The sequence below is a fragment of the Colossoma macropomum genome, unplaced genomic scaffold (genome assembly GCF_904425465.1).
Source record: "Colossoma macropomum unplaced genomic scaffold, Colossoma_macropomum, whole genome shotgun sequence".
NCBI classification, from domain to species: domain Eukaryota; kingdom Metazoa; phylum Chordata; class Actinopteri; order Characiformes; family Serrasalmidae; genus Colossoma; species Colossoma macropomum.
In genome coordinates, this window is record NW_023494799.1 from 31,222,105 (window position 1) to 31,478,565 (window position 256,461).

The window sequence follows — 256,461 nt, forward strand, 5'->3', positions numbered from 1 at the left end:
GTGGAAAGAACTGCGATCAGATCAATCTCATCATGCATCCCTGATAAATATGCCTGTAAAAAGGTTTAAAAACTTGTTTAGAAACAAACAAACAAATAAAAAAGAGTCCATCAGCCACTTTACACTGCAATAATGACCAGTATGAGCATATAAAATAAGCACTGCCATCATACAAATTGACAACTAATCATTTACATTAGGTACATTTTACATGACTTTCTTATAAATAGAGAAATCGTGTTTAGTTGTGTAATCATGACAGGGCTAGTATGAAACCCATAAGGCAGAGTAGGTAAAGGTGAAGCCCACACAATTCCTGAGTGGTTCATTGTGACCCAGCTCTCCTTACATAACTAGTGTTAGAAGCTGACTACACAAAGGAACAGAGCCAGTTTAACAGCTCAACAACATTGCAAGCGGACCCGGCCGAAAACAATAAACAACAAAAGCCATAATCCTCAGCTTATTTCACTCGACACCACCATCATTTCCCTATAAAATGGAAATTTCCATGCCAATGTTTCAGTTAATTTGGATTTTAAAGAGGCTCTAGGCATAAAGTACTCTTTCTGTAAAAGGTTAAACTGTTTCTTGAAACTGTAATCTAAGAAAACGTCAACCATTATTTACTGAAATACAAAGTTGTTTTGATTGTAAACACTTTAGAGGTGACCAGAAACTTTGACGGTCTTTGGTTTTCAATAACTCCCAGAACTGTAACGCTACAAACACGCTGTCATTCAAAAACGAAACCCTCTTCATTCTTTAAAATCAGCCTCAGAGACAACTTTAAGTTAAAAAGCAGACAATGTGATACGCCCACAACCAAAAACAGCCACTTGGGACAAGTGTACCATTTACCCTTTTTTCTTTCCTTCGCTCCTCGCGGCTCTTTTTTCCTTCTGTCCATTCACAATGCTGTTGCTTGCTTGCTTGCCAGAACAAACTGATTCCTTCTCCCTCTCTCTCTTTTCATCCTCTTCCTCTCTGTCTTCATCTAGGAAACAGTTAAGCCTCTCAACGGTGACTAAGGCAAATTTACTCTTCAGTGGTGAACTTTACCTATACAGAGATTTGAACTTTCACTGGCTCGGTTTATTGATTAGCTTAAGTGCTGGAGACTTCTGTGTCAAAGGGCAGGCACGAAAAAACCCAGAGACAAAGCCGTTATCACTTGCTTGTCAGTGCAACGACTCTAAAGAATGACAACTACAGAGAAGGCGTCATCACTGTAACTTAAGCCCACCTCCCGAGGAGCTGTTAGCCTAATACACTCATTCATTATTAAAGCACTCATATAAGACATTTTTCTTGAGGTCCACCTTTGACATTGGTGTGGTTTTATGAAGCAAATAATGTCAAAATTAATTTGTACATGGCACGTTATCCAACCTTTTTATATCACTTTGTCGCTCTATTATTTGTTACTGTGTCTTTAAGACTGATATATATGTAAATAATCTCTGGCTGCCCTGTTTTGCACCAAACTAAAAAGTAGTCCACAACTAAACGCTCTTCTGTAGCTTCAGTGTGAATGGGGCTAAAGTACTTCAGGCAGAATAGGTGGATATATGTAAATGCACTGGTTTTTGTGACATCACAAAAACAGTGAATTCAAAATGTTTCAAAAACGTCTTTGCAGCTTAGTTTCTACATACAGTATAGACTGAGGGGTGAAAGGTACATTTTGGAACTTTAACAGTGTTTATATTCTACATCAACCTCTTTTATTTCAAAAAGAATTGATTTTTTCATGATATGTGCCCTTTAAAGGTGCCATAAAAAGGAAAACTGTATTTATATTGGCATGGTTGAACACATTCTCCATCAATCTGAAGAGCCATTTCACCATGCAAAGAACCATTTAAGGGTCATTTGAGTGTGCATGGCTCTAGAACCACTTCTTTACTAAAGAACCACCTTTTTCCTGGTCCAAGAACTCCTCAAGTACCCCTGATGTTCCCAAAAGAACTGCATCCAACATGTATCAGCACAAGAACTAAGGTTTAGGCTCTGCTCTTCTGGTGTTGATGCTTTTGATCTAACACGACGTGCTGAGGTTCAGCATTGAGAGATGTGAGCAACAGCACAAAGTGCAGGTGCGGAACCAACAAAATAAAACTAACCTAAACCCACAGCGGAATTAGTGGTGGTGCCTGTCATGACATGGGCAACGCACTGTGTATACAGCAGTGTTACAGGGAGCCTATGACTCAACAGAAATTCAGGCTGTCGCTGAAACTCTGAACCACACAGTTACAGCGCTGTCAGAGCTAACCGGACTCGGCTAGCTAACAGGGTTCAAAGCTTAAAAGAAAATTGACAGTTTGAGCGTAAAAAGGTTTGTGTTTTCACTGAAGATAAAACGCAATACATACCGTACAGGTTGTGCCTCCGGCGTGGCTTTTTGGTGTAAAGTCTTCAGGCAGTTTGAAGTTCTATAACTCTACCTCCACTCCATCTTTTACGAAACGCCGAGTTGGCAACCTCCCTACAACCTCAAAGCGTTATCGTTTTTTTCCCACCCGTATTCGGACAGGCCCCTCCTCCTGTGCTACGATTGGCTGATGGGTCACTCACAAGCAGCGGGTGGACAAGCTTGACAGAAAGAAAGAAGGGAAGGAAGGAGAGAAGGAAGAAAGAAAGAAAGAAAGAAAGGATTAGATGATAAGTGTGTAATATGAGAATAAAATATTTATAACAATAAGAATACATGACTTTACGGGCTACTTCTGACTAACGAGGCGGGGTTTGTCTGAATACGGGTGGGAAAACAAAATAACGGCCATGCGAACGCTCAGGAGAAGTGCCAACGCACCGGGTCACGTGACACACGCGTGTAATATGACACTTGGCTTTCACGTTCAGGTCTTTCTGCTCATTTACATTGCATTACATCCTTTTAAATTTGTTTTATTTATTAAAACTGTTTTATCTCCATTGCTTTTTATTCTGTGTATGTATTTACATTTATGTGTATTATTCCCTTTCTTATACAATCCAAAATATACATTTTAGTTGTTCTTTTCCAATTTATGCTTTGCTTGTTTACATTTTTTGGTGAAGCACTTTTAGTTTGTCATTTGGACCCATCATCATCATCTATGAGCAAGCAGGAATACATGTCCCATAATTTGATTTATTTTTATAGTTATTTATTTCTATATATTGATATATATTTTTATTAGCTATAGTGTTCATACTACATTATTAATTACTTTAATTTAAATTTCTTTAAATGTATTTCGTTATATTTCATGCAATTTCAGAATTCTTTTATTTTTTATTCACAACACTGAGCTACATTTTTAGGTTTGAAAGGTGTTATGGAAATAAATTAGATTTTATTATTATTTATAATATGATTATTAATGTAATTTGACTCATAGTTGGAAACACTGCCTATAAGCAAGCAGCACATAGTAGACATAACAGTGTAGGTTAGTTCCACAATAGGAAAACAGAGGCTTTGTTGTTTTAGTGGACAATGTGCCCATTGATGTGGCTGACACGCGAGGAACGCTACTAAAAGGCTTGTGTTATACCCTAGTGTGACATAAATGTCATGGATTAAACACTGATGAACAACTGTTTCTCATATATGAGCATTTTTATTTTCATTTTTTCTTACAGTATTAATACTTACATTTGTAAACATTAGACCCGTAGTTTGCATTAACAACACATCTGAGCGGCCAGACTTGCTACCTCTGTGCCACATAAGTATGATGAGATCAACTTTAAGTAAAAATAAACTGTGCAATAACTAGCAACACATTTCAACAGTGCAAAAATATCTAATATTCTAAGGATGTTACTGAGGACGATATTTGAGTAAATCAAATATCAACACGGTTTAATTCTGTCGTGTGCTGCAAATTACAACTATGCACAACGATTACAAAGTGCTGCTACATTCATGGGTGACCTCTATGTGATTTGACCCCTGCAGTAGATGGTATGAATCATCATACAAATCACAGAAAGATTTAATGAACTGAGACATGAACAAGTCGCATTAAAGAAAAAAAAAAAGACAAGCGTTCAAGTGAATGGATTCACAGTGATATGAATCACAGCCGGAACGTACTGCAGACTGGACACAATACTAGCTCACATCAAACACGGAAGCCTTGCTGGGCAGAATGGGGAGATGTGAAAATAGCCTGTAACAGAATTTAACCAAGATGAATTTAAACAAGATTCCATCCACTGACAGACAGTCTGACAGAGCAGTCAAGCATGGTGGTAAAGATAACTGTTGATATAATCTGTTTTTGGTGGGAGAATGTGAAGTACTGTAATAAAACCAGACAAAATTCTAGGCTGTGATAAAGAAGTGCACTGTCTGATGATCTGATGACCAGTGACGTCTCCTTAGTTCTTGCCCATCATCTTCAGCAGCAGCTATGAAAGAGCAGGTACATAATAAGTAAGAATACATTTTTAATCTTTTCATTAAGGGTTTAAAAATTAACGAAAGATGTAGACTCAACTACATACACTTCAGCATGTTAGAATCTATTAATATAATGGATAATATAATATAACAATAATATATATACTATAATGTAAAGGCACTCATTTGTTGGCCAAAATTATTCTTGGGACATTTTGAAAAATAATTTTGAAACAAACATTTGTGTATCAAAATCATTACCAGCTGGACTCACACAGTCACTCATCTAATTGAACCACTAAATTTGCATTCACTGTTGCTTAAAGAATCTTAGTTGAAGCAAAACGTGTGGTCAGATTAGGGATGCACCGATATGGGCTTTTTATTTGCTGATGCCAATATGCAAACATTTATAAGATGTAGACATTGGGACTAGACCTGGATTAGCACTCCAGAGACATTTATCATTTATTTTTAACACTGATGTTTTAGCACAGCAGCCCAGCTTCATCTATACACTCCGCCCCTCTGGAGTACAATAAACATGGCATCAAATATCAGTTTGAATCTAACTAGCCTGATCTAAATGCTTAGTCAGATGCTGATAAATCCTTTCAAACCTCTGCCAATACCAGTGTTGAGGGTAACACGGAACAAAATGATGACTGTAATGAAGTACTGTAACTCATCACAGTTTACATTCTTGTAAATCACATTACAATTACTGACTTAATGTGATTTTTGTTACTTTGATACTCAAATATCTCTAAAAGAGCAATATTAAAGGGCTCATATCCTACATTTTTCTTGTATATTATTTTCCACCTAGGCAGCACATGGCACTTATGCGTCAAAAACGTTATTCATTTTTATCTGACTATTTTCCAACCAGGCTGTTTTTGTTACTGTGTTTCAGACTGATATATGTAAATGAGCTCTGTTTTGATTGGCTTGTGCTTCATTCAAAAAGCAGTCCAGGCTGAAACATGTCTTCTAATTTCACTGTGAACGGGTGGGACTTAACTGCTGTAGACTGAATAGGTGGCTTTTTATAAAAGCTGTGATTTTTGTGATCTCACAAAATCTTTTTTTGTCTACATCATAGAAACAATTCATTCAGAATGGGCTGTTTTTTGCAGCTTAGTTCATATAAATGGACTGTATGGACTGGGTGGTGAATGGTCCGTTTTGAAACTTTTATAATGTTTACCTATTACAGCCCACTCTCCAAACTTTGAGGAAAATTCAGTTTTTAATGATAGTGGCCCTTTAATTAAATTAAAAATTTGCATGAGTGTGCTATCTTACAACTTGTACATTTGAGCAGTGCAGCATGTGTGCAAAAATAAAGATTAGATAAATAAAGACTGTATAAATAAAGATCCCAGTGCTGGAGAACAGATAGCCTCAACCTGCAAACTGCCTAAACAAAGCTCATTTATTTGGAAACAGCTCTGTAAGCTAATTTGTTCAGATTTTATATGGAGACCACAGTTCGGACTGACTAGTTTGTAGATTTTCAGACAGTATAAGCCACTCATTATTTTAATTAAACATAACTGGCTCTATCTTACTGAAAAGCAAGGATAGTAATAGGCCTTTTAAATGATGTTTACTGTGATCAGCTACTTTTGCTAAGTAAATTACTGAAAGCACTGTTGGGTTTTCTCCTCTACTTTCCAGTCGATACAGATTTGTATGGGTTTTAGAGAGTAACTTACAAGTAAAGTAAAAGGTAAAGAGATTACTTTTTCCAGAAAGGAAAGAGTAAAGTAATTCCATTACTTCTTTGAGTTACTACCCCATCACTGGCCAAAACTGATATCATCGATTCAGATACTACTGTGCCTCCCTAGCTCAGACATTTATACCACTAGTATTCATGATTCTTCATGATCGTCACAATTAATCTTACCTGTGTAAGGTGGTAATTTTCATCAACAAGCTGCTCAATGATGTTAAAATGATCCGTGTTCGGAATATCTTCTAAAGTAACCTTGAGCCCAGCGGTTTCCACAGACTGTAAGAAACACAGACAGGTGTTTTTTTAATAATCTTATCAATAGAAGAGACTATACGTGGCTATACATGGTTTTAGAACAGTTCCTAACAATGTATTTTAAGTTCAGATACACAAACTCTGCTAGCTCAGCGCTTGCCTTACTTTGAAGTAGTCTTCAGACTGCTTCCGAAACTCAGGGGAGTCGTTCTGCCCCACAGCAATGACGATCTCACAGGCAGATGATGAAGCTTTTAGCTGTGGCACTAGCCGACTGGGACTGTTCCTAAGAGCCACCTCTCTAGAGCAAAACAATAGGGTGAGACCAATGCACAATGCAGATTACAATAAAGACAATGCAATTACCAACAGTTCACCCAATGGTGCATTAGCATAACAACAGCTCAGAACATTTTTGGACACTGATGATGGACATTCACAGGGCATGCGGTAATCTAGTGTAGAAGAAGTATATTCTCATACTCTGTCATCTTCAGTGGCTCGTTCACGTAAGTGGACAGAATGGGCAGCAGGTCATAAATGCCACTAACAAGGAACGCTCCTAGGAAAGACAAAGAGAAAGGCAGATTCAAAATTACACTGTAAGACAGAGACAGAGGTGATGAAAGAGAAGCCAGTGTATGCTTTACATCAAGGGTGCCTAAACTTTTTGTCTTGCGGAGCCAAATGCAATGTTTGTGGTGGACCGAGGGCCACAAAGACTAAATATACAAATAAACTATATACTTATATATTTTTGTAAGAAGAATAAGCTATATACAGCTAAATATGCAAAAGTTTTGGCATCCCTGGTCAAACTACGTTTTGTTGATTTTCTAAGTGAATATAAGCTAACACCTCCTCTACAGAGAACACACAATACAGCCTGTGCAAAAGTTGTGGCACACTTTATATTTTATGTTTAACTCGGCAAATAAAGAGACATTTAAAGAGAAAATGGCATATTTAAGTATTTGTTCTCTGCAGAGGATGTGTTCACATATTTTTACTTAGAAAATCAACAAAACGTCATTTTAAGTTCAAACTTGCATACAACTGTATAGTTTGGGTTAGGGTAACTTCTTAACGGGCCAAAAAAAAAAACATTCTCATGGGCTTGTGGGCCGCACTTTGGGCAGCCCTAATTTACCTTGTAAATATGTAGCAAAACCTATTGTCTCCAAAATAGTAACTTTACTGGGACGTTTTTCCACATTTTTGAACATTTTTAAAGTCAATATGATGTTTAATTCAGAGGTCCTGATTGGACTTGATTTTGTTGATATTTTATGTGTTGAAAATGTCTTGGATCGACTCTCAGACTGGGGTCGGATCCCTTGCCAGGGCAAAAACTATGGATTGAATTTTTTCAATTCCAATAAAAGGTTCTGATACACAGACACAGATTCAAACACAAGGGCTCTTTTTACTTTAATATTATCATTATTATTGTTGGTATTGTGTGTTAAGGTATGTATTTATGTATGTCTTTTCTGGGCAACAGATTATACCTGGGCTCTAAGTGCTCCAACAGGCTGCGAAATCCAACATTTCCCACTACAAACAGTGGTTGGTCATCGAGTATAATGAAGTTGAGCAACTTCTCTGTGATCCCTTTAGCCTCTGGGTTGTCTGCTGGAAGTTTTATCATGTTTCTTGTAAGGATAAGTCAGAGTCTTATGCCTTTTGGTGTCTTCCTGTCTGTGAGCTAGCATATACTCCCGGTACTCTTTCACATAAAACCTCTGCAGGTGCTTGATTAAACTGGTTGTATTGTATGACGCAACCGTACATCCACCCCTCTGCATTACAGGCAGCTGTCTTGTTTTCTGGCATTTCAAGACTAAAATATCTCCAGACAAAGCACTAATTACCAAATTAGTTAAACCAAGCTACTGGTTTAACTCAGAAAATTCCACATTTATATATTCACAAACACGAATTATAAAATTTATAAGCGAATTCAGAAATAAAAGCCAATGTATTTAAGCATGACTGCACACATAACAGCCATGGTGTTTTAGCCTGGACAGCTTTTTGAATAAGGTGCAATGCAGGGCAGCCAATCAGAACAGAGATCATTGACATATATCACTTAAAGGCACACTAACAAAAGTTGTCTGTTTGATTCTAAGGGATAAAGAGAGGTTGCAAAATGATCATGTAAAAATAATTTTTGGAGCATAAAACCACATAAATGACATAAGTGCACCTTAATACAATTGAGAGAAAAGTAAGATATCGGCTCTTTAACCCCCTAAATGGCCGGAAACCTCTGGTGCGTCCAAAGTTCTACTACACATCTATAACCTATAACTTGCAAAGAATACCTTAGGCCAGTTTGTATTGGAGTCCATGTCGTTTCTGAATAATAAGCCTTAGTATAAGGCAGAGATTCTAAGGGGTTAACGTAATTAAATTTTAAGTCATTTGGGCAGCTGGTCTTTTCAAATGTTGAAAAATAAACAAATAAAAATTACAAACTTTTGATATGATGGTGACATAACAAAAATCTATCTCCTCATAACATTATTACTCAAACTACAACACATGCACACACACAAACCTTTGATCTGAGGTGTCACACTGTATTCCGACCAATCGGTGGACAGAACCATGGCTGCCAGGTGTGCACCAGCAGAATGACCACACAGGTACAGCCCACTGTTGAAGGGCAGAGAGTGAGAGTTGTATAAGCAGAGTGGAAGCTGATTTAAGCAGAATATAAGGGTCCCAAAAACCCAGGTGGACATACCTTATATGGGAGTACTGCTGAATAACGGACACTACACTTCTACGCACCTGTGCTACCATCAGATCCATATTACCTGCACAGAGAAGAGAGGCAATGAAGTGAAAACTAACAGTGTGGAAAAATAACAATTGGCCAATGGTCTATCTGCATGACTCCCACAAGCCTGCTGTACCTTTGGGGGCTATGCTGTAACCAACAGCGACCACCACAACACCTTTCTGGACCAATGGAACGGCCATGAAACCAGACTCCTCCTTGCTGTAGGATGAGAGCACGTACTGTTAAATTTCAGACAGACACATTTCTTTCACATTGATTTAGGCAACTGAACTTGCAAGGGAGAGTGTTATTGCCTGCTATCACAAACATGATGATGTTTGACCGCATGTGTTCTGCAGCTTTTATACAACAGCTTTGAAAATAAAGGAAAAAATACAGAAAATAAAGAATAGAAGCTTCATTCATCATTTTTTCTAAAAGAAAACGTAGATCTGGCAACTCAGGGTAAAGCAAGCATTGTTACTTAGCAGCTGATGGTATGAGTATGGTAAAAAAAGTGCTGTTAGCAGATATAACAACATGGTTATAACGTTTTCAAACAGACTGTGTGACCAGAACTAACTGCTGTATAATTAAACATATAGTGTACCATATGAGAAACTGTTTCTCATTTTGCTCTGGTAAAGCACAGCCTAATCATACAGGAAAGGCCAGGGGAAACAGGAAAATCAGGCAATCTCCTGTCAGTCCTGCTTCACACAGCTCAGTAAGCAGAGGAAATTTAAATCAAATTTGTTTTATTCCTTGGAATTCAGCCAATTTTTCCCACTTGCAAGGTCTAGACAGGATTGGGAGGGCTACTATAAAAAAGTATTCCGGGACAGATTACTGACTACATGTTAAACAAGTTATATGTAACCTAATCTGAACAATTACTGAATTAAAGTAACATAATCTGATTACTGTATCTTAATTTTGAATTGCGTCTTCATAAAGTGATATTACATAAAGACGAGTTCAAACAAATTTCAATACGAGGTCTTTAAAACAAAGCAAGCAAAAAAAATGCGCTGTTTTATGAAACTAAATGATACAGGTTACATCTAATAACCAAAACCTATGGAAGGATAAACTGAGAATGGTAGTGAAAGTGAGGCTGGACACAGAGTCTGCAGCTGATGCCACGCAGGGATTTCTTCTACAAAGTGAGCTTCAAGTCTGTCATCACCTCACCTGCCAATGCGCTATGTAAATAGTGGAGGATGGAGAATTACGCTAGCTAAAAGCCATTATTAATGCTAGCAGATGCTACATTCCCAAACAAAGGCCCCATCTGCCAATTTTACCAGCTGGCTAAATGATCCAGCTCACTGTGTCACACACATTTACCAGCGATTTCTGTAATCTTAATTTAAAAAAAAGCAGGACATTAGAGACCCCCTGGCTGAATTTGGCTAAAATATGACACAGTACTGAACTGGTACAGCAGCTGTTGCCAACTCAGCCACTATGACAAGGTGGTTGTGTGATTTACACATGTCTGTGTGTCTCAGTATAATTACAACTAAAACATTACAGTACACTTTGGTTACAGATAAAGTGGAACACAGCAATATATCCAAATCTCACTGTGTACATTAGAAGCTAGACTTGATGCTGGATTAATCGCTATCTGTAGCCTATGGTCGGCTAACACAGACAATAATTTTGACCCGTGGCCACTTATTAAATTAAATCTGTTTCCCTTTCGATTAAATCGATTAAAAATTCTTGGTGGATTGTGTATAAAAACACAGTGACCATCACAAGTGGATATATTGCTCTGTATCACATGAGCGCAGTATGTGAAAATATGTAATTGCAAAGAGGGGAGGCGCCGTTTCCCTATTATATTTGAATGTTGACATCTTTCTAGCTTTTTGTTCACTTTGATAATGCAATTTGAAAAACAATATTAAAGAGTGCAAATACATACGAGTTAAATGACATTTTAATCATCATTTTGAAACTATTATTGCATCACGTAAAGCATGAATGTGCAGTTCTGGAAATACATTTAACAGTTTTACAAATTACTGAGTTTAAATTTTCATTTTGAGCCCAAACTTGCATATATGAGTGGAAAATCTTTGCATAGTTTTGATACTGATATAATTCCATAAAAACCATGCCTGTGGCATAGCGAGAATTTCATCTTAGGTGGGGAGCTTGGAATGCCATCTAGGAAGCATTATGTACAATGTACCTGTAATTTGATTATTACAGCCTTCTTTTCTGTAACTGTAATGTGATCATGTAACACTGTTACATGTATTCAGGTACTGCCCTCTGGGTCTTGGTCTCCCCTTTTCACACGATGCTGCCAAGCTGGGAGGGTGAAGGCTAACATGTGCATCCTCAAAGACACATGAAGCACCACCACAATAATGCAATGTTTTTGGAGCTCAACACTCTTAGAGGAGAACATTAACTGCTAATTCTGTTACATCAGCTGAGAGATGCCTGCGATGGCCAGCATCATAATAAGTGATGGGGAAGAAGGAGAGTGATTCTACCCACCTAGAAAGAGGCCAATTAGGCTCTACTGGATTCCCGGCCACGCACAGCTATGGCATTGTATGTGGAGATCGAACTTGTGGCCACTGATTGACAGCTGCGGCACATGGGAGCTCAAAAACTTGACTCAGAGAATGTACGAAACTCCATAACTCCAACCACTTACCTCAGGAACTGCCAGTAACCCCCATGGATGTAGATAACCAGAGGCACATCTGGAACACAGAAAGGTTGATTATTAAAAGTTACCTGAACTGACAAAACATTTTCACAATATTTTCCAAATACATCATGGCACACAGTATCAGGGAGGGTCAGGGTTAGCCGGCTAAGCATATTCTCTCAATGATAGATGGGTGTAGTGGAGGGGGGGCTGGGGAATCATGCTGTTAATATTACTTTTCCCCACTTCCAGGTGCATGATGATCAGAAGATGTTTTGAGATTGTGTTCTGTTGTGCTTCACCTAAAATTACACCAAAGAAAACACCAAAGGAAATAATACAAAGTACTGTCTATGTAAATGTAATGTAAATGTAAGGCTAAATATATATATATATATATATATATATATATATACACACACACATGGGATATATGGGATATATATATCACTAACATTTATTCTTACAGATCTTTCATCTATGCTATGATAAAAAATGACTGGGTAAAATAAAGGCACAATTGCTCAAAAAAACCAAGCATATCATAAAATAGACATTTGTACCTCCGAAATGCTAAATAAAGAGGAGGGAAAATGTTCCTAACTTTTAATAGAAGTTAATGGAACACTTTTTTTGATTCCAAGTAATTTTTTCACTTATATTGGGCCACTAATCAATAATTTTGGACATGCATAATGGGCATACAAGGTTTTGTTCAGACACTGACTACATGCAGAAATAGAGCAGTGAGCCTTAGGACAAGTGCACCTGGGACCAGAGACTAGGTGCTACAATAGGTTTCCCTTTGCCCTCGCAGGTGCCCCACCTGGGGAAGAGCTGTTGGGCACATAAACATCCAGCTTCTCCCCTTCTCCATCTCCATACGGGACATCCAGAAGCATCTGAGCAATAGAACGAGCCTTCTCTGTACCTAAACACACAAACAAAAGAGGTCAAGCTTCCTGCTTGCTTCTTTAACTAAGATGTACAAAAAACGCCAGAAGCATGTCAATGTTTTATACATTCATACTGAAATTGCTGTCACAGATTTTGTAGGGCACAATTAATCACTGCCACTTAAAGCCCCATTCATAACCCCTGCCCCGGTTTAAGAGGGTTTAGAAGACTGAAGCACGGATTTGTTGAACACGGATCTGTTTAAAGGTGCATAAGCAAAAAAAATCTACGTATATAGCTAATCCACAGGATGAATCATCAGGCAATGCAAGTTAGTTAGCTTTCGTGATGCCAGCCTGCGGGCAGATCAGACCCAAACAGAGCAAAAGGGCTTGAGGAGAAGAAGACAGCAGTGGTCCATTACACTGGTAAGCATTAAAATAACCCACCAACCTGATTTCAGCGCAGCAACATGGGCTTTTATCACGTCGTCGGCCGCCATTCTGTGGGACCACTGGCTGGGGGAGTACTGCTTCTCCAGCTCCTATCAAACAGCACCGTGATCTGCGGTCACTCGGTCAGCCATGAGAGCGCCGTGACCGGCGAGGAGGCGAGGAGCGCCCTCTGCCAGCGGTCTTAACAGGCACATTGTCAGAAGAAACTGAAGGGGGCTGCGTTCCAAATCACATACTTCTACTCTACAAAGTGTGCTAAAGCAGTTGTTTTTAAACTGTGGGCCGTGTCCATAGACGGAATCTGAGAGACTATATATATGTATATATATATATATATATATATATATATATATATATATATATATATATATATATATATATAGCTTGAAATCTTAAAGGGGATATATTAAAATACAAAAAATCTGGTTTTATTATATGCCAGTGATATGATACTGTCTGTTTTATGTTATCCAAACAATTCAAAAGCAGAAATGTCATCTGTACACTGTTAAAAAGTTCAGCACTCCAATAACGTATAAATCTTTCAGTCCCTAGACAGTTCACTGTAAGGCAAACGCTACGTAGTGAATAGTGAACGAGTCAGCGAGTGCATCATTTGGAGCACAGCACGAGTTAGTTCAGTTATTCATGTGGAGAAGTGAACAGGAAGGAAAATCTTGCACGACTTTCACTTTCTGAAGCCGAGCTTCTTACAGTTCTGCCATAAACGCTTTATAGAGCCTCACTGACAGCAATGAAACTTGATCAACAAGTGAAACGAGTACTTACATCCTTCGTCATGTTTCTCCAGTCAGACATAGTGGCAGCTCTGAGCTTCAACAGAGACTGCAGTAGACCTTTGAAACTCTGAGGTGGACTGAACAAACAGCTCACAGCCAATAAAACCAGTTTCTTTTTCGCTCTGGGCAAAAAAGCAAACCTCAGGGGACGCTCTGCTTTTGGGAGTTTTATTTCCCTTCAGTCCTTGATGTGATGAAAAACCTGTCATAACCATTTTAGCTGACTATCATCCATGCCACAGAAAAAAGACCTGTGTTCATCCTTTACACAGGCTGTTTTTGTGTGTTGTATGTAAATGAGCTCTATTCTGATTTGCGCTGTAGTAAAGCAGTTCATGCAGAAATGTGCAGAACAAACTGTTAAAACAAGGTTGTTGGTGAAAAATAAACTTCTTTCGGATTTCTGTTTCCTTTTGAAGGCTATGTAGTGCTACAATGAACAGCACAACGTTTAATCAGCAGGACTAAACAGCTGTAGGATAAATGGAGAGGTCATATGTTCATGGTTGTGACATCATAACCATGGAATTCAAAATGGCCTGTTTTTGCAGCTTAGTTTCCATACATGTACAGTATATAACATTTACATACTGCACCAAAGTCTTTGGTGAAAGTGGGTGATTTTTTATTTCATTTTATTTTTTTGGCCACAAAAAAAGGTACAAATATGTAATGTTTGTAAATTTTCATGTTTCAGATATGGACATTAAACTTTCTTTTAAAGTTTTTTTTTTCCTGGATCACAAAACACAGCTAATTTACATATATCTTTCTTTTCGGCATTGTGGCCTACAGCAGTTCAGTCCCACCCATTTATGCTGAAGTATTTCTTCAGCTCGTACTGCTGTTTGAAAACTGCGTTTACATGCACAAAACCTTCTGATGACTGCAAAAATATTCAGATTTTGGCCATAATTCGCAACACATGTACAAACATTTTAATAGTCAGATAATGGGAAAACTCTGGGCATCAGTCAGTGATCAGTTTATTTCTAAACATAGACTGCAACTAGATTATAAAAGAGTTTATTATAAAGGAGACATTATAAAGGACTTTAATACAATTCTATTATAGGATTGCAACCCACCAATAAACACACCCTACATACTTAACGATATGGTTCTTTAAGGGTTCTTTAGTAAAGGGAATGGTTCTATTCAGACCCATTAGTTGTGGAACCATTTGCATGCCTAAATTGTTATTTGCATGGTGAATGGTTTTTGAGATTGATGGAGATTGTGTTGTATATGGTTTTATGTAAACCCTTTTTGGAAATGGTTCTACACAGCACCAAAAAGGGGTCTGCTATTGTTACGATGCCAATTTTGTAACAACAGAAGAACGCTTTTTGGTGTTACATAGAACCATTTCCAAAAAGGGTCTCCATAGAACCATATACAACACAATCTCCATCAATCTGAAGAACCATTTCCCATGCAAATAAGCATGCAAATTGTTCTATATAGAGCTCATGGTTCTAAATAGAACCATTGCCTTTACTAAAAAAACAACCTTGAAGAACCATCTTTTTTACGTGTGTTGAGAAATCAAACTTTATACACAATTTTCAGTTTTCGTTTAAAGATAAAGCCGTTTCTTCCGGGAAGTGACGTGTCGTTGGGTTGGCGGGACATTTAGAACAGCCCACCAGAGCCTGCAGACGACACAGACAGCGGGTCTTGCTTCTTGTGCGTTTTCAGTCTTTCTGTTTTATTTTAAACGGCGTCTGAGTAGTAAGATGGATTGTTTAAACGTACCCAAGATTTTGCCCAACTCTCCCAGAAAGGCGAGGGGTCAAATCCAGGTAAAAGCTTTATTTACTGTTATCTGTATATGGAGAGGACTGAGTTAACTGAAATAGCCCGCCAGCAGCTTCAAATGAAAACATTTTTTTCCTATCTTCCACATATGATATTTTTTAGACAGCGTTTGTGTCCTTTTTTGTTCTGAGAGGATATATTTGTGCTTTTTTTGTGGCTTGTATTTTGGAGAAGCTAATGTTAATGAACTTCCTTTGTGTTGCTGTTACAGGTTATTTTTGGACCAATGTTCTCAGGGAAAAGGTGAGTTTTCCCTTTGGTTATAAACTGTTATGTTTTGCAGGCTTTGTTGACTTGTAAAATTTGATTTTGAAAAGTGATTTACTTTTTTTTTTTTTCGTGCTGAAGAACAGCTGAGGAAGGACGCACAAAGCAACAGCTGCTCCCAAAAACGCGCGCAAACGTCACTCACGTCAACAGATTAGCCTGAGTTTATGAAAGTCCTCCCGCTTAACGTGCATGAAATAGAGACTCAAGGAGAAGTTAAAAAGCTGCTAAAAATAATTTGAGTAGGAATTTAAAAACTGTCAGGACCAAAAACTCCTATAGTACAAAATTCCCTACAGAACTGCAGTAGGATTTAAGTATGTTTAGCATCTGTCTGCTGGTGTCTGCATAGGAACTGAGGTTGGTTTTGAATGAAGTTATAAGAGCTCCAAAGTAAGAAATGTGAGCATCAGCAAAGCAGTCCAGATGCTGTCATCAGTGGAACAGATTGAGGGAAATGTGAATGACATATATGCAAGTGAGGGGAAAAATTGATTTATTTCTTTACACATATGCTTGAGTAAAAGGAAATTTGATATTTGAAAATACTTAAATTGTGAATCTATCAATTTTACATAAGCACATGTAACATGGTTACTTCTAGGGATGCACAAAAATACTGTAATCATATCAGTATTGGCAGATAGTTGCTTTAAAGAAATTGTCTGCATCAGACAGATGTTTAGATTTGACTTGCTTCAATTTTGCTAAATTTGGGATCCTACAAAAGTAAATGTTATTACTTGTCTGTAATGCTAATCCAGGTAGGTGTAGTATCAATGTGTACATTTTATAAATGTGTACATATTCAACAGATATGCATATGAATATCTAATCTCAATATGTGCGCACCCCTAGTTACAAACCACCTTTGATCCTAAGCATATAATTACCGTAAATAGTAGTAGATGTGTCGAAAAAGCATATGATGTAAAATTCAAACTTTAAACACACGTTTCAGTTTTTGTTTAATCAACTAATACATATCTCTTTTTGCAAAACTTTTAACAGCACCGAATTGATGCGGAGAGTGAGGCGCTTCCAGATTGCCCAGTACAGCTGTTTGGTGATTAAGTATGCCAAGGACGTTCGCTACTCCAATAAAGGACTGGCCACGCATGACAAGTAAGGCAGTTCCAGCTGTTTGTATACACATAAATGTGCATGTATGAAAATAGGTGGTGCTTAATGACTCTTTGTTCTACAGGTATATAATGGAAGCTGTGTCTGCCAGCTGTCTCAGAGAGGTGCAGTGTTTGGCCCTCGAAGCGACTGTTATTGGCATCGACGAAGGACAGTTTGTAAGTATGGATTTTTCCCTACCTGTGGGAAAATCAACTAAGATTGAATGCTTGGGAGAATTTTTCGAAGGGACTCTCACTAACTCACTCACTCACTCTCTCAATGCAGTTCCCAGACATTGTTGAATTCTGTGAGGAAATGGCCAACAGGGGCAAAACGGTCATCGTTGCAGCGCTTGACGGCACATTCCAGAGAAAGGTGAGGGTTTCCCTTGATTCCACCTTTCACAGTCGCTCAGTGTGTTTGATTTAGCTCTGAGATAATGCGAGATATTATTGTTGCACTTGCACCACATTGGTGTCAACCCCGATTCTGGCACTTAAATACAGTATCAGCAGTAGAGAATACCAGTATTCTAGTAGATGAAGTAAGCAACATATGACAGTGGTGTGGGACTATTCCACACTTGGAACAAACAATAGTAAAAATTCTCATTATAAAATCTGTAACATGGGTATTTCAGTTGGTGTTACAACCAGCAAAGATTTCAGTATGTCAGATTTAATTCAGCATTTAAAGATAAACCATGCCAAAAAGCACAGCGTCGTTTTGTAGCTCTGAGTAGAGTTGAAACAGCCTGTGAGCTGCCTGGAAAATGAGTTAGGCCAGTCGGAAGCAATCAAACATCCGTGTGTAGTGTGCTTGACGACAGTTAACCACAACCACAGCTAACTGATAATCTGGCACCCTGTGTTCAGCGTTCAAGCCTCATCCCAGGAAAAATTAATATGCTAGTATTCTTGGCCAAAATAATAGACCTTACACTTTAATGCAATGCTTTACTGACAATAATTGCAGGTTCATCAATTTAGATGTTTTCCAGATCATTTAGCTCTAGCTCTGAAACCCTTTAAAATTAAAGTTTTCTAACCAGTACATGCCATCCATTCAAGCGTAGTCTGTGTTACTTATGATTCACATTTTTTTTTTTTTTCCAAAATTTTCCAAAAAGAAACTAAAATAAACAGAAAAGTTGTTGACTCAAATACTAATAGAGGCCCATATGTACAGTTGTATGCAAAGGTTTGGACAAATGATGTGTTGTTGATTTTCTAAATGAAAAGAAGTCAACACATTCTGTACAGAGAACATGCTTATGCACAATTACTGTCTATTTTATAAATTTAACATATTGTGGCCCGTAAAATAGTTCTGGCACATTTTATACTTTGTTTTATTTCTTTTTTTTTTTCCCCAAAATGTTAAACTCAGCAAATAAATAGAGATTGTGCACTAAAATTTGTTTTGTAGAGAAAAGCCATATTTAAGTTTGTTTCCTGATTTAATAACCCCTCTAATTAAATCAACAAAACATAATTTGAGGGTGTTCAAACTTTTGCCTGTGACCTTATAGATAAAAAAAAAAAAAAATTGCCTGGAAACATTTACTGTATTCTATAAAGACAAAATAATTATTTTACTCTTCTTTTTCATCTCATGGTTGTCTCTATCCTTATTCAGCAACTTTTTTTTTTTTAAAAAAACTCATGTCTTCAAAAGGTTTTTCAAAAAAGGACATGAGGCTCTGCATTTAGCGTGTTAAATTGTATGGGTACCCTGATGTTATTAGTGACACAGTTTTCCATGTTTTTGCGCCTTAGCCGTTTGGCAGCATTCTGAGCCTGGTGCCTTTGGCCGAGAGTGTGGTGAAGCTGAATGCTGTCTGCATGGAGTGCTTTAAAGAGGCGTCCTACACCAAGAGACTTGGAGCAGAGAAAGAGGTGAGAAAGGAACAGAATGAAACGAGTGGTCAGAGTGTAATGTGTTCCTAAAACACAACATGGTGGAATGCTGGGCCAGAACAATTTGTCACAGTTCATTCAGTACTTTGAGATCCAGTAGTCTACTGCACAGAAATAACTGAATCCAAGCAGAGCTTACAGTGTATATTTGCATGAAAAATTCATCATTTTTTTTTCATGTAATATTAGTACCAGTTTTGTTTCTAACAGTGTAGTGGCCTACATGTAAGGATAGTGTATATTTATATATAATTAGGTTGTCAGTTAAAAGCAAATAATACATATTAGTGAATATTGTTACACCTTGTGTCTGACAGAAAAAAAGTAAAGTGACATTTGCCTTTAAATCCCTACTATATCCCTTGTTTTATTAGCTGTCAAAGCCTTTCATTTTCTTTATGTGTCTGATTCAGGTTGAAGTGATCGGAGGTGCTGATAAATACCACGCAGTGTGCAGAGCGTGTTACGGAGGTCTGATGTCTAATAAGGAGAATAACGCCCCTCAGAGGGATGAGACACCTCCTCACGCCATGACAGGGAAGCAGTTGGACCATAATGCACCACGAAAGCTCTTTGCCACACTTCATCTATAAACACATACAGCATACAAGAACAGAATAGACTGATAAAGTTACTGTTTAAAAAAACTTGACGCATTCGATTGATAGCAGCCACAACGCATCTGTCTACAGTAGCTGCTGCTACATTTACTGATCGTAGCAGGAAAATCTTTTTTTAGTTTTGTTTATGTATTTTATGTATTTGGCTATGTGGGGGTTTTTTTTATTTTATTTTTTATTTCTTTCAATCAGTGCCTGCAGTTAAACTGCACTGCACCAGCAAATAACACTGCCAATGAACTATGTTGGTGTTTTAATCATTTTATTATCTATTTTAATAAATATAAACTAATCTAATTAAATTGTGATTTCTGAGTGATGGGCTAATGTCACACAAGTGAAAATGATGCTTGTGTTGGTCACTATGCTTTCTGCAATAGTCTGCTCCAGAAAAAGGCAAGTCAAGGATACTTTGTCAAAAGAAATTTATTTTCTTCTTCCCTGTCACAATACATAATTTTATTCTTGTGCAGCCATTTGGCCTGTTTATGCAGTTCATATGCTAACAAGTGCAATTCCGCATTGTAAGAAACATTTAATAGGGATGCACTGATATGGGAATTGTGGACTGATGCTGATATCTGATATTTTTCATGTACTACAAATATTGATACATAGTTTTAAGATGTATAAATTGGGACTAGATCTACCTGAATTAGCATTACAGAGAAATGTAATATTTATTGTAAATGTAGTAAATGAATAAAATGCAGACATTTGCGTTGCCCAAACATTGTGTCTGAGAGTACAATAAATAATTTATCAAATATCAGTTTGAAATGTCAACATCCGTCCAATGCCAAAAGATTTTGAGAGCAAATATCTGCAGAGACTGTTATTCCGATATACTGCATCCCTAATTTTAAACCAGTGTTTTGTTACAGTACAAAATCTAATGAAAAAAATGTATAGCAATTATTAACGCACAGATCCCAGAAAGAAATTCATCAAAGAGTGCAATGTCATCTCGATTAGCCACACATTCAACTGACTTTATGGAGAAACAGCTATGTTGTAGGTCCAAATTCTTAAAGGCAGTATAGTGGTTTTACTTCCGTATCTATGATCAGGCTAAAATCCCAGCCAAAAGAAAAAAAAAATCAGAATAAAGAGCCAAAATACAAAACATGTACAGTTGTATGCTAAAGTTTAGACACCCTGGACAATGATTTAAGTGAAAATAGTTTAACACATGCTCTACAGAGAACATCCTTCAGCACATTTTAATGTACAATTAATGTTTATTTGCTGAACTGAACATATTGAGGGAAAAAAAATAAAGCATAAAATAGGGATTTTTTTACATTTGCAGAAAAATGCCATATTTACATCTGTTCTCTCTGGAGGATATGATCATTTTTTCCACTTAGAAAATGTCATTTGACAAGGGTCTTCAAACATTTGCATGTATATCTACTTTATTTAATGACTGATATTTCTTAGAACTTGAAAAAGATTGAAGTCCTGCCGGCCTGTAATATTCTACAGCACAGCAGAGTTAACCTGAGCTCAGTGTACTAATACATTGGCAAGTGAAGGCCTGAGATGTGCGAAACATCAACACCGCAAGGTTGTTGTACAATATGTTTTGAGGTCATGTGTGGATGTTATATCCTGGGGAACTGCAAAACATAATGTGAACAAACCAGGTCTATATCAAAGGTGGTTCTGTCTTAGCTAAAAACACCACAGTGGGGATTTCCCATCTGAAATCATATGATTCGTTTTCATTTTGGCAATACCGGACAAAAACTATGGCTATTTCAAGTCACACCTTAATGAAATATGGCTTTATTTCCAGTAGTGTAGGCCACTGCTTTATTTTACCATCGAGAACAGCATCTGAACGTAAAGCTACTGAGGATCTACTGTTTTGTTCTGCAACACTTAACACTCTTTAAATCGCTTGATTGACTCCATGACTGACACAGTCGACTGACTTTCTATCATAAAACAAAAAAGAGGGCTGAGCAGTCTTTCGCTGGTTGGCACAGAAAACTGAAAGGGGGCCATTTAACTCTATGGGCTGTAATTTTCAGGGTCAAGGCACAACATACAGAAGTTATACAGTGTGAAAATGGGACACTGTTGAAACAAAGGTCAACAAAAACATGTCAGAACAGTGAGAACTTAGAGCAGATAGCCTGCTCTGACATCATCAGTTTCACAATGACTCAAGTTATATATAGACACCATTTGTGCAATGGGTGCTCTTTATCCCTAGGCTAGACAAAACATTAAAAAACAAAAACATTCAACAGCTGTGAAACAGTAAGGCTGTCTTTATCAGACAAATACAAAGAATAATTCCAACCAATCAACATCAAGGAGTGCCGGGCCAGTCCATGCACAGGAGCTCTCATTGGCTGCTCTTTCAGGCCCCTCCCATGCTCTGTGTCATGTGATCAGGCCAGTGAATCGTCCCTTTTTCCTTCATTTCTGTCAGTAGGCCGGAGGCTGGTAGTCACTGCCCCCCATTGGCTCCTGCTTGGGCATAAAGGAGGGTTGCTGGTAGATGTCTGAACGGCTAGGCGGGAAGGAGGGGTAATTAGATGTGGGGTATGAGGAGTTGTGATCCGGTGGGACATATGATGTTGGGTATTCGGAAGTGTGATCTGGAGGGGATTCGGCATAGTTCTGAGTGAGCTCTCCCACACCCTGGCGGAACTTCATCAGCGCAAAATACGTCAGTGCGCCCTGTCAAACAAAATAATCAACCATTTACTCACAAATGTCTTCGTTAAAACGACAGTTTGGCAGTTACGTTATCACAAGCAGATCTACTGCTAAATTAAAGGAATTCCATGGACCTGAAATCTCAGCATAATTAAATCATTAGGATATAAATAAAGTCATTCAGAGTGACTCAGGGACACGGGAAGGAGTTTTAAATTGGGGTTGCTGAAATTTTAAGCAGTATTTACATGATGTGAATGGTGATTTGCCTTTTCTTCATTTGAATTTTTTTGATAATTGCATCAAACAGAACACAAAATGACATGAATAAAGACACACATAGCTGACATGTCAAACCACCGATGCACACCCTGATTTCTCTGCCATTTCGCCTTCTAGACCAACTTTACGTGAACGAGTTCAAACGAGTCCAATCAGACTGTTCATGTATGGTACACTAACAATTGTGTCACGTCTGCAGTCACACGCTTGAACGCACACCAAGCAGGAGATGTAACGGTTGATTAACAGAAACCAAATGTACTCAAAGCGCAGGACATCGTTACCTTTTTTAAGTTTAAAAACAATATTAGGCTGCTTAGGGGCTCAGAAATGGCTTACAGCTCTGCACACACTTTCCCTCTTTGCACCTCAAACTGTGTGTGTTTCAGTGATTCGCCAGGAAGCTTATCTGTAACCCTTTCATGCAATAGCTTTCTGTGAGGGAGCTTTCAGTAACATTAAACTCTTTAGTCTGGTTCCCATCGGCAAGTTTCTCTAGAATTAAATTTTTCACATCAAACCACCCTAAATGACTGTTTTCATCTAAACCATTTATTTATGCAGAAAAAAAAGATTTCCCCTTTCATGTTCCTGCTGTTGATCAGATAAGTTCTGTAAAGATAAGCTATTTTTATTTAACTTTTTCACAAGCACTTTTCAGTTAGCAAAGATTCCTCCGAGGCTTTCTTATTATGAGGGGACAAAACATTTCATACCAAATAAGCCCTGACCCACCTTCTCCACTCCACTCTTTTCCCTGAACCTAACAATACAGAACGTGGAAAATGTACATGTTGTACTTTTTCAGTGGTCAGTAACTATTAAAAGCGCACAAATTCCAGATAGAGGCCTTAATGTGTCTCTTTCAGTAGAGTTACACCTGAAGCAATCTGAACTAGTCCCAGTTGGTAGAGTTTCACAATGACATCAGTATCTGTGCAAACCACATGCAAAGGACAAGGCAATAAATCACAACATCTTCAAGGAGGTGGTTTGATGTGTGGGAGGAAAATCTGTCCATGTGACCAAGCAATATGGTCAACACAGAAGCTGAGGCCATTAACTGTAGTCAAATATAAGCTGTAAATTGCCAACAACATAGCTGGAAACATAGCTGAACCATATTGACAAAACACCACTATATTATGCACCATGTAGCCCATATGATTTAATTACCACTTATAGCAGTGTAACAAAACACTTTGTATGTTAAGTTACCAAATACTATGTTAAAAGCGTAATTCTGACACAATAACCCAAGTTACTGTAATTCTTCATATACCACATACTACAATATCACAGCACTATTTTGCTGTTTTTTTACTGTTAGAGCTAGGAGTTAGAAGGAGCTTCCAACTGGAATGCCCTGCTGCCTTGTGTGATGCCATATTGATAGTGATTAACAAATGCTCCATTATGGGGACCTTTCTGGAATAATGGAAAGCTGTGTCTTTAACAAAATTCCACTGATTTCTCCAAATGTCTGCATAATTCAATCACTAAGATATAAATAAAAGTCATTCAGAGTTTGATGTGAAATACCATTCTAGGGAAACGTACCGAGTCTGAATAGTAGTAGTCTGGTGGAAACCAAACATCTGAAGCAGAAAACTGTTACATTTTCCTTCAGTAAATCCATTCATGCCAGATATGTATCTGCATGACATTATAAGACAACAAAGTGCACATATTTCTTTCATATTTACTGCAGTTTTACCATCATCAACTTTACATCTAAAACACGTTTAAGTTCACTAGTCGCTTTGAATAGCAAATAAAACGTCCATATTTGCATTTGATGTCCCAACCCTTGCTTCCTTTCACCACCACTGTAAAGAAAAAGAGTCTCAGTTTCTTTTTGTTTACACCTCAATAATGCAGTTATGCAGCGGTCATAGAATTCCCCTTTAAAACTGATGATTTTTCCAAGTAAAAGTGGAAGTGAAGGGGAAGGCCTAAATGTTCTTGGTAAGAATTCAGTCTACACCACAGAATACCCAGCCAGCACAGCCATGTTTCCTAGTAATTTTACAAGCTTGTGTTTTTTCAGTAAACAAGCCCAAAATAGTGCTGGCGTGAGTGACCTCATCAAAATAACTCTCACATTCATGTGTTTCTAACAGTTCCAGCCCTACTGACAGAGAAAAAGCTCTTACCCAGGTGGCGATAGAGAAGAAAGAGAAGGCAATGATGGCATGTACAGCGTCAGTAGCAATGCCTGTTGTGTCAACTGTGTTTGCCCACTGATTAGCCAAGAGGCAAAAACACACAAACCACAGAAACGTCCAGGCTCCTGTTCAAACCCAGACAGAGAGAGAGAGAAAAGTTGGCTTTTAATCTAAATTAGGATATACAAATTCATCTCGTCATGGCTGTACTAACAACCATGCAAATGACCACATCTGCACATTTTAATGCACAATTACTGTTTATTTGCTGAATTTTAACATATCATAAATATCATAAATCATAAAATGTGGCCTATGCAAAGGTTATGGCACATTTTTATATCTTTTATTTTTTCCAGTACATTAAACTCAGCAAATAAGTAGAAAGCATGCACTAAAATGACTATAGAGAATGTGTTACAGTACTTTGTACAGGGGTCTTTAGACTTCATCTATATGCCTAGGCTTAGTCCAAACATTAAATATTACAGTAGCAAGCAAAAGTGTTTGAACCAGCTATATTAGCAATATTTCTATTCTAAATTCTGACACTTTCACCAGCTAGACTGCTCAGACTAAGCCATGCAGGAGGCTTTCTCACACTTTATCCAAGATTAGGACTGGCTGGTTTACACCAAAAGGGCCAGAACTGTCAGTTGTAGGTGTTTTCAGTCTTTGGATTTAGAGGCTTATGCTTTACTTTGGCAAGCCAGCGGTTTCAAATCTTCAGCTCGTCACTGACTTCCTCAAAATCATGTGATTGTTCAGTCATTCAACTATAGTGCCGGTAAACTCCTGTGTGAGGTCTTTCATGGTCTATTGTACCTTTACTCAAACTGGACTCACATTTTATCTTTTTATGATGTGACTCTGCGACATGTCCTTTTATATTTACCTGAAAACACCAGGTCAGCTGTCACCACACGCTTTCTCTCCTGGGCGTTACTCATCATGGGGAGATAAATGTCAGCCATAAGGAAGGCCACACAGGCGAGGAAAGCAATGATTCCGATGCCCACTCCGTAGTGGCATGCCCCGTCGTTCTTGTTGAACACGCACACCACCTGAAAATGGTCTGGGGGATTTACGTACCCTTCCGCTGTTATGGTGGCAAAAACCACAATGGCAAACACCTAGAATGTCCAGGCATGGGATTCAGAAGAGAAAAGAGGGAAGTGAAAGTTAAGAATCAAGCTCAATAACAATCACTCTAGACTAACTTGTTAAGTTCTAATAGGCAACCAAAATGGAGCTGCTTGGTTTGGGATAAAACAATTGATACAGATTTTTTTTAGAACTACTATTGTAATTATACACCAACTGGCACTTCATTAAGTACACATACTTGGATCTACACTCTTGATCCATTCTGTCAGGTCCATGTACCATCAAGGTGCACTTTGTAGTTCTACAATTACAGACTGTAGTCCATCTGTCTCTCTGCATACTTTGTTAGCCCCTTTTCACCCTGTTCTTCAGTGGTCAGGACCCCCACAAGACCTCCAATGAGCAGGTATTATTTGGGTAGTGGATCATTCTCAGCACTGCAGTGACACTGACATGGTGGTGGTGTGTTAGTGTGTGTTGCGCTGATACAAGCGGATTAGACACAGCAGCGCTGCTGGAGTTTTTAAACACTGTGTCTAGTCACTGTCCACTCTATTAGACACTCCTACCTTGTTGGTCCACCTTGTAGATGTAAAGTCAGAGACAGTAGCTACACAGTGTGTGCTGGTCATCTTCTTGTTCTCCATCAGTGGTCACAGGATGCTGGCCACAGGATGCTTTTGGCTGGATATATTTGGTTGGTGGACTATTAAGTCCAGCAGTGACATAGAGAAACTCCACTGCTGTGTCTGATCCACTCATACCAGCACAACACACACTAACACACCACCACAACATCAACGTCACTGCAGTGCTGAGAATGAAGTGGCTGGTCAGTATATAGGTGCATTAGGGCTGAACAACTGAATTACTGATATTCTGATTACAGCTGGACAATATGGACACCATATCATTTTGCAGTGTACCTTCTAGAACACTGATGGCAACGCAGAACTGAACTCTGTAATGTAGGTAAATTCCACTGTAAGATGTAAACAAAGTCATTCAAAGCGGTTTGAGTCAGGATCGTTCACAGTGGCGGTGAGAGGGTTCTAGCCTCTAAAATGCCTCTAAAAGCTACATCACAGAAAACTGTTACATGAAAATGGTTATTAATATGTTAAAATGTTGCCTGAAAACAATTTGCTATAGTTTCAGCCTGAAATGTTTTTAGATACATTCATGGAGGACATTCATCAACATTACATATCATATGTACTTAGATTCACTGGTCATTTCAGATAAAGTAGATACATTTCCACTCATTGTGACCACTGGGTCCCATCATCAACACTTTTATTTAGGTCAGAGTCATTTAGTGTCTCATTTCACATCAAACCAATATAATTTACCTGTTTTCATTGATTTGAACATCTGGTGAAATTCGGTATACTGGGTTACTTTTAGGCCAGAATGATTTGTTTGTTGGATCATGTGAATGCCTTTATTTGCCTAAACACAAGAACATCAGTGACTGCTCAGGATAGCACACTGTAAAAAATTAAGCAATTGGCTGGAGCCTCATAAGTATACTGTGGCCTGTCAAGATCATGAAATTTCAGTTGACGCTTAATTGTCATAGAAATAACTGTGAATAGCCATTTTCCAGCTCACTGAATGCAGCTATTAAAGTACAAGCCTACAGTGGCCAATTTGGCTCATTAGCTATCTTGCTTCCTACCAAGGGTGGTGCCATACCTCCAAAAGTCATGGAAAAAAAAGCATGACTGGCTGGGTAACAAAATGCAACTAGGCCACTGAGTCACAAACCTAATCAAGCAACTGAAACTGCCTTTCATTTCATGCTAAAAACATGATGCTGAAAACCTACTCTTCATTTGGTTCAGTTGGTTTCACACTGCAACAGCAAAAAAGGAACAAATTACACACAGCATTTTCATTTACTGGTCATAAATTTTACAGGTATGCAATCACTCTGTTACTGTCACATTTACTACCATGAACATATATAAACAGAAAATGTAAATAAAGATGCTTAATGTCTATTTGCATCACAAAACAATAATAATACAAAACAGCAATAATGATAATGTTTAATTGAAATCTGCTTCTTTTAGATTGGTTTACTGATTTTAATTTGATTTTAATTCATGTCCCTGATGCTTGACCATAAATATGTTCTGCAATCCATGTGCCAACATTTAAAGTGTATCTTTGCTATTATTTTTATTGCTCATCTGCTGTTACTATCAGCAGTTTGTGCTGCAGGAATACTGTGACAGTCTGTAAAGAGTAAAATGCTAAAACAAGCAAATTATGTGGACAGTACAGCACTGATATGCATTGAGCAAAGCAACCTCTAGTGTTGAATTCTTTTGTTTGGTGTGCACCATTGTAAAAATGCATTCTCCTGAGCAGCGAACTCAAGCAGGGGTCACAGGTCCACGGTTCAGTTGCTTGGTGTTGACCTAAATATAGGTGGAGTGTTCACATGTCAAAATAAATTAAACTATGGAAAAATCTCAATTGGTCCGCACCAAACAGGGTAGATGTGACAGCGACCTTAGTATAGTAACGCAGCAGTAAGACATTCGAACTGACATTAATCAATTCAAACTGTGAACCAGTGTGTTAATTTATGTATCTCAGCAGACACACATTTACCAAACCAGTGAGCTTAATGAGTGAACGAGTCCGACTCTGTCTCTGTTCGTGTCCACTGGTCAGCGCTCTGTGCACTTTTAATTTCTTTGATGATGTCAGCGTCCTGAACTCAATCAGAAAGTGGTGGATCATTGCCCCAGTACTTTGAAAACTGGTGGGTCAAATCGAACTGCTCACATCCATACTCACACCAACGTCTACAGTTACACGGATTTATGGCTACGTTTACAGAGCAGGTAGAAGTGTCCCAAATCTGATTTACTTACCAAATCCGATTTTGTTGTTTGTCTGTTCACAACATCTTTTAAATGTGATCTGTATGTGACATCAGTCTGAACAGACCAGCTCCTAAACTGACCCGCATGCGCAAAAGAACAATGCTCATCCAGAGGTAAACAATCACAACTGGCAACGAACGCCAGTGGCTCCCGGAGGGTTCAGCTTCATCTTCATCTTCGCCAACATCAAAGGGGACATCATGAAGCTTCACCGACTGACTGCTGGGCTAATCATCCACAATTTGTTCGAGCTCACCATAAAAAGGGTGCGGTCATTTCTTTGGTTCATGTGCTCGGATTCTTTAAACTTTGCTTTCAGACTTTTAGCTGTTCTTTGACGCTACAGCCTCGTTTCCCTATAACCTTGTTCGGCCAGTTCTTTCTAAATCTCTTCGAACAGGCAGGTGTTTTTAAAAAGTTTCTTCTAATTTTTTGGTACAGAAATATCAGCCTAAATGTTTATTAGGTCTCAGTAGTGTGAAAGTATAACGAATGTCAAGTTGGATTGACGTAAAAGTCGCATGAATTCTGATCTGGCTGTTCAGACTGAGTCGCATTGCTGCATATCGGATACGGATCGGATTTCAGTTCCACATATGAAAGCGTCTCAAATCAGAATTCAAAATGTCTTTAATTTTTGCTCTTCACACTGCCACATAGATAACACATCTGTGTCACATACGGAGAAAAAGATCAAATTTGGGCCACTTTTACCTGCTGTGTGTACAAAGACCAAGTCGAAAGATAAGCAAAGGTACACAAATACAAGCAATTCAGCCAGCATAAATACCAAAAATGTTGAATTAGCTACGTGGCTAACAAATACACTAACATTACTCAGCACGGCCCTCTGAACAAGTAAAAGCACCTAGTTAGTTTGTTGTCATAAGACCCATAATATCTCAATGAATGCACTTACTGCTTTCTTTTATTCCAATTTAATTGCCTCAACCCAACAAACCCATTTAACATCTCTTTGTTGCAGAAACCTAACAACTGTGGACAATTATTATAGTCCTAAATAACTGTGATAATTTCAAATAATTAAATTAGGCAATATTATAATAACTGTGACAGCCCTATGCACATTTCTTGGGAAGGCTGATGTCATGTTAACTATAAGGGGCCAATTTATTGCATATGTAATGGTGATGTGATTATAGAAGGATGATAGTCTTTTAAGTCTGCAGAAACATACATTTACGTTTGGCATATCATTTTGTACCCAGTACTTGTTTATTTATTTATTTGTTTTTTAAGCCAAGCCTACAAAGAACTGCTGAGAGCCAACACCTTCTGGGAAGCCAGATAATTAGACAAACAAATTCAGAGAGAAATGAAAGTACGCAGGAGAGAGTTTATATTAGACAGAAAGGAGAGTGAGAGGCAGCGAGGAAGACTGATCAAGTGATCAACACGTTTCTTTCTCAGAACATTACCAAGATTTTCCACTGATCTATAATCAACTTCCTGAATGCAGTATGCTGATTTTTACCGCTACAATGAGAAACCGCCAAAGACTTAGTACCCACACCACCCACACTGTAGTAACTACGGCTGCTAAGCGTTGTGGACTTTTAGCAGCCATGGCCACAACTCGTCTCACGTTACCTCCCAGCTGCTGTGTTTATACTTTCAGCGCCTAGTTGGACAGGAGAGGGGTGGCACAGGGCACACTCTGTCCTTGCCCGAGTATTTACATGCTATTGCATTATCCCTAGCACAGCAGCTCACATTATTTGTCTGACTGACCTAATTTGTTATCTGAGAGACCCACAGAGGCAGCGCGAATGTGAAGAGACATGTTGGTAGTGTGCACAAGCTTATGAGGATTAGAAATCAAGTCTCAAGGAGAGAGCAGTGACACAAAGGTCATAAAGTTTACAATGTCATCCAAAGGTGACACATAAGGCCTTGACCCTGATCATTATGAATGACACTGTATGCTTTGTTGTTGAAGGCAAAGTCACAATCAATTCACATGCCCTGCCAGGCACATGAGTGTCAAACCTATAATCAGGTTGTTACGGAAAGTCCCTTTAAAAGAGGAACAGATTCTTTGCACATCAGTCACAACAGGATTTCAGAAGCAGTACAAGTGGCCTGTACATGTTTTCTCTCTGTGGATTTGGCTACAACCAAAAGCACAATAAGGCAAGCAGAGGCATAGCCAAGGGGTGGCCAGAAAAGGCCAGTTCCACCCTGGAAAGACCCCAATTAAGGAAAGTGAGACAGTCAGTCATCATTAATAAAACATCAATTATGTCTTGTATGTCTGAATATCACCCATCAGAGCAGTTACCAATCAGTTACGAGAATCTGATGAAGCTGCATTTTATAATTAGCAAATCTTGCTGTGACAGCAAAGCAGCAAATGATGTACAAGATAATTTTTTTTTAAAGTTGAATACATGCGTGTGTTGTAGGTTACCTTATACAGTGCTGTCTGACTAGCTTTCTAATCATTACACTGAAGTATAACCAGTAGTTATACACTAAATGAATAACTTCTATGGCTTGTCTATAACTGTTATTGTTGGACACTGAAAAAAGTGATGCATTTCATTTTCTTGACTTAAATATATAATTTTCTCATTAATGACTAAAATGCTGTTGCGATCTAATGAAAATGAGTATCTCCAAAATGACAATTTCACAGGAGAAGGTATCATTCCTTTTAATGTGTGTAAAGAGATTTTATTTCAAGCGATTTTGGAGCATCTCTATTGGTCTGTTAATTGTGACATTTTCACAAATTGTATCAATATATGTCAAAAAATGAAAAACAACAAAATACTTTTTTTTCCTTCATTAACACAGTTCTGTCTTTCAGTTTACTCTGGCAACAGCTGCACTGATGTCATATTTTATTCACGTGTAAAATGATGGACAGATGCAGCTATGTACAGACAAAAATCAACACATCAATATACATAACATTTTAATATGTATTTACTTTCTTAGCAGTGTGTCATCACAATAAAATCTCTGGGTTTTTACCCGGCAATCCCAGGCCAGACAAAATAAAACCAAATAAAACCGCTATATCCTCATTTTAAAGAGCAGTTCTTGATCACGGTTCCTCTTCAGTGGAACTGTGAGTCACTGAACAAAGGGGTTCAGGACACAGATGATCATATGCTAACTTGGACCGCTCTGGATCGCTCCATGTGACTCTGGGTGACGTAAGTTATGTATGTCCCAGAGCTTCTCCCCTTTCCAATGCTGGTGCTTTGCACAACAAACTTTTAGCTGTCCAGCTTGGCATTTTAGCTAAAACTCGTTTTCTAACTTCTCCTATCACATCTAACTTGACATTACAGAGTACAGACACTAAAGGGCCTTTATATGACATCTGTTTGGGGCTAACGTTACCGTTAGTTGCACTTGCACTCGAGTTTAATGAGCTCTACTTATCAAAACAGCAATAAGGTGCTGAAGAAGCTGTGGAAAAACACACAACCACCCCTAATATACGAAGAGAAGTAACTCAGGTATTCAATTTGTGAGTTTTAAACAGAATACAAGGAGGAAACATACACTAGCAAACAATTTCTTTCCACACCACGAGTCTTCGTTTAGCTCGCTAAAATGTCAACCGTCGTCACTCACCCAGCTCAGTATCCGTAGCACAGTTTGTGGCTGCTTGATAAACTTCATGAAGTCGAAGCTGCCGCCGGCTAAAGCGGCGCCGTACACGCTGGTTTCGCTGGACTCCATCTTATTTCACACGGCCAACTCACAGGACTTCCCCGGGTAAACAGAGCAGCTGAAGCTCCTGACAGAAGAACCGCCGCCTCTGGGTGATCTCGCTGCACTCAGCCAGCGATGTCCGACTCGCGAACGAGTCATTCTTTTGAACCGGTTCATTTCAACAATACATCGTCCGAGCCGATTCATTCCGAACCGAATCGAGCACAGCTTTATCAATACTATCTTATGTTCGTGTTAAAGACTGAAGACCTCTAAATGACCCCAGAAACGAGGAAAAAAACTTTAAAAAGAGTGACAATCTTGAGCAATAACATATCACTATATATAGTACCGCATTATAACTTTAAATACATTGACATCGCTCTCATCGCATCTGTGCAGACTGCAGCTCGCTTCCGCTTTCTGTTGTGTTTATACTTTGTGCGATGCGATAATTGTAAATGGAGGATAAATTGAATGAGTTTAAAAATGACTCACTGAATCGTACGTTTGATTCTTTGAAACGTACAGTTCAAAAGAGTCGGTTTGCTAAACTGAATCGAACTTCTACATTGGCCGTTTCCTGTAACTGCGGGAAGGTGGAACCTTCCATCACGGAGACGGACGTCAATAACGTAACTAAACGCGTATCGTGAGGAGAAAGACATGCAAGTCACAAACCTAATCAATCACAAGTTTTTGATCAGGAATTAATTGATTTTATTGTTTTGCATGCGAAGAAGCTCAAGAAACTCGCCCGTGATTTCCTCCCTAACTCGCTCCCTTCGTTTTTACCTACATCCTCCACTCATTTACCCCCCGGCCAAAAAAATAAAGATGTACAGTAGAAATCAGGCCGTTTCAGACCTTTTTACCCGCCCTCAGCCTAGTCATATTATTTTGTATCTTAGAGTATAAAAAGGAAATAATACCTATGGAGTATATATATATATATACACTCTTAAAAAGGGGTAGAGTATGAGTTTAGAACCATTTCATGCATTTCAAAAGATGGTTCTTCAGATTGTTGGAGAATATGTTGTATATGATTCTATATAGCACCAAAAAGGGTTCTTCTGTTGTTATACACTCTTTAAAAAGATGGTTATTTAGTAAAGAAAATGGTTCTATTTAGAACCATGAACACACACATATATATATATATATATATATATATATATATATATATATATATATATATATATATATAATACATAAATACTACATACTTGCAGAGCTCCCTCTAATGGTTTGGGGCCTTTAAGCAAATGCTTATATCACAGAGTTTGATGTCTGCTACTTTTATTCACTAACAGAATCAGGCAGGCTACAGTTCAGTTTTTAAAGATTGCTCAAATTTTATTAAAGTCAAACTCAAATAAAAATTGACCTATTTTCCCATGTTAGTTGTGTCTCTTTTGTGTCACAAGCATGTTTAATCATAGCATTTAAAAACTAAACTCTTGTATTTCAGTGATCTTTGATTGAAGTGAACACCTCCCGATTTTTGATTACATCATCGTGCACCAGCAGGTGCAGAAAAATAATATAAACCAATAATATCTTTAATGTCCCTCTCCCACCATCCCCGCCCATCATCAAGAGATAATGCTCACATACATCGGAGACCCTCCGTGATGCCATGATTCACTCAGAAATACGTCATGTTATGGAAAGAAAATGCATTTCCAATTCACATTAACATCAGCCCATAACACAAATATCATAAACAAAAAAGTGTGATTCGGTTGTGAATCAGCTCGACTAGTTTATTGAGAAGATCCAATTTAAGAATGGAGAGAGGCATTGCTAATTCATTAGGTCTACAGAATTTCTGGTGAGAGCATCACAGAATCTAACTGATTGTCTAGTCTTTATTTATAAAAAAACAACAAAAAAACAAGAAATGCAATGTTCTTTACATATATGATTTAGCTCCTCACGTTCACCTTGAAGAGCCAACTTAAAGAGCTGAATTATTTTTTAATACATCACCAGCACTCACACAAACATAATGGAAAATATCCAGTTTTATTACAGGAAAATTTAAAATACAACTTATTTTACAAATATTTTACAAAATGTTTCTTTGAACTTGAACAATCTGACCATTTTCTTTGAACATACACTAGCATTCAAAGTTTGAAATTACTGTTTTCAATAACATTAAACTGATTTGGTTGCGGATAAATGTATAAAACGATTTTCATGTGCTCGTCCTGCACAGCTTCAGATGTTAGAAACAACAACAACAAGAAAATGTGAATAAAAATGAAGAAATATTAGACACGTCCAGAATGATGAACAGAGCTGTTGATGATTATAAAACGACTAAAAAAGTTATTACGTTATATTAAGAATCAAGTTATATTAAAATTGATATTCAGAATTTAGCATATTTCAACAGTGGGGATGGAATATTAGGGCAGATAACTTTATAAAAAATGTATTAAAATAGATCATTACAGTATACTGTTTGTTGTTTAATTTTTTTTTTTTTGTGAAAAGAATTCCTGAACTATTGAATAAAACATAGTTTGGAATATTTGAATCTGCATAATATGTTGTAAGTTGTTATCCGCACTGCAATATGTTTATGCATTTAAATTACCAGAAATTGTAAATATGGCATCTACACTAGTGTAGATGGCTGGTTGACCTACATCCTCTACAGCACAGCAACAGTAAAAAAGCAGAACAGCTGAGTAATGGAACCAAGGCTATGGCCTTTGGTAAGCATTCGTTAATTTCACTAGGCCACATCTTTGCAGCGCTACAAAAAGCTTGGTATATTTAGAGGTGAGAATAACTTTCTCAATCCTATTCAGTCTCTTGAGTACCAGCGCCTTCAAGGGTTTCTTCATCCAGAAGATTCTTTTCTTCATCACTTTCCTCATCTGGTATGCTGCTTTCTTCGTCTTCACCCTGTAAAACAAACCAACATTATGACAACCTCAGATAATATTCATTGCTCACTATTAGTGTACAATTGCTTGTAGAATTAAATTTGCAGACACAAGGGGAGTGTGAGAACTTGTAGAGTTTGAACAATACTTTTGTTCTTGAGTTGTGCGGATGGGCTGGAATCTTTTGAATGTTTTAGGAATGCTGATGCTGTTTCACCAGGAAACAGAGAGGTCTTTGTGTGAAGCACAGTACCTCATCAGAGTCTTCTATCCTGGAGGCTTCTACAACGTCCATGTCTTCTTCATACACAGCTACACTCTGCACAAGAGCAAATGCTGAGCATATACATTTTTTTAAAAGGATAATTTAATAATTTAACAAAAAAATCCAGTTTACATAATTTCCCCTGTAAACCAAATGCAATTGATCAGCCAAGACATGTTTGGTGTCTGAAGCTTGCTTCTTTACCTTTGCACTGAAGCTAAAAGGCTAATAGCTAACAAGCTCCATGACGAATGTATGCTATATAGTGTCAGAAACCTCATAAGCATATCTATTTGAGATAACTTACCAACTCGACATGGTTTTGAGGTAAGTGTGGTGATTTAGGCATGCAGTTTGCATTATGATAATTAGTGGGTATAAGCTTCCATTACTTGTTAGCGACATTAGCCTCATAGCTCCAGCGCAAAACTGAAGACAGAAAATGTCTTGGCTGATCAACCTCATTTAGTGTGAGGGGAAAATTGGACTGGAAAATGGATCCTCACCAGTTCATCATCTTCATCCTCGCTTAAAAGGCCATCATCTATGCTACTCATCTCTGTGAATTCTTCTTTAACACTAAAAACAAAGAAAAAATATATAGAGATTTTGAAAGGGCACGAGAAAGAAGAGGAGTCAAGGCTTAACAGGAGATCCTCCATCAAGTGTCAACAGACAGTACAGTTACAGGAGTAGAAGACATGAAAATCATATAAACAGGATTAAAAATCAAGGCACACTGTTGACACCGAGAAAATATCTACAAGGGATCCAGTGACCAACATCAAAATTCTGTTAGAAGGTGAGGGGGGACAACCAGGGCTTGATAAAACCACCATCTCTCCTTTCCATCCCCCTTGGATTAATGTGATGTGACTTAATTGGGCTAGTTTGAAAATGCTGTTGCAGTAAAAAAAAAAAAAGTTTCAGCTTCTAGGGGATTTTAAGCAAACTTGGGCTGGAGATTTTTACTGGACATGGCAAGCCTGTCTGCTGTGGAGAATCCTAAAACTTTGTCAATTCTTTAAATAGAAAAACAGGCACAATAACCAATATTAACAGTAAGAGATGTTTGAACTAAGTAAACATTGAAAATTGGAGCTTATTGTCTTTGGGCATGACCTTAAAGGTTCCAGAACTGAAAACTGTATTTACATTGGCATAGTTGAATAAGGAGAGCTCGGTACACAGAGCTGACATACAGTGAACGTCAAACACTGCTGTCTCCTCCTTCAAATGCAAGTCCTGCATTTGCAAAAGAGGACAGTAAAACAGGCCAATTCCAAAATCCTAAGCTGTTACGTAACATTCTTGATTATTATTTACACCCCCAAAATTTACACACGACAACAGAGCAACAACAAGAAAATGCCAGACTGCATGCAGAAATGTACTGTTCAAGGCTGTGTAGGGGATGACTTTTATACCCTTTCCAAGGAACCTACAACTAACTTTCTGAAGGCCCAACCGAGGTCAACGGGCATGGTTGACGTTTTTAGTTAGTTGCCAACTTAAAACTGTGTTTGTTATGTCTTGATAATGATGTAAATAACTTGAGATCTTGAGAAAACAACATTTGTTTTGCTATGATAATGATATCACAAGATCTCAAGAAACCAAATGAATGTACCTTGTTATCGTGGAACAATGAAATCTTTGAAAAACCAGGTGTATCTATAGCCATTTAGGGCTTCCAGAGAACCATATAACTGTCACAATATCAGGTTCAGCTCAGCTTTTTCAATAAATCCCAGACTAATCTGAATGTAGTTTTGTTGCAGTCAACCTGTTAAGCATTTCCCAGCCCATCTTGTTTGCCTGATTGTATTCTGTTCATTTCTGGCTAATTCCAGTCTATCTGTCACAACTGCCAACTGAAAAGCTTGCTTAGTTTGCTCTTCTTCAGAATTTGACCAAACAGACTGCAAGTCAAATATTATCTCATAGAAGTTATGAGTTAGTGTGAGTCATATGAACCAGTGCTAATACAGTTATTGCAAAAAATGTGCTGTTATCATTAGCAGAACTAACTGTTATTTAATTCTATGCAATTCCATATATTCCACTACTTAACTGTATTAATTACTGTGTTCCTTCAGTTACATTTGTGTAAAAACAATTCAGAATCATATTAAAGTAACTGAATCAAACTGAATCACAGGGAAATCTGAGTTTGTGCATTGAACAACTCCTTAAAAATCATAATTGAACCATCTTGTTGCAAGATCAGATAATCACACCCCTTTTGATTAGTATGGACAATGTTAGAATAATTAGTACATTAGTACATTGTGATCTCGAATATCCAGGTCGGGTTATAGCAGACCAGTAATCACCACTGATCTGCATTAAACTGAAGCCACAAACTGTGATAATAATGACCACTTTAAAGAAACTTCACTTACACTCTGTATATTCTGGCTTTCTTCTTTCCTGGCAAAACAAATAAGACATGAGAGCATCAGAACCATAAAGCCTTCACTGTGGCTTATTACAGAAAAAAAAAAAAAAAAAAATCTTACATACAAATGGATTATTCTACCAGGATCAAACTTGAAAACATATGTACATAGACATTTTTTGCATTTTCCAATTTATGTGACCAAATTCTCAGTACTGCAACAAGGTTTAACGATGAATTTGTAAGTGTTGTTTTTTTTCTCTAGCTTTTCACATTTTTTCACAATGTGTAAATTGTTGTTGAAAATGTATATATTTTGCAATTTGATCTCAGTACCACAACACATTGACAGCCATTGAGTTTTTCTTTTTGTTTGGGCAACAGAATATTTTGTTGTTTTGGTTCACATCCTTACAGTTTACAAGGCATATCTTAAAGTTCAGAGACTCAAGCGATTTATCAGAGAGATTTATCTGCTGTAAATGATTTGTTGGAGCACAGTATGGGAAAACTTGTATAATACATCTCAAAATCCGGATTATCAATTAATACATTACAAATTCGCTTATCGGATGTGAATAACCCCCAGACGCCGTCACTCTATGAAGATCATTACATACCCTAATTGTGACTTAGGTCCACTAAGTGCCCTGGGGTCATTTATGCATACGTATTGGGACTGCCCTGATGTCATCAGTTTCTGGAAGCAAGTACCTTTAACCTTAAGTGACATACTTGAAGTTAGGATCCCTCTTTCACCTGACTTTGTTCCTACTTAACGATGACATTCTTTGGCTTGGCAGCAGTGGGCCAGTCCTTGAAATGGTCCTGATGGAGGGGTCCATAGCCCGAATGCACGCAGCTGGCCTTACAACTCTTCGGGTGCAGGAGGCGACATACAATTTAGTTAAAGAGACAGTGCAGCGTGATCGACCGTAATTTATTGGTGGTTTTGTTTTCGTGAGGGGAGATCCAGGCTGGGAGTGTGTATGGGTCGCCACTGGGAGGGTGAGGAGGGGGATATAAGGGTCTATCAACTGTTCATTTTCTAACTACAGAAAATGACTACATGAGCTTGTTCTATATATAACCCTGTGTTATGGAGGGGTGGGGGGTTAAAATTGGTCACAAAAAAAGAGACTCAACAGTCAGAAGTAATGCAAACACATTTTTTTAAATATTGGTAATGAGAAATACATAAGTGCAGGGCCAGTCTTTGCACTAGGCAAAGGAGCCTAAAGCCCCCATGAGCCAAGGGCCCCATTAAAAATACTAATCGAATATGCTGTACAGGTTGATGTTAAACAATGTATTCGTAAATATATATACATTATAAAAATAGCTGCTGTTAGCAGCTGTAGTGATTGTTTTCAGTCATTCCAATGCAGAGTATGGTTATAATGGACAAGACAATTAAGTAAAATCTACATTATGGAGAGGAATGCTACGCAGGCTTAGCATAACGCTAGTGTAAATGTTAGTATGATAGCACAAGTGTTGGGGTAATTACACAAAATAGTACTCCATTACAATCTATTACGTCTGCATACTACGGGAGCCCCATTCCTGTCTTTTGCCTAGGGGCCCAAGAATCAAATCACCCCTGAATATGTGGACACACTGTGGTAAAAATAATTAGGGTAGAAAGTGCCAATAACCTTTAAAATTAAAAAAAGAACTCCTTAAACTTTTGCTGTACAGCATTTTGTGGCAGTTTTGTGATAATGACCCATATGAATTAAAATGAATCTTCTGACTGTAATGTCATAAACAACAAAATGCTACGTATCAATGATATACTCACGTAACACCACTCCATAGAGACAACAAGCAGTCACAGCAACGATCAGCAGGAAGAAACTGGTGAAAACCAAGATCGTCACTGAGAGTGGAAGTCTGTTCATCACTAAAGCAGGAAAACAGAGTGATTAACACTATAAATTATATTAACACTATAAAACTATATCTATCTATCTATCTATCTATATATATATATATATATGTATGTGTATCAAATTATTGTCTATGGAAATCACAAATCTAAAACTTGACCCTTAAACCAAACAGCTAAATGGATCACTAATGGCCCGACGTGCTTGGTAATGGTCTAATAATACAGGTCAATCCTGGACAATTGCATTACCAATGGTGAATCCCAATTGAGAATTCTTTTTAAATTTAGGCTTGGACTTAATTTGGGCCTCAAAAGTGTAGTGTAATAGTCTACTTTGATTGATTGTGTCCATAGGGGTTAAATTATATGAATGAGCACCCACTTTACCCTCTTTATTGATCAGCCACTTTTGACTGAGCACTCTCGTAGTGTTGTCGAATGCATTTGCTGCCTCACAGTGGTAGAGTCCAGCAGTCTCTGGGACCAAAATGACTTGAAAGACTGCATTATTTGTCTGGTGCAGAAATAAGTCTTGTTTTTCCAGCCTGGTGTTGTTGAGGAACCAGGAGTATTCTGGAAACGTCCCCCTCTGCACACTGCACCGCAGCCACACAGCCCACACTTCAGAAATGTTCACCACAGTTCTGTTCACCTTCATTGTCACAGCGCCCCCAACTGACTCTGCATGGGTCACACAATGAACACTGATCATCATTACTCCACCATGATAGATAGGAAATACGTAGTTTCCTTCATAGAGGAAGCGTAAATCTCTCTCTGACTCAGATTGACTACAAGTCTTTAGAAAATCAGTCAGTGTACTATGAAATTTCCAAATTTCCAAATTTTTAAACTACAATCTAAAAACACAAATAAAATTATATTTTTATACATTTATAATACATACACACAGGCACACACACACAAACACACACACACACACACACACACATATATATATATATATATATATATATATATATATATATATATATATATATATTATGATTTTTTGTGTGTACAACCTTCAAAGCTGTATTTGCTAGTCATGTAATGTCTCAAAATTAACAAAAAAGTTTCACTACAAAGACAGCATTTTTTTCAAAAATTGTGTTATTTATCAAAGTACAAAATGTACAAATATTATATTTTAAAATGAAATTAAGATCTCTACCAATTTAGTCTTAATAATTCCACTTAATTAATTATTATTATAACAATAATCATAACAATTTTAACAAAGCAATAGCATTCAATATTTCAATATACTACAAATAATTATTGCACATGACTGAACAGATCAGATGTGAATGTAACTCTGCCGATCTGCAAAACTCACATACAAACTCGCCTCAGCAAGATGACTACAAATATTTGTTAATTCTAGCTTATGTTCACTATAGCTAGCATGTGATGCTAATGCTAGCCAGTCATTAAAACAATAAACAAATGAACAATTTTGTATATTTATGATGAAAATCGAAGTAAATAATGTTTTTGCTGCAACATGGTAAAGGGGGGCTTTTGTCCTGTATCTGGGGGTAATTCTTACCCAGAAGGTCTAACTTTTTCATTTTCATTTAAAAAAAAACAAACTTTTTGTCCTCTCAAAATCAAATGTACTGCTCTCTCCACAATTCCCCTCCCATGATCGTATATCAACAACTTTTAATTTAACCTAGTTAGTTAGTTAGCAAAGATCAATTTTAATCCAGTTGCAAAAAAATCAATTGACCCCAAAATATTTAATCTCAGGAATGTGGTCAGTAGGATGACATTTAAAAATGAACTATAAGGGAAATGTTTGTGAACAAACTTTAATTTGGCTTGACAAAGCCATTGCTATATAATTCCAGGTGGTTGCTAAGGTCTGGCTATGTTATCCAAGGTGGTCCAATGATATAGAATCCCAAGTGGTGGGGAAGGTGTTGCTAAACTTTTGCTATGGTATCCCAGGTGGTTGCTAAGGTGTTGCTATGTTATCCAAGGTGGTTGCTAAGATGTTGCTATGATATCCAAGGTGGTCCAATGCTATAGAATTCCAAGGGGTTGGTAAGGTGTTATTAAACTTTTGCTATGGTATCCCAGGCAGTTGATAAGGTGCTAAGTTGCCTGCTAAGTTTTGTAGTTCTAGCTCGAAAACTTTAATTTGTGAAAACGGTACCAAAAAAGTGTTGAATAATAAAGAACATTAAGTTGGCTTTGTCAAGTGGATGCCCCTGTTTGTATACACAGTCTTATGCAAAGGCTTGGGCACTCCTTTGGAAATTACATGTTTTGTTGATTTTCTAAGTGAAAATAACTGAAAACATCCTACAGAGAACAACTTTTGCACATTGTAATGCACAATGACTGTACTTGTGCTCAATATATAAATATATATAATTTGGCCTGTGCAACAGTTATGCTGCAATTTCTAGACAATCAAATAAAATAAAATGGTAAAAACTTGTGTACTGAAACTGAAAGAGAAATGTCAACTAAAATGTCTTATTTAAATATTGATTCCACTTAGTCAGCTATAGGTTAACTACAGATAATCAGATTAATAATAAACTACCTGGAAGTTAATTCAGGCAGTTAATTCTCAACAGTGTTAGGATGGAAGTAAGGATTAGGATCAGGTAGTTTAAGGCCAACTTTAGGGTTTCAATTAAGGTTAGGTTTAAGAACAGAATTAGGACCAGGGCGACATGATTTTTGAAGAAATTTATTTGAATGTGAATTACATGCATGAAAAGCATCTACAGTAGGCTACCACATAAAGTCTTACCTAAATATTTGTTCCCTGTAGAAAATTTTTTAACTTATTTTCAGATAGAAAATCAACAAAACATGTCATTTGACCAGTATGTTTACAACTGTGTGTCCTGTCAAAGTAGGTGTTGTCTAATTTCTCATCTAAGCAGTGTGGAATTACATGCAGTCCATGTGAGGCTACATTGAGTTCTTCTCAGTGTGAGGATATGAATGCCTTCTATATTTAGGTTCATTCAGCTAGATGAATGCGTGTGTATGTGCTCCACATACCCACTGTGATGTTCACTGGTTTACTCGATACCGTTCTGGTCCTGTCACTTGCCTGGCACTGTACCAAGCCCATGTTCCGGTCTAGTTGAATTGGCACCACAATTTTAGCTTGCAAGTCTTTGTCTTGTTCCTCAGCAATGCTGTCATTGTTTCGGAGAAGTGTGAAGGTTATGGGTGAGGTCCCCTTCTCTGACTGGCACTTCACGATAGCAGAGAAAATTCCCTCCCCGTCTTTAACAACTTCAAATGAGATTTTGGGTTCTGAGACATGCTCTGGATTGGGCACAGAGATTAGCAAAAGAGAGAGAAAGAGAGAGTAATAAATAAGTGTTGTATGAAGTTTTAAAAGCTCAATTCTTTATTTAAAGGCCCCACATCATGAAAAAACATATCGTCGCTGTCCAATGAAAAACATATATCTCCATTTTTGCGATTTTTACTTTTCCGCATCATTTGAGCTCAGCAGCTGTCCTTCACATTGTGTGAAAATTTCATGATGATTTGACCAATAGAAATACTCCAAAACTGCTTAGAGTAACATCTCTTTCCTTTAACTTACATTGAAAGTAAAGAAAGTTTTTGCCCTCTCCTGTAAAGTTACTATTTTGGAGATACTTGTTTTCCTTTGGACAGCGATGATCTTTTCTCCTCTTTTTTGAAAGGAGTTTGATGTAGCTTTTAAACATTGCCAATGTTTCTACATTCCATACAGTTACTTTACAAAAACAAAGTGGCAAAAACAGCCTGTTTTGACATCTTGTTTTATGGTGTCACAAAAACCAACACTTGCCTATTCAGCTGTTTAGGCTTTCCCATTCACACTGAAGTTATAAAAAGTGTGTTGCGCAGGCATAAGTCGATCAGACACAGCAGTACTGTTGGAGTTTTAAACACTGTGTTCACTCACTGCCCACTCTGTTAGACACTCCTACCTTGTAGGTCCACCTTGTAGATATAGTCATAGACAGTAGCTCCACTGTTGCTTCACAGTTTTTATTAGCCATCCTCAAGTCCTTCATCAGTGGTCACAGGACGCTGCCCATAGGATGCTGTTGGCTGGATATTTTTGGTTGGTGGACTATTCTCAGTCCAGCAGTGACACTGAGGTGTTTAAAAATTTCAGCAGAACTGCTGTGTCTGATCCACTCAGACCAGCACAACACACACTAACACACCACCACCACATCAGTGTCACTTCAGTGCTGAGAATGATCCACCACCCAAATAATACCTGCTCTGTGAGGGTCCATGGGGGCCCTGACCACTGAAGAACAGGGTAAAAGGGAGCTAACAAAGTATGCAGAGAAACAGATGGACTACAGTCTGTAATTGTAGAACTACAAAGTGCACCTATATGGTAGGTGGACCTGACAAAATGGACAATGAGTGTAGATACAAGAGGTGGACTTAACGAAGTAGCACCAAAGTGTATCAGTTCATCCAGGAGTATATTTACAATATATTCCAAGTGTAATAACACTTCTGTCTACACATGACATACCTGAATTGACTGAAGTGCAATCTAAATTATATCAGATAATTATATATATCTTCATATGTACCCATTTGAAGTCAGTTCACTGCATTGCTTCTTCAGTGTAGATAAATTAGATAAATTCCAGCAGAAATATTATGCTTCAAATACATGAATCCAAAAAAAAGGAACAACATGTTACCTTTTACATTCACATTCTTGCCATCAGAAGTGCTGTTGGAGAACAACGTGCCATTGAATTGGTTTGAAGCCACACAGGAGTATCTCCCACTGTCACTGGTGGACAGGCTTTGAATGGTCAGTTGGTTCTGAGACCTGTTGTAATGCTGCCGGACTGGTACGTTGTTCAAGAGCCAATCATAAGAGACATAAGTCCCTTTAGTCACACTACACTGCAGAGTCACACTCTCTTCCTCCCAGAATTCCTCAGATGGCGGGTCTAATGTGATGTGTGCACCTTCTATCTTTTCTGAAACACAGCAAATCACATTATTTACACTTTAGTACAGTTATTTTGCAATGTACTGTACTGTGCAAAAGACTTAAGCGTCTGAGTCAGTTATCTTAAATTTAGTCGACAAGTCAACATTAAACTGTTCATTTCTATTTCACACACTCTGCCTCGTCTCCAGACTTTTTATCTTACTGTTCTGTTTTAAAACTTTGGGTCATGAAAAGGTACAAATATGTACTTTTCACCTGGAAAAACTTATTTAAGCTTCACAATTGGTCCTTAAACCCACTGTTGTGCCTTTCAGGGTACATTTACATTGTTTGTACCTTGAGAATCAGACAATGTACCTGCATCTTTTCTCTGACAGTGTAATATTTCTCACTTTGACATTGTTGCAAGAATTTTATGAGTATTTAACATATTTCTAGACATTTTTACTGAAATGACTGATATTAGCCAAAATTATCTCAATATACTGGCAGATCCTTTTGAATAATACTTATACAAGCAAAATTATCTGTCAGTGATAGTGAGACAGTTTGGTACACTGCAAAAAATGATATCTTTATGAGTGAGAGAAAATTCCCTCCCCGTCTTTAACAACTTCAAATGAGATTTTGGGTTCTGAGACACGCTCTGGATTGGGCACAGAGATTAGCAAAACAGAGAGACAGAGAGAGTAATAAATAAGTGTTGTATGAAGTTTTAAAAGCTCAATTCTTTATTTAAAGGCCCCACATCATGAAAAAACCATATCGTCGCTGTCCAATGAAAAACATATATCTCCATTTTTGCGATTTTTACTTTTCCGCATCATTTGAGCTCAGCAGCTGTCCTTCACATTGTGTGAAAAGTTCATGATGATTGGACCAATAGAAATACTCCAAAATTGCTTAGAGTAACATCTCTTTCCTTTAACTTACATTGAAAGTAAAGAAAGTTTTTGCCCTCTCCTGTAAAGTTACTATTTTGGAGATATTTGTTTTCCTTTGGACAACGATGATCTTTTCTCCTCTTTTTTTGAAAGGAGTTTGATGTAGCTTTTAAACATTGCCAAAGTTTCTACATTCCATACAGTTACTTTACAAAAACAAAGTGGCAAAAACAGCCTGTTTTGACATCTTGTTTTATGGTGTCACAAAAACCAACACTTGCTTATTCAGCAGTTTAGTCTTTCCCATTCACACTGAAGTTATAAAAAGTGTGTTGCGCAGGTATAAGTCGATCAGACACAGCAGTACTGTTGGAGTTTTAAACACTGTGTTCACTCACTGCCCACTCTGTTAGACACTCCTACCTTGTAGGTCCACCTTGTAGATATAGTCATAGACAGTAGCTCCACTGTTGCTTCACAGTTTTTATTAGCCATCCTCAAGTCCTTCATCAGTGGTCACAGGACGCTGCCCAGAGGACGCTGTTGGCTGGATATTTTTGGTTGGTGGACTATTCTCAGTCCAGCAGTGACACTGAGGTGTTTAAAAACTCCAGCAGAACTGCTGTGTCTGATCCACTCAGACCAGCACAACACACACTAACACACCACCACCACATCAGTGTCACTTCAGTGCTGAGAATGATCCGCCACCCAAATAGTACCTACTCTGTGAGGGTCCATGGGGGTCCTGACCACTGAAGAACAGGGTAAAAGGGAGCTAACAAAGTATGCAGAGAAACAGATGGACTACAGTCTGTAACTGTAGAACTACAAAGTGAACCTATATGGTAGGTGGACCTGACAAAATGGACAATGAGTGTAGATACAAGAGGTGGACTTAACGAAGTAGCACCAAAGTGTATCAGTTCATCCAGGAGTATATTTACAATATATTCGAAGTGTAATAACACTTCTGTCTACACATGACATACCTGAATTGACTGAAGTGCAATCTAAATTATATCAGATAATTATATATATCTTCATATGTACCCATTTGAAGTCAGTTCACTGCATTGCTTCTTCAGTGTAGATAAATTAGATAAATTCCAGCAGAAATATTATGCTTCAAATACATGAATCCAAAAAAAAGGAACAACATGTTACCTTTTACATTCACATTCTTGCCATCAGAAGTGCTGTTGGAGAACAACGTGCCATTGAATTGGTTTGAAGCCACACAGGAGTATCTCCCACTGTCACTGGTGGACAGGCTTTGAATGGTCAGTTGGTTCTGAGACCTGTTGTAATGCTGCCGGACTGGTACGTTGTTCAAGAGCCAATCATAAGAGACATAAGTCCCTTTAGTCACACTACACTGCAGAGTCACACTCTCTTCCTCCCAGAATTCCTCAGATGGCGGGTCTAATGTGATGTGTGCACCTTCTATCTTTTCTGAAACACAGCAAATCACATTATTTACACTTTAGTACAGTTATTTTGCAATGTACTGTACTGTGCAAAAGACTTAAGCGTCTGAGTCAGTTATCTTAAATTTAGTCGACAAGTCAACACTAAACTGTTCATTTCTATTTCACACACTCTGCCTCGTCTCCAGACTTTTTATCTTACTGTTCTGTTTTAAAACTTTGGGTCATGAAAAGGTACAAATATGTACTTTTCACCTGGAAAAACTTATTTAAGCTTCACAATTGGTCCTTAAACCCACTGTTGTGCCTTTCAGGGTACATTTACATTGTTTGTACCTTGAGAATCAAACAATGTACCTGCATCTTTTCTCTGACAGTGTAATATTTCTCACTTTGACATTGTTGCAAGAATGTTATGAGTATTTAACATATTTCTAGACATTTTTACTGAAATGACTGATATTAGCCAAAATTATCTCAATATACTGGCAGATCCTTTTGAATAATACTCGAAACAAGCAAAATTATCTGTCAATGATAGTGAGACAGTTTGGTACACTGCAAAAAATGATATCTTTATGAGTGAAATCATCTTAAATATAATTTACATAGCTAACATGTTTCATTTTGAGATGATTGTGGGAATATTATACGATCATTTAACTTATTTCTTGATGCTTTTCTTACTTGTTTCAAGTAATTTTATCAAGCAAAATCATCTCACTATGCTGACAGATAATTTAGCTTGTTTCAGGCATTAATCAGGTTATTAACCATCTCAAAATTAAACATATTAGCTATTTAGATTACATTTAAGATGATTTCAGTCGTTAAGATATCATGTTTTGCAGTGTACCAAACTATTTCACCATATTGGCAGATAATTTTGCTTGTTTCAAGTATTATTCAAAAATTAAACATTTTGACTGGTCTTAAAATCATTTCATATTCCAAGATGTCATGTTTTTCAGGGTAAAGAGTGATGTAGAAGTAAAGTAATGAGTAATGAGATTACTTTTTCCAGGAAGGAATAAGTAACATATTACATTTTAAAAGAAGTAATTAACATGAAGCTGTTTTTGAGATAATGCTGATTGTGAGATTTTGTCAAAGCGGACTGGACAATATCAAAGGCCTTGCATTGTTGCATTGGCAGGCAATCGGACCTGGGTCTCCCACGTGACAGGTAAGAATTTGACCCCTGAACAATCAATACAAGGACGAAAGAAGCACTTAGTAACTTGAATGGGTTTTTTGAGTGGCTACAACACTGGAGCTGTCCTTGCTAACACTAACACTAGCGTTATGTACAATCTGCTGAGCCTGTGCAGCTCTCTGTTCTGACTGAGCTCATCAGCTAATTAGCAAGGCCTTCATGAACTGAATTCAGATCATTAGATGAGGGTAAATGCTAATCTCTACAGCACTTTGGCCCGGAAGGTCCCCTGTTTGACATGCATGGTGTAGATGATCACTTCAGTGCCTTGCTCACACCAGTATGCCTTACACAGTTGTGTCATCACGGAACAACATGGAATAGTCCATTATGTCCATGAGCAGATGGTGGTGCTGCATTTAAATGACTGAAAATCTACAATACAACTGCAAATAGCAGCTATTTTTATGATGTGCACATAGTTTGGAATAGGTCAGTTAACATCAGCATGTACAGTATATGTCATTAGTATTTTAGAGGATTCCTAGGTGGCGGCCTACCTTTGCCTAGTGCCCTATCTGGATTAAGTGGTTTCAGATAATGATGATGATGAAGTATTTGTCTTTTTTTGTTTGTGCTATATTGACTGTGCTGCAACAAATAAAAATCATCTTCAATGTAAGGTGAGAAGTATCTTGAATGTAAAGATTGTTTGCACCTAGAGTTATTTATCCAATTTCTAGATATTTTTACTTATTTCAAGAAATTTTAGTTCCTGCAATCATTTATAAATGCTGTACATACAGTTATATGCAGACATCACAGGTTAAATTACATGTTTTGCTGATTTAAACATGTTAATACATCCTCTACAGAGAACACACGTCTGCACATTTTAATGCACATTTACTGTTTATGTGCTGAATTTAACACATTTAGGGAAAAATCATAAAATTTGTCCTGTGCAAAAGTTTTCCGATCTGTAAAACTCAGCAAATAAATATAATCTATGCACTAAAATCAGCATAAAATTCCACATTCAAGTTTGTTCCCTGTAGAGGATGTGTTGACTTATTTTTGGCCAAGGCCGTTCAAACCTTTACCTACATCTTTTCACTGAGAAGCATTTGAATTTTTTCTGTAAGTTATTCTGAGGAACTGAATATCACGTCATTGTACATTCATTGTATATATTTAACTAAATGATTTACCAATTTGTTCACGTTCACTGCTTAGTTATGATTTAATAACTTCTCTTTTGGTAGTGAACATCTTAAACAGAGCTCTTGCTTGTGCTTTTTACTTACCAATGACTCTGAAGCGCAGTGGGTCGCTCTGTGAGGGTATGACCTCTGTGTTGTTGTGTCCACTCGCTTTGCATATGTACCTTTCATCATGGTCAGAGCGGACATAAATAGAAAACTTGCCAGGCTCACCACTGAGAGAAGTGTACTCGACAGGGGGCCTCCTAACGTCACCTTCTTTAAAGAGCTGATAAAGAATAGACACATCTTCTGGATTTTCATCAACCTTGCAGAACAACTCCACAACAGTCCTCACGATGCCCTCAGAGGGACCCCAAATCACGGGTTTACCTAATGTCTGACCATCTGAAATGAAAATATAAGAGAATTCCATCAGCAGTTGACATGTAAACAAGTTATTCAGAGTGGTTTGATGTGAAATACTGACTGACTCGTGATGTCTACAATGCAAATATAGCCACTTTACACAAGTCGTCTGAGTTGCAATGCTGATAATGGTAACATCGTGATAAATCTTAAAAAATGCACTTTCTTCGCAGATTATTTTGACTTACAATGCTGTGCATGTAGCACTCTGCCATGAATGGGTTTTAAAGAAGGCCAAAATCTTCATCTAAAACCCATGTGTCAAACACAGGCCCACACAATCCTGTCCCTCCTATCCATCCCATGCAGTTATTTTAATTTTCTATTGATATTAGCCCGTTGAACAAAGCTCTGTGCTACAATCCCTAACATGTACTGTAACATAGTGTGTGCTCCCACCTCCTCCCCCAACAACTGTTACACCTCAATTCTACCACACCAGTCATATCACCAAACACACTAGCTGCGTTTCAGTTGTAGTCCCACCAGTATGAACATTTAGCTCAGCAGCTCAGAAATTGATCCCAAGTATATTTTGCTTTTGACATTTTGCTTTATTCTAAATAAACAATGGCCAGTTCAGGTTATAGCAAAATGTTATTTAAAAATGAAATTAAAAACATAGCCGTTCTCTGGCTAATGGATTTGTTGAGGTTTTTTAATATGGCACCTTTTGTGATTGAGTCTTTCAGGCGACAGGCGAGATATTCGTAACCATTTAGTGCAATAACTTTCTGTGACGCTGCAAAAAATGCCAAATCAGTACAACCAAAAAATGGCTTGATGTGGTAAAAAGCTGGTTAACTAGTTTTTTCAATTCATCAACACTTTGCTTGAAAGAAAGTAAAAATAAAATAATACGTCAAATCTCACCAAAGTTAAAATCAGCTTCTGCCCTCCTTGCTAAAAAAACAGCATAGAATAGTATGAATTTCATGCTGGTCTACGCTGGTTTGGAGCTGGTTTAGCCAGTCACACTGTTGTCATGGTGACTGACCAGCAGACCAGCATCCAAATCACATCATATGTTGGTTTTGCTGGTGACCAGCTATGCTGTTTTTATGCTGATATTTTATAGCAGGGGTTTCTACAATGCAGCATAAAGATCCAGTCATCTGGTTCCCATCACCACCACTGTGAATAATTCGGCTACAAATAAATTGTCTAATGTCAGAGACATAGACTTACCATCATTTTGAGATACAATTTGGGCCTGAATGTACTAAATTCATGGCGGAGAAGTACACCATCATAAAATCTGGGAGGGTAAGTTTCTTTACTATGGACCATTTCAAAACAAACGACCCCAACCAATGACTTTGTTTACTCAACGATTTCATTATGCAGATATCTTTCAAAATTGGTGGAATTCCCCTTTAAGCTAAAAAGGTAAGTAACCTGGCTGTCTTTGAACTTTTTTCATTTAATGTGATAAATTAAGTAATAGAATAATAATCTCTCTTGCATTCTGTTACCTTATTATCTGAAGTTCAATAAAACCTCAAAGGCAGACAGATTAACAGTTTTCCAAGTTAAAACACTTTTAACAGTCTGATCATAATACAGATATGGTGAAAAACCTGCAGTTATCAGATATAACAACATGGAGATAATGCAATCAGTTTAAGTGGTTTAATCAAAATGTTGTATAAATTAAAAGAGCGCTTGTGCTTGCAGATATAAAAGCTGATCACATTGGAGATAGTGTGGTCACTTACCTGTCCTCTGCCACATGCTGCAGAGACCTAATCAAAAAAGAAACAACAGGTCATGAAACACAGCCGAGGGAAAGATACCCACTATTACTATTTCAGAGAGAAATATATAAGAAAAAATAATCTTCTTTACCCAGAAGAACCAGCAAAAGTTTAAAAGTAAAGGTCATTTTTGTCATAGTCCAGTGGGATGTATCTGGTGTTTGCAAATATCAGCCTGTTAATCAGACTGCCAGAAAATGTGAGACATCTTGTTAGGTTATGTCTAAATTATGGCACTTTAGTGTACAGGCAACAAACACACACACTCACTCTCATGTACACTAAGAGGGTCACACCTCACACTAGGCAGAGCTGGATATGACACACCCCTTTCAGTTTCTCTAAACTTTGACATGTGCACTGAGCTGATAGGAGCGCTCTACTCCTGCACACACCCTGCAGCCTCTAACTGAACAGAATCACACAGTCAGGAACGGCATCTGCAGTGCAAAACCTCCAGGGTCTTCTAGGTCTTCAGAGACGGCTTAATGACTGAAATGCCAAATGGAAGATTGTCCAATCAGTATTTTTTTCTCCATGGTACCTCCATGGATATAGCCAAGATAGCCCTCCCATCGGTTAGGCCTTCAAAGGCCAAAGGCCTAACATGTCAGATTAATCACTAATATAATTAGAAAATGAAAGCATCAACCAATCACGTTTTGATTTTCAATGGGTGGGACCGATTTGGTGAGAAAAAAAGGTCACTTTAGTCCTGAAGTCCTGGATACAACACTGACCTTGAGTGCAAGATAGCCTGGCCAGGTTTCCTGCCGCTATAAATGTATTTAACATCAAATTTAATGTTTATAGAATGCTGATTTTACCTTACTTTTTTGCTGTTATTTTGTTCACTACTGAGGAGATTATTACTTTTATCATCTGTTGATTTCTGCTGGCAAGTGTTGGTTTCGTGAAGAAAACAGGAGTGGAGACTCGAGGAAATAGAAATTTAATGAATGCGCGTCTTCCCAACCAAGCAAGCAAGCTTACACAGCGATGCACTTACAGTGAACCATGTAAACCACACCCGCTAGTTGTCTCTTTGTCTAAACGACCCAGAAACCCCCCTACTTGTTGGGCGAGTGGGGGAAGGGGCTTGTGTTTCACAGTTACTGTATCCTGTCCATCTATGTTGCAGGACTACAGGAGCAGCTTCCAGTACAGAGAGGTCAAACGTGTTGTCTTCATCGTCACTGGAAGACATTGTAGATTGCCCTGTCTTGTCTTTAAATTCATCTATAGATGGATACAACTGGTGTTTTGCTCTTTTATCTCTCTCTTTTTCTAGAACCTCAACTTTTGCTTTAAGGAGAACAAGCGAGCACTGTGTACTTTCACAGGTTTTCTGTGCACTGATAGCGGCACGTTTGCGATTAGCACATTCTTCTTTTAATTGGTCAATTTTGGAACGCTGTTGTCCCATATGCAAAGCATGCCACTGTCGGAAAGCCTGAACACACCCCTCAAAATCTTTCTTTTTTACACATTTAGCAAGAACTGTGAAACACTGCTCCTGACTCCACAGCTTTCTGGAATATCAAATTTTTTTTTAGCCTTTCTTTTTAGACAAAATTTGTCTAGCATCTTTGTTAAATCTACCTCAAATGCACTTCTGTCTGCATATTGGGGAGACGTGGATTCTGTAGTATTAGGAGTGGAACCAGCCACACCTCTGGAAAACCAAACTCGGCTTTCTTTCTGCATTTTAAGTGCTAATACTTTAAACTTACACAATTACAAACAAAACAAACACAAAACAATAAAGTAGATCTGAACTCTGCCCCGAGTCAGGACGCCACATTGAACTCTGATCAGGAACTAAGGAACTAGGACACACCTAATTCAAAGCAAACGTTGTGGCTTGTGTAAAGACCAGAAAATATTTCTATATATTTCTGCACCTTTCCTAGATAAAGGAAGAGAAAATCTACAACAAGAAAAGAATCTCTAAAACTGTCCCTCGGTAAGAAACACCTTTCTACCGGATTTACGGCCAACAAACAGGAATAAGTCCTCCATACACATCATATGGAGGAAACTACATATAAGACAGATAACACTCCTACTCTGGCTGTGTGTGCTGTGTTTTGAGTTTTCTTTCATACACTGTTAGTGTATGAGGTGAAGGTTCAGCGTCTTTACAGCACAGGACCAGCAGACCGTCACTGGATTCTTGTTTTCCGTCCAGCTGCAGCAGATGTTTACAGCATTGTGCGTCTAAAAAAGCTGGAAAACCATGCAGATCTCAGATCCTGCCAACTACGACAAAAAATCTGTTGACTTCTGCTGGCAAGTGCTGGTTTCACGAAGAAAACATTTCATTTCATTTCATTTACAGCATTTAGCAGACGCTGTTATCCAGAGCGACTTACAAGAAGTGCTTTGTCTATCTAGAGAAAATATCTTTGCTAGTTACCAATAGGTTAGAGAGAAAGCCAGTCCTGAGCTCAGATACTGCTAGAAACAAAAAGTCACTGTTGATACCCGGAGAAAAAGGAACAGCGTTAAACACAGAACCATGCAATACAATACAATACGTTACATAAGTGCAGTACAATACTTTACAATCAAAACTTAATTCATTGCTCATTTAAGTGCTGTATAAAGAGATGTGTCTTCAGTCTGCGTTTGAAGACAGTGAGAGACTCTGCTGTACGGACAGCCAGTGGGAGTTCGTTCCACCACCTGGGTGCCAGTACAGAGAACAATCTTGATGCTTGTCTTCCACACGCCTTGAAAGATGGCGGGTGAAGCCAAGCTTTGCTCGAAGGCTGAAGGGCTTGTGGTACAGTTTGAGATTTCACCATTGCCATCAAGTAGGTAGGGGCTGGTCCATTTTTGGCTTTATAGGCAAGCCTTAGGGTTTTAAATCTGATGCGTGCAGCTACAGGAAGCCAGTGAAGGGAGCGCAGCAGTGGGGTGACGTGGCTGAACATGGGGAGATTGAAGATGATCCGTGCTGCTGCATTCTGGATGAGTTGCAGAGGCTTAATGGCCTGCATGGGAAGACCAGCCAAGAGCGAGTTGCAGTAGTCAAGCCTTGAGATGACAAGAGACTGCACTAGCACCTAGGTGGCCTCTCGAGTGAGAAAGGGTCGGATCCTCTGGATGTTGTACAGGAGAAATCTGCATGACCGAGTTAGGTTCGCGATGTGAGTCGAGAACGATAACTGGCCATCCAGAGACTTCTTGCCTCTACAGACGGAACAATCAGAGAGTTCTCGAATGAGATGGCAAGATCATAATGAGGACCTGTAGTTGCAGGGATGAATAGCAGCTCAGTCTTGCTAGGATTGAGCTTCAGGTGGTGAGCTGCCATCCATGAAGAAATGTCAGACAGACATGCCGAGATCCGACTGGAAACCTGTGTGTCAGAGGGTGAGAAAGAAAGCATTAGTTGAGTGTCATCAGCATAACAATGATAAGAGAAGCCATGAGAAGATATTACATCACCAAGAGAGCTAGTGTAAAGAGAAAGGAGAAGAGGACCCAGCACTGAGCCTTGTGGGACACCAGTGGAGAGCCTGCATGGAGAGGATGTGGACCCTCTCCATGTTACCTGATAAAAGCGATCCTCCAGATAGGACTTGAACCACTTCCACACATAGCCAGTGATTCCAAGATTGGTGAGGACATCCAGAAGGATTGTATGGTTGACCATGTCAAAAGCTGCTGAGAGGTCAAGAAGAATCAGGACAGGTGACAGTTTGGCTGATCTTGCTGACTGGAGCTTCTCGGTCACAGCTATAAGAGCAGTTTCTGTTGAGTGCGCTGGTTTGAAGCCAGACTGGTTGGGGTCCTGGAGCTGGTTCTGTGTGAGAAAGAGAGACAGTTGATTATAGACCGTACGTTCAAGAATTTTTGAAAGAAAAGAAAGGAGTGAAACCAGTCTGTAGTTGTTGACATCAGAGCTGTCAAGTGTGTGTTTCTTCAGGATGGAAAGTACTCTTGCAGTCTTGAAAGCTGATGGAACTTCACCGGAGTGGAGACTCGAGGAAAAAGTTTAATGAATGCGCGTCTTCCCAGCAAGCCTAACTAAGCTTGCACAGCGATGCACTTATAGTGAACCATGTAAACCACACCCTCTAGTGGTCTCTTTGTCTAAACGACCCAGAAACAGGGGACTTGATGGGCAACTGCCTCTACCTTTGTAATTAAAATAGAGGTGTTGAGGCCCACCCAGGAATTTACAGTCTCCTCCATTTGGGAGCCAGGATGTCTCTGAGATATCCCTTCAACAAATGGCATTGCTAGACTGGGGAGCTATAGATAACCAGATGTGAAAAAGGTTAACCATTGGAGGTCGTTACATGACAAAGGGACTGCTCTCCACAGCCCCCACACATCACCCAAGAGAGACATCCAAAATGCAAATGAGATTAACACAAAAGGCAAGGGAAACAGAAGAAGGCTTAAGAGAAGTTATAAAGTTAATAAAAGCAAATAAAGTAAAATAAAGTAAAATAATATTTAACACATCCCTCACAAGAGCTCAGTAACACTGAAATTAATAACTGGCTCATCACATTGATTTATCAGTCTACTCAGGCTTCAGGAACTTTAGTGTTTGTAAAGAAGCCATTATTTGAGGTCCTCTTTAGAGTCCATCTAACAATCATGTGTGCTACAGTGATTGTGAATAAACAAACACTAATTTAGTGTTTGGTAGGTATTCTAAAAGTATTCTACTGAAAATGCATAAAGTAACAGTATACTAAATACTGCCCTTTAAAAATGTAACTTGGACTGAATACAGATACTTAATTTCTGTATTCTGAACACTTATTTCCAAGAAATATATTCTGTTACATCCCAACCCTGGATATCAACCACTTAGCTTAATATGATGAAGTGAAGCAGAAAAGGTCTAGATTTAGAGCTGATCTGGTGTTGATTGTCATATTTCTTCATCATTTAAACATGGTGGCTTTACATTGTGTGAAAATTTCATGATGAATGGACCAATAGAAATGCTCCATAAGTGCTTGGATATATAAAACCTCTTTAAATTAACGTAGATTAAAAGTTAAAAATGTTTTTGCCTTCTCTTTTAAAGTTACCATTTTGGAGTTATGTGTTATTCTTTAGACGATATGCTGGTTTGATGACCAGCAGGTTAACTTCCATTGCTGCTGACCAGACTATGTGAGTGGTCCAGACTGGGAGCGGAGTAGGGAGTGGAGTGGTGTGGTTCTCTCTCACTCCAAAATCGCTCCAATACAACTCCATCCTCTGAGCCAGTCAGTTTTTTTTCCATACTGACTACCTCTGAGTGACATTAATGGCTACCATGGCTCGTACACCACAGCCATATGTTTGCTCTGCTGAACTGCTCAGCAAACCTACATACTGGAAAGACTGATCACAACAAGTTCTACAGATATTACACACAGTCCACTTTGCTGTGTGGATGATAAAGATGATGGTATTAAAAGCTTGTAAATTTGTTTACCCTCAGCAGTTTTAGGGCTCGCGACATGGCCATTTGTGTCTATACCTACCAAAAAATCCTGTGTAGCACAGAATGTTTAACTATTTTTTGTTTAATAACAGCCATATATTATCAAATTCACAAAATGAAGTGCGTAGTGTTCTGTCAACACATTCAAGACATAAAATAAATATAAGATGTTTCCTTTTGTTGTAGTGCATTTATTAGCGTACAATTTAGTACAAGTAGTGTTTTATTAGCATACACATTTATAGTCAAAACAACAAAAAAAGGATGAAAAGATAAAATCTGATATAAATAAGAGCTGGTTCAGCATGTCACGATCTGTAGGGTAGCACTCTGGGGCTTTGTTCAAAGCCAAGAATACTTCAGATCCATGAGCAGAGCAACTAGGTTCCATCAGATGCTGCTATGGAACAGTGGAAAGGAAAATAAAGACATAGTTGAGTCAGTCATCTATTGCTAAAAGTCAGAGACCACCCTTTCATTTACGTAATTTCCATCGAAAAGAGCCAAGTTTAAATTTCAGGACACATGCAGAAAACATATTTAACTAAATATAGATTTTTCAGTATTTAGTCTGGGAAACTGGCCTCAAAAGTGTAGTGTAATAGTCTACTTTGATTGATTGTGTCCATAGGGGTTAAATTATATGAATGAGCACCCACTTTACCTTCTTTATTGATCAGCCACTTTTGACTGAGCACTCTCGTAGTGTTGTCGAATGCATTTGCTGCCTCACAGTGGTAGAGTCCAGCAGTCTCTGGGACCAAAATGACTTGAAAGACTGCATTATTTGTCTGGTGCAGAAATAAGTCTTGTTTTTCCAGCCTGGTGTTGTTGAGGAACCAGGAGTATTCTGGAAACGTCCCCCTCTCCACACTGCACCGCAGCCACACAGCCCACACCTCAGAATTGTTCACCACAGTTCTGTTCACCTTCATTGTCACAGCGCCTCCAACTGACTCTGCATGGGTGACACAATGAACACTGATCATCATTACTCCACCATGATAGATAGGAAATATGTAGTTTCCTTCATGGAGGAAGCGTAAATCTCAGACTCAGATTGACTACAAGTCTTTAGAAAATCAGTCAGTGTACTATGAAATTTCCAAATTTCCAAATTTTTGAACTACAATCTAAAAACACGAATAAAAATATATTTTTATACATTTATAATACATACACACAGGCACACACACACACACACACACACACACATATATATATATATATATATATAAGGTTTGTGAACAAACTTTAAGTTGGCTTGACAACGCTGTTGCTATATAATCCCAGGCAGTTGATAAGGTGTTGCTAGTCCATTGCTGTTGTGTCCCAGGCAGTTGATAAGGCTCTACGAGCCTGCCAAGTTTTGTAGTTCTAGCTCAAAAACTTTAATTTGTGGAAACGGTACCAAAAAAGTGTTGAATTATAAAACAAAGAACATTAAGTTGGCTTTGTCAAGTGGATGCTCCTGTTTGTATACACAGCCTGATGCAAAAGTTTGGGCATTCCTTTAGAAATTACATGTTTTGTTGGTTTTCTAAGTGAAAATAACTGAAACATCCTAGAGAACAACTTTTGAACATTGTAATGCACAATGACTGTACTTGTGCTCAATGTATAAATATATATAATTTACCTGGTGCAAGAGTTATGCTGCAATTTCTAGACAATCAAATAAAATAAAATAGTAAAACTTTGTGCAACGACACTGGAAGAGAAATGTCAACTAAAATGGTTTATTTAAATATTGATCCGATTTTAATTGGATAGCCAGCTATAGGTTAACTACAGATATTCAGATTAATAATAAACTACCTGGTGAAATTCAGCTCATTTTCAACAGTGTTAGAATGGAGGTAAGGATTAGGATCAGGTAGTTTAAGGCCAACTTTAGGGTTTCAATTGAGGTTAAGTTTAAGAACAGAATTAGGACCAGGGCTACATGATTTTTGAAGAAATTTAATTGAATGTGAATTACATGCATGAAAAGCATCTACAGTAGGCTACCACATAAAGTCTTACCTAAATATTTGTTCCCTGTAGAATTTTTTTTTACTTATTTTCAGATAGAAAATCAACAAAACATGTCATTTGACCAGTATGTTTACAACTGTGTGTCCTGTCAAAGTAGGTGTTGTCTAATTTCTCATCTAAGCAGTGTGGAATTACATGCAGTCCATGTGAGGCTACATTGAGTTCTTCTCAGTGTGAGGATATGAATGTCTTCTATATTTAGGTTCATTCAGCTAGATGAATGCGTGTGTATGTGCTCCACATACCCACTGTGATGTTCACTGGTTTACTCGACACCGTTCTGGTCCTGTCACTTGCCTGGCACTGTACCAAGCCCATGTTCCGGTCTAGTTGAATTGGCACCACAAATTCAGCTTGCAAGTCTTTGTCTTGTTCCTCAGCAATGCTGTCATTGTTTCGGAGAAGTGTGAAGGTTATGGGTGAGGTCCCCTTCTCTGACTGGCACTTCACGATAGCAGAGAAAATTCCCTCCCTGTCTTTAACAACTTCAAATGAGATTTTGGGTTCTGAGACATGCTCTGGATTGGGCACAGAGATTAGCAAAAGAGAGACAAAGAGAGAGTAATAAATAAGTGTTGTATGAAGTTTTAAAAGCTCAATTCTTTATTTAAAGGCCCCACATCATGAAAAACTACTAAGTCCTCTTTTTTGAAATAAAAGAGTTTAATGTAGCTTGTAAACATGGCCAAAGTTTCTGCATTTCATACAGCTACTTTACAAAAACAGGGCTGCAAAAACAGCCTGTTCTGAGTTCACTGTTTTGTTTTTTTATGAAGTCACAAAAAACAACATTTGCCTAGAAATATTATGCTTCAAATACACGTATCCAAAAAAAAGGAACAACATGTTACCTTTTACATTCACATTCTTGCCATCAGAAGTGCTGCTGGAGAACAACGTGCCATTGAATTGGTTTGAAGCCACACAGGAGTATCTCCCACTGTCACTGGTGGACAGGCTTTGAATGGTCAGTTGGTTCTGAGACCTGTTGTAGTGGTGCTGGACTGCTACCTTGTCCAAGAGCCAATCATAAGAGACATAAGTCCCCCTAGTCACACTACACTGCAGAGTCACACTCTCTTCCTCCCAGAATTCCTCAGATGGCGGGTCTAATGTGATGTGTGCACCTTCTATCTTTTCTGAAACACAGCAAATCACATTATTTACACTTTAGTACAGTTATTTTGCAATGCACTGTACTGTGCAAAAGACTTAAGCATCTAAGTCAATCATCTTAAATCTAGTCGACAAGTCAACACTAAACTGTCACTGGTACCCTCAAGGGTGCATCTTCAGTACCTTTAGTTGTACCATAATCCATAGCAATTATATTTACAGTGTATTAATTTCACACACTCTGCCTCGTCCCCAGACTTTTTATCTTACTGTTCTGTTTTAAAACTTTGGGTCATGAAAAGGTACAAATATGTACTTTTTACCTGGAAAAACTTAATTAAGTTTCACAATTGGTCCTTAAAACCACTGTTGTGCCTTTCAGGGTACATTTACATGGTTTCTACCTTGAGAATCAAACAATGTACCTGCATCTTTTCTCTGACAGTGTAATATTTCTCATTTTCACATTGTTGCAAGAATTTTATGAGTATTTAACACATTTCTAGACATTTTTACTGAAATGACTGATATAAGCCAAGTAAAATTATCTCAATATACTGGAAGATCCTTTTGAATAATACTCGAAACAAGCAAAATTATCTGTCAATGATAGTGAGACAGTTTGGTACACTGCAAAAAATGATATCTTTATGAGTGAAATCATCTTAAATATAATCTGCATAGCTAACATGTTTCATTTTGAGATGGTTGTGGGAATATTATAAGATTATGTAACTTATTTCTAGATGCTTTTTACCTGTTTTAAGTCATTTTATTAAGTAAAATCATCTCACTATGTTGACAGATAATGTAGCTTGTTTCAGGCATTATTACTTCAAATGTGCCAAATTTTCGGCACATGTAGTGAGATAATCTTGCTTAATAAAATGATTTAAAATGTGAAAAATGTGTAGAAATACATTAATTAATCATATAATATTCCCACAACCATTTCAAAATGAAAGATATTAGCTATTTAGATTACATTGAAGTTGATTTCACTCGTCAAGATATCATTTTTTTGCAGGGTACCAAACTATTTCACCATATTGGCAGATAATTTTGCTTCTGTCAAGTATTAAATATTTTGACTGGTTTTAAAATCCTTTCATATTCCAAAATGTCATGTTTTTCAGGGTAAAGAGTGATGTAGAAGTAAAGTAATGAGTAATGAGATTACTTTTTCCAGGAAGGAATAAGTAACATATTACATTTTAAAAGAAGTAATTAACATGAAGCTGTTTTTGAGATAATGCTGATTGTGAGATTTTGTCAAAGCGGACTGGACAATATCAAAGGCCTTGCATTGTTGCACTGGTTAGCAATCGGACCTGGGTCTCCCACGTGACAGGTAAGAATCCGACTCCTGAACAATCACTACAAGGACGAAAGAAGCACTTAGTAACTTGAATGGGTTTTTTGAGTGACTACAACACTGGAGCTGTCTTTGCTAACACTAACACTAGCGTTATGTACAATCTGCTGAGCCTGTGCAGCTCTCTGTTCTGACTGAGCTCATCAGCTAATTAGCAAGGCCTTCATGAACTGAATTCAGATCATTAGATGAGGGTAAATGCTAATCTCTACAGCACTTTGGCCCGGAAGGTCCCCTGTTTGACATGCATGGTGTAGATTATCACTTCAGTGCCTTGCTCACACCAGTATGCCTTACACAGTTGTGTCATCACGGAACAACATGGAATAGTCCATTATGTCCATGAGCAGATGGTGGTGCTGAATTCAAATGACTGAAAATCTACAATACAACTGCAAATAGCAGCTATTTTTATGATGTGCACATAGTTTGGAATAGGTCTGTTAACATCAGCATGTACAGTATATGTCATTTGTATTTTAGAGGATTCGTAGGTGGTGGCCTACCTTTGCCTAGTGCCCTATCTGGATTAAGTGGTTTCAGATAATGATGATGATGATGTGTTTGTCTTTTTTTGTTTGTGCTATACTGACTGTGCCACAACAAATAAAAATCTTCTTCAATGTAAGGTGAGAAATGTCTTGAATGTAAAGATTGTTTAGTGAAGTACTTTGCACCTGGAGTTATTTATCCAATTTCTAGATATTTTTACTTATTTCAAAATATTTGAGTTAACTTTGAATTTTTTCTGTAAGTTATTCTGAGGAACTGAATATCACGTCATTGTCCATTTATTGTGCATATTTAACTAAAAGATTTACCAATTTGTCCACGTTCACTGCTTAGTTATGATTTAATAACTTCTCTTTTGGTAGTGAACATCTTAAACAGAGCTCTTGCTTGTGCTTTTTACTTACCAATGACTCTGAAGCGCAGTGGGTCGCTGTATGAGGGTATGACTTCTGCGTTGTTGTGTCCACTCGCTTTGCATATGTACCTTCCATCAAAAGTAGAGCGGACATAAACAGGAAACTTGCCAGGCTCACCGCTGAGAGAAGTGTACTCCCCAATGAGCCTCCTAACGTCACCTTCTTTAAAGAGCTGATACACAATAGACACATCTTCTGGAATTTCATCAACCTTGCAGAAGAACTCCTCAACGGTCCTCACGATGCCCTCAGAGGGACCCCAAATCACAGGTTTACCTAATGCCTGACCATCTGAAATGAAAATATAAGAGAATTCCGACAGTAGTTGACATGTAAACAAGTTATTCAGAGTGGTTTGATGTGAAATGCTTACTGACTCGTGATGTGTACAATGCAAATATAGCCACTTTAGTTGCTACACAAATGACCAGTGAGCCTACACAAGTCGTCTGAGTTTTTATATGCAATGCTGATAATGGTAACATAGTGATGCATCTTAAAAAATACACTTTCTTTGCAGATTATTTTGATTTACTGTGCTGTCCATGTAGCTCTCTCCCATGAATGGGTTTTAAAGAAGGCCAAAATCTTCACCTAAAACTCATGTGTCAAACACAGACCCACACAATCCTATCCATCCTATCCATCTAATGCAGTTATTTAAAATTTCTATGAATATTAGTCCTTTTCACAAAGCTCTGTGCTACAATCCCCAACGTGTACTATATAATAGTAACATAGTGTTTTTGACGTTTTGCCATATTATGATTAAACAATGGCCAGGTCAGGTTATGGCAAAATGTTATTTAAAAATGAAATTAAAAACATACTCATTATCTGGCTCATAGGTTTGCTGAGATTTTTAATATGGCACTTTTTGTGATTGAGTCTTTCAGGCTACAGGCAAGAAATTCATAACAATTTAGTGCAATAACTTTCTGTGATGATGCAAAAAATGCCAAATCAGTACAACCTAAAAATGGCTTGATGTGGTAAAAAGCTGGTTAACTAGTTTTTTTCAATTCATCAACACTTTGCTTGAAAGAAAGTAAAAATAAAATAATACGTCAAATCAAAGCAAAAATTCACATCAATTCAAATCTCAAAGATCCAGTCATCTGGTTCCCATCACCACCACTGTGAATAATTCGGCTACAAATAAATTGTCTAATGTCAGAGACATAGACTTACCATCATTTTGAGATACAATTTGGGCCTGAATGTACTAAATTCATGGTGGAGAAGTACACCATCGTAAAATCTGGGAGGGTAAGTTTCTTTACTATGGACCATTTCAAAACAAACGACCCCAACCAATGACTTTGTTTACTCAACGATTTCATTATGCAGATATCTTTCAAAATTGGTGGAATTCCCCTTTAAGCTAAAAAAGGTAAGTAACCTGTCTGTCTTTGAACTTTTGTACTCATTTAATGTGATAAATTAAGTCATAGAATAATAATCTCTCTTGCATTCTGTTATCTTATTATCTGAAGTTCAAAAAACCTCAAAGGCAGACAGATTAACAGTTTTCCAAGTTAAAACACTTTTAACAGTCTGATCATAATACAGATATGGTGAAAACATGCAGTTATCAGATATAACAACATGGAGATAATGCAATCAGTTTAAGTGGTTTAATCAAAATGTTGTATAAATTAAAAGAGCGCTTGTGCTTGCAGATATAAAAGCTGTTCACATTGGAGATAGTGTGGTCACTTACCTGTCCTCTGCCACATGCTGCAGAGACCTAATCAAAAAAGAAACAACAGGTCATGAAACACAGCCGAGGGAAAGATACCCACTATTACTATTTCAGAGAGAAATATATAAGAAAAAATAATCTTCTTTACCCAGAAGAACCAGAAGAAGGTTAAAAGTAAAGGTCATTTTTGTCATAGTCCAGTGGGATGTATCTGGTGTTTGCAAATATCAGCCGGTTAATCAGACTGCCAGAAAATGTGAGACATCTTGTTAGGTTATGTCTAAATGATGGAACTTTAGTGTACAGGCAACAAACACACACAACCACTCTCATGCCGGCAGAGCTGGATATGACACACCCCTTTCAGTTTCTCTAAACTTTGACATGTGCACTGAGCTGATAGGAGCGCTCACTCTACTCCTGCACACACCCTACAGCCTCTAACTGAAGAGAATCACACAGTCAGGAACGGCATCTGCAGTGCAAAACCTCCAGGGTCTTCTAGGTCTTCAGAGACGGCTTAATGACTGAAATGCCAAATGGAAGATTTTTTTCTCTGTGTTACCTAGATAGATATAGCCAAGATAGCCCTCCCATCGGTTAGGCCTTCAGAATCTAGACCAAAGGCCTAACATGTCAGGTTAACCACTAATATAATTAGATAATGAAAGCATCAACCAATCACGTTTTGATTTTCAATGGCCGCGACCAATTTGCTGAGAAAAAAGGTCACCTTAGTCCATCTGGAAGTCCTGGATACAGCACTGACCTTGAGTGCAAGATAGCCTGGCCAGGTTTCCTGCTGCTATAAATGTATTTAACATCAACTTTAAAGTTTATAGAATGCTGCTTTAACTGCTTTTACCTTACTTTGGACTTTTACCTTACTTTTTACTACTGTGGAGATTATTACTTTGATCATCCCTCAAAAGAGCTCGGTAACACTGAGGTAACATTTAAGGTCCTCTTTAGAGTCCATCTAACAAGTATGTGTGCTACATGCTGTGCACTGATTCTAAATAAAGTTAATAAACAAACACTATTTTAGTGGGTAGGTATTCTAAAAATATTCACCTAAAAATGCATCAAGTAACTGTATACTAAATACTGCCCTTTAAAAATGTAACTTGGACGGAATACAGATACTTAATTTCTGTATTCTGAACACGTATTTCCAAGAAATGTATTTTGTCACATCCCAAACCTGGATATCAACCACTTAGCTTAATATGATGATGTGAAGCAGAAAAGGTCTAGATTTAGAGCTGATCTGGTGTCGACTGTCATTTTTCTTCATTATTTAAACATGGTGGCTTTACACTGTGTAAAAATGTTATAATGAATGGACCAATAGAAATGCTCCATAAGTGCTTGGAATAAAACCTCTTTAAATTAACGTAGATTAAAAGTTAAAAATGTTTTTGCCTTCTCTTTTGAAGTTACCATTTCGGACATACATGTTTTTCTTTAGACGATATGCTGGTTTGATGACCAGCAGGTTAACTTCCATTGCTGCTGACCAGACTATGTGAGTGGTCCAGACTGGGAGCGGAGTAGGGAGTGGAGTGGTATGATTCTCTCTCACTCCAAAATCGCTCCAATACGACTCCATCCTCTGAGCCAGTCAGTTTTTTTTTCCATACTGACTACCTCTGAGTGACATTAATGGCTACCACAGCTCGCACACCACGGCCATATGTTTGCTCTGCTGAACTACTCAGCAAACCTACATACTGGAAAGACTGATCACAACAAGTTCTACAGATATTACACACAGTCCACTTTGCTGTGTGGATGATAAAGAAGATGGTATTAAAAGCTTGTGAATTTGTTTACCCTCAGCAGTTTTAGGGCTCGCGACTTGGCCATTATTTTGAGTCTATACCTTCTGAAAAATCCTGTGTAGCACAGAATGTTTAACTACTTTTTGTTTAATAACAGCCATATACTATAAAATTCACAAAATGAAGTGCGTAGTGTTCTGTCTATACATTCAAGATTCTGTCTATACATTCAAAAATAAATATCATAAGATGTTTCCTTTTGTTGTAGTGCATTTATTAGCATACAATTTAGCACAAGTAGTGTTTTATTAGCATACACATTTATAGTCACAGTAATGTACTGTAACAAAACAATAAAAAAAGGATGAAAAGATGAAATCTGTTATAAATAAGATCAGTAGGCTGGTTCAGCATGTCACTATCTGTAGGGTAGCACTCTGGGGCTTTGTTCAAAGCCATGAATACTTCAGATCCATGAGCAGAGCAACTAGGTTCCATCAGATGCTGCTATGGAACAGTGGAAAGGAAAATAAAGACATAGTTGTGTCAGTCATCTATTGCTGAGGCCTACAGTTTAACATTAGCCAGTTGGCTAACACTGACATTTGTACCATACTGTGATATTTGTACCATACCATAAAGTCAGAGACCACCCTTTCATTTACTTAATTTCCATTGAAAGGGGCCAACTTTCATTTTCAGGGCACAACCAGAAAAACATATTTGACTAAATATAGGTTTTTCAGTATTTAGTGTGTCCACTCTTTGCCTTTATTTAGGCCTCCATTCTTTTCAGGAGACTCCAAAGTTCAGTCTCAGAAGTTGGTTGCAGATTTTTAACTTTTTCACCATGCAAAGAACTTTTTAATCATGCACAGGGGTTCTTTGATTTTCATGGTTCTATATAGAACCATTACCTCTAATAAAAAAAACCCTTGAAGAACCACAATTTTTAAGAGTGTACCAGGTCTGCAGGTGGTCATTAGAAGTCCCATCTTCTCTAAAACTCAGTAATCTTTTGAACTCCAGTTTTGGAAACTCCTGTTTTTTTTTCATTTATTTTCCTTTGACATTCCACTTTCTTATGCAAGAGAATATTTATATCTAATCTCCCCAGTAATACCTCCTCAGATACATGAATAACTCAATGGCCTTTCTGGGGTGAAATGAAATAAATGACAGGTGGTCTCTGTGAATTGCAACATATTGATCAATTGATTGATAAATTAATAAATAAACTACTTCAAATATCTTATATTTTACCCTTAAAATGTACTAAATAATTCAACTGTGTCAACCAAAAAGAAATTTGTCCTTTTTAACATTTGTGCCTCATTCTAAACTTCTACTTCCACAACAACGGTATCCGTCTCTTCAGCCTGTGGCTCAGACCCAGTCTCTAGCATGGTACGATCTGCTTCAGTGCTACAAGGTAAAGAAGAGACCAAGGCATGTGTAATGAGACACACTCAATAATTTAATAATAAGTTTTAGAAGTAAGCTTACATCAGTGTTTTCAAGGACAACAGGAGTTCATTATAACTAAGCTATGCTTAAAACATAAAAAGAGCTCACTTGGTCTGTTCTTGTGAGTCCACATCCTCTGAAAGAGAGAAAGAGAGAGAGAGAGAGAGAGAGAGAGAGAGAGAGAGAGAGAGAGAGAGAGAGAGAAAGAGAGAGAGAGAGAGAGAGAAAACAGTGTATATGGTATGATGTCAAAGGAAAAGAAATTGCACCCATGAATGTCTGGACCAGGTTTAGAGACGTACGGTTGTTGCCACCGTCTTGGTTACGCTCATGTTTGATGCTCCAGAGCAGGCAGCATGCTCCTCCCACAATAATCGCCAACAGGAAACAGCAAAAAGCCACGGCAATGACCGCTACAGATGGCATCTTGAAATCTATGTGAGATTGTAGAACAGGGCCTGTGACTGAAGCGAAGGTCATTAGCCAAGATTTGTTTGGTGTGCAAAGTTTGCTTCTATGGTTTTACACTGGACCAACAAGGCTAACAGTGGAGAATTGTCACTATTTGGGCAAAAAATGTCAAAACGTGCTCAATAACTACAATACTGCTAATTTCTGTTAGCGCCCCTATGGGATTCTAGTGATATATTACACTAACCACAATTAACATTAACATTTTTTGGTCATTCTAGACCAACTGCAGACATCTGAAGCTTGAAAAAAAAGACATTCAATATTTTTTTTGACATATTAATATATATTTTACCTTGTATACAGTTTTACAGTGATTTCTTCAGTGTCCTAGCATAGAACTGCCGCAACTGTCTCACATTTATAACAACTGAAGGAAACACATTAGTCAATCTTGGTTGATTCTACTGTCAGTTTTTTATTATGTTAGTGGTTAATCAGACAAGTTGAGTCTTTGGCTCCGCTTCTGAAGGCCTAACCAATGGGAGAGCTTGCTTGACTTTATCTACCTATATACCACAGAGAAAAATATTTCTGATTGAACAAATTTTTGTTGAACTTTTACAAATTTGATCTTATTGTTTCCAACCAAAATGTAAACATGAAATAACTGTGTTATTACAATAGAGTTAAATAAAACAAGCATTAGATTAGAAGGCCTTGAGGGTTCCCCACTGAAGGCTAATGTAGTTAACAAGTAACAGAAGTTTACTGCTGAACTTTTAGCATTTTAGCAAATCACACTTCTAAATCATCACACAGTTGCCTCAATCTGTTTCAAGTTGTTAAAGGGGAATTCCACTGAGTATTCAAAATTTCCATTATTAAATCAATAGGATGTAAACAAAGTCAATTCCAAGTCAATTCACAGTGGTGGTGATAGAAACGAGATATCTGAAGAGTTTCATGCCTCTAAAAGTTTTATCACAGAGAATTATTACATGAAATGGTTAAATATGCTGCCTGATGCCAGACAATACATTTGAGAAGGTTTTGGCCTAAAATATGGAGGAGAGGTACATGCAGGGTGCTGTGAGGCAAAATAGTCCTGACAGAAAACTTATTTTTGATTCATATTTACTACTATTTTAACATCATCTACATAGTGTAGCATGTGCAAGAAATGTTTACATGTTAGTTTTAGGTTGTTCGTTCTTCAGCACATATTCACTGACTTCATTTTGCTAAGGACTCTTATTGTATAGAGCTAGGAGCCGCCCCTGTGTGTGCGTGAGCTAAGAGAGTGAGAGGTAAGAGACGTAAGCTGAGCCAGAGATCTAGCTGTTAGAGAAAAAAGCTTTGCTTATTTACGGCGTGGCTGTGGCCGACAACAACTGGAAAATAAAGCACCACAACTTGTGCGAAAGCTGACTCTCTTTTAATAGTGGTGAACACTACAATAGAAACACTCAGAAGACATGCGTAGGTTCACTGGTGGGTCTGGATAGCAAATAAAAGGTGCAGTGTAGACCTTGCAACCCCTGGTTCCCATCACCACCACTGTAAGTTGTAAGTTTCTCTACGTTGAACCATTTCACATCAAACCACTACGAATAACTTTATTTACATTTCAAGCATGCAATCTTGCATGAACGTTTTGAAAAATCAGCAGAATTCCACTTTAAATAATCACTTGCTTATGTGGTTCCTGACAATGCATAACTAAAGGTTAGTTGTGGGTAGTTGTGGTCATTTTGAAGACCAAATATTTTGTACTTTTGTCCACTTTTTTCCACCGTGACCAATAACGAATTCCCTTTTATGCCCCTAATTAGAGTGACTGCTTGAGAAAATCATGAGGGTGCACATCTCACCTGTCTTCTCAACCAAAACCCCCTCACTCTCCAGCCAGGATGAGTTAGAGTTAAAAGAGTCCCTCACTCGGCAGCTGTAATACCCAGAATTACTGGCGTTGATGTCTGTGAGTATTAGGCTTTTGCCATGAAGCGTGAAGGCATGAGAATGGCCCTGTGATGGTAGAGAGGAGTGGTTGAAGGACCAGGAGAAAAGTGGGAAAGTTCCGCTGTTGATGGAACACTGGAGCAGGGCAGCTGCAACCACATAGTCTGCTGTCTGGAGGTACTCAACCACCACACTTGGTCTTCTTACCGGAACTAAAAGAGATGTACACATACAAATGCACATATACATTGTGTACAAGGCTGTGTTTTCTGGCTTTACAGTGAAACCTTAATGCAAGTTTAGTTGATCGAAACCTACATGAAACTAATAATGTAATGTAGTGTAATAATGTAAAGCATCCTGCAACTCACTTGACACTCAGCCGCAACAGCTGCATGCGTCTCAACTTCGTAAAAAACAAATTTCATGAAACAGCCAGTCAAAACGCCAACAACGCATCACATGATCATGTGAAATGACATATGTTAGAATGAATGATTTCACCAGATCATGGTTTACTGGACGTCAACTGGCCAGCTGTTTAAACAGCTGCTTATGTCGCTGTTTATTCTTCTCTAGACTGATGTTACCTTGACCTGTAGTTTTACACAGAGCTTAAATTACACTGGGGTGCAAAGAATGAATATTTTAACAGAGATGCGCTTCGGAATGAACTTCTCGTGCTTGTAGACAGGATGAGTGAGACATCAAGTAGCTTTTACCTGTAATGGCTACTTAAAGATTCATTTTCAAAAACTTAACATATCACAACAGATGGAAAACCCTAGTAAAGAACCCTAGACAGATAGACAAACAACTGATGCACAGTGGGGTCTCTGAGACTCTGAGACCACACTTTGAACCTCTGGGACTTTTTTATCTAAACATAGAAATAAACAACAGAAAGTTTTAGAATTCTGAAAAAAGATAACAAAGAAGAAATAATTTGAACTATTTCCAGATTCAAATCTAAGCAAATGTTAAGGCCTTTGTATGAAAAGCTCTGATTTTTTTTCAATCTGATCTTTTCCATTAAAGCTCTCAAGAGTTCAGTTCGAGTGAACATTGTCATTAAGACAAAAGGGGGACATACTGAGAAATTCTTTATTTCTAATATTTCAAGGATTCTTTTTGTTACTCATCATTATAGTAATAAAATGATCATTTGTAATGAAAAAGGCTGTATTGAAATAAAAAAGACCTGTAAGAAAATGATGCAAACATGTAAATTACACATTGTTATGACTTTATACCGAGACCAATACAGTATATCAAAAAACACAAGCTTCTAATTTGGCTATCTAGTACAGTAACTGAATGTGCTGCGTGCAACTTTGTTTTTGAAATGCTTCATGTAACTGTGAAGTTACATGTGTGCTGGCTTATCACACAGACAGCTGTTGCTGTGGAACAATAGAGCAAAATATGAACAAGCAGAGTTCTAGGCTAGTTCTGTGCTCCAATGAAACCTCTTTTCAAAAATGTGAGCTAATATGAATATTTCCAGCTAATTTCTCCTCTATTTTCCACCAACACTGATTTCAGCATGTGGTTTGAATGAAACATGATGCATGATGGTAATTTGTAAAAATCTGATTGGCTGCCGCCTGGCAAAGCTCACGTTGTTGTGAAAAATCACTTTTGCCACATGTTTGCATCGTTGCTGCTCCCACAGTCCCTCACGCACAACTGCAGCCTGCCTTTATAGAAATGAATGAGGGTTGAGATGAAAATCGCTTCACACACACAGAGGTAGCATGTGTGAAGCAGGCCTCACCCCAAATGTAGTCCATTAGCCGAGATGATCAGCAAAGATTGTGCCTAATGCATGTCTAAATCATCACATAGACACATTTCTGACACAGTATAGTATTAATTTAAAAGTATCCGGACACTTTTAATTAGTGCATTAAGCTACATTAGATGCACCCATTACTGACACAGGTGTTCAACTGAGCACACAGCTTGTATAATGTCCTTAGAAAAGCATTGACTAATACAATGGGATGCTCAGGAGCAACTGCACGAGTCTATGCTCAACGCCAAGCATCAGCTAGAAGGGTATGAAACCCCCCCAGTGTTGGGCTGTGGCGCAGTGGAACTGTGCTCCCTGGAGTGATGGAGCTGCATTCAATAGCTTCGGGATAAGCTGAAGTGATCTGAAACTAACCATCCAACATCAGTATCTAACCTAACTGATACTCTTCTGGCTGAATGCAATGAAATTCTCACAGAAGTGTTCCAGCATCATGTGTAGAGCCTTTCCAGCAGTATACAGGCTGGTACTGCCTCAAAGGGGGGACAAACTTCCTATTAATAACCTTGATTTCAGACAAAACGCTAGATGAGCAGGTGTCTATAAACTTTTGGACATTATAGGGTATCTAGGCACACTTTCAAAGCAACAGAATGTAATACAAACCATCACTTTAATATTACTCACCCACTTCCAAGTCCTTTGGGTCACTGAGAAGCTGCTGGACATCATTCTCTGCTCTGCACTGCAGTGTTCCCATGTCCATCCCCACATTGACAGGCAGAGTAAACCAGGCTTCCAGAGGACCCTCCTGCTGCACAGGCACATCCTTCCCATCCAGGAGCAGCTGGAACTTCACTGGGGGGCTGCCACGCTCCGATCTGCAGCTGACATTAGCATGGTAACCAGAGCCATAATGATAGAGTGTGAATGAAAGCGTGGGAGCTGACAGGTGTTCTGTAAATGAAGGCACATGCCAAGAAAGGTTATGATGACTTAGCATGTATTGCTTTTCTACTTCAGTTATTAATCTAAAAATGAATTTAGTAACTGCAAATATTTACTCAGCCTCTACGATGTAATGAATGTCAGTGCTGTCCAAATAAAAAGTCTCCATTTCTTTCTATTTTTTTTATATCATTTGAACCATCATGCAATTTCATGGTGACTGGATAATAGAAATGCTCCAAAACGGCTTGGAATAAAACGTCTTTACTTTAACTTACATTAAAACTACAATTTTTCTTTTATTTACCTTCTGCTGTATTTTAGAGATAGTTGTTTTGTTTTGGACAGCGACAATATGTGTTATACCGTTATGAGTGTGGCCTTTAAAGGGGAATTCCAGAGACTTTTCAAATTTTTTGAGTAATTCAATAATTAAGATATAAATGAAGTCCTTCATTGTGGTTTGATGTGAAATGCTCTGTTCTAGAGAAACTTGCCAAGTTAGAATTATTGACAGCAATGATGATAGGAACCAGAGGTCAGAAGTATTTAATGCCACTAAAAGCTACCACACAGAAAGCTATTCCATAAAATAATTATGAATATGTTGCCTGAGACATTGTTTCACAATCATTTTAAGGAAAGTTGAGAAGATTTTTGGCCCAGAACATTTTTCAATTTTTGAAATCCATTCATGGTGAAGAAATAGTGGAGGAAAAAATGATTTTTTTTTTTTAATTTTTCAGTATTTTGCCACTATTAGAAAATAAAACAAAACTCAGAAGACACATGTTGGTTTCCTGGTAGATTTCAATAGTAAATAAAATGGCTTTTGTTTGTACTGTAGACATCATGACTTCTGGTTCCTATCACCTCCATTGAAACAAAATCTGAATCAGCAAGTATTAATGCAATGCATCACTCAGAACGATTTTCTTCACATCTCTACAAACTGAATTATGCAGAAATTTGGAAAAGTTGATAGAATTCCTTGTTAAGAGTTTAAAAGAACAAATGAACCAGTGTTTACTTTTCACAACAACGTTGACCTCCAAGCTGCTGGAGGCTCTGCTGATGTTCCCCATCTGGTTTGTGGCTGTACACACGTAATACCCAGCATGGCTTTCAGTAGCTCTGTCCACTGTCAGTGTGTTTCCAGAGAGACGATGGAGGGACGAGGGTGAGGTCACTTTCTGTTTGTTGTGGTACCATATGTAAGCGAGGTGAGTCCCCTTGCTGACGTGACAGCTCAGTGTAAACCTCTTCCCCTCGTAGATGACAGGTGGGTCAGGATCGGACACTAAGTGGGTGCCTCTGACAGGGACTGAGGGAGAGAAAATGAAAGAGTTGAGTAGATCAGTGTACTGTTTGGGTTCTTATTTATACTTTTACAAATGTACGTCATGTATCTTACTCACTCACTACTTCAAAGATCAGAGCGTGGCTTGTAATCGTTTGTCCTCTTGCTCTAACTCTGCAGTAATACTGTCCCTCTGACTTTTCGTTGACCCTCAGACTGAATGTGATTGGCTGGCCTCCCTGTGAATCATCTGTCGTCTGAAGAACCTCCCCACTATCTTTTACGAGCTCATAGGTCAGAGGTGACAGTGTCTCAGACAGCTTACATTCAAACATTACTGTAGACTTCACGTAGGCTATGCTAGGCCCAGTGAGCTTTGGCCTGGGAAGAGATCCACCTGCACACAATACAGAGACTGAGGTTAATAACACTATCCAGCTGTTACGATCCATTTTATTTTTTTATGCTGCTGTGTAGTCTCAAATATATATACCAGTTTTAGTTATGACTCCAGCCAAAACTGAAAAACAAAGAGAGAAAAAGCCTAAATAAAGCATTAAGACACGTGTCTTCCTTTCAAGCCGAGAGATACAGAGAGGATATGCAACTCACGTAAGACTGACATTAGTTGGAAGCCCAAGTTCTTTCCCATTCTGGAGCTCGCTTACTCCTCTGCTAGCATTGTGATCTTAGCTTGAGCTTTATATGTATTAGGTCATGACTGAATGTGTGCATGTGTGCATGCATGCAGTGCGCAGCTCCTCCTGACCATGTGTAAGCCACAGATAAAAAGCTCATGCTTATGACTTTTTCAGCAACGGCTCAAAGTAGAGCTAACAGAAACCACACCCATTTTTCTGTCCAGCAGAATTTATTGAGGATGGCTTGAAAGACTTTATACAAAGTTATACTTTTACAGCAGATTAGAAGTCAACAGCATTACACATTACATAACTTTAAATAAAAAACTTTAGAAAAATACCACTTTTTTTAAACTAACATTTAAAGAAATAGCTTTACCAAACATGCTAATGTGGCTAACAGTGAAGTGAAGCTAGTAGCTGCTAATTAACATTCATTGTTTTATGATAGCACCTGTCTTTTACAGCATGGTTTACCAAAAATGCAAAAAAAAACCAAAAAAAAAAACACACACAATGTCTTTGTAGAATCTGATACTGAGGCTAATACTGAGGCTCAACCTTTTCCCCCACTCTACTAGTATCTGCTCTGAGACCTACTTTACTAATAGCATTTTATGTGGGTATCCATCTGAGTGTAAGCCATGTTTCAGAGAAACACAGTTATGAGAACTCTCTTGATATGTTGGATACATAATCAGCCATCTCCTATGTGTTCCTTTGGGTCTTCTTCTGTCTCTTGGCCAGTGTGGAGTGGTGCTTTACCAGGAAACGCTTATCTGAACTATACTGCAAGGCAAGAAGGTGAACATGACACAAGACATTAATATAGCTCTGTGTTTTAAGCCAAACCCAGGAACAGTGCTGTTCATTAAACTTTACTGATCTACTGGCAGAACTGAGCTTAACAAATCTGAATAATACAGTTTAAAAGTCAAAACATGAACCCCTTGAACCCTGTAATATTTTTTTCAGTGTCATAACAAAACCTTTTTTTATTCCATTTGAAAATACCTGCCTCTTCACATTGTGTGAACATTTCCTAATCAATAGACAAATAAACAAGGTTCAGAACTACTTGGAATGAAATCTTGTTACGCTAACATACACTAAATTTATGAGTGTTTGTTTTTCCTTCACCTATGAAGTTGCCATTTCGGAGATACAAGATGTTGCTATGTAGGCGACGATTTGTTCCACAGTAGGAAAACTGTAACCTTCTGCTTCAGTATCTACACTTACCATAACTAGCATGTCCTTCAGTCTTTCTATGGCCTTGCGATTGGCTGTTCCCCGAGAGACAAAGGATGTCAGGATGATACTGTAAAATTATAATACAGATAGTACGTAAATGAATATTCAAACACACATATATATTACATATGTATGGATCTATAGTAGTAATCATATATTCCATTTATTTCTGTCTGTGTAAGCACATATATTTAATAATAATGTTACATATGCATTTCTTATATATATATATATATATATATATATATATATATATATATATATATATATATATAAATATACCATATATATATGTGTGTGTGTGTGTGTGTGTGAGAGTGTGTAGGTACCTGTATGTAATAACATGTCCCATATTGTTGCTGTCCAAAAAACATAATTTAAACACAGCACTTTTAAATTGTGTGTTGGACACAATTTAAACTCTTGGACCAACAGAAACTCTTCAAAACTGTAAAGATCTAAGTAATTTAACCTGCATTAAAAGTTAAGAACAATTTTGCCTTTTATTGTAAATTTACTATTTTGGAGTTTTTAGACAGCAATGAATGTGGAAGTACCTATACATAATATATCCTATATGTATTATATATGTGCAAGTACCTACATGTAATAGTATGTCTATAATGTATTATACAAGTGCAAGTACCTACATGTAATAATATGTCCATAATGTATTATATATATAAGTAAAATGTCTAATCCTAAAACTGACCAAAAAAAATGTTATGCTTTTTTTTTTAGTTAAAAAAATACAATATGTATAAAGTACTTACGCCTCAGCCAATATGAGAGCGAATGCAAAGGCCTCAGAAGTGATGTAACGTATGGCGTTCTGAGCAGGGGGTGGAAGCATCCCCACGCAGTCACTGGTCACATTAAACAAAAAATTTTCTCCAATGAACGGCCCGCATTGACCTCTCGCAAACCTGAGCAGGAGCAGACACAGCGGGAGAAGTGTGGGCTTTAAGTAACATTACCTGTTTGAATGGTCTCTAATTCGTAACTAATAATCCTTATTTAAATCCAGCACTGTTATACCTATTGATGTTGATCCCAAGTGCCACTGCAGACATGATGAGGCCCAGTAGGAGCATGAAATTAAACAGAACCGAAGAGCTGGTGGTCCGGAACATTCTCTGAGCCGGAACGCAACACCGTACCACAGTGAACTGGAGAGCAGGTAAGACAAAATGCTTTAACATGTGGCTGCATTTGAAACCATACGGTTCCATTTAAATAAAAGTATGTACTAACACAGTATGGCCTACACACCTTCTTCATGTAGAAGATAGCCAGTAGCTTTAAAATACTGATGGCTGGCAGAAGGGGGCAGTAGAAGACTCCCACCCAAATGACTGTCTGACTGTAGACCAGGTCCAACACGTTTAAGGGGATCACAAACTCTGGCTTGCCTACCTTCTTTGCCAGCTTAGAGGAGGGACACTTCTCTACTAGCAAACTATGGGGAGCAGTTAAGGACAAAAAGAGCAAATAAAGCACCTGGTACTTGATAAGAAATGGCAGTCATATAACTTATGTAGCCAGTTAGCCATATGATATGTTTGGTGTCACAAGTTTAGTTCTTTTGTTTTGCACAGAAACTACAAGGCTAAGCTAGCTAACAAGCAATGTACTGTGACTAGCACTGCACAAACTGCATGCTTAAATCATCACACACTTATCTCAACCCCACACTTGTTAAGTCATTTCAAATAGAACTGCTTATGTGGCTGTTTGGATATTTTCTGTATTGCACAGCTAAAAAACAGTTGTAGTACCCATCTTCAAATCTCAGTCTTGTCTGTGTTTTTATCCATTATTATTGATAAGCTTATTTGGGCCTGAACTTTTTGTCCAAACATGAATACAGCCTGATACAAACATGAATACGGCCCACACCGACACACATTGCATATGGGTTTGAACCTGAGCTGAACCTGACAAAATTCTGTCTGAACTCAACCCAGCCCAACCTGAAGGACATTGTCAGAAATTGACCCGAGTACAACAAGATGTTGTCCAAAACTTACCCGTAACGGTACTCAAAGTATCAGATTAAACCTGACAGGGTGGCTACTACATGAAGTTACTGTGTAGAGACAATAATAGCCGTTATTAAATCATTGATAACTAAAATATAAACAATGTAAAATAACGTGCCATAATTAAAAAAAAGTCTATTTAGTCTAAATTCTACTATAAATTTTTTATATTTTATTAATTAAGCAATGCTTTGGAAAAAACATCTCAAACGTTTTTAGTCTGGATGAAAACTGCTGTTCTCATTGTGCGCAATGCTAATAAAGCAAAATATAAGCCTTTACCTGTTTAATCTTAAGACTCTATTTCTGCAATAGAAGATACTGTATTTTACACTGTTTGAACATCTGATCTGTAAAATATGGGAGGCAGGCTGGGAGAACCTAAACACGACCCAAGCCCGACACATATGAAGTCTGAACTGGACACAGTTTAAGGCAAGTGTGAGGTGATTTTGGCATGCAGTTTACAGAATGCTAACTGTTTGCCAGTAGTTGTTAGCTACATTAGCCTCCTAGCTCCAGCATAAAAATACAGAAGCAAAGCTCATCAAACAACTGAACATCTGACTTTCTGGTAAAACCATAACTGTAAGTATTTACGATCACAAAAATCACATTGTCCATAAATGTCATGATTTCACAAATTATCTTTTTTCTTTTTGAAAATACTGTCAGACTAATCCTCTGACGACATGATGAGGCAAGAAATCTTACGTTCTGGGATAGGCCACTAGAACACCGCAGACACAGGCCAAGAGGTGAAATACAGTGAGTTTGTACATTTCCTTCCCAAACTCAGTCTCGTCACACTGAAAAATACACACACATTCAGTCAGAGCAAGTCAGTGAGTGTGTTTACATGCACTTAACGTTCTGTCAACAGCAGAAAATCTTTTCCCTGCTGAAAAAAATCATAGAAACCATTAAAGGTTTCTGTTGGTTCCTTGTGCTGTCCAGTAGTCACTACTGGTATTCTGTGTTTTCCTGATGGGTTGATATCACAATGTTAAGGATTCTAATGGTTTAACAGATATTTACCAACTGATTCCAATTTTCTCTAATGGTAACCATTAAGCCAATTCCCATTATAAAGTAATCCATCAGGTTTTAATCCTAATGGTTCTATTTTTTTTTAGCAGGGAGGTCAGTAATTTGTTCAACGTGTTTACATTCACTTGGGTAATCAGATAATGGAAAACTCCGGGTCTACATGAGTCAGGCAGTAATCAGATTTCTGCTTTGCAAGCAGCTAATAAATTCACAGAAGATGTGACGTAAATGTAACGGAAAACTTTTTGATGACAAACGTGCGTCATCTAGTTATATATTTTCTATTTAAATTCTTTGTGTCGTCAAGCATGAAGTTGGTTACAGCATTATTCCAAAAGTGTTTTCTTGCCATCTCGCAGGCGGTGTGTGAAACATTGCTCGCTGTTTCCAGTGCAGTGCTCAGTTTTCGCACATGCTCAGACTGAACGAAAGAAATCAGAGTAAGCATATACATGTGCTGAAAATACAGATTACTGAGCTACATTCCATTCTCTTAATCAGATTTCTAGAAATCCTGGGCTTAATCCAAACTAAGAAATAGGAGAACGCTTACATGACCACTTGAATAATTAGATAACTGCCGAAATCCAATTATTATCGTATTGTCGGTGTGCATGTGAGCACACTCAATGTGACAGAAATAGTATGTGTACAGATACTCTGCTTGTATTTTACAGGTCTATTTAGTGTATGTAGTTTTTGTGTCGGCCAGTTATTTGAATGTACATCTCACCTTGCCTTCTGTAATAGGTTTTCTGATGAGGAAGAAGAGGAAGATGCCTAAACTTGCAAGCTTTAGGAAGATACTCCTGTTGGACACAAACACTGAATTCTCATAAATCAGATACAGTGCAGGTTTTAATTGCAGTGCAACTTCATTACATCATTAACAGAGATCAATCTGAGTAACAATAGTACTAATAATGTGCACAAAACTTAAAGCTGTTCAGCTAAAAATCAAATCTGCACAATTTTCCTGTTATCACAAATGTAGTCGAGTGCCCAAGACTAAAAAAAGGGCTTATACCCCAGGCTTATTACATACTAAGGCTTATTATTCAGTATTACTTGGACCACAGTGCAAACTGGCTGAGTTATTCTTAGGATATAGAAGTGTGTAATAAAACTTTGGGCCTGCTGGTGGGCCCTGACCATTTAAGGGGTTAAGCAGCTGCAGAGGTGACAACTATGAGGGGGGCACTGGGTGGTTCGACTCCCCAGAACTAAAGAAGGGGGGGCAGCGCTGCACAGAACAGTCTGGAAACAGCTTGTTTAAACCTTGACCCCATTCTGACTTGTGATTGAGCAATCATTTCAAACCTGGGAAATCTGTTTCAGCAATGACTGTTTCACTAGAATTTTGTTGGATAACCGTCATAACTGAAAGAATTTTCCCGTTCAATTTTTTTTTTTTCAATTTTCAGTTTCATTTTCATTGATTGTTATGGCTTATTTCACTGTATTTTCGATGTTCTGCATCAGTCGTGACCTCACCACACAGAGGTAGTGTTTAAAAATAAAAATATTTTCACTTAATAATGATACTATTAATTAACGCTTTGAGCAAATCACGTACTATTTTCCAGTAAATGATCTGATCATAATATTATGAGATGAGATCAGTGCAAAGCCATGCAAGTGATTTTTCCCCAAAAGTGTGAAAGTGTATGATAATGAAAAACAAACTAAATTATTTTCAATATATTCACCCACTATTCCTGCTCTCATTTCAATGTCCTCAGCCCAAACTAAATGTCTGCCATCAGATTAGGATGTAAATTCAAAATTCTCTTCTTTTTTTGGCCCCAAAATGTTTAACCCCAGTTGGCACCCAAGAACAGGTGCAATATGATGAGAACACATCCAGAGGGTTAGAAATGAAACGTCAAGCCTTCCTACCGGACTAAAGTGAGATTAAGCTGGGTGGTGAGAGAGTAGTCTTCAAACACGGAGATGGTGTTGAACAGCTGTGGCAGCAGTAAGTTGACTAATGTGATAGTGATGGGGGGAAGGTACTCCCAGAAGAGGTTCAGAGTCCAGTGGATATCAATTTTCTGAAGAGAGACAGAAAGAAACAGAAAAGAGTTTCCATTTTTCATGTGTAATGTGATGCTATGTACTGAAATAGAGCAGGTATTTATGGTAGCCTGTTTGTGCCAGGTAGGGGTTAAAACAATCACCTATATTATATATAATGTTCCCTCTAATCCTATAATTTTCCCATTTGCAGCTTTACTCGCAAGCTGATTGGCTCTATTTATTGAAGGGTGGGGCTTTCCCCATAAACAGACACCATGTTGAGAGCTACAATCTTTCCTATTCATTTTCCAAACAATGAACTGTCTCCTTCATAGTGTTTCTGGTTTAATGTAAAGCCACAAGTCCAATAATGTATAATCACGAGTTCATCATGTAACCAGCATGCTTCAGCTTCTTTTATAAGCATGCAAACAGGTCAACAGGTTCTACATATAGGAAAATTACTGTCTGTGCTGATCAATCATCTGCAACAGATGTGGCCGATAAGGTTTTGGTTCATAAAGTATATCTTTAATTAATGCTGTTATTCTTAACTTTAACGTTTATTCGCATACTCAGGTGTTCTATTATTTAAGTCGGAAATCTAGTTTTCTTTTCAATCTTTCCTCCATCTTAACTCACCTTCTGAGAGGCTTTAGAGGCGAAGTAGATCAAGGCGAAGGAGCCGCCCAGAAGAAGCAGCACCAAAAAGTTGAGAGCAGCTCGCAGGAAGCAGAGGATCACCCACTGCTTTAGTGTGCGCTGGGAGACCTTCAGACGAAATCTCTGCTCCTCCAGGTCCATCTACGACAACAGAGAGAGTTCATTCTATAAAAAAACACCTCAGAACTGAGAATAGGGGTTCTTCTGAACCTCTTCTGGTCTGAGATTTTTCATCTTGTTGTGTTCCGCTGTGCGATTAGCATGACATTTATAATTTCACTGAAGAAGATTGTGTCAGATGGTTGCACATGAATAAAACGTGTTACATCAACGCAATGACCATCTTTGAAGGGGAATTCCATAGTTGTTTTATAATTTCTACATAAATCAATGATTGAGACGTAAACAGTCATTCAGAGTGGTTTGATGTGAAATTGTAGAGAAACTTACTAACTCTTTACAACATACTTTCTATTGGCTATCTATTTCAAAACGATGCCTTATTTAGATTATTTTAAAGCCTTGTGCACTGCAAAGCCTGTAATACACTGTCACTGTCAAGCTGCGGTCATCTAAACACAATTTTATATAAAATTCACATCTTAGAAATCATTACTTAAACAGGAGTTTTCACATACGATCATTTTAAGATCAAATGTTTTGTGAATGTGACCGCAGGGGCCTCAGCATCTACAGTGCAATAACAGCTATTTTATTTGGATTTTTATCCAAAATGACCAGTAAACCTACACATGTCTTCAGAGTTTATGCAATGTTGATGATGGTAAAATAATAGTAAGTCTGAAAAGAAAAAGTTTTCTTTGAGGACTGTTTGTCTTACAATGCCCTGCATATACCTATCTGCAATGGATCAATTAAAAAAATACATTTTAGGCTAAGACCTTAAAACAACGTCTTAGGCATCAGGCTGTGTATTTCTTACAAATTGCCAATAATAACGTTCTGCGAGGTAGTCTTTAGAACAGCGGTTCTGAATCCTGGCCCTGGAGTACCATTGCCCTGCAAGTGTCATGTCTTTCCTGCTCTAACACACCTACTTCACCCCAGGAAGGGCTTGTTAATTCGTTCATTAGTTGAATTATATATTTTGGACGTTTGGTTCCTATCGCCAACACTGAGAAACATTCTGACTGTACATTTCTTTAGATCAGATCACATCAAACCACTTCGAAAAACTTGGTGTACATCTTAACTGACTGATTCTGCCCACATTTTGACAAATCTTTTGAATTGACTTTTAAGTTTGCTTATTTTGGGAAGAATTCTATTATTGATCATATTATATATTTTATTACGCAGTACAACAGTTTAAGTGTGTGACATTTTGATCAATTCAATTCACACCTTGAGTTCATTTCTGATGAAGCTGTGTTTGAGTGAGGCTGCTCGAGCATCCTGGATACAGAAGTCCCATCCACAGAAGATCTTTTTGCTCATGTTCACAGTGAAACTGTTCCCGGTCAGCCAGGTGTGCTTATAGCCCACCACCGTTCTGGAAAAGAAAGAAAGCCAGTTGTCAGTTTTTCATTTGACCACATGTAATTCATCATATGACATCAACATCTCCCATTTAGAGCCGAACTCCAAACTCTAAACTGTGTGAAATACAGTATGTACATAACAATATTCAAAAGGGCCTATTGTTTTTATTCTGGCAGAAAACAGTAATGAGTTTTAATGCAATGTAGAGTTTACAAGGCTCTAGAAACAGATCATCTGGAAATTTATTCTAATGAATGAATGCATGTTGAAGTATGAATTAACCGTAATCCATGCAGTACAAAAGTAAAATGTAGATGTACACCGATGAGCCAAAATGTGTTGGATGTGGAAGAGATAGGCTGGCATGAAGACCTGAGTGACTTTGACATGGCCAGACGACTGGGTTGGAGGATCTCTGAATTGACTTGGCTTGTGGGGTGCTCCCGGTCAGCAATGTCGAGTATCTACCAACAGTGGATCGAGGAGGGACACACCACGAACAGGTGACAGTGTTTTAGGCATCCAAGGCTCATTGAAGGTCAACGAAGGCTACTCTTTTTGGTCCGAACCGATAAAAGGGCTACTGTGGCACAAGTCACTAAAATGTTTAGTGATGTTTAAAGGAGGAGTGAGTCACAACACACTATGCATTACACCTTGCTCGTTATGAGGCTGGGTAGCTGGATGCCGGTTAGAGTTCCAACGCAGTTAGCGTTGAAACTGGACTTTGGAGCAATGGAAGGAGGTCATCTGGTCTAATGATTCTTGGCCGAGTATGTGTGCGGTGTTTTACATGGAGAATTGATGGCACCAGGATGCACTGTACGAAGAATACAAGCCAGTAGAGGGAATGTGATGCTCTCCATTTGGTACATGCCACCTACGTAAACATTATTGCGGACAAGGTACACCCCTTCATGGCATTGCTATTAACCCCAAATGCCAAACTGTACACACTGTTCAGCAATGGTTTGAGGAACATGACACATTCAAGGTGTTGTTCGGACCTCCAAATTCCCCAGATCTCTATCCGACTGAGCATCTGTGGGATGTGCTGGAACAACAAGTCTGAACCGCATCGGCTCCACCTTGCAATTTACGAGACTTAAAGGATCTGCTGCTAAAGTCTTGATGCCAGATACCACAGGTCACCTTCAGAAGTCTTGTTGAGTTCACGCCTTAAAGGGGAATTCAACCATTTTTTTTCAAAATTTCTAAATAATTCAGCCCTTGAGACGTAAAATGAGGCATTAAGAGTGGTTTTCTTTACAGTGGTGGTCATAGGAACCAGCGGTCACAATGTCTACAACACAAATATAGCCATTTTATTTACTATCCGAAACCACCAGTGAACCTACATGTGCCTTCTGTGTTTTATATGTAATGATGATAATGATAAATAGTCATAAATCTGCAAAAATAAGTTTTCATTGGGAACTATTTTCCCTGTCATGAATAGATTAAAGTAAATGGATTAAAATGAATTTAAAGCCAAAACTTTATCACAAAACTATCATACAACAGTGTGTCAGACATCAGGCAACATATCTAACCATCACATGTAATAACTTTCTGTTTATGGGCCTTTTAGAGGCATTAAACTCGTCAGAAGTCTGGTTCCTACCAAGACCACTGTAAACAATCCTGACTCGGCAAGTTTCTCTAGAACGGAGCATTACACGTCTGAATGATTTTGTTTCTCACAACCATTTAACAGGTCGTAGCTGGTGACATGTAGAAGACGAACAGTATATTAGGCAGGTGGTCATACTGTTTTGGTTCTTCCATGTACATGACTGGTACTGAGTGATGATGTAGTTCGCTTGCAGATCTACACCCACACTTCCACCTCTCAGTAGGGAAACAGACAGCAGTCTGACCTGTGCACTATCATGATGAGACTGAGGACCAGGATGGAGACCATGCCAGCGAAGAAGAGAAAAGATGTGTTCGAACATTTAGACCCTAGGGGTTTGTAGAATTCATAGAAGATTGGGGAACGTTCCAGACAGCCCTGCAAAAACAAAAAGAGTGATGGAAAAAGAAATGTGAGATTAATCACAGACCGAAGAAGGTCAGAATGAACCAGAGGAGTGGGTGGGGCTCAGAAGTTTTAGGCCTATCTTATCATTGTGTAAAACCAGGATGCACATATTTATGGTGTAAATTTACTATGCTATTCAGTCTGTTGTTTGAAAATACAGACACTTTAGACAGCTTTTAGATAACTGCTCAATTTAGCTTTAAGATGGTGGGACTACCAATATCACAAAATAATGAAAATAAACTTTACTTGACCTCCGCCTTACCTGACCACCTCTTTCTGATTGCTTTACAGGGAAAGTTCTACAAAGCATAACATTCACAAGCAAAAAATTTCCTCTTTACCCAAAATGTTGTTGATCACCCCTAATATGTTTGGTGTACCAAGTTTTGCATAGGAGCTATGCAGCTACAAAGACTTTAGGTGACCCAGACTTCCATCACTCTTTAGCTACAGTTGTGGCTCCAGTCACATGAAAAAAGTAAAATATAAAATGTGCCATAACTTTTGCACAGGCCACGCTTCATGGTTTTTTCCAATATGTTCAATTCGGCAATTCAGTAATTGTGCATTAAAACATGCAGAAGTGTGTTTTCTGTAGAGGATGTGTTAACTTACTTTCACTTAGACAATCAACCAAACGTGTAACTCGACTGTAATTTGAACGGTGATTTAAACTTCGGCATATGACTGTATGAGGTGTGTTACTGTTGGTTGCAATGAAAACCTGAAGCCACTCTGGCCGTTTGCAGATAAAATTGGTGACCCCTGCTTCAAAGTAACACAACATATCTTCTCCGCAACAAAACACATTCAATCGTTTAGGGCCGCCAGGCGGCCCCCAAGTATGTACTTGTCAAAAAGTACTTGATTTATTTGTAGAAAAAGCTCACTGAGTCCAAAGATATGTACTTTCCATTGTTCTTTAGCTATTCTTTCATTCCTTTTACTGCACTGATTTTAATTTTGGAATCAGGATGCCTTCTGTTAAAAACAATCGGATCTAACTGCTCACCACGTGGCCATGAGGGACAGGGAAGCAGTCTCACTTCCTGCTCTAAAACGCAGAGGTGTGGCTAAAATAAGCCTCCGCCTTAGGACTAAAACTCTTTGTCAGTGGGTCCCAATTCAGGGGCTGTGTCCTTCGGAGGCTGCATTTGAAGGCCGATTGCGGCACAGACACTTTTAAATATAGGTATTTGGTTTAAACTGAGGCGATTTGATAATGATACATTTCATCAGTAGGCGGCGGTGAAGCATCTCCAGCTCTAATGAATGTAAATAAAAAACTAAAATCAAAGTTTCTGGCTCCATCTTTAAAGAACTTTAAAAGAACTTGACAAAAGCACAACGGTAAGGGTGGGAACAGCGGTGCCGTGAGGCAAACAGAAAATCCGCCGTAGGGCAGACCGTCTCATTTCACTTCAGCCTTCGCGGGTCTACACAGACTACGTAGACTGCGTCCTTCGAAGGATCCAGCCCCTGAATCGGGACACACTGTGTGTTTCAGTAGTGACATGAAAATGTCTAATTTAAAAATTTTATTATTAATGAATCTATATATATATATATATATATATAAATAAATGTACACATTTTTTTCTAGTTGAAATTTAGGGGTTAGGCTTTGGAACAGACACCTCCCAATAGAACATACCTTATAAATTATGATTTGTACATGTTTAGCTTATTACTATCTCAATTAATACCTTGGGTTTAAACAGGATCTTAACATGATTGTTTTTTGCTTTTTTAACATGGGATGGCAGTTTCAACTAATTCAGTATATTGGTCCATATACAGCTTCAGTTATGTGGAAGAAACTTCCTATTAAACATTTTCAAGTGGAGAGTAGCTTTCAATATGTTCTGAAGAAATAGCTGCTAAATTACATGAAATTGAGAAGCTGTATCATTTTAAAGCAATTTTCATCTTGAAATCTTTCAGAGGACCACAATGCAAGTAAACCTATGGGCTTTATTGTGTTTTTATCACACACCAACTTGTACTAAAACTACCCCAAACTAAAACATTGTATTGGTTTGTGTTGGATTTAGCCAGCTGTATCAGAAAACAAACACATTTGTGTGATTTTTAAAAATATAGATTATAATTTGAATTTGATTGAGTTGTTGTTATACATAGTTTTGTCTTGCAGGAAAAAACATTACAATTTTGCCATGTTTATGTCTATTCCTGACAGTCGATACAGCATATAAAGAGAACACAAAGCTTACTTATTACATCCAGTCATTTGCAAAAGATTTGGCACCCACAGTCAAATTACGTTTTCTTGTTTTTCTAAGTGAAACTAAGTTACACAAACACTTCTGCACATGTTAATGCACAATCACTGTTTATTTGCTTGGTTTAACATAGTGAACAAAAATAAATGTGAAAAGGCCAAGAAATTTGGATGGAAAGCTGTTAATGACTAGTTAAAACTTGGCCTTTGACATATTTGAGTCTTGATCTTGACTATGAAACAAAATACAAAGTGGCGAAATAATAACTGATTTCTTCTAATCAAAACACGTCCAAAAAGCAACTGTGACAGCAAACAAAGAGGGACCCATCATGCCTGACACCTAGAATACTGACCCTGTTTGACTCTGCGCTCCACCTATAAATAATGTTTTGCTGTCCATAAAAGATCTGTGGAAGCAACTCACCGAGCCCAGGAAAATGTCTAAAACGGAATCATTCTTGCAGATTGTCCAGTCCCCTATGAAACAGGAATAACGTTTTGAAACACAGGTCAAACAAAGCCAGTGGAGAGACTCAAATAATTCTTCAGTGATCAGTGTTTCACAGCACTTACAGCGTGTGCTTTTACTTTCCACAGTCAGTGAAGGAATAAGCACAGATCCAGCGATGATAACACAGTTCAAAAGGTTCAGGCACAGGAGGTACCTCAGAAACACAAAATAGGCCTTCACCCCCACGCCGAATCCACCTGCATTCACAACACAGTATTCCATATCATGCAGCCTTAGGCAGTAATACTGCAAGCCCATTAAATTGCTGTTGTCAGGAGAAAACCTTGTATCTCCAAAATGGTAACTTTACAGGAGATGGAAAAAACCTACATAACTTTTAATATAAGTCAATGGAACCACAATTTTTCCAAGTCCGTTTAGGTCATTTCTTTTAATCCATTCATCATAAAATTCACACACAATGTAAAGGGTAACAGGTATTTGTAAATTATGTCAAAAACTGAAAAACATTAAAAATTGAGATGCGGCGTTTTCTTACGACAACAGAGAAATGCATATACACACTACAGTACACTCACTGGCCACTTTATTGGAAACCTTGTAACCCATCTGTGGCTGCACAACATGTTTTGCCTATTTTCTAGTCCAGGGGTCACCCATTCACAAAGGTTCTAGCGTGGCTGCAGGTTTTTGTTACAATCAAACGATAGCTCATAGCGATAGATTCTTAGATTCTACACTCTTAAAAAAAAGATGATTCTTCAAGGGTTCTTTAATAAAGACAATGGTTATGTAGAACCATGAACACTCAAAGAACCATTTGCATGCTTAAATGGTTCTATAACCCTTTCAAAAATGGTTCTAAATGGCACCAAAAAGAACCGGTAACTTAATTATAGCATTTTATCTGCACATTTAAGTCCACAATTTCTATTTATTTACTGAGTTTAACACATAAAAAAGCAAAATATACAATGTTCCATAACTTTTGCCACACTTTTTGTTTTTTCCTTTGTGGTAGATTCAGCAAATAGGCAGTAATTATGCATTAAAATGTGCAGTAGTGTGTTCTCCGTAGAGGACGTGTTCAATTATTTTCACTTAGAAAATCAATAAAACATGTAACTTGATTGTGATTTGAACATGTGTATTTGATTTATTTGTAGAAAAAGCTCACTGAGTCATGACACGGTAATTATTTTTCTATACTTGCTTACAAAAGAATATAACTGGGATCTGGTGACGGGCCCAAGCAGGATGTTGCTTCGGGCCCCCAAATGTTCAAATCTGGTCCTGATTGCCAGTCAATAACGCACTTTTTGTGTAATCTGTTTTAACACATTTTGTGTAAAAAGTAACATGAAATATGTTGCCCTTTCATCTATGTGTCTAGTTAAAGACACAGCATGTTTTTAACACTTCTGTTTTAAGACTGTGCACACAGAGCCACTTTTTGCTCTCAACCCACTGGGTGGGTAAAAACCACAGCGACACCACTGTGTCTAGTACACTCGCACCAGCACCACAAACAGTAGCATGTTAGTGTCGCTGCTGTATCAGCAGCAGTCCTGTGAACAGAAACTGACCTATGATGAATTAGGTCAGAGGGGCTGACAAAATGAAGTATAACAGATGGGCTACAGTCATGATCATTCACCTATTTGATGGGCCTATAATGTAGGCAGAGCTCATAGAGTGGCCATTGAGTGGAAGCACAAAGCAGCATGCACATAAACACTGAGTGTATATATTCTCACCTTCAATTTTATAGAGGGTCCGTTTCCATGGCAATAATCCTGAGAAGAACCTCTCCAGCTGCTCCCTCAGTCGCTTCCTTGCAATTTGCTGACTCTGCCTCCATGATTTCCAGGGACTGATGCTGAGTCTTTCTTGGTTTCTTTTCTCCCTGATAGGCAAGAAATATAATGTATCTCAGGAGAGGGGACTCATTCTGGCTTATTATGTCTGTACTAAGAAATTCTGGGACCCTGGAGTAACTCTAGCTTTGGACCCCTGCTTCTATACCATGGACATAAAGAATGTTTAACATTGTTGTACATCAGAATAAGCCTAACAGTCACACTTTAATAAGAGTACTGAACTTCCTAGCATGAGTTAAACCCCTTTCCCAAGTACAGAAGACACAAACAGTTCAATGCAGGACTGAAACAGGGGGGTGCCAAAAGAGGCAAGTGGTGGGGGGACACATCAACATGCTACTATGGTATTTATTTATTTAATCTTTAATCTAGGCTAAATTTCACCAACAGTCGCTACAAATAATCCCATAGTGGTTTTTAGCTTGCACATTTGGTTCTAGGAAAATGTTCTGATTTGTAGAAAATCTTTAAATTACATTAAGCTCTGACTTTGAAAATGCACTTTACGCTCACACATCTCATTTACAAAAGTTCTTTAAAGAATCATCAATTGAAAGTTTCTTTAGGGAACCAAAAGTGGTCCTTTAATGCTATTGCTCTAAAGAACCCTGTTGGCACAGCGTATGTCTGTAATTGTATGGACATGTTAATTGTGATGTTAGATGCAGATTAAAAGAAACCCCTTGCAAAGCTGTGGATAATCTAAATCAGGCATGTCAAACTCCATTCCAGGCCACAGCTCTGCAGAGATCAGCATTTTCTAGCTCTCCTAATACAAAGTCTTGCTAAGTAGCTAATAAGTGAATCAGATTTGCTTAATAAGGCAGAATACTGTCCAGACTGTTACCTGGAAGGAGTCTAAAAGGACAAGTTCCACCATTTCTCTGTTTGTCATACTTGCGAGTCCCCCTGGTTGCCAGGGCCCAGAGTTGCAGCCCCTTAAGCCCTTTGGGTTAACATGGCCTTGATCCCTTGATGAGACAACGCTTGCCTTCTTTTTCAAAGCCATTTGATTAGCCCACAGGCTAAATTGGATGTGTTTATGTTTTCCATGGCTGTCTCAAACATAAAAATAATTATATTTCTCAGCACTGATATCATGAAAATGTTATTAAAACTAATAGCCTCTCTGTTTCTGTCTTGATGGCATGATTAAATGAACTGATTTAATCAGTTTGCTATTGTTTAGTATTCCTTGTTTGACGGTTTTGGCATCAAAACTATATCTAAACAAAGGTAAAAGTCAAACTTAAGCCTTTAAACTCCCAAAATAAACAACAATGATGCCTCTCATGTTACATTAAGAACCCTTAATGTCCTTAGTCTGCTTGGAGCAGCTCCTTCTGTTTTTAAGGGACGGTATTACAGACAATACAAGAGACATGAAAACTTGGTTCTGAAAACAAGAAAACTTGGTTATCTAAAAAAAAAATGCCTTCATGTCTTAGCATCTTGTTGTTTATTCAGAATGACCCTGAGGCAATTAAGTATTCTCATTACATTTTCACACACACACACATACAAACACACAAATATTTGGCTGCATGTGTAAAGCTTGATCTTTCAACCCAGTTATCAAAATTATTGTTGGAAAAAAATGCATATTTATATTTTGTATATTTATGTAAACTACATGGTCATTAATAGATAGCATACAACATGTGCACTCTGTCAAGCGCCACTCCTGAATTTTTCCTTTTTACAGCCCCGGGCATTTCTTAACCTTCAATTATTTGAAATGAAAATGAAATAAAAATGGCTTGAAACAAATATTTTGATCATAACATAATATTTTGATCAAAATAACTTTTTAACTCTTCCTTGCATACTTTATATGTTATATTTTACTGCATCAATGTCAACTAAATGAGAAATATGCCCTCTATGTTCAACCTTGTTACTCGCATCAACCTTGTGAAAACAGCTGAACTATCTGATTTGACAGCCTGAGGTGAGAAAGTAACATCTTCTGAGGGTTACACACTAACTTTGATTATATACTTCAATAAGATACCAAAGAAACATGTACATTTTTAAAGGCATAAAATGAACTCTATTCACAGAAAGTGCCATAACATCAGCAAATATTCCAGAAGTATAGATGTTAGTTTTACAATCATGTTGAGTAAATAAGATTGAGGTTACATGGGAACATAGAGCTATTTCCTATGAAAATTTCAATGAGGAAACATAGGATCCTGGGAATATAAGACTATGTCTAAAATGTACAAAGAAGGAACTTTGGGTTGAGGAACAGAGGGCCCTGGAAACATAAGCCTGGCTCCTATAAACTTCAATGATAAAAGTAAAGAACCTGGGAACATAGAACTCTGGGAACATAGGGATGACCCTGAATAGGTCCACTGTAAGAAAAAATGTCACAAATGTATTCAATTAGGTATGTTAAATTAAAATACTGTGAAACAGCAGGAAGGAATTCATACATACATAATTTTGAAAATTGGAATAAAAATATGAGGAGTATGTCATGTGTGGTGGCAAAAACAGACAAATTTTGAGGGGGTGCCGGCGCTCTGTTCCAGTGCCCTCTGACCCAGGTTTGCTCCTGGATGAGGCAATTAAACCAGCTTTCTGCATATGGGTGAGTTTCTCTTTACAAACCTGATTTCCTTCTTTTCCTGCAGAGACAAGGGCAGCGTCCTCAGTGGTTGTGTGGAGCTCCAATCTCTGTTCAGAAGTGAAACATACTCAAAATCCTCATAATCATCATCCTCCTGAGCCTGATCCCTGTGTTGGCACCTCCGCCTGGACAGTGAACTGGGCAGTTGCTCATAGATGTCAGTCTGGTAGTACTCGCAGGAGTCGTCTGAGACAATGCTGTCCACTGGAAGGAAGTAAACAACAACAAAGATATGAGGTGATCATGGAAATCCAGTGTCCCACTGATCCATATTTACTCTTTGAGATTTTAAAAATGCACGTTTTATAATTAATGTTTGCTGAGCATTGGGATGATGATAATAGTTACTCCCCCACATGCTGACTTTAACCTGAAATTTCATTTTAAATATATCTAGCTGGAAAGCTAACACAAGCTAAAATGCTATGTGACCAGCTAAACCAGCACTACAGCAGGAATACGCTGCAGTCAGAGATACAAAGCTTTGTTACAGTAGTGATGCATAACTATATGTTGAGTTCAAATCTGTCAGTTAAAATATTTTCATCTTTATTTAATGCACCCAAACAACACAGCAAGGTGGATTTTATTGCTAGGATGTTAAACCTAAAAGGCTCCAGGCACATCTTATAGCTGATGCATGTGTTCTTTATTGGTTGCAATAAAGAAAACATAGCATATTGTAGCGTATTGAAGAAATATTATGTATGTTAATTCTGGGTTATTGTTCGCTGGCAGTTATTCTCTGGGTTTATTCTTTCAAACAATCTGATTGTGAATGCATGGTTTATGCATCACAACAAGAAGAACTGGTCAGTGGGGGCTTGGAAGCGAGAGAGTGCAGACATGAGCTGAGTGTAGAATTAGCTGTTAGCCAAAGCCTTGCTTACTGTACAGCAGGGCTGTAGCTGACTATAGCCTTCAATAAAGCACAAAGACTTGTGCATTAGCTCTGTGCGTTCTTTAATAGCAGTGAATGCTACAATATTGATGACAAAGCATGCTTATTTTGAGGAAAACAGTATCATATGTGAATATTTAGTATAGTGCCACCGTGAGAGTAATTCATAGCAGTGAAGACATTTTGTTGAACATGAAGCTGAGTGTTTAGAAAATAGCTGTTTCTTACTTAAAGGAGAATTCCAGCAATGTTTTAACATTTCTGTGTAAGTTAAGATTAATAAAAGACTGTGCCATTTCAGAAACAGACCAGTTCAGAGATGCTCACAGTGGTGGTGATAGGAACCAGACGTCCGAAGTGTTTAATGCCTCTAAATTCTACTTCACACAAAGTAATTACATAAAATGCTTCTGAATGTACTGCCTTGGTGCCTGAGACAATGTTTTACGGTAGTTTTTCCAGTTACCATACAGCCATTTCATTTTGAATTGCAAATTAAATGTCTAGGCCTAGATTTGCATTGTAGATATCGCAACCCCCTGGTTCCTATCATCAAAAAATCTGTCAGTAAGTATCTCTACAATCCACCATTTATCATCAAACCACTTTGAATGACTTTGTTTACATCTCAGCATTTGAACTATGCTGAAATTTCGCAGAGTTCATGGAATTTTCCTTTAAGTCAAGAGAGTGAGAGTAGGCCTGCACGCACAAACTGCAGCTTTCAAATACAGCACCATTTTTTTTCACAAAGAAGAGCTGTGGCTAACCTTTGCAGGGGGCAATGCACAAAACAACCGGAAAGCACAATGACAGGCATGATCCACAGCAAGAGGAAGTGAAGGGTGAAACTCAACACACAGAAAGAGTCAGTGAATTGAAGGAGAGTGAGGAGAGTTTTACTGCTTCTTATGTTTCTTATATGTTTCTTTTTTAAACTTTGGCTTAGAACGATCTTTTTGATTGGGGATATGTATCTACATATGTTCTCCTCCCTTTCAAAACAGCCCACTAAGATACAAAAAGACAAAGCACATGTGAACATACAGGCACAAACACACTAACACTCACCAGATGACAGTCTTTGGAAGCTGACTGTCCTGCTGTCGTTCTCCATATCATTTCAGAGGTTAAACCCAACAGGTGATGCACAGCGCTCGGAATGCTCACGTGGACGCACAGCTGTGGTACGCACGACAGTAGAATAAGAGGCAAAACAAGGAATGAGTGCGCAACTGTATGGGTAGTGCTATGACACAAGGGCAGGATGTGGAGAAGACTTCTGACTAGCACAAGCATCACTGTCGTACAGGAAGTCACATGACATACGAGAGGCGTCAGTCTGACGCAAAAAAAATCATTAATTAAAAGCCTAAGATAAGCACAGATCTCATGTGGTAGCAAATGAAGTCTTTGTTTACATGCTCGGCCTGGAAGTGTGTCCACTAAAGTGGGAGATGGCTGGATTTTCTGGAGCTTCATGAACAGGTAAGTGGTGCAATTCATTCTTGGTTGGTCCATAAACAATCAAGGCTTGTATGGGAGTAAGTTCAGGTTCATTTTGAGGCCTACCAATAGGGAGACCAGTAAGGCCTTAAGAAATAAGGACAAAGGTTTTTTCACAGACATGAATCTAAAGTTCTATTTGCGAACACCTAAGATCTGTAAGTCGTCTGTGACATTTGCGTACGTGGCATGACATGCAAAAAACTTCCTTCCTACTTATTGGCGACTTTCTTTACAATGTAAACAAAAAATTGGGACATAAAGTTATAAACAGATTAAACAATGCCTTACCATTGACTAATGTAGCATTTATGGGGCTGATGAACAACACAGCAACATAAGAAGAAATATTTGAGCTATTCCAGCTTTATTTTACAGTTTTTTTTTGTCTTAACTCTGTGACCGTGGGTGGATTTGCAATTCAGAGTAAACTGTTGCATTACTTAACAGGCTGACATGTTTTCTCAGAAAGATCACTTTAACGCATTTGTTTGCCACACTGACCTCAGATGTCTCACTTCTAAAGAAGACTGTGTAGGCCGCCGCTGCCACAACTAAAAGTAAAACTAGTTTGCACTAAAACAGAGGAGTGTCCATTAAGCTTTCCAAAGCAAAATGCCTTTAATGGCCAATGCTAGATGCAAACGCAGATTTAAAGAGGAAATCCACTGATTTTTCAGCATTTCTTTAGAGTTAAACTGATGTAAACAAAGTCCTTCAGAGTGGTTTGAGGTGAAGTGCTCCATTTTAGAGAAACCTTTGAGTCAAAAATGGTCACAATAGTGGCTCACATAAAGATAATACAGGAAATAGTGGTCAGTTATGTGCTACTTGATACCCGAGACAATGTTTTACGATAATGTTAAGAAGAATTTGGTCTAAAACATTTTTTCCTTACAGTTGTGGTGGAGAGGTACACGCAGGGTGCTGTAAGGCAAGATAGTCCCCAGACCAAATGTTTTTACCACTACTTTACCACTACCAATGTTACATATTACAACCTCAGAAGGTCACTCGTAGGTGTGTCTAATAATTAAAATGATGTCTACAAATATTTGTGTTGCAGACATCATGACCCCTGGTTCCTATCAGCACCACTGCAAAGAAAATCTGAATCAGTAAGCTTCTCTACAACGCATTACTTCGCATTAATGACTTATGTATGCAAAATTATTGATTTAAATGTAACCAAGGGATATAACAACATTAAACTCCTCTAATGCAAAAGAAAATCTTATTCACAACAGAGAACTAACGCACATTCTACATCTAACATTCGCATAGTGATTCACTATATTTGATTAATATGCCACTCTGTTTACTACTGTAAATATTAATCTGTACTGTATACAGATGAAGTCGACTCCTCGACCCCACTCAACTTAACCAAGACAACTCCAGAACCAGTGATAAACGGACACAGCAGATATTAAAACAACCTAAACATAGTTTACCTATTTTTTAGATAAGCCACAGATAATAGTGCTATGATGAAAATTCATAATTAAACCAAGTAATATAAGGTAGCTTGACAAATGATTGCAGCTGATTAATGTTTCAACACATTTAATTCACATAATTTCTTATAACGAGGTTGCTGAAGGGAGCTCAAGGTATGACAGGAAACTCGAAGTGATGTACTGAGAAAATCATTACTTTCAACATAATTCTATGAAAATAAACCACCCTGCTAAGACTGTTAGGAATAAAACCTTATGTTTTTGCTTTCTAATGGGACTTGGCTTAATAGTTACTATTAGATACCACTAGTTTCATGTAGGACACCTCTAGATTCCATTGGCAAAGCCTACGCATGTAGTACACGGCTGCACAACTTCCGGTCCTGGAGGGCCGGTTTCCAGCAGTTTGGTGATTTAGCTGCTCCAACACACCTGATCACACATATCTGTTAATTGCCAGGTTTAGTGGGTGTGTTTGAGCAGGGAAACCTCCAACTGTGCTGTGCACCCCTGATCTAGTATCAGTCCCAGAACGCCTGTTAAACCATTAGAATCCACTTACACTGTGATAAAAACCCATAAGGAAAACACAAATTACCATTAGTGACTATTGTTTACCACCACGAACCAACAGAGCATATTAATGGTTTCTACGATTTTTTCAGTATGGCATTATTGGCCAGTTAGACAGATTTAAAGTAGTTTTCATACAAGAGCAGCTGAATATTACCTTGTTCCTCTTTCTACGAGGCTGAATTAGCCAGTTTCTCATTTGAAGTTTCCGTTCCACCTTAACTGATGCCGTAGTAACCTCACCCTGATAGCAAGAGGATAGCGGACAGCTGTCGGCTCGCTGATGGCAGAGCTGGTGGTTCACTTGCGTTTTGCTCAGCGTTTTCTGGGCGGCCCGAGGCGGTTAAGCAGAGTAATAGGCAAAACCTCGCTCATCATCGCTCATTTTCCCCCAATTTACTGATTTTTCTTCCTTCCTTTCTTTAGTTATACTTTGTAAATTAGTTCAGTAATAATTTCAACCCAGCTCAGCGTCAGCAACATTTTCTATAAAATCATTTTATATCAGGCCTAGTCATTTCTTTTCTCTCAGTTGTTTGCAATATTGGCTTATAAGATTATTTTCTAAAATAAAAGTCTTTGTGCATTTAAAATCTATTTGAGGATATTAAAAACTAGGTACAGCTTGTATGGAGAGCAGTAATCTGGGTTGTCCGAGGGTGGGCCAGCAGTGGCGAGCAATCAGTGGAGTACGACCTTTTCAAACCTGCGGACCGATATATGCTCGCCATCTGGGCAATGGTGTACGAGTTCAAAAATGTAACTGCAGCACCATTTAAGGTGGAACGGAACATTTGAATATTGTTTACTACTGTTTTTGTTTTCGTTCCTTGTACCGTTTTAAATCATTGTTTAGCAGCCCCGATCATGAACAAGATGAGTTTTTTCCCGTAACAGTGTTAGAGTACTGAGTGGTGCACTGTGGAGGCAGACATTTTTATCAGCGACCGGTGAGCCGCGTTCATTATCACAAAGCTTGTAAACAAACTCGCACTAGTCAAACTAAACACACCCTTCCGTCAGAACGCCCTTTGAGCAATTACAACGAGAAGAGTCGACTCCAAGCATCAAAGATTCGCCAACTCAGTCATGACTCCCAGACGTGGTGAAGTCGAAGATTCGACTCTTTTGGAATCGACTCCCCATCTCTAGTACAGACGTTGCAGAAATGTTAGGATAAATGACGAGGTCTAGTTTAGTCAGAATACAGCTCTCTTAAAGCCTCAGATACACGTTTTAGCTGTGTGAAAAAGTAGTATTTCGCCATGTTTTCTATGAGTGACGATACACCAACGGCAAGTGCAGAGAGGAATCCGGCCAAAAATGAGAACGAAGAAGGACCATTCAGATATATGGTTTATTATTTAAAGCTTATTAATAGTCTACTGTTTTATAGCCTGTTGGTATATTACATCTAAATGATAAAATCTGTCGCTCCTTCACTCCGTATTAAGATTTATATGCTCAGTTAGGCTACAGTCAATCAACCGTCACAGCTCCCTCTCTCTGTCTCTCAGCAGCGAGTGGGACTGTACCACTGTGGAGAAACTTTCCAAAGTTATTTAAAGTGTTTAGTATTGCTCAATATGATCACAGACAGTCCAACTATTTATTTTTATACATTTTGTAATAAACTGCTACGCGAACTGAGGCGGCTTTTGTATTTTTGACATCCCTCTGCGAGTCTGTCAGACACTTGCCACCCCCGCAAGAAACGGAAAGTTGTTCGCTCTGCTAAAGTACGGGCAGCTTTAGCTGAGTGAGTGAGAAAGAGAGAGAGAGACAGGCTACAGTGGGGCTTAGGACTTACAGCATGAATGGACTGAGGGGTGAGTAGGGCTGTTTAGTGTTTTGTTACAGGCATAACAGCTATAACTATTTGTATAAGGTAGTATTTATTAAAAAATGTCGTTTTTAAAGACTTGAAACATACGAACTGACACACATTCTTGGAGTTTACTCACTGGACTAGCTTGCTGTGTTTACAATGTAACGTACAGATCGTGAGGAAATAGGAAACGGCTTTTCACCTCTTCATGAATGCACTGCAAACTGTAAACAGCTGTCCAGATTAGCCGTTGCTCGTTTATTTCCAAGAACACACAAAGTTCTGCGACTTTCGTTGCTTGTCATTGTGTGGTGTGAGAAAGGGGGGCACTGCATTATTATATACCCCTCAGAGGACACTGTTCCCCACCCCCAAAGCTTGCTGTGTTTGGGTCGCCCCACACACTCAATAGTTGAATGAAAGTTCCTTTCCTATTTGCTTTCCTCGGTTTTATAGGATCTGTAGTCTGTGGCGTCACTATATGAGGCTGAGGTGAGAAGCTTGTGGATCCACAAGGCTACCTGATCAGACAAAATCATGATCAGACAGGAGAGGGAGTTTGATGATACTGTTGAGCCCATCTAGCCCAGATTCATGCTGGAGGTTAAAGGGGAATGACACAGACTTCTCAAAATGTTTGTATTACTCAGTGGTCGAGATGTAAACAAAGTAATTTAGAATGGTTTAATGGCAGATGATTCATTGTAGAGATACTTGCCAACTTAAGATTACTTCACAGTGGTGGTGACCGGAACCAGGGATCTCAATGTGTGCAAAGTAAAAATTGCTATTCTGTTTACTATCCATATGTGTTGTTTACATGTTTTGATATTTTTGTGTTGTTTGCGGCAAAATAGTGGTAAACCTGGTCAAATAGATTTTCTTTGGGGGCTGTTTTGCCACAGAAGTTCCTCTGTCTTGTTTAGCTTTTTTAAGCAAAATAAAATAAATACTACATACAAGTAAGTTGTATTTGTGATGAATGGAATGTAAAATTTCATCAGTTTCATGTAAATGATATAAATATATCGGTTTCAGCAGATAGTTGCTTAGAAAATGGGCATATTCATATTTGACGAATATTTCAAATTGATATTTGATGATTATTGTGTTCTGGAAAAGCAAAACATTTAGGAGATGGTGGGCTACTGCAAAATGTGGCGTTTAAAGAATATTTCTGCATTTGTAGTCATACAGTAATTTATGTTTGCCACTCCATAATGATAATTCAGGTACATGTCATCCCAATTTGTTTTCCCCAATGTTTATGTATTGGTATTGGTGTCAGCAGACATATACAGGAAAAATATTGGATTTTGGCATCGGCCCACAATTCCCATATCGGGGCATCCCTAGTTCCTTTTTTCTGTTTCATTTTTGACCAAAAGGATCCTAAAAAGAGAGGAACAGAACCAGCTCCTATGCAGATAGATGCTGAAGGTCTTACTGCAGTTTTATAGGGAACATTTGGGAGTTTACAGGGTGTTTTTGGATGGTCTGCACAACGGCTGTGTGACTTGATCACTGTTTTACTGCTTTCCCCTGGCATCACTGCGCTCAGAGACCACAGTGTGTTGTCTAAGGTGGGAGCCAAATTAAGCTAATTGGATTCAGGTGGGAAGAGGAATTTGTACTTCTGTTGTTTTAAGTGAGTGACTTCGTAATGTGATATTGCTGAAGATCTGAACGTTTAGGGCATTTTCTCCTTTGTAGTTGTGGGACACTTGGGAGCATGCTGGTGTTTCCATGGTGAAGTCTGGATTCTGAGCTCTTGCCATACACCAGTAGTTCCGTGGTGATTTGGGGATTGGAAACTCTTTGAAAACCTTTTGCACACCAGTGTTTACATAGTGATAAGTTGACTCTAAACTCAGGTATATTAGCCTTTCTTAAGAAAGATTGTTTTCTAATTTTCTTTTGTACAGCATTGTTTCCATGGTAATATCTGGATTCTGAACTCTTTTCATGCCTCACTGTTTGTACATTGCTGATAGAGACGGGGTGTGTATGTTTTCATACGTGTGAGTCCGACTAACCAGTTGCAAAAGATCCTCTTTCCACTATGTTGCCTCATTTAAAGCCCTGCCAGTGTCCTGCGCTTTTTAGGAATCTTTAAAGCTGCCCTCTTTTTAGCCCCTCCACCCAGTGGTAATTTACCAGTGGGTAGACTGAACCCATTCAGTGTCTTTGTCAAGCCTTAATGGAACAAATCTGAAACATCTGCAAGCAAGAAATGATTAGTCATTAATTATCAAATGACTTTCACATAGTAACTGAATTATGTAAGTTTTGAAAATTTGGTGCAGTTGCCCTTGAACTATTCCTCTTTGTTATTCCTGTATGGGAACCTTTTAAGTTAACAACATTCTCAGCTTTCAAATGCGTGGCTTTGGCAGTTTTTCAAGCAGCCTCTGGCTCTTAACCTCTGGAGAACTTGAGACAATTGCTCCTCAAGTTTGCCTCCTCTGCCGGATATGTAATGAGGTTCAGTCCCAGTGGTGGGGGGCGTCACATGACACCAGCCCACATATCTGTTCTCACAATATTCAGCTCAGTTCAGCTGTTCTATCATTTTTCCACATTTTAATGGGAAATTAGCAGATATTGTAGCAAGTATTGCAATGTTTTTGCAGTGATCTGTAAAATTAGACTATTTAAACAGTATCATAACTTGGATCTTTTGGACCATAGTGCAAACAAAATAAATACCCATGTACAAAAATTACTTTCTGTGAATAAAAAAACACTAATTTGCTCGTTTACACATTATTATTACGTCTTAAACAAGTTTAGGCTCTTGTGGCTGCTCTACTCACAACCATCTAACATTAAGCTAAGTGTTTACATTAGACTGTCTATTTGGATCATAATAATTATAAGTTATATTTAGCTGTCTGACACACCATTGGCCAACTAAGAGGGTTGTGTAGATTCCAGAGATCCTGGTTAGTAATGGACAGTGTACCAGTTAAAAATCTTCTTAAGGTATGAGTTTAGTCATAACTGTTATACTGATATACCATAAGTAAGTGCAGATAATACAACATACAAACCGTGCAAAACACACTGATGTTATCCTGTTTAGCAGAATAGCTGAGTCAGTCACATTTCAAGAGAAACTGAAAACCCTTGATTGCCTCCCATTGAGTGTAGTGAGTAGCAGTCTGAGGTAGTCCAGTTTGTTTTCAAGACAGTGGACATAAATGAGTAATATGAAAGAAACGCCAGGTCTAGCCATGAGCATAGAATGGACAACAGACTAGCCATTCTATGCTTCCTCATGCACTGCTTGGTCAGCAGCATCAGAAGACGATGGCCTGGTCCTCACAAAGTGCTGCAGAGATTAGCGTTTACTATCATCTAATGTTCTGAATTCAGTTCATGAAGGCCTTGCGAATTAGCTGATGAGCTGAATCAAGTGTGTTTGAGGCACCGTGTGAAAGTCTGCAGTGTTTTGGCCCGCAAGGACTGGAGCCTGATACATGTAGTATAAATAAAGTGCAATAAGGTTTTTAAGTGGCCCAGTCGCCGCAGGTAGCCAGTAGTACCACCACTGATTTTAAATGAAAGGAATTCTAGGACAATGCTTAGCTGGCCTTCTGTTTTTTTTATATTAAAGCTGCACTACGTAAGATTGTGGATTTGGAGACTTTGAATTGGATGAATCTGATAAATGGATTGCGTTGAAAGTGCATTCTAAGAGAACTCAGTCAAAACTTGATGAAGAACGCGTTTTACGAGGATATAAGTGAATTATTTACTGTTGTCATCACATCTTCATCAGTATAATGTTGATTTTGCATTTGAGCCCTAAACATTGAGCCGAGCCTTCTTTTTGAGCCAGTGCTTGTGATGTTAACATGTAAAGATGTATGGCGTGGTCCGAAAAACTCCTGCCAAATCTGACTTGGCACCACTAGAAATTCTTTAATATTTCAGGCTAAATTTGTCACAGGATTGGATTGTATTTGTTATTTTTTTTTAACCTGATATCTGAGCTGGCATTTTCTGGAGAGATCAGCTCAGTGCTGACACAGGGGAACAGATCACTGCCGCCTCTGTTTTTCACTGATTGTTACTGGCTTCAGGTTTAGATGTAAAAAACTGGCCCTTAAGTTTCATACCTGCATATTTACAGTAACAGTGATGTTGATAATGTGGACAAGGTCACTGCCCCAGTACTGTGTGTGTGTTTGACTGTGTGTACAATGTGTGTTGAAATGTCAGAGGAAAGGAGCGTACTGTTGTGTGTACATTTAAAAAAATGGTCAGAGAATGGCTGAGGTCAGCCCTTTTCTCATAGAGGCCCTGACAAGTCTTTTTCTTTCACCCCTCCTCCCTTTCTCATTCTCTTACCCCTCCTCTCTCTCACACACAGGCACAGAACGAATGAATAGCAGCTGCATTTTTGCAGCGCTGTAAGTGGCTTCACGAGTAACATTGTGAACACAGCGGCACAAGTCAATAACGTGCAGCACACAGAAACCCCAACCAAAGTATGCTACTTAAAGTAGACTTCATTTAGAGTCATACAGAAAAGCAGGATATACAAGCTGTACAGACTTCAGGGTTTTTACTGGAAGGGCACTCAATCTGCCTCAATCAAGTTTTCCATTCTGACCACAGACTTCTGATGATGTCATTAGCGTCTTCATGCCAGGAAAAAAGGCCCTTGCCCACGTATATGGAGTTTCAGTCGGCCCCCTCTCAATACACAGGCACACGCACGCATAAACATGTGCTTATGACTGTAGTGTGCACTCAGCATAATTGTTTGCCTCGTAACAGTTTATGTTATAGTACTTACATACATGGCCAACAGCGTATTATACATTATACTTATGCTAAAATGTCCGTTAAACTTTCACTAATGTAAACACTTTGTATGTGTGTGTGTGTGTGTGTGTGTGTGTGTGTAATTAGCATTGACTATTATATAATTAGTATTATGTAACAAGAACAGTATGTATCAAATAAAGTAAAATTTTTATTGCACAAAATGGTTAAAAACTGAACTGATCAGTATAGATAAACCTGCAGCACCCACTGCCATCACCCACAAAATACTGGCGTTACTGATTTTGCCATTAGCATTTTGCTGCTGCTTGTCAACTCACACCACCACACGAAGTGACATGTTATTAAATTCCCATTTTTGACCAAAAATTGCATCTGTTTAAAAAGATACAGTGGCTCTTCATCCGTCTCAAAGGAGGCATTGTGTGATAGAGGGAGACTTAGCTACTGGGTGGAATAGGATATGAGAAAAACAGCCAACCTTTAAAATACTGTAATACTTAGTGTCTTATGTTACTGTTAAGCTACATGTGACTACTATTGTGATCATATTACCTATGTTATATTATATTGTGCTACAAGCAATTCTGTGATATTTCAAGCTAGATTTATTACAGAATCTGATCAGATTCATCCTTTTTTCTTCAATATCTGATTTAACATTTTCTACTGCTCTGTACTATCTCTAGTTAAAGAGAATGTGTTCTGTATGACAGCTTTTAATATGCTCAGTTTTAGTGTGCTGCTCTCCAGCTGGCTCTTTTAGTGTCTCTTCTGTATGTTGTTTCTCTATTCGCACATTCATATCATCCACTGCAGCACATGCTGTTTGAAGTTACTGAACGTATGTCTTGTCTCTGAGGTCGTGAAGTTGCATGGCACCACCACAGCATGTCTGTACTTCTGACTCTGTGACAGTGTGGTTATTAAATGAGTCAGTAATTCCAGGAGCACACTGCATACCTTTTTAAAGTCTTTATGTTTATGATTGTCCTTATTCAAACACAGGCTCAGCACTTGTCTCTGTCAACTATATGCTGCAGATGGAGCCGATAGAAGGTTAAAAAACAATGGAGTATTCCTTTAGTATACTTAATTGTGCAAAAGTCTGAGATCACCTTTTTAACCACCCAGTTATTTAATTTCCAGGCCAAAAAGCCAATTAAGTACAAGTTATTAATTTTTCAGGATATAATTCTTAAGAGATGCTGGAGTTCTAAAAATGATTAAAAGATACAGAGAATATGGGACCTGGTAGACCACTAAAACTGTCCCCGTCAGATAAACAGTACTTTCATCAGACCTCAAAATCAGTGAACATGTTTGGGATGACAACTTCTAGGACTGAACTTCGGAAGTTTGTAAAAATATCCCTGCGGATTTCTTTGAAAAACTTTCAAAAAGGTACCAGTGGTGCATTTTCAGTATTTAATGTATTTAAGACTGATGCGTATAGATTATGGTGGTGGTTTAATATGGTAAAAATACAATGTCACAAGACATTTTAATGATACATAATAAGTATCGCAATTAGAACAGATAAAAAAGTGCCAGTAGTGCGATATTTAAAAAAATCGATCAAAGACTCGCACTGGACAATGAGTTTTATTCATTGTTTCATATGCTGCAATAAATCCAAATAAACAAAACTAATTGTGCACTCTTTGTACCGATGATATCCATGATATGCTCAGAAGGCATATTGTCACATAATTTATGACAATACGATGACGTATTTCCATATAGATTAGGATTGGAAATAACAGAGTGGTTAGAGATTACTGCAATAAGCACTTCCTTATTATGAAAGCACATCTGACACAATAATGCCTGTCTGAGTCATGTAATGCAGTGGCACTCAAAACTGATGCCTGAGGCCAAAAGTACTGCACAGTGCAGTGTAATATCCTGCTCATAATTCTCAGCTCATAAGTGTGTCGTCCAGGTCTTGATAAACCAAACCAGGTGTGTTGGAGCAGGAAACAAGCTGTGGCCCTCCAGGATAAAAAGGAGTGGAATTCAGGTGTCAGTATATTGTGAATGAAGTTTTGGACTGGGGCAAATTTCAAGGTCAACAGTGGGATCGTGTTTCTTCCACTTCTTGAAATTACAAGATAATTCTGAGGGGGTCACTGGATGGTTGTAGAAAAAGGTACACAGTCTATATCGCTGATGGCTTTAGTGTTGCATGAGCTGCTGGATTACCTACAGATATACCTGTGTTGTAATAAAAATTTCAAAAAAGAAAAAATGTTATGTTGCGATACTACAAGACATTTTCACAATATGCATCATGATATTTCGTTTTTCTGAGATTTAAGAAGTTGGAACGGATAGAACAAAACCTGTAGTGCCATATATAAAAATACTATAATAGTAATAATTAACCTACAACTACAATGATTTTTATTCATTATTTAACAAGCTACACAGCACTAAGTCCAGTTAAACAGGCCTATTTGTGCTCACTTTGTAATGAAACATGTAGTTAGTCATTGTTCCTTAAGCACTGGTAATATCCACGATATGCTCAGAAAAGCATATTGTGACACATTTATCACAATAATGATACAATATCACAATATAGCCCAACCTTAGTTGTAACCCACTGTTACAAACTGCCCTGCGTTTATAAATGACTTGTTGTTCTATTATCATTTTTTGATTTGCATCACAACATTAACTTATAATTCTCTGTAGTATATTTCTGAAATATTAATTGCACTATGCAGATCAGACAAATTTTATTTCAGTAACAAGCAATCGGGGCTCAATTTGAGGTGTGTGTGTGTGTGTGTGTGTTAGGAGAATGCCATCCCCAGTCAAGAAATAAAAACATGCCCTTTATAAATTGACCATCACCCCTTCCCATCCTTTTTGGATCTCTTTAAGATATTATTATCAATATTTTCATTCTATCCATTAATGAGGTTTACACACTCTGGGAGTTCTTCATGTAAAACAAACACATTATAATCAGGGTGAGCATGTGCACCTACAGAAGAGGCGATTATGTAGAATCATGTGCTTTTGCTTTTCAGTGTTTATGCTATGGAGTGTTTGGTACAGAGCACACATTCACCAAGAGGGAAGCTGATTTCATGGATTTCCTACCAAACTGGGCTAGTTTGAAAATTGAACAACAGTGAAATACTACATTAGAGAGCTGTACATTTTGCCTGAAGCCACATAATAGCTCAGAGTCTGAAAGGTGAAGTGACAGACCCTGATACTAACTGATGGCAGCAGAGGTAATGAAAATGGTTTGATTAAACATTTTGGGTGCAGACAATTGTAATGAAATGAGTGAATAAATGATTGTCATAGAAAGAGGTTATAGTTTGTTATATAGAACATACTTTGTTCTGTATAAGGAAATACTAAATGTCAGTATAAGACTGTTTGTTGACTGAACCCACCTGTTAACTGAGATTTTTTACACCTTGGCCACTGCAGACAAAGGACCAAAACTTGTTATTTGAATGGGCAAGAATTTAATTCTTATTATTAGGGAGTTTCTTCTACTACTTTTCTGCGCTGAATATGTATCTACCAGTATTTTAAAATGTTGTTTTTGAGTATAATTTAGATTTATGACCCCCCATTTGATGGACCAAATATACACCCTAAACACATTGGCACAGTCATGGGGGTATCTATGTGTAAATCTACTTCTTGAATAAAGGAGTTCCTGCTGAGAGAGACATCTGCGAGTATGATGTACATAAGCATTTATAAACACACCCTTTGTTTTTTTAACAAGGAAACCAAGAAATCCACACCCTACACAGCTAGAGAACCTAAAGAAAAACTAATGTAAGAAGATATCTGCCCAGTCTGCAACTTGGTCAGATTCTAAGTAAGAACAGTTCTGTCTTCCGTGTAAAGGAATCAGAGGCCGCTCATTATAGCCTTATCAGGGCTTTTCTAAAGAGTGCATTGTCTACACTGGATTCCTCTTGGTTATAACTGTAGCACAGGAAGGAGCAGAGATGTAAAGGTATGTTGGAGACTGTTAGAAACAGTATGTGTTGGTTCTTGCAGTTAGACGGTCATTCCTGGTCCTCTTGGGATTCAAATACTAGAACTTGGTGGAACTGCACTGTGCGCTGACTTCAGACAGATCATGCTCTTTCTTGTTTCGTCCCGACTGGGTGTGTGTAGGTATTTCAACTGCCGAGAAGCAGCAAAAGGCATGTTGTGACACGGCGGACTTGCAACACCTAAACCTAAGCCGGCGTTTCTCTTGAACATTCTCTCTCCTTTTTCTTTCTCTCTTGCTCTTTTAGGCTTGGTTAAACAGAATGACAGGAGGAGGGAGTGAAGGAGAAGCGTTTAGCCCTTTCGTGATGTTGGTCTTTAATTGATAGGCTCTCTGACAGGACCCTCAGGCTGATGATGGCGGCCCATAGCGTGAGTTTCGATGCAGATGCCCACTTCATGGAGGCAGGAATTGAGTAAGTACCTTTCGTTTTTATTTATTTTAATGAAGTTCTCTTCCAGTGAGTTCTTTCTTAATACCTCTTTGCTGCCACTCTGCCCCTTCCACCTCTTCCTGTGATATCTGTGTAGCGGGTCATAGAAGTACGTTGTGGATGTTTATAGTCTTTGCGCTTTCATCAGCTTCCCCCAACAGAGCCGGATAAAAAGTGGTGTTTGTGGGAAGGCCCTTGTTTCCTGCCTCTCTTTGTTCTCTGGAGGCCTGCAGAACAGGCGTGGTCCTCAGGCTCCAGCAGAGAAGGCCCTTTGTTTTGGCAGATTGTTAGTGATTGTTTCATTTTGTGTCTCAGCTGAAGCAATAAGCATGTGATTGGTGACATGATGACATCATGTGCAAGTCACTTGTTTTGGTTTAGGTCTCTGGAGATGGAGATGTGTCACTGTGGTTCTGTTCCATCAAATGTAATGATTGTACTTGAGAAGCAATTGAACCATTTATGCCCCATCCATGGTCCACCCACAGTTGTGTTCTTTCAACTGCTGCGAGGCTGGACAAGCTTTCGAGACACAAAAATCCCATTCAACCTAAAACAAAATTGTGCCACACTGAAGTCGCCATGTAATTTTAATTTTCCACTTTACTGATATGCTGCTGAGCTGGAATATGTTGTAGCCAGTCAAAACGAGGCAGGTTAGGAATGCTGAATTGGTCACCATGCTGGCGCCATGTTGGCTCAGTTACACACCAAAAAACTACATCTGAATTACCCTAACAGGGTAACCTTTCTCACACATACAATATAGATGTCATTTAAAATGAACAGTTTATAACACTATATGACATACTGTTGTTTATAAAATAGACATTTTTATAGATATGGATAGAGCTAAAATGGACAAAGCTAATCTTAAAGACTTCTTTTTTGTATTGTATATTTAACAGTGTGTCATACTGTGTCAGAAACCATGCAAGCAAGTCTGTTTAAGAGTATGTAAATTTAAATTTAGGCCCAATCCCATTTCTTATTTTTATCCTACCCCTTGTTTTCGATTGTCACCTTGCCACTTGGAACTGAGCTATAAGGGGTAGTGATTGAAATCTTCCCCTACGAAATTGGACAACCCTCAAATAATGTTCTTTATTACTTCATTAACAGGCTACTAGCGGTGCTCTGTAGGTGACCCTGCCAGTCTTCAGTGATAGCAGAGGAGGGTAAAGTTCAGCAACCTCGCAGCTGGGCTTTAGTTACATTTAGGACATCATATGCCTACAAAGAGGGGGGGATGTGATAATTATTTATTATTGCCCACCTCAAATTCTTCAGTGATATGAAGCTGAAGTCAGATATTCTCCAGCTTCTTGTTTGAATTTTCCAGTTCCACCTTAAATGGAGCAGCAGTTACATTCTGGCGCTTCAGGCGTCAGAACTGCTGGACTCTTTAAGGTGAAAGAGGAAATTTACCTAGCTAGCTACCAAGATGTCAGCAAACTATTAGGGATTTTTATCCTTGTTATGAAGAAAAGGACCAGAATACGCTGAAACGACATGTAGGAGAATGCCATCCCCCCAGTCAAGAAATAAAAACCTGCCCTTTATAAAATGACCATCACCCCTTTTCATCCTTTTTGGATCTCTTTAAGATATTTATTATTAATATTTTTATTCCATCCATAAGTGAGGTCTTCATGTAAAACAAACGACATATGATAATACAATGGTTATCATATTTTTTTTTTAACAGAGAAAATGCTATAGATTTTCTTTAGTCGCTCGCACATCCATCTTGCCGGTGTTTCTTTTTTTTATATAACACTCCATTTAGAGTGTGTCTCTGAAAAACCTCTGTTTGGAGGGCCATGTAGCACTAACACTTCACCCTACCCGTCTATCTCAACAAAAATCAGGACACCCTACCCCTGAGCGTTAATGTGCAAAACAGAGGGCTAAGGGCTAAGTGGTAGGGTGAAATGGGATTGGGCCTTGGCTGACTGTCCAAATAGTCCAAATCTAAAAGAGCAATCAAACCACACCTTAAATGCATTTTTATGTGTGTATTTGTGTTTTTGTGCTTTAGGAGTCCTTTGGATGAAGACCGGGTTCATGACTCCTTCACCCAGTTGATTGAGGAACAGAGTCAAGACCTGAACCCCCAGGTCATGGAAATGAGCTCTATGGATCTAGAGGAAGAGACCAGAGGTGCCCACACATGCTATTTGAAAAACATAAAGCTTTTGTAAAAAGCACTTTACAGATAAATCTTACAAGGTAAAACTGCTTGATACAGTGTAGCAGGTAACACTACTGCCCTTATTGTGGCAGAGTGGGGTTTGATTCCCTGACCAGGCAACATCACCAAACTATACCAGTGACAATGTCTTTTGGGAAAAGTGTGAAAACATTACTAAAGCACAGATTATACACACTCCTGTGTTTGTTCTTTGTGTGTGTATGGTTTCATGAGCATGTATGTTTGTGTTTCAGATGATGTTCCGTCTCTGAGTGGTGCAGGCAGTTGTGTAGGTGTTTGTGAGGATGAAGGGGACACAGACCCGCTAATGGAGCCCTGCTGGTCTACGGCCACTCTCAGAGTGCTCTCCTCCATGCCCAGCCGCACCATCGGTGGGTACTGCAGTGTGTGAGTGTCTGTGTGTGTGTGTGTGTGTGTGTGTGTGTGTGTGTGTGTGTGTGTGTGTTTGTGTGTGTGTGTGTGTGAGAGAGACTTACCTGTCTGCCTGACATGCTTGTGTGTACTGATCTGATCTATTTGTATGTTTACACAGTCTGATTTATTCCTATGTCACCCTTGAAGACAGTAAAAAGTATAAAAGTTTACTCATTTACATGTATTTTGAAACCTGGTTGTTAATTGTAAGGAATTATTATTATTATTATTATTATTATTATTATTATTATTATTAGTCAGAGTAGTAGTAGTAGTAGTACTGGTGACATCGACACATATCTTGTAGTAATGAAACATCATATCACGTCGGTCTTCTCTTATTACACATATTATTTTTGATTCACACAGTTGACCTTACCATCTGTCAAATTACTTCTGATCCGTTTTTATCCGAAAAGCTTAGCAGGCCCTTGACTCACCGCTCATAACAAAATCTTACATCTGAAATAGTGGTACATGATAGGAATATGTCAGCTGCTACCTACACAGTACTATAGCAGCTTGGTACACAAACAAAAGGTGTGTTTGAAAATGCTTACAAATGAGACCAAAGGTCGAAGTATGATTCTTAAATACTAACTGTTTGTTTACTCTCTGGTCGAGGGCATACTGTGCCTACTGCACATACTTTCCTGTATGATTCATATCATTGTCTCAAGACAGTTTCATGTGTATCGTGTATTATTGTACACCTGCTAGAGGAACTGAAAGCCAGATTTTGAAACCAGATTTCCTGGTGAACGGATGTGTCCAGCAGACCTGAAATAGCTGCAGAGCTGATCATGGTTATGAGAGCTTCATAAACCTAAACAGGGTTTTAGCCTGATGGAAACCAGCATTTTACTCAGACTGCTCCTTCAGAGATGAGAGAAGAGAAACTCTATGTGAATGGATCAGTTTATAATAAATGAAAGATGCTAGTTAAAGAAGAACCTCAGCATGGTCTTAGGCATCTGAGCATCTCCTGGTTTCACATTCTCCTGGTTTTTAGGATATGGAATGCGCAGGCTTTGTTACCCCTCCCCTCTCCCCCCAAAGCTATCTGACTGATAGAGAAGCCAGCTGGAGCAGAACTAAACCACTAAAAGGCTATATGTGCTCCACCCATTTCCGTGGTTCAGTGGTGAGCCCTGACTCTTGGAGCTATTTTTTCACTCTGGGCTATAAATGTGAAAACTGAGACAAACTCAACTCTGTGATGCTAATTTCTGCTAGCGCCCCTATGGGATTTAATGCTTGTGCTAAGTAACGCTGGTGCACATTCTATGTTCTATTCGAAAGCTTATAACAGAGCAGGCAATGACAAATAGAGCTCATACTTGCAGTCAGTGACCAATGTAGGACTTCGAGAAGGCCTAAAGGGATTTTTTTCTTAAAAAGGGATCACTCAGTGAATGTGTAAATGTGTGTTTAAAGCATAAAGCAGCTTTTTTATTTATGTATTTATTTATTTATTTATTTGACGTGTCTGTGTGTGTGTGTGTGTGTGTGTGTGTGAAGTTCCAACTTTACGGTGCCTCTGACTTCTGAAAGAAAACAACAACATTAACTAGTGCTGTCTGTTGCTGTCTGTTGCTGTCCCTGTCTTTTGTTCTCGAACCTTGTTTTCATTATCTCTATCTCTGTCTTTCTGCTTGTCCTAGGACGCAGCCGTGGTGCAATCCTCTCGCAGTATTATAACCGCACCATGCAGCTGTGCAGGCGCAGACAGAGCAGACCGTCCGTCCACTCCTTCTCGCGCTCCGCCCGGCCAAGCATCTGTGGCTACCGCGTGGAGACGGACCCTGTCAACTTCGATAGGGAAGGTGAGGGACATTTCTTGTGTGTGTGTGTGTTTGTGTGTGTGTGTGTGTGTGTGTGTGTGTGTGTGTGTGTGTGTTACATCACGGGTAAATGTAACATTTAGTTTTGTGGCACAGTAGCTCAGGGTCACATAAACATCCTTCTGTTCTGGAGAATAATACACTATTAAATATTGGTTTGAAATATAAACATCAAATCTAAACATCAAGTTAAGTCTAAACATCTGTCTGATGCCAATTTATTTTACAGTTATCTGCCGATACCAAGATGATATCATAGTGAATCACTAATTTACACCCTTAGTGTGTTTGTATATGTGTGGCTGAAAGTAATGGAGAGTAATTTATGAAAAATTATAATGTGCAATAAGTAGAGTATGTGAATAATAATAGTAATAAAAACAATCTGTTTGTGTCTGTGTGTAGAGAATAAGAGGGAACGTCTAGTGAATAACTTGCAGAACCTGTCTGAGAGTGATCGCGTACGCATGCTGAAAGCCATCCCACTGAATCTGGGAGAGAAGCGGGAACTCAGGTATGTGCTTCTATTCTGTACTGGCATGAAACCGTAGCTTAAACCTGACCCATACCCGCAACTTTAAAACCCTGACTCCGCAGCACAGCCGTGCCCGTGTCAGGTTGTTTCTGAAGAGACGACGTGCCAGTCCTCCTGCTATCATAGATCAAAATGCTATCACAAAGCTCTGCACTGTTTGTGACCAGTGTGCTTTTTATCTGATGTAATGATCAGGTCATAATGTTTCCACAGGGAGACGTACTTGGCTCATTTGGAAAGTTCCTGTTTAGCGAGGCATATTCTTTAGCAAATCTACTATATAATAAAATCAGTTAGATAACAAACCTGAGTCTGACCTAAGTAGCAAACAAACACGTTATCACTGTCATCTGGTCTTATCTTATTTGAGAAATAATTCACCATTTTATAATCCAGTTGAACTTTCATGTATCAGTCATACATTAACATACAGTCTTGCATTAAAATATTAAAACATCTGACTTCCACAACACAGCAGCTGTTTCATGTTGTTTTTTAAATAGCAGCTGTCAGGGCCAGTGCAGTCTAGGTATAGATGCTGCTGTCTGGCATTCACTAGAATTATAATGAATCTTAGTGACAGCAATAGGAAGTAAATACAGAAATGGCAGCTTGTTTGGCAATGGAACAAATATCCATTTGTCTGAGAGAGAGAGGAACTGAATGAGTGGTACTGGTTGTACAGATACACTGTAATTTACTCCACATTGTTGTAAGAGCAGTTCATTTTTGTTTTTTTTTTATTTTAGAAATTTTTGTGTTAAAAAAATCAAATTGATTTGTAAAGCACATTTAAGATGTCAGATATTTACCAAATTGCTGTGCGATGAAGTCAAATTAATGAATTCATAAAAAGGATTCTGTTGTTGTTATTATTACATTTAAATTTATTTAGCTTTTGGTCTAAAATCATTACACATGATCCAGTTTAAAGTAGCCTTAATGGGAAAGTCCACCTAATTTTTTTCTACATATATTTCTGCATAATTCAATAATTGAGATGTAAATAAAGTTATTCAGAGTGGTTGGATGTGAAATGGTTTATTGTAGAGAAACTTACAAACTCAGATTTCTTTACAGTGGTGGTGATAGGAATCAGGGATCACAATGCCTACAACACAAGTATAGCCATTTTATAAGCTATCCAAAATGATCATTTAACCTACACAGCCTACATATCTGAGTTTTATATGTTGATTGTGGTGAAAATAGTAAATCTAAAACATGTTTTCTATGGGGACTGTTTTGTCTTACAAGAAACTGCTCTGTAGACACTAGACTCTATATACTAACATACTATACTGTCTTTCTATTGCAGGCGTTTGGCCTTGAATAAAACTGGCCGTTCCCTCTCCCTCAGCGAGATCCCCTGCTGCAGCCAGCTCAAATATTACATCATCATTGTGAGTTCATTACCCAACATGCTTCACTGATTAATACCAGACCGGACAGGTTTGTGTCAAAGCTGTTGCTTTTGCGATCTACTTCATGAGGCCCTGGGCTCCTTTCCCCTCTGATAGCCTGTCAGACTCTCAGTAATGTTTCTCTCTGTTTGTGGCAGAACTGTAACTCGTTGTATTGTCTCAGAGTCTTAATTGGCCTGTAAAGATGAGTCATCAAGCATGCTGGCTGTCGTCCAAGTTCTAGCCGCTTTTTTTTTTGTCTCTGTTGCTAAATTCCTTCATCCTGTATGTTAATTACAGTGTCAGGGAACATGAAGAAGGCTAGTGTCGCAGCTGAAATCTGAAAGAACGGCAGAAAGTGTTTGAGGTGGAAGTTAACTATGATAATCTCTCTCTCTGTTTCTCAGGCTTTTAGACAGAGCTGGTATGCCTGGCTCTCCTTCCTTTCCTCACTGCAGTTGTGGCAGACAGCTCTGAAGACAGTGAGTGGCCGCTTTGGAACGGGCGTCCTCTCCTACTTCGTCTTCCTCAGGACTCTCCTCTTCTTCAACTTTTTTCTGCTCCTGGTGCTAGGCCTGTTTCTGGTGGTCCCCCAGGCAGTGCGGCCTCCTACGCCGTTATCTTCAGACCCCTTCTACGGCCTTGAGCTACTCACCGGGGCGGTAAGACCCAGCTTAGCTGCCCTGGAATGTGGCTGGTGTGACTTCTGAGATGAGAGTCTATTTATTTACGCTTGGACACTTCAGAATGGTGGTTTGAGGCGCACTGAAGAAACAGCTAAGCTATGTATCTGTATGTCATTAGCGCAAATTAATCACATGTGGAGAAAAAAATGCACAAAAAAGCACTCTTTATTTTTTACTGCACCGTAAGCATATTTATCAGTGCTTATTGTTCTCAGTTCTTATAAAATGTATAACTGCACTGAATCTACTGTATAGATTCCAGAAGAGAATTTCTTAGACTTGTATGTAATTCAAAAAGCACTTATACAAATACAAATTTATTAACATCACACTGACATCCAGCTACATTTATGTGACTGGATGTCAGTGTGATGTTAATAAATATTATCTAGACATTATAATGCATGAAATGACTAGTCAAAATTGTCTTCACTGATTTTTCAAAGGTTTTGCATCATACAGCTGTTGAAAAGTCATTGAGAGTGTTTAGATGTGAAATGGTTCATTGTAGAGAAGCTTAATGAGTAATTTTTAATTTCTTACAGTGATGATGATAGGAAGCAAGGGTTGTGTCTTCAATAGACATATATTTAATTTGCCGTCCAAAATCACAAGAGAGCATACATGTCTTCTGAGTTTTTATATGTAATGCGGTAAAATAGTGGTACATCCAAAAATGTTGGTTTCCTTTGGGGACTATTTTGCCTTGCATGTACCTCTCCACCTTGAATTAATTTTAAAAGTACATTTAGGGCTACAACCTTATCTCAGTACATGTCTCAGGCATCAGGAAGCATATCCATGACCATTTCATGTAATAGCTTTCTGTGAGAGAGCATTTTTTTCATGGTGGTAGTGATAGAAACCGGGGCTCACGATGTCTACAAAACAAATACAGCTATTTTATTCAGTATCCAAAACCACCAGTGAACCTACATGTGTTTTCTTAATTTTATGTGTAATGTTAATATCAGTGAAATAGTGGTAAATCTGAAACAAAAAAGTTTTCTTTGGGGGCCACTTTGCCTTACAATGGTCTAAACATGTGCTTCCACCATGAATGGCTTTTAAAAAAAATACACTTTAGGCCAAAAACAAAAAATAAAACTTCCGTAAAACAGTGTCTCAGGCATCAGGCAGCATATTCATAACTATTTTAAGTAATAACTTTCTGTGAAGAGGCCTTTCGAAGCGCTAAACTCTTCATGCATCTGGTTCCTGTCTCCACCACTGTGAACAGTTGTGACTCTGTACGTTTCTCTAGAATGGAGCATTTTACGTCAAACCACTCTGAATGACTTTGTTTACTTCTTACCCACTTAATTATACAGAAACTTTAAAGAATTGGCAGAATTCCCCTTTAACTCTTCCTAGCACCACCACAGTGAACAATCCTGACTCTGCAAGTTTCTCTTAAATAGGGCATTTTACATCAAACTACTCCTGTTGAAAGGGATGCAGAGTTCTTCTTCTCTTCAGTTTTGTTCTCATGAGTAGGATAGTCTAAGAACAACTGTGAAGAGGCCAGTTTATTTAATGATTTATAATGCATTTATGACTGTCAAAACTTTTGATTGTTTTAATCAATTACTATCTCTCTCTCTCTCCCTCCCTCACTCCCTCTCTCTCTTTCTCAGGGCTACTTCACAGACTCTTTGATGTACTATGGCTATTATAGTAACTATACCCTAACAAAGACCTGTGGCAACACAGGTGGCCAGTCTTCCTGTGGCTTCCATTTATCCTATAACATGCCTCTGGCCTACTTCTTTACCATTGGAATGGCTTTCTTCATCACCTGCATTATCCTTGTCTACAGGTGAGGGACTTGCTTATCTACATAAAAATCTAGTGCTGCATTTGATCGTGTGATTTTTATTAACTTTTAATAATTTGGCAAAAACTAAAATTTACACTATTTTCCTCTTAGCCTTGATGCAGTCAATCAGCCAAGACAAATTTTGCTTTGTTTATTTAAGAGGCTAATGTTACTAACAAACATTAGAACACAGTAGTCACCCTAACCACATCAACAAGTCTGTATGACCTTAATGAAAACCTGAAAGTGGTTTGAGAGAAGGTTGAGAGATACTATGGGGATGTATTTACAGAACTCTGGCTACTTGGGTGACTATTGACTTGTAATGTTTATTAGCGATGTTAGCATTGCATCTCCATTTGGACTCCAGACGTGTCTTGGCCCATTGACTATCATCTGTGGTAAGTGGAAAATTGTGTTAATTTGAATTTTCACTGAACCGTTCCTTTAAATCTTAATACTTTGGGTCGTTTACAGATTAAGCACAGCTGTTTATCACATTCTGTCTGACTAAAGATTCTTTTCAGTTCACTTCTCAAGTCTCAGCTTAATCTGTGTCTGGGGAGCTGATGCTTTGATGTCTACTTTCTTTGATTTAGTAAGAATTAAAGTTAGGACTTGCCTCAGTGTAATTATCAGACACATGTAGTAACGTATATATTGCCTTTACGTATCTGTGTTCCAGCATGTCTAAGTCGTTTGGGCAGAGTTTCCGTATTGACCGGTCCAAAGGTCTGCTGGCCATGAAGGTCTTCTGTTCCTGGGACTTCAAAGTCACCAAGAAATCCTCAGTCAGACTTCAATATGAGAACATCTCCACTCAACTCAAAGTAAGCAAATCAGGTCGAACAACAACCCAATACAACAACAAAACAAGATGGGCTAACTGGGAAAAAACAGACCATAAACAGGAGCAAGATGAAACGGACTAAAAACAAGGGCTAAGGAGTACAACTAAAAGAAAATATAGACAATAGAAAGGAAGCAGGCCTAGAGAAGCAGACAAGGACAACAGACTTATAAACATAAACAAATTCAAGAGCGAACAAAGACAAAGGTACTGCAGAAAGTACTGGAGGTTTTGGTACCAGAAAACAAGTAGCTGTTGAAGCCAACGACAGTCGTTGTTGATGTTTTTAGAATCGTTATTGTAAAGAGTTTGCTAAGCTAGTTAGGAAGCTAACGCTAACCTTAGCATTTACTTTAACATTTGTGCTAGCTTTCACAGACCAGTTCAGTAGTACAGCAGTACTTTAGTATAGCTTTTCATGTCAGCCAATAAATTATCAGCCAAATAGAAAGGTGGTTAGTTAACCAAAATAGATGCTTTAGAGAGACGTGAAGTGACCAGAAAGCCAACACAACTGTTTCACAGTTCAACCTGTTTCTCAAGTAGGTGGAAAATAAAAAGCTTTCGGTTCTGTTGTTTCCTGTTTGGGTCAGTTCTTGTTTTTGAATACGCAGTGGAAAAAACTGCCAGAAAGTTGCACAAGGGGCATATGCAAACATGTTAACAAGACACAGGTGTGTGCAAAAAGTGGTAATGTTGAAAATATAGTGCAGGAACAGGGACAGGCGAGTTTCTGACACAAAGACTTCAAGTAATCATATAAGTATAAAAAAATCACACGCACAAAAATTGACGCACATTTTAGGTGTACTTTCAGTGTCACACCTATGAACCTCCTACTGTCTGTTTAGGAGTTGGTTGCGGAGGTAACCCGTAAGGAGGTGAAGTCTTCATGGTGGCAGCGTCTGGCGACTGTGTCCATTCAGATACTGGCCTGGACCATATGTATCGGCAGCACTGCTGCATGCGCCTGTGCCGTCTACTACTTCTCAGAGCACATGCATAAGGTGAGCACAGAGTCGTACACTGCAGACAAACTGACTTACTGCTCATTTGTTTTGAGTTAGCTTCACCCCTCTCACTTTTGCTACTCTTTAGTCTATTGCGCATTCTTTGCAGCTGGAAGGCATCCTCTGTTGTGGTCTCTGCATTCCAGAGTTGTGTGTGTTCATGTTTGCTCAGTGAAGACTTCCTAGAACATGGAATGACAAATATGTGTGGTTCAGCACCTGAACTGTCATGCTTTTCTCCTCTCTCTCTTTCTCTCTCTCTCTCTCTCTGCCTCTTTGTTTGTGTTTCTCTCTTTCTCTCTCAGGACCTGCAGGACCGTGTTCGCTCCTCCTCAAACACTCCAGAGAGTCTCCTGCTGAAGGAGGCAAGCCTGCTTGCGCTCCCGGTGGCCGTGTCCTCCATTAATCTGCTTATTCCCGGCTTTTTCAACACTGTGGCATGGATGGAAGAGTACGATTCCCCCAGCAAACGCAACTATGTTGCCATCTTCAGGTAATTCTTAATTGTACTCACAAAACATCACACATGTCAGTGTTCTGTGTAGGGGGTTGACACAATGCTGATTTTATATTTTCTTTTATTTAAAACTGCTGTTATTTAAAATAAGCTATTTTAAAACTAAATCTCCTTACTTACAGGGGAATTAAACGGTTTAGATTGGTTTAAGATTGATTTAAGATTTTCGTTGCTAGGAACCTGATGCTGAAGGTAAGCGTGCTTGGAGTGCTGTGTTACCACTGGTTGGGCCGGGTGGCTGCGGACCCAGGGAGTGTGAGCCTAAAGGTGAGAGAATCATTGTGAACCATTGTTCATTCTGACCATGGTATCAAGATTTCTGCCACATGTGAGGTAGTGGTGTTATTCACAATGCTATACAAACAGGTTGAGGTTAAGTTAAACTGAAGTTAGTAGACATTTAGTTGTAAAGGCAAAGTGAAAATACAGTGTTGCCCCGTATTTAGGTGATAAAACCTAACTGGAGCTGTATGTCTGTGTTATGTTGTCAGTGCTGGGAGAGTTTTGTGGGACAGGAGTTATATCGGTTTCTGCTGATGGACTTCATCTTCACAATGCTGGACACTTTCTTTGGGGAGTTCCTGTGGAGGTGAGTTCGCTGACATACTGCACCATGTAAAGAACAGAATGTAAAGAGATCCAAACAGCATTTCTGATACCCCAGCAAAACATTTTGCATAAACACATTTCCCCTCATTCAGGTTGTTCTCACAGAAGGTCCTGAAAAAGGAAAGGAAGCCTGTGTTCGATATTGCGCGGAATGTTCTGGAGCTCATCTATGGGCAAACGTTAGCTTGGTAACTACAAATCTTTTAATGCTCTGCTCAGTCAGATGAATGAGTTAAATGGAGAAAGGAAGACTGATTTATAGGCTTAGCTTCTGGGATGGAGAGACCTTTTTGTTGTTGTTGTCAGTACAGCAAGAGATGTTAAAGAGCAATATTAAAGTGATGGTTTGGCCAGAAATTAAATTGAATTGCAATTCCCTGTTCCCTAAACTCAGGTATACTTGATCAGCCATAACATGGTGTTTGAAGTTTGGCTTTTTCCAGTTGTAAAGTAATCTCAAATAGACTTTCAGCTGTGGTTTCTGACACCTGTATGACACACTGTTTTCTATAAAAATGGACAAAAGTATACACAGAATTCAGGCTTGGTGATTGCTGCTTCTGTTGTTTTTAGCTATGCAACGTACTGTTGTCCATTTCTGTCATCCAAGCCTGAATTTTGTCTTTACTTTTGTCCATTTTTATAGATGGCAGTATGCTATACAGTCACAAACCAAATAATAATAATAATTATAATAGATAATAAACAAAAAAAAAATTCATATATTGCATTTATACAGCACAATTTATAGAGTAATCAAAGAAATGAAAGTTGAGTTTGAATTTCTTCTAATATTTTTCAGTAACAACAGTATAATGGAAATGAAGCAAGATAATGATCAAATTAAAAAAAGATAAATCCAAAATCAGAGGTAGAAATTTAATTAAAAGCTAAATTAAAGAGATACTTTTCAAAACATAAGGTTATGAAGACAAGTGTGTGATGATTTAGGCATGCTTAAAAACTTGAGCCAAACTAAAAGCTGGCTATATGTTTGCTATATTTGTTAGCTACATTAGCCTTATATATCCAGTGAAAAATGAAAAAAAACAAATTTAGTAAAACAAACTGTCTTGGCTATGTTTGCTGTACATTTTTGGCCAAACGGTTTTAACATACCCTATTGGTTTAGCAACAGGCTTGCTGTTCTCTGTGACCATATTATATTTGTGTGCAGGTTGGGCGTGCTGTTCACTCCTCTCCTGCCTGTAGTGCAGGTCATCAAGCTGCTCCTCCTTTTCTACATGAAGAAGGTGAGCTGTGCAGAGAGAAACTGTTCACTGTACAGTTTCATCAGGCAGTTTACCATCCAGATTGAGTTCATACCTTACTTTGGAACATTGAAACTCCTTTCTCTCTGTTCTGCTCTCGTAGACGAGTCTGATGATGAACTGTCAGGCTCCTAGGAAGCCGTGGAGGGCAAGCCAGATGACCACCTTCTTCATCACCCTCCTCTGCTTCCCCTCTTTCTTGGGAGCAGCAGTCTGTGTCACCTACACCATGTGGACGTGAGTGTACTGCTCATTCATGAACATTCACACGAAAACTCTCACAGTTTCCTCTTACAGGTTTGCGATGGCGATCACATTCTGTCACCTCTATACACTCAGTGCTCGATGTAGTACACCTTTAGGGAAGGTTTCAGTTGGAAATCAGACACATTCTGCCTGCGTGTTGTGTAAACTGGTGCACGAGCTTGAACACGCAGTTTATAGGCGGTGTGCATCATAAAACAAAGTGTGCTTCTCTTCTTCATATGCACCTCCTTCTGCACATACGTTGGAAGGAAGATGTTCAAAACGTGGGTGGGGATGTTACAAGTATGGCTGATAACGTATTCAACTCCATTTATTTAAGGTTGAGCAGCAGTTGGTTTTGCTTCATCTCCACCTTTTATAATCAGGTGGAGATTTGCGTTAGGGTCTCTAACAACGTGTTGTTGAGAGACTTCCTTTAACAGTGGCAGCAGCCACAGAGGTTAGAGGCACAAACCTCGAGCACAATCTAAAAAAATTGATCGGCCTCAAAATAACATTGTGTAAACTCTTGGGACCACCTGTAAGTATGTCAGAAAACGCAGCTCAAAATGATGTGGACACAAAATGCATGCATATGACTCAATATATCCATGTTATGATTTCACAAACCCCTTTTCCCACACAATCTTTCGACGGATTTTTGTGGGAAATCATTTATCATATAAGTTTCATTTGACAGCTCCATCATTTTACTGGTTCTTTTATACGCTGGGCCTTGCAAGTGCGCAGTTAGTGGGCAGGGCTACAGACAGTTTGCGTGATAAACTGCAGTCTTGTTAAATTTAGCGTTAAATTCTGCTGCATTTTGGACGCATATTGTCGCATAAAAGCACATTTTGCGCTGCGTCCATACGTACATGTAGCCCTTTCTTTTAGGAGTGTAAAAAAATTGGGGCCGATGATTCAGTTGATTTTGAAATCATTTATAATCAATTTTGCTAATATTCAATATTCCATGCCCTCAATTTTTTCTTGCCTTGTTGTTTTGTCTGAATTTCAGTCACATTCCTGTCACTTTTGTGCGTTTCTTATATTTTTCAAGTAATTCTGTTTTCTACCAAAATAATGTGATGATCCACTGTGTTGTTTCCTAAAGACCCTGCTCTCCTATGTGTGTGTGTCTCTGTGGAGCAGGATAAAGCCGTCTGAGAGCTGCGGCCCGTTCCGTGGCCTGAACACCATGTTCCAGGCCGGGAAGATATGGGTGGAACAGCTGGCTGAGAGCGACCAACAGTTCAGATGGCTTCTCTTGGCTCATAAATATCTGGTGGAGAACCCTTTCTTCCTCTTCCTTGCTGCTGGCATCTTCCTGTGAGTCAACCTCTCTCTGTCTTTCTTTCTGCCTCTCTCTCATTGTATGGTCCCTCAACCAAAATGCGGTTGAAAAAGTTGAGCTGCAATAAAACAGTCTAAATAATTGCTCATGTGCTTTCTGATACATTTCTGATGTGGTTTGGGGGTGTAACTGATCTGAACATGATGATTCGATTACACAGATTTTTGGAACATCAGAATTGTTTATAATAATGTTCAAGGCTCATTTTTGGCCAACATTAAAAACGTTCTCTGGCTGTTTTCAAATGTCAAAATCCCTAAAAAATGCATTGTTTTCCAGTCACATTCATGCATTTAATGTATTTTCAAAAGTAATCCTGAATCATGCTGAAGTCATTGGATTAAATAGTGGTAAAATTGGAGGTTTATTGATGCACTAAAGACTTATAATCACTTTGCTGTGAGTTCAGTTTGTGTAAATAATTATTAGTAAAAGAGTGTAAATAAAGTTGATTAACTATGTTTCTCTTCCGTTAGAATCGTGATATACTTCCACAGCCAAGTGGTAGATGGACAGAGGAAGATTATTGAGCTGCTGCAGGAGCAGATTGAAAATGTAAGAAGGTTAAAAATGCTGTCAAATACTTTTACGAAAAGCACTCTGAGTGAAATCTGTATTTGAATAAGTGATACCTTAACCGGAATTTAGTTGGAAAGACTAAGCCATTAGCTGACAAGCAAGGTTAATTACCAGCTATGTGTTTCGGGCATTTGGGACAGGAAAGTGAACTCTGGCAAAGCCAGTAAACCTGATTCAGCAGTTAATGTCCCAGCAACAAAAACAACCTTAACAGAGGTCTGTATGAGCCAAAGGAAGGGGAATATTAAAGAGGAATTCCCTGATTTTTCAAACTTTCTGAATAACTCAAATCATTGAAATGGAAACATTGACTTTTAAGTCATTCAGACTGGTTTGATATGAAGTGGTTCACTGTAGAGAAACTTGCTGACTCAAGTTTCAGTGGTACTGATGGGAACCAGGGGTCGCAATATCTACAACACAAAAAAACATTTTAGTAATTATCCAAAGTGAGGAGAGAACCCACATGTGTCTTTTGAGTTTTTATATTCAGGGCCTGTTCCCCAGACATGGATTAAGCCTGGTTTCAGACTAAATGCAGCACCAGTGGTGTATCTCCAGGATTAGGCTTAAGGCTTCAGTATTCTTCTTGTGGAGATGATGTTTGCCTGGCTTTGGCTAACAGACGTTGAGTGGAGACTTCGCTCGCTGTGTCGCACATATGGTAGCTGGGTAAACTCTGCAGATCAACACTCCAGGCAAAAAAGCCTGTAATTGGTCAGTGCAAACACAATAGCCAAAACAGAATCACGGAGAGTATGTGAGCTTGAGCCTGAAGGTGGTTTTGTCTTCGTGTTAACTTTGTGAGCTTCATTTCGCTCAGAATATACCAAGGCCTTTAATCTGGGTGTGGGAAACTGGCCCATATAGTTGATAATAGTAAAATAGATCTAAGGGAAAAAAATTTTCTTTGGACACTGTTTTGCCTTAGAACACCCTGTATATACATGGATTTTACAAAGTACATTTTAGGCCAAACCTTATCAGAAACTATTGTAGATGTCTCAGACATCAGGCAGCATATTTGTAAAAAACATTTCAGGTGATAACTTTCCTGAGAGGGAGCTTTTAAGAGACGTTAAAAGTTTAGGATGTCTGGTTCCTGCCACAGCTGTTGTGAACGATTCCGACTCTAGTTTCTCTAGACAGAGCATTTTCATCCCAACTACTCAGGATGACTTTGTTTAAATCTTGATTATTTAATACTGAAATTTTGGATTTGAGTGGAATTCCGCTTTAAGTAAATTAGATTTTTCTTTGAACCACTTCTTTAGCCTGCATCATGTCTATAGCTGTAATCTTACAAATATGATCATTACTCATAACTTTCTCATCTTCAGGAGGGGGAGGACAAGAAGTTTTTGATCACTAGACTACAAGACATCCATGAACAGAGGCGTCCACTTTCTTCTCGTCGGGTCAGGGGAGCCAGTGAGGTTAGCTAGACCATATTACTATTACTATTACATTACTACAAATTACAACTGTGATGTGCGTTAAAATGTATTAAAAAACACAATGACCATTTAATGTGGCTGAAGATTAGCCTGCATTATTTTTCACATTTGTTGAATCACATGAAATGTCTTAATGCACATAAACACAGACAGAAACTCATCTTGATCATCTGTGATTGCTCAGAGGCTCATATCGAGCACTAAAGGCAGCCAATTTAAAGTCTTTAAGATAAACAGAAAAAGCACTAATGATCTGTCACCTCAGATAGCATTGCTAGACTGGTCTTTTTCATTTCGTATCTTTTAGCTTAAAACCAGCAGCCCATATTTATCAAACCTCTTTGAGTGATAATAGTGATGTAGGATTAGTTTATGCTTTTTGTCTAGAGCTCAATAAAATTCTATGACCTGATGAGACCTGACCTTATCAGTGCTATTACTTTGAGATGCTTGATAAATGTGGGCCAGTGAGTTTGTGAAAAGTTAGCTACCTGATGCCAAATGAGAAATTCATAAATTATGATGAAACGTTAATTTTAAAAAACATTTTTTGTATTTTTACTCCAACTTCATCCGCTAGCTAGGTCTCTCCTCCTACTGAAAGCTAGCATGTGCTTCCTCTGAGACAAGTGAAGCACGATTGCGTTTTTTCTAACCATTAACAAGATAGATAAAGGTCATCAACACCGGAGTTAACGCATATCTGCTAATTCACCAACCTTAACCCTGAAGATTGGCACGCAGACAGCAGTCTCGCCTAGCTAGTAGCTAACGAAAAAAGGCGAAAAGAGCGATTTAAGACGAACGAATAAGTTGGAGACGAATACACTTATTTGCGTTAATAAGCACTCAGTTCGTTTCCTAATATGTTTGATCTGAATGAGAAACTGACAAACACTAAAAAATCACAAAGCTTCAGTCAGTTTCATGTTTTCTGGTTAAGACCTAATAAGTCATATAACGGATTGACATCTTGTGTCTCTGAGGAACAACTGAGGTGGAAGCAATGAAGATCGCTTGTCATTTATCAGTCATAATAGTGTATTAGTATGTAATGATTGTAAAGCTGTCCTTTTTATTTTGCCATCTTAATTATTATGTGGAATCCATTCCTGAAATCGGCGCAGTCAGAGTTGACTCCTAAATTTCTGGAATCAAACAGCCCTAATTTGAAACCAGTAAACTGATTTTTCCTTTCTCCATTTCAGGAATCCAGTTTCTCGTGACTTCTCCCAGGCTGCTGTGTGCAGTTGCAGCTTGAGCAGAGTCGCCACTCCTACAGAAGTTTTTCTACAGCCTCTACCAGGATTTGGCACTGAGGAATAACTGCATTTATTCATCTCTCAAGGAAAACCACTGGACTGCCTTGAGATCTTTCTACAAGGATCTTTCCACTGAACTCTACAGAAGCAGCTTGTGTTCTTCTGAAAGTGGAGCGCTTTTAAAAAACTTTCTGACCAAGGAATCTTGCAGAGACTTGCACATTTATATCAAGTTTTTTTTAAAGGATGCTATTAAGCTTTTAAAAGGAAGAGCAGGGTAGGAAACAAATGGTTTTGGGGGAAATTGCCCTGAACATCTGCACCTGACACCAAACCACTCAAAACACCTGTATCTTTTGAATTTAGAATCTGTGAGAATCTTCTATTTATGTATTGTTTATATTATTATTAAGGCGCATTTTTGTTTTCTGTCCAACAGATGCAACTCCTCACATTCATACTGTGAAACAAGGACTATATTTAAGATCTTTAGTGTAATGTAACACAAAATAATGTACAGTACTTCATTCTCATGCATAGCAGGGGAGAACCACTGATCAAAAAGCCATCACCACTTTAGGTTGGGACCGTAGTGTTTATATAGTGTAAGATTTTATAGTACGTGTTTTTTATTACTTATTTTATTACAAATAAATTTCAAAATTGAAAATAGGGTTATGCTGCAGAATGCTCTAAAGAGGACATGTGACAAAAGACTGGAAGAAAACATTTTTCGCACCTTGATTATAATGTACCTTTAAGGTTTGCTACAAAGACATGCAGTCAAAAACAGCAAGGAAAGTGTCAAAAGATATGTACACTTTACAAAGAATCTCATCTCTGTTCCTCATAAATATGCTTTACATATTAAATTAAATAGATAACAGTATAGCTTAGATTTATCATCTGTTCAGAAATGAAAATATGACAAGGCTGATTCTCTGTTCTCTGAGAATAACATACATGTTTCTGTAAAATGCATCTTACATACTGTAAAACAACATATATAATATGTTAATAATATGTCAACCCTGTGAACTTGTCTCATTCTGCCCTGAGGGTTGAATGTAAGTGAGATTTGTGACTGCACTGGCCAAAGTTCCTGCTGGAATTCACGGACTGGTTCACAGTTAGGAGACCTGGCCCGGCAACTTCTGTAAAGCTGTTAAAAGTGCTGCACAAAAATACAGCTGAACTGAAAACTGAAACTGTTGTAGCACCATAGAGTTTCATGTTGAACAGTCTTATTGCTGTCTCTCGATATGCTGCCACGGTCCGGCAGAATGATGTGCTCCCCAGCATCAAAGAGTCCTGAAAAGGCCATTGGTGAAGTTCACTTGAGAGAGCATGGCAGGATCCTGTGTGAGTTCCGTTGCAGTTTTCCTTTGGCACCAGCAGAGGGCGAAAGCTTATCATTACAGTGAAGCTACCTCCGTTGCTTCGAACATTGAGGTCTGGAGTGCAGGAGGCTTTTTCCCTCCCATTATCATTAACCTGTACATAAACATTTGTACGCACACATCAAGTGGGCCCTCATAATGTTGCCAGTAAGTGGAAGTTTATTTTATATAATTAAAAAAAAGTTCTCTTTATTGGAAACTACTACCTTATACTTCCACTTGCTAGCGACATTATGAGGGCCCATCTACTTTATAGCCCCATTATAAACAGTTATAGACTCTAATCCAATAGTTACACATGCAATTTGGCTTTTCCCCCATTCATCAGTGGTCAGTGTTTGACCACAGGACTGCTGCTGACCAGATATTGTTTGGGTGGTGGACCATGTTCAGCACAGCAGTGATGCATAGTAGTGAAGTAGAGAAGGTCTAGTGATGTCTGTGAAATAATGCATATGTGTAATTTTTAGTTTTTTAATAGAATTGTCATGCTTATATTTAGACTCTGTAAATATTGTAGTAATACTCCTATTTCACTGTTAAGTTTTGGTTGGAAGCAAAAAGATTCAATCCTTGAAATGGCCAACAGCACATTATCCAATAAGGATTTTTTTTTTTATCTTGTATGTAGATACAGCCAAGTCAACTCTAACATTGGGTAGGACTTCAGGAGCTGAACTGAAGTCTTAATGTGTCACCTTAACTGCTAACTTCATTAGGAATCACAGGAATCAGCCAGTCACATATTGATTTACAGTGGGTGGGACCAATTTTGTAGGGAAAAGAATCATCACTCTAGGGCAGGGGTGTCAAACTCAACCACTAAAAGGGCCATATTTAAAAATCTCAACAATCCATGGGCCAAAGAACACCTATGTTTTTATTTAATTTTAAAATAATGTTGTGCTGTAACCCGAACTGGCCACTATTTATTGAAAATACGCAAAAACTTCAAAAGTAAAATACAGACACTTGTAGTAGACCCTGAAATTTTACATGAATATTTGAAATATTTGAAATTTAAATGTCCCCAGGAGTTCAGTCTTTTAAACCTACCTATTTGCTTAAACTAGACACCTGACATCCTTCTTTGCTGCAAGTTCATTAAGACTTGGGCTCAGTTTCTGAGCGGCTAGGCTAATGTTAGGTATAAATGAAGATTTGTGTGGATTTGTGTACAACTGTGTAGGATTGAGGTGTAACCTGTGTCCTATAGACTGCTGTTGGGGTAGGGGGGTCAGAGCGCACATTACGTTGCAGTGCGTGCTGGGGACTGTAGTACAGCGCATTGTGAACGGGCTAATATTAATAGGAAATTGAAATACTTTTGCAGGCCGGATAAGATTGTATCGCGGGCCTGATCTGGCCCGTGGGCTTTGCGTTTGACACGTGGGCTCTAGGGCATCTGAAAGTTCTAGATACATCACTGATTGTGAGTAAGAATGGCAGCCTGACCAATATGTTTCAGTCAGATGTTAGAAATAGAAAACAGAGGCAGATCTATGAAAGGGCTCTTTACTGTCTCTTTCCTTTTTACTGTTACCAGTTTGAAATAAAGCATTGAGTGTCTTTTATGACTTTTCACATCCATGTTTAATCTAGAACAGCCAAAAAAATGTGAATTGTCATTAGCTTAGTGCCAACATCTTGCTACAATCCCACAAGGGCACTGGCAGGAACTATAAAAGTGTTGTTTTTTTCTTTCTCGTATAAAAATTTTAAGATTCATAGCCTGAACTGAAGACCTAGCACTAATATTCACTGTTTTACACACGACAGTATCATTACTAGGTTGTGAGTGGCCCACCATCCAAAAATATCCAGCCAAGATTGGCTTTGTGGTCAGAAATTGACCACTGATGAGGATGAAGAACAGCAAGCTACAAGGAAGTGGAGTCTAATAAAGTGGCCATTGACTGTATATGTATGATCTTTTGTTTATAACCATGTGTTTTTTGTCAAAGTGTCCAACTCTGAAAGGCCAAACTGCTAAACCACAAAATTTTGCAGGCTAATTCATACAAACACAATGTGTAAACCCATCAAACTTTCCCTCATACATTCTGGTTGAAATTTGATTGGCTAGTACAGTTCTTTCTCCTGTGTTCTGACTAGCTAGTTCCTCTTCACTCTTCAGCCTGCCTGTGTGCGGCTATGCTCAGGTGCCGCTGTTGAGCATGCCCAGTAGTTTGCTGGGCTCCAGGCCCTGCTGCTGTGCCATGCGCTGCACGTCGAAGCCCATATGCGTGAGGAACTGGATCACGCTCATCTCCCGTCCCGTCAGCTGGTCGCGGATGGTGGGACAGGTGGGGTTGCAGTGGGGCCAGGGGCAGCTGTCGATGAGGTGCAGGGGACAGCCTCGGGGTGGAGAGCGGGGGCTGCTGCTGCTGCTGTTGCCATGGTTACGGAGGCTGTGGTGGAGGCTGCGGTCCCAGCACTGGAGTGCACGGGGCAGAGACGTGCCCTTCACCTGCACGTCCATCCAGTAACTACAGAGAGAGAGAAAGGAGAGATTCAGTCAGTACATCAGTCAAAAAGAGAAGAACAACTACAAAAGTTTTCACAGTGCTAACTGATAGCTGCAAGCTTTCATTAAGAATCAACCTTTAGACACTAAACATGTCTTGGTTTTTCATAAGAGGAAAACAATCTGTAGTTGTTATTTTTTCTAGACATTTTTTCTTTGTTTTATGTGCATTCAGGAGAAGAAAAGGGGAAAACTCACTTTCTTGTGATCACCTCATGTGATAAACAGGCGGGTGCAAACATTGCCCTGTCATTCACAGGAAAGAACAAGCAATAGGATTTTATCACCGGATTTTGTACCACATGGACTGTACATTTTTATAAAGATGCACAATACCACTTCTCTTTCAATACCAATACTGATATTGAAACCTTCACTTTCAACTGATACCGATCCGATACTTCTTCACTGAAAATCACTAAGCTTTAAAATTATCTCTTTTTCACTAAAGGACTCTTTTCCTAATTTTTTTTACACTACGCACATGTCGGAAATTCACTATGCACATGTTGGAAATTCAAATTAGTTGACTGTCTGAAAAATCTGTAACAATAAAGTAAACGCTTACGGGATGTCTTTGAGGGTGTTCCTGAGCTCAATGCCCAGGTTCTGAATGTACCGCCACTGGCCCTCCTGTACTGGCTGACCCGTTAGATGGACGTTATCTACCGTCAGTTGAGCCTCGTCAAACAACCACTGCACCACGAACACTGGACCTGAGAGAGAGAGGGAGGTAAGGCAAAGGAAAGTCTCTTACATGGACTATAGTAGGGGTCGGTGTTTACTTCCTTGTTGTGGCTCCACGGCGGAATTACATTTTTAGGTAAAAATAAAAAAATCATGCTCTGCAGTAAAATAAAGCTCTGCTGATCGTTTTAACACAGTTTTAATATTAAATGGTCTTCAACACTTAGGTTTTTATGTATAAATGTTAATTCACCCTTTAACCCTTAAGGTTGGTGTGCAGACTGCTGGCTACATAGCAACGCAGATAACAGTCTTACCCAGCTAGTAGCTAACAAAAAGGCAAAGAGAAAGATTCAAGACAAACATCGATGATTTGGAGACAAATTGGCATATTTGCATTTATAATCGCTCCAGCTGGTTTCCTGGTACATTTAATCTGCAGCGAGAAACTGTCAAACACTAAAAATTTGCGAAGCTGAAGTCAGCTTGTCTTTCGTCAGCTTCTTGTTCGAATTCTCACATGCCACCTTAAAAGGTGCAACAGTTAGCTACATTCTGGTGCCTCTGGCACCATTTAAGGTGGACCGGGAAAATTTGAACAAGAAGCTGACTTCAGCCTCGTAAAAAGTCCAACGTTAAGAAAAGTTTCCTGCCGGAGATGCGATAGAAGCAGCTATAGCTGAGCTAAAGCTTAAGGTCTACTTTTTCGTTTAAATTATATTTTTTAGCATGTACTAGGATATTAGCACATACTGAGACACATTTACAGCCAAGATGGTGAAACTTTACTTCAATAAAATGGCCATGAAATGCTGTGGCTCTCAAGGTGGTTTGATTCTTCTTGAAACTTGACAAAATGGCTCTTCTTGGCTACCATTTGGGTTGCTGACTCCTAGACTACAGCATAGATATACACACCAAGATGCCGCGTTGGGTCCAGCCAGGCACGTCAACGGCGCTGCCATTTTGGGGCAGTCAACATATCGCTGCTGGACGGCATTCAGTACTATTACTACATTACAGAGCGGCAGTTTAAGAAATATACTGTCCAAAATTAGACTGTTTTGAGAATATTGCACCCAGAAAGCGGGATAGGATTATATAGGGAGGGAACGCAGCGATCCACATTCATGTTTGTGTGACGTTTATGTTTATTTTTATGTGTATTAAGATTAGAAGTGATTCACACATTGATGGATTTGTTGATGTGTGTTTGTGTTTCTACTCGCGCTAAACTCCGTTTGTTACGTCAGGTGCAGACTGAATACTTTTCTGCTGGCCCGGACAACTAATTAGTACTATTTATTATTAAAGAAATAAAAGCTACCGAGAGCAGTCCGTGCAACCTAGATTAATCTGTGTCTGAGGAATATAACACAACAAATTTGGTAAAAATCGGTTGAGTGATAAGGACGTTGTGGCAGATTTAAACCTGAGAACTCACCACCTCTCAATAGAAGTGAATTTGTTCACAAGCGGATCTTGACCGCTCCAACATGGCGGACGCGCGGACGTATCACCTCAGATAGAGAACAACAGACAAAGCGGCATCTAGGTATATACACCGATCAGGCATAACATTACGACCACCTCCTTGTTTCTACGCTTATTGTCCACTTTATCAGCTCCACTTACTATATAGGTGCACTTTGTAGTTCTACAATTACAGACTGTAGTCCATCTGTTTCTCTGCATACTTTGTTAGCCCACTTTTACCCTGTTCTTCAGTGGTCAGGACCCCCATGGACCCTCACAGAGCAGGTATTATTTGGGTGGTGGATTATTCTCAGCACTGCAGTAACACTGACGTGGTGGTGGTGTGTTAGTGTGTGTCTGGTACGAGTGGATCAGACACAGCAGTGCTGCTGGAATTTTTAAACACTGTGTCCACTCACTGTCCACTCTTAGACACTCCTACCTTGTCAGTCCACCTTGTAGATGTAAATTCAGAGACGATAGCTCATCTGCTGCTGCACAGTTTGTGTTAGTCATCCTCTAGTCCTTCATCAGTGGTCACAGGACACTGCCCACAGGATGCTGATTTTTTTGATTGATGGACTATTCTCAGTCCAGCAGTGACACTGAGGTGTTTAAAAACTCCAGCAGCACTGCTGTATCTGATCCACTCAGACCAGCGCAACACACACTAACACAATACCACCATATCAGTATTACTGCAATGCTGAGAATGATCCACCACTCAAATAGTACCTGCTCTGTAAGGGTCCATGGGGGTCCTGACCACTGAAGAACAGGGTGAAAGGGGGTTAACAAAGTATGCAGAGAAACAGATGGACTACAGTCTGTAATTGTAGAACTACAAAGTGCACCTATATAGTAAGTGGAGCTGATAAAATGGACAATGAGTGTAGAAACAAGGAGGTGATCATAATGTTATTTCTGATCAGTGTATATCTATGTACTGTAGAGTTTACCTTTTCACTGTAGTATGTGCATGAAACCACTAGAGGGTGCCGTTTCTCTCTTACTTTTCAGTGTTGGAAAGACTTTATATCCGAAGAAGCAATTCCATTCCTCTCCTGTGTGAGCCAGTCTGCACTGCTCAGGTACAACGCCTCCCCAATACCTACACCATGAAGAACAGAGTGAGCACTTCACCTTCATCTCTTTCTTTCTCCCTCGTTCTCCTTGTCCTTTTCACTCTTTCTCCTTCTTTTTGTATGTTATGTTATTACTCTCTCTCTTTCACCCTCTCTCTCCCCCTCCCTGTCCTTTTCTCTCTTTCTCTCTTTGATGCTATCTCTTTCTCTTCTTCTTCCTCTGTTTCCCTCTCCTTCTCTGCCCCTTTCTCTCTTTCTCTGTAATATGATGCAAGCACTGCCTCTCTCTCCTCTCTCCCTATCATGTTCTAAATATGATGCTATTATTTGCTCTTCTCTTTTTCTCTCTCTCTGTATCTCTCTCACCTGATGCCCCGTTTGATGGCCTCTGTGGGAGCACAGCTGATGGTATCCACACAGTCTGTGCGGCGATACTGCTTATTGTCCAGAAACCAGCCCGAGTCAGCCAGGCCTCTGACCTGAACTGATCCGTGACCTCGGCTTTTCAGGAGCTCGGCCACCTGGTCCACATTCAGCAGCACCCCTGTACCACCAGCACTGACACACACAGACACACGGGGGTCCATGTTAGTATCAGGCTTACACAAGTGAATGCACGATAAAGCATCTGCCTTAGACTGCTTTAAATCATGAGTACTTTCAATAATAAGTTAATGAATGAATTAACCAAGCGTCTGATCTGTCACGCTAAATGCATAGACAGCATGCTGACCTGCTCCCTGCCAGCAGAAGGACTTTAGCATTGTCCAGTCCTTTGGTCAGAAGTTCCTTCACAACTTCCTGAATGATCAGAGAGCCCATAAAGGCATAATCATCTAAACAGAGAGAAAGAGGGGGAGGTTATATACATATATATATATATATATATATATATATATATATATATATATATGTGTATATATATATGTGTATATATATATATATATATATATATATATATATATATATATACGTTAGTACATTACATATATAATAATGTTTTATCCGCTTGTAGAAACAAGTTTTCTGCCTTAAGATTAGCAACAGCTCTGTTCATCTTTCTAAACACATTAACATTTCTTCATTCTTTATTTTTTCAGTTTTTTGAAAGCTGTGTTTTCAGTTGGGAGCATCAGCATCATGTTCTAATTTAATACATGTATTTGTGATCAAATTTGTTTTAGATTATTGAAAACATTAATTACAAAAAAACATTTGGACGGTAGTGTCCATGTAGGAACACATAAAAAGCCCACTGTAGTGTGACTCACTCTGGTCTGTTTTTGGTGAAGCTCCACTCCACACATCACTGGAGCAGTAAGGAATGAATCTGCACACAGAGAGTTAGAACACAACCATCAGCACACAGAGAGTTAGAACACAACCATCAGCACACAGAGAGTCATAACACAACCATCAGCACACAGAGAGTCATAACACAACCATCAGCACAAAGAGAGTTAGAACACAACTGTCAGCACACAGAGTCATAACACAACCATCAGCACACAGAGAGTTATAACACAACCATCAGCACACAGAGAGTCATAACACAACCGTCAGCACACAGAGAGTCATAACACAACCGTCAGCACACAGAGAGTTATAACACAACCGTCAGCACACAGAGAGTTAGAACACAACCGTCAGCACACAGAGAGTTATAACACAGCCGTCAGCACACAGAGAGTCATAACACAACCGTCAACACACAGAGAGTTATAACACAACCATCAGCACACAGAGAGTCATAACACAACCGTCAGCACACAGAGAGTCATAACACAACCATCAGCACACAGAGAGTTAGAACACAACCGTCAGCACACAGAGAGTCATAACACAACCATCAGCACACAGAGAGTTAGAACACAACCATCAGCACACAGAGAGTTATAACACAACCGTCAGCACACAGAGAGTCATAACACAACCATCAGCACACAGAGAGTTAGAACACAACCGTCAGCACACAGAGAGTCATAACACAACCATCAGCACACAGAGAGTTAGAACACAACCGTCAGCACACAGAGAGTCATAACACAACCATCAGCACACAGAGAGTTAGAACACAACCGTCAGCACACAGAGTCATAACACAACCATCAGCACACAGAGAGTTATAACACAACCGTCAGCACGTAGAGTTAGAACACAACCATCAGCACACAGAGAGTTGGAACACAACCGTCAGCACACAGAGTTAGAACACAACCGTCAGCACACAGAGAGTTAGAACAGAACCATCAGCACGTAGAGAGTCATAACACAACCATCAGCACACAGAGTTAGAACACAACCGTCGGCACACAGAGAGTTCGAACACAACCGTCAGCACACAGAGAGTTAGAACACAACCATCAGTGCACAGAGAGTTAGAACACAACCATCAGTGCACAGAGAGTTAGAACACAACCGTCAGCACACAGAGAGTTAGAACACAACCGTCAGCACACAGAGAGTCATAACACAACCGTCAGCACACAGAGAGTCATAACACAACCATCAGCACACAGAGAGTTAGAACACAGCGGTCAGCACACAGAGAGTTAGAACACAACCATCAGTGCACAGAGAGTTATAACACAACCATCAGCACACAGAGAGTCATAACACAACCATCAGCACACAGAGAGTTAGAACACAACCGTCAGCACACAGAGAGTCATAACACAACCGTCAGCACACAGAGAGTTAGAACACAACCGTCAGCACACAGAGAGTTAGAACACAACCGTCAGCACACAGAGAGTCATAACACAACCATCAGCACACAGAGAGTTATAACACAACCATCAGCACACAGAGAGTTATAACACAACCGTCAGCACACAGAGAGTTAGAACACAACCGTCAGCACACAGAGAGTCATAACACAACCATCAGCACACAGAGAGTTATAACACAACCATCAGCACACAGAGAGTTATAACACAACCGTCAGCACACAGAGAGTTAGAACACAACCGTCAGCACACAGAGAGTCATAACACAACCATCAGCACACAGAGTTAGAACACAACCGTCAGCACACAGAGAGTTAGAACACAACCGTCAGCACACAGAGAGTTAGAACACAAGTGTCAGCACACAGAGTCATAACACAACCATCAGCACACAGAGAGTTATAACACAACCATCAGCACACAGAGAGTTATAACACAACCGTCAGCACACAGAGAGTTATAACACAACCGTCAGCACACAGAGAGTCATAACACAACCATCAGCACACAGAGTTAGAACACAACCATCAGCACACAGAGAGTTATAACACAACCGTCAGCACACAGAGAGTCATAACACAACCATCAGCACACAGAGTCATAACACAACCATCAGCACACAGAGAGTTATAACACAACCGTCAGCACACAGAGAGTTAGAACACAACCGTCAGCACACAGAGAGTTAGAACACAACCGTCAGCACACAGAGAGTTAGAACACAACCGTCAGCACACAGAGAGTCATAACACAACCATCAGCACACAGAGTTAGAACACAACCGTCAGCACACAGAGAGTCAGAACACAACCATCAGCACGTAGAGAGTTAGAACACAACCGTCAGCACACAGAGAGTTCGAACACAAACATCAGTGCACAGAGAGTTAGAACACAACCATCAGTGCACAGAGAGTTAGAACACAACCGTCAGCGCACAGAGAGTTAGAACACAACCATCAGTGCACAGAGAGTTAGAACACAACCATCAGTGCACAGAGAGTTAGAACACAACCGTCAGCACACAGAGAGTTAGAACACAACCATCAGTGCACAGAGAGTCATAACACAACCATCAGCACACGTAGAGAGTTAGAACACAACCGTCAGCACACAGAGAGTTAGAACACAACCATCAGTGCACAGAGAGTTAGAACACAACCATCAGTGCACAGAGAGTTAGAACACAACCATCAGTGCACAGAGAGTTAGAACACAACCGTCAGCACACAGAGAGTTAGAACACAACCGTCAGCACACAGAGAGTCATAACACAACCGTCAGCACACAGAGAGTCATAACACAACCATCAGCACACAGAGAGTTATAGCACAACCGTCAGCACACAGAGAGTCATAACACAACCGTCAGCACACAGAGAGTCATAACACAACCATCAGCACACAGAGAGTTAGAACACAGCGGTCAGCACACAGAGAGTTAGAACACAACCATCAGTGCACAGAGAGTCATAACACAACCATCAGCACACAGAGAGTTAGAACACAACCGTCAGCACACAGAGAGTCATAACACAACCGTCAGCACACAGAGAGTCATAACACAACCGTCAGCACACAGAGAGTTAGAACACAACCGTCAGCACACAGAGAGTCATAACACAACCATCAGCACACAGAGAGTCATAACACAACCGTCAGCACACAGAGAGTCATAACACAACCATCAGCACACAGAGAGTTAGAACACAACTGTCAATGCACAGACAGTTAGAACACAACCATCAGCACACAGAGAGTTATAACACAGCATTCAGAGCACAGAGTTAGAACACAACCATCAGGACACAGGGAGTTATAACACAACCGTCAACACACAGAGAGTTAGAACACAACCGTCAGCACACAGAGAGTCATAACACAACCGTCAGCACACAGAGAGTTATAACACAACCATCAGGACACAGGGAGTTATAACACAACCATTAGCACACAGAGAGTTATAACACAACCGTCAGCACACAGGGAGTTATAACACAACCATCAGCACACAGAGAGTTATAACACAGCATTCAGAGCACACAGGCAGTTATAACACAACCGTCAGCACACAGAGAGTTATAACACAACCGTCAGCACACAGAGAGTTAGAACACAACCGTCAGCACACAGGGAGATAGAACACAACCATCAGCACACAGAGATTCATAACACAACCGTCAACACACAGGGAGTTATAGCACACAGGCAGTTATAACACAACCGTCAGCACACAGAGAGTTAAAACACAACCGTCAGCACACAGAGAATTATAGCACACAGGGAGTTATAACACAACCGTCAGCACACAGAGAGTTATAACACAACCTTCAGCACACAGAGAGTTATAACCGTCAGCACAGAGAGTTATAACACAACGATCAGCACACAGAGAGTTATAACACAGCCATCAGGACACAGAGAGTTATAACACAGCAGTCAGCACACAGAAAGTCATAACACTGCCGTCAGCACTCACAGAGTTATAACAGAACCATCAGCACACAGAGAGTTAGAACACAACCGTCAGCACACAGAGAGTTAGAACACAGCCGCCAGCATTCACAGAGTTATAACACAACCATCAGCACACAGAGTTATAACACAGTCGTCAGCACACAGAGGTATAACACAGCCATCAGCACACAGAGTTATAACACAACGGTCAACACACAGAGTTATAACACAACCATCAGCACACAGAGCATTATAACACAACCATCAGCACACAGAGGTATAACACAGCCATCAGCACACAGAGTTATAACACAACGGTCAACACACAGAGAGTTAGAACACAAAAATCAGCACACAGAGAGTTATAACACAGCCATCAAGACACAGAGAGTTATAACACAGCGGTCAGCACACAGAGAGTTATAACACAACCGTCAGCACACAGAGTTATAACACAGCCGTCAGGACACAGAGAGTTATAACACAACGGTCAGCACACAGAGAGTTAGAACACAACCGTCAACACACAGAGAGTCATAACACAACTGTCAGCACTCAGGGAGTCATAACACAACTGTCAGCACACAGAGAGTTATAGCACAACCGTCAACACACAGAGAGTCATAACACAACTGTCAGCACACAGAGAGTTATAACATTTCCATCAGCACACAGAGAGTCATAACACAACCGTCAGCACACAGTCATAACACAACTGTCAGCACACAGAGTTATAACACAAACATCAACACACAGAGTTATAGCACAACCATCAGCACACAGAGGTATAGCACAACTGTCAGCACTCAGGGAGTTATAACACAACCGTCAGCACACAGAGAGTTATAACACAACTGTCAGCACACAGAGTTATAACACAAACATCAGCACACAGAGAGTTATAACACAACTGTCAGCACACAGAGTTGTAACACAAACATCAGCACACAGAGAGTTATAACACAACTGTCAGCACACAGAGTTGTAACACAAACATCAGCACACAGTTATAACACAAACATCAGCACACAGAGTTATAACACAACTATCAGCACACAGAGTTGTAACACAAACATCAGCACACAGTTATAACACAAACATCAGCACACAGAGTTATAACACAACTATCAGCACACAGAGAGTCATAACACAACCGTCAGCACACAGTCATAACACAACTGTCAGCACACAGAGAGTCATAACACAACCGTCAGCACACAGTCATAACACAACTGTCAGCACACAGAGAGTTGTAACACAAACATCAGCACACAGAGAGTTATAACACAACTGTCAGCACACAGAATTATAACACAAACATCAGCACACAGTTATAACACAAACATCAGCACACAGAGTTATAACACAAACATCAGCACACAGTTATAACACAAACATCAGCACACAGAGTTATAACACAAACATCAGCACACAGTTATAACACAAACATCAGCACACAGAGTTATAACACAAACATCAGCACACAGAGTTATAACACAACCGTCAGCACACAGAGAGTTAGAACACAACTGTCAGCACACAAATCCAGCCGAGCACCCTCATCTACACACACACACACACACACACACACACACACACACATACACACACACACACACACACTGTTTCTCAAAAAGTTTGTTGACACTCAATGTTTCTTCTATAATAAAGAGTATTAATAGGAAGTTATAAATACCTTCAATAAGTATTTAATAAAACCTCTATTGTAGTTTCAGCCAAAATGGCTATTAAGTACAAATTATTCAATTTAACTCAGACAACTCAGTGCTATAGGTCTGAAAGGATGTGTAGCTGACAAGAAGCCCTTACTGAGAAAAGGAAACAGACAAATCAAACAAAGACGCTGCTGATGTTCTCAGGGCAATGGACTGACCACCCCAGAGTCCAGACCACAACATCAGTAAATGTCATAAAATGCAACCAACTTATAAGACTGATCTTTGGAGGTGTGGAAAAACATCCCAGCAGATTTCTTTGAAAAACTGAAAGTAAGTCTCCTGAAAAGAATCAAAGCTGCATGTGTATATATACACATATACATCAGTGGTGTCACTCCATATGACCCACAGGTCTTGGGTGGTCCAGCTTCTATATCAAAGTGGAGAGAGTGTGTGTCTGTGTTTGCCTCTGTATCTGTGTAAACACACTTGTGTTGTGCGCTGGCTGTAGATGCTGTGGAGTAAGCGCAGCAGGGCAGCAGTACTGAGAGCGCTTATTCACACAGAGTGGAAAAGGCCTTTGGGTGTGGATGGAGCAGTCTGCGCTAGAATACTTACACCATGTTTGCATTCCACCAGTGTGGGTTTTCCTCCGGCTGAGGAGACAGAATGCCTGTACCTGAAACACACATACATATACAGATTGGCATCATTAATCATAATGCACTTTATAACGGCCTCCACAGAACTGGACTCTGTATGATTCAAAACAGTATCATGCACTCTCACTCTCGCTTTCTTCCTCTTATTCTCAGCTCAAAGAATTAGGATTAAGCAATAGTTAAGGAAAGTATTCAACAATTTCCCCTTTTTTTCCCCTGAAGGTATTTTATCAGCCAAGGCACGTTTGGTGTCTGAAGTGGTTTTATAATTATGCACTGGAGCTGTGAGGTTAATGTCGCTAAACAAGTAATGGAACCTAATGCTGCATTCAGGTGCTCCTCAGAAGGTTTTATATACCAGATGGTTAACTAGTAAATATGGGTAAATGCAATTCACAAATGGGAAAATTGGTATATCCCAGTTTCCAATCCCACTCTGACACACAATAATTGCCGCAGGTGAGTATCATGCTTAAATCATCACGTGGCACTTTCTGTGAACGGAGGTCATTTTAGGCCTCGAAACTCTTTAAAAATGTACTTTTTTTCTTTGGTGTTTGTTGACTGAGTATTAATCAAATTAAATGCTTCAGAAAATATTATTTTCCCACTTCAGGCTGTCAAATCAGACAAATGGACAGCATTTATTGCCACCCTGTAACCAAATTTTAAGGAGATGTATAAATGCCAATTAAAATCCTGTGTCAACTGAATTGTGCATTTTCTGCCAAGAAATATGGATATTTATGAAATGCTTGAAACTTTTCATGAAATAAAGTGATTCTTCAAGAGTTCTTTTGTACAGAAAATGGTTCTATATAGAACCACGAACACTCAAAGAACCTTTTGCATAATTAAAGGATTCATTGCATTGTGTAACTGTTCTTTATATTGATGCAGAATATGCTGTATATGGTTCTATGTAGCACCAAAAAGGGTTCTGCTATTGTTAAGATGTTAAGCTTGTAACCATAGAAGAACGCTTTTTGGTGCTATATACAACCTTTTTCTAAAAACCATATACAACACATATACAGAACCCTTTAATTATGCAAAGGGATCTTTGACTGTTCATGGTTGTATATAGAACCATTTTCTTTATTAAAGAACACTTGAAGAACCTTCTATTTCAAGTGTGACTTTTCAAATAAATAACAAAAATCTAGTAAAATAGTGAAATTCTTGTTTTAGTAATTTGAATTAATGACTCTTGTTACCAAATTGACAGTTCTGGTAACATAACCTACTTAATTAAACATTTTAAGACTGTTTTTTTACCAAAAATGACTGAATTACTGGGACCAAACCTGGCTGACAGGGTTGAATACAGATCATATTAAAACATAAATTATGCAACATAGAGTTGTAACAGTAGAGTTAGAGTTGTTTTACTCCAAATGGTTTCATTAAAATATTTGTTTGAAACCATTTTTTTATTAACAGGAAAATTACTGTTACATAAATATAAAAATAAAAAAAACAAAAACAAAAACTTTTACCCTGTTCTTCAGTGGTCAGGACCCCCATGGACCCTCACAGAGCAGGTACTATTTGGGTGGTGGATCATTCTCAGCACTGCAGTAACACTGACGTGGTGGTGGTGTGTTAGTGTGTGTCTGGTACGAGTGGATCAGACACAGCAGTGCTGCTGGAGTTTTTAAACACTGTCCACTCACTGTCCACTCTATTAGACACTCCTACCTTGTCAGTCCACCTTGTAGATGTAAAGTCAGAGACGATAGCTCATCTGCTGCTGCACAGTTTGTGTTGGTCATCCTCTAGTCCTTCATCAGTGGTCACAGGACGCTGCCCACAGGACGCTGTTGGCTGGATATTTTTGGTTGGTGGACTATTCTCAGTCCAGCAGTGACACTGAGGTGTTCCAGCAGCACTGCTCCAGCAGCACTGCTGTGTCTGATCCACTCAGACCAGCGCAACACACACTAACACATTAACACCACGTCAGTGTTACTGCAGTGCTGAGAATGATCCACCACCCAAATAGTACCTGCTCTGTGAGGTTCCATGGGGGTCCTGACCACTGAAGAACAGGGTAAAAGGGGGCTAACAAAATACGCAGAGAAACAGATGGACTACAGTCTGTAATTGTAGAACTACAAAGTTGAATAATTGAGCTTTACCCATGCAGCCAAATCAGTTTTTATGTGTAAATTAAGAAAACAGGATGACAATATTTGTCTAAGTCATTCTGCTTAAAACAACAAGATGTTGCACCTTCCTGTATGTATTATTATAAATAGAATGCTCCATTTTTTATTTGATCTTGGTCTTGTTAACAGGGTTGTGCATAAAATGTGGGACACAGGTCGATATAAAATAAATACTTTTCAATAAATGAATAGGAAAAACATTAATTTAACATTAAATTAATGGAAAATTTTAATAAATATATTTCATAGAGAAGTTCAATGTCAGTGAGGTTGGACAGCCCAAAATCACCATACTGAAGGTGGACCCAGACATTTTGTGTGTTTTCGTGATCATCTAAATGCTAATTTTAACCATTTTGTTTTTAATTACAGATCCCTTCACATTTCATAGAAATAAACAATTAGTCAACAGTCAATTTATTGCTTTTAAAACGCGATGGGACATACATTGAACTCTATTCATGGAAATGCTACATATATGCCTTAAACTGTGGCAAATAGTTACGTTTTAAGGCCATAGACTTAAATAAACTTGCTTGATACTGTATTACATACTGTTATCTATAACAATTAACAAAGCACAGACAAAATGGACGTATAAATCATTAAATGGCCTGGCCCCACAGTATCTTACTGAATTAATTCAGTCATACGAACCTACACGTACGCTCTGATCACCACTAAACCAGCATATGTTGTGTTCTGGATGCTGGAACGCTTATCAGCACCAGACCAGTGTTTTCAGCAGGATTGTTAGCTACATAAGCTTCATAGAGCTTCATAAAGAAGCAAACATCAGACTCCAAACATGTCTTAGCTGATCAACTATTCATCTCCTCTTTGAAGTTCTGAAAAGGATTAACAGATCGGAGTCCACTCTGCTAGAAAAACCAGCGTAGTTTAGCATGGCTGGTCACCAGCAAAACCAGCACATGTTGTGTTTTGGATGCTGGCATGCTAATTAGCAGCAACGTAAGTTGATATGCTGATCATCACCACAACCAGCATATGTGTTTTGATGCTGGTATGCTGGTCAATTAATATGACCACGCTGCGGTCATCAGGTAAACCAGAACCAGACTACCTCTAGACCGGCATAGACCAGCTAAGACCAGCATGAAACGCTTGCTAGCAGGGTGTACACTCATTCGCGGCCCTGCAGTGAGCAGGATTAGAAAAGTGTAAATCAGAAACACTTAAAGGAAAGAAAACTGTGTTTCCCCTTCAGGAAATAAAAAACTGGGTACGCGACAGGAAGGGTTAGCTTAGCCATGTCTGTGTGACTGTGTGAGAGAGTGTGTGTCTGCCTTGGCCACTTTCGTTGGAAAAACAAACACATTAAAACGTTTCATTTGAAGTCGAGCTTTTTTTTCTCTGAAAAGAATAACAAGCCGACGCACCAGAGTGGTGAATCAGACCAGTGTGGTTTTACCCTCAACCCACAGAGTGTACCCAACACACACACTGAGTACGCTGTACTTCAAGTCACAGCATAAGGTGGGAAGAAGTGGTTCAACAGAACAATTCTCTTACAAGTCAACTCCACAGACTAGCAACAGGCAACTTGTAAGCGAATTGTTCTTTTGAATGTTTTTTTTTTTATCAGTAAATTCATAAGTACAACCGAACTTTTAACGCAGCATCTACACAGTGTCGTCCAGGGATGTGGGAAGTGGGGCTGCTTTCAGCATTGTTTAAGTCTGACTTCAAAAAACAATTATGAAATTATACAAAAAACAACTTTAACTTAATTATTTCATACTTTATTTATACATTCACAAAATTTTATGAAGAGCACTGTTTAAGTTAGTGCTGAATTTTTATTCATTTCATACAGTGAGCAAAACCACTTTCCTCACCTGTTGACTGTTTTGGGGGTGTGTTGCAAAAAAACACAAGCAGATTTAGATGTCCACAGTTAACGTGTGTGCGTATTGTTTTTATACTTAAAGCAGCACTATGTAAGTTTTGTGTATTTGGAAACCCCTCTGGCAGAAAAGTGGAATGGAACACACAACATATGCTGGTTTGGTGGTAACATCAGTTGTGCTTCAGACCCCTTCCCCCAGCGGATGAATCTGACAATTGCGAGTGTGTTGAAAGAGTATTAAAGGAGAACTCAGTCAAAACTTTGTGGCTTTGTTCACACAGCAGGTAAAATTGGCCCAAATTCGATTTTTTCTTCATATTTGTCACAGATGTGTTATCTATGTGTCAGTGTGAACAGCAAAAAACACAGTGAATCTGACATTTTCAATATTGTTTTAAGACGCTTTCATATGCGGTACTGAAATCCGATCCATATCCAATATGTGGCAAGAAGTCTGAACAGCCAGATTGGAATTCATGCAACTTTTACATCAATCCGACTCAACATTCATCATAATTTAGTGCTGCTGAGACTCAATAAAAATTTATGATCTGTTCAGATTATTGCTGCATATAGTTCCCATTTAAAAAAGATAATGTGAACAGCCAAACAACAAAATTGGATTTGGTGAGAAAATCAGATTTGGGCCACTTTTACCTGCTGTGTAAACGCAGCCTTGGTGAAGGACGTGTCTTTGAAGGATGTGAGTGATAATCTACTACTGTCATCAGATCTTCATCAGTACTGATTTTGCATTTGTGACGGATCTTCTTTTTGAGTCTGTGCTTGTAAAGTTAATAAGTAAAGATGTGGAACGTGATCCGAAAAACTCCAATCTAGCACTTTCAGGTAATTATTTACATGATGATTTTCTATTCACGCAGTAATGCTGCTACTTTCAATTTTAACAAAAAGCGCAGGTGCAAGAACTCCAGTACAAAACTAAAGAAGCAACAAACACTTCTTGGCTGATTGACTATGTTTGTGTTAAGAAAAAATTGTGGAAATTTGAACTGTTCGTTTATACAGAATAGGCTTGCAGCCAGGGCTGTTTCACAAAGCAGGATTTCTAAGCAAAGCTGGATAACTTGAGAACTGAGGCCAAATAAGAACTGCCTGCTAGGACTGTTCCTCTAACTTGGCGTAAATTATCTAGTTAATAAAATACCCTCCTCCTCAGGTTAGGAGGAATCGAGCACAAAGATCAGCCTTCTATACTCCATTTATTCCTAATTCCAACATTATTTCTTTAATCTGAAATGAAATAAACTGAGCTGTCTCACAGAAGGCACAGAAGGCAGACAGCATGAGAGGTGAGGATGGGAGGAGATGTAGGAAGCGGTTGAGCTCACCTGTGCGAGTGCTGGGCCACCTGCTGGAGCTCATCAGCCTCCTCATGGTGTCGTACCTGCTGTCACAGTTTTCTTTACTGAAGCAGTACCATCCACCTGAGAGACAATCAGGAACATTTATTTAGTCTTACTAAAAGATTCACAAAGCATATGCTTCCATTTTTTTGCTTGCTTTCAGTTTTTCAATGTCTGCAGGGTTTTCCTTAACTTGTGACACTGAACCTGCAAAGTTCAGTCTTAGATGTTGGTTGTGTTTTCTCAAACACATTAATTGATGTTGATGTCTAGACTCTGAGGTTGTTCTGAGTCCCATTTTCTTATTTTCTCAGTTTTAAATTTCTGAAGCCCACTTTTAGAAACTCTACATCTTATAAATATTGAATCTCCTCAAAAATATCTCCTGAAGTCATAACTTGGCCAATAACTTAAAGGACAGTTTTACTGGAAAGTAAAGAGGGATAGACTCTTTTTTGCACAGTATTGTATGGTTCTGAAAGATCTGTCTAAAAGGATCTGTCTATTGGTATGCTCTTCTACCTACACACTCACATACGTACGATACTCACCCTCCAAGAACACCAACCACCTCCTGCTTCCTTTAGACTCCTTTATGTAGTACCTACAGCCAGAAAAGAGAAAATGATCAGGTTTTGTCTCATAGCAATAGGATTTCCTGTTTTGGAGGAGGTCCCTCTATTAAACTATGCTAAGTCCACATTTTCTAGAAGTATTTTATTATATTTAAATGCTATTTTTATTGTGGCAGTTGTAAAAATCTTTTTTTAAATTAGAAAACCCGGGGTTATCTCTCTTATCTCGGTACAGCTGTCTATGTGGAGAGGTGTGAATTGTTTTCATAGCAGAAGTTGTCTGCCCCTCCCCTTTTGTTCCTCTTGGCTCGCTAGCAGCTCAACACAAAGTCAGAATATTTCACATACAGGGTTATGGGGAAACTATCATCACTGTCCAAAGAAAAACAACTACCTCTGTCTTTATCGATTTTCATTTTTTCTACATCATTTGAGCACAAGAGCTTCCCTTTAAATTGTGAAAATTTCATGATGACTGGACTAACGTAAATGCTCCAAAAAAGCTTGGAATAAAATCTTTTTAAATTAACTCACATTAGAAGTAAAAAAATGTTTATGTCTTCTCCTGAAAGGGTGCCTTTTTGTAGATGCATGTCTTTCTTTGGACATTGACTATATTTTTTTTTAAATTAGATTAAATAAAAAATATCAAGACAATTTCCATTCCACTGGCGGAATGGTCACTAGGGGGTCTTCAGAAAGAGGCTGCTTTGTTCTTCTCAAAAACACACACACACACAGATTTCTGAGAATGTCTACTCTGAGAGGGTCAGCAGTTCATCAGCATTGGGCAGTATATGCCATGAGTTTTTTCAGAGCCAGTTAAATCTGAGTGTGACTCCTGCTGAGTCTCTCCAATCTAACTCACTCAAGTGCCCGCAACCCAACATCAACCCTGACCCTGACCCATGAGGACTGACCACAAAATGCTACTGTTTCATTTTTTTCTCTTTCTCATCTTTGTGTTTGGTCAAGAACACTACAGAGAGAGAAGCAAGTGGAATGGTGCTTGACCTTGAATACACTTTGAAAGGAAAAACATATTAAAAGATCTTTGACACAATAAAGATCTTACTGTGGACTTCTTAGTATAGCATAAGTGATCAAACAATGCAGTACAACCTTTTAAATTTTAAGGGCCTATTCTAAATCTGGAGTTCACACTGATAAAACTGCCTGTTAAAACGTTCTTAAACTGTCTCATCTCATTCAATCAGTGTACTGGGTTTAAACCCAAGCCCATGTATGAGCCAGGCCTTTTGACAACTCCTAGCATGCAGGATCATCTCCACCAGGAAAGCCTCAGTCTCTACACCTCTACACTCTTAATAGTAAGGGTCCCTAAATGGTTCTTGGCTTGGATGTGCAGTTCTAGAAAAAACTCAAAAATTTGATTGGTGTATCTTTACATCATGTGAAGGTTCTTTAAACTTTAACAGGTTCTTCACACTCTCACATCAGTTGAAAGATCCCTTTGGCAACCAAAATGACTCCTTTGTGGACCAGAACCAAAAAGCTCTTTTTGGCACTGATACATTTAAAGGGGAATTTCATAAATGTTTCAAATTTTGCATAATTCCAATGTTGTGGTTTGATATGAAACGGTGTATTATTGAGCAACTTACTGATTTCTTTACAGTGGTGGTGGTAGGAACCAGGGGTCATAATGTCTACATCATGAATATAGCCAGTTTGTTTACTATCCACCACCAGTAAACCTGTATGTCTTCTGAGTTTTTCTTTGTACTGTTGATATTGATAAAATTGTGGTATACCAACAAAAAATATGTTTTCTTTAGTTACTATTTTGCCTTATGATGCCCCGCATGTACCTCTCCACCATGAATGGGTTTAAAAAGTAAGTTTTACGCCAAAACCTTTTCTCAGAACTATCATAAAACAATGTCTCAGGCATCAGGCAGTGTATTCATAATCATTTCATGTAACAGCTTTCACTGTGAACAATTCTGATTCTCTTAAACTGAGCATTTCACATCAAACAACTCTGACTGGTATAGATTAAAAACTGCTTTTGGTTCCCAAAAGAACTTTTCAGTGGATGGTTCTTTATAGAAAGATTTCGAAATGAGATGCACGAGTGTGCAGAACCTTTTTTAAAGTTCAAAGAAACTCCAAGTAAATATTCGATACCAATAAAATACCTGTCCTAGAACCATGTGTCCAAGCCAAGAACAATTACAGAACCTTTTTTTGTCAAGAGTGCATATGCTGAACCAGAGCAGACGAGCTGTAATATTGAATTCTTCACCCGCCAACCCCCCTGTCCATCTCGCTGAGTCCAAACAGCACAGCATCTCTCCGGCAGTCTCCGTCCCGTACGCTTGAGGCTGCCAGCTTGCTTCATATTACTGGCCTCCGCAAAAAAACATGCGCTCTAACCTTCGCCTTTGATCAGCAAATTGAAACATTTGGCTTTGATTTCACAGCTAAAGCCCTCACTCTCAACTCATTTTATTTGGAGCCCATTTCAAAGAGTTCTGAAAACTATTATTAATTATTGAATTAGAGTACTATGCGTAGTGGCTTCCCAACAGGTGATTATGCTCAATCGCCCAAGTGACCCAATTCATGCAAAGCCCTCCACTGGCTCCCACCCTTTAGTCCTTCCAGGAAAAGAGGAACTTTCAAAAGACATGGCTGGCTTTGTGCTGAGCATCAGACATTTTGAGGCACTAGTAAACACATGCTTGGGTTGTATGGGTGCACTGCAGTGTGTTTATGAGCTTGGAGTGGAAGAGCCAGGGTGTTGGGACACTATCAGAAAGGTTATTTTAAGACCATAAGGTCGGACTCTCCATGTGGGGTCCTGCACTTTGGGTGTGTCCCTGAAAAATAGATTTGAGATCAGTGGGGTTCAGCCATGTCTCAGTCATAATTATTAGATCTGATATACTGGTGAGGTTTTTTCTAGACTGGAGTTAATGTTCCCACAACTAATTTAAGTGGCAAAACATCTTCAATTCCCCACTTGGGCTAAAACACCACGCAATAACAATAATGTTCCTTGGGCTAGACTCCTAATGCTATATTCGCTTGCATCTGTAACATAATTCTATTGTCTGCCAATTGCATACATGTAAATGTAAACCTCAAGATGAATAACTGAACAATAAGCTTAGAGTTTAAGGCATTGGTTTCCCACCCTGGTCCTGAAGTACCCACTTCCCTTCACGTTTTACTGTTTTTTAGTGATCCCAACACACCTGATCCAACTAATCTGTGAATTAACAACCTTACTGAGTTAAAGTGTGTGTATTAGAGCAGGGAAAACACTAAATGCATAGGACAAGGGGTGCTCCAGGACCAGGGTGGCAACCTGTGGTCCTAAGGGCTCAAACTCAAGCAAATGTTAGAAGATATGAGTATGTATGTCAATGAATGAGCTGAAACAGTGAAGCTGCATTATGTAAGAGATTTTTTTGAAAATTGAATGAAATATTATTACCAAATCAGAAAACAAAATTTAGAGGTGTTGGGTTGGATTTTATAGGAGTTTTTCATACCACAGTATACATCTTGAAGTATTAATGTCATACACACAGGCTTAAAAAGAAGGTCCTGCTCAATGTTTAGGTCTCAAATGCAAAATCAACATTATACTGATGAAGATATGATGACAATAGTAGATAATTCACTCACATCCTCTGAGGACACATTTTTCACCAAGTTTTGACTGACTTCTCATTGAATGCCTTTTCAACACACTTGCAATCATCAGACTCATTCAAAGGGGTCTGAGGCACAACCCACGTTACAATGTGTTCACCTGCATGTCATGTGCAATTCCACATTTTCACCTGAGGGGTCTCCAAATCCCCAAAGCTAACATAGTGAAGCGTTAAGGAAATATTAAGAAGGTTTCTGAGGTTGAAACTAGTGTGCAAACAACTGGCATGCAGTTTGCTTTACAGACAGCTCATTTCCTCATTGAAATGTTGTGGAATGTTGGCTACATTCCTCCAAACTGACCCAATGGTAGGGAATTTCAAATAAATATACAGATTTGGGGTTTCGTAAAGGAGTGATGCAATAATGCAATTTGCCCAAACTTTGTGCGGACGTTGGAATAATACTATATTTCTGAGGACTTCCATTCAGTGTAATGTTAGTAATGTTATGCCTAAGCCTAATATTAATCTAACCTTAACTTTAATAACCAAAAAGCAGTCTTTTGGCTCTTACAGTTCGTGGCATTTGTAGAAAAAAGAGCGTTTTTTTCTTTTAAAGGCCACCTAAATGTCCATACATCTTCAAAAATGTCTTTTGTTTCTATCATCATGAGGACATTTAGTCTTCACAAAGGGCTAAATACAGGACCAGACACAAGCACACATGGATTGTTCAGTACAGTATATTCAGATGTTCTATTTCACACCCTTAAAACACATCTCTCAGCACTGTCAGTGTCTGACCGTCTCTATTACATGGTCGGTCCATGTGTTCCGTGTTAGCCAAGGGTGAGTCTTTCTCGCTGTCCAACAGCTGCTACTGAACCGCAGGCTACACTCTCTGCAGCTTGTTCCTCTCCATATCTCTCTCTCTTTCAATCGCTTTATCACACAGATCAAGAAGAAGCGGAAAAAAAAGCTTCCGGAATAAAGCCATCAGACACACACACTGCCCTGAAGATGAGAGAGAGGGCTGATCGTTTCATCTCAGGGATGAGGGAGGCTGGAGATGGATGGAGGGACTAAAAGGGAGAAGAAAAAGGGGAGGGAGGAGAGGAGAAAGTGGGTGTCTGCATGTGTAGAGTTAAAATAATTCAAATTTAATTTAAATCCTCAGATTCTGTACTGTCAGAGACCAACCATGTTTATGTCATTTGTGGTCAAAAATGGCCATTTAGTACAAGTTATTCAGAGGTATTTCTAATGAGATTAGATATGAGAAAATCAGAAAGGGGAAAGTCAAAAAGAAAATAAGTAAAAAGAGACAATTCTTCATTTATCAGTCACTGGCAAGTCAAAATGGCCATTAAATACAAGGTGTTCATTTTTCAGGAGATATTTCTGAGGTTAGATATAAGTTGTATTAGGTTTGATTAGATATAAGACAGTTAAAGTCAAAAGGTAAAAGCTAAAGGAAATATGAGTTTCCAAAACTGATTAAAAAATACAGAAGAAATGGGGCTCCTAACAACCGTGCAGGCCTTGTAGACAACCAGTCAACCAGTTGTAGACAACCAGTCAACAGTCCCCATCAGAGAAACAGCACTCAAAGCTTTCATCTTTGAGAGAGAGGTCACTTTTGCTTCAGATCTGAAAAAATCTACAGGTGTTGATGTCCATCCTTCCATGGTGAGAAGACAGCTCAACACTACGAGTCTGAAAGGATGTGTAGCAGTCGAGAAGCCCTTACTGCTGGTGTTCTCAGAACAATGTACTGGCCACCCCAGAGTCTATACGTCAACACCACTGTATGTGTTTGGGATTACTTGGATTGTGAAAAGCAGAAAATGCAACCAACTTCTGAGACTGAACTTTGGAGATGTGCAAAAATATCTCTACAGATTTCTTTGAAAAACTGAAAGTCTCCTGAAAAGAGTGAAAGTTGTAATAAAGGCAACACTAAATACTGAAAAATCTGACATTATATCTTATTGTTGAGGCTTCTGTGTCATTTTCTGTTTTCTGTTTTCTCCTGATGCTGAAAACAGAATAACTTATGCTTAATAGCTGTTTTGATTGGCAATTAAACTAACACAGTACTGTATCTTTACATATACATCCATGGTCATAGACTGAAAGCCCCCTTTGATCACAGATTAGGCCCGCCAGACAGCTGGAAGCATGTGTGTATGTCTGTCTATAGATGTGTGCAAGAAGCAGCATTTAGATGTGGGCAGAAAAATGTGTAGTGTGTCCATATTTGTTTTTGTGTGCGTGCATGTGTGTGTGTGCGTGTCTGTGTTTTATGCAGTATGGCAGCCAGACAGCAGTGGAAGTGGAGTTTTTTGCCTCACATAAAGTGCTGTGTCTCCCGTGGTGGAATCCCTTTGATGTGTCTCTGGCCTTGGTGAATAAACTGTAGGCCTCTTACATGTAAGGAAACAGCAGGACTCCCACAGCACAGCCTCATCTGCCTGACCCTGGATCAGTTATAATACTTGGCTAATAACAGAGAGTGTTACTCATATGACCTGCAGAGCTGCTCCTGAAGCAGTGAAACAAGATCTTGGCAACACAACATTCTGTCTGATTCTTTATGCACTCATTTAGACTCAGGATGGCTGTCCCATTGTAATTCCACAACTACTGACAGCCTCACCAGTGGCGTAACTACCAGCAGTTGCATGGGGGCACATAGCAGAGAGGGTGCCCATGGTGACCGCTTATTATCTTTGTTGGACCCCTCATATTACCACTTTTAAACACATTTTACACGCATGACTCATGGGTAGCTACACCAATATCCTACTACCTTCTTGTATTCTTTTTATTGTCCCTGAAGTCCACTTATTTGTGTCTTTTAGGTACCAAAAACAGTCATAATTCACTTTTACATGCCCATTTTCCAACCTCTCTTTATTCCTTACAGTTAAACAAGCTGTTTTTGTTATTGTGCCTATGTAAACTATCGCTTTTTTTTTTGGCTGTCCTATATCATATCTCATTCAAAAAGCCAAAAAGCGATCTGGGCTGAAACTCTCCTTATAACTTCAGCATGATTGGGTGAGGATAAACCGCTGTAGGCTGAATATGCAGCTATATGTAGATATGCTGCCAATCACAAAAACAGGAATTCAAAATTCAGCTTACTTTCCAAATATTGGCTGTATGAACTGGAGAGTGAATGATATGTTTTGGAATTTTAACCATGTTTACATACTACAGCAAACTCCTTTACTTCATAAAGGGAGGAAACCATTGGTATACTTAGAGATAACAATAATAAGTAAACAAACAAGCAAATTGCTTCGTCACAGTCAGTTTTGTATGAGAGTCCATTCATTTTTTTAGGACTGAGGAGTAAGGTCCCAAGATCCACCACTCACCCACCATTTAGTATAATAGGACACTTCACAGCTCCTTGGCCAAGGTGAAACTAGAAACTAGGCTGGGACACTGAAGAATGCTGGGTGTGTATCAAGCAAATCAGATCAAGAATCTTGAATATCAGCTCTGTATAAGAAGCAGACATATCCAGATCAAAGGCAAGTAAAAGATTCTTTCTCACTGCCATCAGCATCCAAACACTGGCTTCATCAGCTACAGCTTCTAAGAATGTTTTATGACCACTGGGGCTCATCAATGAGATTATATATATATATATATATATACAGCTAAGACAGTCTATACTCTTCTGAATGGCTATATGCTAGTCTGTACTCTTTATGAGTGACTATATGCTAGTCTGTACTCCCCTTTGTGAGTGACTATATGCTAGTCTACACTCCCCTTTGTGAGTGACTATATGCTAGTCTATACTCCCCTTTGTGAGTGGTTATATGCTAGTCTGTACTCTTAATTAATGGTTATATGCTAGTCTGTACTCTTTATGAGTGGTTATATGCTAGTCTATACTCCCCTTTGTGAGTGACTATATGCTAGTCTATACTCCCCTTTGTGAGTGGTTATATGCTAGTCTGTACTCTTAATTAATGGTTATATGCTAGTCTGTACTCTTTATGAGTGGTTATATGCTAGTCTATACTCCCTTTTGTGAGTGGTTATATGCTAGTCTGTACTCTTAATTAATGGTTATATGCTAGTCTGTACTCTTTATGAGTGGTTATATGCTAGTCTATACTCTTCATGATTGGCTATATGCTAGTACATGTTGTTCATGAGTGGTTATTATGCTCTTTATATCCTAGTCTATACTTTTTTACATGCAAGTTTATGCTCTTTATGAGTTGCTATATGGTAGTCTACACTCTCCATGAGTGGATACATGCAAATTTACACTTTTTCTTAGTGGCTATATGCTAGTCCATGTTTTTTAAAAAAATGGTTATGTACTAGTATATGCACTTTATGATTGCTTAATGTATTAGTCCGTTCTCCTTATATGTTTGTCAATACTCTTTATGAGCAGTTATATAAAGCATATATGTGTTGTTAATAAACACTGATGGACATGTATTGTCTGGACATACATAAACTGGAGAATGCTGCCCCAAATATGAGAAGAGCGATGCAGGCATCTTCACCTGATACATGTGTTGATTGACAAAGTGGCCCTTTAAAATCCCTGGCTGATTACATCCTCAGGCATAGTATTCAGCAAATACATGTACTACAATGTAACTTGGAGTTATTCTTAAGTTATAGAAGTGCCTAACAAATGTATGGACCAGTGGGTCTTGATCATCTAAAGCAGGGGTACACAACTCTGGTCCTGGACGTGGCTGGTGTCTAGCAGAGTTTGGTAGTTCCTCTTCTGAAACACACCTACTAAACCTAGCAATTAACAGCTGTGTAATCAGGTGTTTTTGAGCAGGTAAATCACCAAATTCTACTGGACACCAGACCTTCAGGAGTTGTGCACTCCTGATCTAAGGGGTTAACCACAACGAGTGTTTAATTTTTGACCTTATAAAATTATATCTGCCAGTATGATCAGTTATCAGAGTTTTAACCTTCTTAAAATTAAGTATCGTATTAGTGACCCAGTCTTCACTGGTCGGGCCCTAGTCAGCAGCAGCAGCAGAGCTATGGGTTGGTGCCGTGTTTTAAGGTCAGTGAACTCACCCTGCAGATGAGCCGTCGTTGCAGGTGACCGTGGAGTTGTCCAGAAAGCGCAGCTTCATGTCCTGGTCTAGCCTGCGAGTGGAACAGGGGTACAGAGACTGGGCCAGGTTCTGCACCTGCTGCATCAGTGTGTCCATGTTACCTTCAACTGGTGTGAAGTCCAGGGGAAAACTCTCTGGCCCTTCACTCCTGCCCCGGTAGGAGGGCGGCGAGTGCGTTCGACCCCCCCTTGGCCTCCTGCCCTCTGCAACCTCGGCCAGTGAGAGAGTCACCAACATGGCCAGAGTAAGCGTCCCACCACCCATCTCCAAACGGGACCCCTTACGTTTACTCCTCTATGAGTCCACCAGTACTTTTCTTTTTGATACAAAACTCCAGGTGTTTTGTTCCGAAATTAAAGCCCAAGTTTGCTGGACTTTTTGTTGTTCAAAAATAAAAAAGTTGTCATGTAAAAAGAAAAAGATGTAATTAAAAAAAAAATCAAAGTTTTGTAACAAAAGGCTGCAGTTCAATAATAAAAAGTTCCAGTTCAGTAACAATAATTTACAGTTTAATAATAAAAAGCTGTAATTTAATAATGCAGGTAAAATACAGTTAATCATAAAAGGTTGTAGTTTAACAGTAAAAATTTGTAGGTTGATAAAAACTCCAAGTCTCTGGCTCTCAGCTCATTTATCCCCCACTAAACCGCGTCCTGAGATGATCCTGACTGAAGAGCCATTCAGCGCGAAATCAAACTTCACCGTCGGTGTAAAAACATTAACCTCTTCAGTTGATTAAGTGATTAATTGCTTGATTGATCTCTGCGTGTCTCTCTTCTCTTCTGATCTCTCTGCGTCTCGGTTCGTCTCCACGCTGCTGCCGCTGCTGTGGGTTTTATTCTAAACGCTCCGTACCCTCAGCCAATCAGAGCGGTGGGCTGGCCGGGGAGGGCGTGGCTTCGTCAGCACGCGCGCGTTCTTTTCTCTTCCTTTTTTTCCTCTTTGAAGTTGACTGAAATCGATTCTTTGATCTCCAGAAGTCTCTAGTAGAAGTCTGTCGATCATTCAGCCACCCAATAAATCATTCATTTCAAAGGTTTTAAGGATTATTTCAGGTATTCAGGTATTTATTTCAAAACTTTCCAAAAGTCTTCAGGCAAAGGGAGACATTTTTTTGGCAAACAACAAACAAATGAATAAAATATTAACCTCTTAAACTCTTACTACATCCCACTTTTATTACGTCCTAAGGCGTATTATTCAGTAATTACACGAAAAACAGTGCAAACTGACTCTTATTTTTAAATTATAGGAGTGAGAAGAGCAAGTTTAAAGTTTTGGAGGTTATAAACTTTAGTAACTTGCCGAAATGAAGTATATAACTATCACTACATCTGCTGTAAACATGCTTACTCACTGCTTACAGTGATTACTGTGAGATCTGCTTTAAAGACTAGGAAGACTCCCTTCTGATGATGTATCTTGAATGTGGAGATCAATTTCAAGGGCTTTGAGGTGAGAGTGGGATTTTTTTATGATAACTGGCTAATTCTTTAACTACTAAGAAAAAAGCTTGACGTCCAATTGAGGTTAGTGTTATGTCACTACTGCTAACAAACATCACATATTATCCTCCAGCAGTCAGGATCTGTTTGGTGCCACATTCCCGATAATTGCATGATGTATATCACTGCTGTCAGGACAAAACCTCGCATCTACATTTTTGGTGTTTTTCAGTTTTTGACATAATTTGAAAGTGCCTGTTGTCCTTTGCGTTGTTTGTAAATTTCATGATGAATGGACCAAAAGAAATGGCCAAAAATATTTTGAAAAAAATCTGGTTCCATTGACTTACATTGAAAGTACAGTATATTTTTTTCTTCTCCTGTAAAGTTACCATTTTGGGGATACGAGGTTTTGCTCCGACAGCAGCAATATGCAAAATTGTGATTTCTGTCAATCCAATCAGGCTAATGGACGGAATGCTGCTCTACAGGATATCATAAAATATAACAAATAACATATTAAGTGCTAGTTTTAGGCTGGAAAGCCTCTTTAAATTCATTAAACCTCAACTGTAAATGAAGAGAATTAACAGATTTGATGTATCTGAGCAACTGAGAGGCAAAGAGAGATAACACAAACTTTTAATCCTTAAAAGAATATAAACATCAGCACTATAGGGGCATTCATTTATACACCTCTGTGATGTCAGAAATGGTACAATCAGGTCACAGGTCTCAAAAAGTTCCTGGGTTTTTCAAGTGCTTGGCATGCTGGTGATTTACTAATCAAATAAAATCAAAACTAACAGAGCTGGTTTAAATGGGCTGGAAAAACATGCACAGGCGTTCAGATGAGAGCTCATTTCCATAAATAACTTCCGTTCTGCCGTACACTTGCTCTGCTTTGAGAGGGCACACAAACACGGGGCTCAAAAGGCCCTTAGCAGAGCGACTGAAGTTTTATTTCCTCGCCTGATAGTTCGGACAGATAAGGGTCGGAAACTGTTTGTTTATTCAGACGGCAGTAATTTCCCCAGGGCCAAAGCAGGCTCTTTCACCTTCAGAGCTTTGAACATGAGTGAATAGGTGCACAGGAGTGTTTTGCTGGGGAGAAGCTTACAGCATTTAAGGCCAGTTTCCCTGACATTGATTAAGCTCAGTCTTGGACTAAATTGCTAATGGAGAATCACCTCCTTTTAGTCCGGGTTTAGGCTTAATCTGAGTCTGGGAAACTGGCCCATGAACTTGGTATCCAGTTCTCATTTTAGAGTTCATGGGCATGAACTTTACTGCGCAGAAGTCAGAGACTACCCTTCATTTATTTTTTTTCCTGTCAAAGCGGCCGTTAAGTGCAAGTTACAAGTCATTCATTTTCAGGAAATGTTTCTGAGGTGATTAGATATGAGATACACTTGCATACGGAAGGAGAAAATCAAAGGAAAATAAGCAAAAAAACAGTTTCCAAAACTGGAGTTAAAAAAAAATGATTGAAAGACACAGAGAAAATTTAACTCCTAACAACCACTTGAAAAACCTGGTAGACCAACAGAACTGTCCCCTTCAGATAAACAGCACTTAAAGCTTTCATCTTTGAGAGAGAAGAGAAAATCAAGCCGCTTCAGATCTAAAAAAATCCACAGGTGTTTGTGTCCATCCTTCCACTGTGAGACGACAACTCAGCGCTATGAGCCTGAAAGGATGTGCTGCCGTCAAGAAGCCCTTACTGAGAAAAGAAAAAAAAGGAAAAAGGAAGACAGAAAAAATGAAGATGCTGATGTTCTCTGAACGATGGACTGACCACTCCAGAGTCCAGACCTCAACATCGCTAAATGTGTTTAGACTGCATAAATTACGGAAAACACATGAAAAAAAATTCATTATCCCCAAAATGTTTTTGCATAAGTTGTTCTTGACACATATAAAAAAATTCTTTATCATGAAATACACATGAATGAAAAATGTCTTCATTTATTTCTCATTGAAAATAGCACAACTCATAGAAATCTAAAAAATTGGAAAAAAATATTTTTGCAGGTAAGGTTGAAGGGTAAATAGCATCTATGCATAAGTGATTTTTAGAATTCACAAGGTATAAAATTTTGAATTGATGAAAGCCTCAACTTGGATTACAGAGAAAAAAGTTGGCAATGTAAATGACAATGATCAGTGTGTCCAGTAGCACTGTGTTCATTTACCACCATTATTGCAGATTGTAGTTCCATTGTCCATGCTGAGGCCATCTGGCCACAATTATGTTTCATCATTTTATATAAAAATCTATGACATCTAGAAGAAATTGTTTAAATAATAATAATAAGATGCTAGACCTCACCATGTGATGTGTGTGTTTGTGTGAAACAGAAGCACAGACTTGAAAATGGAGAAATCAAAGATCTTTTTTTGTAGTTAGGAAATGAAATTAGCGTAAAGAACATACTCTACAGGGAGCATGTATCCCATTTTCAGTCATTTTTAGTCCACTACTTTTATTTATTTGTTTAGTATTGGAAAAACGTTAAATATGATATGTGCCACAACATTTGCATTATTTTATACTTCCATCAGCCATGCACTGTTTAATACTGTATTTTCAATGCAGTAAAACAGTTCCCACACCAGTTGTTGGCTGTTTTAGGGAATGTTGCTAAAACACAAGTAAATAAAAGAGTATGCAGAGATGTAGGTTGGTTCTGTGGCTCAAAGTTTTTTTTAACTTCAAATTTTTAATTTTAAGGCTTCAAATTCCAAGTAAAGTAATATTGTCCTACATTTTAATAATACAACCCCTTTTTTTTCAAACAGGGTGTGTATCAGCAGTTCGTTGTGTCAGTTATATTTGTTTATTGTCATCTCTCTTCACATTATAGCATGTATTTGCGGTAAATTATCAAATTTTTTATACATTTAAAACAGGCTGTTTTAGTAACTTAGTTTCCATATATAGACTGAATGGATTGAGGAGTGAATAGTATGTTTTGAAACTTTAAAGGGTGCATATTCTTACTTTTTTGTATTTTAGCTTTTCCCTCAAGGTCCATTTCTAACATGTATGTGGTTTTATATACCAAAAATGGTCATATTTAATTTTTACTTGACCATTTTCCAGCTTTGCTTTATCTCTTGTTAGAATTAAAGAGGCCGTTTTTGTTACTCTACCTTTAAGACTGGCATAAGATAAATGAGCTCTGTTCTGATTGGCTGTTCTATGTTGTGCCTCATTCAAAAAGCATTCAGGGATAAGACACTCCCCAAACTTCAGTATGAATGGTTGGAGTTAAAGTGCTGTAGATTGCAAAGGCAGGCTTATGTAAATGACAAATTGACTGTATGATTAATAGCTAGACAATAGATGATAATAGATAACAGTAAATAAGTCATAACAAATCCAGTAACCCAACAACGTGCCCGCTGGATCCCATTCCATCTGCATTGTTCCTGTCAATCTCCAAGGATCTACTGCCCTTCATCACTTTTCTCATTAACAAGTCCTTGTCATCAGGTGAAGTTCCATCAACTTTCAAGACTGCAAGAGTACTTCCCATCCTGAAGAAGCCCACGCTTGACAGCTCTGATATCAACAACTACAGACCGGTATCACTCCTTTCTTTTCTTTCAAAAATTCTTGAACGTACGGTCTATAATCAACTGTCTCTCTTTCTCACACAGAACCAGCTCCAGGACCCCAACCAGTCTGGCTTCAAACCAGCGCACTCAACAGAGACTGCTCTTATAGCAGTGAACGAGATCAGCCTGTCTGTCGTCTTTCCTGATTCTTCTTGACCTCTCGGCAGCTTTTGACACGGTCAATCGCACGGTCCTTCTGGGTGTCCTCACCAACCTTGGAATCACTGGCTCTGCGTGGAAGTGGTTCAAGTCCCATCTGGAAGATCGCTCATACCAGGTAACATCCACATCCTCTCCACGCAGGCTCTCCACTCGTGTCCCACAAGGCTCAGTGCTGGGTCCTCTTCTCTTTTCTCTTTCCACTAGCTCTCTTGGCACTGTAATATCATCTCATGGCTTCTCTTATCACTGTTATGCTGATGACACTCAACTAATGCTTTCTTTCTAACCCTCTGACACACAGGTTTCCAGTCGGATCTCGGCATGTCTGTCTGACATTTCTTCATGGATGGCAGCTCACCACCTGAAGCTCAATCCTAGTAAGACTGAGCTGCTATTCATCCATGCAACTACAGGTCCTCATTATGATCTTGCCATCTCATTCGAAAACTCTCTGATTGTCCCATCTGTAGAGGCAAGAAGTCTTGGTGTGGTTCTGGATGGCCAGTTATCGTTCTCGGATCACATCGCGAACCTAACTCGGTCATGCAGATTTCTCCTGTACAACATCCGGAGGATCCGACCCTTTCTCACTCGAGAGGCCACCCAGGTACTAGTGCAGTCTCTTGTCATCTCAAGGCTTGACTACTGCAAGTACTGTGTCCGTACAGCAGAGTCTCTCACTGTCTTCAAACGCAGACTGAAGACACATCTCTTTTTACAGCACTTAAATGAGCAATGAATTAAGTATTGATTGTAAAGTATTGTACTGCACTTATGTATTGTATTGCACTGCTCTGTGTTTAACTGTTCCTTTTTCTCTAGGTGTCAATAATGACTTTCTGATTCTAGCAGTATCTGAGCTCAGGACTGACTTTCTCTCTAACCTATTGGTAACTAGCAAAGATACTTTCTCTGGATAGACAAAACACTTTTTGTAAGTCACTCTGGATAAGAGCGTCTGCTAAATGCTGTAAATGTAAATGTTAACACTGTACATATATGTTCGTTTTATTTTTAGGGCCTTTGGTTCCTGAAGGTCTCTATGCTGTTGTCTATCTTTGCCCAGTGTGAAGTCTACCTCTGTGTGCTCCATGACGGGTTGAATGATGGGGTGATTCAGACAGCAGGTGAGCATTGGGGGTGACTAATATAGGGGAGATAAACTGGGCACCCAAAAACACCTTACAGAGGAAACAGCCCTGTAATAGTCACACCCTTCACAGCTCTTCAAAGGGTTCATAACTGAGCGCTGAGTGTAGCGTATGAGGCAGCAGCCCACATACCCCAGCCCCTCCACTGCACAGTAACGGATCTGAACATGATTCCTCCTGACATACCTCTCACTCCTCATACCTCTCAGACTCCATTCAGTTAAGCGGCAAAAGCGTGCCCTTTAAATCACTCACATATGCTTCCTCTACGGGAACCACAGTCAATGCAAGACAAGCACGAGAGGCAAGAGGAGTCAGAAACATCAGGGGAAATGATTGAAAGCTGGAGGGCATGAAATCCTGATCCTATGATGCTATAAAACATGTAAGTAAAAGTAAACAGTAAGAGGAAGAACTGTGTAACAGTAACAAATGAGTAATAGTAGCCAGCAGTGCTGTACAAAAGAGACCATGCTTCCTTTACCAGTCAATGGCCAGTCTAAAGAGTTTTTAAAACTAGAGTTCAAAAATATTATTAAAATATATAGAAAAAATGGGACTCCTAAGGTCCGTCTAAGACCAGGGAGACCACCAAAAGTGTTAGATAAACAGCTCTTAAAGCTTTCATCTTTAAGAGAGAAGAGAAATTCAAGCTGCTTCAGATATGAAAAAATCCACTGGTGTTTGTGTCCATCCTTCCACTGTGAGACGACAACTCAGCGTCTGAGAGGAAGTGTAACTGTCAAGAAGATGTTACTGAGAAAAATAGATGAAATTCAAAAATCAAACAAAGAAGCTGCTGATGTTCTCAGAACAATGGACTGACCACCCCAGAGTCCACACCTCAACATCACCAAGTGTGTTTGGGATTACTCGAATCATGATGCTAAACCAAGCAAGGCATGGACACAGTAAATACTGAAAATCTGATATTATATTTAGTTGCTGAGGCTTCTATGTAATTTTCTGTTATATATACATTTCTGACTTTTCCTTCCTTGATACTGAAAAATAAATAACTTGTACTTAATTATTGTTTCTACTGAAAATGAACAAATGAAGGGTGCTCTTCTGCACACTACCATATAGTATCAGTAGTGACCTTGTTGTTAGTTATTTGACATTGAAAGATTTCCCTATTTTTCATGATTTTTCATGTGATAGGTCTAACTTTCTGACATAAAACCCATTATGATATGAGTTATATTAGGAATCATATATATATATATATATATATATATATATATATATATATATATATATATATATGACTGTTCTACTGTACTCTATACTCTTTGTATAAAAACTCAGTAAATGTAGATTCACTGGTCATTTTGGATAGTAAATAAAATGGCTATATTTCTACCGTAGACTTTGTGACGCCTGGTTGCTATCACCAACACTGTAAAGAAATCCAAACTTGTTTGTTTTTCACATCGGAGCACTTTGACTGACTCTATTTACATCTCAACAGCTGGATTATGCAGATATTTTGAAAAATCTGTGGAATGTGGTTCAGTGAGCTAAACGATCTCCATCATCCATCTTAGTCACAGTGACAAACATCTTTTGGGTCAAAAAGTCTCTAGATAATTTCCAAAAATCCAGAGACTTTATGACTCAAAAGGAGTTTCAGGCTGTTTATTGTGAAAATAAAAATATGACCACTGAATGTGAAATAAAGTCGTCTATGGAGCCCCCCGAAAGGACATTGGGGGAAAAACATGACATGGCCTTTTCTATAATGGGTAAAAAACCTCTCCTGCCTGTGAATCTCAAATTAATTATTTTCAGATCATTATCTCAGGATAATTGTCTTGAGCCGTCAAGTTGTTCAGAAGGCCATGGCTGCACCTGAACAAACACCAAAGCTCCGGACATATTTATGTAACCCTTTCACCAAAACAATCTGTTGTGTTTTAAAACACTTTTCAAATGGCGGTCTGATGAAAATGGACAATGGGCTTGGGGAGATGTATCTCGAGATAATTAATTTGTGAAAAAAAATCTAAGGTCATTTTACCGGCAAGAGGGTTTTTTACAAATGAAAGAAAAATGCATGTCATTTTTCCCCCTATGTCTTTTCAAGGTCTCCATAGTCATCAAGCAATCTGCCTGTATAATTAGCATCCAGTACATTTTCTTGCATTGAGTACACTGACAGTACACTGAAGCCGGAGTCTGCGCTGCTGGCTCAGAGCTGCTTCAAATAAAGCTGCTTCAAACAAACACAGTGACGTCACTCTGCAATGGCAGCCAGCAGTACTGCAGTGTCAGTTCTGACTCCGAACGGACGAAGACAGACCGTAAAAGTCTCCCCGAACACACCTTTACTTCAGGTAAACATGGTCCAGGACATGCCTGGCATATGCGAAGCTTTCGTTGGCGTTTCATGTGCAGTCATGCTGTTTTTTGTTGTATGTGAGAACAATGCCTGCTCATGTAGCTTCGTTAGCTCTGCGCTGCGAGTCAGAGAAGTCTGTGAAACAGAAAAGAGGAAAACATGATAAAAAATATAAATTCACTGCTGTTTTAACTCTGCAGGTTCTCGAAGAAGTCTGCAAGAAACATGGGTTTAATGCAGACGACCACGGACTGAAGTGAGTGTTCTTTTAGTTACCGAAAAGATTAATACACTTATTAAAGTGTCGTAATGCTAACTTACATTCCTATATGAGTCTAATACCGAATTAGCACAGTTAGCTACTACAGCTAGTACCCGACACCTCACAGGAGTAATAGGTTAGATTGCTGTACGGTAATGTTATGAATTGTGAAGCAATACACCGCACAAATATAGTTAGCTATCATAGTTTCATAAAGTATTTGTAAGGATGGCCTGTTAAGGTTACTGAACTGCTGTAACATACTAACTTACTGCTGTCGTATAATAAATAGCTTGGTGCGTTACTATGTAAAGTGCCATATCAGTGCCTAAATATATTCAGAAATAAGTAAATTGTGAGTTTTGGGTTCTCCTTTGTTTATAAGTGGCATATGAGAATACTTCTTCACTTGCTAACCTTATATGTGATTAAAGCCAACACAGAAGTTGCAGTCATATGTAAGAGTGCTTCCAAACCATATTTTGAACTAGAGGTGGGTAATATGGTAAAAATGTGGTATCACAATACTTCAAGATGTTTTCGCAATTTACGATAAGTCACAATATTTATTTTTTCTGACATCGGGTAAGTTGGAACAGAAGAAGTCGTGCCACCTTTGAAAATGCTGTCAAAAACTATCAATCCAATTTGTATTTAACTTATCACCCACTGTGCTGCACTAAATCCAGTTATACACAACTGATTGTGCTCTCTTTGTATTCAAACATGCATGAGGAAAGTGTTAAGTGCTAAAGATATCCACAATATGATCAGAAAAGCCTTTTCGAAATATTGTGACATTATTTATCATGATAACCATGAATATTGTCATATTGCCCATCTCTATTTTGAACTATGTGTCTGTGTTATAACACAGAGTTGCAAAGGTGATCTGCTGCTGGAGTGTGTCCTTTGTGCCAAAATGCTTTTTTGCACCCAGTGCTTTCTATTATCTCTTAGTCTGAGTGACTCTTTTATGTACAGGTTTCAGAGGAATGTGCTGGATCTGACGCTGCAGTGGAGGTTTGCCAGCCTGCCAAATAATGCCAAGCTAGAGGTGGTGGCAAGCACCCGGCAGCGGGGAGGGGCAGAGAGCACGGTGGGTTACTAGGGTTACTACGTTGTTGTTCATCTGTACGACTTAACTGTAAATGTAACTGGCTACATTAAGGCCTTAACAAGAGCAACAAAGCCAGCTCTTCTTTAAGAGTTCTTTGTGTAATGACTTCTGGAGTCATAAGCATTCTGGTTCATATCATCTCACTTTGTTCATTCAGATAAATTTGACAGCTTAGTTTATGCAGGAAATACTGGTACCATGGCCAGTACCAAGGTGTCATCTACACACATAGCAAAAAAAGTTATATGACAATAACGGAACCCCTTTTCGTGCTATATGCTCTATATGGTCAAAAGTTTGTAGACACTCCTCCTAATTATTAGGTTCAGGTGTTTCTGTCACACCCATTGCTAACAGATGCATAAAATCAAGCACATAGCCATGCGGTCTCCATAGACAAACATTGGCAGTAGAACAGGTCATACTGAGGAGCTCATCATTGCCACAGGTCAGCTTGTGAAAATTTCTGCACTAGAAAGGAAGCAACACTAACAAATGAACTGTGTGTTCGGAGCTTCATGGCTATATATCTACAGTTTACAACTTTGTTAGACTTTGACTCTTTGACAAGAATTATTGCTGGGCAGAACTGTGGAATTTGTGGTATTATTAACAGTTTTCTTACAGTGGTGCCCAGGTGTGCTAGAACAGATTAGAACCCCATAAATTTCTTCATAGGATGTTCTGAATATGTCATTATTTTAATTTCTGGCTTCAAAAATACATCCTCGTTGGCTGACTTGAGCTTGAAATATTTGTCTGAACCTGACAGGACTCTACTGCGTCAGGTTTAGTCAGGTTTAGACGTCATTTTCTGAATGTGTATCTTGGTCAAGTCAAGTTAAATTTTCACGTTTGGGTTTTCACAGCACCCCTGGGATGGGCTCCAGCACCACCACCCCCCAGACCCAAATGATAAGATGCTTAGTTAGTGTGTGTGTGTGTGTGTGTGTGTGTGTGTGTGTGTGTGTGTGCGTATGTGCGTATTCTCACAGCTTCCAGCTTTTAAGAGTTTGTACCCTGCATATCCAGCTGCTTTAATTTTATTCTTCCTATTTACATCCATTACATTAAAACAGTTATTAATTTGACTTGTGTCATTGACACAGTTTAGCATGTAGGTCACTAAGGCCTGTGCTCCTGAGAAAATGGATGCAAGGTGTTTTTCTCAGTGAAAATAAGTTATCACATCCTCCCATTGAGATGTTCTTCCAAAGTGTTGCTTATTAAAGTAGAATTTTAGGCGGCTGATTATTTTGTTATACTTTTTATTTTTTTTTATAAAGTTTTATTTTATTTGTCCCTGATTTCATAATGGCTGTTATTATTGCTATGTGTAAACCTAACTAGTGCTATCCTGTCAGGTTTAATTCAGCACTGTGGATGATAATTGGCTGGTTCAGATCAGTTTCAGACAGAATTTTATCGACTCAACTCGATAATGTGGATCAGACACAAGATCATTGGGCCGTATTCAGGTTTGGACCAAAAAACTGGCCTGATTGTAGCTCTGTTAGTGACACAGGCTACATACACTAATAAAGTGACTAGTGGCTCTGCGTCACTATGTGGGCTATAGTACTGGCAGGCATAAATGATCTGATTTAAGGAGAGCCTTCATGTCCTATATTGGGCGCCGATTCGTGAGAGAAAGTGCTTAAACCCTGTGGTGCTGTGCGGTAGATTACTTCACCATCCCCGGTGTCCAGAACACAACGTGTGCGCTCACTTTACTGCTACAGAGCGGGTCATAAAAATAATCAGCGCCTTGTTTGATTCCTTGTTCCAAAACATTTATTCCTCCGCTTTGAACATTTTAAGTGCATTTTTCCTCCTCACACGCACGCACACACCCTCATACAGTGAACACTTTCTCTGTTTTCCTCTCTTGCTCTCTCTCTCCCTGCCCAGCCGTAATTTCCACTTTCTGTTTATGCACTGGTGCAATTAGGCGTCCCCATTACAGGGCCATGTGGCTGGGCCTCGCTGGGTGTTAACATGGCCATGGCATCCTTTTCAAGTCCATTCCACACCGACGGCCCACAAGGCCAGGCTGCCTCTAAGAGGTCCGTAAACAACCCTGCCTATGTCTGGGCTGTGTCACCGAGTGCCATCTTAGAAGTGGACTTAGAAGTGGAAGTTTCTAGAAGGAGAGGAATGGACACATCTGCCGAACAGGTTCTTCTAACACAACCAGGCCTCATATTGGTTGCAGATGACTTCTTGTTTGTAGAAGAAACTAATTATTTCAAGGCAGGACAGAAGCCTTTTTCATTGTGGGTGAGTGTTTTTTTTAACCTTTTTTTGAACCTCAAGCTCAGATTTGAACTATTTTTTTTTTATTTTTTATTTTTTTTGTAGGTCGAATGAAATGAAGGACATGTTGGTAGTTGTGGCAGGTGCAATTTCTTTTCTTCCCTATTGATGGAGTTACACTATAAGGCCCTAGAGTTTTCAGACACCTGCTCATCCAGTGTTTCTTCTGAAATCATTGGTATTAATAGGGAGTTTGTGCGCCTTTACTTCAGTAACAGCCTCTACTGTTCTGGGACAGCTTTGCACTAGATGTTGGAACATTGCTGAGAGGATCTGATTGCATTCAGCCACATAAGCATTAGTGAGGTCAGGTACTGATGTTGGATCACAAATGCCAGTCATCGCTCAAGAGAATGCAGTTCCACTGCTCCATGGCCCAGTGCCGGGCATGGTGACCTCTCACTTGTGCGGCTGCTCCAGGGCACCCCAGTCTATTGGTCAGTGCTTTGCTGTGTAGGTGATGAAACCTGTATGTGCGCAATTGAACAACTTTGTCAGCATTGTGTGCACCTTAAAATAGAAGACGTGGTTGGATACTTTTGAACTTGTTGGTGTTGCGTTTTTCCTGTGCATGGCACAGTATGATTACAAATCCCATCCCAGAGCTATTCATACCCTGGTCGAGTACCTGTCCGATTCCCCTTGCACAGCAGAACCGTGAAAGTAGGTAGGGTTCTCTGTAGGTTGTGTGGTGGTCATATAATTTCTCACATGACACAAATATTACAAGGCCCATATAATGAAAAATTTTCCTTGTCTTTTTTGAAATAAAAGCTTATAAACAATGTTAAAGTTTCTAAATGTACTGTTTATTCCTGAGATCATACAGTCCGTAGCAGAACAGTTGATGTCAAAAAAACAGTGCATTTACATATATCCACCTGTTCAGGCTGTAGCAGTTTAGCACAGCCCTTTCACATTATAGTTATAAAGAGTATTTCAGCCTGGACTGCTTTTTTTAATGAGTTCCAACATAGGGCTGCCGGACAAAATATAGCTAATTTACATATAATTTGCATACCACTTATCATCATAACGTATCATTTTTAATGTTGTCACAGCTTATGTCACATGCTGATATTTGCTAACTGTACTCTAGCTAGCCATCATGACATAAAATATTGTGACATCTGTCATGACAATTAACAGTAATGGTAACATGGCTCTGTTATGTTACTTTACATAATCGATTATGATGACTCATGACAGCATATGACATCTGTTATGATATGCTTTTGCCATGGTTATGCCAGGGTTATCATGCAGGGTTCAAGTAAAGTGTTACTAAAATAATGTAAGATAAGGGCCCTTTAACAGTGAACTCAGTTGCAACAAGTTAGCTTCAAGTTCTTATTTATATCAGATTTACTCTGCATCGGTCACAGACAGCAATTCTGGCTAGCTAGCTAGTAGTCATGGATGGCCAATTCCGGCCAATTTTTGGTTTTGGTACATATTATGATGTGTGTGTATATATTATAACTAAACTCTTTAAGACACTTAAGTAAGCCTATTTTTGTAGATTAACAGCAATTTATTATTCTGGGATGTCCCTTTACTTTTTAATGCAGACATTTTTAACAACTAATGTAAACCTGAAATGTTTTTTTGTGTAAAATAGTAATAACAAAACTGAACAATATGTAGATAAATCTATGTTAGTATTACTTGATAACTCGAGCCCCACAGGCCTTGCAAAAATGGTGCTAAATGTTGAGTCGCATCCGAGTTTCTACAAAGTTGAAGTTGGCCTCCTGTTTGACAGCTTTTGTTCTTATTTTCCGTCCCACTTTAAATGGAGCAGCAGTTACTTTCTCACCCCTGCACAGGCAGCTGGAATGTAATTGCTGCACCATTTAAGGTGAAATGGAAAACTTTAACAGAAACTTTAACATTGTTTATAAGCTCTTATTTCAAAAAAGGCAAGGAAATTTTTTCATTATATGGGCCTTGTAATATTTGTGTCACATGAGAAATTATATGACCACCACACAACCTACAGAGAACCCTACCTACTTTCACGCTTCGGCCAGGCCTTATTGGTCTGGTCTCCACGTTAAGCTAAGGCCAGCCATTCCTTTATTTCTGCTGCCTCAAAACAAAGTAGACTACTTCCAATGATAAGGACTAGAACTTTGACTGATGTGCCGGATAAACTGGTATACAACCCGCTACTACTAGCTACTAGTTTTTTTTAGAAGCGGCAGTTGTCTGACTCAAGTGACGATGTAATGGCGTTTCTATAATGATTGTATTTGACCAATCATTGATCTGCACTATTTGTAGCCCCAGCAAAAAGGGTAACCAAATTCAGTACTTGGGTACAGCATACGTCATTTCTCTGTGGAAGTGAGCACAACATGCATTATCATAGATTTGTAACCATACCATGTTACACTGCCTGGTGGGAAAATGCCAGTAGTGCACCTCAGTGCTGTTGTTTTATTTTCTAATGCGGCTGGTGCTGACACAAACTCGCACGCAGATCAACAGCTCACTTATATGCAGGAACGTTTGTTTATAGCTGCTCCGCCACTATTAATCAGTGTCTTGCAATCTATCTTTTTCATCTTTTTTCCCTCTGCTCCATTTGTTTTGTTTGTTTATGGTGGGGGTAAATAACTTGAATAAATAAACACTTCACATTGTGGGCCTTTCTTTTTTTAGCACGATGGTGTGCGTGGTGTATGTGGGTTTGGAGGCAGTTTGGAGGAATGCTGCGTGGCTTTTGAAGGCCAGGAAAATGAGGTCAAGACCAGGGCCGAGGTTAATGACATCATCAATCCGCCACGGCCTTCGCTGCCCTCTGTCATCCATGTGTGTCGGCTGGGCCACCCACAGCCAAACACATAACACCGAGTGTTGTATCGTAGTTGTCAGGTTTACGCTTCACATCTAAAACATGTGTTCTGCCCGTCTGAGGAGTGCAGCGCTGGGCACACACGGCCATTCAGTCTTGGAGGTCAGCGGTGGTTGAAGTGCACAGATTTGTTGTTATGTAGGTTTATTTCTTGCTTCTTTAAGGTTAATTAGTGACTTGTTTATTAGCATTTTGCATCGTGTTATCAATATTTCTGTTTAGACCAACAATAGGGCCCTTGTCTTTTAGATCATACACTACAGTTTAGAGGTTTAGAATCAATATCCAGAATTCATTTTCAGCAAAATTACTGTAAACAGAGAGTTAGAATATATTGTTGCCGTCCAGAGAAAAAGAAGTACCTCCAAAATGCAAACATCTTTATTTTTAATGTAAGTAAACGTAAAGCACGTTTATTCTAAGCATTTCACGTCATAAAAGTTTCACACAATGTAAGTTGTATGATCATGTCAAATGCAAAAGTTGGGGATACTTCTTTTTTTGAACAAAGATGATATGATTTATCATTTATTAAACTCCAAATATTGAGTACAATACATTGTTGCACTTTATCCATGCATTACTGTAGTTTTCCCCAGTGCATCCATGTGTCAAAACAGCAGTAATTTAAATGTTGTGCGTACCAAAGAAGGTGTGTGGAGAAGAGACGTCAGTCCATCCCATGTTTGTTTCATTTGCATTCGTATTTCAGACAAACTGCACTCAGGAGGTCTCGGCCCGGTTATTTTATGCCCACCAGGGTTCGAATGGTAGTGTTCTCACTTGTTCTAACCAACCGTGCTAACAAAGCAATCACAGAAGAGTGAACCAAACTGCCGACTGTAAATGCGCTCTTAGGGTCAGTTTCCCTGACTAGGATTAAGAAAATGTTGTGCTGGAATTTCCCTTTTAATGGAGAATCTCCATTTAGAATGTTGCCCAGTCAAAGACTAGGCTTACTCCTTGTTCAGGAAGCTGGCCCTTAATGTCCAGTTTATTATGATTGTATATGAACTACCGATAATTATTAATATTGCAAGTAATTGCAAACTTCTGAACAGTTATCACCCTTTTAGCTTTTGTAATGCCAATATCTCAGAAGGCTGCAACATGAAAGTGATGTATTTTAGGACGTATTTGTACTCCAGAAGAATAAGATACTTAGGCCATGTTGAGCTGAATACATTTCTCTGTAATACTATTCCAGGTTAATTTAGTCCCAATTTCTACATTTCATGAATGCTCTTGTATTGGTATTGGGATTGACACTGACAGACATGTAATTAAACATATCAGATATCGGCATCAGCCTAGAATTCCCATATTAATGCATCACTATAAAATACTGTTTTACCAATATCTTTCAGCCTTTCTACAGTTGCAGAAGAATGTGTTTATTAGCAGAAGAGAAAGTGTATGTGTTGCGGGATGAGCGTATGAAAGCAGATGAAAGTGTCTTTCGTTATTTGTGAGTGAAGGATCAAGGGGAAAGGATCTCTGACCAGAGCCTGACCGCGCCCACTGTAAAACACAGCGGGAAAAGCGGTAACCACGGCCTTCGCTCATGTTTACGGGATGTTGAAGGGGGAAAAATGCTCATCCGTGTCCAAGTGTGGTTGTGGTACATTTACCAAGCGCTGAATCATTACACCAGCACAATTCAAGTTATCCACAAAAAATGCAAGCCTCGATGTCTCTCTGTCCACTTTTCATGAACTGTTGATTTTGAGGGGTACTTCCACAGGTCTTTTAGTAGTGGATGCATCATAATAAAGGAGGCGAATCAGCAGCGTTGAATTTGATTATAAACAATTAGGGTAATATTTAGTAAAGTATGCTCTCAAATTTTTGTCAACATTTTTAAAAACGTAAAGAAATCAATGCGCTTTGTGTATTTTTTGTATTATATTCCACTACTGTGTTAATTGTTTCTCTAGTAACATTTTGTGCGTGCATTTTTAAAATATTTTTGAATTATAGAAAAATATCAAGTTGAGTAAAGGTAAACTGTGAAAGTTGTTAATAGATTTTTTTTCTAAGAATGTTTTAAGCTAGTTGAATCTTTGTGAGGTCCGTCTTTTTCACTTGTTAGGAATTTATTAAATGGCTGTCATAATTATAAACAGTTAACACTGTATAGTTTAAAGGAAAATTTCTGCATAGTTCAATTGTTGAGCTGTACACGAAGACATTCAGAGTGGTTTGATGTGAAATGGTTCAATGTAGAGATATTTACTGATTCTGATTTCTTTACAGTGGTGGTGATAGGAACCAGGGGTCACAACATGTACAACACAAATGTAGCCATTTTATCTGCTGTCAAAAACTGCCAGTGAGTGTTTATATATAATATTGACGAGAGGAAAATAGAGGGAAATCTGAGAAAGGTTTTCTTAGGGACTCTTGACAATGCCCTGCTAAAATCTCTTTGTAAATCTATAGAAAAATGACATCGCAGGCATCAGCCAGCATGTTTATAACTTTTAGAGCTTTTAGAGGCATTAAACACTTCAGGCATCTGGTTCCTATCATCACCACTGTGAACAATTCTGACTCTGTAAGTTTCTCTTTAATGTAACATTTCACATCAAACCACTCGGATTGACTTTGTTCACATCTTAACAATTTAATGATATAGAAATGTTGGAAAATTGGTAAATTCCCATTTAAAACACTCAAATACAAGTATTGATTTAACATTAAATTCCATCATCCAGGTTGGTATCCATTAATATCTGAAAGGCCAAGTGAGTCAATGAAAGCTCTTTAGAAAGCTCTCAGTGTCCTGAACATGTTTCAGCAGCTCTGATCTGAACTGTAAATTCTGGTGTCGGTCATGCTCAGGTGCGGATTGCGCTGCAGTTGGAGGATGGGTCTCGTCTCCAGGGTTCTTTCTCCGGTGGCCAGAGCCTGTGGGAACTGCTTGAGCACTTTCCTCAAACCAGGTGTGTTAAGAGGTTGTAATTTTGGTGTCAGTGTGTTTCTTTTTTCACTACTCTTTTTGTTTACATTCATATGTTTGAAATTTTGATGTATGTCTGTTTATATGTATATTAGGCAGTGCATTCAGTGAGGTGTTCTTATTTCTTTATTTTATTGCCACAGAAAAATGATAGTAGTTGGATTCAGTCAACAGTAAAGAATAGGTAAACGACAGAGTGCGAAAAAGGAAGAAATTAGAAACACCAAAAATGATATAATGATAAAAAGAACTGTATCAACCCTGATTAGGCCTGTCATAATTATTACACCTGACCACAATTATTTGAGCTACGGTACTGGTGATACTATATAAAGCTAGTTCTCATTCATTTCAAATAGACTTGCTAATGTGGTTTCTGACACTGACATGCTATGATCTGTCAGTTTTCAGGATAACTGCTGCTGTTTTTTTTTAGCTGTGCTAGTGCTGTGTTTTTGCTTGCAGTACTTTTGTCGGCATCATTTCAAAGAGCAGCTGTTGAAATTAACAGTATGGATTTAAATGCAAAGCCAAACACAACAGCACCACAGTGGTTACATTGTAGTTTCAAGACAAATTAAAAAGGAAGGCACAAACAGCTTGGAGGAGGCAATTTGTCAGATTTCCAACAAAAAGTGTTGGTAAAGGGGGTAAATGTATGCATAAAGAGTGTGTAGTATAAAACTGTTAAGTACACTCACATATCGTAGCATAATTACACATGACTCCTTGTGCCAAATAGCCGGTTGATTTAAAATGTAAACATTTACAATGCCAGTTTGGTCCATCAGAGAGCAAAGAATATTGCTTATATTGTAAGTTTTACTTGCAAAGTTCTGGAAATGTGCTAGTTTGTTTCATGTGTCTGTTTACTCCACACAGTGTGAGCCTCCAAATAAAAACCACAATAAAAATCTGCCAAAAAAATTTGGCAGTAAAGAAAATGGAATAAGTAATAAAAATTCATGACTGGTGCATCACAAATTTTTTATTTTACATTTTATTTTTTCCAAGAAAAAACTTAACATTTACATTTACATTTACATTTACATCATTTAGCAGACGCTCTTATCCAGAGCGACTTACAAAAAGTGCTTTGTCTATCCAGAGAAAGAATCTTCGCTAGCTACCAATAGGTTAGAGAGAAAGTCAGTCCTAAGCTCAGATACTGGTAGAATCAGAAGGTCATTGACACCTAGTGAAAAAGGGACAGAGTTAAACACAGAACAGTGCAATACAATAAAATACATAAGTGCTGTACAATACATTACAATCAATACTTAATTTAGTGCTCATTTAAGTGCTGAATAAACAGGTGTGTCTTCAGTCTGAACAGTCTTAACAAATAAATAGAAATTTTGTTCGAAAATTAGTAGACAAAATACTCTGTTTTAGTTTGTACTCTGTAAAAGAGGTGTTGACTTATTTTGTAAACTTGTTCACAAATTTGTATATGTGTGTTTGTTATTATTATTTATGTTATTATTTGCCTGTGCTATGATCCAATAGTAGAATTAGATGAACAAGAAAGACAGTTCATTTGTTAATCGCATTTATTTGCATGTCAGTTAATCAGCTAAAATTTCATGATAATGACAGGCCTAACCTTTACAGCTTTGATGTGGCCAGTATGTGTGACGTGTAAATAGTGCACGCGCTTCTTTTCCAGCAGCTCAGACATACATCTCTCTCTCTCTCTTTTTTTCTCTCTCTCTCATTGCTCTCATTCCACAACGTCTTTCTCATCATATCCCGCCCGCTCCACTGGGTGGTTTGGCACCTGTTCTGAAGTCTTCCTCTTATTGGCTGTAGTGGGCTGGCCGCCAGCCAGCATGTTCCGCTCTCTGTCTGCCTGCTTCTCATCACTGTGACATCACAACTTAATTTTTGCTCTCTCTTTATTTTCCTCCCATGGAAGCTTCCAGACTTGGACTGACTTGGAACATAGTGATCAGAGGAGAAATAAATTAAGCCAACTGTTTCCTTTGATATGTCTTTATGAGTTGCGTAATGAAAATATATTACACCTCACAGATGGAGGACACACACGTGAAATCTCAATCACACACATGCTTGTTGACACTACGTCTTACTCACTGAATTTCTCATAAAGAGCATCGTAAAAGGACTGAAGCATGACATTCTTGCACGTACACGTACACATTGAAAATGCACTTAGTCACTCTCTCTCATTCTGATTCACAGATGACAAACTACACACTCATTTGTCGGTATATGTTTATTTATTTAAAGTTTATTTAAAGGTATACTCAATTATGTGTTATGTGATTTTAAGTACAGACGTGATTGATGGAGATTAGGTTGAAAAATGCTGGAGTATTTCTTTAAATGTTTATATAGGTTTATGTCTGTATCTCAAAGTTAAGATCAAAAGCCTGATATCATGGCAAACTGAATTTTCAACACGTTTTGAAAAAAAAATTGATATAGTTTGTAAACACCGTTAAAGAGTTGTCTTAACTTCTGTTTTAACCATCTGTTTCTATTGTTTTGTGCTGTGTCAGGCAGCATAGTTCACTATAACCAACATAATGACATCACATTTATCTACACTGAAAATGGTGCTTTGGCTTATGAGGTTATCAGCGTTCCAAAAATCTCAAATGCTGCAGACACGATTATTATTATTACCTTCATTTGTTAATATTGATGAAAACTCGTCAGATAAAATATTACAGTAATGGTGGTGAATAATGAGGAGACAGCTGAATGTGTGTCTGTTTATCAGGAGGAATAGTGTTAGCGCGCTCAGCTAAAGTGATTGGGAAACTGAAACTGGGAAGCGGCGATGCTCTGATAAACAGCATGAAGCGCTGACACAATATTCCTAAGTTCACGTTTATTGCGCTTTAGTTTTGTTTGACCTTTTTACCTTAGTAACGGTAAGCTAGCTGACTGGCTAACTAACTTGATCATGTTGAGTATGTGTTTACATTTCAGCGATGTGCTGATTGTCGGTTGCTAGGTAACAGACATGACAGTTGATTGTTGATCAATTGAGTAGTATAAGATTTCCTGACTTGAGATAAGATACTGTGAGATGAAATAAGCCTAAATTAAGATAAAATTTGCTTCTGTAATACGAATTTGTGAAGTCTTATCTTGACATGTCACATCTTAAGTTAAATCTGGACTGCTTTTGAATGAGGCTTTTGAATACAAGGCAGCCAATCAGAACAGACCGCATTTACATAAACAGATCTCAAGGTAGTAACAAAAACAAACTGTTTATTGTAAGGGATGACGACAGGTTGTAAAAGGATCATGTAAAAATGAACTTTTTTTGGTACATTAAATTAAGTGACCCTTATTAGTTCCAGAATGGGGAAATTTCACCTCTGCATTTTACCCATCCGTGCAGTAAAACACTGCATACACACTAGTGAACACACACACTAGGGGGCAGAGAGCACACTTGCCCGGAGTGGTGAGCAGCCCTATCCACGGCGCCTGGGGAGCGGTTAGGGGTTAGGTGCCTTGCTTAAGGGCACTTCAGTCACGTACTGTCGGCTCAGGGGATCGAACTGGCAATCTTCCGGGCACAGGGATGGTTCCCTAATCTCCAGCCCATGACTGCACATAAACCCACACAAGCATTATAAGCAGACATCATACATATATATGTTGTTACAATGAGCAAACATGCTGTTGTGGTGACTGCGGTGGTCCCACCAGCTGAGCTGGTCTGTTTTGATGGTGTCCAGTCTAGGTTATTTCATTAGGGACTGTTAAGCTACTGCAGTGATAGACTCTTAATGTAATGCCAGCCCATTTAATTTAAAACCTTATTTTATAGAGTGATATTACTTTAGCCAAAGGAACAGCATCTATGATGCCAGGTGAACCAGACCAACTATGGTCACCATACCACTATTGCATTGATTTGTTTCGATTAGTTTTCTGTCCAACCAAACAGGTCTGTTAAAAGGGGAAAAGAACACAAAAATGTGAAATGTTGTTGCCAAGAGCACCAGGCTGTAGGCACTGTGGACCCCTGTCTGTGTGTAAGTGTTTGTGCCCTCTATGTCATCGTTGTTTTGATTTCTCTGTTCTTAACAGGATATCTGAGCTGGAAGTGCCGGGACCTACACCAGTGTGTGTATACATGAGAGATGAGGTAGAATGTCTCGCTTTTCTTTTCATTCCTCCCTTCCCTCTCTGCTCTTTCCCCCCAGTAATGCTTTTAAGATGTGATAACGTGTTCATATTTGTGTGTGTTTGTTTAGATCAGTGGGAAGGAAGCTCTTCAGAAGACCACTCTGAGGTCACTGGGGCTGACCGGAGGCAGTGCCATAGTGAGGTCAGGCATGCTCACTTTTAACTAAATATAAATAATCAGATTATTCCAGTGAGCATCTTGTGAATATACCATCAGGCTATAGCGATAGTTTGGAAAAAAAATCTAATTTACAAAGTTTTCCTTCTAAACTCAATGTGGTCAATCAGCCAAGATCTGTTTGATGTCTGAACTTCTTTAGTTTTATGCTGGAGGTATGACACTAATGTATCTAACAAGTGATGGATGCTTATAACTCACTGGTCAGCACTGTGCTTGCTCCAGACTAGGGGTTGGCGAAATTAACTAAATAAGATTTATATTGTATTAAGATTTATATTACAGTGTTTTTGACTGTTTGGACTGTAACAGTTACAATAACAGTAACAGATATAACAATATCAAAAATGTTTATTATTATTATTTAATAATAATAATAATGATAATAATAAATTATTATTATTATTTAAAGTACAATAATATAGTATTTCCTACAGATCTGTTCAAATTTGGTTTCTAAAATAATATTCCTTGTTTGCTGTGTCTAACAAAGGCAGCAAGCTATTTCAGGCTTGCAAAGTTAAGTTTACCCCTCTATTTATTACCTAAAATGTCTTTGTATGCCCTTCATTGGAGCTAAGTGGTGGAGCCCCAACCCTGAAAAACAGCCCCAGACTATTATCCCTCCTCCACCAAACATTACTGTTTATACCATGCATTCCATTAGGTAGCATTCTTCTGGCATTTGCCAAATCCAGTTTCATCCATCAGACTGTCAGATAATGAAGCATGATTCATCACTCCAGAGAACACATTTCCACTGCTCCAGAGTCCAGTCATGGCCTTCTTTACACCACCATCCAGCAAATGCTTGGCATTGCACAAAGTGATCTCAGGCTTGTGTGCAGCTGCTTGGCCATGGAAACCCATTTCATAAAGCTCCCTAGGCACAGATCATGTGCCGATGTTGCTTCCAGAGGCAATGGAACTTTGTAGTGAGTGATGCAACAGAGAATAGACACTTAATAGCACAGTTATAGTACTTATACTTGCGCCGGAGCAGATCTACGAGGGCAAAAAATTCTGACTTGGTGGCATCCTATGACAGTGCTAGTTTAAAATCACTGACTCTGACATTCTATTGCCAGTGTTTGTCTATGATTGCATGGCTATATTCTTCATTTTTATACTAATATTAGCAATGAGTGTGTCTGTGAAAATAGAGAATGTATTTACAACATTTAGGATTGCTAGTATTGTTTTTAGTTATCCAATGTATTTTCCTGATTTGTTTTTTAGATTTAAGTCTGTTTCTTAGATTTATGTCACTTAAATCTTACTGTGTTGATGTAAACATGAAGTTTGCACAGTGCTAGCCTTGTTTGAAATTTTTTATTACTTGTTAACTACATTAGTTTTGTAGCTCCAGCACAAAACAGAAGAGGCAAGCTTTGAACACACCAACATGTCTTGGCAGATTGACTATGTTTGGGATAAGGGGAAAAATTGTGCGATTTTGATTTCTGGCTGTGTCATCATTCTTAGCTAATATGTGTCTCTCCATTTTTCTCAGGTATGTAGTAAAAGGGGGTAATGCTCTTGGGCCAGGTGAGCCCATGGAAACAGCTGCCACACCAACTGACACTGTTGCCACAGCGACCGCATCCCAACCACCTCCTGAGCACCTTGAGGCACCCAGTGGGGTGTCCACTGCTGTTAACTCAGCACTTCCAGATAAGCCAGAAGAGCCTGCACCTGCCCCAGTTCCCATGGAAACCCCCAGCCCACCCTGTCAGAGCACTGAAACCGCTGTTCACATAAGCCAAGCACTTCCTGCCCAACAGGAAGAGGAAGAGCCTCCTCAAGACCAACAGCAAGCTGTACGGCCCAAAATCAGGCAGGCCGTTAACCAGGGGCAACAGCAGTCAAGGGCAGATCCACAGGTGGATGATGAACAGCCAGGGCCATCCCACGCCAACTTACCCACACATAGTAACTTTGTACCTTTCTCTGGCGGTGGACAGCGGCTGGGAGGATCTAGTGGTCTTCCTCATTCTTCATCCTCCTCCTCCTCTTTATCACCACTCTCCAGTGGACCACCAAAAGCCAAGAAGGCCAAACCAAGCCATGAAGTCCAGGTGAGAGGCTGAGAGCATGCCTAGGCAAAATTCAGTTAATAATTTAATAAATTTTCTGAGGGGGGGGGCCTTGTAAAATGCGACCTGTGTAAAAGTTATGGCTCATTTATTATGTAAATTTGTATTTTAATGTTTTAAATGTTTCTTAATATCTCAAACTCAGACATTTCAAACTGCGCACCAAGTTTGTTCCCTGTAAAAGATGTGCTAACTTATTTTATATGCTTATAAAATCATCATGTAAATTGTAAATTGCAAATGTAAATTGACCAGGGGTGTTCAAACTTTTGCATATGACTATATGCATCTGCGTATCATTATGCTAATCACTGCTGGTTCATCAAGAAGGTATATTTCAAGTGTTTTATGTGGAGTTAGATTGAATAATTGTGGTGCCTTTAAAATTACGGATGCACAATGACACCAGAAACATATCAATATTGACAGATTTGTGGACGTGGAACAGATGTTTAAATTGGACCAGAGTTTAAAACCGATATTGATGGTATACAGTACTGTGCAAAAGTCAGAATTCACCCATAAAATTGTTTCATTTCTAGTCCAAATGGCCATTAAGTACAAGTCATTCATTTTTAAAGAGATATTTCTGAGGAGATTAAATACAAGATAGTCCACTTGCGTAAAGAAGGGAAAGTCAAAAAATAAGTGAACAAAAACAGAAGTTTTCAAAACTGGAGCTAATAATATAGAGAAAATGGAACTCCTAACAACCTTGCAAGCTCACCAACACTCTCACTATCACATAAACAGTATTATTTAAAATTGAAAGAAGCAGCTAAAATATGATGCGTGTGCTGCTGTGAATCACCTGGTAAAGCCTGAGGCATTGAGTCGGATTACACCTGAATTTTTACTTAACGTATTAACGTCACACTCACAGGCTCAAATACAAGGTCAGCTCAATGTTTAGGTCTCGAATGCAAAATCAACATTATAATGATCAAGACATGATGACAATAGTAGAGAATCCTTCTTTTCTTTGCACACTCACAATCCTTAGATTCATCTGGAGGAGTCTGAAGCACAACCAATACAAAATGTTCTTCCGCATGTTGCATGCAATTACACATTTCCACCGGAGAGGTCTCCAAATCCCTAAAGCTTACATAGTGCAGCTTTAATGGCCATTTTGACTAAATAAAGGAAGGGTGGTCTCTGACTTTTGCACAGTACTGTGTGTATTGTACTCCACAAGAACAGAATAATTTGGTGACTCTGGTCTGCTGCGCTACTATATCTGCATTCCTATTAATTTTATCTATTGTACTGTATTTGTAAATGTTATATTTATTTAGTGCTAATCTGTATAGACATAGTCCCAGTTTGAACATTTAATGAATGTCAGCATCAGATATGAAAAATATCCTAAAAAAGCATCTGCAATTCTTATATCGAAATGAACTCAGTCTCTCAGAGTGATGCAGAAAGAAGGAATTTAGTGCTTATGTACGTAGAGCAAGAACATATATTCTTTTCTTCTTGCAGTGTTTTGATTGAAATGCACAGCATGTGGTTGACCCCTGCCTGCCGACTGTTTCAGTACAGCGCACATATAATCTTTACTCTGTTCCACAAATGAGGGAGTGCTTTCGGCTCCTGTTTAGACTTAAGCAACTGCTCCTCATTCTTTGTCTTTTTGATTAAAGCTTAGAAGACATGCTTACCAACCTCAACCAAGTCTCCCCTCCCTCGTAAAGCTCCAGAATAGATTTGGTTCTACAAAGTTTCACATAGTGGGTGCGAGCTTTGATCAGTTGGACCGTTACATGTTTTATTCATCCATATATGGGTTTTGATTTCGCACTATCGAGATTTTTTTAGATAAACTGAGAGTAACACTGAATAATTTACTATTGATTTTTAGCTTCCGTGAGTGTCTGTCCTCATGAACGGTTTTATTTTGTTGACGTGCACTAACACACCAGCCGCTGGTTGGTTGCTTGATTGCTAACATATTGTTTGCTGTATCTGCTTATGCTGGCGATGGCTTTGAAGTGCTGTTGTGGTGGAAAAGAGACCTCAGGCTGTTGTGTCTACTCAAATATGTCCCAGCAGTCACATGCGCAAACAGAGTTTGCGTGCACACTAAGAGTGGGCAATATTTCAATATGTTATAATTATTGTGATAAAATATGTCACACTGGGCTTTTCTCTCAAGGGTATTGCCAGTACTTCTAGAACACTGTGTATATCATTGAAAAGACAGACATAGAACCACTTATCAATAACAGGCTTGAACTGGAGTTTATGGTTCTGTATGAGGATTCTGCTGTCAGAAACTCTCGTTTACTTCATTTACACACTCAGAAATGAGTTGCCTTATGAGTCAGTGTCACTCTGGAGTGCTAGTGCGCAAGGAGAAAACATACTTTTTATGCCTAATTGTAGTATAGTGTGATTATATCGAAACAATTTTAAGTATTAGTTTTGTCATTGCCGTTGTACCTGTGTGGCACAAATAACCCAGCATACATACAGTGCAAAACATGTAAATTCCCTCACCTCTAGGGCTGTTACAATACATGTTAATTATTTTTTCATTATGGGTTTGGCAAAATGATATACACTGTGAATTTACAGTTTGTGATCTCAGGAATGGTTTCTATAGTTTTTAACAGTTTTAGACCATCCACGATATTCTTTTTTTTTTTTCCCTTTTTTTGGGGATTTTTTTTCCCCAATTGTTTCCCAAATTTAGTCGTATCCAATTCCACCCACTAGTTAGGACTCCCCCAATCACACAATACCACCAGTGCTGGGAGGGTGAATGCAAACACAAGCTTCCTCCGAGACCTGTGAAGTGCCACCACATCTTTTTGAACTGCCGCTCACGCAACGTCATCAGACAGCCACATGCACTCGAAGGAAAGCGCCAACCGCCAGATCTGTTATGTACAGATGGCTGTGCTGACTAGCATCGTGTTGAATGATGGGGGAAAGAGACCATCCTACCCACCCAGAGAGCGAGGCCAATTGTGCTCTCTTCCACTTTCGGCCACTGATGGCTGTAGCATCACCAGGGATCGAACTCGCAATCTCTTGGGCCTACGCTTAGATGGTTGCGCCACTCGGGAACATCCACGATATTCCTAAAATTTTTGACCATAATTGTAAAACACTCCACTGTGCACCTTTCAGAACTTAAAAAAAACTGGTTTGGTTACCCCACCTTGGACAAAGCTGAAGTTATCTTCTATTCGCCAGCTTTAAAATTTGAATGTCTGCCTTGGATGGTTGATTAGCCGAGCTATATGGTAAGTGTAGAGAGCTGATCTGGAACAAGCAAAGTGAACTATACACTATACCATGATTTACCAAAACTCTCAATAATCTTAATTATACTGTGATCTTAATTTATGGCCGTAACACCCTCTACAATGTAATTATAGTTTAATGTTTAGAGATTTTGTTTCGATTTTTTACGAATTTAATACACTGATACCTTCACATGAGTCCGCGGTGCATTTTTTAAACACTGAAAACACAAGAAGCAAATGCAGAGGAAGACGATGAGATGGATTCATCAATGGTAACTAAGTTATCATTTTTCTTTTACCCACTGCTTAAGGTAGTTAAAGATGTAAAATAAGCAAACAAACTACAGGAAAAACCATGAACTTATATATTTTCATAGCTTGACGGGCCTTTTTTTCTGTGAAAAGGTTTTGTTGCCCCTTAAGACAAAATGCAGACTGTCCTAATTATACTGAATTTGTTGTTAGAAGAAAAATGTTGGTTGTAAATAATGAAAAAATGTTTTAAAATTCCTTACTGACCCAGCCCTGGACAGATTCAATTATTTAATTTTCCTAATTGTTATATTATGAAATAAAAAAAATGTAATTGTTTATTTAATTAAAACATAATTTTCATAGCTTTTTTTGAAATATGGTACTGCTTTTTGCTGGTGCATTGTCTGAAATCCAACTTTTTCACAAGCCTAAGAAAAACATGTAATACATATCATGTATTGGGAAAATGTCTTCAATTTGAATATGTTTTTGCCCACCCCACGCATGCGAACTGAGGCAGACCTAAAAATTCTTTAGTTAAACACTCACTTCAGTTCAGTCAAAATCTTTTATGTAGCTAATTCATTCACATGACAGTGTTCAGCTCATTTTCTCTCTCTCAGTCTCTCGCTCTGTTTTCTTGCTTTCCCTGAGTTAAACCCACAGTAAATAGGTTTGTCAGCGTAAGGCCTCAGCCTGTCGCTCTGTTTCTGTAATTACGGGACATCATCGCTTATCCTCATCCTTTAGCCACCATTGCCTTCGCAGCAGCCGCACTGCCACTACTCTGTCTGGAATAGAAAGACGCAGCCTTGTCATTTGCCCCTCGTCCACCGTTGGACGGGCGTTTCTGAGGTTTTTCCCTGTCTACTCCTTTTTTAGTGGCCTTTAATGTTCTTTTTCTCTTTTGTTTGTTTTCAGAGTTCGACTAGTGCCAAGTTTGGAGCAAAGGATTCAGAGGAAGGAGAGGAATATCTGAAGGTAAAAAAAAAAAAAATGTCTGTCCATCCATCCATTTAGCCATCCATTACCTGATAGGCTTGGTTCATAATGCAAGACAAGCGATGATCATCTGCAGAGTTATTTAGATAAACACCATTGTTTTCCCTCATTTTTCCCTGGTAGTAATTACCATATAATTATGGGCTAGCTTCTAATGCTGCTTAATAATTTGTGAGAATAACAATATTCAGTATATGTAACACAACCAGTGATTCTCTGTTTCATTTTCTTTGTTTCATTTGCATGTACCCCAGCATTCTTTGCCAGCCTTAAAATATGTTATAATCTTTCCAAGCAATGTTCAAAGTATGTATGCGTGTGGTTAATTAGTTGATAATGTTCTGTTTTTGGAACCTATAATTATGTATAATCTTTTCTATTGTGTACGATTTTGAGTTAACCATAGATTAATGATTGTACAAAATCACAGAGCATGTGAAGGAAAATGAAATACTAATTTGCATAACATCAACACTTATTTCAATTATAATTAATAAATTATTTAAATTATCAGTAATACCACTTAGCAGTCCTTACAGGCTGTTGACTGAATCATATGCCCTGGAGTTGTATTAGCTGAAGTCTGCGCTTTAAAAAAAATAAATAATAATAATAATAAATAATAATAATAATAATAATCCAGTCTTTGAGTGAATTATTGCTTTTATAAAACAGCAACAATAAAAAGTAAAATACACCACTGTTCAATAAATAATTTAATTTATTATTCATTATAATTGCAGTCAGCAGTTCTCCTGCTAACAGTGTAGATCATTTCTAGAAGGCTATCGCAATCAAATATTATTCTGTGTATACAGTCCTATGTAAAAGTTTGTGCACTCCTGGTCAAATTGCACCCTATCTTGGTTTTCTAAGTGAAAAAAAGTTCACACATCCTCTAGTCAGAACACACGTCCGCATGTTTTCTTGCACACTTACTGATTATTTGCTGCATTTAACATATTGTGAAAAAATTAAACATAAAATGTGACCTCTGAAAAAGTTATGGCACGTTTTATGTGTTATGTCCGACATGTTTAAATGGGCAAATAAATAGAAACTGGGGACTACGTTTGCAAAAAATTTGACTGGGGTGTTCGGACCTTTGCATATAACTGTTCTTAAGTTGAGTTTATTCAGAATTCAGCTCATGCTTGCAGTCATATGTGTGTATATTAAGTAGTTTGTTACAGTTTCAAACAATCAGCCAATCCGATTTTTGAATTAGTTTTATAGGTTTATAGTTACAATTTTACTCCAGATAGATAGAAATAAAGATAGAAGATGATTGTGTTGACTAATGGCATGTATGCCAGTGGCACGCTTGGCACCCAGTGGTACTGCAGTTGTCAGGCTATCAGGGTATCACAAACCCCTAAACACCAACACAACAAACACACATACATGGACTTCATGAAAGTCCAGAAAATTCATATCAAGTGTAGATCACCTCAACTTCTCTCAAGGATCCTACAGAGCTCAGTCAGTCAGGTCATCAGCAGGGATTGACGACCATAATGCATTTTCCTTCCATACTGACCTTGATAACCATGATATCATTTAAAAGACAAAAGTTTTGTGCTTAACTTCTACTGCTCTCATTCTACAGCCACTGGACAGGGAGCCACTCATCTACCACCTGGACACAGCAGTCCGGCGTAGTAGTGGTGATGAGGAGTTGACAGATGAATTCTTCGAGGTGACTGTGGATGATGTGAGGAAGAGGTTCTCGCAACTGAAGAGTGAGAGGTGTGTATGCTCACTGTGCGTACTGGGAAACGGCTGATATCAAAACCTGATATTAAAACCTAGATTTTTTTGCTAATTTGCATAATAAGCAAAACATACTTTTGTGAACTAGTCCTAGGTTTTTCACTTATCCTCATATAATTATTATTGAAAAAATTCCTGAATCTCAATTACCAACACATTTTGACTTTTGTTAGCAATATGGCTGCCATATTCATTGGTTAATTAGCATATAATTAATCAGTTAATTAATCAAGCATAGAAGTAATCAGCCATCTAAAATTGTTTACTGTATGAGCAAAAATATGGACCTGCTGATGAGCTCTGAGGACTGTGTTGCGAAACTGTTTTGAGAAGGCTGTAGAGAGTCTGAGGAAAAAGCCATTATGAAGATGATAGAATGACATTCATTTCATAGAAACTTTGATGAGGTTTTTGAGGCAGGAGATGAAGGGAGGGATTCAGAGTGGAGGTCTTGAACCCAAAGGATGCAGAGTTGAGGGTAAGTAAGGAAGATCTAGAGAGAGAGGCCTGAGTTCTTGTGGTTTGGTGATCTTTGCCCTTTCCCCCCCATACATGCTGTGCTCTTCAGACAGGCTTTCATTTGAGAGAAGGAGAGTTATTCTGGCTCTAAATTACTGCCTTCAACCCCACACATACACACACAGCGGTGGAAAACATCTATCTCTTTCTCTCTCTCTCCCTTTCTCTCTTTCTCTCATCGTTCTTTTCTGTTTTCTTGCTTTCTTTCCGCACTGTCCCCACTTACTTTCTCATTCATTTTTTTTACGAGCGTCTCTCAAAGCAGCCAGTATGAGGAGACTACCAGAGATGAGTGTGTGCATGTTTTCGTTTGGTATGCGTGCGTAATGCCATTTGAGTGTTACCGCAGCAGACATGTGTCTGTGACCAAAGGCCTCATCTCCGTCTCGCTCTTTGAACTGCTCACCAAGAGTGTGTTTGTCTGCCTTTGTACAGTGCGTATCTGTCTGTTTAGTTTGTGTATTTTTTTTTTTGTACTGGTGTGAATAGAATTGCATCTGTATTGTTTTGTGTGAGAGGGTATTTTTGGATGTTTGTGATTTGATAAGGCAAGGAAAAAATGCTAGTGCTAACCAAACCTAGGGAAAGTGTACAGTACTGATTTTAGACGGTGAAACTTTCATGCTTTAGTTGCTTGAAACCTACATGAAACTTAAGTTGCGCTTGAGTGACATCAACTTACGACATTAACATTTTGAGATGGTAACAGCACTTGTAGAAGCTCTGTTTTGTTTTAGGGCATTGACACACCAAGCTGTCTGTCCTCCGTCTGACATCGCCAGGCTGCTGGTGTGCGTCGGTAGTAGGGTTTAGCTGACGATTAATTATCATATAAATAATTGCTATTAACAATTTGTTTTTTTTGTTAAGCGTATGCAGCTATACAGTACAGTGGCCAAATGAACTAATTAGCCCTCTTGCTTCCTAGCCGTGTTTTTTCTCTAAAGTGAAAATATAAGCACAAAACAAAACGCTCATTCTGCTAGCATACATGCCAAATACCTAACAAATAAACAAGATTTACTTGCAGTGCCCTCTAAAATGAGCACCAGGTCTCATGATCTCCCAATGAATGCATTTACAGCTTTCTTTTATTTACATTTATTTGTCTCAATCCAGCGAACCGAGTTCACATTTTGCTTGCTGTGGCGTAACTGTGAAATTTAACATCTGTGGAACGTGATTGCAGTCAGCTTAAATAATTGCAATTGCGATTAGATGATTATGTAATAATTCTGACAGGCCTAGTCTGTGTGTTATGTCCCACACCATTGGCTCTAGTTGGCTTTTGTCTGTGCTGTTTTGACCAGTTGAGCATGTGGTAGTGATAAAACATTGCTACCTGCACTGGTGTTGAAAAATAAGGCTACTATTTGAATCGACACCGGCAGTCAGTTGTGAGAGCAGTTGTGAGAGCACAGTGAATCGGCACAGGAGAAGAGAAACGAAAGAGAGCAACGCAAGCAAACAAAACTTTCACGAGAGCACACATAGCCTTATTTTTCAACACCAGCGCAGGTAGCAGTGTTTCATCACTACCACGTGGGGTTTTCAGTGTATTGAGCAGTATTTGAATGTTGTGTTCTCAACGAGAAAATGACAAATAGGCTCTGAAGGTGCTCTGATAACACATAAAATCAAACAAAGGGATGTTCACTCATTCATACCCTTACTGCACGTTTTATTTCTGTTTCATGTTTGTCATTCACTTTTAAGTATGTAAGTTTTATTACCCACCCAGGTAACAGTGTGTTACTTTCACTTTCTCAAACTAGGTTTTGCTAAAACTCTGACAAGCTTGTAAGACGATCGTACAGTATATTCTTTACTTTTCGTGTGCCAGTTTTACAGTTCAATCTGTGAGCTTCTGCTATAGAAAGTTCATCTGTTTTGTGCAGGCACTTTACGATTTAGATTAGTTGCGTGTATTTTTGCATACAGATGCCCTGTTAAATGTGTGAACATTTCCTAATGAAATCTATTAATAGAAATAGTCCAAAATTACTGAGACCTAAACCTTAATTTAATTAAATTTAATTAAACCTTAAGTTTAAGAACATTTTCCCACTTTTGTAATATCAGCATTTTGACACAAGGGGTGTGTGTATATATTCATACACAGTGTGACCAAAAGTATGTGGACACATCTTCTAATTATTGAGTTCAGGTGTTTCAGCCACACACATCCATTGCTAATAGGTGGGGATGCCGAGTGCTGAAGTGCGTAGCATGTTAAAAATCACACATCCTGTGTTGCATCACTTACTGCAGAGTTTCAGACTGTTTCTGGAAGTAACATCAGCACAGGAACTGGGGGTTTGATGCTTAATGAAATGGGTTTCCATGGCTGAGCCATGCCAAGCGTCGGCTTGGGTGGTGTAGAAGCACACTGGCACTGGACTTTGGACAGTTGACACGTGTTAAGAATGCTCCTCTGGAGTGATGAATCATGCTTCTCTACCTGGTAGTCTAATGGTTGAATCCAGATTTGGCAGATGCCGAAAATGCATATTGTCAACTGTAAAGTTTGGTGAAGGAGAGATAATGGTCTGTGGTTGTTTATCAGAGAATGAGTGTTTTTTATCAGAGAGGGTGATACTAATGCTACAGCGTACAAAGACACATTGGACAACTATATGCTTCTAACTGTGGTAACAGTTTGAGCAAGGCTCTTTCCTGTTCCAGCTTGACTGTGCTCCTGTGCACAAAGTGAGCTCAATAAATATATGGTTTAATGAGTTTGGTGTGGAGGAACTTCAGTGGCCTGCATGGAGTCCTGACCTCAACCCCACTGAAATTGGGAATGTCAGTTGCAAGCCAGACCTTCTTGTCCAGCATCTGCACCTGACCACAGAAATTCTCTTTTGTCTGAATGGGCACAAATTCCTACAAACACACTCCAAATCTTGTAGAAAGCTTCCCAGAAGAGCAGAAGCTGTTGTAACTGCTGTAACTACATCTCCGTGTCAGTGGAATGGGATGTTGATCAAACTTACATAGGCGTGATGATCAGGGGGCCATATACTTTTGGCCACGTGTGTGTGTGTGTGTCTCATAACATTATGACCACCTCCTTGTTTCTATGCTCATTGTCCATTTTATCAGCTCCACTTACTATATAGGTGCACTTTGTAGTTCTACAGTTACAGACTGTAGTCCATCTGTTTCTCGGCATACTTTGTTAGCCCCCTTTTACCCCTTTGTTCTTCAGTGGCCAGGACCCACATGAACCCTCACAGAGCAGGTACTGTTTGGGTGGTGGATCACTCTCAGCACTGCAGTAACACTGATATGGTGGTGATGTGTTAGTGTGTGTTGTGCTGGTACAAGTGGATCAGACACAGCAGTGCTGCTGGAGTTTTTAAACACCTCAATGTTACTGCTGGACTGAGAATAGTCCACCAACCAAAAATATCCAGCCAACAGCGTCCTGTGGGCAGCGTCCTGTGACCACTGATGAAGGACTAGAAGGACTACACAAGGACTACACAAACTGCAACAGCAGATGAGCTATCGTCTCTGACTTTACATGTACTATATATATATATATATATATATATGTGTGTGTGTGTGTGTGTGTGTGTGTGGGTTTGTGTCTTTCCAGTCGTCATGTTATTTTGGTTCTAAACATGGAATCCAGCTTGTGTAGATATTAAAGAGTTAGTCTGAAGCGGCATGTCACTCCAGCCCTCCAGCGCTCAGCGGGGGACGTCCCGGGGCTCTAATTGACTGATTTGTAATCTTGTTTATTTTGGATAGGAGCCAGACACCCTGAGGTGTTCCGCCTGCTTCCCTTAATTGGCAGTGAGCTTGCTTTCGCCCCATTGGAGAATCAGACAGGCTGATGGCGTGGTTTCTGCTATGTAATTGGTTCCAATTATGAACCATAGAATTAAGGAACCACAAGGATCTGTCTATGTCTGGCCTGCCTTTATACACACACACACACACACACACACACACACAAAGCAGTAAATGTCGGAGTCTGGAATGGTATTAATCATTTGTGCGATGGGTAATCAGATGCATTTCTCCATAATCGTTTCTTTTCTCTTGTGCGCCAAACAGATCTTTTCATCGCTCTCCAGTACTTCCAGTACTCAGAACGTGCTTTATGTTTTAGTGAACAGTTCACTTCATCTCTCTCTCTCTCTCTCTCTCTCTCTCTCTCTCTCTCTCTCTCTCTCTCTCTCTCTCTCTCTCTCTCTATCTATCTATCTATCTCTTACTCTCACTCTCACTCTCTTTCTCAGGAGGGCGTTGGAGGAGGCCCCACTGATGACTCAGGCTCTGAGGGAGGCTCAGATGAAAGAGAAAATGGACCGGTATCCCAAAGTGAGATTTTTTCACATCTCAGCACATAAGCACTAGAAACCCTTGACTCCCACAGCCACATCTCACCACCTCTTATAGACTTTTGTTCTTTTGTTACTGTATTAATGTTACTATTTTGTCAAGTCACCCTTATTTTAGTGCTGTCAAAGTTAACATGTTAAATTGTTAACAGCACTAAATTTTAACGCTGAGAGCACATTTTCCTAGTTTAACCCTTCTATACACTTGTGCAAAAAAAACCAAAACATACTAAACAAAAAAGTGATTTTGACTTTTGGCCATGTCAGAATCCAGATTTAAACTCTCCAGAGAATATTTGGGTCTCACATCAAACACAAACTAGCTTGGCAGAGTTTTTCAACTGTTTGTAGCCCTCAATCCTGAGTGGAACAATAACTTCTTTCCGTAAAAGGCTGTCTTCAAATTTACCCACAGACTTCAACATTTCAAGAAAACAGAGGGAAAGCGATCCCATAATAAATTACTTTATCTATTTGTTTAATTCTTGCTAATTTGCTGACTAATGATTTGTTGTTAAGACTTAAAAGCTTAAAGTTTTGCCATTTGAGGATTGACCCATTTTTTTGCACAAATATTCAGTGTATAGTAATGAAAAAAAAAAAACACAACAAATGAAACCTATGTTGTATTTGACTGATGACCAGTGAAGGGAGGTCAGGGAAGATGCTTTTCTTTTTTAGTAGTACTAGTTCAGAGACTAACAGCAGGCAGACTGAGTTTAATGTAAAGGGAGTTACAATATTTTAAATGGTCATTTCCCTTATTCATATATTTGTAATGTTTTTTTAATGTGACAGGTGGTGCTGAGAGTCCAGTTTCCTGACAGGAGAGTCCTCCAGGGCTTCTTCAGACCACAAGAAACAGGTTTGAGTGTCTTTCATAAAAAAAAAAAAGGATTGGGAAAAAAACACACGTACACACTGATTTTATTTTTTCCAATATGATAAATTCAGAAAATTAATAGAATGCTTTAAAGTGTGGTCTTATTTTCATGTAAAAAATGAGCAGGGGTCTCCCAACTTTTGCATATGACTGTACACATATTAGGAGCTATAAAATTTACAGATTTTAAAATATGCTTACAAGAGACTTGATGATTCTATGACATTATGATTGATATTTTACAGTCATTGAATACTCGTTGATATTTCTAGATAATAACTTGAATACTCATTCTCCAAATCTCCTTTAACAGTAATATTGGAAGCATATTTGAAGTCGCTCATCTGATGAAACAGATACACTTCCATTTTAATCAATGTTTCATTTCACAGCGCCTACACTAGACACGTTTTACGTCCATCAAAACATGAGCCCTTGTAGCTTCTACCCCCCCCCATGTACGCACACAAGTAAAGCGCAAACTCCATAGAGATCCAGCCAAGTCATGCGCTCATGCTATCTATAGCCTTCTAAACTATACTTAATCATTTACTAAAATGTCATGATCTTGTTCCAGAGCGTCTGTGCTAATTTACCTACAATGTTTGTTGCGCTCTAAAGCAAGGTGATGTGGTTGGCTGGCATCAACTGTAATTTACATTCTTTTTATTATTTTCCATATAGTAACAATAACTGTTCTATCTAAGACTTTTGCTAATGAAATTTATTTTAGGCTACAATTTTTTGGCTTAAAAAGATGAATCTTTGGAACACTTAAAAGAGAAACGAATAACATCTAAACAAATGAATGCTCAAGTATTCAAATCATCTAGAAATGACCTTTGTGTGTTTTTTGCTTTTAGTTGCTGCACTGAAGCAGTTTGTCAGATCTCATCTACAGGATCCAGAGCTCCACTTCTACCTGTGTAAGTGTAAAGACACATACTCATACATGCTCACACACACGCGCACACACACACACACTCACACACACACACACACACACACCACAGAACAGGTTCGATTTTGACTTTCACTCTAACACTAGTCACTCGACTCAATGCCGTGCTCTCAGATGTTCTCTAAACGAGTGTAATTTTAGCTTCAGTTGGCTGGAATCAGGCCTATGTTGTGGTATGTGGCTCATTTGATCTGCTAACTAAGCTATTGTTAGCCTAGGCAAAACACTACAGTCCCAAACACCACAGAACAGGTTTGACTTTGTCAGTCCAACACCAGTCACTTGGCTTATTTTTTATCATAGGAACATAGCTAGATTAGTTAGAATCAAACCTGTACTGTGGTGTGTTTATAAGAAAGTCACTTGGTGGCCAAATTGCAACACCGCCAGGCAGTTATTTCCAGACATAAAACGACCAGGCTCCCATCTCTTTAAATGGAGAGATACCTAAATACTTGCAACACTCGAAACTAAAGGTCACATTACAGTTTCAAAAATATCTTTGAGTTCACTGGCAAAATCTGACAAAAACATCATAAACAGTTTGTAGCGTTTGGCTCAGTAGCTTGCAAAAAAAAAGGTTTTTCTTCTGGCTGCTGAACTGGCGCTGATCTCCCCAATGGGAGGTGGGCTTTCCCCACTTGCAGCGTAACCAGCAAACTGACTGTCTTTTTTTCTTGAAGGGTGAGACTTTCTCTGCAAACAGGCGCCATATTGAGTGTTATGAGCTTTCCCATGCATATTTCAACTAGTGACTGGTCTCATCATTTATAATGTTTCTGGTGGCACTGTTTGGGTCTATAGCCTGTTCGATAAGCTAACATTAAGTTAGTTGATCAGGCTACAGATTTACACATGGAACAGGTTTAATTTCACCTTTCTGTTCCTTCAGCACCATTTGCTCCACTTCACTCCCTCAGATTTGAATCAGGATCATCTAAACTTGTGTCGATGCTTTAGTTAGCCAGAACTGAACATGTTCTGTGGTGAGCAGAGCTGTTTTTGTAGTAGTTAAGCTAATGTTAACCAGCTCCTCCCTCCTAGTTAGCAGCACCGTTCAGCATTTCCCAGTTTCCCAGATAGATGATTTGACTGTTATTGATTGATGGCTTGAAAATCATGTACTGTATTCACTTATTTGGTGACCATGTAAGTGAACTAAAATATTTGATTATTTTCTGTTTAGAAATAATGCAGGATGTGACTGCACAAAATAGGATGTGACACAGAATAAATACTTGTATGTCACTTGTATGTAACTTACGGCGCTTTTATGTTTTTAGATTTAACAAAGTCGTGTTATTTAACATACCAACAGCTGACGAGTCACTGTACAAATGTTTAATATTTTTTAATTTGAAATAATAACAAAGTGCCTATAGCTCTGCTTAGATGTGGCTGGTTGTGTCTGACATTCAGTGCATTCTTTTTATATTCCAAATACACCTGCTTTATTCAAATACCTGAGTATGTAAATAAATCCTAAAATCCATATGTCTGAGTAGCATGATCATATTTTCTTCTCTTGCCAGTCATTGCACCTCCCAAGACTGTGCTGGACGACCCCAACGCTACTCTTTTTCAGGTGAGACTCAGACTGTGTGTGCTTATGTGTTTATCTGTATGAGGATGTTTGCGTGAGAGCTGTTCTGCGTGCCAGCCACAGCTGTGTGCATTTGGACACATATTTCCATGTGACAGATCTGGCGTGAGAGTGGGGTGTTTTTTTGGGTTCGTGAGGTGGACGTGTATGTGAGTTCTCAGTGGGTGGTCATGGTTTGGTCAGTAGTACAAGGATAATGGTTTGATTACAGTAGAGCTGATTGCGTGCCATTCCTGTAGACCCCCTGTGGCCCCCTCAGCAACTACATCACACACACACGCGCACACACACACACACACACACACACACACACACACACACACACACACACACTTTCTCTCTGCCTTTTTCTCTCATTTGCAAACTTATTTTCTCTCTCTTTATTGATCAGTCAACACACAATGATACAACTGCCCATTTAATCCATATGTGTAAATCATGTATACACACATAAACAGTGTTGGTTTGATTATATTGTCACTGTCAGAATAAAATCTTGCAGTAACCAAAAGGTAATTATAATAGAAGGAAAAAACATTCTTAACTTGTAATGAAAAGTAGTGTGCAAAATTTAAAAAAAGTAATTTTGGATCATTTCCGTTCACCATAATATTTGAATACAATGCAAAGTGTAAGTGGAGTTTTAAGTTTGCAAAAATGTAAAAATGATAAACATGTAGATAAAGGGGTATTGCGTGACATCAACAATGTTAGTTTGCCTTTATATTAAACTGTATATAATTAATATAATTAACTATATACTTTACAGAAATGTGACCTGACTGAAATATTGGTTGGCCAGTAACGTTAGGCGGCCATTTCAGACAACATCAGGGCTGATATTCAGAAAGAAGTAGTTAATTAGAAGACTTGGATCAGATTCCTCCTTATTTATTATGGATATGACACAAAAATTGCCAGATTCCGGAACAGCAGTTCTAAAACTGGTTGTTTGTGTATGGTGGACTAAACCACATCAGGTCTGTGCAGCTTTAATGAAGAGCTCAATGTGGTTTGAGAAAAGATTGAGAGAAGTTTTTTTGATGAATTTTTCTGAATTTAGTATTTGGTCTGTTTGGGTGACTATTGACTTCTAGTGTTTGTTTGCACCACTAGCCTTTTAGCTCCAGTTCTTCACTAAAGAAGCAAAATTTGGACACCATCTTGTTTCATCATCTACGTGTAGGGTAATTTGTTTAAATTAGATTTTTTTGCGCACAAAAAGAGGCCCACAGATTTTTGGCTATCAGTACTTAAAATCCAACAGAGAAAACACTGATATTTATAGACTTTTTTAATATTATAAGGAATGTACACCTCTAATATGAGGAGAATCACCTTTTTTTTTTTTAATATTTAAATGGTTTCCTGCACTCTCTCAGTGGTTAAGAGAAGGTGAAGCTCATGGTCAGCTCCAGGTCAAGGCCAGTCGTCCACTAGGCTTATGGATTAGTTTAGCAGCAGAGGACTGGGGGACTAGGACTGAAAAAGGGTGAGGGAGAGGGGGATAGAAAAAAAAATGAGTGAATGGAAGAGGACCGGCTGATCTGAGGCGCCTCTCCTCTCTGTTCAAAGGGAAAAGGCCGGAACGTTCTCCGAGTTTGCCCTGACCTCAGCTGGCTTTCATTTGGCCAGGTGGAAACTGGCATATGGGGGTGCTTTGATCCCTACCCTTCTCCCTCCCTCCATCCCTCCATCCCTTTTTCTTTCATGAGTCTGATTTTGGGACAGTATATTGTGTGTAAGCAGTGGTCAGGAACTCTCAAAGTAAAAAGTAACAGTTGGTTTCGGATTGCGACCATGTTACACTTCACAAACTGTACTTTCAGTAAGGATGCACAGATATGAAATTTCTGGCCCCATATTGATAATCAATAATTAATACCTTCTTCTGGTCGATACTAATAACCATTCATTTTACTTTTTGATTTATGTTAAACTTTATTTTTAGGCTCCCTGTAGAGGGTCAACAAATCAACAAAACATAACGTGACCAGGGGTGTTTAAACTTCTGCATATGGCTATATAAGATCCATATGAAATTTCTAAAACTAGATCATTGTTTATTTCAGCATAGTCGTTACATGGCTAAAGCAGACCTAATGACTGTTATAGACAGTGAAATGGTTAGCAGATTCTCCAATGCAGAGCAGCTCACACTGGCCTTTGCCCATTGACTGATATTGTCCAGTGACTCCTATCATGAAGCAAGCAGTGCAGTTCAATGTCTGATCAATAATAATTGGGATTTCCCGTTTATGGAGGAAAAATATATTGGTCACCAATATTCTTAACTTTCCACTCTTCTCTCTGCTTTGCTCTCTCACTCATTCTTGCTCTCTCTCTGACCTGCTGACCAGCCACATGCGTTTGAAGTGGCCTGTTGGAGATGAAACGGAACTTGAAGCTTGATTGTTGAAAAGTGAGATTCTCCTGATAAGAGCTCCAAAAATAAACTTTCCACTCATGTGACCAGGTGGAGGAGTGTGTGTGTGTGTGAGTGTGTGTTTGAGTGGGTTTAGAGGTGATGAAGACATCCGGAGTTTTAAGAGTTTGAGTATGCTACATCTGTTTTATAGATAGTTACATAAATAATATATAGGATTCTTCTTCTTCTTCTTCTTCTTCTTCTTCTTATTCTTCTTCTTCTTATTATTATTATTATTATTATTATTGTTATTACTGTTATTACTGTTATAGTGTGTGTGTGTTTGTGTGTATGTGCATACATATAGACACATACGCATGTGATGACACATCATTGTTTTGTGGATATAGATTGAGCCTAGTGTTTTGTCATTAAAAATCCCATTTAGTCTAGGTTTAGGCATAATTAAAGTCTGAGAAACGTGTGTGTGTGTGTGTGTGTGGCTGCCTGGCTGTCTGGCAAAACATTGTAAAAGCCAGTTGTGTCTCAGAATCCAACAGAGTAATGGCATATGAGGAGCAGCAGTATGGAAAACTCTGAACAGCCCAGTCAAATTTTGTTTTGTTGGTTTTCTAGCTAAAAGTAAGTTTACTTAAATATGGCATTTTCTGTAAGTTTAATATAAGAGTTTAACATATTGAGGAAAAAAGCCTAAAATGCTTTATTTTCCCCAAAATGGTAAATTCAGCAAATAAACAGTAATTGTGCATTGAAATGTACAGAAATGTGTTCTATGTAGAGGATGTGTAACTTATTTTCACTTAAAAAAAAAAATCAACAAAGCATGTAATTTGACCAAGAGTGCCCAAACTTTTGCATAGTGCAGTACATAGTATATCCATCTATCCAGTATGTAAAGAGTTAATTTGCATGAGCACATTACAGTATTACACTTACACTGCAATCCACACTTCATACAAGAAAAGCACATTTTTTTAATCTAACAGTGGTGGAATGAATCACTGGATTCGGGTGTAAAGTTCACTCCTGACAACTTCTTTCACTGAAAACCGAAAAGTGCTGAAAATGGCATTTAATGCTTTACTCACATCATTTTGACCACTACAAGCTCAGTGTATCCAGCGCACACACACACACACACACACACACACAGAGTAAGAAGAAAGGAGGAATGTGAATGTTCTGTGGTTGCCGAGTTCTGTCATAGCTGTTTTGGTGCGGTCCTCGCTCTGTATGTGTGTGTGTGTGTGTGTGTGTGTGTGTGTGTGTGTGTGTGTGTGCATGCACAGGGGTATAAACTGGCTCTGTCTTTGTGTTTCTTGTTTAATTACAGGGGATTTAATGCTTCCTTTATTGTGTATTTTCTGCTTCTTGTGTTTTTTTGGGGGAGTTTGTTTTTTTGTGTTTTTCTTCTGTGGTTTCTGTAGTGTTCCAAAGCTTTTTTTGGCTGTGTGTGTGTCTCTGTTGCTGCTGAATGTAACAGTATGATATCATTATCATGATAAATTACATCACAGTAAGCTTTTCTAAGTAAATCATGAGCTGAGCTGGGTATTATTCAAAATCTTTCAGCACCAAGATTACTAATAACATTGACAAGAATAATGACACATGCAGTTGGTCAGCACTGACCCACACAATTTCCACACAATGTTCATAAACGCATATTGTTTATATAAAAGAAGCATGATGATGATAAATTATGTTCATATTGCCCACCTCTGCTTGGTGGTAAGTAATTTGCTTGGTTCCATTACAGTACTGATTTTCACTACCTGCGCATTGGGCTGGGTATCAACATTCAGTACTTTTATTTCCAAAAACACTGATTATCTGCATGTTTACTTTCAAAGAGTCTGGAAGAGACTCTCAGATGGCATAACTGTCTAAGGTTTTGACCTGTTTATTAGGAGATCAGGAGTTTGAATCCCAACAATGCTAGCAGTCCAGCAGCACATAATTGGCCTGTTAATTGGATGTTAATTTGGATGTAGTTGATAAAAAAAAAATCATTGTATTCATCAGTGCTGATTTAATCAACATCAGAAAAACAAAATATGATGGTATGTATTGTGTATCATCAAAATGTCTGCAAGTTTTGTGATCTAGTTTTGCCCTATTGCCCACCTACAGTTCCAGATATTCCAGATTTTTTTTGTTTATATAATATTTATTTACTGTTTTTCGCAATACTGATATTACTGAACAAGACAATACACTAATGAGCACTGTAGCCAGTTGCACTTGGTTTTATTACAGTACAGTGTGAGCATCTTCACCAACCGCAGTTCTGTGAGTGTTTCAGAGTGTTTTGATGATTCAAGATATTAAAGAGAATTTTGTCCAGTCAAAATGTTACAATATATGAGTAGTAGAATTTCAGTACTAGTGTTTTGTCCATTTGTTGCAGCCCTCATTCTCTTTCTTTCCTGCTTTCCTTTCTTTCTTTTCTCTCTCTCTCTCTCTCTCTCTTTCTGTATCTCTCTATTTCTCTCTTTCTCTCTTTCTCTATCTCTCTATTTCTCTCTCATGCTGTCTGCCTCTCTCTGTTTCCATCTCTTCCTCCCTTCTGTCTCCATCTCTGTCACCCTCTATTAGGACTTAAAAGCATTAAAGGCACACAAACAGAATCTTTAATCACTCTGTGTCATGTCACGGAAGGAATGTTTCCCATCCCAGCCAGCCTTTGATACCATTCCTCACCCCCCCCACACTTCATCCCCCCCCTCAACCACTCTGTCCAGCCTTTCTCCACCCCCCAACCCGCTTTTGGAGCCACTGTTCAGACGGGGGGCATTTGTGGCTTTGTGGGGACAGAATGCCTGGTAGCCCATTTAAACACATTGTTTCCCCCTCAAAGAGCCCTAATAATAGCAATTAGGACACAGCTCTGCCTATTATAGAGCCAGCACAGGGTGCAGAGGGCCGCAGCCTGCAGCCAGAACAGCCATAAGAGCATTGAGGCAAGACCAGCGCTGTGTGAATATGTGAGAGCGAAGAGTTTGATAAATCGAATTGAGTTAAAAATCTGCTGATCCTAAAGCTCAGCTTGCTGAATAGAGTTTGTCATTCAGGATAACACTGTGTTCCGCTTTGTTGTTTAAAGAATACTCCAGTACTTTCAGCCTAAGCTCTAACTGACCCATCTGTACGTATGATCAATTACCCCATTTCCCCATATGTAAAAAAAGAACAGAAAACACACTCGTAATAAAAGTAGGGTCGTTCTGTTCCAATGCAGAGTAATATTTGAATTTGGTCCAGTTCCTATCCTTTTATTATTGTTGTTTTGGATTATTTGTAAAATTATAAAAATTATAGTTTATGGTTTATCTGAATTCCTGAGTGCCTTTGCTGTAATGATGGAAAAGCGATGTACAATATATATACACCCGGCACACTTTTCACTTATGAGTTTTGCCGCTTCTGGTTTTAAACAGGCATTAGCAGAAACATTGCAAGAACACTGAGAAAAAGGAGCAACTACTGCACATGTTAGAGTGATATGAAATCATAGTCTATTGAGTATGTAGTGTACACCTGAATGTAATGTATATTTGAAATGGTTATTTCACATAAGTACATAACATGTTCAGTGTGTATACTGCTATACATGTAATAAAGATGTGAATTCTCTGCAGAATATGAAAGTAATTGGCATTATTAAATCAGGTCAATCAAATTTGATCATAAGCCAACATTAAACGGCTTATTAACGGACGATTTTAAAAAATCAGTCCAGAATGTCACAATGACACAGAAATTAAATCATTGATCTCTAGAATTAATTGGGTGCCAATTATTTCTAGAGATCATACCTAAATATCTTAGCTAAATTATGTGGCTGTACTATTGTTTGCAAAAGTTTTGGCACCCCAGTCATGCTTTGTTTTTTTTAGTGAAAATTATTGAACACATCCTCTACAGAGGACACACTTGTGCACATTTGCTGTTTATTTGCTGAATTTAACATATTGGGAAAATAAATAAAACATAAAGTTTGACCTGTTACAAAGTTATGGCATTTTTTTTTATGTTGCATTTGTTCCCCAATATGTTAAACTCAGCAAATAAATAGAAATTGTGCATGAAAATGAGCAGAAAATGCCATGTTTATGTTCATGAAATTGTTTCATGTAATTTGACCATAGTGTTTAAACTTCTGCATATGACTGTATATACACAAAAATTTGATATCCATTGATACTCACAATTACATTAAAGTATTCTGATTGTACCGGAGAGCAAAAAAAACAGGATCAGAACAACCACATAGGAATTGTCCGTGGTAATTGACTCTGTGCTACAGATGTGACCGAAAAAACGTTGAGTATACCTTTTGTAAAACATAGTTTTGTGTTGCTGTTTTACATGTTTTTCATCAATTTGTGTGGGTGATTTTGCATGAATCTGTAGTTGTATGAAATAGAAATTAATTTTTAGAGGCTAATCCTTATGCCTTGCATCAAACCAGCGTCTTTTGGCGCTCTTTCCTTTCACCACTGTAATAATTGTGCTGATCAGAGCCTGATTTAGTTATGTGATGGTAATTATATCGCACTGTCTCTCCTCTCTGCCCTCTCCTGTCCTCTCTCAGGCCAACCTCTTCCCTGCTGCTCTCGTGTACTTTGGCTCGGACGTGAAGACAGGTTTGTTAACGGCGACTTCCATTTCTGTGCGTCTCTTTCATCTCCTGTCCAAAGCAATGACATCAAATTAATCCTGTTTACCCAAAGCCCCCTCACCACAGAGGGCATGCTGGGTAACTGTGTGGCGCAGACGCTGGAGACGATGTAATGAAGTGCATGTTTTAGTATGCTGTGATTTAGTCATATAGTCAGAAATGCCTCTCCACTCCGTTTAGCTGAAGAGTGGCTTTCGGCAGTAGATCATTACAGCAAAGCCCTCGACTCCAGATCACTTGGTGATGCAGTTCAGATGTTTCAGATATTGACCTTTTCATCTGGTGTCTTATCCTGTTACCTAGCAGCCTTGCATAAGTGACTTTGACAGGCCACAATTGGTGAAAAGTATGCACTTCTTTGTGTTTGTTGACAGAGTCCTACCTGCACCATGATCTTGTGGACAGCAGTGTGTCTGCCCTGCAGGCTGATGAGCTCATTGCTGGGTATAGTATCCCATCCTTTCTTCATGTTTTATCCCTCCACCTTTTTTTGACCTTCTGTTTCTCTTTTTTTATATTTGCTATGTTCTTTGTTCATTTCAACGTAAATAACAGTGATAGTTCGGTTAAAAAAAGAAACTGTATAGTCAGTCAGCCAGGATATGATTGGTGTCTGAAATTTGCATCTGTAGTTTTGCACTGGATCTACAAGCCTAATGTAGCTAACAACAGAGGCTTGTAGCCCAATATGCAAACTATATAAGTCAGGGCCATAGCTACAGGGGGCCCACGTTTTTCATTAAAGACGCCATTTCTTGAACAATGTAAACATAGCATTAGCTAGATCCACTGTCTGTGCTGATGGTGAGAACTTAGCTGAGCTGTGCCTAGTTCTTATAGGCTACTTACCTAGCTAGCGTGTAGTAGTAGTAGTAGTTCATTGTGGTAAACAAAGTTCAGTACTTTGCAAAAGTGACAAACATTACAGTATTCTGTACCATTTAAGGTGAAACTGAAAATTTGAATGAGAATCTGGCAAGTAAGAATCCAACTTCAGCCAAAGAAGACACTTTTTTTCATTAAAGACTTTTTGTTTTTTTTAATATAGCATTAGCTTGATTTTTTTTTTTTATGCTATATAGAACCATTTTTACGGTTCTTTATAGAGTTCTTTAAAGAACCATAAACAGCTGGTCTTCCATCATACAGAAGAACCATTTGACCATGCAGAGAACAATTTATGCCTTCAAATGGTCATTTGAGGCTGAAGTTGGCTTTGTCAGCTTCTTATGTGAATTTTCCATTCCACCTTAAATGGTGCAGCAGTTAACTGCTGTACCGTTTATTGTTAACCTCAGCTTCTAATTGTTATAGTAACTAATGTTAGCTAGTTAAATTTGAGCTAAGCAGCCATGTTCTGTGTTTATTATTTAAAAATATTCCCCTCTGATTATGATAACGTACTGGGTAATTTTCTGATGATTCAGCTACAGCGAATATAGCTAGTTGGTGGTTGTTATCCTCTCTATAGTGACATCTCTTGGACCTAATGCTTGCAAGCTGGCCCCCTCAATTAACCATGCACCTCCAGTGCAAAACTAAAGGAGCAAATTTCAGACACAGTCAGAAAAATTTGAGTTAAGAGAAAAATTTAATTTTTTATTAATTTAAATAAATGCAGATCTTCCCCTTTAAATCCAGAAATCCAACCTAACATGTACCTTCTGTACCTAACATGAAATGATGGGCAAGAGTTAATCCTTGCTTATGACAGTGGAACAACTCAGTTAATTATGCCCTGCTCGAGAGGACCCTGAATGCCCCCAAAACACACAAACACTCACACACAAACTCACACATTGCCCTCAATTGCCTCCACAGTTTCAGAATACAGTTGCACAATCACTTCAGTCACTTGCTATCTCTCCCTCGTCCCCACTCTGCGGCTGTTTTTCTGGGAGGATACTCATCCGCCTGGCTGGAATGCCTTTGAGGTTCTTTCCAAATGGGAATGTTCCACTGAAACCACGGGTCCCCCCCCCGCCACACACACACACATACACACAGACACACCTTTACAACCCCCATTCCCCATTCCGCCCTCATTTCCTCGAGCCCTGCACACATTTCCCTTCATCCTCTCCTGTCTAAAGATAGCAGCTTGTTTCCCAGTATCCCTGAACCCTCACACACACACTCATTCCCTCCCACCTGTTTCTCTTTCTCCTTCATCAGGGTATACACACACACCCCTCTTGAGGATTCACTTCAAAGGGGATGCCATTTCCTGCCACTGCCTGGCATGACATGTCAGTATGATGACTTAATGGGACAACTGACTGATAAAATCGGATGATGTTAAGGCAAGACACTGTAGAAATGACAATTTTGGTTCCGCCTGCAAGAGTCAGTGTGTATTACTGAGTCATTGACTGACTGACTGATCTTCATTGTTGAAACACACACGGGGAAGTGTTGCTGTACACTGTTGATTGTCGCCCTCACGCCTTCCCACTGCTACCAATAGAACACTAACAAATACAGGAAGAAAGCAGAAAAACATCATGGTTCTAAAAAGAAATTACTAACAGATGAACTATCGCGGCAGGAAGTACTTCTGCTTGAGCTTGAACTGTGACTTCAGTCTGAATTTTTACTTCATCTCACTGTTTAACTGTTTCTGGTGAGGATACAACCACCAAGCACCAGTACATGATCACTAAGTACACCAGCATGTAAACATAGTATTTTGATGTGTCACATTAGCTAACATTAGCTGGCTCAGAAGCTATAATGCTAACACTATTAGAATGTGTTAGCAGCTAGAGAACAAGCTGTTTTACATTTCTCTGAGAAATTGTAAATCTTCTTGACTCTACACATCATTTTGAGTAGACATTTGTACCTGTGCATGTGTGTGTGAGTAGAAATCATCTTAGAGTCTGATAGATATGTTACTGTGGTACTATGCTAGCTTGTTATTATAATTTATACCTAGCTGGAAAGCTAGCTAAATCTATCTAGATGTGGCTCTTTTACTGCCCTGTTGCGGCTCCACAGAATTAGATTATTAGGTAAAAATAAAATAATCCTCCTTTACAGTAAAATAAAGCTCTGCTGATCGTTCTAACACAGTTGTAACAATAAATAGCCTTAAACACTGGAGTTATGTGTATAACTGCTTATTCACCTTTTAACCCTGAAAATTGGCACACAGGTTACATAGCAATGCGGATAACAGTCTCACCTAGTTAGTAGCTAATGAAAAGGCAAAGAGAGAGATTTGGAGACGAATGGACTTATTTGCATTTATAATCACTCCAGCTGTTTTTTTGATACATTTAATCTGCAGCTAGAAACTGTCAAACACTATAAAGTCAGCTTCTCATTCGCCAGCTTCTTGTTCGAATTTTCACGTTCCACCTTAAATGGTGCAACAGTTAGCTAGCCACATAGTTAGCTACATTCTGGCACCTCAGGATTTAAGGTGGAACGGGAAAATTCGAAGCCGCCAAATGAGAAGCTGAAAAAGTCAAACGTTAGGAAACACTTTGCAAGTAACTGTTCTACTTTTGCGGAAAAGTTTCCTGCCAGAGATGCGAGAAATGCAGCTATAGCTCAGCTAAAGCTTAAAGCAGAGCAAAGTAAGTCTGCATTTAATTTATATTGTATTTTTAGCTTGTGTTAACACATTAGCACATACTGAGACATATTTACAGCCAAGATGGTGAAACTTTAATAAAATGGGCATGAAATGTTGTGGCTCCCAAGGTGGTTTGATTTTTTGTTGAAACTTGACAAAATGGCTCTTCTTAACAATTGGGTTGCGACCCCTGACCTAGCTGGAAAGAACACAGATTGTTCCCACTATTGCTCCTTTATAAGTACTGGATCAGAGAATTGAACACCACTTCTATCATAATAAGAATTCTTGATTTACTTGAACAATGACTAAAGAACGGCATCATCATTATTATTATTATCATTATTATTATTATTATTATTATTATTATTGTACAGTGATGTGATGCTGAAGTCAAGCAAGCTAACGTTAAATTGGCTTTTTTAGATTTGGTTGCATCTATATTGCATCTGTAGCATGTCTTTCCTTAAACTGTAGCCATAAAACTGCCAAAACTCAACAGAAATATATTAATTTCAATGTGTTTAGTTAATTCACATTCACTTCATCTTACTGTATTTTTATGAAGGCTAAAGTCCAGCAACACTTGGCACAATCGCATCATGTCATATATCACTGACAAGCTCTGTCTGTTTCCTTTATACTAATGTCAATACGCCAGCGATGCATAATACTCAATACATTTAGTTGCTGACTATCTAACCATCTATCTGGTATATTTAGTGCAGTTAATGTTATTAGCCTGGGAATATACAGCCAATCATCATCCACTCAGTTTACTCAACATCATTTTACACGTTTTGATGTTTTGAGTCATACACTTACGTTGATTTGGGCTACAGACAGTACAAAATGGCTTCTTCTTAAGCCTCTATACTACATACAAAAACTTACGCAAGCTCCTTTTCCACAGGTTATGATAGAACATTTACAGACATGCAGTTCACACTATATTAATATAACCTGGGGTTACTTTTTCTGTTGTTCGTTTTATAATAGGTAGGAGCCACAACAGTTCATATCAAGGACTGCCATGGCGGATTCTGACAGGACTAAAATCAGTGAAAAACACCAATAATAATTACATTATCATCCATCCCTTGGTACAACAAATCCTATCCGAATATACTTAAAACTGGTATCCGTGATTTATTATTTTTTTTCAGGCCCTATTAGTAAGTGTACCAATATCCTGCGCTCTACGTTTGCCCAGGGATGCGTACAGCGCGGGGCCGCCCAAGGCTCCTCAGTGAGGATATGGATGTTGGTAGAGGAGCAGCAGGTGGCTGGTGTCCCGCGCTGCGGAAATGCTTGTAGCCGGAAAGATTAAGATGTTTGCACTGAAGTGGCTCTCCACAGGAAGCTTCTAATAACAGCAGCCTCTCAAGAGGTCATGACCTTTCACCTCTTTACTCTCTTCTCCCTCACATGAAAGCGGTCAGGAGAGACTGGGTTAACCCTCCAAATCACAGACACACTAAATACATCGTCAAGCCTAAAAGCACTTTTAGAGGACCAAAGCAGCGGAACTTGTTGTCTTCTTAAGCCTTTCTGTTGTCTTCTCTCTCTCTTCCTTCCTACTTCTGTACAAATGTTTGATATCCTCCCCTTTAATCTTTGTCTCTCTCTCTTTTTTCATCTTATCCCTCCTCTCTCTTCAGCTGCATTCCCAGGTCCCCTGCTCCGTCCTCCAGCACTCTGCCCCCTGAAGACTCTCTCCCTTTAGAATCCAGTGAATCCTCCAGCACCCAGCAGAGCTCAGAGGACACTTCAGACCCTCAAAGCCAGGCACCCAAACCCGCACGCACTGACCCGGCCAAGGTACCCAAGTGGCTTAAACTACCAGGTGTGTTCAGGTTCATATCCTATCAGAATGGACAAGCTCTTCGCCATTGTATATTGTACATACTTAGTGATGCACAAAAAGAAAATTCTTGGCCAAAACCGAACGAATCTAACAAGAATTAAAAGCACTTTACATAAAGCACATTTACATAAAATTACTAAAATAGTTACGGTATTTAGGCTCCAGCCCCCTCAACAACACAGGACAGTTGGTCATCCAAGGCACTGAATTCCATAATTTCTTTAGTTGTGACACTGTTTTTTGTCAATTTTAATTTTTTTTTAAAAAACAGTCTGCAGACAACATTAGCATGCTAGCGGAGCCTTTCATTCCTGCTTCTGTTGTTTTGCTGTATTCTGTGTATCAAGCGGAGTTCAGTCTTTTTAAATGGTATCAGACCAGTAGTAGAGAAGTTCTTGGGTGTCATACTTGCTCTTGATGTTTGACATAAACAGTGATTACAAATTGCTTGTCTAATGTCCCTCATATAATAGTTCTAATAAATTATATATACTATAATTGTATAATTTTAATAAATAGTATATAATTATGGCCAACATTTTTACTGTTGATCTGATGCGGTTTATGCTTTTTTGAACATGCCTGACTGGCACAGGAGGCTGAAAGGAACAGTGTTATTTTATTGCTGTTTCTCATTTTATTACTGTTTACATTATTTCTGAAGTCTTAGATTTGACTCTTGGTTTTGAATCTTTAAATTTTGGTCCAGATTTTCAACTGTTTTTCTTTGTGGACCAAAGACCAAAAGGTTTTGACCTTTCTCGGTGGCCGAAATTCCAGTGCATCCCTAGGACAGTGATAACAGAAGGAAGCAGTATGGTAGTTTGAACCCTTTCCTTTACTGTCTCTGTATATATTGAGAGTTTGTTCACTGCTGTGTTATCTTTTTGCCTTAGAAATGCACAAGAGATTCTGTCTTAAAGGACTCATATTCTTTATTTTTGTGTACTTATTGCCCCTAAAGTTCACTTTGTGATGTTTTGTCATTTTATTTTCTAAAACAATCATAATATATAGTTTATATTACTGTTTTTTTTCTTTATCTTTCAGAATTAAAAAGGCCATTTTTGTTATAGTGCCTGTAGGACTTATATATGTAAATTACCTCTGTTCTGTTTGGCTACCCTCATTCAGAAAGCAGGTCAGAGAGAAATGTGCTGAACAGACTGATGCATTCAGACTAAAAATGACATCAAACTGCTGTAGGCTGAATGGATGGCCATACATAAATGTGTTTATGATTGTGACATCACAAGACGTCAGACAGTGTTGTGACATCACAACCATGATGGATTCAAAACAGCCTGTTTTGGCACTGGCTGATGGGTGAAATTTGAAACGTGAAGTGTTAACATAGTACATTAAACTCTTATTTAAAAAATTCATTTTTTTTAAATGAACACTGAGGATGCTGCTCAGTTGTATGTGTTGACAAAGATTTTAATCACAACTGGAGTCACTCAGGAATACAGCTTTGAAATGTCATCTTTCGTAACAAATAAAGAGCAAAGATGTAGACAAAGTATCTGGATTTCCTTTGGAAGCAATAACTCATGATTTTAGAGATGTAAAAAAAGCGGTAATGGGACTTTAGACGGTTCCATCTTCCTCTTAGTTCCTCCCGTGTCCTGCAGTATTAAGCTATAACAGACCTTCAGAATTCCTCTCTGACCTCCACCCTCAGCCCTTTAAACCACAAACACTCACACTGCCTACTTTGCTGCTGGAGATAAGGGCTTTCACAATAGGGCACCTTCCTTCCTTCCCTCTCCCTCTTCACAGCCTCCACCTCTACCAGGCCTCCGGGGTGCTGCAGGCTGTCCCACAGCCCCAGCAAAGGGGCCCAGTCTGGACCACATGAAGCAGCGCAGGGCCCCTGGCTCCAGGGCCCCTGGGCCTCGTTTCTCTCTGTTGTGTGTTGAGCTGTGGTCACGGTGGCAGCCACTCTGACGATCCGTTTCGTTTTCACATGTCTTTATTGTGCTTTATTGTGTTCTTCTGGATAATTCTCACACGCAGTACAGCCCTTTTGTCTTCTGGGATGGAAAATAGAGAGTGAGAGAAATAAAGAAGGGCTGATTGATCTTCTCTGTTACATGTTTGAATTTCGTTCAGAAGCTTTTGAGGGTTTAGAAGCTTTGGAGTTGTACAGAGAAAGAAGAATGCCTTGGAAGTTCTGAATGGACAACACTTGTATTGGCTAACCATTTCATCATGTTTTCTGAGAACACACTCAGCAGTGCTGTTAAAGACTGACATTTATTAACAGTGGACAGTGACCGTGCGTCTGTTTTATTTTGTGCTTATTCAAGGATTTTTGGCCACCCTCTGTTTCACTGTATTCGAGGGAAGTATCCTCGCTTTTACAAACCCATGTAACTGCAGTAAAATGGGTTGACAAAAAAAAACAAGCTTATTTTAACAACAGTTTTAAGCAAACTTCTCTTATGCCCTAGATATCTTCATGGCCAAAAGTATGTGCTTGTGGTACATCTCATTTCAAAACCATTTGCATTCATGTGGAGTTGGATTCCCTGTATTTCTGTGATAGCCTCCACTTTTCTGGGAAGGCTTTCTGTTAGATTTCGGGAACATTTGTCCAGCCACAAGAGCATTAGTGAGATTGTACTTATAAGGCCAGCCTCACCGTAGGCTTTCCATTTCATCTCAAAGGTGTTAAGATTAAGATGTCATTACAATGAACGCCATTGTAATGTTACCCTTCACTGGAACTAAGAAGCCCAACCTATGTAAAACAGCCCTAGACAATTATTCCTCCTCATCCAAACTTTACAGTTGGCACTACACATTCGGACAGGAAGCTTTCTCCTGGCATCCACCAAAGCCAGCTTTAAGCGTGATTACTCACTTCAGATAATGTGTTTTCACTCCTCCAAAGTGTAATGATGGTGCGCTTTACACCACTTTAGCCAGTGCTTGGCATTGCCCCTGATGTTAGACTTGGTTGTGGAAACCCAGTTCATGAAGATCTGGACAAAGAATTTTTGTGCTGATGTTGCTCCTAGAGGCAGTTTGGAGATCTGTAGTGAGTATTTTAACTGAGATTTAATAACAATTCATTTTTATGAGCTGTGTGCTCAAGCACACAACGGGCCTCTTCTGTGAGTTTATGTGGCTTACCGCTTCACAGCTGAGCTGTGGTGGCTCCTAGATGTTTCCACATCACATTCCAAGTTGAGTGGGGCAACATTTTAGGAATTCATCAAACTGGAAAGATGGCATTCTATGACCGTGCCAAGCTGTTCAGTACAACACATTCTATTGCCAGTGATTGTCTATGGACATTGCAAAGCTATATGCTTGGTTTATATTTTTGGCCATGTAGTGCAAGTAGCTGATAACTGGAGCAGCTGTAGAGTCCAGACTCTAGAAATGACTAGGATTTTAATTTTGAGTCATTTTTATAGCTGTGATAATAATAAGAATTAGATGCTGCAGAAGTGTGTAGTGCTGCTTATGGTACACTTTCAGTGTATTTTCCCTTGCATTATTTCTTTTAACATTTTTACACCTTTCTTTCCCTAGGTAAGAAATAACATGGAGTCACCAAGTTACTGGAAGATGTCTTAAAAGAGGCCTGAAGAAGAGATTCCTCTGCAGCAGAAAGCCTCCTCAGATGATGATAATGGAAATAATAGCAAAACCACTGTATCAGAAATTGGTTCACAGTGCAAATAGCGCCAAATTCACAGTTTTAGAATAAAATCCTGAGATGCTTTGTTAATTAAAGCTGACGTCTATTGCCAAATGTTCTTGTAGTCCGTTTTTTTCTTGCATTTTTCAGCACTTTTTCACAAAAGTATGAAGTTCAACTCAGCTGCCAGAATAACACTTGCAGAAGGATTTCACTCTTCACAGCTGTGCCGTTCTGGGTCTGTAGTTTAAAGCGAGTCTTTTTCCATCACAGAGAGATTTCACAGCATATTGGTTCCTCTGGAGCATTTGACCGCATGCCAGAGTACAGTAAATGATAGTCTATTTTATTTGTACATACAGTCACTAGTTTTAGGATTGATGAGCATTTTCAAAATTTTAAATTAAACTGTTTGAAATTGAACAGTAAATCTAGTGTGTTGTTGTTTGGGAACTAGTCAATTTAATTAAGTCCTCTTCCGCTATCTTACAAATTGTTTCTAGTTGCATTGGATCAGGTTGGTTCAGTAGAGTTTAGCATCAGATTACTGCTATTAGTGATGGTGTGTTGGCCTAACTACGATAAATGTAGCAGACAAGTGATCTTGTTGGCAGACCTTGGCTGGTACATTGCTTTCTGAGGTAACTAACCATGTGAAAGGTAACGGTAACAGATGAATGCAGTCATGACGGTGTGCCCTGCAAATATGCGAAATGATTCTTGTCATACTTGATGCTACATGCAGTGGCCCCAAAAAGTATGTGGACACTTTAACCATTTACCTTTGCTAAACTGCATGAAGTTCTTCGTAACTTCATAAAGTGTTTATCAAAATGCGAAAAACACTTTTAGCAAAGTGCATATCTGAAAGAAGAATTGTTAAACCAAACATTTTGGTGTCATTGAAGTTAGCATCAACAAGTACGTTAGAAGCCAGCCAACATGGGGCCCCCCCAGGAGGTATTTCACACACTGCTGTAGGCCTTTTGGAAATTCTAGATACATCACTTACTTTAAATACGAGCAGCAGCCCAATCATTGAGTTGAGAAATGGAAAACAGCGGCAGCTTTATGCCAGAGCTCAGTACTAAGTCGCTGTGAAACTGCTACAAAGTAAAACATGCTTTTATGTCTGTCACAAACTTCAGGTAAAACATATAATGTCTTTTCAAAGCTTCAGATATCTCAAAAAATGTTCATGTGAATTGCCATTAGCTTAGTGCTAACTACTAGAATCCTATAGGGACACTAGAAGAAGTTAGAATTATCGTATTGGTGTGTTTTTGTTTTGATTGAGTTTTAAGGTTTTTTGGCTGGAATTGAAGGCTTTGCTCTAATATTAATGGTTTGCCACTGAGCATCAGCATTGGCTGACACTGAAGGTTGCAATATCGGTATTGATATTTGAAAAGAAAAAGTGGTTTAGTGCCATCCTTGCCTGTAACAATATCAAAACTTTTAGTGCTATATAGAACAATTTACAACAGGTGCTCCATCATAGAAAACCTATTCAACATGCACCATTTAAGCATTCCAGTGGGTCTTTAAACTGTCCATAGTTGTGATTAAAATATAACTATTACCTTTTTTAAGGCTGTAGAAGTGCATGTCTAGCTGCTGTTGAGATTAAGATTAAACCTAGAGGCATAAGATTATTGTGGTTACCATTTCTGATGCCATTTTGCTCATTGCTGTATTAAAGGAATTTGGTTTCCCTTGTTTTTTTTTTTTCTAGAAGAAGGGGGAAGCATTTAGAATTTGGTTCAAAAAACAGGGTGCTGGAAATGCCAGATGGCAATGGGAAGCTATCCTTCAGTGAAGTTCCCTTTTGGCCACTTGCAATTTAACTTACTATTGGTGGCTTTTTTTTAAAACCCTATCCAATGCTTTGATGTTCACGGTCCCACTGTTCCTAAACACTCTCCCTCTCTCTCTCCGCTGCCCATCTGAGGGAACTTCAAAGTGTCCAGAGGGGGTAGCCTGGTGCTCCTGGCACTTGTCATTCCTTAACTAGCTGACTGCCCCTCCGTGCCCTGCTCTTCCAGCCCTCCATCCCCATCCAGCCCCCTAATTACTTCCAGCTGTGGCGGGGCCTTTGAAGAGGCGGTGGGAGGGGGGTGAGGAAGGGGCACATGCTGCACGCACCTGCTGGGTGGATTCGAGGCCCATGTGCAGGTGACACTGGAGAAGGTTACGGATGAGCGCTCCTGATAAAACCCCACCAAAGCCATGATTTGCTAGGTTTTTTTTTTTTTACTTTTCAAAGCATTTCGGCCAGATGGACTTCGTCGTTTTATTACCCCAGGCATGAAGATTGAGTGACTAGATGGCTGGGGCACAGAAGGCACAGATGGCCTGGTTACCCAAATGCATCATAGCAAAATGATCATCATTTCAGTAGAAGGGTTACTTCAACACTTTCTGCCACTTGAAGGCCCTATTTTGTACATTCAAATTACATTAATTGTATTTTTCCACCCTGACTGTATGACTGTTTCCCAGCCTCTCTTTATCCATCAGACTGATAAATGACCTCTGTTCTGATTTGCTGCCCTGTGTTGGCCTCATTCAGAACTCCTTTGGGAGGCTGCAGTGATCCCTCTGCTTTCTGACAGCCAGGAACAGCACAACATTTAATCATTTTCTTCAACGTCTTCCGCTGCAGTAGTTCCACCACAGACTGTCTGCATTAACAACAGTCTTTGTCACTTCAGTGTGAATCGTCAGGCTGCTGTATATGTAAATACGTTTATGGTTGTGACACTGCAAACTCTACAGCCTCGATAAACGCATAATTCCCTCCCCTTTTTCACATAAAACAGTTTGATGTAGGGTGTAATCATGACAGATTCCAAATTCACTCCCTCAGTCCAATTCATTGTTTTACAAACCCGTTTGGGACACCGTGTAAAATGTAAATAAAAAAAACAGAATGCAACGAACATTTAAACCCTATAATTAATTGAAAATAGTACAAAGACAACAAATCAAATGTTAAAACAGAAATGTTATTGTATTTTTAAAAATATATGCCCATGAAAATAAACGAGGCCTTTCTTGAAAAAGACGTCATGTGGGTGGTAACATATCGCTGATGTCAGAAGAAAAGCTTGTATCTTCACAAAGGTAACTTGACAGGAAAAGGAAAAAACTACTTTACTTTTAATGTAATGGAACCAGACTTTTTTTCCAAGTCATTTTGGGATGCTACTTTTGGTCCATTTTTCATGAAATTTACACACAATGTAAAGGACAAAATTTTCAAATTATGTCAAAAACTGAAAAACATGGAGAAAATGGAGATGCAAGGTTTTCTTCCAACAGCAGCAATATGCTGCTCCAAAACTTGTATATATATCGTTCAGCATTATTGGAGCATTCATAGATGTGCAAGTCACCCATGCCATGTGTTCTAATGCACCACCATACCATCACGGATGCTGGCTTTTGAACTGAGTGCTAATAAAAAGCTGGATGGGCCCTTTTCTTTTTAGACTAGAGAACTTGGCATCCATGATTTCCAAAAAGAATTTTAAATTTTGATTAGTCAGACCACAGGACACTATTCCACTTTATCTCAGTCCATCTTAAATTAGCTTGGGACCAGAGAAGGCGGCAGCGTTTCTTGGTCCTGTTTATATATGGTTTCTTTTTTGCATGATAGTTTAGCTTGCATTTGTGGATGCAGCAATGAACTGTGTTCATAATCATTTCGGAAGTGTTCCTGAGCCCATGCAGTGATTTCCACTACAGAATTGTGCCTGTTTTTAATGCAGTGTTGCCTGAAGGCCCGAAGATCATGGCCATCCGATATTGGTACTTAGGTCTTGTCACTTGCATACAGAGATTTCTTTAGGTTCTCCGAATCTTTTAATGAGATTATGTATTAATAATGAAATATCGATACATATGATGAAACTCCCAAGTTCTCTGCTATTTTACTTTAAGAAATGCTATTCTTGAATTGGTGAATTACAACAGAGCTCATTTACATATATATGTCTTAAAGATACAGTAACAAAAACAGCCTGTGTAATTGTCATAGATAAAGAGAGGTGAAAAAAAATCAGATAAAAATGAAATATTAGTGTTTTGGTACATAAACCCATATAAACATCACAAAGTAAAAAAATGTAGGAAATTTAACACAAAAGCAAAACATCAGACAGCAATAATTACAGTTGCCCTGTCTTGATATCATGGGAACAGAGCAGTGAAGCATTGTTCATTCAGATTAGTGTGTCCATTGGGTATATACAAGAAGGGCTTCCCTAGAGAACACAGAGAGACGAACAATTTAAGCCAAGTGTAAAGAAAGCTGGGGAAATAATGGTATTTATCTCAGATCAGAACCAAAGACATGCATTTTGCTGTTCTGGGGCGAGACGGAGTTGGTGTTCAGGAGGTAAGGGGCAGAGAAAATATCTAGACCAGTGTCAACAAGCGTTCTGATAGGCTTGCCTTCAGCTAGTAAGTCAGCTAAGGGACTAGGCAGATGTGCACCTATCAGAGGGAAGAGAACACCTGGGAAATCATCTGATCAGATCTGCTTCCTAAGCTTGAGCCCTATAGTGAGCAGTCAGTGAGCTTGGGCCGAGATGTTCATTTACAGTAACACTGGGACCTAAATAAGGTCAGTTAGTTTGGCCATGCTGAGGTGAAGTGCTTTGAGAGCTGTTAGGGAAGGGTTTGCCTGGGTTGCCGTCACAAGCTGAGCCATTAACACATTAACATAGAGTAAATTAATAGTGCGAGCAGGGCCATTTCTAAATATTTAAAGGCCTCAAGTGACATCCTATTTGGGGGGCATCTGCCCACCTCAGTCACATTACTTTGTGTGCAAGAATGGAAAAACTTTTTCTTTACAAACCCAACCCAAAAAATTTGGAATAGTATGTCAAATGCTGGTAAAAACAGAAAGCAGTGAGCATATTAGTAAATTCTGTTTGACTTGTATTAAATTGAAAGTAGTACAAAAACACAATATTTTATATTTTAAGACCATATGAACAATGTTTTTTTGTAAATATGTGTTTCTTCCAAATTTAATGTCTGCAACACATTCCAATAAAGGTGAGACAGGAGCATATTTACCACTGTGTTACATCTGATAATCGTTTGGGGACTGAAGACACAAACTGATCCAGTTTTAAAAGTGAATTTTTTGCCATGCTTCTTTTTACATTCTTCAGCTGTGCAACCATACAGGGTCTTTGTTGTCATGTTTTGAGCTTATTAAGACACACCTTTTCAGTGGGAGACACTGCTGGGCAGCAGGCAGGCCAGTCTAGCATCCACATTCTCTGATGATGCAGCCATGCTGTTGTAACACAGAATGTGGCTTTGCGTTGTCATGCTGAAATAAACATGAACGTCCCAGAATAAGACAGCACCTAGGAGTCAGCATACGTTGCCCCAAATGCTGCTTTCACAGATGTGCAGGTCATCCACTTATACACCGCTGTTACCGTGACAGACCCTGACTTTCGAACTTTTCGCTGGTAACAATCTGGATGGTCCTTTTCATCTTTGGCACAGTTAACCTGATGTCCATATTTTCATTAATAATCTGAAAGTTTGACTTGTCAGATCACAATACGCATTTCCAGTATGCAGCAGTCCGTTTCAGATGAGCTCGAGCTCAGGGAAACAACGTACAGTGTTTATTGTGCTTAAGTATTCCTGAGCTTATGTGGTCATATCCATCACAGAAACATGCTGATTTTTAATGCAGTGCCGTCTGAGGTGTTGAAGATCATAAAGAGCATTCATTTGTGGTTCTTGGCCTTTTTCTTTGTGCACGGATTTCCCTGGATTTCCTGAATCTTTTGATGTGATTATGCTTGCGATTCCTGGCTGAGGAACATTATTTTTAAGCTGTTGGATTTTATGCTGATCCATTTGTGGTAAACTGGCCTCGACCCATCCTTGCTCATAAAGAACTCTGCCTTTTCTGGATGCTCCCTTTTAACCCAAGTATGATAACATCACCTGTGTAAAATGATTTTGGAACGTTTCACAATGTTTCTAGTCTAAAGTTGCTCCTGCCCCATCTTTTTTTAGGACAAGCTGCAGGCATCAATCTCAGAGTGAGTCTCATACCCAAAAAAAAAACGGTTAAACGGTTAAACGGTTAAAAATCTGCCATTCATAATTGCAGTGATGTGATATACCCCAATAAGCAAAAAGAGAAGAACATAATTTGAAAAGGTGCTTTTTATAATTATGGATATAAATCATCTTAACAGGTCAGCACACTTGAATATGCACACACAAATGTTTAACTCTGGTAAAAAGATTAAATATAAGATCAGAAAGAAATCAGCAAGATACAACTCCAAGAGCTGAGAGAGAGACGGAGGGAGAGGAGATAGATGAGTAGGGGTGGGAATCCCTAGGCACCTCACGATTCGATTACGATTCAGAGGGCTGCGATGCGATTATAAAACAATTATCGAGGCATCTCGATGCATCTTTTTTTCTATATAGCATTTTTATAATTTTTCTCACTGTGTGAGCTCAAGTTTCGAGTTCAAGTTTATTTGTCACTTGCACGTCAGGACATTTATGCATTGAAATGCTTGTGGTGAGGCTCAGCTGATCACTCTACAGAAAGTAAATAAGTAAAAATAAAAATACAAGAAAAAACAACTGAAATATATTAAATATACACAAAATATACACAGAATGTAGAGACAATATACATTTTAAAGTGACTAAGTGACTCAGTGTTATTGTTATTTAAAGTGACTTGGTGCTTTTAAAGCAAAGTATTTGTAATGATCCATAATGAATTTTCCAATATCTTTTTTGATAAAACAAATGGAAGTGATGTGGCAAGTGAACTAACTGGAAGGCTCTCATTCACTGCTCTTGTTTGGAGCACGAGAAGCTGCTGCTACTCATCTGCAATAAAATGCACAGTTACGGTGAAACAAGATCCAGTGGTGATGGATGTCCATGCAGCACATGTTACGGCTATTCTACCCGTTTTCTTTAGTGATTTTATAACTTCGGTTTTGGTCTCGTTGTAGAGACGGGGGGGGGGTCGCTGTGTCAGTAAAGTATCTTTGAGACGGGACGTGTGCAACATAGCGCGAAAGCCCTGTTTCGAAATGACTGAGAACTGGCGTGCAGACTGCAGGTCACCTAGCAACGATGCGTTATTCGCATTTATAAGCAGCGCAGTTGGTTTCCCGGTACGTTAAATCTGCAACGAGAGACTGTCAAACACTAAAAAGTGGCGAAGCTGAAGTCGCTTCTCTTTCAAATTCTCCCGTTCCACCTTAAATGGTGCCGCATTTACATTCGGCGCCTCAGTTAGAATTTAAGGTGGAACGGGAAAATTCGAACAAGAAGCTGGAGAATAAGACGCGACTTCAGCCTCGTAAAACAGTTCTTATCATTTGGGTTGTGACTCCTGATCTAACCTGGCTTTAATGCAGAGGGAGCCGGTCGGATTTCTCGCTCATCCAGTTGTGTTTGTTATGTGCCGCCACAGACTGTTGGGGGCGCTGCACTTCAGCACCTTTGCACCTTTTCGACCTTTGCATTCCATCAACATTACATTATAAATTAAATATTTAGAAAATCGATTTTTGACATTTGTGAATCGATTCAGAATCGTTCACGTCCGCATCGCGATGCATCTAAGAATCGATTTTTTCCCGCACCCCTATAGATGAGTGAGGTGGGGGGGGGGTGGTTTTTGGGGTATATCGTATCACAGAAATTATGAATGTTTTTTTTTTCATAATTTCTAAATTTTTACATAAGTGGTGAATAACCCAACATTACAATTTACAAGTCAAGTTTAATTTTTTCTCTTAATGTGTTAAATTCAGCAGATAAACAGTCATTGTGCATTAAGATGTGCAGAAGAGTGTCCTCTGTAGAGGATGTGTTCACTTACTGTCATTTAGAAAATCACCAAAACGTCATTTGAGCAGAGGAGTTTAAACCCTTAAATATGACTGTATGTCTGTTTGCAGGGGCAGAACAGTCTAAAAGTCTCTTTAGACCTTTTGTGTAAATGGTACTGAACATATTTCTCCACAAGATGGCAGCAGACACCAAAAATGTATTGATTGAGAAAAAGATGCTTTGCTTGAATCAGTGTTCTGAGATGCTGAGAGTCATTTGACCTGAAATGATTCACAGTAGAGAAACATACAAGCTCAGAGCTCTTTATAGTTGTGATGATGGGAACCAGGGGTTGTGATGTCTACAGTTTAAATATAGCCATTTTATTTAGTATCCAAAGCAAACAGTGTTTTATATATAATGCTGTTAATGGTAAAATAGAGATAAATTTTAAAAATATATATATACATTTTCTTTGGAATATGATATATAGCAATATACAGGTATTATATATATACATACATGTACATATATATATATATATATCGCTGTTGTCGGAAGAAAACCTTGTATCTTCAAAATGATAACTTTACAGGAGAAGGAAAAACCTGCTTTACTTTTAATGTAAGTCTATGGAACCAGACTTTTTTACAAGTAATTTTGGGTAATTTCTTTTGGTCCATTCTTCAAGAAATTTACACACAATGTTAAGGACAATGGGTATTTTCAAATAATGTCAAAAACTGAAAAACGACAAAAATCTTCTGACAGAGGCGATATATATATATATACATATATATACATATATATATGTATATATATATATATATATATATATATATATATATATATATATATAGAGAGAGAGAGAGAGAGAGAGAGAGAGAGCGAGAGAGAGAGAGAGAGAAAGAGAAAGACCTGACCCTGTATGATATGTGCATATATGGCTGTACATATCGGATTTACATATGGGTTAATCTGCCTTACATCTCCCTGCATGTACTTCTCTGCCTTGTTTATACATTACATCAAACCTTTATTTCAAAAAGGTGAGGAAAATTCAATTTTCCAGATATGGGCCCTTTAAATGACAATATGCTATAGAGCAGGAGTCTCAAACTCTGGTCCAGGAGGGCCGCTGTCCTACGCAGCTGAGTAATTTCCTTGTTCAAACACACCTGCTAAACCTGATAATTAACTGGTGAGTTGAATCAGATGCATTTCAACAAGGAAATCACCAAACTGTGCAGGATTCCCCCTCTAGAGTGAACCAGGCTTTGAGACCCCTGCTACAGGGTATGAAAGAGTACAACATTAAAACTGAATGCTCTATTATGAACTTTCACACCCATATTCTGTATCATATATGGCCCATATCCTACACTTTTTTGTTGTATTTCACTTTTTCCTATATTTGCATGCCTTTATGTACCACAAACAACCAGTCTTTATTTGTTACTGTTAAGAGTGTTTTGTTACTTTCCCTTTAAGAATGATATATGTAAATGAGCTATGCTCCGATTGGCTGCAAAAAGCTCTATGAAGCACTGCCTAGAACTTAAATATAAATGGATGGGGCTAAACCGCTGTTGGCTGAATAGGTGGATATATGTGAATAGGGCACGCGGTACGCCTGCTCAACTGTCCGTACCTTGACAGTTCCTTTGTGGAGTCAACTGCTCCTATTTATAACTGAACTCCAGTTAATTTCCCCTACAGTGTCTGGGTCAGGGGCCTGTTGCCCCCCATCCTGCCTGAGAGACGCATACCGACCCTCAACTATCCACACCCTGCCAGTGCCACACCCCAGCTTAAATAACTTTCGCTTCCCCAGGCCTCTGCGTTTCTTCATTTGGGGGGCTGTTGGCCATGTGGGCACATGGTTTAGAGGCTAGCGTGTTAGCAAGGCAGACTTGAAAAGCAGACTAGGAGGCACCTTCGCTTGGACTGTTGTCGGATGAGGAGAACGAAACTTGTTTGTAATCTGTTTCTGGTTCTGTTGTTGATCTACTGGACATTCTTCAACTGTATAGAGGAACAGGATCAATTGTAACCATTGGATGCTGGGACATCTGAAGGAATTCCTCTGGTAAATGTTTCATTGACTGGAGATTTGAATTGATAAAAGCTGATTGATACGCTTGATAATTGACTGTGACGATGGTAATGCAGTGAGCACTTTTTCCAGACTGAGGCCTGAATCAGCTTGTGGTTGGAGGCACAGTCCCCAGCCATTTTGACGGGTTTTGTTTGTGACAGTTTGTGAGTCACACGCTCCAAAATAGAGACAGAAATACTTTGCGTGCCCGTGAGGAAGAGACAGCGCTCCGAGTAGCTGGAGGGAAGCGTCTGAGAGAGAAAGAGAGAGAGAGAACGAGAGAGAGAGAGAGATACTCAAAAACACCCACTGTCATCTCCCCTGCCCCGGCAACAACAGGCAACAGGCAGCCAGGGGTCACCATCACATCAGGAGCGGAGCATCACCTGGACAACCTGACACAACTTGTACATAACTGTGGTCCAAAATGATCAAAGTCAACATAGCCACGGTTTGAAATCTACAGACACGTTAAAGCGCATCTTCCAGAGTCCAGTGGATAGCACTGGGTCAGCGGCAAGTCTGTGCAAAAGTAATTGGTCCTGTTTGAAAAGAAGCCTTTCTAAAATCTGCACTGTTTCTTATTCAGACATGCTAACTAAAAGAAGGGGCATCAGCGTGAACCCCCAGGGGGGGTCTTATTTAAACCGGACGGCAATACTCTCCCCTCTGGGCGCTGTCCGTTTGGCCCAGCTTGCTTTAGGCTGTGCGGTCATTTCCTTAGTGGCTCACACTGCCGGCTATAGCGCCCCATATGGGACGTTCTGCATGGTAGTATGGAGTACTTGCTTTGCACTTTCGGCAGCTATCTTTATTCTGGATGTGACGTGGCTACATTCCTGTCTTCCTGTGTCCTGGGACAACCTGACCGTGACCCTGGCAGCGTCCGCAACTCTGCTGTACCTCATGGCTTCTATTTTGTACCCTGTCTACTTTGTGAGCTCAGAGTGCCCCTACAACGACTGTAACGTGAGAAACTTCAGAATAGCTGTGACGGCCTGCTCTTGGGCGGCTTTTGTGGCATACGGTGTCGAAGTGTTCCTGTCCCGGGCCAAACCGGGCCAGGCGGCGGCCTACATGGCTACACCATCCGGCCTCCTGAAGGTGGTGCAAGTTTTCCTGGGCTGCGCCATCTTCGCCACAAGGAGTGAGTTCTCGCTCCACGCGGCCACTATCTACTGTGCTGTGGTGTTCGGCGTCTGCTTGGGCGCCACCTCGCTGTTGGTGGCCCTCAACGTGTGTGGCCGTGCTGCCCCTCTAAGGCTGCCCTCCGACCGTTCGGTAACGCTCTACGCCTTCGCCGCTGTGCTGTTGTACCTGAGTGCCGCTGTAGTCTGGCCCATCTTCTGCTTCGACAGGAAGTATGGGACGCCGATCCGACCCCAGGGCTGCCCCAGGGGGAAGTGTGCCTGGGACAGCCAGCTGGTTGTCACTGTGTTGTGCTTCATCAACTTGGCCCTGTACATCGCAGACCTCTGCTATTCCCAGAGAGTACGCTTTGTGACACAACGGCCACGTGTATAGAAATTCCTCAGATGTGTGCAGTTTTCTGTTGGCTACCTTTCTATTTATTTTTGAGGACACGTTGAACTGATTATTAGACATCAGGCCAACAATTCTATAAGGTGCTAAGGGTGGACCCCTCTTGGTATGACCTAGGCCTGTGGTTCAGCAGATGTTTCCATAACCGGTATAGCCTCATCTGTATCTAACAGGGGTTTTTATTATTAATTGACATTTCCTTTAATAGTCTATTTTATCTTCACATTTTGAATGTTTGTAGTGGTCTCACAGGTATTTGCCAGGTGTTTTCTAACATTAAACTTGCTAATGATTATGAGCCTACATTGTTAAAGAGGAATTCCACCAATTCCACCAAAGTTCTGATAGGAAAAGCTCCATTCTTGAGGAAACTTACCAAATTAGAATTGTTCACAGTGGTGGTTTTTGTAACCAGACATCTGAAGCGTGCCTCATGCCTCTGAAATTATTAATGAAATGGTTACTAATGCAATGTGTGATGCCTGAGACATTGTTTTACGATAGTTTTGACATTAGAGGTCCATTTTTTAAAATATATTCAAGATGGAGTAGTACATACAGAGTGTTGCTAAGAAAATTATATTTGTGTTGCAGACATCGTGACCCCTGGTTCTCATCACCACCACTGTAAAAAATATGCCCTTGTTTACATGTCAACAATTGAATTATGCCGAAAAAAGTGAGATTCCCCTTTAACAGTTTTTATCTGATACCAAGAAAAAATAAAATTCCACATTTGCTGGCCTGATGTCTTATTACTTTTATTTGCAATTATGAATTATCTGTCAAGGCTACTATAGTTAAAAAGGCTTCAACTTCAAGTTAAGTATCCTGGATGTAAAACGATGTGTTCATTTGTGGTGGTGAAGTGTTGGGTTACATAAGTCTTGTGAAAGAAATTTTTTTATGTGTTCAAAAAATAAAATTGAGTACAATTAGTAGATTTTTGGCCACTTTAACAAGCAAATATCACAGGCACCAAACTACCCTCATGCACATACTTGCAGACCTCTGCATTCATATGTGTGCCCAGCATTCCTGGCATTACTGTTGAAAGTGCTGAGGGTGGGTCTGTGTCCTGTGCATGACCCACGATACAGTGTTAGTTAACCCTGAAACATGACCCACCCACACGCTGTCTGGCATCCTTTTAAACAAGGACTGCTTAGCCTGATAGACCCTTAAAAGCCCTCTCTGGTATGACCACCTTAATCCTAGAAGACAACCGCCACCCCCCTGCCCACAGCCCTGTCCCTCGGCCGGTCCTGGGACTCTGCTCCCCCCTCTCTGTCCAGCTGGTCACTGCGTCTCTCAGTCAGCATGTTTGCTCTCCTGGAGGACACGCAGAGACTAATCCAGTCGACTCAGCAGCCACACGGATCTGCAGATTTTCACTCAGCTCTTCATTTTCTGTTAGCAGCTCTCTCTCTCTCCCTCCCTCCCTCCTCCCCTCGTTCCTTTTTACTCTTCTTTCTTTCTTTCTTTCTTTCTTTCTTTCTCTTTCTTTCTTTCTTTTCTTCTTTCTTTCCTTCTTTCTTTCTTTTTTCTTTCTTTCCCTTTTCTTTTTTCTTCCCCTCTATTCTTTCTTTCCCCTCTATTTCTTTCTTTCTTTAGCTCTTTCCCATGCATTCTTTCTTTCTTTTCCTTCTATTTCTTTCTTTCTTTCATTCTTTCCTGTCTATTATATCTCTATTTCTTTCCCCTCTATTTCTTTCTTTCTTTCTTTCTTTCTTTCTTTCTTTCTTTCTTTCTTTCTTTCTTTCTTTCCTTTCAGTCCTGTCAGACTGTAGAGGAGCACTGAGAGGAATGAGCATGTGGACTAAAGCTGAGATTAGAGATCTGTTTATGTTTTGTTTAGTGTGCTGTGTTGTGTCTAAATATTGTAACAATGCTTTTGTTTCACAGAGAACTTGGTGTTAATGGAGTTGTGGTGCTGGTGTAAAACAGAAGAGCAGCGTATAGAACATCATTCAGCTCTTCAGAGGTTCATCTGTTAATGGATGTTTTCTGCTGGTAAAAAAAATCTGTGATTAGAGAACAAGAACACGCTTGTGTCTCTGAGTAGGGGTGCGTGTGCGTGAGTGTGTGTGCGTGTGTGTGTGTGTGTGTGTGTGTGTGTGTGTGTGTGTGTGTGTGTGTGTGTGCGCGTGAGTGTGTGTGCGTGCGTGTGTGTGTGTGTGTGTGTGTGTGTGTGTGTGCGCGTGAGTGTGTGTGCGTGAGTGTGTGTGCGTGTGTGCGCACGTGTGTGTGTTCAGCCCCTTCAAAAGGTGCTCACTGATAACACGCTGAGGAGAAGAGTTGCTGACTCGCTGATGTAGATAATCGCTCTCATTTTTTTCAGGCTGTCACTGATTTTTCTGCTTCGCTCTGCTTTCTCTCTCTCTCTCTCTCTCTCTCTCCCTCTCTTTCCCTCTCTCTCCCTCTCTCTCTTTCTCACTTTCTTTCTCTCTCTCCCTCTCTTTCCCTCTTTCTCTCTTTCTCACTTTCTCTCTCTCCCTCCATCTCTCTCGCCCTCTAACTCTCTCTCCCTCTCTCCCTCCCTCCCTCCCTCTATTTCTCTCTCCCTCCCCTTTCTCTCTTTTTCCTCTTTTTTTCTTTCTCTGCTCTTTCTCTCTCATGTTTCTGTATCTCTGTCCCCTTCTTCTTTTCACCCCTCTACTTATATATTTCTCTCTCTATGTCTCTCTTTCTAACCCTCTCTTTCCCTCTCCTTTTGCTCTCTCTCTCTCCACCTCTCCCTCTCTCTCTCTCTCTCTCTCGCTCACAGTAAGCAGTGCACATGTTTGAGGGATGTATGTTTGTATGTTGGAGGAATAGGATGACCTGTGTGTGTGTGTGTGTGTGTGTGTGTGTGTGTGTGTGCGCGTGTGCAGGCCTCTCAGTTGACAGTCCACCCAGATCAGCTCAGTCTCTCACCGCTGAGCCAGCGTGCGCGCGCGTGGTGTGTGTGTGTGCACGCGCAGTGATGCCTCGCCCATCTCCCATCAGCCCCTGGGGCAGCTGTAGGGCTGTGACATCTCAGCGTCATCCGTTTGGCTCCGACACCTACAGTCTGCCAGACCTCCCGTCACTGAGTGTGTTGTGTGTGTGTGTGTGTGTGTGTGTTTGTGTCTGTGTGTGTGTGTGTGTGTGTCTGTGTGTGTGTGTGCGTGTGTTTGTATACTTGTTTTTTTACATTTTCAAGCCAAAATGTCCTGAGAAAAACAACAAAATGATTCATGTTTCATATTTTAAAACTCAAAGACAAAAACACTTCTTTTCAGTTGAGATTGAGGTTAAGATCAAAGTTCTATATGTATTCTTATTACTTACATTTAATATATATCAAACAACGTGTACACACACATTTATCACTGCTGTCGGGACAAAACCTCATATCTCCATTTTTGTCATTTTAGAGTTTTTGAAAATGCCTGTTGCCCCTTACATTGTGTGTAAATGATGAGCAGACCAAAAGAACAGCCAAAATGACTTGGAAAAAAATTCTGGTTCCATTGACTTACATTAAAAATGAAGCATGTTTTTTCTTTCTCCTGTAAAGTTACCATTTTGGAGATACAAGGTTTTGTTCTGACAGCAGCGATGTGTGTGTGGGTTTGTGTTTGTGTGTGTGTGTGTATGTATACTTTGTCCCATATGTATTATATGGGAAATATCATTACTACATATAGGTATTTACACATCTATAATACATATAGGGCCTGTTATATTACATATAGGTATTTTCATATATATCAAACTTATTGGACATCTTTTCTGACATTGTATAAAAACAAACAAAGGTGTGTGTGTGTGTGTGTGTGTGTGTGTAAGTGTGTGCAGTTCAGGAGCTCCCACCCAAAGGCCTGCAGGACCCTTCACTCCCCTTCAAAATCAGTGGAGTGTTCCTTCACATTTGAAACCTTTCATGAATCCATCCATCTCAGCGCTTTTGTACAGTTCATGTGTTACAGACCTTCACATACACCTGTAGGCTAACTGCGTTTGTACTGAGAGACTTGTCTACTTATTTCTTGTCTGATTTCAAACTGTTGCCACATTTGTGCCGTGTACCTTCCATATCATGGAAACCCAAATTTTCCTTGTTTTTTCCTAAATGAAAACAGCCTATTTTGAATTCATCATGGTTGTAACATCACAACCTAAGCCTTTCAAATAACCCACATACTCAGTAAGAGAGGTTGAATTTCAATCTGAATTTAACAATTTGCATCATAAATTCAGCCCTGACCGCTTTTTGAACAAGCTGCAATAAAGGGCAGCCAATCAGAACAGAGGTCATTTACATGTATCACTCTTAAAGGCACAGTAACAAAAACAGCTTGTCTAAGAAAGAGTAAAAGATGGAGAGATATGAGTTCAGCTGATGCCGGTAGGGTCTTCCTCTCTGTATCTCTGACTGCTGCAGTCTGTGATCTCGTTATGCTCTGTGCCCACATCTTCACAGCGGTGAGAGTTGGGCGTCTGAGTGAGATCAGGGCAGACAGCTGTCCATCAGCAGCCGGAGCGCTCTGCTGCCGCAGGCTCCTGTGCAGGAGCACGAATAGTAGCCCCCTGTCACGGCCCATCAGTCACACACACACGTTGGCCGTGATGTCTGTGTGGTCTGTCAGAACCAAGATTGAGGGTGTAAGTGTGACCAACCCGGGTGATCTCAAATCAAAGGGCATATATATATATATATATATATATATATATATATATATATATATATATATATATATATATATATATATATATATGGTAACATTATTTGGATGATCCACTGTAGATGTTTTGTAAATGCCCAGTCTGGTGAGTCTGTGGGTCTGTAAGTTAACATTCAACTAAATTTCCATTAATTGCGACTGAACTTCAAGTTCATTGTGAAAGAGTTTATTACATCCATCCCTGACCCAAACTCTAACCCTCACCTTAACCTCAAATCAAAACCTACATCTACTGTATAATGCTGTTGAACTGAACAACACTAGACAGTTTGTTAATGACTTAAGTATCTGTAGAGTATCTATAGGGGATCATCCAAATAAAGTGTGACCATATATACTGTTGAAACAAAACCTGGTACCTTTTTGTCGTTTTTCAGTTTTTGACATAATTTGAAAATGCCTGTTGCTCTTTACATTGTGTGTCTGGTTCCATTGACTTACATTAAAAGTAAAGTATGTTTTTTCCTTCTCCTGTAAAGTTACTATTTTGGAGATACAAAGTTTTCACAATGTGTGTGTGTGTGTGTGTGTGTGTGTGTGTGTGTGTGTTTGGATCTTATTAAGTTATAGTATTGTACAATATTGAAGAACATTTGGAGAAAAACTAAGTTTCAATTACAAAAAGATTTAAAAAATAAAACAAACAATAATAATTTAGAGAAATTACCACCAGCAGTTGCCAGTAAACTCTTGTTTTTGTTTGTTTGTACTGCAGTGTTTGTACTGTATAATAGCAACATTACAACAGTTTAATAATAACTACACCTGAATGAGTTGCTTCATCATATGATTTCTTATATAAACTTTACTGGCAGCCGCTGCAGTAAAATTTCACAGTAAACAGTTTTACAGGTTCTTCACAGGACAAAGGAGAGTGAGGCAGCGGCAGACCCCACCGCAGCGGGGGGCCATGGTCTGTTTTTGACGCGTCAGTCAAGGCGAATGAATCAATATTAATTAAAAGTAATTAGTCGCCCGACTTTAATCAATTACAGGCTTTGTTTATTGTAAACTACGCGAATGCGAGCGGACTTTTAATGGCGAGCCTGTGGAGCGCGAGTTCATTAGTATGCGTCGCGCGCGCCATGGCGCGAGGCTTTAGCGGCTCTGCTCGAGCCGCCGCTTCATTACCGAGAAGGGTGAGACATCAAAGAGGCGTGCGCCGGAAGAAACGAGCGCACCTGGGGAAAGGCGAGTGGCCTCTGAATGCGCGCGCTTCACAGCGCTCGTGCCCCAGTCAGGCCCTTTGTGTAGGGGCTTTAATCCGGCGGACAGAGAGACACTCTGAACACACGGTGTCTCTCTCTCCTCTCTCTCTCTTACACACACACACACACACACACACACACACAAACTCTCTCTCACTCACTCACTGTATATCTTCTCTCCTTTCCCTTCTTCTATCTTCTCTCTCTCTCTCTCTCTCTGTCTTTCCTCTCTTTTTTCTGATTCTCTACTTTTATCTCCTCTCTCCTCTTTCTCACTTTCTTCAATTCTCTTTCTTGTCTTACTTTTTGTTTCACTCTATTCTTATTCTCACCAACTCTCTCTCTCTCTCTCACTCTCTCTCTCCCTCTCTCTCTCTCTCTCTCTCTCTCACACACACACACACACACTCACTGTATTTCTTCTCTCTTTTTGCTCCTTCAAACTTCTTTTACTCTCGCTCCCTCTCTCTCTTTTCTCTCCCTCTCTCTCTCACACACTCTCAGTTCTCCTTTTCTTCTTTCTTCCCTCTCTCTCTCTCTCCGTCTCTCTTCCCATTTTCCTCTCACTCTCCCTTTTTCCTACCTCTTTTGTCATTCTCTCTTTTATCTCTTCTCTCTCCTCTTTCTTTCTCTCTCTCTCACTTTCTCTTTCTTGTCTTTCTTTTATTTTCACTCTCTCTTCTCTCTCTTGCTGGCTCTCCTTTTGTCTCTCTCTATCCTGACTCTTCTTCCTGCCTCTCTCTCTATGTTTCTCACTCCTTCTTTATCTTTCAGTTTTCTCTCTTTTCTCTTCTTCTGTCTCCTCTGACTCTTTCTGTCCATCTCTCTCACTTTTGCTCTTTCTCTCTCTCTCCCACTGTTTCTCTTAATCTCTTTTCTCCCCATCTCTCTCCCCTCTCTTTTTCTCTCTTTATCTCTTTCTGTCTCTCTCTCTCTCCCCTCTCTTTTTCTCTCTTTATCTCTTTCTCTCTCTCTCTCTCTCCCCTCTCTTTTTCTCTCTTTATCTCTTTCTGTCTCTCTCTCTCTCCCTTCTCTTTTTCTCTCTTTATCTCTCTTAATGTCTCTCTCTCTCTCCCCTATTTTTCTCTCTTTATCTCTCTTTCTGTCTCTCTTTCTCTCTCACTCTCTTTCTTCTCACTTTTCTGTCCCTACATATCCTTTCTCTTTGTCGGACTGTCTTCTCTCTCTCTCTCTCTCTCACTCTCTCTCTCTCTCTCTCTGTTTGTCTCCATATGCCAACTCCTCCTAATCACAGTGACATAAATCGTCGTCCACGCTTCGCCTGGATTCTCGGTTAGACTGAACTGATTCGAGTATTTCTGTATTTTTTAATAAATCTGAGGGGATTTGAGGGTGAAGGCGAATGAGTGTCTGCACGCTCTGGCGGGCGCACACAGCCATATTGTGCCCACGCAGGGAGGATTTAATTGAGTTATTCAAAAAATTCACTCGCGCCTTCCAGGGCAAACTTGGCTCTCCCTAACTTTCTGTCAGGAAGTAAAAACTGTAAATACACAGGTTACATCTGTGAACAGACTCTCCTCTGAGCATGCAGACGCCTGGAACAACAGGAAAATGGCACAAACGGCTGCACCCTCCTAAAACAATGGTAGAACAGTACATCGCTGTAAAAAAACATTTGTTTTCAACCGAAAAATGTACTTCATGTGGAAGCATTCAAGCATTTAGAGTAACATCTGTGTCCATATGTTGTCTGAACTTGGCGGAGCACAAATCTAAGGAAATATTTCAAATTAATCAATCTACATAAATGAAAAAATGAATTTTGTCACTTACTTTATTATATTAAAGGAATAGCTTGGCAAAAAATCTAATGTCCATAGTCACCCAAGATATTCTTGTTGTTCAGATTATGCTTCTTTAGTTTAGCACTGGAGCTATGAGGATAACATTGCTAATGAACACTACAAGTCAATAGTCACACAAATCTTTTATGTAAATACATCCTCAAAACTTCTCCCAACCCACTCAAACGGCATACAGGTCCTCATTAAGGCCGTGTAGACTTGTTAATGTGGTTTAGAGCGCAACAACATATTTATAGCTCAGAGTAACTCATACTTCATCCTAAACCACTTCAACAAATGTGCATGAAATTAATGAAGACCTGTTGTTTGAAAGACATTTTGGGGATGAATTTATGGATAAGATTTGGGTGACTATTGACTTCTAGTGTTTGCTAGCAATGGTAGCATTGTAGCTCCAGCGGCAAACTAAAGAAGCACAGTTTGGACACCAAACATGTCTCGTCTGATTGACTACGTCTGGGGTATGTGGGGAATTGTTCATTTAGATTTTTTTGCTGAACCACTTCTTTAACTCTAGTTCCTCTGCTCATTGTTTTTTTTTAAACAAAACAATACAAAACTCATCATTTCATTATGAATGAAAGTATGTAAATTACATAAACGTTCAAACATGTCCTGTTAGATGTTCATCCAAAGTGTAAATATTCAATATTGCGACCAATCAGAACATATTCTGTGGCATTTCCTTATGATACTGTATTTAGTTGTTGGACATGAAGGGGTTAACTGGTTTTATTCAAAGTAAATAATTCATTTGATCAAAACAAAGCACAGAAAAATAACAGTTCAGATAAATACAAGCTTCAGTTCATCCATTTAAATCTTACAAAGGCTCTAAATCAGCCCTCTGTCCTTGTCTTTACAATGATCCTTTAATCAGTAAGAAACAGTAAGCAGTTCTGAACCTGTTTCAGGTTTAATTATGTTTTTTTTAGTTCCTGTCAGAACCTTTCTGAACAAGGTTATTTTTTGTAATAACTATTAAATAGCAGATGAGATCATTTAAAAGAGCTTTGAGAAAATGGTAATCCAGAAAGCTTAGAGTTCACCGGGTGGGTGAAAAGTACATGGATGCTGTACAAAGTCCAAAGTGTGCAAATACTGGGCACTAGTTAAAGGGAAATTCCACCATTATTTTTTCGGTGGTGGTGAGAGGAACCAGCGATCACAATGTCTACAACACAAATTCAGCCATTTTATTTATTACCCAAAAACCACCAGTGAACCTAGTTTTTAGCTGTAATGTTGATTTAGGTAAAATATGTGTAAGTCAGAAAAAATACGTTTTCGTTAGGGACTATTTTGCCTTAGAACATCCTGCATGTATCCCTTCACCAGGAACAGATTTAAAAAAGCCTAAAAGTTTCCCCAAACTACTGCAAAACTATATCTCAGGCAGTGTATTCGCAACCATTTAATGTATAACTTTCTATAAGGGAGCTTTTAGAGGTATTAAACTCTTCAAACGTCTGGTTCCTATCACCACCAGTGTGAACGATTCTAGCTCTGTAAGTATCTCCAGAATGAAGTATCAAACCACTCTGAATGACTTTCTTTACAATTTAACTCTTAACTGAAAAATCTGTGGTATTTTCCTTTAGTGTCCCAATTCTAGTGGTGGAGAGGGGTCACATTTTTAACTGTTGGCAGATTCTTAAAAACATAACTTTGTTTTTATATTAAATGTATAGTGAGGGTTGCTGACACAACTATGCAGATCACATTCTGTTTCACTGACATTACAAAGCAACCTGCTGCGTTCTCAACAGACAGCGAGTTAAAGCTGACAAACAAAATGCAAAATGCACTGTGTAGGTTCTGTTTGGAATCTGTTTTAACCTTTTCAGCTCCTTGAGACCACCGTTCTTCATAACTTTCATATTTCATAAGCTACATTCAAAAGGTGGGTGTCATATGAGAGCTGTAACTGTCTTCTTTAAAGTCATATAGATGGGCAATGTAATTTTAAACCCTTATAATAAAAGAAGCTGAACTCACTATTTTTTTTTGTCTACTGATAGTCGACCAATTTTCCACAAATCTGGGCTATAAACTATAAACAGATGGCGTCTCTTCAGTGATCTGCTCTGTACAAAATATTTTTATAAAAAAATACAAAGAGTGTCTAAGATTTTTGGCTTTCAGCAGTAAATTGTAAGCATATAGCAATATGTGTATGATCATAAAACACATGTTCTGTTAATCTGAGGGGAGCTTTCACAAAAAAAAAAAATAAAAATAAATAAATGAAATAAAAATTTACATTTATTTCATGCAGTTACTGAATAATTTGCCTTACAATTTGGTCATGTAAATTCAGATGGACAAACCAAAATATACCCTGGTCAATAAGAGGTTAAAGTGGGTTCTGGTATCATTATAAACAGTTCCACATCACACTGGTTTTGTTAACGGGCTCAAAAAGGCATTCAACAGAGGTCCAAATTGAAGCACTTATAAATTTAAACGTGAATGAGCCGAGCTAAAGTGATGTAGGCTTAATAGGCAGATATATGTAAATTTCTTGTTTTTTGTGACATCACAAAAACAGTGAATTCAATGCAGGCTGTTTTTGCAGTGAGGAAAATTCAGTTTTCCATGACACAGGGCCTTTAAACGAAAAACTGTGCACACCTAAATCATCAACCACTTACACACTTAAATCAAGGATTCTTTAGTAAACAAATGGTTCTATTTAGAACCTTTTTGGAAAGGGTTCTATATAGCACCAAAAAGTGTTCTTCTATTGTAACAATCCTGACATCGTTACACTAGAAGTATGATATTTGGTGCTATTGCGAAGAACCCTTTAATCATGGAAAGAGATCATATATAGGTCCTATATAGAACCATTTTTTTACTAAAGAACCCTTGAAGAACCATCATTTTTTAAGTGTGTACCTCAAACTGCATTAGTTTAGTTAATCACAGACTTGCTAATGTGGTTCTGACCCTGTATGACACACTGTTATTTATGACAAGGACAAATAAACTGGCGAAATTCAGGTTTCAGAACGGCTGCTACTACTGTTTTAGCTCTGCGACAAACTTTTGTCCATTTTATAGATAACAGAATGTCAAAACTGTCAGAAACCACACAGGCAAACTTCAGACACCAAACAAGTCTTGGCTGACTGACTACATTTCAGAGGGAAAGTTCTATGAATTTGACTGTGGCCTGAATCATCGCTTTTAAGGTGCACTCTGGCCAAAACGAAAAATGTAACCATTGCTTAATCTGTTGTAAACATTCTTATTCACCTTCTACAGCACTGCCATAAATGTCTCTACAGCAGGATTTTTTCATTTAAAGACTAGGAAAGCCCCCTTTTGATGACGTATCTTGAAGGTGAAAGTACAACTGCTTCACAGTGGTGGATACATGAGGCTGTTTGAACTGTTCTTTGTTGTTGTTTTTTTTTTCTTTTTTTCTGCTAATGCAGAAGGAAGGCAGATGGCTAATAGTACTGCTAGGAAGCCAAATATCATGTCTGTACTTATTAGCTTCTATATCAGCGTATATGATTTGCATGCTGGGTATTGCAGTGAAAAAACACTGATATACAAAGACACAAAGAGGATGCAAAACCGTGAACCATGTCAAACCCATGAGGTTAAGTGATGCAGTCCAGCACTGCGGAATATTGCATAACATGACAACTTTTCAGCAAGAATTCCCCTTAAAGGCTGTGTGACCTGGTTACTATCCCTGCGAAATATTGGACAGCCCCAGAGTGCACTGACCATGTGATCTCAGTTTCCCAGTTCTGCATCTGGAGTCCCTGCACTGCACATTTCACTGTTTTCTTGCTTCAACACACTCACTGTATCCTCATAAAGAGATCAGTAATAAGCTGATCAGGTCAATCTGGTGTTTCGGAGGTGGAAGACAGAAAAAAGTGCTGAGCAGCGCTACCCCAAGACAAAAACTGGAAACTGCTGATCTCATGCTGCGCAGCTGATGGCATGAAACAGCTGCTGCGTTTTGAAGCCTGTCTTTACATTCAGCTGTATATTTAGCAGCAAGACATGAACACAATTCCACAAACAGCATTCCTCTTCCTTCCTGTTGTTGCATTTGGGAATCATTATGGACAACTGGCTCTATCACATGAGGTGTCACGGCATATAATGGCTCATTCCAGCCATTTGAAATCTCTCTCTCTCTCTCTCTCTCTCTGTCTGTATATGTATATATATATAAAAAGAAAGAAAACCTTTTATCTCCAAAATGGTAACTTCAACGGAGAAGGAAAAAACCTATACTTTCAATATAAGTCAATGGAACCAGACTTTTTTCCAAGTCATTTTGGGTCATTTCTTTTAGTCTGTATATGTATATACACATTTACATGGGTTATCATGTATATATGTATATATGCATATATATATATATATATATATATATATATATATATATATATATATATATATATATATATATGTATGCAAAAGTTATGGCACATAATAAATATGCTTGATATGTTAAACTCAGCAAATAAAAGGCACTTATGCAGAAAAAAAATATCATATTTAAGAATGTAACTTATTTTCACTTCGAGAAATCAATGTCATTTGATGAAGGGTGTTCAAACTTTTGCACGCAGCTGTATTTTCCAGCCCTGATTAATGTACATTAAAGTTTTTAAAGATTTTTTTTACTCTTTTTGTAAAGTTGCAGCATTATGACAGTGATGATATGCTATTGGTTTTTATGCTTTCCTGACTGGTAGCAATTAATCTGCACTTCTTGGGTCATCATGTTTTAATCCGAAGTCTGGTCTGATCTGTAATTAAGACTGATTTATGTTTGCTGGCCTTTCAGACTGACTTATGAGAGCAGAACCTTTTGATCAAATCTCAAGTATTGAAAGCATGCTCGACAGCCTGGAGACAGGCATTGTTTGGATTCTGGGATAATCCAACTTAAGTCGTGAGCGGATTCTCAGACGCAGAGTGTGTCCTGATCCCCGTGGAAACCACATGTGAGTGTGGAAAGAGTTTGCTTGGTACAGTGTTGGGAGTTGGGACAAGTCTCACTGACCTGCACAGCCTGAATACATGTATTAAAGGGGAATTCCACTGATTTTTCAAAATTTCTGAATAATTAGATGGTTAAGACGTAAACAAAGTCATGCAGATTGGTTTGATGTGAAGCAGTTCATTGTAGAGAAAGTAGTGAGTCAGATTTGTTCACAGTGCTGGTGATAGGAACCAGATGTCTGAAGAGTTTAATACCTCTAAAAGTTACCTCACAGAAAGCTATTACAACCCCATTTCCAAAAAAGTTGAGACGCTGTGAACAATGTAAATAAAAACAATGCAATAATGTGTAAATCATTTAAACCCTACATTTAATTGAAAATGCTTCAAAGACAACATATCAAATGTTGAAACTGAGACATTTTATTGTTTTTTGAAAAATATATGCCCATTTTAAAATTGACGCCAACAACACGTTCCAAAAAAGTTGGGACAGGGGCAGTAAAAGGCTGGTAAAGTTGTGTAATGCTTAAAAAAACACCTGGTGGTTAATTGGTCCATAACATGATTGAGTCAACAGGTCAATAACATGATTGGGTATAAAAGAGCATCCCAGAGAGGCTGAGTCTTTCAGAAGTAAAGATGAGGAGGAGTTCACCACTCTGTGAAAGACTGCACGAGCAAATAGTGCAACAATTTAAGAATAACGTTTCTCAATGTAAAATAGCAAAGAACTTGTGCTTTTCATCATCTATGATACACAATAACATTTAAAGATTCAGCGAATCTGGAGAAATCTCTGTACACAAGGGACGAGGCCAAAAAAACAGTATTGGCTGGCATTATAAAATGAAAAATACGACAAAGGAGACCCTGAACTGTTAACCAGCTGAAGTCCTATGTCAAGCAAAAATGGGAAAACATTTCACTTTGAAAACTACAGCAGTGTCTCCTCAGTTCCCAAATGCTTACAGAGTGTTGTTAAAAGAAGTGATGAAACACTGTAGTAAACAGGCCCCCATCCCAAATTTTTTGGAATGTGTTGTTGGCATCAAATTTAAAATGGGCATATATTTTTCAATAAGCAATAACATTTCTCAGTTTCAACATTTGATTTGTTGTCTTTGTACTATTTTCAATTAAATATAAGGTTTAAATTAAAGTTATTTCTACATCATTTATTTTGTTTTTATTTACATTTTGCACAGTGTCCCAACTTTTTTGGAAATGGGCTTGTATATTAAATAGGTTTCAAATAGGCTATTTTAGAGCTCAGAGCTGAGGCATTGTTTTATGATGGTTTTGAGAGAAATTCATGGTGGAGGCAAAATAGTCCTTAAAGAAAATGCTTTTGTTTTTACATTTTACCACTATTTTACTATCATCAACATTACTTATAAAAGGTGTAAACATATATAATTTGGCTACCTTACTGAAAGTTCATGAAATGGTTGTGAATACTCTGCCTGATGCCTGAGATTGTTTTATGTTATTTTAATGATAAGCTTTTGGTCTAAGATATATATTTATTATTTATATATTATTATTTATAAAATACATGCCACAGGCTTTGTAAGGCAAAATGGTACAGAGATGCATAGATGTAGCACTGTTTTTAGCATTATCAAAAATACACATAACATTAAAAACCCAGGCACCATGTGCAGGTTCACTGTTGCTTATGGATAGTAAACTAAATGGCTATATTTGTGTTGTAAACATTGCGACCCCTGGTTTCTGTCACCATCACTGGGCAATCTGAATCAGTAAGTTTTCTCTTCAGTGCATCACTTCACATCAAATCAAAGTCTAAACGACTTTGTTTGCATCACGACAACTGAATTAAACTAAAATAAATTAAACTAGTGGTGACTTCCCCATGGTTTTGGTGCTCTGTATGTGCCTTTCTTGCTGTGTGTTCAATTATGAACATTACATATAAAAACTCAGAAGACATGGGGTCACTGGTCAGTTTGTGTTGAAGATGTCTGACTACTGCTTGTTATCACCACTGTAAAGAAACTGGAGATAAACCCTGTAAGTTTCTCTACAATTAACCATTTTGAATCAAAAGACTCTGAATGACTGTTCAACCTCAACAACTGAATAGGTCAGAAATTCGGAAAAATCAGTGGAATTTTCCTTTAAAGCGTTCCTTTTGCGTTTTTAAACGGGCTTTACATCGCTTAACAAGCACTGGCTTGTTCTACAGGTCACTCTGGCGTATTTGGTCTCTATAAACACACACACCATTACTATCTAAACCGCTTATCCTTCTGGGTCGCGGTGGGGTGCTGGAGCCTATCCCAGCTGTCATTGGGTGGAAGGCAGGATACACCCTGGACAGGTCGCCAGTCCATCACAGGGCAGGCAGACAGACATACACATTCACACACTCACACCTAGGGGCAATTTAGCACGTCCAATTGGCCTGACCGCATGTCTTTGGACTGTGGGAGGACACCGGAGTACCCGGAGGAAACCCACGCCGACACGGGGAGAACATGCAGACTCCACACAGAAAGGACCCTGGTCACTGGTCACCCGGCCGGGAATCGAACGTCTCCATAAACAGTTTGATGTAAACATGGACTTGACCTATATTTCAACCCCCATATTTACTACCGGAAATGATGCAACGGCATCGCCGTCTTACGAACAAACCCACCCCCATCAAATTAATAGATGTCCATATCTTTGCGCTGATTGGCTAAAGCCCGTGCAACTCTCTTCTCTCATTGGCTGCCCTTTGCGTCATTTGACGCTGCTGTCCGGGCACATGGGGCGGAGAGGAAGGAAGCCACGTTGACACAGAAGAAGTGTTTTTGTTTGGCCTTAAACCGGCGGTTAGTATTTGTCTTGCATAGGAGTGACCTGTACAGGTAAGACTGAAGGCTGGGGAAACGATTTTTATGGCGAATATACTGATATATGTCGGGTTATGAAGGAAAAGGTTATTACCAGCTTCATTTAGGATGCTAGAGTGCAGTAGAGATAACAGCTAACCTACATTAGAAATCTATGGAAGTATATAACGTTAGCTTGTCAACAGATATAATCATCTACAACGAGCTATAGTTGCTATACGTGTGCTTGCACTCGGTAAGGCAAGGGTTATCTTCCAGCAGCTAAAGTTACATAATGAACCTCTTGATACTGTGGTTCAACAGGTTCAGCAGTAAGATTAGCTGATAAACTGTGTTTAGGCCAAGTGATTATTGTGTGCCCTTGGCTAACCTTAGAAAGTATAGTTAATTTAACCATTTCACCCCGTCATGCATGCAATGCAAGGCTGTGACAACGACTCTTGAGGTTGCAAAATCCACCAGTTTTGTCATTTTCCTGCTTCAGCACACCTATTTCAGCAAATCAGGTTATCACCAGTGTAGTTAGAGCATGGAAGTGACCAGACTGTGCAGCAAATATAGTGCGTGGCATCAACAATACACACCCTTCACTAAAGATGATTCTTCAAGGGTTGTAGGTTAGTAAAGGCAGTGGATCTAACCATTTCAGGTCTAAAGGGTTCTTTGGATGGGGAAGTGGCTCTTCAGATTGATGAAGCATATGGTTCTATGGTTCTATCATATGGTAGAACTCTTTTGAAAATGGTGCTATATGTTCTTCTGTTGTCTCAAGCTTGACATCATAACAATAGCAGAACCTTTTTTGATGCTATAGAACACCATTTAAAAAAAAACAACATTCTTCATCAATCTAAAGAACCGTTTCACCATGCAAATAACTTTTAAGCCTGAAATGTTTCTATATAGAACAGTTCCAAATAGAACCACTATCTTTACTAAAGAACCCTTGAAGAAGTAAGCGTGTAGGGAATGTGTGTTGTGAGTTTTTCTACCCTGCTTTTTGTTTATTCAGCATAGACAGAACACACTGTTCTGCATCATTGTTTTATGATGTAAATGCACCAAATGGAATAATGGCGTAAGTGGAATATGATCTGCTGTCCACAGGCAGGATAGTTTTATGATTTTGGCTTAAAATATATTTTTAAAATACATGTTGGAGGGAAAAGGTACATGCATGGCATTGTAAGGCAAAATAGTGCACCTAATTTACTACAACAACAAAAAAATACATTTTGTGTTGTAGACACTGTAGACATAAATGTTTGTGTTATATACATTGCAATCTTTTGTAAAGAAGTCTGTCAGTAAGTTTCTCTGTACTAAACCATTTCACATCAGGCCATTCTGAATGACTTAGGAAATTAATCTCAATTATTGAATTATCAGCCTCCATTCTTAAACAGGCTTTTAAACTGGCTGACATTCAAAAATATGCACAATTCTCTTCGTCTGTGTTGCGTGAGTAACATAACTCTGTTAATTTTCTGATTTGCAGGCCATCTGGAATAAGCAGTATGAGTGTAGGGCTCATTGGAGCGGGTCAGTTGGCCCATGCCTTGGTCAAAGGCTTCACTACTGCAGGTAGGGCATGGCATGGCTATGGTGACCAGTATATTTTAGACATTAACCAAAGAACCATGTTAGTCTGTTTCTTCCTGATCCTGTAATGTCAACAACATGTAAATGAATATGGATGAAAACATTTGTTGTGTCACAGCATTTTAGTGTGTTGAGTTATATTTGGATTGCCATGATCATGAACAATGAATATTGTGTCTATCATATCAGTTACATGTACAGTGCTGTAGTAAACTGGTTTTGTACTTCTCTTTATATTTTAAAAAGATAATTCTCAAATATATTTGTGAAGGAAGTAGTCCGTTTACATAGTTCTGTTGTAGCCCATCACATTTCAATTCTGAGACTTTTTTTGGTCGATTTAATTCTGTTCTCTTGGTTCAGCTCTTGCTTTTAGCTTTAGCGTTGTATTTTAAACCAAAAAAATCCTAAGAAGAGGAGAACTGAACCTACCAAACCTCAGTTGCTATGAGCTTTTAGATGCTGGATGTACCACTGCATTTCTAGGCTAGACTACTTTTACTCCTCCTTGAGTCACAATTTCAATGATATAGCAATATTTTAACTTGTGTGAGTTTAGGCTACTTTACCCACCTGCTCTCACACCTTCTGTTCCTTTCTCATTCCCTTTGGCTCTCCTCGGCTTCTATCTCAGGTGTAATTGCAGCTCACCGGATCACTGCCAGTTCCCCAGATACAGATCTGCCAACAGTGGCTGGGCTCAGGGTCAGTATGTTAAGCCTCAGAAGACCAGAGTGTGTGTTTATATTTAGAGAGAATGACTTTTCTACAGGTCATTGCATTGTTTTCACATCAGCCTCTTCCAACATTGCAGAAAATGGGGGTGAACTTCACAACCAGCAACAAGGAAGCCACGCACAAGAGTGATGTTCTCTTTTTGGCTGTTAAGCCCCATATTATCCCTTTCGTTCTGGACGAAATTGGACCAGACATCGAAGACAGGCACCTCATCGTTTCCTGTGCTGCTGGAGTCACTATTAGCTCCATTGAGAAGGTGTGCGACAAGACTATAATAATAATAATAATAATAATAATATTAATATTTTATTTGATAAGGACCTTTCAAGACACCCAAGGACACTGTACAATAAAAAAACAAAGATAAAAATAAAAAAAATCCAAAAAAACAATAATAATAAAAAAAATGGCATGTAGAAATATGTAAAAGCAGTACACATACTTTACAAACAAAAAAAAAAAATCACAATTCTGGTTCAACCAAAAGCCAGCTGGAAAAGGTGGGTTTTAAGACTAGCTTTGAACATAGCCATGGTCGAACAGGCACGTAACTCAGAGGGGAGACTGTTTCACAGCTTGGGGCCAGCAACACTGAATGCCCTGTCACCAACAGTACGCAGCTTAGAGGGAGGAACGTTGAGCAAATGTGAATTAGAAGACTAATACAGCTCTGCTTTTATAATGCTTTTAAAGAGGAACTAAACCTACAATTTAGTGTTAAGCAAAGGGGTTTTGAAAAAATGGTCCATACTGGAGAAATTCAGTTGTATTCTCTTAGTGTTAGTGTTAGGAACCGTGGGTCATGATGTCTACAATGCAAAGGTGGTTGTTATCCAAATAGCCAGTAAAGCTAAGTTTGTTTTATATTGATAATGCCAAATGGTAGTAAATACATAAAAAAAAAACAGTTTTCTTGGGTTTTTTTACTGTGCCCTACATGCAGTGCTCCATCAAGTAGCTTCTGCTGCTTACCAGGCTGCCATGAAAATGTTCTTTATGACTTACCATTAAATTAAAGGTTCAGTAATAAGTGCATAAATAAAGTAAAATAACCCAAGGACCATAGTCTAAGCAGAAATGTTTTAGGCCATAATCTTAAAGTAAAAATATTGTAAAGCAGTCTGTAAATCATTAGGCAGCAAAACCATACCCATAACTTTATGTGAAGAACTTTTAGAGGCTATAAACACTTCATATCCATGGCCTCGTAACACTGTCGTTGCACAATTCCTACTTGGTAGCTTTTTGTAGGTGCATTTTCCATTGAAACAATGCCTTAGTAATGCAAAAATATTGAAAAAAATCAGTGGAATTACCCTTTAACTTAACTGTAACTGCACAGACCAGTATGTGGTCTTCAGTCGTTTACTCTTGTGTTTACTCTTAACTGTATGACTTGCATATTAGTTTCTTAAAAGTTGCTTTAAATTTAATGTATATACTGCACGTTTTTAAAAAGCCATAACTCAGACAGGCGTTATAAAAGGTCTTGCCCCAAAATCCCTGCAAAACAACAGACAGATTCACTGCACCCTTTACTAGTAAGCTAACTGTCCTGCGGCATTTCTGGCACTGGTTTCAGCAATTCCTGATTGGGGCTTTAAAATGATTGTGCATGAGTGTGTTTGTCCTTTGCCTTTTTTCTAACATGCTTGCTTAAGCATGCACATTGTATTTATTCCTTTTCTTCCTTCCTGCCAAACAAGCTGCACCCTGAGGCCATGCATTATTCTCTTTTATGAACCCAATCTAGTTTTTTGTACTCTGTATTGCTTGCATCGCTTTCTCCTTTGGAAAGTGCCCCGAACACTTTGATTTCCTCAATTAGGTGCTTAGTTTTCTGAAAAGCATCACAGTGGGCTTTTCTGGTGGGTTTATTTGTGTAAATCTGTGCTTTTTGTTTTTTCTGACTGAATCAATTTCATAAACCGGTGCTGTACAGGCACTAATATTTCTTCTTTGTCCTGTACTCTTCCACGTCTCTCTCTCTCTCTCTCTCTCTCTTTCTCTCTCTCTCTCTCTCTCTCTCTCTCTCTCTCTCTCTCTCTCGCTCTCTCTCTGTGCAGAAATTGCTCCAGTACCGTGCTGCCCCTAAGGTGATGCGGTGCATGACTAACACTCCAGTGGTGGTGCGTGAGGGGGCCACGGTGTACGCCACTGGCACCCATGCCGAGGTGGAGGACGGAAAGCTGCTGGAGCAGCTGATGGCTAGCGTGGGATTCTGCACGGAGGTGGAGGAGGACCTGATCGACGCTGTTACCGGACTCAGTGGCAGTGGGCCAGCTTACGTGAGTGCATGATTCAGGCTGAGGGGAGTTTGGGGTGCTAGAGGGGTTGAGGCAAAGTTTGAGTCAGGTGAGTTTCATGTTCAGTAGGGGTCTCAAAATGCCTGATCTGAAGGTGGCAATTCTACTGCGGCAATTTTGAAATTTTAGAATTGATTACAATCTGTAACTATCAGCATCTTCAGTTAAATATGTGTTCTTTTTTCTTTTGGCCAAAATAAATGTCTGGGCTATTTTTAAGGGTTATATTCCAAAAACAGCCAGGTGTATTGTTTTAATGGTCTATATTTCACTAGAATGTCAAGTCACATTTGTGTCCTGAGTGTATCTTTAAAAATAATTCGGAATAGTACTAAATGATCTAACAAATTGAATCGTGAAGAAATTTTGAGATTTCATCATTCATTGAATCATTTTAAGGTCAGAGATTTACATATCTAATGTTGGATAATGCTTTTTACGCTGGGATTATTGTGAAGGAGAGTGTAATTGCTTTGTTTTGATCTTTTAGTGGATTTAACCTCTTAAATTTTAGGATTATTTAGTTATTAATATTAAGGCTGATTCTCCAGAAACTACTATAAATTATTCAGTAATCACTAAGATAAGTAGATACAAGAAAGGAGAATTGGTAGTGCCAATGGGTTCTTAGCACTGCTCAGTTTGAGAGGGGATATAGGGGGATGCGATCTGCTCTGAAATAATAACAAGAATGATCTCCCTTTTCTGTATGTATTAGCTTGGATATATTAGGACTACCACTTGGTCGTTTGAACCAACTGTTCCCTTTGATTTATTTTTTTACAGTTGGTAAAAGAACTCTTGTCCTTAGAGTTTAAAGGGTTAGTCCATGATGACTTTTAGTTTTGCTCCTTTGCACCATTGTTTATGTTTTTGTACTCTCAGGCTTTCACTGCTCTCGATGCTCTTGCTGATGGTGGGGTGAAGATGGGTCTGCCAAGGAGGTTGGCTATGAGGTTGGGAGCGCAGGCTCTGCTGGTGAGTAACAGACGGAGTCACTTTCTCATGAACAAAAACACTTGATTGAGTGCTCTAGACTTGATCTCATGAGCCAAACACTAATTTTATTTTTACTGTTTTCTCTAATTTTGTCTATTGTGTAATTCTGTAATACACGTTACATTTTCCCAAGGGTTGATGTGAACGCTGTGTTCTGTATTTGACTTCTTTGTGTGTCCTGTGTTCCTCTTGGCTGAAGGGTGCTGCTAAAATGCTGCTGGACTCAGAGCAGCATCCAGGCCAGCTGAAGGACCAGGTGTGCTCACCAGGGGGCGCCACCATCCACGCCCTGCACTTCCTGGAGAGTGGCGGCTTCCGGAGCCTTCTCATCAATGCTGTGGAGGCTTCATGTGTCAGGACAAGGTGCACTGACTTCACTTTCACCTTCATCACTTACTGTCCCTTTCAGCTGATACAGCTCACTCTGAGATGGATAGAAGCTGTCATGCTGAAGAAAAATGCAAAGTTACAAGACGTTGCAAATCACATGCATTTCAGAATAACAGTAGTGTAACTACAGACGTACAAGGGTAGTATCTGTCATTCATGTCCACCAATAAATTACATAGATCAGCACTATTCAGACTGAAGGAAGGTCAGTACCTTCCTAGCTGTAGGCTGGCTCAATATCAAGTCTCATGCCTGTAGGTAGGAACTAAGGGTGGGCAATAAGATGGTAGTTATTATTATAGTAATTAATTATGTCACAATATGTTTTTCTAAGAATATCGTTGATATTATCAGTACTTAAAGAACATTGACCAACTGCATTATCTCGTCTTTTTTTATTGCAGTTTTTAAACGTGGGACTACTTGTGTTTTTTTTCTGTCTGTTCCAGCTTATCAAACCTCAGAAAAACTAAATATTGCAATACTTACTGTATTGAGGAAACGTTTTCTAGGAACCAGTAGGAACAATGAAATAAGCCTAGCTAGGCCTGCACAATATACCGTATTGCAATGTCATTGCTACATATTCCAATATGCCCTGCAGTATATTAAAAACATGGTAGTAAAACCTATATGTGACCTCTTTAAAGACAAGCCTGTATTATTTTGACAAAAAATGTGTTGTGTTTGTTAGATCATGTGATCTAATCATGATTTCTCTTAATATCTCTCATAGGGAAGCTCTGATTGGTCAGGATGCTCATTTTATTGATTGATTTGTCTATTGCAGCTTTCTGCCGCATCAGTATATACCTCGGAAATTATGTTGTCATTCTACAGTTGACATCCGTATTAGGAACTCCATGTGTAATAATCAGTTGTTCTCGATGGGGAAAATGAATAGCTTTTTTGAAAGTCAGTGCTTTCACATTCTGTGGCAAACAGAAATGTTCAAAAGCAGATATGTTTTACTGTATGGAAGCATTTTTCCCTCAAATGTCAATGAATCCTCTGAAATACAAGGTCCTTAGAGAGTCAACATATAAAAAATTGCATGCAAGCTGACACAGCGGTACATTGAAATGACATCAACCTCACTAAAATACCAGCAACAAAACCAGTAAACTTTATCAAGTGTGGTAGCTGGGTTGATTTGGCAGTAGTAGTCTACAGTTTGAGCAGCTGGTGTTGGTATATAATACTGATTATTATAGGATTTAGTTTCATGTGACATCATTTCAGTGTGCAGGGTGTGGGGGGGTTGGGGGTACAGGATAAAACTGACCTTTTTATCTTCTTCCTTTACAGAGAGCTGCAGTCTCTTGCAGACCAAGAGAACATTTCTCCAGCTGCTATCAAAAAGACAACGCTGGACAAAGTGCTGCAGCAGCCAGGCATCTCTGACACATCAGTGGGCACCAAGAACAGAGTAAACCTTTTCAACAACAGGAGTGGGACGAAGAAAGTCTGAGAGAGAAAAGTTCTACACACACATACAAACACGCACACTCACTTCATATTCCCTCATAAGCTCCTGGGTGCCTACAGATGTTACCCAGCCATTCTGACAAATTTTGGACAGAGTAGTTGGACACGATATCCGTCCAGACACACATATACACAGTTTCAGACTGAGATGAACAGAAGTGCATTTCTAGCATGCTGTCTGTCACCTAGTGCCTCCTTGCAGTGGCAGACAGCACTCCCCGAGGAGCAGCATTGAGAGTTAGCAGACAGCAGATGCTCCACGTGATGGTATAGACTTCCTGTCTTTAAGAAAAATACTCAACCGCAAAGCCGGTAGAATATTTTTTTGTTAAGTTTCTGCATAATTAAGATGTAAACGAAGTAGTTTGGTATATGATTGGAGAGAAGCTTACTGACTAGGATTTCTTCACAGTGGTGGTGATATGCTCCAGCATTCACAATGTCTGCAGTGGACATATAGCCATTTTATTTACTGTTCAAAACAGCCAGTGAACCTGCATGTGTCTTATTAGTTTTGTATGTAATGTTGATGATGTTAAAATAACAGCACTTACGCCTGATCTGGGCCTCCAAGGCTGTAGCCTCAAGTATTATTTTAACCAGCCCTGAACCTTATATAATTGAAATGTCACACATTTCACTCCAGCTCGTTTGCACATCGTTCTCATCATCCATTGTTTCATTCAAGGGCATGTTCTATTCCTCAAACTCCAAACGCAGCTGTAGACTATAGCATAGCGAGAGTGAGAGCGCACTACAAGCCATCACAGTGGGCTTTTGTATGTGAAAAAACGGCTCAAAACCTGATATTTTGTTGGGCTCCACTGGGCCTGGGTGCAAAGATCTTTATAGGAAAGTCCACTCAATGGCCATCTTGGCAATATGACCAGGGAGTTGCTTCAAATCATATAAGAGCAGACTCCTCTGTCTCTTTAAAAGGGGGGGGAGCTTAAATAGCAAGGCTGTTGGCTCATTTTATTGAAAAAAATCTAGATGAGCCTGGTATCACATCTCCCTGCGTGTACCTCTCAACCATAAATAGATAGAAAAATTCATTTTTAGACCAAAATGTTATCATAAACAAACTGTCAGGTACCAAGCGGTGTATTCATAACTGCGTCATGTACTTGAGTGAGATGCTTCTAGAAGCATTAAACACCAAAGATGTTTGGTTCCTATCAGCACCACTGTAAACCATTCTGGAGAAGCTTAGTGAGTCAGAATGGAGCATTTCAAATCAAACCACTCTGAATGACTTTGTTTGTATTTTAGCCCTTTAATTCTGCAGAAATTCAGAAAGACTGGTGGAATTCCTCTTTAATCTGTACTTGTGTTTTTTGTGTAGCTTAGTTCATATCTGTCATTTTCAGACCTTTGTTTTCACAGGTTTATCATGTGACCATTACATTACTGTCGTCATTTCAAAACCTAATTTACTTTGTTCTCTTCGTAAAAAAGCTCTTTATCACAAATATGTGAATATAAAGTGCTGTATTGAATACATACTTGAGATGCATTGAACTCTTTTGTATTATTTTGCCTAATTTGTAATTTTTCTTTTGAAAATTATTGAGGGAAAAAAAAAAGATGTCAGCCAACCAAAGCGTACGTTTTATAAACTGCTTATTAAAAGTACTCTGCGTTGTCATGATTGGAGACTGAATGGAACGATGTTACCTGCTACAGGCATTTGTTACCGCAGCATTGAACCTCTATTAAAGGTGCTAATCATGAACTGAGAAACACCTTTTTATTTGGAGTGTTTTAGCTGACCAGAGTGAAACTCACGGTGACTTCAAAGAAGATTACAGGCAAAATGAGTTTCACATTAGGAAAAATTCCTTTTATTTGTTCCTGGTGTATAATTATAGCAAGGGCGATGGTATGAATAATTAATGTCTTTGTAATTGAATTAACTGGAGACCTTTCCCTGAAGCCCATTAGTCAACCTTACAGGACAAGCAGCTTTAGGACCCTGTAATTACCTGTGTGCTATATCATTTACTTGCAGGTCTGCAGGACACAGAACAACTTTAAATGGCTGCACATGCTGACATCCAAAATGATTTGGGCAGTAGCCTGTTTGCTTTCATTTCTGTTTTGTGACATGTCTGCAAAACCTGAGATGTGAAGTGAGGTTTTATGGACTGATGAGTCTAAATTTGATGTCATTGGAAGTAACATAAGCCAGTATGTCTGCTGCTGAAGCAATGAAGGACTCTTTGATCCATGTCTACAGCCATCAGTAGAGGATCAGTACAAGTCTGGAGATGTATAAGAACAACATCTAGAGTTGGTGATTTGTTTTTTGATTGAAGGCATCATGAATGCTGGTAAGTATAACCATAGTTTAATACATCATGAAATAGCCTCTGGAAAAGTTGGGGGGGAAACACATAATTTACAGGAAGATAACAACCACAAACACACTGCTAAGAAGATCAAGATCTAATTATCAAAAAAAGTTGCTGATGTTCTCAAAACAACGGACTGGCCGCTAGGACTAGTCCAGACCTCAACATCACTGAATGTGTTTGGGATTACTTGGATCATGAGAACCAGAAAATGCAACCAACTTCCAAGACTGAACTTTGGAAGTGTGGGACAAATATCCCTGCATATTTGTTTGAAAAACAGAATTACAGAAACAATTATTTAGGTTTGCACTGGAAAAGATTGATTAGCATGGCTAATGCAGTAATGTAGGTAATGGAAGCTTGTATACGCCCACCAATTAGCATAGTACAAACTTTCTTTAAATCATCACAACACTAATCTCAATCAATCATTGCTTCTATAAAAGTTTTATACCATGTCAGAAACTACAGAAGTAAGTCTGGCTGACAGTATGTTCTGAGGCAAGTGTGTTTTAGGCATGCACTTTAGCCAGTGCTTATTGGTAGTCATAAGCTTCCATCACTTGTTTGCCACATTAGCCGTGTAGGCTAACGCAATGCTAAAGAAGTAAACAGAAGGCACGAAACGATTTGGCTGATCAGCTATGCTGGGCGTCAGGGGGAAAATGTGAACAAATGATTTGTCACTGAACTACCGCTTTAAGAAACAGTAGCATCTTTTGTATGTATTTAGCTTTATATGAGGAATCAGACTACGAACTGCTAAACCTTGGGAGGTTCCCATTCTCAAGGGCATTTTGGGGCCTTCAAGCAATCACCTTGTCAATGAAGATACATGAGAGGTGAATAGCAAGTTAAAATGGCAGTTGCATGTATCCCAATCATAATTGCCTGTGTGTCACAGATAAAGCAGCATGATTTGAATCAAGGGTAAGTCCATCTTTTATCATCACTTACCATTTCCTTCAGTAATGTCTTATGTGGTGACTTAGGCCTTTAAGACGTTTGCAGAGCTCATCGCTACTTTTTTTTTAATGATGACTAAACAGTCACAGTAATTTAGGCTATTTGTCTCCAGTTACTTTATCTGTATGGTTCTAATCTTGCCAGATACTAGTAAACCGACTGCAAAAACAAAGCCTATGATTAAAGTGTCTGAAGTTCGCTTCCTTAGGTTTTTTTTTAGGAGCTATAAGGCTAATGTAGCTAACAAGTAATAAGAGGTAATGATAAGCAATTAGCATTGTGCAAACTGCATGCTTAAATCATTACACAATTGCAACAAACCTCTTAGAGTTGTTAAGTAATCTCAAAAAGACTGTGCAAGTCAGTGGTAGCAGCCCTCTCCCTCCCCCACCCTTTGTGGCTATCACAGCTTCCACTATTCTGGAAGGGCCTTCCACAAGATTTTGGAGTGTGTCTGTGAGATTTGTATATAATTGTCAAAAACATCTTTGTATGTTGTAGCAGAGATATTACCCTTAACTGGAACTAAGGGGTCGAGCCCAAGCCCTAAAAAACAGCCATTGATCATTATCCCACCTCCACCAAACTTTACTGTTGATCCTTTACACTATGCACTCTGGTCGGTAACGTTCTCCTGGCATCCGCCAAACCCAGATTTATTTATCAGACTGCCAGATAGTGAAGTATTTAGGTGCTCTGCTTTGCACATTCAACTCATTACATGAAGCTACCGATGCAGTTCTTGTGCTGATGTTGCTTCCAGAAGCAGATTGGAAGTCTGTCGTGAGTGATGCAACAGAGGATAGGTGATTTTTACATGCTGTGTGCTTCACAGCACATAAAAATTGGCAGCCCAACTCAGTGAGTTTGTGTGGTCTACTGCGTGGTGGCTGAGCTGTTGCTGCTTGTAGATGCTTCCATTTCACAATAATATGACACAGTTAACCAGAGCAGATGTACAGTTGAGCAGGGCAGAAATTTCATTAGCTATCTTGGCGCAAAGGGGGCAACAATGCCACGTTAAAGCCATAAAGCTCTTTAGTCTGACCTATTCTACTGCCAATGGCTTTTATACACCTGAGAAATTTGATTGTGTACACCTGTTAGCAATGGGTGTGGCTGAAACACCTGAACTCAATAATAAAGAGGGGGGTTGGCATACTTTTGACCATATAGTGTATCACAAACTTCTAGAGGGTCTGGAGTGTGTTTTTTCTCCTTACCGACTGCTACCCTTTGTAAATCAAAATGTGATTGGTTTATGCCACTGTAGCAGTTTTACAGTGAAGGTAAAATATGTTAGTCTGTTTCAAACGTCAAATGGAATGCCTTATACAAGCTTTAAATATCTTTGTTCGATTTTGAACATCCAGAAAATGTGCATCTGAATTGATGTTAGCTTAGTGCTAGCATACTACTAAAATCTCATAGGGGTGCTAGCAGAAATTAGCATTATCAGAAAGGTGGGTTTTTGACATTCGAGGCCCAAACTGAAGGCCCATAGTCTCTTATAGTCACAGTTGGACACTGATTGAAATACTGTAAATACAATGAAATACAATGTGTTATACTCTATTTGGGAGAAGCAATAAAGTAAATAGTAAATAATATGCCTTATTGATCTACTTACAGTAATACCTTCATATGTTATCTGCCTTGAGATTTAATCATTTTTCAAATACAAGGCACAGACATCCTGTGGACATTCTTAATTTTGTTGTAGAGTACCAGCCTCAGAACAGAACCACTTCATACTCAGTTTTAACCTCAGCAAATCACACATTGATGAAAATGATGATGAATGGTAATGTATATATAAAGAAATGCTATACGTATAAGGAATTCATCTGATTTCAAATTGCGTGAGTAAAGACCCAAATCACTGAAGTGTTACTGATACATCCTTGTAAAACAGGTATTGCAGGGCAAGCTACAGTCAGCATGCATGAAGAGAAAATGTTGTGCAAGTGACCTCTGGGTCCATTTTTCCTTCCTTGTTGCACTTTACTGTAAAACACAACCTAACAGGATTGCACAATAGGATTTTATTCCTTCATTTCCATTTTCAATTTGTACCAAATGTCAACAGCTTTTATTCAGGCTTTCTGAAATCTTGCTAACGTTTGGCATTTAACACATTAATAAGAGGAAATTTCAGTTCTCAAGACAAACCCCACTATCTTCATTTAGAAAATTCATGCTTTTGTGCCACAATGCCAGCGTTTGTGCAGCGTGTGTGGGTAGACTATGAAATTCTCCTGTGATAAGAAAGGTATGCCTCCAACCCCACTGGTATTACACGAGACAGCCAGAGGCCCCGGCTATTTATAGAACAGAATTTTGTATAGATTTTTTTCTCCCCTGCTGACATGGAGATGGAGCGACGATTGGTGGCCTGAAGAGACAGGCGCCTTTTTTAGAGCTCTGCCGTCAGCGTCATTTGCAACGGGACACCTTGGAGATGACCCACATGTCAAAGTTCACACTGAGGAAGTCATGAGCTGGCAGCATAATCATGGAAGGACTGACCATCGTTATGGACAAAGCAGCAAGGTCCTCTAGTATAGAAGCATATCATTGCTGTCATACCGAAACATCAACTCATTGTTTGTTTAAACATGCTATCTTCTCTTTATATTATGTGAATATTTCATGATGAATGGACCAATAGAAATGTTCCAGAATTATTATGGATAATATCATGTTAAGGTATATTAAAATTTCCTTCACCTTCCTCCATTTTGGACAAACAAAGCTTTGTTACTGTAGCTATGATAAGCTGTGCTAATAGTGCAATTGGGTAGTGCTGGACAAATCATGAAGCTGAAAGTTGTCATGTCACCAAGTTGTAACTACCAGTTGTTTTGTAATCAGGTAGGAAAGTGTTATGTTTTACATAGACAAAAGCAGCTTGGTCGACTGTATTCACATGGCATCAGTGAATGAGTTGCCAAACCTCAAAAAAGTGGTATCTATGTAGATACATTGAGCTCTCCCATTGATTAGGACTTCAGGGGCTGATGGCCTAACATATTATATTAACTACCTACATAATTAGGAAGTTACAGTGGAATCAACCAGTCATGTTTTAAATTGCAATGAATGGGACAAATTTCCAGGCTTTCTGGAATCCTGACTCATCTCACTGACTTCAAATATGATTGTTAGTCTAACCAACTTATAGTCAGATGTTAGAAACAGAAAATAGCAACTCTTTACTGTGTCGTAAAACTGCAACACACAAAGTAAAATATTTGTTAGTATATGCTGCAAACCACAAATAAGCTTCAATTGTCCATGTTTGATCTAGAACAGCCAAAAATAAGAGTGCCAGCTGAAATTAGCATTATTGTAGGGGTGGCTATTTTCTTGTTTTGTAACCAGGTTTAGAATTTTATGGCCAGAACTGAAGGCCAAGCTCTGTGGTTCACTTTTGCAGAGGCGATGTTCTGGTCACAATCTTACCCCTTGTATTTTCAACTTTGTCAGTCGTTCAAGCACAGCTCTCTAGCGGTGAATTCACAAATTCACAAGTTTATGAGGAACGTCCTTATGCTCTATTAAGTGTTGCCCCCATGAAGGTCACATGACTGGCACCTGGGCCTCCACAATATGAAGTTATGTTTTTGCACCTGTGATAAATGCACTGAATCCAATTCGTTTCCAAACAATTCAACACATAAATTGCTGGCGAAAGTGTCGAGCAGATTACTCCTCCTCATTACAGGAAGAGTGATAATGAGAAACATGGAAAGTGCCTTGTCTCTTTTTGGGGGAGATGTTTTCCCATCGCTCGAACGCGTTGAATGACAAGCAGCGGCGGGATTAGTTCCAGTGTCACCGCAGCGATTAAACGCATTGGCCTTGTGCAGTGCCTTCTCTGAAGGCCACTGTTTATTTGTGTGCATGATGGGAAGTCAAGAAGGCACTAAAGTGTCTGGCTAATCCCTCTTTTATTCCAAAGGTTACACCTCGCCTGCCCCGCCACTCTCGAGCACTGATAACTCCTCGCTCAAACACCTCCTATTAGAGAGCTATTTTCCTGAAACATGCTGGCTTTGACATTCTCTTCCTTACCACCTTACCTCGTTATAAAAAATAAAAAGCCGTAACCGCCAGGTCGTTGGCATTAGTCATTCTTCACAGCCGTCTTGCCCTGTCGACCATAAGAAACACTACCAATCATGAGAGACGCTTGTTTGAGAGGCCATGCTAAGTCCTCACTAGCCGCCTTATCATTCTCTCCACCTTCCTACTCTCTGCATAAGCCACATCAGCATCAGTGTACTCAGAAAAGAGGTACCGGGAAGGTGTTGGGGAGGGGGGGAGAAATGGGTCTGCGAAGTGAAATTTTTATCGTTGCTGTGCAGCTGGTGGCTGGAAGAGGAAAAAAAAAGAGGAAGAGAAGGGCAGGTCTGACGCTGGGTTAGACGCTTCGCCTCCAGCCGCAGTGAATCATCACTTTGGCTTCCTTTTCTGGGGGCCAGCAGCTCTAGCTGGGCCCAGGACTGAACTCACACATGGAGAGTGAACAGAGCTCAGATATAATTAGGCTGGAGGAGGTCAGTGTAGTGCTGCGTAAATCCAGTGCTCATCCTAGGGGACTCATGAAAGGCCTCCATAACCAAATCTATGCTGAGGGTCTAAAGCCACATACAGGGCTTGACATTTTCACCGTTTATCCATAGTATATACCATTTTCTCAAAAACAACTACCATAGATGAGTGCTTTGTAGGTTTACAGTTGACCATTTGCAAAGTAATGAGTGACATGAAAAAGTCATGCAATCCTCTTCAGAACAAATCTGTTATGAAAGCGGCACTGGCAGAAAATAGGTAACAACTATTAAGCTAGGAGATGGTCGAAAGGTGTTACTGAGAGAAATTTCATTCGAACACATGCTGTTCTGATCACCTGAAGGAAGAAGTTCTTTAATTTCATTTAAGAAGCTGCAAAGGTTTTGAATTATTCTCTTTATAAGGCTACGCTCACAGCTCACTAGGGGTGCGGGAAAAAATCGATTCTTAGATGCATCGCGACGCGGACGTGAACGATTCTGAATCGATTCACAAATGTCAAAAAACGATTTTCTAAATATTTAATTTATAACGTAATGTTGACAGAACGCAAAAGGCGGAACTTGGAAGTGCGGAAGTGCAGCGCCCGGACAGTCTGTGGCGGCACATAACAAAAACACAAGGGGATGAGTGAGAAGTCCGACCGGCTCCCTGTTCATTAAAAGCCAGGTCAGGAGTCACAACAGAAATGTTAAGAAGAGCCATTTTGTCCTTTCAACAAAAATCAAACCACCTTGGGAGCCGCAACATTTAATGTCCAGTATGTCTCAGTATGTGCTGATGTCCTAGTTTAGGCTAAACAATATAAACGAAAACGCAGATTTACTTTGCTATGCTTTAAGCTTCGCCTACAGCCGCTTTCCTCTCCGCCAGAAAACTTTTCCTCAGAAGCTGATCAGTTAAATGTCTCAGCGTTCGACTGTTTTACGAGGCTGAAGTCGCTTCTTATTCTCCAGCTTCTTGTTCGAATTTACCCGTTCCACCTTAAATTCTAACTGAGGCGCCGAATGTAAATGCGGCACCATTTAAGGTGGAACGGGAGTATTTGAAAGAGAAGTGACTTCAGCTTCGCCACTTTTTAGTGTTTGACAGTCTCTCGTTGCAGATTTAACGTACCAGGAAACCAACTGCGCTGCTTATAAATGCGAATAACGCATCGTTGCTAGGTGACCTGCAGTCTGCACGCCGGTTCTCAGTCGTTGCGAAACAGGGCTTTCGCGCTATGTTGCACACGACCCGTCTCAAAGATACTTTACTGACACAGCGATCCCCCCGTCTCTGCAACGAGACCAAAACCGAAGTTATAATATATGTTTCACCGTAACTGCGCATTTTATTGCAGATGAGTAGCAGCAGCTTCTCGTGCTCCAAATAGGAGCAGTGAATGAGAGCCTTCCAGTTAGTTCACTTGCCACATCACTTCCATTTGTTTTATCAAAAAAGATATTGGAAAATTCATTATGGATCATTACAAATACTTTGCTTTAAAAGTACCAAGCCACTTTAAATAACAATAACACTGAGTCACTGAGTCACTTTAAAATGTATATTGTCTCTACATTCTGTATATATCTTGTGTATATTTTGTGTATATTTAATCTCAGTTGGTTTTTATTTTTACTTATTTACTTTCTGTAGAGTGATTAGCTGAGACTCACCACAAGCATTTCAATGCATAAATGTCCTGACATGTTGTGCAAATGACAAATAAACTTGAAACTTGAACTCGAAACTTGAGCTCACACAGTGAGAAAATATAAATGCTATATAGAAAAATCGTTTTATAATGGCATCGCAGCCCTCTGAATCATAATCGAATCGAATCGTAAGGTGCCTAGAGATTCCCACCCCTACAGCTCACTGTCAGATAGTAACTACTAACAGATAGACTTGCTGGCACAAAGGTAAGCTAAACTGGGTTATTGCATTTGCAAATATTGATATATATTTTAATAAGATGTCTAATGATAAATAGCGTTGCAGAACAATGTTATGGTTCATTAACTAAAACAACTCAGTTAGCTTTTCTTAACTGATTAGTCAGATTAAACGGGACTGTACAGAACTTACTTTTATTATTAAAAGTGAAAATGCACTCATACATGTATTCTTTTACTTTTTCATTAAAATTTGCTAAAAGATTTTGTGGGCTAAACAATGTGTGCCCCTGATTAGCCCCAGTGATACTTTTATTGTTAGCTTTAGCATGATTGCATCTGAGAGAGCACCTACTACTTTAATGCTCAGTTGCTAAAAAATTTCATTTGATTTGGCCTACTTTCATATTTTGTCTGTACTCAAAACTGTCTGCACTGAATATCTTTGTAAAGCCAGCTTATTTTAGAATAACTCCTCTGTGGGCTTCTAAATGTTCCTTTGTGTTACTGAACTTTTTAGCAAAAGTGCCATACATGATAACAGTAAGGGAGGAGGGACTGAAATTTTGGTCAATTACTGACTGTATTATTAATGGAAAGAGACCACTGTAGGACCACCACTGGCCAGATATTATTTAGGTGGTGACAAACCATGCCAAAGACCTTATAAAGGAAGAGTCTGGTCTCTGGTTGGAAAATGAATGGGAAAGCTCATAATGCTCAACATGGCGTCTGTTTACGGGAAAAGTCTTGCCCTTCAATAAAAAGAGCCAATCACCTCATTGATGAAATCTGCCCAAGCGCAGTAGCCAGAACAACCCATGTTTTGAGCCAAAGGTTACAACCTATTTATGAGAGTTTTATCAAATTTTACCAGTCATCTCAAATATGTTTTTGTAACTGCATTCAGTT

The 256,461-nt window shown here is 39.0% G+C and overlaps 12 protein-coding genes across 18 annotated transcripts in view; 5 read left to right on the forward strand and 7 right to left on the reverse strand.

Annotated features, from left to right (window-relative positions):
- The window catches only part of cant1b (calcium activated nucleotidase 1b), a 10,431-nt gene extending 7,918 nt beyond the window's left edge, over positions 1 to 2,513 (reverse strand). The window contains exon 1 of one of the 2 annotated variants that reach the window (XM_036586042.1): positions 2,379 to 2,513. Coding sequence is in view for 1 of the 2 variants with exons in the window: in XM_036586041.1 (XP_036441934.1) it covers positions 862 to 910 (49 nt within the window). In the remaining variant the exon portion in view is untranslated. Of the gene's footprint in view, positions 1 to 861; positions 1,062 to 2,378 lie in introns of those variants that run through there. The other variant, XM_036586041.1, reaches the window with a different exon arrangement.
- Positions 2,514 to 3,591: 1,078 nt separating this feature from the next.
- Positions 3,592 to 14,107, reverse strand: afmid (arylformamidase). Of its 2 annotated transcripts, none has more exons than XM_036586861.1 (11): positions 14,014 to 14,107; positions 13,223 to 13,313; positions 12,699 to 12,803; positions 11,876 to 11,924; positions 9,326 to 9,411; positions 9,154 to 9,226; positions 8,965 to 9,062; positions 6,882 to 6,960; positions 6,564 to 6,699; positions 6,315 to 6,419; positions 3,592 to 4,407 (listed from the first exon to the last, which is right to left on the reverse strand). In XM_036586861.1, exons 1-11 carry the CDS (start codon positions 14,041 to 14,043, stop codon positions 4,378 to 4,380), a joined length of 882 nt encoding a protein of 293 aa, XP_036442754.1. In that variant the 5' UTR covers positions 14,044 to 14,107; the 3' UTR covers positions 3,592 to 4,377. The 2 variants fall into 2 exon arrangements, with proteins under 2 accessions (XP_036442754.1, XP_036442756.1); XM_036586863.1 differs by having other exon boundaries at positions 13,223 to 13,404; positions 14,014 to 14,092.
- A 1,566-nt stretch (positions 14,108 to 15,673) lies between these two features.
- On the forward strand, positions 15,674 to 20,090 carry tk1 (thymidine kinase 1, soluble). The gene is made up of 7 exons (XM_036586109.1): positions 15,674 to 15,829; positions 16,057 to 16,088; positions 17,124 to 17,237; positions 17,320 to 17,413; positions 17,523 to 17,612; positions 19,016 to 19,135; positions 19,570 to 20,090. Exons 1-7 carry the CDS (start codon positions 15,764 to 15,766, stop codon positions 19,747 to 19,749), a joined length of 696 nt encoding a protein of 231 aa, XP_036442002.1. The 5' UTR covers positions 15,674 to 15,763; the 3' UTR covers positions 19,750 to 20,090.
- A 94-nt stretch (positions 20,091 to 20,184) lies between these two features.
- syngr2b (synaptogyrin 2b) lies at positions 20,185 to 32,752 on the reverse strand. The gene is made up of 4 exons (XM_036586108.1): positions 32,525 to 32,752; positions 25,798 to 26,035; positions 24,891 to 25,027; positions 20,185 to 22,473 (listed from the first exon to the last, which is right to left on the reverse strand). The coding sequence occupies exons 1-4, from the start codon at positions 32,630 to 32,632 to the stop codon at positions 22,219 to 22,221; spliced, it is 738 nt and encodes a 245-aa protein (XP_036442001.1). The 5' UTR covers positions 32,633 to 32,752; the 3' UTR covers positions 20,185 to 22,218.
- A 1,896-nt stretch (positions 32,753 to 34,648) lies between these two features.
- On the reverse strand, positions 34,649 to 64,833 carry si:dkey-93h22.7 (contactin-4). 3 transcript variants are annotated; one of them, XM_036586501.1, is made up of 14 exons: positions 64,673 to 64,833; positions 64,543 to 64,569; positions 62,808 to 63,110; positions 60,251 to 60,538; positions 49,818 to 50,120; positions 47,092 to 47,379; positions 44,778 to 45,065; positions 43,102 to 43,374; positions 40,459 to 40,752; positions 39,982 to 40,083; positions 38,182 to 38,209; positions 36,283 to 36,355; positions 35,765 to 35,830; positions 34,649 to 35,530 (listed from the first exon to the last, which is right to left on the reverse strand). In XM_036586501.1, exons 1-14 carry the CDS (start codon positions 64,716 to 64,718, stop codon positions 35,426 to 35,428), a joined length of 2,484 nt encoding a protein of 827 aa, XP_036442394.1. In that variant the 5' UTR covers positions 64,719 to 64,833; the 3' UTR covers positions 34,649 to 35,425. The 3 variants fall into 3 exon arrangements, with proteins under 3 accessions (XP_036442394.1, XP_036442396.1, XP_036442395.1); XM_036586503.1 differs by lacking the exon at positions 49,818 to 50,120; XM_036586502.1 differs by lacking the exon at positions 44,778 to 45,065.
- Positions 64,834 to 66,376: 1,543 nt separating this feature from the next.
- LOC118818690 (Fc receptor-like protein 5) lies at positions 66,377 to 74,912 on the reverse strand. Of its 2 annotated transcripts, none has more exons than XM_036586006.1 (9): positions 74,765 to 74,912; positions 74,646 to 74,672; positions 74,271 to 74,549; positions 73,883 to 74,176; positions 72,592 to 72,861; positions 70,061 to 70,360; positions 68,078 to 68,209; positions 67,884 to 67,911; positions 66,377 to 67,733 (listed from the first exon to the last, which is right to left on the reverse strand). In XM_036586006.1, exons 1-9 carry the CDS (start codon positions 74,802 to 74,804, stop codon positions 67,646 to 67,648), a joined length of 1,458 nt encoding a protein of 485 aa, XP_036441899.1. In that variant the 5' UTR covers positions 74,805 to 74,912; the 3' UTR covers positions 66,377 to 67,645. The 2 variants fall into 2 exon arrangements, with proteins under 2 accessions (XP_036441899.1, XP_036441898.1); XM_036586005.1 differs by having other exon boundaries at positions 68,078 to 68,239.
- A 98-nt stretch (positions 74,913 to 75,010) lies between these two features.
- tmc8 (transmembrane channel-like 8) lies at positions 75,011 to 94,808 on the reverse strand. The gene is made up of 16 exons (XM_036586004.1): positions 94,582 to 94,808; positions 92,591 to 92,813; positions 89,846 to 89,994; positions 88,190 to 88,324; positions 88,041 to 88,093; positions 85,205 to 85,338; positions 83,187 to 83,334; positions 81,801 to 81,962; positions 81,039 to 81,193; positions 79,873 to 79,948; positions 78,804 to 78,898; positions 77,320 to 77,506; positions 77,086 to 77,216; positions 76,821 to 76,973; positions 76,036 to 76,114; positions 75,011 to 75,582 (listed from the first exon to the last, which is right to left on the reverse strand). Exons 1-16 carry the CDS (start codon positions 94,625 to 94,627, stop codon positions 75,502 to 75,504), a joined length of 2,007 nt encoding a protein of 668 aa, XP_036441897.1. The 5' UTR covers positions 94,628 to 94,808; the 3' UTR covers positions 75,011 to 75,501.
- Positions 94,809 to 94,878: 70 nt separating this feature from the next.
- tmc6b (transmembrane channel-like 6b) lies at positions 94,879 to 127,431 on the forward strand. 2 transcript variants are annotated; one of them, XM_036586003.1, is made up of 21 exons: positions 94,879 to 94,998; positions 107,964 to 108,131; positions 110,191 to 110,312; positions 110,598 to 110,735; positions 112,443 to 112,604; positions 113,028 to 113,136; positions 114,476 to 114,560; positions 114,968 to 115,222; positions 116,884 to 117,065; positions 117,751 to 117,895; positions 118,767 to 118,922; positions 119,231 to 119,418; positions 119,619 to 119,709; positions 119,934 to 120,031; positions 120,144 to 120,239; positions 121,229 to 121,304; positions 121,426 to 121,559; positions 122,724 to 122,900; positions 123,402 to 123,480; positions 124,845 to 124,940; positions 126,170 to 127,431. In XM_036586003.1, exons 2-21 carry the CDS (start codon positions 108,070 to 108,072, stop codon positions 126,185 to 126,187), a joined length of 2,469 nt encoding a protein of 822 aa, XP_036441896.1. In that variant the 5' UTR covers positions 94,879 to 94,998; positions 107,964 to 108,069; the 3' UTR covers positions 126,188 to 127,431. The 2 variants fall into 2 exon arrangements, with proteins under 2 accessions (XP_036441896.1, XP_036441895.1); XM_036586002.1 differs by lacking the exon at positions 94,879 to 94,998 and adding an exon at positions 98,793 to 98,878.
- Positions 127,432 to 129,781: 2,350 nt separating this feature from the next.
- Positions 129,782 to 156,462, reverse strand: notum1b (notum, palmitoleoyl-protein carboxylesterase b). The gene is made up of 11 exons (XM_036587281.1): positions 155,621 to 156,462; positions 146,883 to 146,935; positions 146,317 to 146,412; positions 140,880 to 140,940; positions 134,670 to 134,728; positions 134,132 to 134,234; positions 133,765 to 133,956; positions 133,327 to 133,424; positions 130,719 to 130,866; positions 130,349 to 130,396; positions 129,782 to 130,112 (listed from the first exon to the last, which is right to left on the reverse strand). The coding sequence occupies exons 1-11, from the start codon at positions 155,923 to 155,925 to the stop codon at positions 129,782 to 129,784; spliced, it is 1,494 nt and encodes a 497-aa protein (XP_036443174.1). The 5' UTR covers positions 155,926 to 156,462.
- Positions 156,463 to 164,268: 7,806 nt separating this feature from the next.
- aspscr1 (ASPSCR1 tether for SLC2A4, UBX domain containing) lies at positions 164,269 to 211,263 on the forward strand. The gene is made up of 17 exons (XM_036586474.1): positions 164,269 to 164,382; positions 164,588 to 164,643; positions 165,634 to 165,748; positions 173,790 to 173,890; positions 177,988 to 178,045; positions 178,155 to 178,228; positions 179,778 to 180,342; positions 184,797 to 184,856; positions 186,487 to 186,626; positions 191,423 to 191,504; positions 192,323 to 192,389; positions 193,271 to 193,333; positions 194,901 to 194,953; positions 201,958 to 202,009; positions 202,419 to 202,488; positions 207,289 to 207,473; positions 211,041 to 211,263. The coding sequence occupies exons 1-17, from the start codon at positions 164,293 to 164,295 to the stop codon at positions 211,049 to 211,051; spliced, it is 1,842 nt and encodes a 613-aa protein (XP_036442367.1). The 5' UTR covers positions 164,269 to 164,292; the 3' UTR covers positions 211,052 to 211,263.
- A 9,601-nt stretch (positions 211,264 to 220,864) lies between these two features.
- LOC118819021 (myeloid-associated differentiation marker-like protein 2) lies at positions 220,865 to 222,842 on the forward strand. Its single transcript, XM_036586618.1, has one exon. It carries the CDS (start codon positions 221,702 to 221,704, stop codon positions 222,632 to 222,634), a length of 933 nt encoding a protein of 310 aa, XP_036442511.1. The 5' UTR covers positions 220,865 to 221,701; the 3' UTR covers positions 222,635 to 222,842.
- Positions 222,843 to 238,138: 15,296 nt separating this feature from the next.
- pycr1b (pyrroline-5-carboxylate reductase 1b) lies at positions 238,139 to 247,422 on the forward strand. Its single transcript, XM_036586866.1, has 8 exons — positions 238,139 to 238,263; positions 239,747 to 239,832; positions 240,485 to 240,555; positions 240,665 to 240,844; positions 242,655 to 242,876; positions 243,780 to 243,872; positions 244,093 to 244,256; positions 245,592 to 247,422. The coding sequence occupies exons 2-8, from the start codon at positions 239,766 to 239,768 to the stop codon at positions 245,752 to 245,754; spliced, it is 960 nt and encodes a 319-aa protein (XP_036442759.1). The 5' UTR covers positions 238,139 to 238,263; positions 239,747 to 239,765; the 3' UTR covers positions 245,755 to 247,422.
- Positions 247,423 to 256,461: the final 9,039 nt, after the last annotated feature.

What these genes read in the sequence shown, in the direction of transcription:
- notum1b (XM_036587281.1), bottom strand. Translation starts at nt 155,925, where the DNA reads ATGGGTGGTGGGACGCTTACTCTGGCCATGTTGGTGACTCTCTCACTG. An exon ending in AACGACGGCTCATCTGCAGG is followed by an intron (nt 146,936 to 155,620) that starts GTGAGTTCACTG and finishes TTCTGGCTGTAG; the next exon opens with GTACTACATAAAGGAGTCTA. An exon ending in GTGGCCCAGCACTCGCACAG is followed by an intron (nt 140,941 to 146,316) that starts GTGAGCTCAACC and finishes TGTGTGTTTCAG; the next exon opens with GTACAGGCATTCTGTCTCCT.
- si:dkey-93h22.7 (XM_036586501.1), bottom strand. Translation starts at nt 64,718, where the DNA reads ATGACAAAAATGACCTTTACTTTTAACCTTCTTCTGGTTCTTCTGG. An exon ending in CCTTCTTCTGGTTCTTCTGG is followed by an intron (nt 64,570 to 64,672) that starts GTAAAGAAGATT and finishes TTTTTTGATTAG; the next exon opens with GTCTCTGCAGCATGTGGCAG. An exon ending in GGATAGAAGACTCTGATGAG is followed by an intron (nt 35,531 to 35,764) that starts GTACTGTGCTTC and finishes TTTGTTTTACAG; the next exon opens with GGTGAAGACGAAGAAAGCAG.
- LOC118819021 (XM_036586618.1), top strand. Translation starts at nt 221,702, where the DNA reads ATGCTAACTAAAAGAAGGGGCATCAGCGTGAACCCCCAGGGGGGGTCT.
- tk1 (XM_036586109.1), top strand. Translation starts at nt 15,764, where the DNA reads ATGGATTGTTTAAACGTACCCAAGATTTTGCCCAACTCTCCCAGAAAG. An exon ending in CCAATGTTCTCAGGGAAAAG is followed by an intron (nt 16,089 to 17,123) that starts GTGAGTTTTCCC and finishes AACTTTTAACAG; the next exon opens with CACCGAATTGATGCGGAGAG. An exon ending in GCATCGACGAAGGACAGTTT is followed by an intron (nt 17,414 to 17,522) that starts GTAAGTATGGAT and finishes CTCTCAATGCAG; the next exon opens with TTCCCAGACATTGTTGAATT.
- aspscr1 (XM_036586474.1), top strand. Translation starts at nt 164,293, where the DNA reads ATGGCAGCCAGCAGTACTGCAGTGTCAGTTCTGACTCCGAACGGACGA. An exon ending in GGGGAGGGGCAGAGAGCACG is followed by an intron (nt 165,749 to 173,789) that starts GTGGGTTACTAG and finishes GGTCATGCTCAG; the next exon opens with GTGCGGATTGCGCTGCAGTT. An exon ending in GTGTATACATGAGAGATGAG is followed by an intron (nt 178,046 to 178,154) that starts GTAGAATGTCTC and finishes GTGTTTGTTTAG; the next exon opens with ATCAGTGGGAAGGAAGCTCT.
- syngr2b (XM_036586108.1), bottom strand. Translation starts at nt 32,632, where the DNA reads ATGGAGTCCAGCGAAACCAGCGTGTACGGCGCCGCTTTAGCCGGCGGC. An exon ending in TGCTACGGATACTGAGCTGG is followed by an intron (nt 26,036 to 32,524) that starts GTGAGTGACGAC and finishes TGGACATTCTAG; the next exon opens with GTGTTTGCCATTGTGGTTTT. An exon ending in TCTTCTCTATCGCCACCTGG is followed by an intron (nt 22,474 to 24,890) that starts GTAAGAGCTTTT and finishes TTTGTTTGACAG; the next exon opens with GGCGCACTGACGTATTTTGC.
- LOC118818690 (XM_036586005.1), bottom strand. Translation starts at nt 74,804, where the DNA reads ATGGGAAAGAACTTGGGCTTCCAACTAATGTCAGTCTTAC. An exon ending in CCCAAAGGACTTGGAAGTGG is followed by an intron (nt 70,361 to 72,591) that starts GTGAGTAATATT and finishes CATCTCTTTTAG; the next exon opens with TTCCGGTAAGAAGACCAAGT. An exon ending in GGTTTTGGTTGAGAAGACAG is followed by an intron (nt 68,240 to 70,060) that starts GTGAGATGTGCA and finishes CCTTCGCTTCAG; the next exon opens with TCACAGGCCCTGTTCTACAA.
- pycr1b (XM_036586866.1), top strand. Translation starts at nt 239,766, where the DNA reads ATGAGTGTAGGGCTCATTGGAGCGGGTCAGTTGGCCCATGCCTTGGTC. An exon ending in CAAAGGCTTCACTACTGCAG is followed by an intron (nt 239,833 to 240,484) that starts GTAGGGCATGGC and finishes CTTCTATCTCAG; the next exon opens with GTGTAATTGCAGCTCACCGG. An exon ending in CTATTAGCTCCATTGAGAAG is followed by an intron (nt 240,845 to 242,654) that starts GTGTGCGACAAG and finishes CTCTCTGTGCAG; the next exon opens with AAATTGCTCCAGTACCGTGC.
- tmc8 (XM_036586004.1), bottom strand. Translation starts at nt 94,627, where the DNA reads ATGGAGAACGACAGCAGGACAGTCAGCTTCCAAAGACTGTCATCTG. An exon ending in CTAGTGGCCTATCCCAGAAC is followed by an intron (nt 77,507 to 78,803) that starts GTAAGATTTCTT and finishes TGCTCCCCATAG; the next exon opens with TTTGCTAGTAGAGAAGTGTC. An exon ending in CTATCTTCTACATGAAGAAG is followed by an intron (nt 77,217 to 77,319) that starts GTGTGTAGGCCA and finishes CCTGCTCTCCAG; the next exon opens with TTCACTGTGGTACGGTGTTG.
- afmid (XM_036586861.1), bottom strand. Translation starts at nt 14,043, where the DNA reads ATGTCTGACTGGAGAAACATGACGAAGGAT. An exon ending in TTACAGCATAGCCCCCAAAG is followed by an intron (nt 9,227 to 9,325) that starts GTACAGCAGGCT and finishes TTCTCTGTGCAG; the next exon opens with GTAATATGGATCTGATGGTA. An exon ending in CAGCAGTACTCCCATATAAG is followed by an intron (nt 9,063 to 9,153) that starts GTATGTCCACCT and finishes GCCCTTCAACAG; the next exon opens with TGGGCTGTACCTGTGTGGTC.
- tmc6b (XM_036586003.1), top strand. Translation starts at nt 108,070, where the DNA reads ATGATGGCGGCCCATAGCGTGAGTTTCGATGCAGATGCCCACTTCATG. An exon ending in TCTAGAGGAAGAGACCAGAG is followed by an intron (nt 110,313 to 110,597) that starts GTGCCCACACAT and finishes TTTGTGTTTCAG; the next exon opens with ATGATGTTCCGTCTCTGAGT. An exon ending in CAGGGAGTGTGAGCCTAAAG is followed by an intron (nt 119,710 to 119,933) that starts GTGAGAGAATCA and finishes TTATGTTGTCAG; the next exon opens with TGCTGGGAGAGTTTTGTGGG.